At 44.5% G+C, this 288,358-nt stretch overlaps 1 protein-coding gene across 2 annotated transcripts; it reads right to left on the bottom strand.

Annotated features, from left to right (window-relative positions):
* Window positions 1-60,158: 60,158 nt before the first annotated feature.
* On the bottom strand, window positions 60,159-261,949 carry HARS1 (histidyl-tRNA synthetase 1). 2 transcript variants are annotated; one of them, XM_085617800.1, is made up of 13 exons: window positions 261,255-261,949; window positions 245,743-245,832; window positions 233,247-233,366; window positions 220,624-220,719; window positions 210,967-211,092; window positions 196,276-196,383; window positions 195,778-195,876; window positions 192,951-193,044; window positions 151,820-151,947; window positions 151,478-151,741; window positions 125,055-125,171; window positions 93,569-93,715; window positions 60,159-60,982 (listed from the first exon to the last, which is right to left on the bottom strand). In XM_085617800.1, the coding sequence occupies exons 1-13, from the start codon at window positions 261,270-261,272 to the stop codon at window positions 60,920-60,922; spliced, it is 1,470 nt and encodes a 489-aa protein (XP_085473926.1). In that variant the 5' UTR covers window positions 261,273-261,949; the 3' UTR covers window positions 60,159-60,919. The 2 variants fall into 2 exon arrangements, with proteins under 2 accessions (XP_085473926.1, XP_085473927.1); XM_085617801.1 differs by lacking the exons at window positions 210,967-211,092; window positions 220,624-220,719.
* Between the last annotated feature and the right edge of the window lie 26,409 nt (window positions 261,950-288,358).

Here is a 288,358-nt window from a genome sequence, read left to right as displayed (position 1 = left end):
TTTTTTTGAAAAACCTTTATTGACATTGCAAATAAAGACAAGTATGGGCCTACAACCCTCGGGGCCGGCCGCTAAGCAGTGAAAGTAACAGCAAACAGATTTTAATCACATGCAGCACCTCGGGAAGCAGATTCTCCATGCTAGTATTCTCTTGTCCACCGAACAGCCCAAGAGGGAAACCAGGATATAAAAGGTTTTCATTTTACAATAAGGGATAGAAGGATCAGGTGCCAATCAAGTTCTCAGCAGCGAAAAATGGCAGGCAGAATAATGAACGTCAACAATAAATAGCAATCTATCAAGTCAATGGCGCTGAAACAGGAGGTTCAGGATGTGGAGGAATATCACGAGCCGTTTGCGCCTGCAGTCCCCTGCCCTAGGACCCAGAAAACCCCACGGAAATGAGGCACAAATGAAAAACAATGATTGGCCACGAAGGACACCTACCGCACTGACCCCAGAAAAGAAGACAAGGAAGAATAAGAGAAGAAAAAGGAGGCCATAGAAACAAAGTAAAGGACTAAAGAAGCCCCTCCCCCAACCCCCCACCCTGCACCTCTGCAGATGACTACGGCCCCCCCCCCGCAGTGTGCCTGTCGCCCCGAACCAAACCCGAAATATAGAAGAAACAGAGAAAAAGGGGAAAGAGAGGAAACCCCCCCTAACAGAAAAGGGGAGAGAGTAATAATAAACTGCAGGAGGGCCTTCAACCATGCCCCCGGCTTCTCCCTCCCGCACAATATATTCCTCCCCAGCGCAAACAGTAAACAGCAAAAATTCGGCCAGATCTAAGAGAAATGGGGAGCATTATGCACCGGCTACACTATTAGTTACGTCGTGAAAGCACACAACCCCCAAGCCCGCCCGCCTATTAATTGACCACCTCTGAAGGATCAGCCTTATCCTTGGCCACTCTTTGCGAATCCACCAATGCATACCCATCGACCCACCATCATGTCCAAAGTTACAAGGAAGAGGAGCGTCCAGAGAAGACTAGGAAGGGACACACACATGTGGGGAGGACGTTTCGGAACACCAACACAGTCATCGTCATGGAAGATCACCTTTCCCAGTACTGCCCCAGGGCCTGCGCCGCACACAAGGTCCAGGAAGGAGGAATCAGCCAGAGCAGGCGACCGTTGCGCGAAGATTGCCTGGGTCGCCGGAGGCCGCGCATGGGACAAAGTCACCACCGTCTGCTCAAGTCCAAAACCTCCGGAACAGACCGACCCCACAGCCAGCCGACCACACGCTGCCACAGTGTCCAAAGTTTCCATCTGTCCCTTATTCACAGAGGCGGTCACGGCACTTTCCTCCTGTGGAAGGTGAGACAGAGCCTTATGTACCTGGGGACAGGCAGACCGCAACTGTTCCGACGCTGACGCAATACCATCAAGCTTCCTCCCCAATACCCGGGCGCCGTGAACCAGGGTGGAATGAAGGGCTCCGAGAGCATCGAGAAGGTCACCGTACTCCAGCACGGTCCCCCGCGCTCGCTCCGCTACGCTCCTTTGCGCCACACACTCCCAATCTTGCTGTGACCCAGTGTACAGGATGATAGAGTCCATCCCATCAAGATGGCCGCAGGGCAGGGCCACCCCAGATGGGGACCGGGTCTCAGGCACAGGCGCAGCAAGTTCCATGTCCCTGCAAACAAGGGTCCGGAGGCAGGCAAAATGTGTATCCAGTGTGTGGCCACAGGTAACAGTCGTTCTCCCCCTGGGCCAGTGTCCGCGAAAACCGGGAGCAGCCCGCGCAAATCGGGACGAGCCACAGGCCGCGTCCGATCAGTTCACTGGCGAGAGTCCAGGCGATCGCCGATAAACCCCTGGAATCGTCACCCCGGGTATGCACCCGTCACGCTACTCTCGGTGATAGGAGCGACCTCTGCGAGATTCAGGCCAATATTCGTGCCGCTTCGGTATTCCGACTCCACCCGGTCACCAATGGCCGCTGTTGTTGAACTGCCGCCCGGCCATGTTGTCCACCCGAGGTCCCGGTTCCAGGGCTGCACAGGCCGCAAACTTCAAATGAACATTTCTCGGGCGGTACCGCCGCTAGAAGCTTCAGGATCACACGATCGGTTGCCGCTCTCAATCACCAACACGGGCATGTAGCGCAGGCTGAGGATCACATGCAGGATATCTGTGCGGGATGTGGAGGTTCACGGAGCCGGGAGCCTACGCTGCCGTCCCGGTCGCCATCTTGGCTCCTACATTTCTCTAGGAAAAGCTTTTTAAAGGTAATTTTTTGTATGGGAGGGAAGAAAAGAGAGAAAGAAAGAAAAGAAAAGAGGGGAGGTAGGAGGTAGAAGAAAAAGGGCAATGTAAAATGCAAATTCATTAAAAGTGTTCCATAGACAAGTAAAAATGAAGAAAATCAGGGGACATGTCTAGAAAGAAAATTGGTTAAAGGAGACCATAACAAATCCTTTTTGATTAACAGAGGTACTGTGGTGGCGAAAGCACGGTCAAGTCTATGGTGATGACATAATAAGTTCCACCAAGCAGTATACGAAACTTTTGAGGTATCTTTCCAGTTTGTAGTGATAATCTGAAAGGAAATGGCAATATAAAGATCTATAAATTTGCGTACATTACATTGAACGTTCCATATAGGCGAAAAACCGCCCAGAAAAATATGAACAATTTCAAAAGGAAAGTTTGTGTTTAAAATATCATCGAGCTTCGACCATATGCAAGACCAAAGGGATTTGATCCGTGGGCAGTGAAAAAACATATGAAGGAAATCACTCTCAGTATGTGAACAGGACCAGCATTTAGGGGATGCAAGTAGTCTAAATCTATGTAGCTCAGCGGGGGTAAAAAAAAGCCTATTGTAAAAAAAATAGAGAGTTTGTGTAGTGCTAGCGGAGCGGGAGACAGTGTGTATTTTAGACCAGATAGAGTTCCAGATCTGTTGGGAAAAATTCTGGGCAAGATCCTTTTCCCATAAAAGTTCTAAGTTAGATTTGGGTCTATCAACAGAAGGAAGGGAGAGTAATTTGTAAATGGCGGCAGCCTTAAGGGGGATAGAAAAGTCAGGTATGGGAAAGAGAGTAGGCGCAGTAGTAGATAGCGAGTTGTTTTGGGAAATAATAGAAGCTAGGTTGGTTTTTAACAAGGGAAAAAGTGAAGAATATGCGTTAGATATATTGAAAGAATCACGAACTTCAGAGAAATCTTTCGGGGAATTATCTATAAGTAGGTGGTTATAGGTAATGATGCCCTTGTCAATCCATTCCTTCCAAAATAATGCTTCTATTATTAATCTTTAAGAATTTATCATACCAAATCGGAGTTTGGGAATGGAATTCAACTTGCGAAAGAAAAGAACGAGACAGTAAAATGTAAAATGTAAATGTATGGTTTTTTATATAGCGCTGGGCAAGAGCTTTGGAATGTTTAAATATAGGGGTGAGAAAACGCTTTGGAGGCTGAGTGAGACGAGTAGATGCGTGAAATGAAAAGGGAGAATATTGCGCTAGCTCAAGGGGGCTCCAAGCTGTTAAGGAGGGGCATAAAGAGTCTGCTAAAAAAGGCCAAATTTGTTTTAATGTGAAAGCAGAGTGATAACGAGTAAGATTGGGAAAATTAACTCCGCCAGACTCTTTGGGTTGTTGGAGTCGGGAAAGAGAAAGCATGGCGTTGCGATTGTTCCATAGAAATTTTGTTAAGAGACTGTATATGGTTTTAAAAAAGGGAGCAGGAGGAGAGATGGGAAGCATAGAGAGATAAAAATTAACAATGGGAAGGAGCATCATCTTGATAGTTGCTAATCTCCCCCACCAGGATAAGAAAAGGGGGGACCAGCCCTCAATGAGTGCAGAAAGCTTTTTAAGAATTTCGGCATGATTGATTTTAATGGTTTCTCTAATAGTGTTCGCATAGAGAATTCCTAAGCACTTAATATACCTATGATTCCACTCAAAGCCGGAACCAACAAACATATGGGAAAAACAAAATTTGTTCAAAGGTAAAACTTCAGACTTATCAATGTTTAACTTGTATCCAGAGACTGAAGCGTATTCTGTTAATAAAGAAAAAAGAGAAGGTAAAGAAGTTGTTGGGTTAGAGATATATAGAAGGATATCATCTGCATAGGCAGTGAATTTGATTTCAATATCGTGGAATTTCAGGCCAGTAAAAGATGGTGAACGTCAAATTTTTTCCAGGAAAGGTTCTAAAGTAAGAATGAAAAGAAGGGGAGAGAGATGGCAACCTTGTCTGGTACCTGTGAAGAGAAAAGTACTTAGATTGAGAACCATTAACCCAAAAAGAAGTAGAGGGGGCAGAATAGAGTAACTGAATAAAACGGACGATAGGAGGACTAAAGCCATGCCACCTCAAAGCACCAAACATAAAATCCCAACTTACTCTGTCAAATGCTTTTTCAGCGTCCAAAGTGATAGCAGCAACTGGGGAATCCATCTTGGAGGCAAGATGAAAAATGTTTAGAAGAGTTCTCGAATTATCTGTAATAGATCTACCTTTAACAAATCCGGATTGATAGGTATTGATGAGGGCAGGAACAATTTTGTTAAATCGGATAGCTAAAACTTTTGCATAAATTTTGCAATCAGTATTTATTAGAGAAATAGGTCTGTAATTTTTGCAGAGAGAAGGATCCTTATCTTTTTGGGGAATTAAGCATAACATAGCCTGAGTAAAGGAGCCTTTGGATTCGCCATTAATAAAAAAAAAATTGATCAAAGAGAATAAATGAGGTGTTAAAATATGTTTGAAAAAAAAGTTAAAAACGAACCGTGAAGCCATCAGGACCGGGTGTTTTGTCTTTGGGGAGAAGAGTAATGGCATTGATTATTTCTTTTTCGGAAAGAGGAGCGTCAAGAGAAGAAAGATCCGTACGATTATCTGGGGGCTTAGGAACAGTTTGAAAGAAGGAATCAATTTGTCCCGGAGAAGCGATAGATTCTGGAGTGTATAAGGAGGTATAATATTGGACAAAACAGTCTAGAATTTTGTCATCTGAGGAATGAGCTATTACTCGATCATCGGTGATAGTTACAATCTTGGATTTCTGTCTTTTAATTTTAAGGTAGTTAGCAAGAGATTTACCTGCTTTGTTCCGCCCACCATACATCTTAGAGCTGAATTTGAGGAGATTATTAGATGCGGAATCCCAAGAGTGTTTGTTATACTGCATTTTCGCCTTGATAAGAGAGGATAGGGTATCCTCGAGATCTATAATTTGTTTGAGGATAAGAGAAGATTGCGAGAGAGCCTTCCTCTTTTTCCGAGATACAAAGTCAATAATAAAGCCTCTGGCGGCTGCTTTGAAAGAGTCCCAAATAAAATGAAATTGAGAAGTGGAGTGGAGATTATTTTGAAAGAATTCCTCCATGAGAAGAGTAAAGAGTTCAACAAATTGAGGATCTAAAAGGAGAGAATTATTAAAACACCAACGACGAGAAGGGGGTGGTAGGAGAAGGATAATCTATATCTAAAATAATGGGAGCATGATCTGAAATTAAGATAGAGCCTATTTCCGAATTGGTCATGAATTGTAAGACATGTGGAGTGAGGAAAATATAGTCAATACGGGAATGAGATGAATGAACGGGGGAAAAGAAGGAGAACTCCAGTGCATCCGGGTGAGAGATTCTCCAAGTGTCTAAGAGTCCTCTAGAGGATATAGCTTTAAAAAAAAGTTATCTGCATTTTACTTGGGACGTACCTAGTCTGTGATTTCCAGTCCAAAAAGGGGTCCATAAGCTGATTACAATCACCACCCACAATCAAATCCTGAGGAAAGAAGGGAGGAAAATTCATTCCAAAAAGTTAGATCAATAGCATTTGGTCCATAAACATTGCAAAAGGACAATTGTGTATTATTAACAATAGTATGTAAAAACAGCCATCTACCATTATCATCATGAGATTCATTTTGTAACTGAACACTTAACGACTTATGAAATAAAATGACAACACCATTTTTGTTATTTGCTCCAGGGGAGCAAAAACCTTCTCCTACCCATTGTTTACGCAATGAGGACAAGTCTTGCGACTTAAGATGCGTTTCTTGCAGTAAGGCAACTTGACACTTCAATCTAGCCAGGTGAGATAATACACGTTGTTTTTTGACAGGATTATGAATACCTTTAACATTCCATGAGATAACTCAAGACCACTCATCTACAAAATTTGAGTAAGAATAAGCTTAAAAGTAGAGACAAGTTAGAAAAGGGGCAGCAAAGAAAAAGCGAGAGTAGAGATATGATGATGGGGCTAAAATGATAAGCTCTTCACTCTTAATATGAGTATATATGAATCCAAAAGAGTTGCCCCCAGATGAAGTGTACTCTCAACAGATGAATGGCAGACAACCTCCAACGACTCCCCCAAATAGAAACTGATGTGAGCTTTAAGCTCACATGAGGATATATTTGGGGAAGTCATTCGAGGTTATGTTTGCCATTCTCACAGGGGCTGTCTTTGAAGAAGGACGTAAACTTTGAAACGCATCGGCACTGAACTGCATTTGAATGTTACTTACTGAAGCTGTTTGCTGCCAATACATTTAATCTGTTGTGAGTGCACTTCATCTGGGGCAACACTTTTGCATTTATGTGTGTGTGTGTATATATATATTATATATATATATATATATATATTACCTACTGGCGGTCGCCAGTAGGTAGTTATAGTTAGGACCCCTTTTCCATAGGAAATCCGCAACATTCTATTTTGAATAACTTTGGCGCCGGTCGATGAATCCTCGCGAATTTCTCAAAATAGGTGGGGCGCTACGCTCCGCTCCTACCCTGAAAGTCTCGGGGGGATCCGTCAAGCGGGGGCTGAGATAAAAGGGGGGTCCCAAAACGCGTTTTTCCCATGCATTTTTCCATAGGACCTTTAGAACGAGCTACAGCCCGAACGGCTGAACAGAATTACTCGAAATTTGGCAGAGAGGTAGTCCCTAGGTCAAGGAAGTGCCTTTTGTAGGTTTGGTGTAAATCTGTTCAGTAGATTCTGAGAAAATAGCCTTTAAATCAATATATATATCTGAGCCCGCTTACGGTACGCTTACCGTACGCTTACCGTAAGCGTACGGTGGCGTGCGCGAGCGCGATTCTGATTGGCTCTTAGATCTTAGTAAACATTCGAATCGGCCGAAACCAGGAAGCGGCGGCCGCCATTTTGTGTATTTCACTCTGAAAGAAAAGAGTGAAAACAAGAAAAGGGGGCAATGAGGAGAGTTACAGACCCCCTAACATTTGTAAGGGGGTCAAAGAAGGACAGAAAAGTACAAAAAAAACATTTATTGATTTTTAAAAAAATCACGGGGTACGCGTACGGTAAGCTTACGGTAAGCGTACGGTAAAAAAAATAAAAATAAATAAATGAAAAGCAGATTTAAGAGTTTAGATATTAGGGAGCTCTAAAAAGAGCTGTTGTGTTTATGAAGTCATTTTTTTAGTGGTACCTACAAGTAAGTACCGATGCAGAGTCTAAGGTTCAAAAGGAAGACTCTGTTCCCTTCATCATTGAAGTGCACACCATCTCCTCTATAAATGTCTTGCATGTCATAACGCAAGTTGTTGTGGTAAATGGCACCCATACCATAGTCACGGAGGAAAGCAGAAACAGATTTGTTGACGTGCTTTCTTGCTTTGTCAATCTGTGGACAGAAATGATTGGACCAGTTCCATTTTTGCCTTTGGCATATGTTGGAAAACACAAAGGCAGTTTTAGGGAAAAGTGAAAACAGTTGTGCAAAGGTGTCCTTCATAAGCATTTCCAGACCTACCCCAGTCAAAGTGCCTAGGTCATTGCCACCACAGTGCACTATTATGAGGTCAGGGTGTTGGATTTGCATGAAGGATTTCACCAATGGCATCAATTGGTGCCACTTTAACCCTCTCTGACCAATCCATTTAATGTCTACATTTGGCAAAGCAAGGTCTCTCACCATATCTGTTTTCTCTGCAAACTTTTCACTCCAGAAGACATCGCTGTGCCCTACAATCCACACTGTGAACATCTTCAAAGGAGATCTGGATGCACTCAGGAGGTGTCTTTCAGTAGAATGGCAATATGAAAAGAAAGACAGTTTGGAAATGGAGGCATACATATTTTTTTCAAAACAAAAAGAACTGATTGGCTGTTTCATACCATTCCAGAAGAAAAACTAGGCTGTATGTGTAAATTAATAGAAGCATGTTTTGTATTGGTACAAAAAAATGTGTAACCAAAGAACAGTACTATGGATTTGCTGTTAGGTTTGAAAAGTCAAGCACTCTTGCTCTGTGGAATTGAAACATTGTTTGGCGAACTTCTGACCTAACTCAACACAGCAGTGTTCCATGAGCTGTTGCTATGGTAGCAGGCAGAAGTCAAGTTGGGGGAAGGGTACTAGGCAGAAGTCAAGTTGGGGGAAGGGTACTTTTGGAAAAGGGTTGGTTTTCAACCAATAGAAATGTGTGATTACATTTGAAAAAAAGGGGGAAGCACTGAGATTTGAAACTTACATGTATATGTGTGGAAAAATAGAGGGAAAGTTTGCCATTATCTGGTTCTGCTGAGAGGAGAGAGGTGAACACAACAGAGATCCTGGCTCTGATAATCTGCTGTTTGAGTGTCACATTTCTTTCACAACTAACTAATTTTAAAGGTGAGTTTACAGTTTGAGAGGGGATGTATGTGGTAACTTAAGAAATGAATAATAGAAATGGAAATTGTTTTTGTTGTAGTTGCGTTTATCATTTTCTGTTTTGGGAGAAATTTAAATGTGAGGAACATGTAAAATAATATGGAGTATGTTTTCACAATAAATTAAGGTGTACTGGAAAAAAAAAGAATAGTTTAAGGGTTTGAGGTTGGACTCAGTAATGCAAATACATTCAGCATCACTAAGGCTGGTTGCCCTTGCTGGAGTGTAGGCAGTCACCGAGAATACACATGGTGGTGGTCTGAAAAAACAGTTTGGACATGTGCATTTAAATAAATCAAAAAAAGTGGTTTCATAATGTGTCAGTCTGTAAAAGTGATTTTCACTTGCCCCGAAAAAAAAAGAGCAGTAAGTGTGCTTTCAAATTGGCAAAGAAATTTCGTTTTGGGACTAATGTGAAAACATGACTCTGTGTGCAGAGAGGAATTATAGGCAGAGATTTATTGCGTATTGCTCTGGTGATTTCACAGTTGCATTAGATGGAAAGGGGGAGCGAATTTTTGGGGGAAGAAGCAGACTCTTAGCACACACCCATGTGCTTGCCATGTATAATCATGCACAGTATTTACAAGCGAGTGGGGTTTTCAGGTTTCAGTCTGTAATGCAAATACATTCAGCATCACTAAGGCTGGTTGCCCTTGCTGGAGTGTAGGCAGTCACCGAGAATACACATGGTGGTGGTCTGAAAAAACAGTTTGGACATGTGCATTTAAATAAATCAAAAAAAGTGGTTTCATAATGTGTCAGTCTGTAAAAGTGATTTTCACTTGCCCCGAAAAAAAAAAGAGCAGTAAGTGTGCTTTCAAATTGGCAAAGAAATTTCGTTTTGGGACTAATGTGAAAACATGACTCTGTGTGCAGAGAGGATTTATAGGCAGAGATTTATTGCGTATTGCTCTGGTGATTTCACAGTTGCATTAGATGGAAAGGGGGAGCGAATTTTTGGGGGAAGAAGCAGACTCTTAGCACACACCCATGTGCTTGCCATGTATAATCATGCACAGTATTTACAAGCGAGTGGGGTTTTCAGGTTTCAGTCTGTAATGCAAATACATTCAGCATCACTAAGGCTGGTTGCCCTTGCTGGAGTGTAGGCAGTCACCGAGAATACACATGGTGGTGGTCTGAAAAAACAGTTTGGACATGTGCATTTAAATAAATCAAAAAAAGTGGTTTCATAATGTGTCAGTCTGTAAAAGTGATTTTCACTTGCCCCGAAAAAAAAAAGAGCAGTAAGTGTGCTTTCAAATTGGCAAAGAAATTTCGTTTTGGGACTAATGTGAAAACATGACTCTGTGTGCAGAGAGGAATTATAGGCAGAGATTTATTGCGTATTGCTCTGGTGATTTCACAGTTGCATTAGATGGAAAGGGGGAGCGAATTTTTGGGGGAAGAAGCAGACTCTTAGCACACACCCATGTGCTTGCCATGTATAATCATGCACAGTATTTACAAGCGAGTGGGGTTTTCAGGTTTCAGTCTGTAATGCAAATACATTCAGCATCACTAAGGCTGGTTGCCCTTGCTGGAGTGTAGGCAGTCACCGAGAATACACATGGTGGTGGTCTGAAAAAACAGTTTGGACATGTGCATTTAAATAAATCAAAAAAAGTGGTTTCATAATGTGTCAGTCTGTAAAAGTGATTTTCACTTGCCCCGAAAAAAAAAGAGCAGTAAGTGTGCTTTCAAATTGGCAAAGAAATTTCGTTTTGGGACTAATGTGAAAACATGACTCTGTGTGCAGAGAGGAATTATAGGCAGAGATTTATTGCGTATTGCTCTGGTGATTTCACAGTTGCATTAGATGGAAAGGGGGAGCGAATTTTTGGGGGAAGAAGCAGACTCTTAGCACACACCCATGTGCTTGCCATGTATAATCATGCACAGTATTTACAAGCGAGTGGGGTTTTCAGGTTTCAGTCTGTAATGCAAATACATTCAGCATCACTAAGGCTGGTTGCCCTTGCTGGAGTGTAGGCAGTCACCGAGAATACACATGGTGGTGGTCTGAAAAAACAGAGATTTATTGCGTATTGCTCTGGTGATTTCACAGTTGCATTAGATGGAAAGGGGGAGCGAATTTTTGGGGGAAGAAGCAGACTCTTAGCACACACCCATGTGCGCAGAGATTTATTGCGTATTGCTCTGGTGATTTCACAGTTGCATTAGATGGAAAGGGGGAGCGAATTTTTGGGGGAAGAAGCAGACTCTTAGCACACACCCATGTGCTTGCCATGTATAATCATGCACAGTATTTACAAGCGAGTGGGGTTTTCAGGTTACAGTCTGTAATGCAAATACATTCAGCATCACTAAGGCTGGTTGCCCTTGCTGGAGTGTAGGCAGTCACCGAGAATACACATGGTGGTGGTCTGAAAAAACAGTTTGGACATGTGCATTTAAATAAATCAAAAAAAGTGGTTTCATAATGTGTCAGTCTGTAAAAGTGATTTTCACTTGCCCCGAAAAAAAAAAGAGCAGTAAGTGTGCTTTCAAATTGGCAAAGAAATTTCGTTTTGGGACTAATGTGAAAACATGACTCTGTGTGCAGAGAGGAATTATAGGCAGAGATTTATTGCGTATTGCTCTGGTGATTTCACAGTTGCATTAGATGGAAAGGGGGAGCGAATTTTTGGGGGAAGAAGCAGACTCTTAGCACACACCCATGTGCTTGCCATGTATAATCATGCACAGTATTTACAAGCGAGTGGGGTTTTCAGGTTTCAGTCTGTAATGCAAATACATTCAGCATCACTAAGGCTGGTTGCCCTTGCTGTAGTGTAGCAGTCTGGACATGGGCTTTTTAAAAAATCTGAAAAGTGGTTTCATAATGTGACAGTTTGTAAAAGTGATTTTCACTTGCCCAAAAAAAAGAGCAGTTAGTGTGCATTCAAATTGGCATAGAAATTTCGTTTTGTGACTATTGTGAAAAGAAATGTAGTAATATATTTAAATACAATAAAGGAATTTTTTTTTAGTTTTTTTCAGGTATTGCTGAAGAGCAGTGAACAAAATTTAAGATGCCTACAAAATCCAGAGTTCAAAAAACGCTAAAAAAAAAACTATATTTGAAGACAACTGGAGGACCAAAGTTATAAGAAGATGCTCATGTTGGGAAAAAGAAAAAATCTTCTGGTAAGCAGAAAAAACAATTTCTTAAAAATATATTCAAAACAAGGAAAAATGTACAAAATGTCTGTACTGGAAAGAATGTTACGAAACGAACAGAACAGGAAAAAATTGAGAATTTAGTTAATGCAAATATACCTTCTGCAACTGAAAAGATTTACATAAACAGAAAAACAGCGTTTAAAGAGATACGTAGAAAAATGTTTCAGAGAAGAGTTATGTCCAATTTGATAAAGGATGTGAAGAAATATAAGCAAAAGGCAAAATATTACAAGAGAAAAAAAGAAATTGAAGCCATTGCAGCAAAGGCATTAGAATTAAAAAGGAAACTATTCATATTAATTTTGAATAGGATGCGTACATTAGACAAAATGGTTAATGTACTGAAATCACATAGCAAAAGGAAAAGAGTAGTGAACAGAACAAACTTTTGTAAAGTGTTTTTAGGAAAGTGGATGCATAGTTCAAGTAGTGAACCTTTTTTTAATGAAGAGAGCTATTTTCAAAGTAATAGTTTGCTGCATGCAGTTGACACCAGAGGTCGTTCATACGAAGTAACAAATGGTTGCATAATGGAGAAGGAGATAATGGTTCCAAGAGATGAGGTACAAGTGATGGCAGATGAGGCAATGGGGAGACGTCCTAAAGCCCCAGTGTACACTTGGAATTGTAGTAGTATTTGCACTGTGCGTCAGGAATCTATTGACAAATTTCGAGAGTTTCTAAGAGAATATAGTAAAAAAAGTGTAAAACAGAAGATTAAGGTGCTTCAAAGTCTGGATCCATGCAGAGTGAGAGAGAATACTGGTTTGCAGGGTCATTCTCTGGCTTGTCTATCTAGAAAAGTGTGCAATAGTGTTTTCCATCATTTTAGGATGCTGGCTGTTCATCATACTGAAATGAGAAAGTTTGTGAGACGGTTGTATTTTGCCAAAAGTCCAGCAATAAAGTTAAATGAATTGAATAGGGCTCTGTTCCGAGGAACAGTATCAGATGTAGAGAAGGTTGTTGATGAAATTCAGTTTTGTTACTTTGGTCCTGAACAAAACAGTGCAGAGAAGGACACAGTAAATGAGGAAGAAGTGGAAGAGAATGTAGAACCCTCTGTAAGTAACACATTTAATGATCACATAACAAAATTTGCAATAGTCTCTAATGAAAGACCAAATTTTACTTGTATTTGTTGCCGCAGAACTCATTATAGAAAACAAACTAGGAATGTTGATCTCTACAGAAAGAGTGAAAATGAAGATAATTATAAGTGGAAGGATTTTGCCACATATATATTTCTAGAAAATTGTTTTGAATTGGGTGAAGATCAGCGTATTTGTAAATACTGTTACAACAAGTTAGAGGAAAATAGAATGCCGACCAGAGCTGTACATAATAATTTAGAATTGGATGCTATTCCTGCTGAACTTTCTGAATTAAATACATATGAGTCTATACTCATTCAATGTGTTCATCCGTTCCAGACCATAGTACGTATGGAGCCCAAAACTGGTAAATTACCTCCTTCAGATTTACTGAGAGGTTTAAAAGGTAGAGTGGTGTATTTGCCCTTGGATTTGAAAAAAAATATGGAAACTATTGATGCGGATACTTTGGAAACTGAACCATTAATTATTCTGGTTAATGGTGTACCTACAAAGAATAAGAAGATTTGGCAGGAGCTGGTAGATGTGCGGAAAGTACAAAGAGCAAATTTGTATTTGAAAAAAAATAACAAATGGTATGAATCAATTTATATAGAAGAAGAAGAAGAAGAAGATTTACAAGAAGACACAGAAATACCAACTGGACAAATTGAAAAAGTGGACAAGTCAAAGGAAGAAGAAATTTATGAACATTTTAGCATACATCCTCTTCATTCGAAAGAAGTTATGGGAGACAATATTGATCTCTTTCAGATGAAGAAAGCAAAAGGAACTCCCGTGAGTGTATGGGAGGAGAGCTTGGAAGCTCGATGTTTTCCCCAGCTGTTTCCTAAAGGAAAAGGAGGACGATACGATGAACGTCCAGAACAGATTCCAGCTTCTGAGTATCGGACTACAAGACTATATGCAGAAGATCCCAGATTTCGACAAAGTATTCCTTATTTGTTCCATCTTTTATTTGAAAGCGACTTGTCTGCACTGTCTTATGCAGTAAATCACATTTTAAAAAGTGGAGTACATTTACAAAATGTGTCTGCTAAGGATTTTATGGAGAAAGTGCAGCACCGAGATGATCATTTGGAAACACAACTGATCAATCTGATGGCTTGTCAGCGTGGGACAAATGAATATTGGTACCGACGCCATGGTGAACTAAAATGCATGTTACGGAATTTAGGAACACCAACATGGTTCCTTACCCTAAGCTGTGCCGAGTACACTTGGGATGATTTACTGGATTTTCTACGAGAGGCCAATTCAAACATTAAAAACATCGAATACAAGACAGCAGGAGAACTGTGCTCATTGGATCCGGTTAATGTTTGCAGATATTTCAATCATAGATTTGAGGCTATGATGTCCTTCATCTGCAATAAAAAAAATCCACCCCTTGGAGAAGTAGTGGATTTCTTTTGGAGAAAAGAGTACCAGGCAAGAGGTGCTCCTCATATTCATATGCTGTTGTGGATCAAGGATGCCCCAAAGTTTGGAACAGATGCTGATGAAGCAGTGTTATCTTACATTGAAGAATATGCAACATGTGCTATACCAAAAAGCACAGAAGAGAACAAGTTAAAGGAGCAAGTTTTACGTTTCCAAAGTCATCGGTGTGGAAAATACTGTCGACGGAAATACAAGAGCAAAGAAAAATACTACACTAAATGTCGATTTGGATTTCCTAGACCTGTTCTTTCAAATGGAAGAGTCAACAGTTTTATGTCAGCTGTGAGACATACTATCACAAGAAAATCACCTAAGAATACCTACAACCTAAAAAGAAAAGAAGAATCAAAAAATATAAATGACTACAACCCAGTCATTTTATCCATGTGGAACGCTAACATGGATATACAGTATGTAGCTGACAATTCCATTGCTGTTGCTCGATATGTAACGTCTTACATTACGAAATCAGAAAAAACAGAATTGAAGGAAATGTGGGAAGAGATTTCTCACGAGAAGACTGTCAGTAAGAAGCTGTACAGTTTCAGTTTGAAGATGTTATCGCATCGAGAAATTGGATCCTACGAATGTTCAGATAGGTTATCTTCTGCAAGTCTCTACTCGAAGTCAAGAAGAATAATTTGGGCAAGTTTAGGCCTTGCAGCAATGAGAAATCGGGTACTGAAATCTGTAGGAGAAATTGAATATTTGGCCGAGAATGACCCAGAAAGTACAGATATTTTGAAAACAAACATGTTGGACACATATTATCCCAAGAGAAGTCAACATCTGGAGAACATGTGTCTCTATGAAGTGCTGCAGAACTACATTTATTCACGGAAAGCCACAGAAGACATCAATAATGGAAAATATAAAGTCGTTGGTGAAGAAGGATGTTTGGTGAAGCAAACAAAAGGAAGTTTGATAAATCACCGGAAGCTGAGTTGCGACACTACTGACAAGAAGGAATTTTACTACTTGGCTCTTTTACAGTTGTTTAAACCATGGCGTACAGAGGATGAACTACTGGGAGAATTCCAGAGCTATGAAGATAGCATACAATGCAGTACATTCTCAACTTATCTGCAAATGTTAAATGAAGAAATTGATCAGGAAACTACAATTGCAGCAGAAATCGCTAGAGATAGTTCTCAGGACAGCCAAAGTTCAGGAACACTCAGTCAAGATCCCCTAGGACAACCAATCATTGAAAATGAAGCATCAATAGCCATGAATGAAGTGGAAACGGCTATGAATCAAGCTCAAGAAGAATTTATAGACTTAGAAAATTTGGAAAGACAACTGAATCAAGAGCAGCAACAAATTTATGAAGAGATCAAAAACAAAATTGATCACGGATTTCTACATGAAAAAAAAGAGTGCTCATGCACATCATTTCATCCAATCAGGATGTATGTAAGCGGACAAGCTGGAACTGGAAAAAGTTTCTTAATAAAAGTCATCAGAAGCTACCTACAGCAAAAAACGGATTCTACTTTGTCTTGTGTGGTTACTGCTCCAACTGGGTTAGCAGCATATAACATAAAAGGAATCACTTTACATCGTTTGCTAATGTTACCAGTGGAGCATGAGAACAAAATACAATTCAACAAGCTAACTGGAGAAGCATCCTTGGAAGTTTCAAGAGTATTGAAGAAGATGCAAGTTCTCATTATTGATGAGGTGAGCATGGTATCAAACTTAATGCTTGCCTTTGTGCATTTAAGAATGCAGCAAATTTTGAAGACAGACTATGACATGTTATTTGGTGGAAAACACGTCATAGTTTTTGGAGATCTTTTGCAACTTACTCCAGTTAAAGGACAACCAGTGTTTAATACTGTCACACATGAAGACACGAAGAAGTCATTGGGAAGCATCGGAAATACAAATATTTGGTCCTTCTTTGAGTACAAGGAACTTACTACTAATATGAGGCAAGCAAACGATGAAGAATATGGAAGTATTCTGAAAGATATCAGGATTGGACTACTCACAGAAGTTGGCAAAAAAACATTACAGAGTCGGCTGCTACATAATTTATTTCCAAAGGAAGAAATAGTTGCAGAGAAGATATACAAGAACATTGCAGAAAACAAAAGTGTCATCTGCTTAATGCCAACTCTACGTGAATGATCAATATTCAATGAGGAGCTTTTGAAATTGGAAAAGGAAGAGATCAGGAAATTGGAAGCAGTGGACAAAATTGAGGATGGAAGAATTAGTGTCACAGTAACAGGCAAACTGAAAAATAAATTGGACTCACTAGAGAAGAACATCTCCAAAACAGCTGGATTAGAAAAAAATCTATATGTTTGCATGAACTGTAGAGTATTTTTAAGGAGAAATTTGGATGTTGAAAAAGGTTTAGTTAATGGAGCGATGGGAAGAGTTGTGGGTTTTATTAATTACCAGAAAAAAGAAGGAGTTGAATGTTTAAAAATAAAATTTGATCAGATAGAAGAAGTTAAAGATATTTGTCGTTGTACAGTACGTTTTATGCTTGTGAAAGACTTATATGTACGTAGGAAGCAGTTTCCGTTTTCTCTAGCATATGCTGTAACTATTCACAAGTCTCAAGGATTGACTGTAGATTGTGCATTTGTGAACATTGGTTCAACTGTGTTCAAAGAAGGTATGGCATATGTAGCTTTGTCACGAGTGAAAACATTATCAGGTTTATTCATGATAGACTTTGATGACTCAAAAGTTAGTGCTGATACAAACTGTGTAAAGGAGTATAATAGATTAAGAAGAAGCTATGCTCCTCATTTAGGTCAGTATCCTGTGTTGGAGAAACGTGTAGTTTCTCGTAAAAGAAAAAATGAGAATATCTGTAATGAAGATGTAGAGAAGAGGAAAAAAAGAGGAGTGATGTAATTGCAAGCAAAAAGAAAAAGGAAAATGAAGAACAGGTTGTAGGATGTCATTTTGAAAATAGCTCTGGTGTCAACTGCTACGCAAATGTAGTGCTGAATGTTGCATTTTATCTGAAAAGTTTGCAAGAGCAGATAATAGTAAATCAGGGAAAAAGATTCTGTTCAGAGCTGAGTCTCCTTTTTCAAAAGCTGAGTAAAGATAAAACTCAAATAGAAAGTGCTACTGAAATTAGAAAACTTTTAGATGTATGTTCAGGACGAACACAGTTTTCTCAAAATGAACAGCAAGATGCACATGAATTTTTGATGTATTTTCTTCAGGTAGTGGAAGAAGAAGGAGTTCCCATTGACATTTTTTTTGGTCTCTCTTATAAATGGGAACATAGTTGTGATAATTGTTATAATATATGTGGCTCTATTGTTGATAATGAAAGATTTATTTATTTGACATTGCCAGAGAGTAAAACAGTCACTTTTGCAAAATTAGTTAAAGATGCTAATCATAGCATGAAATGTAGTGAGTGTAATTCTGACATGTTTTCAACATTAATTTTAAAGGAATACGGACAGTATGTAATTTTAATGATGCAACGATGTAGAGCTGATGGTTCAAAATTGGATACTTTAATAAAGAAGTTTACAGGACAGCAATTATCAATTTCAGGAAAAACTTTTGTAACTGTTGCAATAATTTTCCATGATGGACCTACTGTTACTTCTGGACATTACACAGTTTATCTTAAATGTGAAAAAGGCTGGACACTGTGTAATGATTCCCAATTGATTTTCAAACAACGTTTGCCTTTTGATTTAGCAAATTCCTATCTAATCTTCCTGAAACCTAAATTTTAGACAGATTTGGCAAGATCTCGACAAAATAATTTTACCATTTTACTGGATTACCATTACAATTTTGTAGAAAAAAGATTTTTTAAATTATCATTTGGCCTAATGGAAAGATAACCAATTGTAATGTGGACTTTTTAAATGTTTAATGAAACTTTGAAAAACCAATAATTTAGAGATTATCGGTAACTTCTGCACATTTTAAATTTTGGAATGTTATTGGACTGCCATTGGAAATTTTTTCAAAAATGATTTAAAAAATTACTATTTGGCCATGCGGAAAAGTAACCAATTCTATTGTGGACTTAATAAATTATTCAAAAAATTTTCGTGAACCAAAATGTTACAGAGAATCGGTGAGATCTGGACAAATTAAACTTTAGAATTTTATTGGATTACCGTTGGAAATTTATTCCCAAAAAAAATTTAAAATTACTATTTGGTCTAAAGGAAATGAAATCAGATGTATTTTGGAGTTATTTGAGATATAATATTGTGATTATATTTCTGAAACAAACATATCAGACGGTATTTTAAAGAAATACGTATTGGTATTAGATGATATTTTTTTAGAATATTATGCATTTCTATAATGTTAAGTTTAAGTAAAAAGAGATTCTGGGCTTTTTTATTACAATCTTTGTGATTGTTATTTTTTTTTGCCCGCTGTAAAATGATGAATGCAATTGCTTTCACAATTTATAGTGAAATGCAATATATTCTGAAAACAGCAAAAATAAGGCAAAAATATTTTTGGGAAAAAAATGTAAATATGTGTACTGTATTATAAAATGTTTTAAAAATATTAATACTTTTTTCTTTTTTTTCAGATTTATATAGAAAAGTTTCGAAAACTAGAACCATTTTTAAAGCTATTTTTAAAAAAAACAAATGAATAAATATTTTTTTGAGTGAGTATGGTAAGTCAATAATAATAATTGTAGTCTCTCAAGGACCTTGTAATGTGATAATTGATTTTTAGTGGTTTTTAAAAAAAAAAAAAAAAAAAATTACGCGTACCGTACGCGTACGGTAAAAAAAAAAAAAAAAGTTTTTAAAAACATATATAAAAAATAGATGAAAGGTAAGGTTGGCTCTTAAAAGAGCCGTTGTGTTCATGCAGGGACAGAGGAAAGAAAGATTGGGAATATTAGACGGTACGACAAGTGTGCTGATCTATTTTACTGTTCACTAGGGAAACACTGGTCTCCCTATAAGTAATTAGATCGTGACAAGTGGCGCACCGTACTTCAACCCTCGCAAACCGAGGGTTAATTTCCAGAGGGCCAGCAAAAGGAGATTCTCCCCCCACAGATGAAGGGCTCACCTGACCTGCAGAAGAAGGAGTCAGCCCTGCAGATGATGGTCCAGGCTGAGCTGCTGTGGATGTACTGGCTTGTCTTTCTGAAGAGTTACCTCCAAAAAGATGACCATGTGTCCTTCTGTGTACATCCTGGAGGTTTCTCTTCATGGTGTGAATCCCAAAGGAATACTTCCTGTTAGGATTACCTCTAGAAAGTACACGCTTACACAGCTTACAAGTCACTAAGGGTGCATTTACCTTTTGCTGGCCTTCAGGAAAAGTAAAATAATCCCATACATAAGAGGGCTTTTGTTTCCTCGATCTCTGCCTCAAGACAGTGCTGCTAGTGCTAGCCTCACTCTCAGAAGAGCTCTGCTGTTCTGCCATCGTATCCCAAAGACAAACCAGCTCCTTCTCCCAAGGGATCACAAGCAGAAATGAGGGGAATGGGTGTGGTGTAGGAGAGTTCTAGAACTGAAAGTAGTTTCAACCAATCAAAAGTTGTGTTTCATGATCACATGACCTACCGTACGCTTACGGTACGCTTACGGTACGCTTACGGCAAAAGTGCGCATGCGCGTAAAAAAGACACGCGCTTGCGCGCATGCGCATAACAGTCACTCCCGGCACTTCCGCGTAACGTGCGCGTGTAGCGTACACGCGTACGCGTCCCACGCGGAGTACGCGCGGCTACGCAAATTGCTTAACTATACGCAAGCAGCGTAGGAAAATTACGGACGTTGCGTAAACCGTACGCTTACCGTGAGCTTACGGTACGCGTACTAAAAAAATAAAAAAAAAAATAGAAAAAAAGTACTGCAAATAAATTTTACATGTTTATTTTAAAAAATATATAAAAAAAACATATTAAAGAATTTTAAAAATTTAATCATAGTCTTTATAAAATGTAAGAAAATTAAAATAAAAATATGTTAGAAAAAATAGAAGAAAAAAAAAAATTTAGCATTTAAAAAACCTTGAAAATTCACTGAAAAAACCATGGGTTTCACACATGTTATAGTTAGGAATTAGCATTTAAAAAACCTTGCAAATTCACTGAAAAAACCATGGGTTTCACACACGTTATAGTTAGGAATTAGCATTTAAAAAACCTTAGAAATTCAGTGAAAAAACCATAGGTTTCACACACGTTATAGTTAGGAATTAGCATTTAAAAAACCTTAGAAATTCAGTGAAAAAACCATAGGTTTCACACATGTTATAGTTAGCTGGACATTTTACTCGTAAAAAACCAATGAAATTCCCCCGTTATAGTTAGTTCAGCTAACTATAACTCGCGCGCCCGCAATGCACTGCTGATGACGTCACATATTACATCACTCATGACATGGTCAGTGACATCACTCATGACATCACTGATGACATCTCAAATGACATCACTGATGACCTCACTGATGACATCATCCTTGTGATAGAGTGGCAGACCTCCTCTTCCCCTAATAAAACCTTTGATACACACATTCAAAAATAGAGACTAAAATTTACAAAACAATGGACATACCAATAACAGTTACAACAACCTCTTCAGTAATTCTAAGATCCACATACACATCCACTCATTCACCAACAGTCCAATACAGTCACTCATACATGTACTCACTTATCATATGTACTCATACACCTATACATCCTGTTACACAATGCCACTCATCCATAGAGCTACTCACACACATAGTCACTCATGCTAATAAAGAATCAAACATACATTTACTTGCATATACAGTTATACACACACCACCACACTTACTTCTACGGAAACTTACACATACTTAGTCTTTTAAACAATTACTTATAGAAATACATACTTATTCATACAGGAACTCTTTCAATCTCTCACTCTCACATATACTCACATATATAAACCAATAGTCACATATACTAGTTTTAAACATATGTAGTTACTCATAAAGACACTATTGAGACAGTCATTCACTCACTAACACACCCATACACACACTCATCCACCCATGCAGTCCTGCACACATGCTCTGTTCAACACATACAAACAGTGAGTCACTCATTCATGCACCTATGCACTACGTCATACCCCCCACCGAACCATGCAGACACTCATACTGATACTCAAAAAACCAACTAATAACCTATATAGACACCCATGTAGCTACTCTCCAACCCATGCAGCCACTTATACACAAAGTGAGAGACTGATACAGATATTTATATATTTAAACATTACTCACTAAGCCATGTATTCACTATGATACACTTAATCAGTCAGTTACACAATCAATTTTTCAAAAAGAAATCATCCATTTAGACAGTAATATACCCATTTATTCTTCCATCGACCTTGAGATATACATATATAAAACATATTTAATTTTCAGAAAAACACACATTCACTGAATGATGTCATCAGTGATGTCATTTGAGATGTCATCAGTGATGTCATGAGTGATGTCATGAGTGATGTCACTGACCATGTCATGAGTGATGTAATTTGTGACGTCATCAGCAGTGCATTGCGGGCGCGCGAGTTATAGTTAGCTGAACTAACTATAACGGGGGAATTTCATTGGTTTTTTACGAGTAAAATGTCCAGCTAACTATAACATGTGTGAAACCTATGGTTTTTTCACTGAATTTCTAAGGTTTTTTAAATGCTAATTCCTAACTATAACGTGTGTGAAACCTATGTTTTTTTCACTGAATATATATATATATATATATATATATATATATATATATATATATATAATATATATATGTAGAAACACCAGAGCTCCCACTGCCGTATTTCCCAAGCTGTAAACAAAGATAGGGACACGGACTCCAAGATAGGTGTGTGGTTTTCTTTCTTTATTTATTCAAGTAGACAGACACTGACGCGTTTCGCCCAACAGGTGGGCTCGATCACATAACGAGACTCTCGTTTCCTTCAATATATATAGCACTTTTACAAATACCACTCATTGCGTCATGAAAACAGAAGAAATACTGATTGCTGGGTGACTCCTCTAAAATCATTATGGTAAAATACACTGTTTCAACCAAATGGCTGTATGAATATATCATATTAGATAAATCCCACAGTAATTATATAAATAATATAAATTACAAATTACAAAGTGCAATGTGCAAATATATGTATATGTATATATATTTGCAATTTTATGTAGCACAAACTCCACCTGAAGGTATTGGAGCGCTTTACATGAGCACTACTCACATTACACAAGGACATGGTAATTTTTGATAGGCAGGGGGAGATTACGTGATTTGCCCGCGATCGCAGGATATTGAGCTGATGTCGAGACTCGATCCTGGTTCCCCAGCTCCAAAGTCGGCAGCTCTAACCTTGGCAGGAATGCTTCCGTCATAAGTTTCTCACACAACAACGGTCGTTCAAGGTCAACATGAAATCTGCACCTTTTATTGAGAATCCGAGAGGAGATGCAGAGACCCCACCCCCTCCAATGATGGAGAATGTGGGGTCGAAGGGCCTATTCTGCCCCTAACATTCGACTGAACGTTGACACATTTACTTCTGTCCCATTCACTTCACACAGCGAAAAAGCTTTAAGTTACTTAACATTTTGAAAAACTAAAAATGCTGAAATTATTAATTTCCAGTTTCTTTATACATGGTTACATTTAAAAAAAAAAACGACTTCTGAACTCAATAACACTGTTCTATTTCTAAACAGCCAGACATTGGTGAAAGTGTGCATTTGCAGATTGATTGCATTGCATTTCTCCAGTGCGTAATTGTACACGTAAGTAGCGGTGGGTGAAGAATTCCGCTCCACCGGCTGAGATGGCAGAGTTTTGCCCACTCTAAAAACCTCAGTGAAGTGATGTGGAGCGGAGTTTTTTCTCACAAGCGACTTGCCAATGGTAAGTTGGCAAGCGCTCACGAGAAAAAAATCACACGCTAGACCTCCTCCTGGCATGATTTCTCATCGCGGTAGACTGCGACCGCACACATTAAGAAATCTGCCATTCGCGTTGAGGAAGCTGCAGGTCGAGTAGAATGTCTACTCAAGCAGCAGAAAACAGTAGCGCCCTCTGGTGCGACGCATTGTGCAGCTCGTGCAGCTTTTACAGTGCGGGACAAACTCCCGGTGCTAAAAATCAGTGCGAGCAACGCAATTTAATAGACTCTGCCACTGGCAGAACACCGAGGAGTGCGGCGGAGTTTTTCTGGCACTTCGCAGAGTATAACTCCACGAACTCCGCCCAGGTCTACACATAAGCAGAATTACGCACTGGGGAAATTGGAAGCCCAGAAATCTACCACATTACATTCCCGATAGTGTGCCTGGAAATCTGCTCCTGGTGCAGCTTTTCAGAAATACAGTTGCTAATGGAGTTGGCTGTAAGTCTAATTGTATTTATATAGCACTTACTATCCCTGATGAGGCAATAAAGCACTTCTTGCAGGGCACGCTGCTCCAAAACCCAAGTTTAGTGGTTAGTCCAGTGTTATTAAAATTAATATTGTTCTCTCAAGAAAACCATGTCATGCATTTACTTGAGTTTCTTTTTGGTAGATTAAATTAATAAGACTTGGCTGTAATTATTAACAGAGGGCATGAAGATGGTTGGTGGGATTAACAAGTCAGCTAGGGGAGATTAAGAAGGAGTTTGGTTTGATCTCTGATGGAGGTGTGGGTAATTTGCAGAAATGCAATAGCAATTAAGGCAAATGCATAATAGAGTAAGTTGTGTTCAGCGAAAGATGGGGTGCAAGTATGGAAAGTAGGAAAATATTGTTTTTGTGCCTCCTACCCGAGTGTCCTGAGAACTTCGAATGGGACCAGGAGGACATCGGGCTCCGCAAACGATCTGGGGACTATCCCCTCGACCAAGTTCTCAACTTCTGTAGAGTCGCATGCTAGGCCGCTGCAGCTTCAGGGATGGCTCCTGCAACGCCTTCAGTGCCACAGCCCGGCAATCAGGGCACAACGTGGTGTTGTGGTCGCACTCCAGACACCAAAAATAAACGAGTGCTGGTCTCTCACTGACATCAGTCGGTCACAGGTGCCTCAGGGCTTAAATCCCGAATTCCACAAGGACATCCTCAACACACTAGGAGGTAAACCTCAAAAATTGTCGACAAAATGTTGAAAAAAACCTGTCAAAATGACAGAGGGGTAGCTGTTCTCTGGATCTGTGCTGGCTGACACGGAAAGAAAAGAACTGATGTATGCACGCCTGGATGACGCCTATATAGGTACTGCAATGTCACTTCCGGCACAGACGACGTCGGCGATGGAAACAGAGCTGAACGACACCACCTACCGACGTGCAGGTGTACTGCTCATGAAAAATCTCCTGGATCCAATGTGATGCCTGGGGAAATTCTAAGTAAGGAATTTGCGGCTTTTACTAACACTATTCCTATACTGTAGAAACTGAACCCTGCAGCTCTCCTGGTGATTGACATAATTTATGACACTCCAGTTGTCTGTGCTAATCTGAACTTATTGTTGAACAATCATATGAGCAAGTTTTGAGCTCTGCTTTAACAGTGCTCCCCCCAACCTAATATGCTGTCATCTGTAGTTACCACTTTGGTTTGGTGAGATCTGAACAGGGACTCTCTCAGCAAATTGTCCTCTACTAACCACCACTGCATTTTCTGACAAATTCTGGCACTCTTGGAATTTTGCTTGTAGTCCTTTGGCCCTCTATTCCTGCACGCTGGCCCATGGCAGGTTCATTACTTGTCAAGTCCATTATCAGTCTTTGAATTCTTGCTTGAGGAAGGAACAACTTTCCCACAACGGTCTTGAAGATAACCCACAATGAATTGTAGTTCCTGTGATGGTACCAACTGCGACTTCTCTTAATTTAGGAGCAGCCTATGTTTCTGTATTATCTTCCATACTTCTTTGACATGTGCCGAGGCCTTGGAAAAAGAAGAAGAGCAATGAAGTCAATCATTGACGTATGGAAATAATGTGAATCCCCCAAAGTGAATATACCACCCCCCCTCCAGTGGAGCCAACACCTTAGAGAAGATCCACGATGAGGAAGAAATACAAGTGAGAAGTACCAGAAATTGATAATGGTTTTGAAGTACAGAAGATTCCAAGTACTTTTGTTGGATGCACAGGTACAGGAAGATCTGGATCCTGAAGGTCTAATTGTACCAAATCTTTGTTCACCTACAGCTTTATCTGATAGAAACTTCTAGTTGCAAATGTTAGTAAAGCAAGGAAAAATTACAGCGGGGTACAAGGAACAAGAAAAAAAGAAGGAATATTGGAAGGGAGGATGAAAAGGTGGATGGGCAGGTGGAAGGATGGCAAATTAAAAGGGATAGATGAGTGCGTGAGTGAATGGATAGGTGGGTGGACAGGTGAAAGGATGGCAGAGTAAAGGAATGGATGGATGAATGGATAGGTGAAAGGATGGGTGAATAAAAACATTGATTTATAGGTGGATGGACAGGTTAAAGCAGAGTAAAGGGATTGATGGCTAAATTCGTGAAAAGATTGGTGAATGGATGGTAAAGTGGATGGATATATGGCAGTTAACGGATGGATGGCAGTGTGAACGGATGAAGGATGGATGGATGGGCGAGTGGATGGCAGTGTGGATGGGTGGATGGCAGACTGGATGGATGGATGGCAGACTGGATGGATGGATGGCAGATTGTATGGATGAAGGATGGATGGATAGATGGATGGGTGGAGCGGGGAAAGATTGAATGATGGATGAAATAATGAATGGATGACAGAATGTAATGGCGAAATAGTGGATATCAGCAGGTGGATGGAATGGTGAATGAATAGATGATTGGATATAAGAGACAGTAAACTGTTCTAGACAGGGTTCAGGTCCCTTGCTTTGGTTGGTTGGTGGCATCGGTAATTTACTTCAAAGTGGGGGCTATTTTAATTTTCTGGCTACTCCCATCCCGCGAGTTTCTCTGCTTCAGCTGGCTTGGTATTACAGTATATGAAGTTGGTGATGTTTCCTTTTATATCATATATTATATATGACTGGAAGAAGGAGAGAAGCCATCTTGGCTGGATGGAAAACAGGCAAAGCTTGGTGATTGTGCTGGTGGGAAAAGCTAAAGCTCACTGGGTAAGGACTGCGACAGGGAACAGTAGAACTTGGAGTAATGGAGATAACCAGTAAGTAACCGGGCATTTCTCTTGCAGCGCCACAGGTTAGCGTTGTCTCCAAATGTTGAGTTCCTGACTGTGAGCTAATGAAAGGTCAGACTGCTTAGAAGGTTTGGGCGTTTATTGGTAGCGACAAAGGACACCACCATGTAGCAGATAAGTGGCAGTCTCTCTCCAGCGACTCCCAGCATTCTAGCCCTCATGGGTCTACACACATTCTAGATGACATCATTTTATTCCACACATGGCGAGGCCTGGTTATGAACACAACATGTGCCCATTATTCCCCCCCTCCACCCCCCCCCCCCAAAAAAAAATGACTCTTGTGTTTTAAGGCAGTCGCTTGCTGCTTACTGGGACTTTCAGGCAAATTCTTTACCTCATTGGTAGGTAAAGGACGAAAGGCACGATGATAAGTTGGGAAGTAATGGGCACGGTACTTACCACCAGTAACACCTTATCTGGTAGTACCTAATATTGTCCTCTATTAGAATAGACATATATTAGAATATTAATCTTTTTAACAAATTATTTGACTGTATGTCTGCTTTAATTCTACAGAAAAAAGCAGTCAGCGAATTCAATACGCATAACACGTGACGTGGTCATCTATTCTAATAGAGGACAATATTAGGTACTTTGTGAGACAAACTTTTTGTCTATTTGCCACTTCTTACCAATGATTTCTCAATTACAATGCCTATAGAAATATTCTTCCTCTTTTTTTCTTCTTTTTCTTTTATGAGAACATAAAAGGGAAATACTATTTTTACGTCAAACACTTGGACAACTCTACCTTTAATTAGTTTGTTGCCAATGAAAAATAACGATTAAGGTATCTATCTGGATTGAAATTTTTATACTTTGAGATGGGCCTCATTCTTTAATTCACTACGTGGATAGAATAACATCTTCTTGGGCAAATGAGCACTATATATATACTTTTTTAGATTTTTCACTATGGGTTATTTTTGGCTTATCTATTCTGTTTTTCCTGTCTCTAGTAGACACACACTTGAATACAAATAGGATATAAAAAATTCTAAAAATGTTTTTCCCCATATTGGGGTTTCTCTCTATAGACACTTCAAACTGCGCTTTTTCCTGTTTCCGTTTGGATTTAGATGATCATTAGATATGAACAATGAAAACTGTGACTTTTTCTTTCTTATGGCATCATTTGCAACCTTGAAAAAGTTTCCAAGAAACGAAACACGTGTCGGCTGCCTTTTCAACATTCAAAAGAGAAGAACTGTCAAATGAAGCTGTCTATTCCTAACCACATTGATATTGTGTTTTATATTTGAAATATGTGATTTGCAATCTGGTGACATATCCATATTAAATTGGTACAGAAAGAACTGAATCCTTGTCCTGCTGATATTTGGAATTTGCTTATGCTTTGAGAATCATATGAATTGATAATATAATTGTATTAGAGTGCCGAGGTTGACATATTGATTTCTTGTCTGGGAAGATGTTGAGGTACGGAGGCTTAGAAGACAAAGCCTGGAGCTCACTGATACTCTGGGCAGATATTATGGCCAGTAGGAAAGTCGTCGTAATGGTAAGGAGCCTGGGAGGACAGTTGTGTAGCGGCTCAAAAGGAACGTGCATGAGTGAGCACTAAATTGAGGACCCCCAGAGGCACGAAGAAGGGGGAAGGTTGAAACATATGTTTAAGACCTTTCAAAAACCTATTTATAATAAGGGATTTGAACAAAGATGGCTGATCTGGCAACTGCTGAAAGGCTAAGAGGGCAGAAAGAAAGCCTTTTAAAGTGCCCAAAGCAGAGTCCTGCCGGGCAAGAAAAATAATAAATTCAACGACCTGAGAAAGGGTAGAAGAAAGGGGGTCAACTTGCTTTTCTGTACACCATGCCAGAAAATTGCCCCAGTGGCAGGCAAATACCGTCTTGGTGGAGACACACCTGGATGCCAAAATAATATTGCAGACTTCAGACAGAAGGACGAAAGCTGTCAACTTTTGCCACTCAATCTCCACGCATGAAGACGGAGCGTTGACAGGTTCGGTTGGAAAACTATCCCCTGCTGCTGCAATAGGAGAGCCTCCTGAAGAGGCAGCCTAATCAGGTGACTGAGAGCCATGCTCAACAGCTGGGGTTACCAAACTCTCTGAGCCCAATCCGGAGCCACAAGGATGACCTGGGCCCTGTCGTTCTAGATCGTGATAGCTCTGGGCAAGAGTTGTATAGGAGGAAAGGTGTACAGGAGACCTGAGCTCCACTAGAGATAAAATAGCGTCTCCGTGCGAGAGCCGCTTCAGAAACTCCAGTGCGCAGAAGTGCAGACATTGCGTGTTCTTGGCAGTGGCAAACATATCTAACCAAGGCTCTCCCTACTGCTGCAAGAGACCTTACACCACCTCCAAATGGATACGCCATTTGTGATCCGCTAGTCATCGTCAACTGAGTTTGTCTGCCCTGAGGTTCAGAGAGCCCGCCAGGTGTTGAACCACCAGGGATATGCCCTGATATTACACCCATGTCCAGAGGCGCAGGGCCTCTTGACAAAGTGTCCACGACCGAACCCCACCCTCTTTATTACAGTACCACATGGTGGTGTTGTTTTGCTTGAACACCTTCACTAGCCTTCCTTTGATAAGAGGGTAGAAAAGCTTTCAATGCCAGCCAGATCACCTGGAGCTCCAGCAGGTTAATATGGAGTTTGGATTCCGCTGGAGATCAGAGGCCTCTGATATCCAACTCTCCCAGATTTGCCCCCAGCCCAGGAGTGACGCATCTGTCACCACTATCATGTCTAGTTGGGGAATGGAGAGCGGTCTGCTGCTGACCCAATCGGGGTTTGTTAACTACCACTGCAGGTCTTTTGCAGTTCCCTCCAAGATCTGGAACATGTTGAAGAGATTCCCCTGATGCAGTGTCCACTGAAACTTCAGGTCCCACTGCAGAGCCCACATAGGCCATACCCCCCTCCTCCCGAGGACCTGGAGGGAATGTCTCCAGTCGGCGTCAGATGATGCCCACCGGCTCCATGTTGGATCAGGAATAAGAATGGGGATAGTGCTAGCAGCTCCCGGAGCATCAACATCGGGACCGGTGCCAGAGAGGGCTGAGGTAGTACAACCAGCGTTGGTCCGAATCAATCAGTGGGTCCAAGGGGCCCAACTGCTGCAGAGACAGGATAGGTAGATGGAGAAACAGTGGGTGCTCCTACAAACCAATAGGGCCGGAAGGTGCACCAGCATGGCCTCATAACATTTGCAGAGTTGGGCAGGCCTGCTCTGGCTCCCGGAAACTCAGGGAGGCGCGGAGCCGACCAAGGCCCAGGCTCATCCACACAGCCAGACCTTAAATGATGATGTTCCCCCATCTCGCCGGATGATTTTAACAGCGGGTAAGTGAAAGACCTCTGACTTCTTACTCTTTTTCTTCTCGTGGAACTTAACTGAATGAGCGGACAACTTCAACTGTGATGAAGATCGACAACACCACGACTGATCCTGAGACCTTCCTTGCACCAAGATTGAGACCGTTGCACGTGGAGTGTCAAGGAGCTTGAGGGTTCACTCCCTCAAGGCCTTGGAGCGCATGAAGCAGCACTCGACACAGGTCTTCAAGTCGTGGTTACGCTTGACACACCAAAGGCAGAGAAGATGAGGGTCCGTGGCAGACATCTGTAAGTGACAGACACCGCAGGGCTTGAAACCAACCTTTCTAGTGGAAATCCCTGCCACATCAGAAGAAAGACCTAAAAAGAACTTGAACAAAAAGTAAAAAAACATTCAGTCAAAAAATGACGGAGTAACTCTCTCTGGATCTGTGCTGACTGGCATGGAAAGAAAAGAACTGACGTCAGCATGTTGGGATGGCACCTGTATAGGCACCGCGCATGTCACTTCCGCTGCGGACGACGCCACACAGAGCTGAATGGCACCACATGAAGCCGTATTATAACACTTACAGGTGCAGAGGGGTACTGCTCATGAAAACTTTCCGGATCCATCTGACGCCTGTGGATAATTCTACGGTAAGGAATCAGTGGCTAGAAGTCTCTACCAGATGCATCCTGCAGGATGAGGCGCCCAAGGAATGACAGGTAAAAATCAAATGCTCAAGTATCACTTGGATCCTGGACTGACAACTCTGGATCAAGGATTAGGGAAAATGCAATTAAAGAAAACCCTATGCCGGTGAATGACAACAGTGTCTCAAGACATCATTTTATACAGCGTTGCGATACATAGGGTGTGTTGCGGTAGTAGAGTCCACTCCAGATGAGTGCGTGGGTGACCATCTTTCTGGATTAGGTGAGCATTCATCTAAAGGTCTTGTGAAGCAGGTGGAGCACATGGCAGCATGATGAAGAAACGGTGCAGATCTGTCGGTTCATTGTGAGTGAAGAATCCAGTATGATGCTGGGGTGTTGTGCGTGGTCCGTGGGTTTGAGGGGTGTGTTTCCAGCATGGCATGCTACTAGGAGTTGTCCCAAGCTGAGGGGGTGGGTCCCAAGATAAGGACTTCGGTCATGTCCGAGTTGAGTTTGAGGCAGTTATCGCTCATCCAGAAGAAGACTGCCTTCATCCCATTATCGAAGTTGTCTCCGACAGCTGTGGGTTCGTTGGTGAGGGAGAGGATCAGCTGGGTGCAGTCAGCGTAGGAGACTATGTTGAGTCCATGGTGCCTGACGATGGCTGCGAGTGGGACCATGTAGACGTTGAAGAAGGTGGAGCTCAGGCAGGAGCCCTGGGGCACTCCGCAGCAGATCTCTGTGGGTTCTGAGAGGAACAGTGGTAGTCTAACTCGCTGTGTTTGACCAGTGAGGAAGGAGTGGATCCAGTCTAGGGCTTTGTCGCAGAGGCCGGTGTCATGGAGTCTTGTGATGAGGGTGCGGTGAGAGACAGTGTCAAAGGCGGCTGAGAGGTCCAGGAGGATGAGGGCTGCTGTTTCACCCCGGTTGAGGAAGAAGCAAATGTTGTCAGTGGCGGCAAGGAGGGCGGTCTCGGTGCTGTAGTTGCTTTGAAAGCTGGATTGTGAGGTGTCCAGGACGTGGTTGGCTTCGATGAACACAGAGTTTTATTTATTTATTTTTTATTTAATGCGTTTTTATATACCGCGGACTTTACCCGAAGGTGTCAGAGCGCTTCACAATAGGAACAGTAATGATACATGAGGAGAAAAATTACAAGTGAGCATGTTACAAAAGCAAACGTTACGTTACATGAGGCAATAGTGACATTTGTGCAAGTATCAAGAGCAAACAAAATACAAGAGGTAGCAAACGATACGTTGCAAAAGGAAAAAGTGACATGTGTGCAGGTTACAAAAGCATACAAAGTACACGTAGAGGTAAAAACTGCAATAAATGGCAGACACTCAAAACACAAACAAACGTTGCGTTACATGAGGCAATGGTGGCAATTGTGCATGTATCAAAAGCAAACAAAATACAAGAGGAAGCAAACGATACATTACAAAAGGAAAGGTGACGTGTGCATGTTACAAAAGAGTATAAAGTACAAGTAGAGGTATAATACTGCACTAAATGGCAGACACTCAAAACACAAGAACACACTTGGAAGGTACTTCTATAGGCATGGAGAACACAATTTCCTATAATGGAAAGACTTCCTTCAGAAAATAGAGGGTGTGAATTAAATTTGGAAGTGTCTTTGAAGGAGGAGAGCTTTGAGGTCAGGTTTGAAGGCCTGGGAAGAGGTGGTGGTCCGGAGCTGAGGCGGAAGTGAGTTCCAGATTCTCACCGCGTTGCCTGAAAAGGATTGGGCCATCGATCTTTCCTTCTTGAACGTGGGAGGTTCAAGCAATGCATTTTCTGCATTACGTGAGTTGGGCGATGATTGATTTATCTATTTATTTGAAAAGTTTTATATAGCGCTGGCTACACCCAGAGGTATCAGAGCGCTTTACATGAGTAGGTAGAATTGCTTAAAAACATAGTTACATAATAACAGTTTCAGGTACGTAGATTACTGGGGATACATGAGTAACAAAGATATGGATCAGGTGTGGGGAAGAAAAAGCAGGCAGGGGGAGAGAGATTTGGGGGAGGGAGGGAGGGAGAAGAAGAGGAAGAATAAAGAGTGAGGGAGGGGGAAGGGAAGGGAACACAACAGGGCGACGAGAAAATAAATAGTGTCTGATGATCAGGAGGGTAGGTGCCAGCCAAGGGGGGGGGGGAACCAGAGCCAGACTCCTCAATAGTTGCGTAGGGCAACTCCACCGGTCATCGGCCAAAGGTTGCTCGGTCGCCAAAGTACACCCGAGGGTTAAAGTATCAGCCTCGGGGAGGTCATCAAAAAGGATTCAAAGAGAGCGCCTATCACGGTGTGCGGTGCTGAGTTACCAGCGATAATGGGAACATTCCCAAACCTCTGCTATGTGTGAATCCTTTAACACTGTGGACTCTCTCAGAGGGGTATCTGAGACTCAAGGGCATAAATGCAGGATCCTTCCCCAACAAGGGGAGAGGGAGTGCTTTGGCAAGGGGCACATTCATGGAGGCCGTTCAGGGACAGTTGAGCGGTATGGGAGGACCTATCCTATACAGTAGAATGGGGAAAAGAGAGTAGGTACGCTGGTACAGACACCTACTGCCCTAGGGCAGCTAATGTAGGGGGTGGTAGGAAAAAGCCAAGAAAATAATATGAATTGTCTGCCAAAATGAACGTAACTTAATCAAAATCAGATACCCTCATGGTCTAAAATGAGAGGGCTAGCAGTAAAAAGCGAGTTAAAGGGTGAAGAGAGCGTAGGCTGAATGTGGGGAAAGCAAAGGTGAAGCTAAACATAGAAACAGTCCTATGGATCATAGAGGGAAGTGGGGGAATAAAAGAGGTTAGCATGCTGATCGGGTCAGGCAGACCGGCCAGGGGGAAAGAGCATCAGGGGAACATCGCAAAGTCACAGTGAGCATGCAGTAGTGCAGAACTGCATCGGTTACTAGAATACAAAAAACACAGCTTTGTATAGACTACTAGGGAAAAAAGAAACACATGAACAAAAATGACTAAACATCATAAAGTCACAAAGTCAAAAAAGACTGGGAATCCACAGCACTCTGGGCCGGCCTCACGACACCGCGCTGGCATAACCTGGCTATGGAGAAGGGTCAGAAGAGGGGGGACGAAGTGAATGTCTCGGACGGATCCTCGTTGTCAAAGGGGATAAGGCGTCCTGTTAGAGGGGACAGTCCAGCTGGGGAAACAAAGTCAGAGATCGGCAGCAAGCGGATAGTTGTGAAACAAATCCGCGTCATCAAGATGGAGGGCTCAGATCGTCTTCATATCGACCCTCAGCATAAAATGGCGGAAACCCAGACCATCAAACTCCGAGACACCAATCAAAGGGGAAGGACTTCTCGGTCACGGGAAAACGAGAGTGGAAAAATCAGGAACTCACCGCTCTCTCCACCAGTCGCTGGGAATCAATTAGGGAGCAGCAAAGGGCGGCAGCGTCACGTCGGGCACTCGCCAAACCATCCGATGAAGCGGCTCGCGAGCAGAGAGCAGCAGCCACAGGAGGCGAAGCGAGGCGAAAGTCTCCGTGGGAAGCGGAGCCGCCATGGCCAAGCCTTGAGGTACTTCAAGTGAAGAGGGTGGCGGGACCCAAATTCCAGGGGGGGGCTCGTACCTGAAATAAATGTGAAGGGTCAACTCGCTCCGCACTCTCAAAAAGCTCCAGTGAAAGTGTTCTGTGCCGTGGATGATGTGGGAGACAAACGTCCTCCAAAAATGGCTGCTGCCCAAAGGTCCTGTGCCCCAAAACAAATAGAAGCACAGACAGGTCAGAGCACGCCCAATCCAAGCCACCACATGGAGCCAGCAAGGCTCAAGTGCCGGAATCCATGTAGCCACCAAGCCGCCACCACAAAAGTTCAAGATGGAAGTTCAAGATGGTGGCCTTCTCGATGACCTTGGCTGGGAAAGGGAGCACCTAAAAAGAAGCAGCACATTTTTGCATGTGTAGCTGCAGTTGCGGCTTTACTCACATAAACAGACCAGTTACAACCATGCAAGCTCTGACCTATAGCATGTGCAGGTGCTAAATAATTTTCAACCACATACACAGGACAGTTACAGGAAGGGGAACAGCTGTGTCAAACTCACAAACACATACTGCTTTATTTGCCCTTTATCCTCTTTTAATGCCCAAATTGGATGACTTTAAAGTGGGTAAACAATGTGACAACGCAGCAGAAAAAGTTCAAGGAATGTTGAGATGCAGATAGCTGAATGATAAAACAACAAAAGAGAAGTTGTTACAAACGACACCAAATGACTGAGTTGGACAGCTTCATAAAAGTTAATCAAACTAACAAGCGTACAGTGTACACATCACTCATGAGGAGTCATCTATTGTACAGTGTCCCAGTTTATAGAGAATAATGTGCTGCTATGGTGTGTGACAATTCCAGAAATGCTGTGTTTTTTTGGTGTGGTGAGCGGCTTTGGTTGTGTGATGGCCCAACTTTATTCCTCTATATGCATGTCGTTTTGTGGCCTCATTAGAGAGGGCAACAACACTGTGACTGTAGGTGGCGGCAGGTTACCCATCACTCGTAAGCACAGATTAGCACTAACTAGGCACATGGAGCTGCATCATTTTGGTGGGGGGGGTGCATGAGTGCAATTTAACTGGAGAAAAAATAACATTAGTGCCGTTACCCACACCACAGCCACCACACCTTCCCCACTCTCCAGCGATAGCATGCCCCTGAGTTCAGCAGCGAGTTCAAAGGTACCTATCAACAACCATTTCCCAGTCTTTCACATAGTGCCATCAGCAGTAGGGTAGCCGTGAATTATGGGCCCTAGTGCAAGTAAGAAAATGGGCCCCTGGCTGCTCTTTGAATGATCAAATATAGCAAAAATCCAGTGGCGGCTCCTCTGCTAAGGCGGCAGTGTTGCCCCACTGCTTTACGCAGTGAAAAAAAGGAAAAATAAAATGATAATAAGTCGATGTTATTATAATTTTATTTGTTCCTGCTGCAGCGTCTTGGCGGGCGGATCTGCTCTGCTCTCAGAGCACGGGGAGGAGTGGTGGGCCCTATCTAAGTGCACATGAAGTTTCTCGGGCTCTAATACAGCCTGTGTGGAGAACGTGCCCAGGGTCCTATTTCTTGGCATAGCGCCGAACCACTCTGCTTAGACCAATCACACCGCCAATATGGAGAGCCCGGGAGCTCGGTTGCTTCCTGCTTGCAGAGAAGAAGCCAGGAAGAGGACAGAGGAGAGATGCAGGCTGGCCGGCCGGGAAGTAAGTAATTTTTTTTTTTTTTTTATACTCCCCTCTCCCCCGCTTCCCCTTACCCCACTGCTACTTCTCAGGAGCAGCCGCCACTGCATAAATCAGGATTCAGTAGGCCCCTCGGACTTCTGGGCACAATGCCACTGCACGTGCTGCCCTAATGGAAGCTACTCCCATGGTTAACAGCTAACAGCAGATGAGCAGGCCTAGTGCAGAAAAAGGCACCTGTCACTTGACCAATGCAGCACGCAGAAGCGTGAATGAAGGGGCGAAGCAGAGTGGTGATGTTACAGTATTGGCTGCTGGTTGACGTAGATTATGAGACTGGCACAGCACCAGGGGAAAGTTGCTGGACAAGGGATCTTCCCCCTACACAGTGAGTAGCCCGACGAGTCATGCGTTTCTCACAGTCACAGTCACTACAAGGGAAGTGAGCATGCAATGCAGATGGAATTAAACGACTCACATTTTACTGTAACTAGTGGCTCAGTCCTGAGTCTTGGGCAGCTGGGATCAATGCAAAGATTTCACAAAAGCACAGCAGATATGAACTGTGCTATCTTCTCAACTCAACCCCCCTATGAGGAGTTGTATTTGTTTTAATTAGCTTATAATAGCCACTGGTTAGAGGAGGGATAGAAGGAAACAGGCATTGCCTGGCCTAGGGTTTAAACAACATGCTCTGACTTCTCATCTTAAAATGATGGCTAGCACTCACAAACATGCAACTGACCACCACCACCACCTGAAATCATAAGGATCTGTCTTTTGGGATTTATGGAGTGGCCAGATGAGACTAGCTGTAGACCAGGCTTCTCTAACGAACAGCTAGTTAGCTGCTGGTAGCTCTCCAGCTACCTTGATTAACTCTCCTCTGTGCAGCCCAGCCTTCTAAATTAGAAACTTGTGCTTGGTTGAATATAGAAGCTAAATGGTATTTAAGATGAAAAGGTGTGTTTGTTCAGAACTCGTAAGCTGATGTTTGGAGAAAACCAACTGAATTTCCAAATACATTTAAAGCCAATATTTGAGTGAAAAAGTATATGGAGTTGTGGAGATTTATTAAGAACCTTAATAACTTGCTGCAGGGGCAAAGTAGCCATGTTGGTTGCTATGTATTATCCATGTAGAGATAATCCAAATTGGCAAACGCCTTTTTTACATTACTGCTAGCAACCTTGACTTATGCAGTGAGGCGACCACTGCTAATAAGCTTGCATATGCTGGCCACTGGTAAACATGTCTGCTGTGGTTACTACTACTACACTAATTCTCTCAGTGCAGGATGATTTCCTTTGAACATTAGTAGCTCCTATTACAGAAAATGTTGAAAACCCCTGCTTTGAATCAAGAGTTTATTTGAATTTTGTACTTTGTTTCCTTCTCATTTTCCCTGTCGGTCCCTACTTTATGTATTATAACAATTCTACCAACAGATTGCTTAGTAGTTCGACTTGCAGATAAAACAAGAATTATTTGATACTGATAAAAGTCTTACATCTTTTCACAAAAGAATAACACAATTTGTATATATCTAATGCAGGCAATAAATGTACTGTCTGATCAGCAGTACCTGATTCCTGCCTCCAAGGACAGTTACCATACTTCCTATACTGTTGCAAGGATTGCTTAGCTGCAAGCAGTGAGTCAGTGACCCTCGTCAGTGGTTCTTACCATGGGGTCTGCGATACCTACTCAGGTGATCAGGGAGTACTCCCAGAATTAAATATTACTAGATTAAAGTTAAAAAGACAAATTTGAAAAAGAATCTTAAACTGCTCTGTAAATTCGTAGGACTTTGAATTTAGAAGGTAAGATATTAAGAGGGTACACTTAGATTGAATCATGGGAGCAGCGCCAAGTACGGCTAACAGAATCGAGTAAGAACATTTGGTTTCCTCAATTGAAGCACTGGTTATTATTATTATTATTATTTATTTTTGTAGAGCGCATAGTCACCAAGAGGTATCCCAGCGCTAGGAACCCTAATTCTACAGTTCAGCGGACCCGGGGCAGAGCAAAGGAGGGGGGGAGGGGGAAGCAAAGGCTCCGAATAATGGGAGGGCTTAAGACCTTAGGGAAAGAGATGAGTCTTTAGCTGCTTCCTGAAGAGCAGGTATTGTGATTCGAGTCGCAGGTCGCGGGGGAGCGAGTTCCAGAGGCGTGCAGCTTGGACCGAGAAACGTCTTCCTCCTGATCGGGCTTTCTTGAATCTGGGGGTGTTGTTGAAGTTTTCTGTGTCTGAACGGAGGGGTCTTGTAGTTTTATAGCGGGTGATGAATTTGCTAAAAATAGGGGGGCCTTGATTTTGTAGTGATTTGTGGACTAGGCATAAGGCCTTGAATTTGACTCGCTCCCTTATGGGGAGCCAATGGAGGAGTTTGAGAGCAGGTTTAGCAGAGGTTCTGGCAGGGGTATTTGTGATAATCCGGGCGGCGGTGTTCTGGATTCTCTGAAGCTTGTTGAGGGTCGCTTCCGGAGCGCCCAGATAGATCACGTTGCTGTAATCAAGCCTCGATACTATTAGGCCTTGGATTAGCAATTTTTGGGAATTGAAGGGTAGGAGGGGCAGGACTTTCCTCAGAGATTTCAGGAGACCAAAGCAGGTCCCGGCTACCTTCTTTGCCTGTATAGTGAATGAGAGGTCAGTGTCAATCCACACACCCAGACTTTTTACCTCTGTTTTTGGGTCAGGGGGAGGGCCCAGACAGGCTGGCCAGATGTTCGGGGAGAGTGAGATTCCTTTCGGGCCAAGAAGAAGAACCTCAGTTTTCGTCCCATTTAGCTTTAGGGCTGACCTATTCATCCAGCGGTGGACCTGCGTGAGGCAGTTGTATAGGTCAGCTGAGTGTTGTCTGGGGTGGGACAGAGACACCACTAGTTGCGTGTCGTCAGCATAGCTGATAACGCGCACTCCGAATGGGGTGATGACCTCCTCCAATGTGGACATATAGATATTAAATAATGTGGGGCTCAGGGAGGAGCCCTGAGGCACACCACATTGGAGGGGCATTTCGGAGGAGCGGGCGTTCTTCTCCCAGATCTGGTAGGTCCGTTGGGCCAAGAAGGATGAAAGCCAGGACAGGGCTGTGCCTTCCACACCAACTCTTTTGAGTCTTTTGATGAGGAGTTGGTGGTTCACGGTATCGAACGCCGCACTTAGGTCGAGGAGGATCACTGCCACAACATCAGGTTGCGCCGACAACATCAGGAGCAAAAACTGACAAAGTGATCTGCAAGAGTCCAGCATATCGATTCGTCTTTTAGAAATAAAACTTAATTTTTTAAAAGCTTCAACCTTTCCATTAAAATTTCGATGTTTGACATTTGTTTGTGAAATAAATAAAATATTTCATAACTTGTGTATTTGTTTGATGTGTACTTGTTTCTGTATTTTTTTAGTATTGCTTGAAGAAATGACTGAGGCTGGGGTCCATAGCATTTAGAAGTTATTAGCTGCACTAGACTTCTGGGACCTCTGAACACCAAGTAATAAGTTCCAGTCTATAAATACCACATGCTTAGTAAAGATAGCAGAGAGACAATGTTTTAGTGAGGTAGAGTTGGGGCTACCCAGGAGGCTGTGTTTCAGTTAACATTGCAGATATGTAAACATCCACTTTAGTTTAGAGAATAGCCAATTCTGGATGCAAGTACTCCCTACCCAAAACTCCCCACACATCGACTTCATGAGCACACTGTAGACTGTTGTTGCCCCGCACCTCTGACACCCCTCCAATACATCGTACTTGGGCTTTAAAAGACATGCAATTGTATAATGTGTCCAACAACACCAAACCCTCCTTCCAATCTCGCCTAAAAATAGCAGTATTTTTAAAGCACATGGTTAAAAAGAAATCTGAAAACTGAGATATAGGAAGAGCTCTCTTGCCATCATACACAAGTCCAAAATCCTATAGCTGGCAAAGAGCAACCAAATCAAAGGAGCCCGCCACACAAAACATAGCCTACATTTATCACCATAACACATTATATAATGACCTTGTGATGCATCTACAGAAGAAACACGCTCAAACTCAGCAATGGACAATCAACATCCAAATAAGGAGGAAAAAACACAAATATAACTTTTGGTGGCCCCACTATATCCTACAAGACTCTGCAAAAGATGTTCCAGCAAACTCACTTTACTTCAGCATTAATTCATGCAAACCATTTCAACACTTACAATTAAATAAACTCTCCACTAACCACAAACAACCAAACGCCAATAAAAAAATAATTTACTCTCAAAGATGGTTTCTCATGTTTGAGGGCCTTTTCCTGAGCGACACAAAATAATCCCCAGCTAGAGAATGCGCAGCTGTAACAAAGATAGCTGGCACCACCACATACATGTAAAATAACTTTGAGTTAAAAATAATTAAGCTAGCACAATTTCAGAGGTGATTGGCAAATTTCAGTCAATCTGTTCAGAGGCACCTTTAGGGATGAGAGATACAACTAGACTCCCCACGCCGTTTGAGGTCTATCACATGTGTGAGAGGTAATCTCCTGCAGTGCTATGTTGGGGAGGAAGTGAGGACGGAAGAACACTTTTCCTTTACTAGCAGTTTCATATAGCGCAAATAAAGCCCAAAAGGTCACAGTACATTGAGGCCAATTTTATTTTGTTACATATGCCTACTCAATTGGACATATAGCCTGCCCCTGATAAGGCTCCAATGCAGTTCAGACTGTAGCTGGGTTGTAGGGGCCAGTGGTCGATGCCTGTGTTGAAGAATTCCACTGTTCATCAAGAATTGCGAATGCTGAACTGTTCTCCAGAAAAGTTCTGTGGTTCAGGATAGTCATGGGCGAGTCACCTCTGCTCACCCTGGTGATCCTGCGTCACTCTCAGTTCTGTAGTAGGGTGTTCCTCCCGCTCTGAGGTTCTAGTTCATGTGTCGGCCCTTTACCTAGGTGACAATTACAAATGTTAGGGCAATTGTGACTCTAAAAGGTTTACAGTATAAAGAATCGAGATTTTATTAAAGACTAGGAGGCTAGCATTATGCACAATAACTTTATTTGCCTCTTCTGAGCAGCAAACATTTTAAAGCTAATAGAACCAAAAATAACATCACTATAACCAATAGAATGTTCTGTCCCATAAAAAGACTCTGTCCTCCATTTTCTTCCTCTTTTCGTTTGCTGTTCTTCTTATCCTCGTGCTCCCATTCCTTATCCTTTTTCAGTTCTCTATGAATCAAAAAAAAAATCTGTATAAAATATAAACACTTTATATTCTCCACTCTGTAACTTCCACAACAAATATCCAACAGAATAACTTATTCAACTAAATATCCCCCCTCCCAAAACAAGGGTAGGGAGGGAGGGATAATGCTGTCTTCCTAGTTTTTAATAAAACCTAAATTCTTTATACAGTAAACCTTTTAGAATCACAATTTTATGTCAAGACAGGAGGCTAGCATTATGCATGTTCAAAGCTTTTGTAACACACATCTTGAAACATGATCTATTGACTTAAAATAAAACCTTCTGAAAGTTGCATTTGAAGACCAATCTGCCGCTTTCATAATATCCTCTAATCTTACACCAAGCATACAAGCTTTACTTGCCATAGCCCCTCTCACACAATCAGCTGTACATTTTGAAACATTCACACCTGCCTCTTTCATTACACTTTTAAACCATCTTGCAATCATTGCATTACACACCGCTCTATAAGTTTTAACGTACGAAATCAACACTTGATCAACACAGTCCGCCCTTTTCTCCTGTAACCTAATCTCATACCTTTTTAGAGACAACGTACTACACACAATTTAGGATGCTCATCAAACAAAGGATAGAATACTGAACTAGACATGGTCTTAGTCCTTCTACATATTTCAATAACAACCCCATTCGGTTGATAAAATCTATGTGAAAGCTCCATTGCTCTCACATCAGAAACTCTTCTAAAAGAAATAAGACATAACAATGAAGCTAATTTCCAAGGCAATTCTCTCACCCCTAAACATTTATTAGAGGGCCACTCTTCAAACAATTTTAAAATCAGATCAACATTCAATAAATAATTATATCTCAAATTTGGCAGTCTCCTAAGACAAATACCCTTAATAACTCTACACACCAAAGGGCTTCTTCTCCCTATTGCTATACCATGTTGAAGTGAATGACCCACCGAAATCGCAGATCTATAACAATTCACTGTAGTGTTATGCAAACCTTTTCAAACAATTCTTCTAACAAAATTAGCTACCTGTACATCCTCTGTTTCCAAGGGATCCAAACACCTTTCCACGCACCAACCAAACCACACCTTCCATGCAGCTCTGTACCTTTTTAGGTGTTGCCTAGCAATGCAGCACATGCGCTGCCCGCCTTGGCGAGATCTAATGTTGTCGCTTTCTGTGCCGAAGGGGGACAGGACATGTGCACGCGTATGCAAGACAGGAGATGTGAACGCGTGGGCTGACGGCGTCAGCATAAGAGACAGCAGATGTGTGCGTACAGAGGACAGGAGATGTGCACGCGTACGGCTCGGCTCCCTCAACGCGCGCATGGCATGCTTTCGCTTTCTCTCCCTCCGGCGTTTCAGCACAAAGCACGCACGCATTTCTCCTTACATCTTTTCTCCCAAAGGCTGCACTGCCATCTTCGTCTCTCTGCTCATTGGATGCCGTATCCATGTCCAATGTGTTCTTGGTGGGGCTCTCTGAGGCAGCATCACTGCCCGCTGGAGATCTCTGCACAAGATATGTGCACGCGTACGGCTCGGCTCCCTCATTGCACGCATGGAGTGCTTTCGCTTTCCTTCCGGCATTTCAGCACAACGTGCACACGCCTTTCTCCTTACATCTTTTCTCCCAAAGGCTGCACTGCCATCTTCATCTCTCTGCTCGTTGGATGCCGTATCCATGTCGGATGTGCTCTTGGTGGGGCCCTCTGAGGCAGCATCACTGCCCGCTGGAGAGCTGTGCCAGTGCCGGCTGCCTCTTTTCAATCCTCACATGGACCCGCTGATGCTCGCACAGACATGGCCTCCGAGACTGAGCGGCAGCTAAGGGCTCATTCCTTCTTCGCTTACACCTTGCCCTCTCTCTTTTCCTCTTATTCTCTTCTACCACTTTATTTCCTCTCTTACCCTCATCACTCTTTCCGTGTCTTGCTCCTTCTCTCATTATTTTCCATTCGTTTTTTCTTTCTCACTTTTCTCCTGCTTTTTTCCCTCTCTTTTTTGAACTGTTGCTTACTCTTCATTTTTGTTCCCTCTGTTGTTAGATTTTCCCATTATCTTTCCCTGTAGACCTTTCCGCTCCCTGCTCGTAAGACCCCTCTCGCCCTTTCCCCTCTTCTTCCTCAGTCCTGTCCTTCCCCGGTCCTCTCTTGCTCCCGGTTTCCGGTTCCCACTCGTGTTCCCTCTCTGTTCCTGTGTCCATGACTCGAACACTCTTGTGACCTACGTTATTATAATCTACTTGTGTGTCCGCCGGGCTCCCTGCCCTTCATCTTGTATCTACTCACGCCTTCCTGAGGTCACTCCCAGACAGATATCCTGCTCACAGCACAATGCGGGGACAGATCACTGGTTACAAGTTATAGCTGCGTCCTTGGTTTACTGTGTGGTTTAGAGTCAGGTCTGGGCCTTGGAAATAGAACAATTGGAAATTATCTTCCGAGCGCTAATGTAGTCTCTCTCTCTCACTCACACAATCTTTCTTTCTCTCTCTATCCCTCTGTACCCTTCTCTTATACTTTCTCTTGTTCACACCCTTTGTCACCCATTTCTCTTGCTCTTTCCCTCTTTATCTCTCTCATATTCACACTACCATTCTGGCTTTTCTCTGTCCCCCCTCTCTCTCCACCTCCTCTCTTTTTTCCCACTGCTTCTATTTTCCCATCTTCTCTATCTCGCCTCTCTCTTTCTCTCTCTCTCTTCCTCTTCCAGTTCACTCCCTCTTTTTAACAGTCTATGCTAATGCCTCTCTCTCTTTCTCAACACCTCCTCTCATCTCATCCTTCCGTCCAGTTGCTGATCACCCAGGCCCGCTAGGGAGCATCAATAAACAAGGCGCTGCATCAGGCAAGGTGAGACTAGCCCAAGTTATAATGACTCTCTTTTTAGGTCAAAGCCTTGCTTATGACTTCTTGGGGAACTTCTGAAAGCTTCCCTGAGTATGCATTCGCCCATGGCTTACCATTGGCTTAGTAGTTTGTAACTCACATTTGCTTGTTTTCTATTTGCTGGCTTTACTTGTTTTAGGTTGTTCAGCATGTCTTTCACTCTCCCGTGGAGCAGCACCTGTTTACTGTATTCTTCCACAAGAAGTGCCTGCTTTCTGTAAACAGGCCTGTCAATTTTGTTACTCAATGCCACTTTACTCCACTCTACAACACTCTACCATACTCCACTTTACACCTTTTTACTTCTACGCCACTGTATTTCACTCTAGGTTGCTATAAGCCACTCTAATCCACTCCACTTCATGACACACTACTTTATTCCACTCTAAGACACTCCACTCTATGATACTCTACACCACTCCACTCTACTCTATGCCACTCCACTCTACAACACTCTATGATGCTCCACTTTTCGCCTCTTTACTCCACTCTGCACCACTGTATTTCACTCTAGCTCGCTACAAGCCACTCTATGCCACGCCACATTATGGCACACTACTTTATTTCACTTCACTCTACGGCACGCTACTCTATGCCACTCCACTCCACTCTACGACACTATGCCGCTCCAACGTACTATACTCCACACCACTTTACTCCTCTCAATGTTACTGTGCCACGACATTCTACGTAACTCCACTCTATCACACTCCAGTCTACAACACCCTATGCCACTCTGACACTCCACTGTATGACACTCAATGCCACTCTACTCTATGCCACTCTACTCTATGCCACTCTACTCTATGACACTCTACGACACTCTACTCTATGACACTCTACGCTATGACACTCTACGCTATGACACTCTACGCTATGCCACTCTACTGCAATCCACACCACTTTACTCAACTTTACGCCGCTACACTACTTCACTCCATAATACTTTACTCCATACTATACTACACCACTTCACTCTACCCCACTCCACTCTATAGGTCTCGCATTACTGAAAATTAGAGCTATTGGTGTTGCATTATTATTTGCAACGCCAAAAGCTCAAACTTTTACTAATGCGAGACCTATTGCATTGCAAATGCTTGTTCTAGTACCCGGTGCCCAAGATTCATTGAGCAACTCTGTAGCTGAGGTCGAAAGTTCTCTGAATGTTTCTGAACACCTGATATCTTCCATACTAGAAGGTTGAGGGAACCCACTTCCACCAATGGATGTTCTCTCCCCCTCTACATTTTTCATAAGTCCCTCGAAACTTTCTACCAAAAAAAGTAACTTCACTGCCAACTCCATCACCGATGGAAACCATGGCTGTGTCTTCCAAAACAGAATTGCCAAGACAATCTGACATTGCTGTATTTTCACCTGAACAACAACCCTCTGAATCATTGAAAAAGGTGGGAAAGCAGAACCTTTCATACCTTTCCAATTCTGCAGAAATGCATCCACTGCCATCGCTCCCGGATCCGCTTTCCAACTGAAATATCTTTCCAATTGGAAGGTTAGCCTGGAGGCAAAAAGATCCAACTCCAACGGACTCATCTCCTCTAATATTCAGTGAAACACTTCCGCTTTCAATTTCCAGTCGCTGTGATCTGTCAAATAACGTGAGCTCCAAACCGCTGGAACTTTCTACTTCCCTGATAAAAAGTCTGCTCTCAATCCTATCTTCTGTTCCAGACAAAACTCCCAAATTTCCTTCGCTAAATCTGCTAGATCTCTTGATCTCGTTCCTCCTAACCTGTTTATATAAGTTACTGCACTTCTATTGTCAATCCTCAAAAGCACAGACTTCCCTTTCAGACCTTCCCTGAAACTTTTTAAAGCGAACAAGCCTGCCTTCATTTCCAGGCAATTTATATGCGTCTCCTTCTCCTGATTAAAAAAAACCAGAGTCTCTTCTCCAAAGCGAAATGCTCCCCAACCTGAGTTGCTTGCATCTGAATCCAACACAAAATCTAGAGCGACTCCAAAAATCGCTTTTCCATTCCAAGCTTCTAAATTAATTTTTCACCAACGCAACTCCTCTCTTGTTTCTTCTGAGATATCTATCTGATCGCCATACCATAAACCCATTGCTAAGCCTAAAATCTTTAAACGTTGTAATGCCCTGTAATGCAACGGGCCCGGAAAAATAGCCTGAATAGATGATGTCAGTAAGCCAATTACTCTTGCCAAACCTCTCAACGTTACCTTCTCTTTCCTCAGAATCAACTGTACTTCCTGTCTGATCTTCTTTTTTTTTTTTTGGGCAGAATCAACTGCCCAGATACAGTATCCACTACGAATCCTAAAAATTCTAAACTCTGCACAGGTTTCAAGATTGATTTTTCTAAATTTACTAGGAAACTCAAACTCTCTAACAACTCTCTCACCATCAACAACTGTTCCTCCAATTCGCAAAACTGTTGATTCATTATCAAAATATCATCTAGGTTAACAATCATTCTTATACCCCTTTCCCTTAGATAACCAACTACTGGTTTCATCACTTTCGTAAAGCACCAAGGGGCAGAAGATAATCCAAAAGGTAAACTTTGAAACTGAAATAAACAGCCTTTCCATCGAAATTGCAAGTACCTCTGACTCATCTCCACCATCGGAATGCTAAAATAAGCATCTTTTAAATCTAATTTTACCATCCAATCCTTTTCCACAAGAATCTCTCTTAATAGATGAATTCCCTCCATTTTGAAATGTTGATACATCACATACTGATTTAATTTTCTCAAATGTATAACCGGTCTCCACCCTTTCTCTTTTTTCTCTACAACAAAGTACTCACAAACCCTTTCCTTTCCTCCTCTACCTGAACAATTGCATTTTTTTCAAACATCTGCAAAACGTCCTCCTCTATTACTTTTTGTAATTCCTCCTGAAAACTCAATTCCTGTGGTTCCAACCGGTTCCATGTCGAATTCTATTGCATAGCCATCTATAGCCTTTAGAACCCATGTATCTCCTGTTATCGTTTTCCACTTCTCTCTGAAAAATTTTAAACTTCCTCCTACACCTTTCGGGATAGAAATGTAAATAATATTCGTACTAACCCTATGCACAACTCCTTGACCTTCCTCTTTGAGGGAAAAACTGAGCACTCCCTTGTCCTCTAAAATATCCTTGTCCTTGATTATGGTACTGGGCTCTGAAACTTGCACGGCTGATAGTTTGCCCTCTCCTACCAGCCCGCCCATAAAAACTAGAGTATCCAAATACTCTTGTCATTGAACTCTTTGCCTTATCTAGGCTAGTGAAGGTTCGTACAAAATTTGTTAACAACCTCACCATGCCCTCTCCAAATAAGAGACCTTGTGCGTCAACACTAGATTCCGTGTTTGCCAGATCACTCAACTTGGGATTAATACGCATAAGAACTGTCTTTCTACTTTCGGCTAATAACCCTGCAATAGCGTTTCCCAAGAAACATATTGCCCTCTGGCACCATTCATGTAACAAACCTAAATCCAAACCAGATTTTTTATATATGGTTTATCCACTGCGTCAAAGATTTTTGCACGTGGACCCAAAATGTCAAGATTGAAGAAAAGACTGAGGCCGCACCAGGGATGAAATCACACTGAAGCCAATATGGTCTTTTTCGATATCCTTTATTCTTCTTTACGATAAAATGGTGACAAGACAACAGCCAACGCGTTTCGTTCCTTTTAAAGGAACTTCATCAGGGAAATAAAACCTTCCCGTACAGACAAAATCCCACTGTGCGTCAAGGGAATAGTCAGTCCCACGATGCGGGCAACGTTATATTTAATTCCGACCAGAGTGATCCAGGTACTATTAAAGCGATATTCCAACTGCGTGGGAAAAGATATAGAGAGTCCCTCAATGGTATTCGGAAGTTTTTACATGGTTAAAAGGTCTAAAGCGCCTGGCCCAAGAGAATCTAGAGAAATATATCACATGGGAATTTAAACCACTGTATCGAGGAGTCTGCATCAATTTATGTTTCTGGATTTCCAGTGAGACCCAACTGTGGCAGGTCTCAGAGGCTGATTGCACAGGACTTTGTTACTATGTGGATATTATGAGTGAGGTGCTAAACGTTTAGTCAGCTGCAGTATCTATATCTATTTCCAAAATGTCAAGATGTTTATCCTGACCTAGTTTAAGTGACCGTTCTAATCCCTTTCTAGGATCCTTGCCCAACCTAAACAAATAAATGATTAACTCAGGATCCACATTTGGAGTCACTGTCACTTCCTCTTCAATAATTGGTCTCATTATATTTCTTTCATCTTTCTCCAGGGTCTTTCTTAATCTAGTTTTAATGTAATCCGCAACATGCTATAACGGCCACCAATCCTTCCCCCTTGGATGCCTTATATCTTTAGGGTTAAAAAGTACTTTTCCAAAAGGATCAATCCCTTTCTCACTGCTCTTAACTCTGTCTGTTTTACTTTCTTTTTCCTCATCCAAATCATCTTTATATTCAAGATCTAGAATATATTCATCTAAATCTCCATTATAGTTATTTATTACATCCTCAGATGTGTCATCTTCATTTCCAGTACTAGACTGGCCTCTCTTTATACCTCTTCGAGTACCTTCTCCTTGCGAGCCGCTTTGGACTCCACTCCGTGAAGCATTTTTAATGTCCATATGCTTCTTCTCTGAAAACACTTCCTTCCTGGGCCCCTCTCATCATTCTCTTCAGATATTGAAAAATACTCCTCCTCTTCTGCTAATTTCCTTTTACCCAGAGTCTGTTTTTCAGAATCCTTAACAACTTCCTTAAACTATTTAGATATAATTTCCCTAATCATGCTCTCCTGGTCCTCTCCATTAATATTACTATTTTCCATCTTTTTCCCTTTTATTTCTATCAACACAATCCCAACTGTAGCGATCGTCTCCTCACTTCAACACTTCACCTAACGAGTCCCGTTGCTATGGCAACCTTACTCGGCTCCTGACGCTCCTCCTCAAACATGCCTAATTCCTTTCAAAATAATCCTAAAACCTGTCCAATTAGACCACGAGTTGTTCGGTAACCCCGCAATTTCATCACGTTAATCTTACGTGATTAAGGAAAAACATTCCCAACTGCACGAGTGTGAGTAATCTAATCTAGTTCCCTGGTTCCACTCCAATTATTTCTCAATTAGAGCACACTATTTGTATGCCAAAATGTAAAAACATACATTTATCACCTAGGTAGGCTTCAATCACTGCTTGTATAAAAAAAGGTTTTAACGTTGTTCGTGGTTTCCCCGGTGGGGTTTAGCCTGTTGTCACACTCACATCAAGGCGCCTCTTCGGTCTGCACCTAATTAGGCTAGCCCTCCAGGAAGCGCATTATAGGAGTGGAACCGGGCAACTGGATTTTCTAGGTCCTGAAGAAAAGCCAATCGGGACGGACCCAATGATGAAGTATGCCACCAAGGGGTACCTCTGGTGGGTGAGGGTTTTACAAGGAAAGGAATGGTTTCTTACCTGCAACTTCTTTTCTCTCTCAGGGGGTATGTCCATGATAGTCATAAGCGCTGAATAGTCCCGCCCACGTGCGGGGACCCCGGAGCAGTTGGTATATATATATATATCTTCTTAAGTGTAGATTATTGCCTTTCTTCAAGCAGGCCTGCAAAGACACTTAAGAAATAGAGGCAAATTATGCAGCCTATTTACCTGGGCTAGAACTGGTCAGGTTCTTCATCTTGAAGAGAAAAAAGGGGGCCAGAATAAATAAATTTCAGATAATTTTAGTGTCTATCAGTATAAATATGTCTCGCAACCCTTTTTTTATGATAGAGATGAAAGGAGCAGGACAGAGTAGCCTCATAGGCTGTCATTATATGTCTAAAAAAGAACACTGTGCCTTTATGGAACCAGGCACCACCAGTATCCCATCATGCATAGCATGTGGCAGTTACTTCAGTTCTTTTCGGAGGCTTCTGATAATAGATATGTAATAAAGGAATTTCTCTGTCTAAACCACCAGGGAGGGTCGCTTATGACTATCATGGAAATACTCCTGCGAGAGAAATAGAGTTATAGGTAAGAAACCATTCCTTCTCTTGCAGGGGATTTCCGAGTATAGTCATAAGCACTGAATAGAATAGCAAGCCCATCCCCAAATAAGGCAGCGAATCAGACAGAGGATAATGTAAAGAACCTAAGAAAAGAGATTTCTGAGTGAAGCCTGCCCTACTTGAGCGTCTGCTCTAGCATCAGAATCTAGGCAGTAATGCTTTGTGAATGTGTGTACTGATTTCCAGGTAGCTGCCTTTCAGATCTCTGGAATGGGAATATTGCACAATAAGGCCGCAGTGGCTGCCTTCCCTCTGGTAGAATGAGCCTTAGGTTTGGCTGATAGACTTCTGTCAGCTTTCTGATAGCATAATAGAATGCAAGAGGCTTTCCATCTCGAAATGGTTTGTTTAGAAAGAGCAAGCCCTGTACGTATTGGACATAGTTGACAAACAATCGTTGTGACTGGCGAATGCTTTTAGTTTTATCTAGATAAAACTTAAGAACTCTCTTCACATCCAGGGAATGAAGGGAACTTTCTGCTTGCGTAGAGGGGTTCTGAAATAATGTTGGAAGAGATAATATTTGATTGTCATGAAAGTCGGCTATCACTTTGGGGAGGAACTTAGGGCGAGTTCTCATAACTACCTTGTTTGAATGGAAGACAGTGTAAGGTTCATGAGAACAGAGAGCCTGGATTTCACTAACTCTGCGGGCTGAAGTGATTGCCACAAGGAAAGCCGCTTTCCAAGACAAATGTTGGAGAGATGCCTTGTGTATGGGTTAGAAAGGTTCCTGCATATGGCGTGAAAGTACTATATTAAGCTCCCATGGAGGAGAAAGGCGTCTGATGGGAGAAAATACCTTTTTTAAACCTTCTAAGAAATCCTTAATTACAGGGATTCTAAAAAAGGAGGTTTGTGAGGGACATTTTCTATAAGCAGTCAAGGCTGCCAGGTGAACTTTTATTGAGGAAATTTGTAAGCCAGATTTTGCTAAATGGGGTAAGTATGAAAGAGTAACATCTTACCGGCAAGTGGTAGGGTCTATGTACTTGGATGAGCACCACATGTAGAATCTCTTCCACTTGAAAGCATATGCGGAACATGTTGAAGGCCCCTTAGCTTCTTTGAGAATTTCCATACAGTCCTGAGGTAGATTTAGGTGTCCATATTGTATCAGTTCAGGAGCCATGCTGCCAAGTTCAAAGAGGATAGATTGGGGTGCAGTATCTGGCCTCCGAATTTCGTCAGATCTGGTCTGCAAGACAGCCTCAGATGTGGACGGATACAACGGTGAAAAAGGTCCGTGAACCACCACTGGCGTGGCCACTCCAGAGCTATGAGGATCATCTTTGCTAAGGACTGAGCCAATTTGATGAGGATTTCCGGAATCAGGGGGATTGGTGGAAAAGCATGGAGATATTTGCCGGACCAATCGATCCATAGGGCATTCCCCAGAGTCGCTGTTTGGTAGAACCACGATGCGAAGCCTTGGCATTTGCTGTTTTCTGTGGTGGTGAACAAATTGTCGCTGGGAGTACCCCATCGCTGAAATATGTCTTGTACCCAGTCTTCGTGCAAGACACAGTCATGGTTTTGTTGCAGGAGTCTGCTGAGCAAGTCCGCCTGAGCATTTTGGACACCTGGTAGGTGTACTGCTGTGATTGTCAGGTTCCTGCCAAGAAACCAGTTCCAGATGGTCCGGGACTCATGAGACAAGAGTCTGGACCTTGTCCCCCCTTGTTTGTTGAGGTAGTACATCGTTGTGGTGTTGTCCGTCTGAACAAGCAGGGAGGGAGAGTGGAACGACGGGCAGAAAGCTTTAAAAGCCAAATGGACTGCATGTAGCTCCAGAGAGATTCATGTGGTACGAGGCTTCCTTCTCTGAACATTTTTCCCGGATCTGGAGATGGTCCATATGGGCTCCCCAGCCCAGCAATGACGTGTCCGTGAATGCAGTTTGAGGTAGAATTTCCTGTTGGAACAGAGTGCCCTGGAGGAGATTGGATGGGGAGCACCACCATTTGAGGGACAGCTTTGCATGGAGGGATAATTGAATCCTGTCCTCACAGTTTACTGTTCCTTGGTCCCACTGATCTTCAAGACATTCCTGTAGAGATCTCATGTATAGACGGGCATTTGGCGTGAGAATAATGCATGAAGCCATTGAGCCGAGTAGAGAGGAAACTGTCCTTACTGTTGGATGGGAAGCTTTCATTAGACCCTGACATTTCTGAAGGATCGATAAGCATCTCTCCTCCGAATGAAACACTTTTGCCTTAAACGTGTCGATGGGGGCTCCTAGATAGTGTAAGGTCTGAACTGGGGTAGAGATGGACTTCTCGTGAGAGATCTCGAGTCCAGTTGTAATGAAGCTGTGCTTCTTGGGCTGAGGACGCTTTGATGAGCCAATCGTCCAGATATGGATAGACGAATACTCTGTGTCTCCGTAGATGAGCAACGACGACTGCCATGCATTTGGAGAATGTTCTGGGTGCTGATTTCAGACCAAATGGGAGAACTCTGTACTGGTAATGGTCCTGCCCACTACGAACATCAAGAATTTGCATTGCTTTCTTGCAATTAGAATGTGAAAGTACGCATCTTGTTGGTCATTTGAGCAGAGCCAATCCCCTTGACGTATTTGAGGATAAATTTGGTGTAGTGCCAGCATCCTGAACTTTTCTCACCGAATCCACTTGTTGGCGGTCTTGAGATCTAGAATGGGTCTGAATTTGTTTCTGTCTTTCTTTTTGACAAGAAAGTACCAGTAATAAATCAACCGCCAACTTTTGTAAAAGGATGTTGACCTCTGCTCGTAACAGAGGAAGATGGTAGTTGGTTGGCTTCGGAGAAATGAAAGTGGAGGAGTGATGAACCGTAGGCAATATCCATTGCGAACAATATTCAGCACCCAGGAGTCTTTTGTTATGTTTTGCCATTCTACCAGGTAGTGACTTATGCTTTACCCCACCAGAGTGGGGAACAGAAGAGTGGGAAGTCATGATGCAGGGCTTCGACCCAGAAGGCTGCTTTCCCCCCGTGAGGATGTTGTTAGGAGGATCACCCTCTAGGTTGTCTTCGGTGATACGATTGGTAAGGCCGTTGTTGTTGTGCACCTCCCTGCTGACGGCTTTCATACCAGGAGGAAGATTGGCCTCTAAGAGATGCGAAACAGCGTTGGTAAGGCTGAAAAGATTTTCTTTGTTCCTTAGGTCTTTCTAAGCCTTCTGCCTTAAGAGTTTTCATCTTTGCCTTCATTCGTGACATTTCCTCATCGGCGTGGGCTCTGAAAAGAGTAGTACTATAAAAAGGCTGATTTAGACTCCTTTCCTGCGCCTCTGGTTTGAGAGGTTAGACGTAGCAAAGATTGTTGCCTAAGGACTATCCCATGGCAGTATTCGTGAGCGGCCAATAACGAAGAGTCTGCAGCAGGACTAATCACCCGATTTGAGACCATCAGACCTTCATTGAGGATTTCCATGAAATCTTCCCTTTTTTCTCTGGTGGTAGGGTCAAGACACTGAGTCAAGGACTCCCACAGAGCTATGTTGTATCTACCTAGTAAGGCAGTAGCGCTAGTTGCCTTCATGAATGTTGCTGCCGTTCCACACATCTTCCGACCCACAGTGTCTAACTTACGACTTTCTTTGTCCAGAGGGACCGTTGATGAAGGAGCAGTGGCATGTTGTTTCCTTGCTGCTACTACAATTACTGAATCAGGAGCTGGATCAGTGAGGAGGAAAGCTGGATCCTGCTCTGGAGGACGATATTTTTGTGAAATCTAGAAGGCACTGTCTTGATGGAGGCTGGAGTGAGAAAGAGCTCCATGGCCTGTTCAAGGAGACCTGGCACTAGCGGTAGCATGGGTCTGTTGTAGGGTCTCAAAGATGACAGATGTCGTCGGAGTTTGGGCCAACAAAGGAATATTTAATTTCGTGGTTCCCCTCATTGTGGAGACATCGTCCACCCGAGAAATCCGTGGAGGCGGAGAGTTGGTTAGTGTGGGAGAGTAATGACCAGTACATGTAGAAGACCTTGATCGTGAATGATGATGGTGACGAGACCTTTGAGAGGAAGTTCAAGTATGTCAAGAAATGTGACTATGGCGATGGCGCTCAGAATGATGGTGCTATCTTGACCTTGATATCCTAGGTGTTCCTGGTGCTGGAGGAGACTTGGGTGGAGGTAGTGGAGGAGGAGGAGATGGAGGGGGCACTGGAGGAGGCAGCGGAGATAAAGGAGGCGCTGGTTGATGCTCCGAAGATGGGGAGTTTGTTCTGGAATACTCCGAATCAGGAGAGGAGTAGATACGCCTTCTCTTCTTCCTGGTCTCCTCAAACCTGGGCGACGTTGATAGAGTTCTCGGCATCGACGAATGCCTCGACGTCGACCTGTTTGACGACGGTGAATGTCCACGTCGTCTCAACGACGAACTTCGAGTCTGTCTCGACGCCGATCTTGTATGCCTCGACGTCGCTCTCTGGGCACCACGCCTCCACATCGATCTCAGTCGACGTTGTCTCGACGGCGACCTGGATGGAGTCTTCGACGTTGTTCTTGGGCGTTTGCTTGACGTCGAACCTGGAATCGACAGTGAATAGGGCGGCGCCGTACCTCTTCTCGACATCGATGCCGACCGGGATCAATATCGTTTTTGAGCCCCTTTCTTCCTGAAACGCTGCGTTGAGGCTGTTAACATGAGACCTGGTAGAGGTTCTACCCTCTTCATGCCCCGAGGTCCCACCTTCAGATTGAGATTGCAGCCTTCTGTGCTCCTCAGTCCCATGAAGACGAATCTTCTACCGGCCTCTCAAGGTACGTCTAGGAAAGTTCCTGAAGTGTTGACAAGACTCAGGATCATAATTTTCCGGAAGACAGAGTATACAGACTTCATGTGGGTCTGTCTTGGCCTTCTTTCTCCCACAAGCTGGGCATTTGTCAAAAAACGGATGGCATTTTCTTGACAAAATGCTTTTAATTTCTATCAGAGAAAGACTGAAAAAGGTAGGGAGGGACAAAAGATGTTGAATGAAACAGTAATTAATCAAATTCAATAAAGAATTTTGAAGAAAAAAACACTTTTGGTCAAGTTTAATGTTCCAGGATACTGTCGGCAAGAGCCGGAAAAAAGAACTGAAGTAACTGCCACCTGCTATGCATGATGGAATACTGGTGGTGTCTGGTTCCTTAAAGGCACAGTGTTCTTTTTTAGACATATAATGGCTGCCTATGAGGCTACTCTGTCCTGCTCCTTCATCTCTATCATAACAAGCATTGAAAATGCAATAGGTCTCGCCTTTGATTAAGTTAAAGCCATTTGCTTTGCTAATAACATTGTAAAGCAAATGGCTTTAACTTAATCAAAGGCGAGACCTATTGCATTTTTAATGCTTGTTTATTTAGGGGTATCGGAAGTGATATCACAAGGTATTTGACCCATTTGACCCCTTGGCTCCTCATCAAAACACCTACCTTCTGCTAAGGGATATGATGAGGACAAAGAGTTTTATGTATGATCTAGTCTTGCCTTAGTGGCTCCTGGGATGGGAGAAAATCAGTGCCTGGGATGCCAAAGGGCTGGTCAGGATAACATTGTCTACCCCGGACTGTCACTAATGAAGGTCACGATATTCGGGTGCCGAATGGGAGGAAAGCAGCTCGTGCCCCGCGAGTCCTTTTGAAGGCGCGCGTGAAGTCCTGTCAGCGGCACTGTCGCCGATCCCACACCGACAGGGCCCAGCTCTGCCTGAGGAGAGACTGGCCTATTGACACTGTCAGCCCAGTGCTCGCGTGCGGACATGAGGAACTCGTCACCTCGTTAACCCTTTAGGGATGTGCCCTATCATGGACGGGTGCCCACCTGGGGCAAAAAGTACGTAAGTCACATAAATGCATAAAATACAACATATAAAATCGCCCCTTCTCATTTCTGCAGCTGTTCTTGCGTTTACAATTTCTGTAGGATGGATGCGGCTTAAGAAAAAGCCCCTGGTGTCCCCGCTGAGCTTGCCTCGTAGTCAATACGAGTGTGGTGTCTTTGTGGTAATCAACATTGTAAAGGCCTCCCACCCACAAGCTCCACCAGTAAAGCGTCGCCCATAGCTGAAAGTATTTGTATTGTGTAAAACTGTGCTGCGTGGAGGAAGGTGGGGGCGGGTTGCTTATGGAGAGATAATTAGTGTTTGAAGTTCCTCTACATGTTGGGGAGTGGAGATGGGATGCACCCGATAATGCTGATGCCCCCCCCCCTTTAAAATGGAAAAGTGTTCAATATTTGGGAAATGGTCTGTTCCACGGTATAGAAGTGCTTTATACGGTAAAACAGCGTGAAGTGAAAATCCCTCCATTCCACAGCAGAGCTGCTTCACATCCACCGTATGAGGAGCCGTATCACAGGATTGCTGCGTCATGTAAGACAGACGTTCTCCTTCACAGTAAACAGAGACACGTCATTGTGAATAGTCGCTCTGGGCCTCTTTCTGTGTATTTTATATTTATATCAATAGTGCACTTCCACACTGGCATTTACACTGAGTGGCCAGTGCAAAATCAGCACTTGCACTGACAAGCCTTTGAAAAAAGTCAATTGTGTTAACTTACCAGTTAAAAAACAGGTGCTGTTGTGAAAATGAAAAAGCCGATTGTACATTGCTCAAGGCAAATGCCAGCTGTGTACTAATATTTAATCCATCTTTTAAATTACATTTAGTGCACACTGCTCTGCACGTGCTGCTGTTGGGCAAATCTGCAGTGCACCTATGCAAAGGGCATGTACCGCGGCCCAGTCACTCTTCCCATTATAGGGTCGACGGTAGCGACACTTGTTGAGAGTACCAATACATACGGAGCTGTGCTATATGTTCATGCGAGGGGATTTTTCCATTCCTGCACGATGCAGTATGCCTCACGGGAGAGGAAGTGTAGGCAAGATGATGGCCATGCGTTACTGCTCACCTGTGGGATCCGTCTCACAGAAACTCGGCGGCACAGCTGCGTCAAACCACATCTGAGAGCCCGTGAGTATGTCTCCCACTCTGGTCAGTGCCCCGTCATAGACTTCATAATAGTTACAAGCCGTACTATCATTAGCGCCTAGAGTTCATTCACTTGTCACAATGAGCTGTATAAACGGTCATATTGAGCTACACAACCAATATCAATCCCTAGCAAATAAAGTTGCTCTCAGTCTGGCCTCTGCTCTAAGTTTGCTCTTCTCATGTAACATGTCCCATACGCTTTGTAAATAAAGTATAGCGCTTGCAGCATTCTGAAGCAGCCCTGTGCATTCAGAGCTTTATAAGACAAAATATGTGCTGCTATCAATAACAATAATACAGCTTGTTCCAAATAGTGCTTTATATCGCACCGTTACCGCTTATACGCGCTGCGAACACGTTTACACGGCAGGCATCCATACAGTTAAACGCATGTTTTAGTAGATTTGTCTGTGTGGCAGACCATAATGCTGTACTCTTAAGTCTCAGTTGTATGTATATGATCTTAATCTCGTACGTTTCGCCTAGATATTGCCCTTGCTTTGAGTTGGCGCTACAAAAAATCATACCCTCAACTTAGTCGCTAACTTTATACCTTTATATAATGCACACACCATCCCGCCATGCAGTTTACTTTTATGTAGGACTCTGCCTCCCAGTGGCTAGATCCGGTGCATATAATTTTTTAATTACACTTTAAAGAGGACATATTTATTTTAACCGTTCTTTTGCATACATGTACCCCGCAAGCCGTGCTTGTGCCCATTTCTGGTTCAGTCACTGAATCCCTGCCCTCCCTCACAAGAAGTGTCACAGCGCAGGACAGAAGCTCGGGGACTTTGTCCGCCACCTAGAAAGCTTTCGGCGGGTTATTCCACGAGCTCGGTATGTTGGAGTGGGGAAACGAAGCCACCGTACCCCATAACCGCTCCTCACCCAGTAAGCACGCCATACATCAAGTCACACAGGTTATGTACATCAATCGTAAGACTAGGCATATATAAACACGCACAATGGAGGGGCCATCTGTTTTATGTCATAGTATACAAGCATTGAAATGAAACCAACATCCTGAGATTTTGCAGCACTCATTACACCTGGCCGCATACCGGCTTTGCAAATATTATCCTATTAATAATAATAATTTATAGCTGTTTTACATTGCCATCACCACCCTGCAGGTTTGTAATTCCGGCCTCCAGAGGATGGCGCGTTGCAATTTCTACATCCTGGGACGTGCAGGTTGCTAATAAAACACTGTGCAGGTGCATTAATCCAGAGAGCTATCTGTTAGGCATGTTTGCTCACAGATAAAAGACCGAGTGACTTGGGCTCGAGAGATGCTGGGTAAAAGTCTCTGGTCCTTGGCACGCGCGTGTGTGTGCGTATTCGCCTTATAGGTGACTCCGAGCGGCCCACGGGTGAGGGAAAGAGTAACCCTCACAAGTGAACTTTGTCAGTAGGGGAGCGGGCACCGGGTGCCCACCATGCCAGTGGCTCCTGCCTCTGAGTGTGCCAGGGCAACTTCTTACCTCCGCTGACAGCGGCGGAGACGCAGGGAGCCATGCTGATGCCGATTTACAGGATGTAGGCGGCCATCCCCCGTTCCCGGGTCATGGTACGGCGCTACTGGGTGGTGCACGGCCGGGGAGCTCTTCAGCCAGCTCCCCCTCTCCTCCTGCGCACCTCAGTCTGCGCTACAGCCGAGCTCAGTGCATCCCGCTGCACTTTAAACACACTGCCTCCCATCCACATAGGCAGCCCGAAAGGAGGGTGGGAGCGGACTGTCCATCAGAACCTGTCAGCCAATAACATTCCAGAGCTTTGTGGTGACACAAACCCCAGCACAAACGCACGTTATTCTTCAACTCCTCTTCCTAAAGAACAACAAGCGCTCGCCATTGCGGGAAGGCAGCCGCTGTTTATTTTTGCATAGCGCGATGTAAAAATAAACACGCGGCGCCCTGTCTCCATTTAGGACGGCCCATCCGGACTGGATCTCACGCCTCCTTGAGATAAGAAATTGCTTCACGACAGCCGTGAAGCAGGCGATCCAGTCCGGATGGGCGGGACCAAATGGCGAAAGGGAGGCAACACAAACAGCTCATTTCCAATGGCAGACACCGTTTAGCATAAACGGTGACGCCAGCCAATGGAAATGAGGGGCGGGCCTGCAAGCCCTCTTCTGAAAGTCCTTGTTGACAATAAATCTCGCCGAGCGAGCAGCGCATGCGTGCGCTGCAACAGTAGGCGAGACCTAAAAAGGGTTTGTGTGAGATATGTATACTGATGGACACTAAAATTATCTGAAAATTACTTATTTTGGCCCCTTTTTTCTCTTCAAGATGAAGAACCTGGCCAGTTGTAGCCTAAGTAAATAAGCGGCATAATTGGTCTCTTTTTCTTTAGTGTCTTTGCAGGCCTTCCTGAAGAAAGGTGAAAATCTACACTTAAGAAGATATATATAGAACAACTGCTCCGGGGTCCCCGCACGTGGTCGGGACTATTCAGCGCTTAGAACTATACATGGAAATCCCCTGCGAGAGAAACATTGCTTTTTTTTCTAGTGGAAAGTTATTATCTTTGTTCATGACAGAACTGGGTTTTTGGAATGAGTTACTTGTAAAGGAGGCCGAACCAAGTTTATCCTCTCCCTTCCCCTTTTTTGTGAATATATTTTAGAGCCACATGTAGGGTAGGGTACACATGACAAGTGACTTACCTTTTAGTTCACAAAGGGATTGTCGGTTTCAAGTTTCATATTTCACTTGTACTAAGGTGAAACATTTCCAGGTGGCAAAGAAATACACTTTTTTGAAGGTTGAAAAGACTTTATCATATTTTACGCTATGTTTGTTGCACGGTACACATGCCAAATATTTCCAAGACTCAAGTTATGCATGGCCACTTAACGAGCCCCCTGGCCCAACTCCCCCTATAAATTTGTTGGATCGTCCACCTTTACTCTAGATGGCTCAACTTGCGCCAGGTCAGATGTAAATGGCACTTCAAAACCTTCTTCCCAGAACACCTTCTTTGCTGTAGCAGCGGGACCAAATGAACTTGAAGTGGTATATTGGGGAAAAATGCAGATAGTAAACGAGCACTCTGTCGACGCAGCCCTTCTCTTGACATCATCAGCACGCCTTAGCGCTGGTGATAGACGATGGCAGGAAAAAACATCGAAATCCAGTCTGTCCACTGAGGAGGTCCACGTAAAGATACTATACCACCGGAGCACTCATTTAATAGAAGCAATAATTTTATTTGTTGTTTTTTCCCCCCCATCGACATGTATACGTTTGATTGTGGAGACTAGAAAATACTCTCCTTGCTTAAACATTCCAGGAAGTTTTTTACATCAATAAATTAAGTAAAAGGTGGGAGGGAGAGCCATGCTCTTGGAAAATACAAACAATGGGCAGATAAGCCAATCAGAATCAAAGTAATAATTGGGTGAAATATATCATGAGGCAAGTTGGCCCTACGTACCAGAATACCCTAATTCTCAGAGGAGGACTGGCATATAAGGAAATAGGGAGGCGACAATTCTCCATGGGCTTGTGGCTCTAAAAGGACGGAAAGGATGTGGCAGGGTCAGTCACACGCCAGGGCAAATTATAGTCTGGTGCCTTGCCAGGAATTCTAGGGCTTGGTGCACGGCAAACATGCCCCCCCAATTTCCTCATAAGCCAGTCCGCACCAATCTCCACTGGAAAGGTGCTGCTTCACCGCGGCCCTGCAGATGGCCTCGGTAATAGAAGTGGTCTTTGCAGTGTCCGTCCTCCTCCCATATAGCCACGGGGAACAGCAGCCTTTTTCTAGGCAGAAGCAATGATAATGAAAATCCCTGTAAACATATGCTTCGCAATACAATGGTGAGTTGGTAGTCACTGAAGTGAACTCTGAAAATATATTATTTGCAATCATAGGATTTCTTCGAAGTCCTCTCATCCAGCCCACACGGGTTCTTCTTCCACTGTGAGATAAAGGGCTTGCCGGGGTCTAGCATGCTGAGTGGGTCCTTCTCTTGATCTCTTCTACAAGATCTTGCCTGGAGATATTCACCTACAATAAAGGAAAGTACACAAAGTGTCAGAACAATAAAAACAGGTTCAGATGTTGCTTCCAAAACACACAAATCACAACAGTCCCGAGTCCCTCTCTCCAACCCCTCAGTCTGCCGTTTAGGGTCTCTTCCTGGCACCTTTATGAAGAGAGCAGTCATCGATAACGAGCCAAGCAGGGTATTTATTCAAGGACCCACAACCCGCTCTATCAATCATCCCACTTTTACTCTAAAAACAGACAGCCGCTTCACTTCACAGTGTCAGGGGGCTACAAAGGATCACACACGTTCTTGCGCACCTTCATTCTGGTAAAGTGTCTTCACAACTAAAGGAAATATAACTATGGAAAATCACAACTATCTTTCCATTTCCTAAAATCCAATAAAAAGGCAACCTTACACGGGATAATAGAATAAACTTGGTTAATTTCAAGAATTATACTTCCCACTCCCTCATAGCGTTGTTAGATGGGGTATTGCCAAATATGGGCAGTCTGGTCACAAAAAAAGGGGATAAGGAAGCTAGAGAGGTGATTAAGGGGGCTCATGTGGAATAAGGTGGAACCAATCACCACTGACAGCTGTACAGAGGGTTCTAGGATATCACAATAGGTCCACCTGGTTTGCAAAATGACCATTGGGCCTTGCAGTTGCTGTAAAAAACCTGTATATTTTTACTAAAAGAACTACTTCCTCTACACCTTAACCAAGAGGCCTGGGAGGCACGACAGGGGTCCACTTTATGAACAGGAGAAATCAGGAGCTCACTAAAGAGATCAGAATCTGTAACAAAGCCAATTGAACGACCCACTGAAAAAGCAAGGTTAAACCCAATTATGTGTGCGGATAGTGGAGATGGACCTGACAGGATTAAAGGGATTCAAAGGATGAGATCTCCTTAGCAGCTCTTCACTTGGAGACTTCATTTAGTCACCCTAATGATATTCAAGGGATTTGGGGTGAAAGATGGATCACAAAAAAACAAGCTTTTAAAAGCATTTGCAAACATGGTGTGATCTAACCAATCATGTAAGTATAAAATATATGATTTCCGAGCCCTCATCTCCCCGAGACCAAGGACTGACACTAAGCTGAGATCTGAACTTCACAAGACATTTTATATGGACAGAAAATGGAATGAGGACTGATTGAATACTGAAGAAAGGCAATGGGAGGACGTTTTAGCATTGGAAACAGGTCCAATATCAAATTTCCACTTTATCAAATTAAAATTCCACTACAGTTAAAATTACACAATGGTAAAAACGTATGACTTTGTGTGGTGTTAGTCTTCGCTGCATTCAAAATGTGATATGGCGAGGCAGCCATGATTGCATACATTTTGGCCTTGACTAGGAATACAACAATAGAGTAGGTGACACACTTACCTAGGTAACAGGAAATAACTAGTACCATGTCCCATATTAGTATTATTGGGACTATATGGGAACGGAGATGGAGAAATTCCTCAAGCCTATGCAAGTATTAGGCAACATATTTATAAAAACTAGCATCAGAAAAGTCAACAGACCATAGATCTATAGGAAGAGGTATTAGCTTTACCAATGCTTGTTCACTGCTATTTGCCAGCGAATTAATTTGTGCGGATTCTATGTGCATGGATGCAGACACCTTTAAAACCCATTGCAAAATTGTGAGCCATTAAAGCATTAAAGAAACCCACTCCAAGGTGGCCGAGGATGTGTACATGTGTCGTGAAAACAGAGAGAATGAGGGGACCAGAACAAGCAGGAGACCAAGAAAACACCAGCACTCCAAAAGAGTGCTAAATGCAAAAAATGTATCTCACTTTTTTAATAAAAGTATCTTGTTGATTACAACATTTTTCACATTTGGGAGGTCTGAATTATACAATAGCAGTACTATGGGGGCACCACAAAGCACAGTTTAGACTAACAACCATTTTTCACAAGGGATTAATGTACAGTGTCAATGTAAGTAATTTTTATTTTTTTTACCATTTCTTTATTGGTTTTACAACCGTGGCCTATCCTGGACTCAGCCCGGGGCCAAGAACATACACAGTGGAGTCACAATAACGCATTTGTCATATCATGCATCTGCAACTTAGTACGCATCAGTATGGTTTCAGCGCACCATTGCACAAATATAAGATATTATGGGCTATATTACAGTAAAGGACTATCTCCATTGTTTGCGCCGGGCACACCTTTTATTTTCATTGCTTGTTTTTAAAAGGTGTGCCGGCGCAAACAATGAAAATTCTCCGTATTACCATGAATGCGCTGCCCTGAGGGCAGCGCATTCCTGTGCAAAACGTAGCGGCCGCTTTAAAGCCGCTCTATGTTTTCGCAGTGCAGTGCTTGCGCCTGCACTTTAAAGGGGAATTAGAGATCCGCACCCATGCAAGGGGATATCTGGGGGGTCCGTAGGACCCCCTTTCCTCCCTCCAGAGGGCTGCTCTCAGGGTGTGCACTGACAGTGCGCCTCCTAAGAGCTTCCTCTGTGCCCGCATCTGTAACACGGCGCGGGCGCAGAGGCAAAGGGATGCCCTCATTTGCATAGGCCACGCACCCATGCAAATAAGGGAACGATCTCTGAAGACAGCACTGGTGTTTTAAGTGTGCCAGCGCTATCGGTATTACAGAAGTGGCTGCACAAGCGTCTGCATCCCCTTCTGCAATACCTAAGTGCCCGGGGGCACGCAAAGATCCGCTGAGCCCAATAGCGCACTTTCATTATACGGGCCCCATGTGTGTTTTCGGAATGATCTGTAGGGGGTTTCCGTTGGAGGCGGACATCCATTTAACAACCACTAGCCTACTGTGTCCAACCTATCGGTTGGAAGGGCTGGGATGGTGTATGGCTGGTTGAATAATGGGATACACTATGGGTAGGAACTGGGTATGTATGGTGTAATGGGTAACAGGGTCTTAGATTGAGCCCTCATGAATGAGCATTATGGGTGCCTCTGGACTGTTGATAACCCGCAAGGGGGCACAGTCCAGCTCTTACTTTCCCATTGGCAGTGTTTACTTAACTGAGCAATATTAGATTGCATAGTGGGAGGTGCTCAGGAGGCTTCTGTTTTATTTTTTGATTCCAGGTTCCTAATGTATAGGTCCCCAAATCATTACGCCGACTTCGGCTACACTACGTCTATGGGTCTACGCGAGGACACACAACAACTTTTGGCCACTTCAGCAACGTGTGGAGCCAACATTGCGTGTACGGGCTGCATGAGATTTCCAGGACATTGCTGTCATTTGGACCATATAAATGCTAAGTCAATGAATCTTTGTAGGTACTTATCTTCCCTAGACTTGTTTAATACCCGACAAACATTATTCCGGCTTTGCCAAAACCACAAGTTCAACCAAAGGGAAGGTGGTTCCCGTCATCTCCCCCCAAGCCCGCCCAATCACCGGGCACTCCAACACCATGTATAAGAAACCTGCATCAGGAACGCTGCAGCTGGGGCACTTGGAGGAGGCATTTGGGTACATGCATTTTATGCGCCTTGTTGTGAGGTACATCTGGTGTAGGCAGTTAAATTGTGTGTAGGGAAATTGTGGATTACGTAAGACCCCTCTTACCTGCTGCAAGGCTTGGGCACATTGTTTATCTGGGCATTGCGTCTGAAGGTCCAGAGTTTGCGAACCCTTGGGTCTGGCGTGTGGTGATGGTCCAACAAAACAGTACGGAGCGCTAATTTTTTATGCCTCCACGTGACCGTGTCGTGTATGGCAGTAGTGACGTGGGTGGTTCAGTTTGGCCCTGTCCCCATGATGTGGTAATCACAGTTGCATGGCTTTGTATGTCAGAAAGTGACCAACTGGCATACCATATGAATCCATTAACTCCTGAAAGGACTGTAGTGCGCCCTCTGCAAAGAGACCCTCTGTATGTTCTATTCCCACATCCCTCCAGCATGCTATATAATTATGCCAGGCAACGTCTTGGATTGCTGCCAATTTCCAAGTGTGGATCAATGGCGAGTACGGAGGTGTGGTTTGTTACCATGTATATATTTATTTAAACAAGCATTGGCATGCTATTTTCATCTGGTGTGTCTAGTTTGGTGGGTGTACCATGACCGTTGTAACTTATCGAGTGCTACTTGCCGCCTGTTCCCCATATCAACTCCAATAGGAGCCTGTGCAGGTCAGCGAAAAAGCGTGTGGGAAGTGAGTGGTAAGACTGAAAATAAGTACAGTAATCATGGCAGAATGGCCATCTTGGATATCAACACACAACCCACAGGCGAGAGCAGGAGCGGCATCCACAACAGGATGGATCTGCGGATCTAACCCAATGCTTTATATACATTTCCTTCTATGAGGTCTCTGTCTGGGTGATATATCGGTATACCAATTTTTTTTAATGCATCATATTGCCACATGAGCCTTGATTGCTGCTGCACGTCTCTATTGTGTTCTGGGACCGGGTAGATGAGGAACAGGCAGGACTAGGACCAATTCACCTTGCGGCCCGACGTAGTCCAAAATCCATCCAGTGTCTCCATCAGAGCTGGGAGTGTGGCACTAGTGTCGTGTAAGTAGTTAGGGGCATCGCCTGCATATAAGGAGAGTAATATTGTAACCTTTAAGTGCCATTATTCCCAATTGTCGTGCATGTATGCATAGTCTGCAGGCCAGTCGCTGCATAGCGAGGGAGAAGATCAACAGGGACAGTGGGTAGCCCTGCCTGGTGCCCCTTTGTATATCAAAACTGTCAGAGATCAACTGCCCTGTTTTAACTCTTGCTAACGGGCACCCATATCAGACACAAATCCAGCTGAGGTATCCCGGACCTATGTGCAACTCCTCCAATGTTAACATTAAGTAGTTGCACCCCAGGGTGTCAAACACTTTTTCTCTATCAAGCAACACTGCCATCTACTCACCAGTACCAGCTGGGTTGGCCTTCATCGGGCGAAGACGACGATGGATATTGAGGAATGTGCTACATTTAGGTATAAACCCATTTTGATTGGTATTTATTTAAGTACCGATAATGGGGAGCAGTCTATTTGCCAATACATTCACCAATATCTTATTGTCTAAGTTTAAAAGTGATTGCGGTCTGTAGGAGCGAACATCTAGTGGACTGCGGGCCGGTTTGGGGAGTACTACCAGCAGTGCCTCATGAAGCGTGTCTGGGCGCTGTCCCCGCACTCTTGCCTCACTGTAGATTTCTAATAGCTTAGTGGAAAGTGATGTGCCAAAGGTGGAATAGTATTCTAAAGGAAGGCCGTTTCTACCCAGAGTCTTATTATGAGCTATTTGAGTGATGGCCATGCAGATCTCCTCGATTTGAGGAGGTTTGTCTAGTTCAGCTCTATAAAGAGGATTCCAGCGGGGGAGGGTAAGCCAATGTAGGTAGTCCTCTAGCCTGTATGTGGGGGGTACACTAGCTCTGTATAGAGGGAACAATAGAAGTCCACAAAGGCGTCGTTTATGTCTGCTTGTATGTTGAGCACATTGCCACCGTCTAACCAAATAGCCCCTATCAGTGGGTGTGTCTGGTCAGAACGGACCAGCCACGCCAAAATCCCACCTGCCCAGTCTCCCTGGCCATGGAGCTGGACAAGGTGTTGCCTATAATTAAGTATCCTCAGGCGTGCCTCGAGGTCCCTATGGTCATTCCTCAGCTGTCTTTGTTGGTTTGTCTTTCGGCTGTAACGGCCTCTCAGTCTTGAGCTGCCTCATTTCCCATTCGATATCCAGGATTTCCCCAAGTAGGGTCTGATGAACACCCCATGTGGGGGCTATACAGTGCCCATGAACAACCACTTTGTGAGAATCCCACTCCACTACTCTGAAGGGGGTGGAGCCTGCACTGTGTTCGAAATGTTGGGTCATTTGTGGCTCCAGGACTTCACAGAAGGGTGCACCCCGGAGTGACTAAGTTTGGAGCTTTCAAGTTGGTATGCAGGGACGGGTTCATCCCAACGTAATATCATCTGCAGCGGGCAGTGGTTCAAAAGGGGGCGTGCCAAATATTCAGCATGCAGGATTAGTGTGTTTAGTGCTGCGCTACAGAGGAAAACGTCCAGCTAAGTGTGGATCTTAGAGTAAAATGACAACTTACTATCCTCAGGATGTTGAAGCCACCATATGTCGTACCTTGTGCTATCCATCCATCGTCTAAAATGTTGTGTTGCTCTACAACAGACCACACCATTCAGCGGAGGGGTAGAGCTGCCTCTAGTAATGTCTGAGACACAGTTAAAATCCCATTCCCATATTAGAGAATGAGGTTTCATGGAAAAGAGCAAGGGTCAGGTGGTCCAGGAATGTGGGGTGATTAGTGTTTGGGGCATAAACAGCTAGCAAATCGAGGGGCCGGGCACCCATACGCCCCTCCACCACCACGTATCTTGCCTCTGTGTCTACCTTGTGTACATCCCTCGCGAATGGACCCCTCTGCCCTGTATCTACCTTGTGTGATTCCCTCACGTATGGAACCCCAGGGGCTTTCCATATTAGAACTCCTTTCCGTTATGCTGAAGTAGTAGTTTAGGCGTTTAAGGTAAGTGTAGACACAGTACCTTTTAGTGGGGGTAGCCATACCCTCACATTCCAGGTCAGTAGGTTGTATTGCGGGGTCATGAAATGCTTGGATGTGCCCATTGGGAATACCTACTTGTAATAGTGGGTCGTGACTCATTCATCACGTTCTAGATGGTCCCAGGTTGTGGGCCCTCCCCGATGTCGGTGTGTACAAAATAGTGTTGATTAAGACCAGGCAATTGTGTGTGGTGCTCTCCAACTGTTTAGCAAAATAAACAACATTCTCAACGCCGCCCCCTCCGTCCGAGTATCCTCTTGGTGCCCATCCATAACAATTCAAATTATGCATGTTAACTATATGAAATCTGAATGCAGAGTTTGAGTCCAATGCAGTAACCATGTGTGCGTGGTGGGCTCTTCTCCGTCTTTCAGGGACCCATGAGCCCTTCACAGTGGTCTTGGGACCCGCCCTACCCTGCCCGAGATCCCAAGGTGTCTCCTCTGGTCACAGGCCAGACTCAGGACTCACTGGGAAGGAGATACTTAGTTCCATATAACTGGTCATCTGCCAGGCATGGTGTAAGCTCTGGGCCACAGTATTCCTCCCCGACAAAAGCAGCAGTGTCATTGGTATCCGAACGACTGCCCAAAGTATGGTCCGCAACCCAGAAGTTATCACCAGTTTCCAGGTTGCGGTAAGAAGCTACAACAAGGACATGCAAGTAGCATTCTAGAGAGCTCCCGCAGCACCCGATGGAGTTTAATTAAACTCCAATAAAGCTATAGGTAGAACCATAATCTATAAACTGGTTACATGAAATAACGACAAAGATGGGTAAGTACCAATATAGCACCCCCTTTGCTTGGGTTATGTCCCCCTAGGCACCAATCCTGCCCTGGATAGGGTGTTAGATGAAGTTCTTAAGTTCAAAAGTGACCACAGTAATCAGAAAATTATTTGATCAATTGAATGTATTGTTATCGTCACAATATTGCATTCATTGTTTCAAACTTCAAATTCTGAGTCTTTATCCAAACGACTCCAATCTCCATAATGCATGTACCAGTGGTTTGAAGTTCAAATTTAAACTTCCAAAGGCATTTCGGGCTTGTCGCCCTTCTTCAGACGATATATCTGTAGTACAGAGTAAAGTGAAATACGATGTAATATACTAAGGGGAAACCAACGTCTAATACATTAATTTCAATTCTTCTCAAATCTGTGAATTCGTAATCGTCAGAGTTTACACTGTGAATGGAAATAGGTCCCTCGTGAAACGAAAAAACGTGCACTTAAGACACAAACTCAAATGTGAAACACAGGCTGTATTAACCAGAAAGGTTACAAGAATTTCCATCTGTAAAAAGATCCACCCACAATCATCATGTGCGTTAAATTCGAAGAGTTATACCGTGTCTTCTGTGATTATTAACAGAGCTAAAATGTGATGGTGCGCGTCTAAAGGAATAATAGGATCGCGGTGAAAGTCAACATGCTGATTAATCCTCGAGGTCAGTATTGTTATTCAAGTACGCTTAAAACGACTGTGTAAAAAAAGGGTCAACCATTAGTGAAGTGCACAAAGAGAAATAAAACTGCCCCCGTGTTTAGGTTGTCAGTGAGGTATACTTACCTGGAGCGAACTTGCGTTTCTCTGTACGAGTACAAAGATACTCATCGGGTGATTGTAGTGGTTGGGTGAGCGTTCCCGGAAATTAAATGTGTTAAAAGACAAACCATAGAGATAAAGGGCGGACAACATTATACACCAGAGGTGTGGTGAGCGATAGGGTGGCGGCCATCTTAAGAAGAATGTTAAAACAGATTGCTGAACAGTCACAGTGTATGACAAGTCATGTCAAACAATATCATAATTGGTTTGGACTCACTATTTACCCAAGAACCCATCTTTGCATATAAAAGAGGGAAAAATCTAGGAAAGCTTCTGAAACATCCATCGAGGAACCATGATCAAACTGAATGCACAAGGTACTTACCTGTGTAACGATAGATCTGTAAGAGACATTAGTTAGTAATAGATTCCTTACCTTAGAATATCCCCAGGCGTCAGGCTGGATCCGGAAAGTGTTCGTCAGCAGTACTCCCGTGCGTCGGCAGGCGTCGTCGTCGTCGTGCGGCTCCGCATACGTCGCTGGCGTCGTATTCGCCGAGAGGTCGTCATCGGAGCTACTTAGACGTGCCCACGCGCGCTGACGTCAGTTCTGTACACTACTTTCTGCACAAGGAACGCAGAGCCATGCCAGAGACCGACTACTGGTGCAATAGAACTAGGGCCCTGAAAGGGATGACCTGAACCCTAGAGAACAGTTCGCAGAACGGGGGGATGGGAGGGCGGTAAGGGAATCTATCACTAACTAATGTCTCTTACAGATGTAACTTGTGCATCTGAAAGAGACATGTTAGTGATAGATTCCTTACCTTAGAATACATAAACAAGCAATACCAACCCCGGTGGTGGGTCTGCGAAGTGAAATCACACCAGAAAGTCACGGAGAACTGACCGGCCAAAGAAGCCGTCTCTCCGGACTTGACTGTCTAGGCAATAGTGCTTAGTGAAAGTACGCAGCGAGGCCCACGTAGCTGCCGGACAGATATCTTGCAGGGAGAGACAGCGTCCCAATGCTGTAGTATCTGCTGTGGCCCTGGTACAATGGGTGCGCAGCCCTACTGGAGGCTCCTTTTTAGCCAGAGAGTAACAGGCTTTAATGCACAAGACAACCCATCGGGAGATAGTGCGCTTGTGCACTGCTCGGCCTTTCTTGGCGCCCACGTAGCCAACAAAGAGCTGGTCATCCACCCGGAACTGTTGTGTGCGGTTGAGATAGAATGAAAGCGCACGTTTTGGGTCCAGACGGTGGAGCCTCTCTTCCTCCCTTGAAGGATGTGGAGGCTGAAAGAAAGTGGGCAAAGTGACAGTTTGCCCGATATGAAAGGCAGTGACTAATTTTGGCAGAAAGGAGGGACGTGGTCGAAGCACAACCTTGTCCGGATGAATCGCCAGGAAAGGAGGTTTACAGGAAAGAGCCTGGAGCTCACTCACACGCCTAGCGGAGGTGATGGCTACCAGGAAGACAGTTTTTAAAGTTAATAACCGCAAAGGACAGTTATGAAGAGGTTCAAAGGGAGCACACATCAAGTATGTGAGAACCAGGTTCAAGTCCCACTGAGGCATCACAAAAGGAATAGGAGGGAAAAGGTGAGTAATGCCTTTGAGGAATCTTTTGACAACAGGGGACCTGAAAAGAGAGGGCTGATCAGGCAGCCTGAGAAAGGCTGAAAGAGCAGAAAGGTAGCCCTTGATAGTGCCCAGAGCAGAGCCCTGCTGGGCCAAAGAAAGAAGGGACAATAGGACCTCAGAAAGGGGATCTACAGCTTTCGCTGTGCACTATTCCACAAACTTGTTCCACCGACAGGCATATACAGATTTAGTTGAGGGATGCCTGGCTGCCAGAGTTACATTACAGACTTCAGGAGGCAAGTCAAATGGAATCAACTGTCGCCGCTCAATCTCCACGTAAGGAGGTGGAGGCTGGGCAGGTTCGGGGGGAGGACGGTCCCCTGCTGCTGCGAGAGAAGATCCTCCTGAAGACGCAGTCAGATGGGGGGATCCACGCTCATACTGAGTAGCTTGGGATACCAAACTCTCCGAGCCCAGTCCGGTGCCACAAGAATGACTTGGGCCCAGTCGCGTGTGATCTTCTTCAGCACTCTGTGTAGAAGTGGTATAGGCGGAGAGGCATACAACAGACCGCAACTCCACTCGCGACGAAAAGCGTCTCCGAGCGAGTGCCGCCTTGGAAACTCCAACGCGCAGAACTGCTGACATTGCGCATTCTCTTCGGTGGCGAATAGATCTAACCAAGGTTCTCCCCACTGCTGAAAGAGACCTTGTGCCACCTCCGAGTGAAGACGCCATTCATGATCCATCATGCACCGGCGGCTGAGTTTGTCCGCCCTGGCGTTCAAAGAATCTGCCAAGTGTTGAACCACCCGGACAACGCCCTGGCGTTCCAGCCACGTCCAGAGGCGTAGAGCCTCCTGACATAGGGTCCATGACCCCACCCTGCCTTGCTTGTTGCAGTACCACATGGCGGTGGTGTTGTCCGTGAACACCTGCACTACCCTCCCCTTGATAGAGGGAAGGAATGCTTTCAGTGAATGAATGAAAATATTCTTACATAGCGCATGGCTACCCGGAGGCATCCCAGCGCTGCGGATGGGCGTCGAGGAGAAGGCAGAGTTATGGAAATAGCCAGGTCTTCAGTTGTTTGCGAAATGACAGATGATTGGCTTCCTTGCGGATGGAGAGAGGGAGGGCGTTCCATAGTCTAGAGGCATTGTAGGAAAGAAGGCGACCCCCTGACCTGGCCCTCCGGACTCTGGGAACTTCCGCTAGATGGTCTGAGCGGAGACTTCCGGTGGCTTTGTAGGGTTTGATTAGGTTTTTGATGATAGGGGGCCTTTGTTATGAAGGTGGGTGCGCCCAGATAGAGAGCATTGCCATAGTCCAACCTAGAGAGGATGAGCGCTTGAACCAAAAGCTTTCTGGAGTGGGCAGGCAGAAGAGGGAGTACTTTCCGTACGGTACGGAGCATACCATAGCAGGTGGCGGCTGTTTTTCTTGCTTGAGTTCTAAAGGTGAGGTCATGGTCGAGCCACATGCCCAGGCTCTTTATTGCCTGTTTGGGTAGTGGTGCGGGCCCCATGCACAGTGGCCACAAGTTGTTGGGGTTAAATCTTGCTTGATTGCCCAGCAGCATGAGCTCGGTCTTGTCACCATTAAGCTTAAGGTGCAAGTAGGATCGCCCTGAGCTCCAAAAGATTGATATGGAGCTTGGACTCCGCCAGAGACCAGAGGCCTGTGATCTCCGCTTCTCCCATGTGGCCGCCTCATCCCAGGAGGGACGCATTCGTCACCACTGTGTGCTCCGGTTAGGGAAAGGAGAGGGACCTGCCGCTGACCCAACGCTGGTCCGTGAGCCACCACTGCAGGTCCTGTGCAGTGTCCTCCGAGATCTGGACGTAGTCGGACAGGTTTCCCTGATGCTACGTCCACTGGAACTTCAGGTCCCACTGCAGATCCCGCATATGCCATCTGGCATGACTGTTCAGCAGGATGCAGGAGGCCATGAGGCCCAGCAGCCTCAGGGTCTTCCTGACCGAAACCCAGGATAAGGGCTGAAAGATCGAAATCATAGTCCGAATGTCCAGGACTCGCTGCTCGGGAGGATAAACCTGAAACAGCGCTGTGTCTAGAACCGCACCGATGAAGCGGAGCTTCTGAGAGGGAATCAGATGCGACTTCGGCACGTTGATGGAGAACCCCAGCAAATGCAGGAGGTCGGCCATAGTCTGGAGGTGGGAGACGACTGCCTGGGGCGATCCCGCCTTCATCAGCCAGTCGTCCAGATAGGGGAAGACTGAAACCCCTGATTTGCGCAGATGAGCTGCGACCACCGCCATCACTTTCGTGAACACTCGAGGGGCGCTCGTGAGGTCGAGAAGAAGCACGGTGAACTGAAAGGAACCGCAGGTAACGTCGGTGGGCTAGCAGAATGGGAATATCAAAATAAGCATCCTGCAAGTCCAAAGCTACCATTCAGTCTTGTGGGTCTAGGGCAGACAAGACTGTAGTGGAAATTGCTCTGCCGAGGTTGTCTGCCGTATCAAGGCCACAACGGATAGTGAATTTTGCGGTCTCTCTCCCCTCTGTAATAGCTTGGTAGAGTACCACTCGAGCCTCCACTGGACACTGAGGCAGCACCTGTGCTACAGTGTCCCATACAGAGTGGGAATAGCGGCCCAAAAGGCACGCAGTATTCACCGCTCGTAACCGAGAACTGCCAGAGGGGAAAATCTTTTTCCCAAACTGCTCAAGTTTTTTTAGATTCTTTTTCCGGAGGTGCAGAAGGGAATGCACTCGGAGACGCAGAGGCCTGGGCAACCAGACTCTCTGGCGTTGGGTGAGAAAACAGAGATCGCCTGGGGCCGGGCGATGGCGTTGTGCCACACTTTTATCCACAGGAACCCCTGTGTTAGGCTTGGTCCAGGTGCTTGACAGAATGTCTGAAAGCGCGTCATTAAAGGGCAGCAGCGGCTCCGCCGAGGAGGTCGCCGGCTGCAGCACCTCAGTCAGGAGATTAGTACCAACAGCTACGGAAGGGAGCTCGAGGTTAAGACCCTCAGTAGCTTTTCGCAACACCACAGAAAAAGTCCCCACCTCTTCCGTGGCTACAGAAGTGGGAAACAGTGTACCAGGGTGCGGAGAGAAATCCAGATCGCCTGGACCCTCGAGGTCACCCTCCCACTCCGGTTCGTTCTCACATTGGGCTGCGAGAGGTTCCTCAGACCCCTCCCAGTACTCTCCTTCATCCACCGGTTGTTTAAAAGGGCCGGTAAGGGCGAGGGGCCCGGGGAAAGGGGATAAACTCCCCATCTGGAATAGGGATTGGAGGATAATAGACCAATCCAGGCATGACATAGACCATACCCGGAGGCAACGGTGTCGTGTCCGGCGTCAGCCCCGACGCCGGAGGCAGCGCCGAGGCCGGAGCCAACGGCGCCACAGAGTATCTTGCCGGCGTAACCGGGGCCAAAGGTGGCGGTACGGGGGCAGAACCACCCAACGGGTCGACGGGGCCCAAAGGCGCGTCGGACGGGCCGACTGGGCAAATAAATGGCCCATGGCCGACACGGAGACAGACTAGTATTTCTTCCGGAGTCGCGTACATCCCCGGGAAAGGCGGGTAGGCCGCGGGCAACAACGGAGGCTCCACAGGAGCCGCGGGGGAGTGACCATCCGCCCCCTCCACTGTGTCTCGCGACCGGTGAGGGGTAGACTAAGAGCGACGTCGCTTCTTCGACTTCTTATGGAGCTGTGACTTACCTGCCCCTAATTCCGACGAATGGTGGTGTCGGCCCCACGACCTGTCTCTCGACCTTCTGCAGGAGCGGGATCTCGAGCATCGCGGAACAGAATGCCGGGCCTCCAACAACTTTTGGGAACACTCACGCAAAGCCTTTGGCACCATGGCCCGACAATCGGGGCACGCCTTGGGGTCATGGGCGTGCCCCAAGCAGGAGAGACACACGTTATGTGGGTCCGCCACCGACATGTTCCGACGGCAGTCCCAACAGGACTTAAACCCGGGCATCTCCACTGCACCAGAAGTGGAGTACTCGACAAAACAAGAGAAACAAGTCTCAGAAACAAAGTTAAAATATTAACTAGGAGTACCGCTCTCTCTCGGATCAGCGATTGCTGGCGCGGAAAAAGAAACAACTGACGTCAGCGCACGTGGGCGCGTCTATGTAGCTCCGATGACATCATCTCGGCGAATACGACGCCGGTGACGTACAAGGAGCCGCACGCCGACGCGCAGGGGTACTACTGATGAAAACTTTCCGGATCCAACCTGACGCCTGGGGATATTCTAAGGCAGTGTTTCCCAAACTGTGGTCCGCGGACCCCCAGGGGTCCGTGACACATTCCCAGGGGGTCCGCAGGAGGCAGTTTTAAAAGCACTGCAAAGTTCCTTGTCTAATTAGCAGTTTTCGAGCAACAATAAAAGTGTCAAAATAAAGCCAGTGATTAATGCACCTGCTGGAGAGATGAGAGTTTGTCCAGTGGCAGCTTTGACTTATCTAGTGTAGCACATATGCCTGCTGCAAAGAACGTGTACCATGCATTTTGAAAAACAGTATTTTATGTGCATAGTTGAGTGTGTTACTGCTTTTGTCACAGAGATTATTTTGTTACTGTGCAGTGCATAAGTGACAACCAAAATCTAGCACAGTGACCTATAAACTGTCATCAAAGAGCTGCTTGCAAACTGCATGGTACAAGTTAGTAACTTTTGTTTTTTCCCAGTCTTTCATTATCCTGATGCTGCTAAAAAGGTTTATTTTGGCGGAAATATATTTTTATTGTTAAAGTCAATGCTGACCACTGGGTGAAGAGAGGCACTGTTGAAGGGTGATAATAAGGGAATCATTGAAGAACCCAAACAAAGAATGTCGTATCCTAGTGTATAGTAAGGTCTTGATTTACTATTCGTTAAAAGCTAATACAATTCAATATATAATGATAAATGTGTTTTAGAATGCACCATTGTTTCCTACATTTCTTGGGGGGAGAGCCTCCCAAAGCCCCCTTTGTAGTGGTCAGGCTCACTCACTACACTTGGTGTGCACCGTATGGCGACTGGGTCGAAAACATTTGCCAGGGCTGCTTTGGGTTTACCAGTCTGCACCATATTTACAAGAATATGGTGCAGCCCTGCGTTTCCCCCAATGCTGGCGCTACACTTAGCAGTTTAGCATCAACGCAGGCTCCCTTGCACTATGGCAAGGGTGTGTGCATGCAGGGGAAGATTCTTTATGTACAGGAAGGTCCCCCTTCCTGCACATAAACAATCTTGAAATGCTGTTTTGTCAGTTCTATGTGTGCTGCCTAATGGCATTTTTTAAAAAGATTGTTTATGTGCAGGAAGGGTCACCTTCCTAAACTTAAACAATTCAAGGCGTTTTGCTTTTTCCATGTGTGCTGTACAAGGCAAGCCACATGGAAAAAGCAAAAACGAGGAGAAATAAGGGATTTCTCCTTGTTTTGCCAAGTTAAGACCTGATTTTCCCTGGTCTTAATTTTGGCGCTGCCTCCTATTTATGCTGCCCTTGTAAATAGGGGGCAGTGTCAAAATCAATGGGTGTTGCGGTGGCATTGTGTGACAGGGGGGCCTTATTTAAAAGGCAGCATTAAGCCACGTTATGTGGCTTAACGCTGCCTTATAAATAAGACAAAGCCTCTATCGACACGGTAATGTCGCAAAAAGTGTGCACGTGTGTTTATTTTTTGGGAATTACTGTTTTAATTTTGACAAATTGCTTGGGGGTCCCTGACTTCCAGTGGTGACTCAATGGGGGTCCTCAGGAGTCAAAAGTTTGGGAACCAAGGAATCTATAACTAACGTGTCTCTTTCAGATATAAAGGAACACAACCCTGTTTGTTGGGGTATAACATCAAACTTAAAGTGACTGCAACTTGCGACACCGCTAATGTCATTTACTTACTAAAGTGTCCTTGTGGCAAAATATACGTCGGCAAAACCGAAAGAAAGATTAAGGTTAGGATCAATGAACACAAGAGCAACATAAGAACCAAACAGCTCAAATCCACGATAACCTGCCATTTCTTAGAAGCCAAACATAACATCAGTCAATTGAAATTTTTAATCCTTGAGGTTGTCGCCAAACAGGAAGGAAGGGACAATCATACTCATCTATTGCAACATGAGAACTTTTGGATCAAATACCTTGATGCACTCAAACCCAATGGAATGAAGGACAGGATGGAATTTCAATGCTATTTATAAATATTTGTACCACTATTGTTTTTGTCACTCTTGATCTCCACCCATCAGGACCGCCATAATAGCCTACAGATTTATTTTCTTCTTCTTCTTTGGAGATTATATACATAACTGTTATTACTGTTAACCCATACGGTTTATCACTCATAACATGTTAGTCTTGAATACCATCTATCAGGATCGTTATACTGGCCTGTTGATTTAAATTCATCTTCTCCCCGGAGAGTACTCTATTGTTAACCTATATTGTTCATTACTTATGATATTGTTTGACATGACTGGTCATACACTGTGACTGTTCAGCAATCTGCTTTAACATTCTTCACTTTATATTTACATCATGGGTCGATTTCCACATTTTGCTCGTTTTTAATCATATAGCCTTGGTTAAGATGGTCGCCACCCTATCGCTTGCCACACCTCTGGTGTATAATGTTGTCCGCTCTTTATCTCTGTGGTTCGTCTTTTAACACATTTAATTTCCAGGAATGCTCACCCGACCACTACAATCACCCGATGAGGATCTTTGTACTCATACGAAGAACCGCGTGTTCGCTCCGAGTAAGTATACCTCACTGACAACCTTAACGCACGGGGCAGTTTTATTTCTCTTCGTGCACTTCACCAACGGTTGACCTTTTTTTACACAGTAGTTTTGAGCCTACTCGAATAACGATACTGACCTCGAGGATTAATCAGCATGTTGACTTTCACCTCGATCCTATTATTCCTTTAGACGCGCACCATCACATTTTAGCTCTGTTAATAATCACGGAAGACACGCTATAACTCTTTGAATTTAACGCACACGATGATTGTTGGTGAATCTTTTTACCGATGGAAATTCTTGTAACCTTTTTGGTTAACACAGCCTGTGTTTCACATTTGAGTTCGGCGGTCTAAGTGCACGTTTTTTTGTTTCACGAGGGACCTATTTCCATTCACAGTGTAAACTCTTACAATTACGCATTCACAGATTTTAGAAGAATTTAAATTAATTTATTAGACGTTGGTTTTCCCTTAGTATATTACATCGTATTTCACTTTACTTTGTACTACAGATATCGCCCCTGAAGAAGGGCGACAAGCCTGAAATGCATTGGGATGTTTAAATTTGAACTTCAAACCACTGGTACAATGCATTATGGAGATTGGAGTCGTTTGGATAAAGACTCAGAATTTGAAGTTTGGAACAATGAACGCAATATTGTGAAGATAACAATACATTCAATTGATCAAAGAATTTTCTGATTACTGTGGTCACTTTTGAACTTATGAACTTCATCTAAAACCCTAACCAGGGCAGGATTGGTGCCTAGGGGGACACAACCGAAGCAAAGGGGGTGCTATATTGGTTCTTATTTCCTTCACGCTCTGATTAGGAGAGCGCCTTACATATTTAATTTAAACGCTGGTTAAGATTATTGTGAATTTTTCTGATTATCAGCTGTGCGCGGACTTGAACTCTTTTTGTCATTACTATTTCCCGAAGATGGGTAAGTGACATTAACTTACCAAATGTGTCAAAGCGACCTATCACATTATTGCTAGGACTAAGGTCTTGATGAAAGTCCACCGATCTTTAGAGACACCCATGTACTGAAACATGTCGACCACTGAAATCATCATTATATCGGTGCGGTGGACCATTCACACATCCACCAGAGCACCACACACGGTTTTTAATCTTACCCCATCCTGACGAATAAAACAAGAGTACAGGACAGGAGGTATTTTTAATTTATCATTTTTTTCTGCTAACACTATCGAAGTCACTACCGTCAAAGAAGCAGATGGTCTCCCCCCCCAGGTGGAGGAAGGTTGATTCATCTTCTATCACCATGAGTTTACCAGATAAAGAAGTGCATACTTCTGGCCAGGTGTTGTTTGACAGATGCATATGAACTACGACAGCGCTGCACCTCTGCTGTAAAATCTGGGTAGGTAGTGATGTTGCTGCCCTAGAGATTGCCAATGGCCTTTAACCTGAAACAGTTGGGAGAATCAAACTTCTGTCCCTGTGATAAACTAGCTTCGCAATCAACAGTCTCAGCTGGGCCCCTGATAAAGGGGGTCTTCTCGATAGGTGGCGTGCCCTCTCAACTGAAAAGAATTTAGGTACGTTGTCAATCAGCACCGTGAACATCAGCCAGTGCTCAAGGAAGAGTTCTATGTTCGGACCCTCAGAGTGCTCTGGGAAGCCCAGAAAGCAGACATTGCACCTCAGGCGCTCTCCTGGATCTTCTGCCTTCTGTTGTACCAAGGTTATGTCGGCGTTCATGTCTTGTAGTCGTCGAGTTTGGAGTTCATGCAACATGGGGCGCATCTTGGTTATAACAGACACAGTATTGTCCACCAGCTCCGCCAACTTTCTGTGGTCTGTGTGGAGTAGGCTCACATCCAAGGAGAAAGCATCTATTGATAATACTAGAGTGAGTTCAGTGTCCAGGAATGCCTGTAGTATCCTTTCAAATTGATCAGTGTCTGCGAGGGTGGCTCAAGGTTGCCCAATGCACTACCCTCCATGCCTGATCAGCATCTTGGGACGTTAAATCCCCGTTAGGTTGGGGGGGGATTTTTAGCAGGTTTTTGCTTCCCCATCTTCCCAGGACCATGTGGACCGAGTGGCTGCCTCACCAATCAGCGGAGGGCATTCACATGCCCTATTCACCAGCTCCCACCGCTATGTGACGGGTAATTGGCTCGGTGGGCCCATTTGTGCTGTCTGGGTGGACTGCAGGTTGCAGTTCAGGAGCAGCTCAGTATCATCCACTATCCTCCGTAGTGGAGTACGCGGCGGTGCAGCTTCATTGTTTTACCTAGCTTGGGGATGGAAATGATTATGGAACAACCCCACTCATTACATACTAGGGCGTCGACAGGGCCCCCAACAGCCGGCCTGGCAGTGCACTGCACAGGTCTTCATACTGCACCCGGATGGGCACCAGCACTCGCCATCAGTCTCCTCACACCTTTGTGCCCATCATGGTCTCCAGGCTTCGCTGTCATACACACCGGTCGAGCTGCCATGTCCATGCAGGAACTGACAGTCCCCAGCCCTTGCAGAAGCCATGTCACATTTTCATAGTAGGATGATTGTCCACTGGGTGACCACACCTTCTCAAATTGAGGAGGTGTGTGGGGGGGGGGGGGGCAGTTGCAGCCGACCGTCAGCTTGCATTGCCCACAGTATGGGTTTCTACGGGCTCGCCACAGGGGGCTTGCGCTGTAGGTGGGGTGCAGCCAATCAAAAGACCCAGCACTCCCAGTCTGCACAGCCCGCACACCTCGGTACCACCGGAATCAGGTTTTGGAGTTTCCTTCGAGGGCCAAGCCACTCACGTCACCTCACACCGTTCGGTGGTCCCCCACAGGGCAGTCCACGATCGGGAGCCACGTTGGGGCCCCGGCCCGTTCAGCACCTCTACTCGTTCCCAACAACTAAGTCTCACCCAACTGCATGCTCCACTTCACTGGGAGCCTGGGGGTTCATCCGAACTTCAGTGGATGTCTCCTAGTTGGGCCATACAGAATGGAGAAGGATTACAGCCGGGCTCGGGTCAGAGCTGAGGCATGCACGTCTGCTCTAGTAGCCATTTTGGCCACTCAGTTACATATAGTCGTTCCCCACTATGAAATAATGTCCTTCTTTAATTCCAGACAAAGTTGGATCTACAAAATATTCCAAATAAAAACTCTCTCATTACCCATTAGGTGACTCAAAGTAGAACACTTTTATCTGTCGGGACAACCTTATGCCAATACAACCCGACAGGCTAAATCTCATCCTGGTTAATTTCTTTTTAGTCAGTAGAATCTTCTGACATGTAATACCCTAAGCTCTTACGGTCCTAACACAGAATTAGTAAAATGTTAAAGCAGTGTTACATTGGCATCTTTTTCCCGTTCCTTGATGTATACCTCATGGAGGTATTCTTTTTTTGATGCATAATTTCTTTGTCTGCCTACTCCTCTGTGACAAAGCGGGTCTTTTTGCTATTACACAGTGGTGAAGTGTTCTGAATTATCCAATCTGAAGGGCAACGACATTAGCAGAATCAAAAAAGGCTTAGCTCTTGGACTGGGCAGTATTTGAATAGCTAATGACTAGCGGAACTATTGATATTTGTTTCTATAGTTCATCAAAGGATTCCTGAAACCTTGTTTGGAGTATGGCACTACATTCAATATGAAGTCAAGATTTCTTTTTAGTTAATAATTTTTCATCATATATGTGTTTATATACACACAAAAAAAAAATTCACTGGAAAAAACACAGTTTAAAGTGACATTATATCTCGGTGAAAATATCAGTTCAGATGTAAAATGTTAAACTAAACAAACATTGAAATTCACAAGTTATAGTTTACTGAGTATGTAGCTACTCCCTCTAGAAGGGAGAAATGCAGGCTGCCGCACCATGAGAGGAGCCGGCAAAGGCATCGGGGGCCCTGGGGCACCCCCGCGGCCACCAAGCATATGGTGGGTGCCCTGGGTCGGCACCAAAGGCTATGGGGGGCTGTGAAACCCCTTCACCCTTTAATTTAGGACTGGCTCTGGGGGATAGGGACCCCAGGGCCTAACAAGGCTCACGGAGTAGGGCCATATGCCCCCCCCCCCCTTCCTCTCATTAAAAAAAATCCCTGGGAATGGGGGTCAACAGAGCCTAATAAGGCTTAGGGAGTGAGAAGGCCACGCAGCCCCCAACCCTTTCATCAAAAAAGGCCATGGTGAATGGGCCCCCGTCCCCTTTAATTTAAAAAATAATGGCCCTGGCGGATGGGGTCCCACGGGCATAATACGGCTTAGGGAGCGGGGCCACGTGGCCACCTCCCCTGCAATTAAAAAAGAGGTGCTGGGGGATGGGGTCTCCAGGGCCTAATAAGGCTCGGGAGGAGGTCACGCAGCCCCCCTCCCCGTGAAAAAAAAAAGCCTTAGGGGATGGGGCCCCCAAGGCCTAATTAGGTTTAGGGAGGGAGCCATGTGTCCCGGGTGGGACCAATATTTTGATCTGTTTTCTTGCCCGCATTATTGCAGGTAGTGAAACAGATCAAAGTCTGCTCTCAGCTGGCAGGAGATTCAGAAATGCTCTTGCCAGATGGGAGGAAACAAAGACTTCCTTGCTTGTGCCGGTGTGGGCATGGAAACCACTATGTCCCAGAGTGGGTCCCAGAGACATAGATAGTGAGCAGGGCCAAAAAAGGCTCAGGGAGGGGGGGCCACATGACCCCCACCACATTTGGAAACACCTCGACCCCAGGGCCTGTCATGGCTTGGGGATGGGGGCACGCGTCCCTTCTCCACACATATATTCATTTCGGCCCCGGTGGGTGGCTCCACGGGGCCTGTGATGGCACATGGAGGAGGGCCGCGCATCACCCCTACCCATATACATTAATTTTGTCCCTGTGGGTTGGCTCCCTGGGGCCTGTAAAGGCTAGAGGAGGGTTAATAAAATTAAGCACCCCTAGCTGCCATTTTTTTTTAATGATCCTGCGGGAGTCCCATGGGATCACAGCGATTTTTGGCTCCTTTCTGGCCCAAGGTGTCCCCCATGGGACCAAGAAGTTCAGGGCATCCCTACCCTGCCCCCTCATATTATTTTGCATATACAAGTTTGGGAGAGGAATGAGTCTCGAGTCCTGCAATGGCTGCCAGCAACATTTTTTTCATGTTGCTGGCAGTCAATCAGGTTGCTAGCAGTCAATCAGAGCGGTGGCTCCCACGGGAGTGACGCCTGCGGGAGCGAGATGGCCATAGGGAAATAAAGCAACCTGGGCCAATCAGAATGCTCAATTTTGACTTGGTGCTCCAGCAAGAGTATGTCCCTGGATTCTCAGACAGACCTAACCTCCCAGATGTACACTTAGTTTTTAACCTTCATTTCTCAAACACTATAGAATGGACTTGCAGCAATTCACAAAAAACACAATCTGTGGACCAAGGTCTAGCTTCCTATCAAATTTGGTGTAATTCCATCAGCACTTTTGCTGCAGCCATGCTTAAAGAAGTATATATAAAATGCATGAGGTTTTTGTGTTTTGGGCCCCTACTTTTTTCTTGGCCTCTGCTTGATGGATCACCCCAAATCTTTACATGCACAAAGTAGTCAAAAGGTAATTCATTTTTGGAAAGCTTTCTGGAGATTCATCAGATGGGGCCAAAGTTATTAGCAACAAAAAACACAAAAGCTTTTTCTATGGAACAGCCGACCTAACTATAACTACCCAGTGGTGACCGCCAGTGGGAGATATATATATGTATACACAAACACACACACATATATATCCATTGGGTATTATCCATAGAACATTTTTTTTTGGTTTGATAATAACTTTGGCACCATTTGAAGAATGTTCATGAAACTTTCCAATAAAAAAAGTCTACTCCACCTCAGCTTCTTCCTGCTGGAAAATATCAGGGTGATTTGTCAAGCGTGGGCTGAGAAAAAGTGGGGTCCCAAAACGAATTCTCCATGCAATTTTTCAATAGGAAATTTGAACAGTGAAATAGAAAAAACGAATGAACAGCATTACACTAAATTTAGCAGAAAGATGGATCTTTAATGAGAAAGAGTGCTTTTTGCGATTTGGTGTAAATCTGCTCAGTAGTTATTGAGAAAATAATGTAATGCCCAAACAATTATGCATTTCACAACCATAACCTTTTGGACTCGACATTTATGCAGTCAAAATTTTTGCACACAACATATTAACATAGAACCTTTTGACAGCCGACAATTACACTTTAATATAATGGGACTAAAAATACCAGAACTTATCTGGATCAATGTTATGGCATAGCCTGGGAAAAGTGGAGTAGACAAGGGAAGCATTTTTTTTTACTAGCGCTTTCACATTCATGAAGGGCGTGTCCTAAATTAAAGTGAAACCGCGGCATCGGGGCTTTAAAAAAAAAAAAAAGAAGAAAAAAAGCATCTGTCAAGGTGACAAACAGATATATGTTTGGGGTAAAAGTGCACATGGCGCACTTTCACTTTAATGTCGGCACCGTACCTTTCTTTAGACGTGGTTTGAGTAAAGAAAGGGACGCAGCCTCTATGAATGTAAAAGCGCTGCATGGGCGCTAGTAAACAAATTATATAAATAAGTAAGCAAGGCCGCTAAATGCGGACCGCTGCTCAAATAAATAAATAAGTAAGCGCGGTTGCTAAATAAATAAACAAATGCGGCCGCTATAGTTAAAGCGGACTGCCATTAGTAAGCATTAAAATAAAAGCGGGCGGCGTGCTGTGAGGTTGTGGGTGGAACAGGGGAAAAGCATTAAATTAGGGAGAGGATGTAGCCTTACGGCTAGAGCGGTCGACCTCGAAGCTGGGGAACCAGGTTAGAGTCTCAACAACGAAGCTCAACATTCTGTGATTCTAGGCAAATCACGTAATCTCCCCGTGCCTAACAAAAATGAACGTGTCCATCTGTAACGAAACTGGTGCTCACGTAAAGCAAGTCAAGTTTACGCTATATAAAACTCTAAAAATAAATATAGTGCTCACCGACTTATAAAGCAGACCATGTAACAACACCAGTAAAAGGTCCAGTCATTATGGGAGGAAACAAATGCAGACAAGGCAGTAGACTAACAAGCCTAATAATGAATCGGAAGCCAGCGTTTACAAAGGATAATGACCCAAGCCAATTACAAATATGGGCGGAGAGTGGGCGGGGCTTCTATTTCGTACTCCACTACTGCATGCCTCACAGCAGCGCATGCGCTGCCCAGGCTCGACCTAAAAAACATGATTATGGACAAAGGAACTTATCAAATTGTACAACACAGTCCTGATGACTGGGGATGCCCCAGACTCATGAAGGGGATCCATAATACACCCAAATTTCAAAGTGGGCAAAAAAACGTAAACCTGAAAAGTACCAACTTATAGCCCTCGTGGATAATGAGGAATTGTACTTTGCGGGCCTGCTTTTGCAGGACCTCAACAAATGGGCAGACGTGCTGAACATAATCCTCCGGAACCCTCACAACCTTGTTGCTCTCTCTTGTTGCATGGAAAGTGGCTTGCCACCAAAACAGCTTTATTCTCATGTTTTACTGACTTTAAAGTAGCTTTAGACTGTATCGCAAGACATCTTATGACAGAAACTAACAATGTTTGGAATACCACCAAATCTACTCAGAGCTTTAACAACTACTGTACACTAATGCAAGGCTTCATTTATAAAACGGGGACCGCAGCAAACTTTCACATAGATACGATTGAAATTGAAGGGGACTGAGATGGGACTTTACAGCATTGATGGTGAAGCCCGATTTGTGCAGTAGGTCTATTGTAGCTTGAGTGTGTGCACGATCCTGTAGTCGCGTTAAGCTTTTTATCAGCCAATCGTCCAGGTGTGGAAATACATGAATGTATGTCACAAGTTCCCAGGACCACATATGTCCAGGATGGGTAGAGACGTCCTAAGTCACGAGGGTATAAAGGTCACGGCCTTCCTCTTTTATATACTTTAACAAAATAGAGTATCCTTCCCGTAATTCCTTTGTTATACCCCCCATCAGGGATGGGGGGGGGACAAACAAAACAAAAATGGGTGTAGGCTTCCTATATGTAGAATGGAGACTCTAGTATAGTGTGACTTAGAGGATCAAGAGAATATATATGGAGTCAACACGCCACTGCAGGTGGAAAGGGAGAAAGAACCCTTTTTCTTTTAATTGCTCTCACTCACTCTAATAGTGACATGCTTCATCATAGGACCATCCGGACTCCTACAGGTCGGGGTGGGTTCAACCATGTTTCAGGGAGCACTTAGAGATATTTTGTAAGGGGGTGTAACATTAAAGATAAAATTCCACACCCACTCCTAATTAAATCTTTAATAATGGAGTGGGAGGGAAGATTAAAATACAAAAAATGGGTATAAAGGATGTGATTGTCCTATGACCCTAAAAACAACACCAACATGTTTCAGCCCTTCTTGACGGGCCTGAATAAGTCCTGAGCTTTCGCCAGGGTGGGATGTAATGAGGTTACTACCCCCAAAGAGTGTGAAGGTACCATTTGTCATGTGCACTATAAATTAATAATAACAAGCCTAATAATTGCCACCGGTCTGGATGAGGAATTGCCTAAACAGAAAACAAGAGAAAACAACATTTTTACTCATTATTATATTTGGCTTGATTAACATTGTGTCACCATTTGAACACAGTACCTTCTGTATCCAAACAATTGTGATGGTGTCAGGGTGTCACCGATATTTCTATAGTCCATCTCAACATCACATTAATGTGGTAACATTAAACACCATTTGCGATCTCCCACCACACCATATACACTTCAGTGACTATCACAAGTGCTATGGGTAGTGCATTCATGCATTATTTCATCCACAATACTCTTACATACTTCCCAAAGTGTGTCTCACCACATTCATTATCATTTCCTACAACTCACCCCAACAACTCGGGGTTAATGATTCTCAAGGGAGTGCAGGAGGGAGGCCTTGTAGTCACACACTGTTGGTTCTAAAAAAATGGCAGTAATATTAGTCAAAAGAATATGATAGATGTCGGCAGTCTGCTAGTTCTGCCAACATTCATTGCAGTGTCTCCATTCTTATCTCGCTGCTCGAGCAGCCGCTCGTTTAGATATATTATCGGCACTTACTTCACCAAAGGTCCTTCCCTGCTGGAACCTACGTTTACTCGTGCTCCCCGGCTTGTGCGGTTTGTTCTCTGCTAAGCCGTGAGGATCCTTTCTGGGAATCACGGTACTGTTGCTACGACGTAAGCTGAGTCCATACCAACAGCCTATGGACAGTAACCTTTGGTGCTAAACAGGCGTGTCTTGTCATTTAGCAAGTGGTTACGAAGGCACGAAAACAAGAGTATTTAACTTCCGGCTTAGCAGAGAACAAACCACACAAGCCGGGGAGCACGAGTAAACGTAGGTTGCAGCAGTGAAGGACCTTTGATGAAGTAAGTGCCGATAATATATCTAAACAAGCGGCTGCTCGAGAGGGGAGATAATGATGGAGAAGCTGCAATGAATTTTGGCAGAACTAATAGTCTGCCGACATCTATCATATCCTTTTGACTAATATTACCACCATTTTTTGTCACCAACAGTGTGTGACTACAAGGCCTCACTCCTGCATGCCCTTGAGAATCATTAACCCCGAGTTGTTGGGGTGAGTTGTAGGAAATGATAATGAATGTGGTGAGACACACTTTGGGAAGTATGTAAGAGTATTGTGGATGAAATAATGCATGCATGCACTACCCATAGCACTTGTGATAGTCACTGAAGTGTATATGGTGTGGTGGGAGTTTGCAAATGGTGTATGATGTTACCACTTAATATGATGTTGACATGGACTATAGAACTATGGGTGACACCCTGACACCATCACAATTTTTGGGATACAGAAGGTACTGTGTGCAAATGGTGACAATGTTAATCACGCCAAATATAATAATGAGTAAAAATGTAGTTTTCTCTTATTTTCTGCATAGGCAATTCCTCATCCAGACCGGTGGCAAGTATTAGGCTTGTTATTTTTAATTTGTAGTGCACGTGACAAATGGTACATTCGCACTCACGTCTTTGGGGGAAGTAACCTCATTACGTCCTACCCTGACGAATGTGCAGGACTTATTCAGGCCGGTTAAGAAGGGCTGAAACATGTTGGAGTTGTTTTTAGGGTCATAGGACCATCACATCCTTTATACCCGTTTTTTGTATTTTAATCTTCCCTCCCACTCCATTATTGAAGATTTCTTTAGGAGTGGGTGAGGAATTTTATTTCAATGGTACGCCCCCTAACAAAATATCCCTAAGTGCTCCCTGAAACATGGTTGAGCCCACCCCGACCTGTAGGAGTCGGGATGGCCCTATGATGAAGCAAGTCACTATTAGAATGAGTGAGGGCAATTAAAAGAAAAAGGTTTCTTTCTCCCTTTCCACCCGCAGTGGCGGGTTGACTCCATATATATTCTCTTGATCCTCTCAGTAACACTATACTAGAGAGAGTCACCATTATACATATAGGCAGCCTACACCCTTTTTTGTTTTCTTTGTCCCCTCATCCCTGGAGGGGTATAACAAAGGAATAACGGGAAGGATACTCTATTTTGTTAAACAAATACATGGATGCCCTGCATTCGCAGATGCGCAGCTACTACTGCAAGGCATTGTGTAAAGGCTCTGGGCGTGGTGGTGACCCCAAAAAGTAACACTTTGAACTGGTAATGCAGACCACTTACCATAAACCGGAGGTAGCGCTGATGCGCCAGATAAATGGGAATGTGGAAGTAGGCATCTTTGAGGTCTAGTGCCATCATGGAGTCGTCTTGCTGCAACAGAATTATGACATCCTGAAGGGTGACGATATGGAAGTATTCTGGTGTGCTCGTTTAGGGGTCTGAGGTCCAGAATCTGTCCGAGGGATTTGTCCTTCTTGGGAATGAGGATAGGATTATGAGCCCTTTAGGTGTTGTGGGACAGGCTTTATGGCCCCCTTGAGGAGGAGCGCATGGTCCTCTCCTTGAAGCAGATGCTGGTGCTCTGTGGATAGGGAATGTCTGCGGGGTGGTATGTTGGGCGGTATGGAGGTGAATTCTAGGCAGTAACTGTGTTGGATGATGTCCAACACCCACTGGCCTGAGGTGACATGTTGCCAAGTGGGGAAGAACATCTGCAGCCGTCCCAAACAGGTGTGGTGTGATGGGGGGGAGTGAGTGGCAAGTCATTGATAGGCTGGGGTGGCTGCCTTGGGGGAGATACCTTTACCTCTACCTTTGGCGCTATTTCCACAATAGGCACCTCTGAAGTAGGCCCTAGTGTAAGTTGGTTGGGCAGGCTGGCACTGAAAGGACATGGAGGCTTCAGGGGAGGTGGTCTTCGAGCCTCCGCGATAAGCAGAGCGGTAAAAGGACCCCTATAAGGACAGCGTCTGTAAGGCACCCCTGGCTTTTGCTTTTTCTGTATCCTTTTTTATTTTCTCTAGTACCTTGTCAAACTGAGGGTCAGAGAGATGCTCCCCATCGAAGAGCAGGAGATGCTATTGAACGTCCACTTGAAGCCGGAGACAGGCATGCTTGCGGAGAAGGAGGTTTGAGGTAATCCCCTGAGCAGCAGTTTCAGCAGCATCTAGGGTGCATCTGATGGTTGTGTTAAAAATCAGTTTGCCGTCTGTGACCAAATCCCTGCCCCAGTTTCGGTGCTCTGCCAGGAGGTGTTAGAGGAGCTCCTTCATTTCGTCCCAGTGGTCCTGGTCATATCTGGAGAGTAAACCAATGGAATTGGCGATGAGCCAATGGTTGGGAGACTATGCCGCGACTCGTTTACCAGCCGCATCTATTCTTTTACTCTCTTTGCCGGTGGAAGAGCATCACAGGTGACCTGAGCATTCGCTCTCTTACGTATGATATGAACCACTAGGGAATCTGGTGAGAGCAGGCTTCTAATATATAGAGGGTCTAAAGGTGAGGCCTTGTATTTTTTTTCTCTCTCTAATCAAACCATAGGGTAATGACTCGGGCTTTAACCAGCACCTTGAAAATATCAGGGGCTGGTGTGAGCATCCACTTTAGCATAGGCAGATACTGCATGGAGTGATGTGCAGAGGAGAGGGTCTCAAAGAGGAAAGTCCTTCTCGACGGGCTCCTTATGCATCGCTACACTGTGATAAGCAGCAGCCCTACATAGAAGGTCACAGTAAGAGGAGGTATCATCCAGTAGGGAATGTCGAGCAGAGTAGAGGTCTAGATCAGTGTCTGCAGGGGGACCTGCATCATATGAGTCCCAAGGGTCGCCCTGTGTCGGAGTGTGGTGGCCACTGTGGAGTGTAGGATAGTGGGTTAGATAAAGAAGGTGGAGAAGAAGGCGATGGTGAGGGTCTGGGTGGAGTTTAGGAGGGCGAAGGTAGTCCAGTGTCCTGAAGAGTATTGGTGGCTTTATCTTGCTTTTTTCACTGCTTTTAAAGAGGAGGGGACTCCAGAGCTCCTTCAAAACGGAGCTGTTTCTTGGAAGGCCAGGATATGGTATTGGAGGCTCTGTGAGAATGCGGCCCGTTTGGGGGCGGATGATAATCTGTTTTTGTCGGTCATTGAGCTGCTTTTGTAATTACTGAAGGACCAGTTTGACTGGTTAGTGGGCTGGTCTTCCAATCGCCAAGCACCACTGTGCCCGAGATGCTCAGCCTGAACTGGGCAAACTGTGTCAACTTGTCCCCAGTTCCTGCAGACTGAAAGTCCACCTTGGGTTTCCCCGCTGTGGACTTCGAGCATGCCTCAGCCTCTGTTTGCAGGCCCCCTCTACTATGACCGCCCACGGTGACAAAGACCCGACGCCTAAGGTCACCTCTGCACCCGTCGCCAATTGTCTGTGTAGAAGAGGACTGACGGTGTCCCCACATCCCTGAGCATCATGAGTTCTGAGCCCCCCTGTTGGTTCAGCTTGACTGGCCTTCCAGTCAAAACCTGCAGCCTCTTTTCCCACAGGCTGATCCCCTTTAACTAACATTGGGCACCCAACGCTAAATTGCACTCCTGCACCCAGACGCCCTAGATAGCTTGCTGGTGCTGCCTTGGTTCATGCCCCATACTCACCTTAGGTTCAGGAGATTGGTCTCGTAAGTCGCTGTACTGTACCTGAATACCAGGTTTGTTTTTTCTCCCATAGGATAACGATTCTGAAAGACGCGCCGTCAACTTTTTAATCATATTAGTATTTCTCTTGCAAAATGTACTTGTCTGATCGTATTGATTCTGGTGCCTAAACATATATATAAAGATATGTGTTCTTTTTATAAATTGGTGTGGATCTCCTTATTGAGTGGTGTGCATCATTTATTGACTATTATGTGTGTTTGCAGATGTCAAACACTCCTCTCTGATAAGCCAAATGCTGCTCCATCACACTACCCCCTAGAAGAGCACCTTGGGATTGCTAGAGCAAGCCCCTGTCCACTCATAAGGAAACCCTTGGACTCTTTGCACAATATACCTCATTTTATGTATATCATATACCTCATTTGGTACATCAAATAAAGAGTCTCCTACAATTGGCACTGGGGTATTTCGCATGACACTGTGGCCAGTTTCAAAAAAGCATCCGTTCTATCACAGGGAAGACGTATTGAGAGTGGACTGCACCAAAGGAAAAAGAAGCCCCGACAGTCAAGGACCCACCGGGGGCCATAGTCAATCAGGGTACTGCTCAGAGGGGTAACTGGAAACACTGACCCAATACGCAAGAAAGGGGGCAACCGCAATTGTAAACAATGCCGATGGAGATAAAGGGGAACAAGAAAACTCAATAATGATCACCACAACGGAGTCGGCCTGGAACATGGAAGCACACATCCGAACCTGATGCCAGAAATGAAACAATCTGGTTTGGCGCTAAGATAGGAACTGGTAGCCTGGGCATATTTTTCACCCAGGCTGTGCAACACAGCCCAGTGGAGAACATGCCAAGTGTGCATGACAGTTTGGCCGGCCCAAGACGACTGGCCAAACCGTCATGTGCACTTAGAGTGTGCTCACCACTCCTACCCTGCTCTGTGGGCAGTCCAGCCCGCACCGCCCCAACAGAGGAGTACTGAAAAATAAAATTATAATAGATGCTGTTATCAGGAGCCGCCCCTGCCTGTTTCTAATTTATTTTAGATTTTCTATAACAGAGGTAGTTTTAGGGTATAAAAGTGAGGAATACACAAACAGAATATTATGTTTACGCATACAGTGTTATATTTAGAAAGGGAAATTTGTATTTGTTTAAAAAGTGTTCCGGGTTCCCACATTTACACTGAGATATTCAGAATTCATGAATAGCAATGAAGATCCCACGATGGAAAAAAGCAGACAATTTTGCTTTGAAGTGCAGGCTCAGGTGAGGCCATTTTCCACTTATGTGGCTAACAAAAACCTGTAATATATTGTACTGTAGTATTTATATAGCATTTCGTACTCCAAAATCGGATGCATAACCACAGTTTAGAAAGATTTGCGTGTTGCACCGTTAAGAGTACGTAAAAAGTTAATATGCAGTATAATGCTGTTAAAAAAACCCCAGGCAGGATTATTTGTGGTTGCTTTGGAGTTCTGTCCACAAGCGACAGTCAACCTGACCGCCGACTGCTGTATAATGGCCATCCCTTATACCCGTCTGTCCTCCATCCAAATGACCGATCACAAGATTAGATAATCCGAGATGTCTGTTAATTTATGTCACTGACTTTGACAAGACAAATTCATGGATGCTTTTTTCCCCCAACTACCTAACTTTGTTAGTAACTATACAACACCAATAGCAGGGATATATCTAGTTTTGTAACCACCTTGTTCAATAAGGTGAGGAAGGGAACTTCCTGGCTACATTTTACAACAGACTATCATGGATATTTCAATGTGAATCTTTTCTGCGGGCACAAACTTCTGTGAAGCACAACCTGTATTCCAAGATCTTGAAATGCAGCACTGCTCATTCATGTGGGTATCCAAACTAAAAGAACTGGAGTTTCATTGCCAGAGTATCCAAACTAAAAGAACTGGAGTTTCATTACCAGATCACCCTAAATGTTTGTGAAACCATTAACAAAATACAGTTTTTCAAAATCTTAGAGCAGGGGCCAGACCAACTCAAAAGTAACTTCATAACGGTACTACAGAACTGGGTCTATCAGAACTATTGGGAAATCGGTGTCTCAAGCTATTTAACTCTTCGAGAGCAATGCGGTATCCTGATGCAGTGATAAAAATGTCAATATTACCCAACTTGGTGAAGCTCATCTGATCACTCAGAAGAAAGAAGGATAGGCAAAGACTTTAAACCCGAGTTTCTGGATGAGCCACTCAGGCAGGCGTGATGTTAATCCGCTCGCACAGGCACACCACTCACCCCCGCTCTCATGGGCACACCACTCACCCCCCGCTCTCATGGGCACATCACTCACCCAAACTGACTCAGGCACACAACTCATCCTGTACTCAGAAAGGGGGGTTCAAGAAAGAAGGGTAGGTGAGCGTCAGGGGGTACTAGGATGCCAGCATGGTGGATTGTTGGTCCATTATGCGCCACCATGTCTTTACATTTACAGGGGAGCCCATGGTAAGAGAAGGGAAGCCCTGAAGGACCCAATAGGACGGCAAGGCACTCTCTTTTTCAATAGAGCCTCACAACATCTGCCCAATTAAATGGTGTACTCAAACAAATCAACATGTTGGCAGAGTCAAGGCCCCTCACTCTGCAGTAACTCTAACAGCTCTTTTTCTGTTGAGCACATGAGCTCTGGCAATAGCTGCACTGTCAAGCCATGATTGAAAATGGGTGTGCGCCCCCTTCACGCCTCTAGACCACAGGTATTGCTCTGAAGGTAGATACATACAAATCTTAGCACATACACAAAAATTGTTTTCAAGTCACATGTGACACATACACATTTTACAGTTGTCAAACTATTTTTTTTTGTTTTGCATCTTATATATAGCGCAAACTCGACCCAAAGGTATTGGTGCGCTGTACATGAACACCATATTTACATTAGATATTCAGGCACGGGGAGATTAAGTGATTTTCCCAGAATCACAGAATGTGGACGCGACCCCAAGGCTCGAACCCTGGTTTCCAGCACACAAGTCGGCAGTCTAGCCGATGGACCACATCCTCTCCCCAGATTAACTGCTTTCAAACAGGGTTCAGCATGTGGCCCTTACCTCCTCCCGTGTTGCCACAACACGTAGCTTGACTACTCCATCTTTCAACTCCTGCTCCCCAATGATGGCCACCAGAGGGATCCCAGTCTCCTCACAGTACTGCAATTGGTTCAGCAGTTTGGGATTCTTCTTGTACAGCATCTCTGCCTGTGGAAAAACAAGGACATGCCAGCATCTGTATAGTGGATCCCTGCATTCACAAGGCAGTAGGTGAGGAAGGAGAATGCCAACAAAATGAGCACAGCAGTCTTACAAATATAGGCCATTCCCATGATCATTAAATGTGAAAAGGGTACTCACCAGCACAAATTCCAATATTCACATCGTACAGGCTCTTCAGAATCATCAAACCTCCTGAACCTCAATTTTATTGGTACAAAATGAGAAACTGCGCGAGAACTTGAGCCTAAAATGTATGGCAACTATATGTACCTAATCTAACCTTCTCTCAAGTGGGTTTTGGCAAACAAACAACATATGAAGTTAATTTGACAAAATGATCAACACCCACTACGTCACAGTGTTCACCTAAAACTCCAACTGAACTGTTGCCTTGTGGGTTATATATTGCTCTACTTATGCTCCAAGTAACTTGTTGACCAACTGTTTGATTGACCGGGTCGGGATATCACAGCTTACATTCCTTGTATGAAACTCAATAAAGTCTGTTTAAAAAAAAAAAAAAAAACACTACCTATTCGTTTACAAAGATGATTGTACATTCCGACGAGCTTAAATCAAATAATGCACAGACTCCATTCAAGTTTTAGAAAAATAATCTTTCTTCATAGTTCTTTATTCATATTGTTCTTTTGTCATATGTTTTCCATCACATGTAGCCAACGCATTTCGTCTCTTCCTAGAGACTTCTTCAGGGCTTTTTTTTGTTTTAAATATTGTCACCTATACTGAGAATTTTTGATCCATTTTTTCATGACGGGGATAAGCTTGGTTGATACAGTTGTGATCTTTGTTTGTGCACTTGGAGTTCCAATTATATGTACAGTAACATCTATCTTCCATATATCTGTTTCATGCCCAAGTTGGCAATGGAATCTCGGTTACTCTTCTTTATCTTTTGCAAGGTATGTTCAGAATCAGTTTCACAGAGCACCACTTGTTGACACTGTATCCCCTTTTAGTACTCGGTGCTGCGAGAAAGGCCTCGGCCTCAATTTGTAAATCATCAACATATGAAGTTAACTCGAAAAGATGACAACATGTCAGAGAGCTGTGTTGCCGACTCATGTGTGTTGTATCCGAAGCACTAAAGGTGAACATCACTCACCACAACCTAGGCATGTATATAATGGCCTTGATGAAGGTGTAACGATGCACGTCTGTTTCAAAATGTGCCGTGCACCTGAAATCCTTTGGAGACAATGGCAGCTCTCACCTTGGAAGTGCTCCACAACCTTTGCGCAGAAGTCGCAGTCATAGGCAAAGCACACCACACAGGATCAGACAGACAATGCAGTAACAGCATGCCCCTCAAGGAGAAAGGATCCAATGAGCAGCATGTAACTAAGGGAAAGAGAACCTTCACACAGGTACAGGGATGTCTGCTGCTCCTGGCCCATTTGTTGCTAGATTCACAGTCACAAGGCTGACCAGAGACACAGCAGGCAAAAGATGAAAGATTTGTTACATAAAAGACACCTATTACACACAATAGAAGCAATGGAAGTATGTGGCAACTAAGGCTAGCAACCAGCCGCAACAGCCACTACCAATGATAGGAACCAATGCATTCTACGTTCCAGAACTCGTTGGGTCTAGCATGAAAGGGATTTATTGTCCCTCATTCAGTCCATTATCCACAGTATACAATCCTAAGAAAAAATATGTCAATGTTAATTTCAGAGAAAGATTTCTTGCTGCTCCTGGGAACGGGGAACATTACAATGTATTTTTGAAACAATATGAAGTCCCTCATTTCACAGAAAGAAAAATTATTCGCAAATGGAGAAACTTAAAGGCAGTTTCCAATCTACAGAGGAGTGGCCATCCCAGCAAATTCACCCCAAAATCACATCAAACGATGCTCCTAGGAATAACAAAGAACCCCAAAACCACACATGGGGGATCTTAAGGCCTCTGGCAATGAGGTAAACATTTGAGTTGATGGTTCTACTACTACGAAAAGAATGAACAAGTATGCATTTTGTGGAAGAGCAGACATGAGAAACAATTCCTGTCCAAAAACACCATCGCTTTTTTGAAAGGAGGAATGGACCTGATTTTCTCAGTCAGAGGCGATGCGAGTTATGGGGGAACTCATACAGGAATTGTTTACTTCCGGTGCTAAGGGGCGGGGGGGGGGTATTGCACATTTTACTTAATCATCATACGGTTCACGTTTGGCACATAAGGCTACAGAGTGTTGGCTGATTGTTTCAATAAATAATGACAAGGTGAAACTTGTGAGGACTAGATGAAGAGCAGATATGTAAAACCACAAAATACTAAGAGGATGTCTCCCCCCCCCCCCCCCCGTTTCCTCAGAATAGAGCAGAACCTATCCTTGAGTCAGGTGATGTATTCTGACTACTGCACATAGACTCCTTGAAGCACGAGGACCCTTCCAGCATGAACGTCACAGTAGATTGCAAGGGCAGGTGAGGGGCGCTCTGGGGTTGTGTGATCATCTCATAACTGCTCTCTGAACTTGAATTCCATGTGGGCGGAGTTACTACTGGCTCTTGGACCAGCCCCACAAGCGGATCTGCAGGGACAATGCAATTTGCATCACAGGGGCACCACTGAGAATGTTTTATTATTGAGAGCCATTAGCCCCGAGGAAGAGGTCAGCACTGAGGGTACGGTAAATGTAGAGAACGTGATCGCCAGGGTGTTAATAATGAGGATAGTTAACACCGAGAAGACTTCCATGCCAAAGAACAGCACTGAAAAGGCACACACGCTGGAGCCCATGTGGGATCCGTGTATTAAGAGCAGACTTGAAAAGTGCAGAAAAGTTGGAACTCTCAGCAGTCTAACAAAGTGAAAAAGTGCCCCTTGCAAGGCGCAGGAGAACAACAGCACGAGAGAGCAAAGGTAAAGCTTGCGACACAAACAGGTAGGAAATGGGCAAAATAGACGGGACTAGCAACTTCAATATGTTGGCACGTTATACATATTAGGTACAAGCACTACGTGGCACAGTAATAAACACACTCGCCAACAGACCCGGTTCAGGAGAGAGACTCGATTTAAAAAAAAAATTAAAACCTAAAATGTCTTTATGTCAGGTTTTTCCCGTCTAAAATTGACTCTGCTTTAATATAAGTTAACAGAAAAATTTAATTTCCCCGATTTTTTTTTTCCATTAACGTGGCATTTTCTTCTAACTCCGTGATACAGTAACGGGCGAGCTTTATCTGCCATTGGACATGATTTTTTTTTTTTTTAATTCTCCGCGGCAGCACCTGATGAACAGGCACGCTGTGCACACTGACTGCTGCACAGGTTCTTTGGGCGCTAGACAGATGATTCATTTATCATTAGGCACACGATGCATGATGGGCGCGATTCTTTCTGGCGCACGTCACCGATATTCTGCTGAACACCCACAGTTTATACTCTGCACAGAATCGTGTATAGATTCATAACTATGTTTTCTGATACGACTGAATAATGCTTGTGAAGTAAATCTTCGAGCACTAATTGCAAAATAACCTTTTGTCTGTTAGCTTTGATGCTTTACTGTGCCCCAGTTGGTTTAATTTATTGCCCAAGCCTGCTGAGTAAATAAACCCGCCACAGTCCCTTTACACAGGGTTCGCGAGGTGCCTCCTCTGTTCACAGGCCCTCCCCATAAAAGTGACAGGACCCTCGAGGGCAGTAAATCACCCCCCTTCTATGGAGGCTCTCTGCCCCGACCTCTCTAACCGCTAATGACTGGGTTCTTTTTTTCGTGATGCTGTCAAGAGACACTGAGCAGAACCCGGGTTAGAGAAGGTGTTTACTTGTGTACTTAGGGAAGACCCGGTGTTATTGATGGGTCTGTGTGTGTTCAGTCCATATTACCGCAGTGGTGGCTGGAAGTGCACCGGGAGAATTACCTGTTTACTTATTTTCATATAGCGCGGACTTGGCCCGTGGGCACCCGTTTTTTTTTTGCAACTTTTATATAGCGCGAACTCTACCCGAAGGTATTGGAGCGCTGTACATGAGCACCGTATTTACATTACATATTCAGGCACGGGGAGATTAAGTGATTTGCCCAGAATCACAGGATGTGGACGCGACCTCGAGGCTCGAACCCTGGTTTCCTGCACCAAAGTAGACCATACCAAAATAGTCATAGCACCAATAACAGTAACAATAGGATCAGGGAACATAGGTCACATTGTTGGCAACATTTATTCAAGGATAAAAACAAAGCGATCAGTCGTGAAGCCCAAGCGCCTATGCAAGACAAGAGCTGTTAGGTCTTTCTTTATTTGAAGATGGCAAGGCATATGGTCAGAGTAGGAAGTTCCAAATTCTCGTGTCCCTTCCAGAGTATGATTGGCTCATGAATCGTTCCCGAATAAAGGCGAGAGGCTTCAGGAGAAGGGATTGGGCGTTTCTCGATCTCGGTAAGCAGCAAGGGACGAGCGCAGCTCTTGGGTGATGCATGTGCTTTTGAATTGGGCTCTCGCCTCTACACGGTTAACAGGGTAGGAGTTGTGTGGTCGAATTTCCAGCGACAGGTCACAAAGCTTGCTGCCGCACGCCGGACTGCTCTGAAGCGGGCCTAAATGAGCTGCTAGGTGTGCGATCTCGTAGTCCAGTCTTGAGGAAACCAGGGCCTGAACAACTCATTTTGGGTCCTGTTCCGGGATCATTTGCCTGATCCCCGTAGCGGCCTAAGATGGAACCGTGCACTCTTGGGCCTGGCTGCAACGTGGCTCTGCAGCTTGAGATGGTTGTCGTGAACAAATCAGTGACTTGGCATTCTGAATGACAGAGGTATGAATGGCCCACTCCATGCTTGAACTGAAGGACTAGCACTCTTCAGAGATATCAGAAGAAATTGTTTTTGTTGGCTTAAGTTTGAAGTGGTGATTTGTCACCCAGGATTGAATTTTTGCCAGTGTGCTGGAAAGGAGGGTGATGTTCTCCAGAGACGTTATTTTCAGGTAGATTTGTTTGTCGTTGGTGTACAGCGGAAGATGGTTCCAGAGCTCCTAAGGATCACATGGAGGGGTTCAAGGTGGAGGTTGAAAAGTGTTGGAGAGGATGAAGCCTTGAGGAACCCCCTTGTTGCAAACCAATTTGCTTTGAGACAGAGTTCCTGATTTTCACTATTTCGAAGCCATTCGTTAGGTGCTAGGAGAAAGTTGAGGACTACGCCACTGCATCCCATTCGCTACTTCGGGGCGTAAATCAGAGCCTGTGGTTGACAGTCTCAAATGCAGCGGAGCGGTCGAAGAGATCAAGAAGGCATGAGTTTCCAGAATCTAGGATATGGAGGACATCGTCCACAATATGCAGAATTGCAGATTCACTGCTGTGGTCTTGACAGAAGGCTGATAGGAGAGAGTCCAAAAGGATGTTTGCTTGTGTGTGGGATGATAGTTGAGAAGCAAAATAAGGCAGGTATTTTCTTTTCCTTTTTATTTACCAGTGAGATGGCAAACAGGTGAAAGAGAGCAACGTGGAGTTTGGGTGGGCGGGGATGGAGAAGTACATTGGTGAGAAAGCAACACTGGGAGAAGAAGCACACAAAAGCGAGCCGGGTGTCCTCCATGGAGGTGGGCAGGAGAGAAGCACATGGACAAGACAGAGCAACATGGAGCGTGGGTGTGGAGAAAAGAATCACACTAGGGAGACAGCTGGAACACACATGCACTCTTGTGGAGTGCGTAAGACAAAAGAAAAGGAAAATGTTACTTCCCTTTTCAGCATCTCTTTGTGACATGAAGTGCTGTAGATTCATTCACATGCTGTGCATCTTCATGCCTTCCAGTGTTGGGCTTGGATGTGTGCAGCTTGTTTTTCTTCAAAGTAGTCTTCGAGTCACGAGGTATAGTGACTCCACCTATAGTTGCTAAGGTGCATGGGCATCGGCTCCATTGTTAGATTGTTTTTACACACAGGCATGTGAGGATGGAAACAGAACATAGAGATATAAAAGAAAATGACAATGCGAAGAAACGAAGCAAGAAAAGCATTTGCAACAACCATAGGCTTCCGGGGAGGGGGGTGGGTGCATCTTAATATACAGCATTACATACCACTAAGAGATGCTTACACGTTAAGTAAAATTTTTCATGCATGGCATGTGTTGCTGTAGATGCATAGGCTGTAAAGTAGTCCTACTCTAAGCGGTGGCTGGCCAGAGGATGTTGTAGAGGACAGGAAAAGTGTATGGAGTACAGCCTGTCCAACACTGGCTTGTTGGCGTGCATGTTCACACAGTAATGGTTAGTGAAAATGTGTGAAGTAGACCATGCAGCAGCTTTGCAGATGTTAGCTATAGGGATGATACCTATAAAAGCCATAGAAGCCCCTTTCTTACTGGTAGAGGGGTCTAGCAGGGATAGGCAAGGAATATGCTACTTACCAGTATGCATCTGTTCTTGGCATGTAGAGCTGCAGAGTTGTACACTTAGCATAGATCGCCATCTGGTGTTGGGCCCGGATGTTTGCAGTTTGTTTTTCTTCTTGGACAGTCTTTGGAAGTCATGAGTTTGGTGACTCCTCCTTCGGTCCGTACTGCGCATGGGCTTCGGCTCCATCCTCAGATTGTTTTTCGCCAACAGGGAAACCCATGTGTGTAGTATCTAAATAAGATGTACTGGAACGGATACAGGTAGCCGGGGAGGCGGGTGGGCGTGTACAACTCTGCAGCTCTACATGCCAAGAACAGATGCATACTGGTAAGTAGCATATTCCGTTCGAGGCATATGAGCTGCAGATTGTACACTTAGCATAGATTATATAGCAGTACCCAACCCTAGCGGCGACCACCGGTATCCGTTGCAGTGGTTTGAAATAGTGTCTTTAGTACAGCCTGGCCCACTCTAGCTTGCTGCTTGGAATGCACATCTACACAGTAATGTTTTGTGAAGGTGTGCGGTGTAGACCATGTGGCTGCTTTGCAGATGTCATCTAAGGGTATATTCCCTAGAAAGGCCATAGAAGCCCCTAACTTTCTTGTAGAATGGGCTTTAGGCGGAACAGATAATGTTCTTTTAGCCTTTTGGTAGCAAATCTGTATGCATTTTACAATCCACCTAGCTATCCCTGATTTAGAAATGGGGTTGCCTTTATGTGGTGGAGAGGAGACGAACAATTGTTTAGTCTTCCTGAAGGGTTGCGTTCTTTGTATGTAGTATAGCAAAGCCCTTTTTACATCGAGTGTGTGTAAGGCTCTTTCTGCAACAGATTGAGGTTGCGAGAAGAAGACAGGTAATTCCACCGATTGATTGAGATGGAAGGGGGAAATGACCTTGGGCAGGAACTTCGGATTTGTGCGAAGTATGACCTTGCTGTGATGTATTTGTATGAAGGGTTCCTGTATAGTGAACGCTTGTATTTCACCAACCCTTCTAAGGGAAGTGATAGCTACGAGAAAAGCTGTTTTCCAGGTGAGAAACTGTAGCTCGCATTTATGCATTGGTTCGAAGGGCGGACCCATTAGTCGTGTAAGAACTAAATTTAGATTCCATACAGGGGAAGGTGGTGCCCTGGGAGGAATTACTCGTTTAAGGCCTTCCATGAAGGCTTTAATAGCGGGCACTCTGAAGAGAGATAAATGCTGTCTGTTTTGTAGATAAGCAGCGATCACTGCTAGGTGTAGGCGTATGGATGAATATGCCAGGTTACACCTGTGAAGATGGAGCAGATAGCATATGATGTGCTGTATGGATGCATCTAAAGGGTTGATTGTATTGTTACGGCAGTAAATAACAAATCTTTTCCACTTTGCGGCATAACATGCTCTAGTGGTAGGACGTCTGGCTTCCATGATGATGTTCATGCAATCAGGGGGAAGGTTAAGGTATCCGAATTCTAGGATTTCAGGAGCCAGATCGCCAGGTTGAGCTGAGCTGGGTCCGGGTGCCTGATTTCTCCATGGTTCTGGGTTAGGAGGCATGGGGATAGGTGCAGTTTTTGATGTGGTACCACTGATAGTTGTAGTAGCGTGGTGTACCACGGCTGCCTGGCCCACGTCGGAGCTACCAGAATGAGTGTGAGGGAGTGCTGTTGTAGCTTCCTGACCACTAATGGAATTAGTGGGAGAGGTGGAAAGGCGTATGCAAATCTGCCTGACCAGTTCATCCATATCGCATTGCCCTTGGACAATGGGTGTGGGTATCTGGCGGCGAAGCTTGGGCATTTTTTGTTTTCGTGGGTGGCGAAGAGGTCTATCTGAGGATGCCCCCACTGTTGGAAGAATGGCTGAAGAACTTGCGGATGCAGTTCCCATTCGTGTAGTTGTTGCGTTTGTCTGCTGAGCAGATCTGCCATGGTGTTTTGTACGCCTGGAACGTGTTGTGCCAGGAGAAAGATGTTTTGGGGAATTGCCCATCTCCATATGCTCTGGGCTAAGCGGGAGAGCTGGGGAGAGTGTGTCCCCCCCCTGTTTTTGGATATAATACATTGCAGTCATGTTGTCTGTGCGAATGAGGACTGCTTTGCCCGAAATCTGTTTTTGGAAAGATTTTAGGGCTAGAAAGATCGCCAAGAGCTCCAGATGGTTGATGTGGAGCAATTTTTGCTGTGGCGTCCATAGTCCTTGCATTGTGAGGTGTAGGAGGTGCGCTCCCCAGCCGGAGAGCGATGCGTCCGCTGTTAGAATCACCTGAGGAACCGGGTCCAGGAACGGCCGCCCTTTGGAAAGGTTTGTGGTGTTCCACCACTGCAGAGAGTGATGTGTGCGGTCGTCCACCAACACCAGATCCGTCAGCTGACCCTGGGCCTGGTTCCACTGTTGTGCTAGGCACTCTTGAAGTGGACGCATGATTAGTCTTGCATGGGGCACTATAAAGATGTAAGACGCCATCATTCCTATGAGCTTCATGAACACTCTTGCTGGAAGAGAGTGCTGGGGAAGGAATGTTTTGCGTAAGGCTTGAATGCTTGTGATTCTGGCTGTGTTTGGATAGGCAATACCTTTGGAGGTGTTTATAGTGGCCCCGAGATATTGCTTTGTGTGAGATGGTATGAGGTGGGACTTTTGGTAGTTCACCGTGAAGCCTAGCTGGTGGAGCAGTTGGATGGTGCTGTTTGTATGCTGCACGCATTGGTGGTAAGACGCGGCTTTTATCAGCCAGTCGTCTAAGTAAGGGAAGACGTGAATGTGTTGACGTCTGAGGTGTGCTGCTACTACCGCTAGGCATTTGGTAAACACCCGTGGTGCGGTGGTGACCCCGAAGGGGAGAACCGTGAATTGGTAATGTTGCCCGTCCACCACGAACCTGAGGTATTTCCTGTGAGAGGGGTGTATTGGAATGTGAAAGTATGCGTCTTTCAGATCCAAGGTTGTGAGAAAGTCTCCCTGACAGAGGAGCGGGAGGACTTGTTGTAGGGTGACCATATGGAAATGGTCTGAATGTATGTAGGCATTTAGAGGCCGGAGGTCCAGAATGGGCCTGAGGGTACCGTCTTTCTTTGGTATTAGGAAATATAGGGAGTAAACCCCTAGATTTTGCTGATTGATGGGGACCTGCTCTATAGCGTGTTTTTGGAGGAGGGAGAGTACCTCCTGTTTGAGCAGTGTGGAATGTTCTTGAGACATTGGACGGTGCCTTGGTGGGATATTGGGCGGGGTAGATGTTAGCTCGAGACAGTACCCTGACCGAATGATTTGGGTCACCCATTTGTCCGATGTTATGGACTCCCATGCGTGGATAAAGTTTTGTAGTCTGCCCCCAACCGGAGTGGAATGGTCTGGGGGGAGCGGAGGGAAGTCATTGTGTGGGCGGGGTGGCAGAACGGGCGTTGTTAGTTTTGCCCCTGCCCTTATTGTTGTTGCCTCTGTAACCACCTCTTTGGTTGCCCTTTGAAAAGGTATTTTGAGGAGGGGATTTGTAGGAGGTAGAGGTGCTATCGGTGGAGAAGCCTCTGCCTGTGCCACGAAAGGAGGAGCGTCGAAAGGAACGTTTAGAGGCTTGTGTTTGGAGTGCCCCCATAGACTTTGCTGTGTCCGTGTCCTTTTTCATCTTTTCCAACGCTTCGTCTACCTTGGGCCCAAAGAGAGTTTGTTGGTCAAAGGGGTGATTGAGTATGGACACCTGGACTTCAGGCTTAAACCCTGAGATCCTGAGCCAGGCATGGCGACGAAGCAGGACACTGGTATTTATGGCTCTAGAAGCAGTGTCGGCTGCATCGAGGGCACATTTAATGGAGGTGTTTGTAATGAGTTTACCCTCCTGTATTAGCTCATGAGCCCTACGCTTGTGTTTCTCGGGGAGGTGCTGCATAAGAGCCTCAAGTTCGTCGTAGTGTGCTCTGTCATAGCGCGCAAGTAGCGCTTGTGTGTTTGCAATGCGCCACATGTTTGCAGCTTGAGAGGCGGTGCGCTTGCCAGACGCGTCTAGGAGTTTGGATTCCTTGTCTGGCGGTGGGGCTTCTCCTGAGGACTGGGAGTTAGCCCGCTTTCTAGCTGTAGAGACAACTAGGGAATCTAAGGGAGCAGGGCCCTTAATGTATGCGGGGTCTGTGGGTGCCGCCTTATACTTTTTCTCTATTCTAGGGTTTAGTACCCTGGCCCTGACAGGGTCTTTGAACACCTCTGCGGCATGCTTGGTGACACCCTTAAGCATGGGTAAGATAGAGGTGGATTTGTCCTGTATGTCGAATGTATCCAGTAAGAAGTCGTCTTCCACTGGTTCAGTGTGCATGTCCACCCCATGGTAGTGTGCTGCTCTCTGCACTAAATGATGGAACCCTAAGGAGTCCTCTGGAGGAGACGGCCTGGATGGGTATAGGTCGTCCTGAGGAATATCGGGTACATCAGGGTTATTGTAATCCTCCCACGGGTCTGGGGTCCCTGGTGGAGTGGGATCCATTGGGGCGTCCGCCGGATAATTGTCCGGGTCCCCGTCATCCGGATCTGGGGACGGGGCCGGAGAGTAGTGAGGTAAAGGTGGCGGAGACCTGGGAGGGGGAGGGGGTGGAGGAGGTGGAGGAGGTAGGGGAGGTGGTAGTGGGGAGGGCACTCTGAGGGGAGAAGTAGCAGAGTCCTTCCGTTTGGGTGGTGGAGGAGGAGCCGGAGTATCAAGGCGTCTTTTCTTGATAATTAAAGTCAATAGCCCAGTCTTTGGACAGAGTCTTTTGTAAAGGGTCTGGTGTAAACAGAGCCAATGGCGCCGAATCGTCCGTCGGCACCGGTGATTTCGGAACCGAGGACTTCGATGGTTTGTGTGTGCCATGCTTTTTTGGGGCCTCCGGTTTTTTCGGCGTCGAAGGAGTTTTCGGCGCCGGAGCGTCGGTGCCGACAGATTTGTGTTTGTGTTTGGTCGGCACCGAGAGTCCAGGCTTCGGCACCGGTGGCTTCGGAGTCGAGCTGGATATTGCTTTCTTCGGTGCCGGATGCTGTTTTTCGGCACCGGGCGTCGGCTGGCTCGATCCCGAGCTGCCGTGAGACTTTGGAGGCTTCGACACCGGGCCCGAAGGTGGGGTGATCGAAACTTTGGTCTTGGTTTTGCCCAGGCCGGCAGGCGAGGGAGTAACCTGAGTCTCTTTGGTTTTGGGCGCGGGGGTGGGAGGGGGCACAGTACTCACGGCCCGCTGCGCCGGTGTGATGTCCTCCACGTCGGGAGTCGTCGGCCTCGGAAGCGCTGACGACGTCTTCTTCCTGCTCGGTGTGTGTTTGCCCCGAAGCTTCGGCGCCGTCTCCGAAGATGTCCGGTGGAGCTGCAGACGATGAGTGCGCCATGGTGCGTCGAGCTTTTCGATCCCGGATGGTTTTCTTCGATCGAAAAGACTTACAGGCGGGGCAGTCTCTGGCTTCGTGTTCTGGAGAGAGGCAAAGATTACACACCTGATGGAGGTCGGTGTGGGGAAATTTAGACCCACATTTTGGGCACTTTTTGAACGGAGTCCTTTCCATCGGCCGGGACCGGAGTCGAGGAGGGCCCGAAGGCCGGTGCCGATGTACGGGATGGAGAAAAGTGCCGCTTCGAGAGATGAAGATGATGATGAAGAAACTCGAAGAAACAAGGATTTTCCGTCGAGGCTGGAACCGTAGAAGTTCGAAGCCGGAGCACGAAGTATCACATCCGAGCCCGATGGCGGAAAAAAAACAATCTGAGGATGGAGCCGAAGCCCATGCGCAGTACGGACCGAAGGAGGAGTCACCAAACTCGTGACTTCCAAAGACTGTCCAAGAAGAAAAACAAACTGCAAACATCCGGGCCCAACACCAGATGGCGATCTATGCTAAGTGTACAATCTGCAGCTCATATGCCTCGAACACAATGTTTGGCTTTGGAGTAACAGGTATGAACACATTTGACTAACCAGCTTGCTATACCACCTTAGGAGAGAGCACTCTCTTTTTGTGGCTTTGAAAAGGAGACAAAAGGCTGTTGTGTCTTGTGGAAGAGTTTTGTCCTGTCTACATAGTACATGAGGCCCCTTTTCACATTAAGTGTTAAAGAGCCCTCTCTGCTGCACAGTCTGGGGAAGGGAAGAACACAGTAAGTTCTGTTTTTCTGGTTAAGGTGAGAGAATACATGGACTCTTGTGGAGTGCTGAAGACAAAAAAGAAGAGAATGTTACTTACCATGTTTGTGACATGTGGTACTATAGATATTCAGGCTGTGCAGACCAGGCGCGCAACACCCATTGGACTCAAAGGGCTTCAGCCCCCCCCCCGTCGTGTGTGGCAGCCCGGGATGAGACACCTTCCCCGGCAAAAAAGCAGCCGCACCCGAGCACTTTACAGGTCTTTAAAAGACCATTTGCATGTTAATGAGGCCTCGCTGTTGTTTCACCCCTTCTAAGAGCCCCTGCAGCTCCACTCTGCCTATTGCTTAAAGTTCAGCCCCCCCCGAAATTTTTGCTCACCCCCCCCGAAATTTGGCTCTAGTTGCGCCTCTGGTGCAGACTACTGACTTCTAGGGTTGGGCTTAGTGAGAAATTGAGGGTTACAACCATTCGTGTGGACTTGGAAGAAAGGATGAAGCCCACTGACATGTCACAGGAAAGTGATGGCCATGAGGAAGGATACCTTCCAGGAAAAATTGTAAGGACCAAGAGTGTAGCAGCTGAAATGGAGGTCCCATCGGACTTGGAAGGACTAAATTAAGGTTCCACACCAGGGGTCGGTAGAATCCTAGATGTGATGATTCGCTAGAGTCCCTTCATAAAAACCTTACAGACGGGGACCCCGACGAGTGAGATGTGTTCCCTGTTCTGAAAGGAGGCAGCTACTGCAGTCAAGTGAAGCCTAATGGAAGTGTAGACGGGGCCTGCATTCTGCAGGTGAAGCAGATAGCAGAGGAGGTCCTGAATGGCTGTAGGTAAGGGTTTATGCGCCTTAAGAGACAGTAGTGCACAAACCTTTTCCATTTTACAGCATAGCAGGCGTGGGTGGTGCGCCTGTGTGGGTTCTTGAAGATGGCCATGCATTCCTGAGGAAGGTTAAGGTAACTAAACTCTTAAGCCCACAGGAGTCAAACCGCAAGATTGAGCTGCCTGGGGGTTGGGTGCCTGACAGTCCTGTGGTTCTGGTTGAGGGGGTCTGACCGGTTGGGCAGCCTTTCGTGGCAGCCACATAAAGGTCAAGGATGGTGGTGAACCAGGGCTGCCTGGCCTAAGTTGAAGCCATCAGGATGAGGGTCAGAGACATCTACTGGAGCCTCAGCACCAAGAACTGTAGAAGTGGGAGGGAGGGAGAAGCATAGGCAAGTATTCCTGACTAGTTGATCCATAATGCAGTTGCCCAGGGACTGCGGGTGTGGGTGCATAAATGGAAAGCTTGGGCATTTTGTGTTTTCGGCAATGGTGAAGAGATCAACATTGGGAAACCCCCAATGGCAGAAGTATGGGAGTAAGACTTGTGGGTGGCGTTCCCACTTGTGGACTTTTTGCTGGTTCCTGCTGAACAAGTCTGCAGAGTCGTTGTCCACTCCCAGTAGGTACTCAAATAGCAGATGAACTCTGTGGTAGAGTGCCCCCAGCCAAATGTCCTGAGCCAGCTCTGACAACTGAGGTGAGTCTGTCCCGCCTCATTTCTTTGCATATAGTATGTGGTGGTCATATTGTCGGTACGAATGAGGACAACTTTGTAGTAAATGTGACAGAGGAAGGCCTTGAGGACTAGCTGGATAGCCAACAGCTTGAGGAAGCTGATGTGGATACCATGTTGGTGAGGTGCCCACAGACCCTGGACAGTGAGCTTGTGCAAATTGTCCCTTGCCCCGGAGAGGGAAGCATCTGTTGTGACAGTCACCTGCAGAACTGGGTCGAGAAAGGTGCATCCCTGCAACAGGTTGCTGATGTTCCACCACTACAGAGAGAGATGACTGCTGCCCAAGATCAACACAACATCCTCCCAGAGACACCTCCGCTTGTTACCACTACGCTGTAAGGCACTACAGCAACAGGCACAAGGTTTCCAGTGCCCATTTACTGATGTACAAGGGGCCTGTCTCGCAGACAGTTTTCAGCACACCCAGGGGGACGTACTAACGACTCCCAGGAAAGGACCCAATACGGGCCTGAATGGGAGAGAGTTGTTACCTCCCTACAGCAGGAAGGCACACAGGTGTGAGCCCAAAAGGCGAGCTTCAAGGAGAAGAAACCTTAAGGAGCACATGGATATTACTTGGGAGAGGAGCTGATATATTGTTTAGGCAGATGGGCTAGTACTTGAGACAGGAGAGGAGAAGCCAGGTGTAGAACCAGTTTTTCCAAGGGCATGTAGCCCCTTGGTAGACACACCTCAAGGGGTGGGCTAGGGAGCTCCTAGTGTTCAGAGAGGGGTCTCTTCATCTTGGGAGTCAGCAGAATGGTGCTTCCTAGGATAGCCAGATGTCATACTTCCCAGGAAGTGGTCATCAGAAGAGAGAGAGAGAAGCTGGTAGACCATTGGCTACCAATGACATCCTGCCAAGGGCATTTCCTGAAGATAAATAGGGCACCCCTAGCACCCAGAACTTAGCTCTCAACCGACTTGGAAGAAGGGCTGCCCAGCTGTACAGAGGGATCAGCAAAGAGAGGCTGCACCGAAGAAGACTGCACCTGCTGCACCTTTTTCGGGGAGGTACTGAACTAAGTGACAGGTAAAGCCTACCCCAGCTCGTAGAACGTCCTGGCATTTCAGCAGCTCTTACCTATTTGTCAGCTAACGTGTCATCATGCAGTCAGAACCTTTATGCCCCTCTAAGGTCTGATGGCCTAATGCATTGCCATAGTGCTCCAAGCACGGCTAAACATGCACCCACTGCACCAGTGCCTTTCAGCCCAGTGGTCATAGGGAGAAGGTCAGATGTAAGATCTATTGTTGGTAAACATCCCTTTCTGCAATCTGTTGCAAGGCAGGCATTTCCTACACCTCATTCCACAAGTTGCCATTATGAGGGACACCTCTCAAGCTGGTCGGCAAGGGCATCTCAACCATACCACTGTACAGTGAGTGTGGCACTCTCATCAACAGGGGCACCACATCAACTATCTTGTGCTCCTCACCCTCAAAGCCTTTCTTCCACTTATTAAGGGCAAAGTAGTCCTCATCCGAATGGACAACATGACTGCCATGCACTATCTACAGAAACAGGACAGAACTCACTCTCTACCCATCTTCCTATTGGCACAGAACACTTGGCATTGGGTACACTGTCACCACATTCACCTGATGGCAGAGTACCTTCCAGGTGTGGACAATGACCTCGAGGACCTGGTCCGCAGGATGTACCAACAAGTCTACGAGTGGTAACTTCACCCACAAGTCATACACCAAGACTTTCAACGCTGGGGCACTACACAAGCAGACCTATTTGACTCCCGCGAAAACGCAATATGCCCAAGCTTCGCTTTCAGGTCCACACAAAGTCTTGCGGTGGGATGAGAGTACAATAACTGGATCTATCAGGTCCACCTCCAAACCATGTTCATATGACGGAGGACCTCCATAAGAAATCTCCAGAACAGGGTGTTAAACGCCTTTTGAAAGTCTGTTGGTAGCACCATGGCTTTCGCCCTGTCAATGGTCGGTGTCTATTCCAGCACTCTAAATAAGCATCGAATATTCAACGATATGTTCCTGCCAGGGATGAATCCTGATTGATCTGGGTGGATCAGGCCAGTCATCAAGGGTAGCAGAGAGGTGGCCATTACTTTACTCAGTATTTTGTAATCCAAGTTCAAGTACAACAAGGGCTTTAGGAAGATCTATACGTGGGGTCTCTGTGTGGCTTTGGAAGCGACATCAGCATTGCCTCACGCACAAACAGTGGTAAGGTTCCTTTCTCCAGGGCTGCGGTATAAAGCTTAGCTAGGTGAGGAGCCAGGATGCCCAAATACGCATGACAGAACTCTATAAACAGATCGTCTGACCCTGGAGCTTTACAACTAGCCAAGTCTTTAATTGCTGCTTGGTGTCAGGTCCTGTTATTGCCACACACAGGTGTTCCCTTCAGCAGCGGAGACCTTTTGCAGGAATCCTCGCTGTAGGTAATCCACTATCGTTCACTTGGGGGCCTCCTGGTGTCACCCATAAAGTGCTGTATAATAGTCAAGGAACACTTCATTTATTTCAGCTTGAGATGAACGTATGATTTCCTGGGAGTCTCTGATCTGGGTAACAGCAGATTCCCCCTGATGAGGTTTGGTGAGCCAGGCCAGTAACTTGCCCGCTTTGCCATCCTCTGGGTGCTGGTGCAATAGATATTCTATAGTGTATGCACCGCAGCCACTCAACTAGCACTGCATATCATTCCCTAGCTGCGGTCACTGTCTCTTTTGAGGCATTGCCCTGGAGTGCAGCTTTTCTTAGTTTTCTGAGATCCTTGTTCATGGCCATCAACTCCCTTTCTAAGGTTTTGCAGCTGCCTACTGTCGAACTAATATAATGGTCCCCCACCACTGTCTGGAATGCTTCCCATTCCCCTAAAAGAGGTGGCTGTATTGGTGTATTCTTGAAAGTATTTCACTGTTACCTTCTGTGGTCCCCTCTCTGAATGTCTCATTCTCAAGCGCTGCCCCCTGTAGGCGCCACTTCGGGATAGAAGGTGAAGGTGAGCCCAAGCACAACCATGCTAACAGTGGATTGTGGTCCAAGATCGTCTTCCACAGATTTTCTGCTTTAGTGACTGTTTGGTCTGTCCCCCTGGAGGCAAGGATTCAAAGCAGACGCACATGTAGGTCATGCAGCAGTGGGCAGAATTAATATACACGTTCATGGGTATGTTCATTATGCCAAACATCCATTAGCCTCCAGTTTTCTACCCATCTGGAGAATATGCATTCAGCAATTGGTTTGTGTGATCTCTAAGCAAATGAATGAATGAATAAGGATCTGTATTGGCATTTCTTGTGTTGTTTATTATTGACTTATTTAGGTCATTCACTCTTGGAGTCACGTTGACCGATGTTTTTTGTCTGTGCGCACACTCTTGGCCTGTTTTCGTTGATCTTTACGCAGTAGCCCCAGGTAGACTGCTATTGAGTCAATTTTAGTTTCAAAGGCTTTTTGGGTAGCAGAGATGGTTTCTAATATCTTAGCCAGACCTGCCACCACAAAGTTGGTCGGTATAGTCTCTGCCTCCATGTGCACCCCAGGTAGCATAGCTATTGGTGCTGGGCGTTGGGTAGTCTTAGTCGCCTGGAACTCATCAGGACACCTGTGTATGGGGGGGGGGGAGGGGGCACGATTTTAAACTGGTCCCCCTTCGAAGACAGACTCTAGATGTGGTGCCCCCCCCTGCAAAGTGGTGCCGCTGTGTCTACCTCCTAGGGACAGCAGGGCGAGGGAACCAGGACTGCAGCCATTCGCCACGACTTCATGGGTCACAGATACGTTGCAAGGTGGGGCTAGGTATGCAGGGGATCACCTTCTAGTGGGCTCTTGTCAGCTCTCATCTTCAGGCACGGGGTGAGTCTGATCTGGCCACAATCACCTAGAGGCTCGCAGCTATGTGACTGTGGATGTCCCAGGGGGACAGGTCTGGCGAGGGTATCACTCGCCCCTGGAGGGCACCGCCAGGCCCTCTTGCAGATATCCTCAGGGCTGGCACCGCTTTTCTGTCTTCATCCATGTGGTCTGCTGCCGCTAGCCCAGTCTGCGTTTCCGGGGTCCAGTCAAGTCTACCTGCTGCCGTCTCTGATCCACGGCCTTCACCTCCTCTCCCTCAGGGCCACGTCAGCACCTCACAGCTGCCCTCCTTAGTCCGTGCCAGTGTGTGAGCTCTTGCGGCTGGGCGTGCACACTGCAGTGGACCCCCGCTTTTGCAGAGGGTCCGCACCAAAACTCCTTGGCGGGGCCAGCTGGCTCCCCTCTACAGCAGCCATTCATCTCCTCACCCCCAGACTATGATGGGGTCAACTGCAGCAATTTTGAGCTTACACGACACACTTTCAGTACTCGCGGCCAGCCTTTGTACTATTTGGAGGCTCTTCAGCAGTTCCGGACAATCTGCCCCTGTTCCTGGGCCACTGCCACCCACGTCAGTGAGCGTGCCGCCAGACTCCAACTCCATGGGCAGCCAGAATCAATGGATATATTGGCTAGACGGGCGGGAGCATTGAGCAGTGCGACTTCACTCCATGGTTGCCAGGCCACCGCCCGCTCATTGCCAATTATGAGAGGAGTCACACTACACCTCGTAACTTGAAACACGTCTTCGAAGAATATCAACCTGCAAATGTTAAAGATTTCTCAGAATCACAAGAGGTTGGGCCAATGCTGCGACGAGAACCTGGTTCCCCAGTTCCTAAGTCGAGTGCTCTGGGCATAACATCACCCCCTCTCCTCAAAGTTGTTTTCATGTTCATCCCCACACCCTGCTTCGTATTGCTTCCGCATACCCTCCCCCTCGCCCCCAATTTTCTTTCACACATTATCTTTCTTTAGAATTTCCAGGCCAGATACTTATGGGCAGCAGCTACTGTTATACTACAATGTCACAATTTTAAATTGAAGCTACACACAGGTCAACAAAGGTTTAATCTATAGTGAAAATTAAAAGGCATGGTCTTATACGCTTAGGTATATCCATTAGTGCTCCCTTTTTAGCATAATCAGTTTGTGCACCACCATAATAGGAAATATATTTTGAACCCTTCAAGTTATCTTTATAACAGGATTAAGTAATTAGTCAATGACCCCCCAAGATCCCCCAACAAATTTCCTAAAGGGTACGTTTAAGTGTTAAAATCACTTGTGATGGTCAAATTCACATTTGGGAGGATCATCTGCTTGAGTAAGTACATTTTTTAATCCCATAAAAAATGTGTCTCCTCTCCCTTACCAATAATGTTTGCAAGTATATAATAACTATTATCATGCTATCTTTAGATGAAGCCCATACCCAATCAAATACTGGAAGGTAATCGCAACTTGTTCCGTCTCCCATACTACATTATGTAGACGGCCTTCCACTCAAGCCTGTTCCTGCCCTTGAAACATACATTTTGCAGGGGAAAAGTTGAGTTAGTTCAGTTTCTCTGCATGGGTATATCAAAGAACCTGATACCATCAACACGTTCTACATCCACTGATTTTGGACTCCAATCTCCCACATTCTTCCAAATCCGCCTTACATTTATGCCCTACTGTCAATTAGTTGAAAAGCAGCTCATTCCTATGGATACAATGGCAGTTTATGTTTCTGAAAGGATGCTCTTTTCAAGCAAATCCTAAGAACCTGGAATATAACTGTTCCATTAGGCTAAAGGGACTGAGAAACCAGTGCATAGAGTGAGTAAACTCCCACCCTAAAAGATCAGGTCACCTCAGGATTATTCAGTAGCACGATGTCAGCAAATGGGCTCAACAGTATGAGGAACAGAAGGTGAGTTTTAGGTTTGCCTTTATACTGAAGCATCTTACTTGCAAATTTTATGGATTAAGAAAAAATGAAAAGCAAAGTGCATTTTTCAAGGGATTGGAATGTTACATCCCTAACTGCTGGCAGACGCGGATTAATGTACCCCTTTATATAAGAAGCTCAAGCCTAAATAAACAAAGGGGCTCTAGATCACAGTTCATCTAGTGTGCTAAAAACACCCTGAACAACGTTTTACTTGTTCAGTCCTGGGTTTGTAAAAGAGCCCACAGGGTCCTTTATGTGTAGCTTACTTCTTCGTGTAATGTTGGGCTTTTCTATTGTTATTATTATTTTTATTTTTCTTAAATGATAAAATACCGTAAAAATAAATAGGGATTTAGCTATGCTAATAAGAGATCACAATACATGTTCACAATACAGCAACCACCTGAAGAACATGATTTCTTCAAAAGTCTCCCAACTCATAATTTCTAAGAAATTCATGCGGGGAAGACAGATAGATTGGAAACAATAGCTGGACAACCTCTAATTTTTGTTCCTGTGTGGCCACATAGATTCAGCTTGCCTCTGCTTAATAAAATACAAATAAAAAACAACAACATTTTACTAAACCATTTCCTGCACAGGAAGGAATCAAAATACTGATACAGCACCACTTTACTATTCGCGTTCGGTTCTGGTTGAATGTGCTTTGTAGTAGTTCTGCTCTTGTAGGCAACTACTTGCATTCACTTAGGACAGCATTCATCATGTTATCCCTATCACTGAGATGTGCGGGTGCCAGTCTCTGTTGTACATCGAACCAACTTTCCCCTTTGTGCTCTACAGTGAGTTGAGTAAACAAAATTCTTCCAAAAAGCCGTATTAGTGTTTTGTATTCAATGGTTTTCTGTGTGCAGCCAATGTTGGTTCGACGTATATACAAACATAGAAAACATTTATTCACAGCACCGATGCAGATTGGTGTGCCTCAGCGCGCTACATAGCAGTCCTCGTAGGTTACTTGTCACATGTAGTCAATTATAGAGGTTTTCTGAAGAAATATTGAAAACTATCTCCAATACATTTTAGTGTTGGAGTTCTTCTTAAAGGGGTTTGCAGTTGTCGCATTAGTCAATCTGTGACCACTGGTTCTCGATCAGGTTCCAACGAACGCCGAGCAATAAATAACTGTCACAGAATATGGTATAATGTATAGAAAATTAAATTAAGTCTCTATCCTCTTCTTCACACGCTCTTACTTTTTCCCTTCTCCCTCACTCTATTCTTAATTGTCAGCATCTGTGGTCTCATCACCCTCTTCAGCCTTGGGCGCGCTGCCAGAATTGGAGGCTGTGGTTGTAGATGAGGAGTAGCAGGGTTGGGGGTGACAAAGCCAATGGGAACGCTGGACTCTATATGGAGCCCGTGCTAAGCATTCGGCACCAGTGGATGTACTGAGAAGCTTCGATTTTAATAATAAAGCTGATTGGGCTGATGGCACTCATCCTCATACTGGCGATGCTAACAGCACTCGGCCTTGGTGTCAGCAGGCAAAAAGTGAATGTGTCACTCTAGAGGTTTAGTTGACACATGGTCCTGTTCATCATCAACCTTAGTTGCTGAGGACTACTTGAGGGTCTTTTTCCACGTCATCCTCATTGTACTCTGCTGTTCTTGGTGGAAGAGGCCTTCTCCTGAATCGGTAATGGAAATTTGAGAAAACCATTGATGGGAAAGTCTCTAGACTGTAATGAAAGGTGGCTGGGATAGGCACCTTTCCTCTGACAAAGTTACTTTAGTTGACAATTGATTTGTATACTTTTGTACTGCCAATGATGGGGACGTCCTCAGGTCTGACATTGGTTGGGCCACTGGCAAGATAGCTGATGATATTGTCTTCAATGGCAAGGGGGCGGTCAAAAGATACATCAACGGAGAGTGGATGGTGTCGTGGTCTTTGATAAACTGGTCCTCTTAGACCAAGGGGTTGTCAAGCAGTAATGTCATTCTGCTTCATCACAGATAAAGAGGCAGTGGGAAGAGTTCACCTTGTTGGCTATAGTTCAGGCCACGAAACGAGGCGGAAAGAATGAATACAGTGCATGCAAAAAACATTGTTAAATGAGTGTATATAAACACTGCTGTTTAAACACTGACTAACAAAGATTCCCAGCCTGACAAATGAAATAAATCAAGCATGTAATCGAATAAACATCAAATGCAGGAGAACTTAATTTCAAAATACTGAGCAAAGAAATCCCCCAAAACAATCAACTCGGGCAGGCTGGGTTCTTCCTGATCAGTTTGAGAGATCAAAATCATTTTTTCATTTAATTTCATAAAGCTTTATTCGGTGCATGAAAAATGACCATAAAAGCACAACCATAATAATAAAACCAAATGTACCACAATATCAGATACAGCAGAATGACAATTCGAAAGCTACAAATAACAAATGTTACAAGCTTAAAAACACATACTTTTCCTGGCCTTGATTGAATGAATTAAAAACATGGCAGTAAAAAAACCAGATATCGGCGTATTGTAGGTTAAAAACTAAACTCATTGCTTGATTATGATTAACTGTGCGTATACCATATTTACAAAACATAGGTTTTAAATAGGCAATACGAAAATTCATATACAGTTTGCAGATAAGAAGAAAGTGCACAGTGCTCTGTTTAGAGACGCCATCACACATACAGGGCCCTTGCGGATATTTCTTTAGTGTTGGCAGTGCCACCAAATGATGGGCAATACCAAACCTCAGTCTGGTCAACACAAACTTATGGGATGGCCTCGTTACACATACTAAATAAATGGGTAAACCTTCATCGAGCTTATACTTATTATAAAACAAAACAGTAGATAGAGAACCGTTAGCAATGGCCCGTTTTCTTGCGGTAAATGCCAAACAAATAGTTTTCAACTCTTGTTTCGTTATTAAAGATGTTGCGTTATGGTCCACCAAGATGTTTAAATTAAAAATCTCAGAAAAACATCTAACTACATATTTTAACCAGGGTATATTTAAGAATTTATCCAACGAGAGACAGTCCTCGATGACCAATCTATTAAAGGTTTTTTCTTCTTGGAGCCAAATAGAACGCCAAATCATGAGTGGCCTCAAAGATAGTTGGTCAGTAAGAAAATTAATATCAAGCTCTCGATGGATGAGGTCAGTACAAGCAGTGGGTGGTAAAGATAAAAGTTTTTTAAAAAAGCATTTTCCTCTAACTGCAAAAAATGGGCAGGAAAACGTCCCCAAATATTCGCCCCATACAGAGCAATACTGACACACCTAGCTTGATAAATCTTAAGCATATCCCTAGTACGTCAGTCTCCAACCTTCGCAGCAAATCTAAAAACGCCATGGGCTTTTTTAGCCATTTTAATACGAATATTTTTAAATTCATTTAACCATTTCCTATCATTAGAGAAGGTAATACCAAGATAACAAAATGTATCCACCTGGAGCACCTTATCCTTATCTATAAAAAAGGAAAAATTAGCAGATTTACTTTTCTTTACGCTTTTGGCCCCAAAGGTCATAATATACGTTTTCTTCTTGTTGATAGTCAACCTCCTATCCTTAATAAAGGAAGAGAATCTATCAATCAGAAGCTGCAATCCTAATGGAGTTCTAGAAAGTAGGACAGCGTCATCAGCGTATAACACAGGCACGGGGGAACCTTTGATCAGGGGGGCATCTGCTGGGATTGTTTTTAAAATTGCGTCGATTCCGTTAATAAATAAAATGAAAAGAAGGGGGGCCAATATGCAGCCCTGTCTAATGCCTCTTTTTACATTGAATTTGGGAGTACATTCACCTTTGGTCCCGAAGCGCACACAAGTTTTTAAATTCCCATACAGTCTGGCCAGAAAATAAATTATTCCCTCTGGCGCCCCTAACTGTAACAGGGTTGACCATAGAATTGAATGGTCAACCATATCAAATGCGCTGCTAAGGTCCGCAAAACAAAGGTAGAGTGAGCCTAGCTTAGCATCTATATATTTCCCAATCAGAAGGTCAAGATTTAAACACTGATCAAGTGTGCCCCTACCCTTTCTAAATCCGTACTGACTGTCAGCTAGGATACCCTCTTGCTCAGCCCATTCCTCTAACCTCACGAGCATAATTCTGCTCATGATCTTAACAGACGAGTCTAAAAGAGAGATGGGTCGATAATTTTTGACATCGGACCTACTACCTTTTTTTATGTATAGGAATAATAATAGATTCCCCCCATGTTTCGGGGGACACAGTACATATAGAAGCATTAAAAACTGTAGCCAATAGAGGGCTCCATATATCGGGGGCCGTTTTATACACATCAATAGGGACCCCGTCTGGGCCCTGGGCTTTACCCCCCTTGCTAGCACAAATGCCGGATTCAACCTCACTAACAGTAATATTTAGGGGTAAGACAGGCAAACTATTATGGCAGGTGCCAGTACAACTGTTAGAATCAAAGATGTTTGAAAAATGGGTAACCCAGCCGTCACTCGAAACATTGGAAGTTAGCATTGGGGTATTCTCATCCCTAATAAAGGGAGAATTGACAGTAGCCCAAAACAAAGTACTGTTAGATGATTCCGCTGCTTGGATGAGTGAGTCCCATGCCAGCTGCTGTAACTCTCTCTCCCTTCGCCTTAGAGCAAGCTTATAGTCCAGCCTTAATTTTACAACAGACTGAGTATCCCTAGGTTTTTTAGCAAGCGCAATTTTTAATTCAATTAATGAACGAGTGCACACGCGGTCAAACCATCTTGGAGCATTGCTACGTTGGCCCCCCTTGGATTTTGTAAATCTGGCCTCAATAGTTAAATTAATATCCATAAAAGCATTTAAAACCTGCAATTCGTCAGTAGAATTTTCAAAAATAATACTAATACTGGGTAAGCAGTCCCTCACAATAAGGCCAATTAAATCACTAGCTTTATCCCCGACCCATCTCAAACGAACACCATTTGGTCTGTATGATTCAATATTAGAGACCACAATGCCCGTTTTAACACAGCTATCGCCCCAAAAAGTTGTTTCCAAAATAATACAGTTGTGATCGCTTAAGGTAGTTACTTCAATCCTAGGTGAAGCACAACAGGAAGCAATATTAGAGGAAACAATCACGTGGTCAATAACTGAGCAAGAATGATGACCCTTGAAAGTAGGGATAATTTGTCCCGAATCCTCTCTCGGGAAACCAAGAATTTCTAAATCATAGTAACCCAAAAAATAATTTAATGAATCTCCATAGTTGTTATGACGAAAATGTAGGTGTTCCACTCCCACATCGTTGGTAAATCCACAAACATTTTCAGTTGACAGTTCACATAAAGGGATATTGAAGTCACCAACCCAGATAAAATCAAAAGAAACATTGGCTTCTGGGTTTAGATTTTCGATGGCACTAGCCAAATCACGAACGACTATATCCCTGGAACTATCAAAAATATTATTATAGTAATTAATCAGTAGGATGTTATGGGCGTGTTCCTCTAACAACCAGAGAATCTGGGCATGTTCACCCACTGTTATATACCTTTTTACTATGATTGGGCGATGGATTGACACTAATATTAACAGGCCCCCCTTTGCTCTGCCTGGCCCAGTACCCTTCGCCACCAGATTATATGACGCAAACCCCTCATAATTAATTTCATCCTTACACCATGTCTCCTGGAAGCATGCGATATCAAAGAAATTAATGAAATTCTGCCAGCCCGGAGCCTTCCCCCATAGATTTTAACCCTGCAACATTCCAACTGGCTATAATTATTCCATTACCCCTTGCATTAACCCTAGCTGGTGTAGTAAATACAGTTGGATAATTTCCTTCCATTAGGTTTTCATTGACTGACCCCCTACAATCATTATCAGTAAAAACTTCCGCCTTTAATAGTTTCAGAGCCCTGCTTATACATAACCTTATATGGGGAAATCGGACTCTCCGGGTTAAGTCAGTCATTAGAATCCAAACTGTTGAGGGCATAAAAACGATTATGCAAGGGAATGGCTAAACCCCGCTGCTGTATCGGCAGGGGTAGCCAGGAAGAGTTATGATCATTAGGGGGCATATTAATAAGGTGGCTATAAAAAAAGCCGAGGGGGCGTACACAAATACCATGATCGGGCAGTGATAGGGAGGCTGATCTAAGCAGAACTGTAGTGACGTGTTGAGGATATTTAAAATTAACAATAACACAGTCGCCTTTACAGGTCTTTCTAGAATTACCAACCCAATTGACCCTTCTTGTGGTTAAGATATCATTAGAGAGGGCCATAGGAAATCCACATTGCTTATGCAACCAAGCAACAGTTTTATTTTTCAAGGAATCATGAGATTCATACTGAGACTGGGGCATAAGTGAATCAACCCGTGGTACATTAGTTAAAACCACCACATAAGGTGCACAATCTGGGGGAAGGTTAACAAAACCCTTTCCCCTTACTTCAGTCCAACCCACATTGCTTTCAGTTACCAAGGTAGCCTGGTTTTCTTGACTCGCAGTGTGCAGTTGGGCTGGAACAACTATTTGGTTAGCCCTGGTACCCCCGACAGATGGTACTTCTAATTGATTAACCTTAGACCCCTCCGAGATGGAATTACTACCTCTTTCCTTACGTTGTGACTTACATCGGTAGTCGTTGGAATACCTACCCGAATGGTGTAGGTATCCAAGAGATTGGCCAATCTAGTTACTTCTACCGAGATCTGATCTAATTTAGCCACCAACGGTAAAATAATCTTGTCGAGCTTGGAGTCAATATAGCTAAACAGCAAATTAAATTGCTCAGGATTCAACTGGGCGTGACACTCTTTTTCTTGAGTCTGGTCCCCCCCAACTATGCTTGTAGAAGGTAATTGGACTCTCTTAACCTTTTTGTTCCCCCCTCGTTTTACAGGTATTTTCTGGCATGCCCTCTACACACCGGGAAAGAATCTCCAGGATAGTCAGAAGAGTCATTTACCACCGGCTGACTAGGAGTCATTAACACTAGATCATCACTATTAATCAACTGGGGATCGTGATCAGGAATGACATCTAGCACTTGTACACCTGGGGAGATTGACAAGGTAGACGGGGAAGCTGGAGGGCTACCCTGGCTGAGGGAGAGTCGACGTTCGTAGTTGATTTTATTAACAACTTTCACTAGATAGTTATCTAGTGTAGTAGGCACTGCAGAGGTTTTGATAGATTTTTGTTTGGACATGCTTACGGCTACGAACACACCCTATTGCACAAATGTTAAAAAAACACGCACCCAAGCTATCATAAATTGTACAGCAAACAAAATACAAAAAAGTAAATAGCCAATGGGACTAGAATAATGTCCCAAACACAATGATAAATGGCATTGGTTTGATAAAGGGAGACTCACAATGATGCATCAACCCTGACAACATACGCCAAAGTCCGTGGCCCTGCCCTGCCACGTCCTGCCCCAGACGTCCACAGACGGCCCGCCCTTTGCCCGGGCTTCGCCCGGCTCGTCCCGCGAAGCGGGGCTCAGCGCTGCTTAAATGCGCCTCCAGGCGCTGGCGCAGCGTGGATAGAGCGCGCCGCCGCTGAGGCTGCCGGGAATTGAAGTCCCGTGATGGCGGCGACGCTGCTTGCGGCTGCAAATGACTCCTGGCAGTGGCGGCGCTGCTTGCGGCTTCAAATGACTCCTGGCGGTGGTGGCGTTATCGGTGTGGTAAGTCCCCCCACTCCACCGGGCTCAGCGCTGCTTAAATGCGCCTCCTGGCGCTGGCGCAGCGTGGATAGAGCGCGCCGCCGCTGAGGCTGCCGGGAATTGAAGTCCTGTGATGGCGGCGATGCTGCTTGCGGCTGCAAATGACTCCTGGCAGTGGCGGCGCTGCTTGCGGCTTCAAATGACTCCTGGCGGTGGTGGCGTTATCGGTGTGGTAAGTCCCCCCACTCCGCCGGGCTCAGCGCTGCTTAAATGCGCCTCCTGGCGCTGGCGCAGCGTGGATAGAGCGCGCCGCCGCTGAGGCTGCCGGGAATTGAAGTCCTGTGATGGCGGCGACGCTGCTTGCGGCTTCAAATGACTCCTGGCGGTGGCGGCGTTATCGGTGTGGTAAGTCCCCCCACTCCGCCGGGCACAGCGCTGCTTAAATGCGCCTCCTGGCGCTGGCGCAGCGTGGATAGAGCGCGCCGCCGCTGAGGCTGCCGGGAATCGAAGTCCCGTGATGGCGGCGATGCTGCTTGCGGCTGCAAATGACTCCTGGCAGTGGCGGCGCTGCTTGCGGCTTCAAATGACTCCTGGCGGTGGTGGCGTTATCGGTGTGGTAAGTCCCCCCACTCCGCCGGGCTCAACGCTGCTTAAATGCGCCTTCTGGCGCTGGCGCAGCGTGGCTAGAGCGCGCCGCCGCTGAGGCTGCCGGGAATTGAAGTCCTGTGATGGCGGCGACGCTGCTTGCGGCTGCAAATGACTCCTGGCAGTGGCGGCGCTGCTTGCGGCTTCAAATGACTCCTGGCGGTGGCGGCGTTATCGGTGTGGTAAGTCCCCCCACTCCGCCGGGCACAGCGCTGCTTAAATGCGCCTCCTGGCGCTGGCGCAGCGTGGATAGAGCGCGCCACCGCTGAGGCTGCCGGGAATTGAAGTTCCGTGATGGCGGCGATGCTGCTTGCGGCTGCAAATGACTCCTGGCAGTGGCGGCGCTGCTTGCGGCTTCAAATGACTCCTGGCGGTGGCGGCGTTATCGGTGTGGTAAATCATTTAGAGCTTTGACTATAAGTGGTCCTAGGGAGAAAGGCATCTGCATATGGGCTATAAATATAGTACACATATGTGCAGCAATGTAATGACCGGTTCATCTGTGTCTTATTTAGAGGGAAGATCTTAGCCATGCATTTCATGCTTGTACTTTAACGATTAAGTCATATCTGGACAATTTCACACGAGTATTTGCTTGCTGGATGCCCAGTCCACCGCTCTAGGATATTAACAAAACAGAAGACGTCCACACCATCGCTTACCAGCTCAAAATCATGGCTTCACAATCCTTATGGTGCTAACATCTATTACCAACTAGGAAATTAAGATCTTGTTCACAGGTATACACAGGAAGCATGATTTTTCCAACCTTCAGGAACTGACTTCATGCTAACAGCCTTCAATTCCAGAGCAGGTTTTGTTAGGCAACGTTGAGTTGGGCAATGGGAACCATTATTTATTTTAATGGTTCAGGCTGTACATTAATATTATTATTATTATAAGGGACTTGTAAAGCGCATGGCTGCCCAAAAGCTTCCCAGCGCTGAGCGGTCAGGTACTAAGTGCGGACAGTCCATGCCTTAAAGATATTGCATAAACAACCAGGTCTTGATCTCTTTACAGAACTGTAGTTCTCTGTCTATCCGTCTGTATTCCAATGGTAAAGAGTTCCACAGTTTTGGAGCTAGGTGGGAAAAAGATCTTCCTCCCCATTTCCCCCTCCTAACCTTTGTCTGTTTTAGGCGTTCTTCCGTGCTAGATTGCAACTGCCTCTTTGGGATATAGGGGGAGACTAGGCTCCTGATTGTTTTTGGGCCTCTATTATGCCGTTCTCTGTGTGTGATGACCAGTGTCTTGAATTTTATTCTGGCTTCTACCGGGAGCCAGTGACGTTTAAGTGGATGATTTTTTACTGATTCCCGTACCGGGATGTTCCACAGCAGTCTGGCGGCTGCATTCTGGGCCACCTGCAGTTTCTGAGTAACATATTTAGGTGCCCCAGGAACAATGAGGTCCAATAATCCAGTCGCAAATGACCAGAGAGTGAACCATTGTTTTCCTTAGTTGTATGGGAATTCTGTCTAAGATTTTGCGCAGACTTCTGAGAAGTCCGAAGCACGTTGCTGTGACCTTCTTGGCCTTTGTCACCATAGAGAGAAACCTAGGTTCTTTACTATTTCTGTGGGGATAGGTGGTTTACCTAGGCATGCAGGCCAGTCTTTGATTGGTCTGGGTATTGCTTTATTCCCAAGGAGCAGTAGCTCAGTTTTATCACCGTTTAACTTTAAGCAGCTTGCTGTCATCCACTCTAACTATTACCAAGCAGGAGGATAGTCTCTCACCATCCTTACAGTTTTTCGGTCCAGTGAGATGATCAGCTGCGTGTCATCGGGATATGAAGTCATGGATATTTCAAATTCCAAACCAATTTTTGCAAGCGGCTCAATATAGACATTAAAAAGTGTTGGACTCAATGACGAGCCCTGTGGGACGCCACACTTCAGGGACAAGGTTTTGGAAAGAGTGGTATTTTCCTGTACTTGAAATGTTCGATCACTCAGAAATGATGTTGACCACTTGAGTGCCATGTCCCTAATCCCAATGTCTGCGAGCCTTCTGCATAATATAGGATTATCCACCGTATCAAAAGCCGCGCTCAGATCTAATAAGAGCCGTGCGGCTGGTTTTCCCTGGTCTAATGATTGTCTTAACTCCTCTACCACAACCAGCAGGGCGGTTTCTGTGATATGTTTTGCCCTGAATCCCATCTGTGTGTGGTGCAAGCATTGATTAGTCTCTAGAAATTCTGACAGATGTCTACTGACATGTTTTTCTAATAGCTTGCCAACAAATGGTAGCAAGGAGATGGGGCGAAAGTTCCCTGGTTGCGATTGACCCGCATTGGCTTTTTTCAGTAAAGGTTTTATCACAGCATGCCTCCAGGCTATTGGCACTGTGCCTGTTTCTAGTGACTGATTCATGACCTTCATTAAGATAGGTGCAATAATGGGTGCTACTGCTTTAAGAAAATGCGGAGGTGCTGGGTCCAGAGGCAAGACAGACTTCACTGTCTCTAATAAGGTATCTAGATCCTTCTGTTCCATACTCGGGAAGTTAGAGACTACCTGTTGTAAGGGGGCTAGCTCATGGTCATCACCAACAGCCTCCAGTGGCCGGTTTAACTCACTGGACTGCACTGTGGGATACAGCCGAACAGACCACCTTCTTACAATGCCTTGAATGAGGGAATGGTCCAGCAAGAAGTCTGAGTGGGAGAACACAAACTTAAGAACCTAATTCCTATGTCTGTTGAGAAACAGAAAGGGGTTATCCATGAGAAACCTCGTTCTCACAGTGAGGTTATGTAAAAAGAATTGAAATGGGTGATGGGGTTGAGTAGCCACATTCCACCCTGGCAGAGGAGGAAAAACAGATGGATAAGAAAGCGACCTTGAGTGATGCAAAAGCAAGAAAGCGCTAGAGACTTTAAGGCACCCACACATGGCACCATGCAGTTAACAACAGCTTTATGAGTGGAAATTAAAAAGATTATAATCTCACTGCTTGGCTCTAGCAGGAGCGGAGCAACGTAGTGCAAATCCAGAAAGTAAATTATGCCCTATATGAGGAACACCAACTATCAAAGCAAGTAGATGGGACAATTTTATGATGTCCTCAACCGCCATAGCAACACACAGGTTCTCTAACTCATTATCTAAGGGTCTTTGCATAAAGTAAAGCCTAAAAGACAAATAAACCAGTAGCTTTTGTAGACAACCTAGACACACACACACACCCCCCACACACACACGTGCAATATGTGAATTACCTTAATGCCAGCGTTCCAAAGCTCAGATATTAGTTTCAGCCTTTCCTCCAAAAGTTTCTTCTGAGCTGCTGCAACAAGGACCTGAGTTTCAGTTGTTCGAATCTTCTCATCAGAAGCCTGAGGAATAAGAAGGGAAATATTGATTTTTACGCCTCATTCAAAGTGAAGGTAAATAACTGAGGTAAATAATTTACACAACAATTCATATAAAAGAGCTAAAGTTATGGTTCAACCTCAACCTTTACAAGAATATTACACAACAATTCATATAAAAGAGCTAAAGTTATGGTTCAACCTCAACCTTTACAAGAATCTTACACCTTGGTCAGTCAGGCCTTTAGGATAATCTAGGATAAAGGTGCCTTTCTGGTGCCTGTTACACATAGTAGGTTCTCTCTCATTCTCAACCTGCACCACCGGTTCTAAAAACAGCCTCTATGCCTGTAAAAATGTGAGTTGTGCACCTGGTACCACACACGTGCATGCATGCAGGGTGCAGACAGACGCATCGTCATTCTGCCACAGAAGGGTCCGTACTTTTTAGTTCCCTTCTTAAACACAGGGTGAACTAGTGTTGTTCTTTTGTTTAATGAATGAGAGGTGCTGATAACAGGAAAGAGCTTGCAGACTTTAACAGAGTCACAATAAAAACAGCATTACCCTGCTCCTATGTCCTGTACCGCTCTCATCAGTCGCTTCGATTCCACGGAACAGAAAAGGTGACCTTGGCACAGAAAGGGAGGAGCTGATCAAGCAACAGCGGGGATCTTACGCCTCAGCAAACCAGTCCTGGAGAACCTCCTGGGCAAAATGTGCACGGCTCTGGGACTAAGATTGTGATTGAAAAGGAACAATTTGCTTACATATAACGATGGTTTAGCAGCCTGAAGTACTTCTAGATTCACACGCTGTGCATATTCTACCATCTAGTGGCCGGAGCCGGAAAGTGCTGGTTGTTTTAATTTGTTCTCCTCTTGGGGATGGGTGTCTTGTGAAGCCAGATCCCTCGAGATTAGCCTATTAAATCCCCCTTTGTGTAGCCAAGACTCTAGATTATTTTCTCCGCCCTGGAGCTCGGAAATGGCAAGATTTAAGTTAATGTCTGAAATTGCATGTACGGTAGACCGCAGCCCGTCGTATTTCTCTGAAAGGAAGGGCAGGGCTGGAGAATACCGCTGGAGCCGTCGTGCCTCTGAGTGTTCTCAGGCAGAGGATGGAGGCTTTTTTCACAGGTGAGAAAAATTGATGTGATCCATCAATAACTAATTACCTTTGCTGTAAATCTTAATGCCTCCAAAGTTCACAAACCGTTGAGATAGTGCTGTGTTCCCCCAGATAAGGAGAGAAACAGTTGTGAAAAAGTAAGAAGAACATTTTTCTTGCTTAGTGAAATTTGATTCAAATCTTAGGGCCAAAAGTGTGAGGAGTCCCAAGAACCACTTCATCCGAATGGACTATTATGTACAGTTCAGTGACAAAAAAGACTCATACCCACTAAGACACATGGCTGAAGGTAAAGCAGCTAGAAAGGATATTTTCTGGAGTTTCATGTCACGAGAGATGAGGGGCTCAAAGGGTTTGTCCTTCAAGCTGACCAGAAGCTGCTTCAGGTTGCAATACATCACAGGCTGTTGGGAACAGGCGCCATCGGCTAATCAGATGCGATTTGACAACCTCAATGACTTTGGGGGAAGAATTCCCATAGATGTTCCTATAAGTTCCAAAGGCTAAAAGACGGATCATGTAGTTCTCCACATTCACACCAAATTTGACAAGATGTTTAGAGTATAACATGACAAAGTCCACCATGTCCACAAGCAGATTGATAGACTTTTGACAGACAACTAAGATAACCTTTGCCACTTGTACCAAAGGACTCTGGTTGAAGACTTCTGAGCTCGAAAATGGAAGAGAGTAAGTTGGTCAAATTCAATGTCCACCTGAACCAGCCACTCAAGTATGATGGGTGCAGAACTCTTCCTTCCATCCCAACATCGAATTTCTCACCTTTGGGAGAGGAGGCATAACTTTAGGTACTCGACTGAAATTCCAAGGTACAATGTAGTCTTGAAGATCAGACAAAGGCTGAGTTCTGTAAACCCCCTTCATAAAGCTGTGATTACTCAAATTCTCAAGTAGGAGTCAAATAGGTGCCAACCTGTTTATTTACCTAATCAGAGCTTTGTGAAGGGTGTTTGCATACTCCATCCTGTGTCTGACCCTCAGGATAACACTGTATCTTGGAATCTCAGTCAATGACTTAAAATCATGTGTAATACCCTCTAAAAGCATCTAGTTTATGTGACCCACTCTGGAGTGTGAATTGCGAAGGCCATCCAGATAGAGCACCACTGGCCCAGGATCGTACTGTAAACCCAGAGCTGCGATTACCCCAAGGGGAGCATCTTGTTAGAAATGTAATGGTACTACTGGCTTCCTACAATGAAGGGGGACAGGTCAAGACCATTAACATCCAGAATGCCTTGCAGAGTCCTTCAAGCTTTTTCCTTACAAGATTTGATGGGAGTAGCACACCAGCTTTCTTTACGAGGGAGGGACCAGCTCCTTCACTCATAAAAGAAAAAGCCTCCTGACCTCTAGTAAGAAGTTGTCTGGGTTTAGTCTCCCACTGAAACTGTAAAGCAGAGCTGTTCTGCACCACTGAAGATGCATATTTATGTGCCCCATCTTAATAGAGCATGCCAACAACCCCCCAACTTGCATGTTGCTGAGGAGAATAATGGTACTAAAGCTGTTGAATTAGGGAAGGAGGTGTGTGATCAGGAACATGTTTGAGCAAAATAAGTCTTGGAGCAAAAGAAGTCTCTTACTCGAAGGCCTGAAAGTATTCACCAGCTGGAAAGAAAACTATGACCTGGCTGGCACTGCATAAATATCCCTTATTGAATTAACCACGATTTTCAGTCTTGTATCACTGTCTGATCTTGCTGGCGGAGTGGTCGAACAGGCTTCTTCCACACAACAGGAGTCTGGGTAATATTTTCTGGATCTATGGTTTCAAGTCTAAAAACATCACCCATACACAGGAAAGTGTTAGTGGTTCTGGAGGTAGTGTCAATGAGGACCCATGCCATCAGTTTACGTTTGTATGCTTGTCCCCCAAGTTAATTACAACCTAGCAGCAAAGAGGTATAATGGTCAAATTCATATTACAGATATAGCTTGCCATGCAGACAGTAGCATTAGCCTGGATTAGTAAGAACCCCTAAAATCTATATAAATACACTACATTCCAATCTTAACTACTCGTCAGTAGCAACCTGTAATATAACATTTCAACAAATACTACAACTCCCATGAATTATGTAATAGTTTGCAAATCAGTCTTGGCCCTGCTCAAATAGAACAGTCCGACCCTAACTGCCAAAACAGGTCCTCCCTGAATCGGTACACAAGCAACCCAGGACCGGTTTTGCCCTAGTTATACGTTCATCAGCCGGGTACAACTTGGCTCCAGTGGCTAGGACTGGGTCCAAACTGAGGTGGCATGGTGTGCAAAATAATGATGGGTAGGGATGGGACCTGAGTAATTCCCAGTGGCTGAAATTAATTCAAGCATTCCATCACTTTTTGTGTACTTTAATACTCTCATTCAGCAAAAATGGTGTGTCATGACAGACTGAATCAGCAAGTTTCTGCCACAATTGGCAAAAAAGCCTACCAATTGCAGAGCCTGAGGGGGATCGTCTGGAGTTCCTCAGCACTCTCTTTCAAAGTTACACGCTGAGACCCATTTCCTTCTCACAGGATCTCCACCAACTGATGGACAAGGAGATACGAAAATTCGCAAAGAAGGGAGTGATCATGCCAGCAAGTCTATTTTTGACCAGCTTCGTGAGTAGTATTTTCTTAATAGCCAAAAGAAATTATTTGGAAATGTCGCCAGTCACAAACCTAAAAGATCTGAACCAATGGCTTTTGTAGCATCACTTTAAAATGAAAGGAGATGTCCGCCATGTAGTGGTGGTTCCACTATAGATCCAACACCACAGATCTATACACTTCGAGTAGCCAGGTCACATATGGAATTTTGTCTGCTCTTTTGTTTATCGTCAGCCCTATTGTGCTTTATAAAATTACTGAAACCATTGGCAGCGTTTCTGATGTCTAGTGGTATCGGAAGAACCCGCTACCTGTACTACCTGATCTTTATGGCACAACGCCTGACCAAGATGGCTATAATGCCCCTTCAAGACAAACGCTTTGTAATAAATTGGAAAAAGTCAATCTGAACCTGACACAGAAGGTAAGTGTTTCTGGGTTCTCAGTAGATTCTGTGCTAGCAGTATTAGTTACCCAAGAACAAGATGAGGACAATAGAGAAGGAGATGAAACAGATTCTGAAGAAACCAGAGATTTCCCTGAGAAATCTGGAGAGAATAGTAGGCCTCCTGTTTTCATTGATACAGACCATATTTTCAAGGCCTTTACAATCCAGCGACCTTCAGAGAATGAAAATCTTACACCTGCAGTACTGTTTGGCCAATCCAGATCTGGTGTCTTGGTCAAAGGAAGCAAGGAGGGAGTTGCAATGGTGGCTAACCCTCAACAGGGCAACAAGGCATACAATTGGTGAGCAATCTTTGGATCCAAACCACACATGATGGTGGATTCCGATGCTAGTCGTATTGGCTAGGGGGCTTGCTGTCAAACTCTGGCAATGGGAGGATGTTGGTAAGACCAAGAATTGCAACTTCATATCAATTATTTGGAGTGGCTTGCAGCGCCATTTCCAATAAAGACATTAGCCAATGACAGGACAACATTTTAGCAGTATGTTACGCAACCACTTGGGCGGTACAATGTCAAAGAGTCCGGCACAGTACCGAAAGGATTCTGGCATTTCTGCCTGAATCATTGGATCAGGTGATAGCAGAAGATCTGCCAAGACTGCCAAACAAGGTGGCAAAGTGGCAGCCTCGCCATTTTGTTCATAGAACTAGTTGGAAATTGGCTTCAAGGGTAAGGCAGACAGTACAGATTCGACTAAAACAGTGTCCGAAAGAATTGTTTGCATCCAGACTAACCTTTCAGATGCAGCAGTGTTTCAGCTGGAGGCTGGATCCAGAAGTGGCTGCAACAGATGTGTTTTGACAGGATCGGGTTCCACAGCCAGATTGCACTGAGATGCAAGTCAGGAGAAAGCCAGTACAATGAATTTTGCTCACTCTGTGCTGGACAATTCAGGTTTGGTGTCTGGATCTCTTGGAGTTGTCCACTGCAGTGCAAGTTCTATTACCGCATCACAAGACAATCCTGAAGAATCCATTAATAGAGCTTCATCCTCTAATACAGGAGGGTCTTCTAACTCCTATGGCATGAAGTTTTTCAGGAAGAGATGAGGCATAGAGGTCTTTTAAAGTATGACTCTCAAGAGCTACAGCGAAGCCTGAAACAGGTGATCAGGCTGGTGTTTGGAAAAGGGTCTGCAGCCCTCTTCAGCTGCTATAGTATTATCTTAAATTTCTGTCAGGCAAAAGAGCACAAGGCTTACAGAACAATATATTAATAAACTTTGGCCATTCCGACAGAACACACACATGTTGAGTGAGCACTGGTGGATGAACACCAATTAGTGTTCAGGCTCTTAAAAGGAGTGTGACTGCAGCCTCTCGCTGGACTGCAGAATAAGTCTTTATGGGATATCAACAAGGTTTTTCACTTATTCTTAAAGTTGCCTGATGAGGAGGGTTTGTCCCTGAAAGAGCTTTCAAGTAAGTTAGACATGCAACTATGTTTTATATCGTGCAAGCGGGCATCAGATATTAGAGCTCCAGACGTAGTAAGATGATGTTTTACTCCTGTGTCACATTTGTTCTATCTAGGAGAACTAAAATAAATTATTGGGCATTATCATAACCAGCCGTCTGAACCACACCCAAGCTGTGCATTGAGCTCATTTGAAAGAGCACGAGTCCAGGACCGATGGGTGTGAGATAATTACTCTTAGCTAGAAAAGAACCAAATCACCAGTAGCTTGTCCCTCTTTAGCGTGCTGGGTGAAGTGGGTAATGCAACAAGGATGAGGGGGTATTTTGATGCAGTTACAGGCAGTTAGAGGCGCTCCAGCCTCAAAGGCGTGCCTGGTGGGTACACATGTGAAAGATATAATGAAGGTGGCAGACTGGCCAGGTGATTTATTCTAAACCAGTTGAAAGTTTTGCTCTTAACGCTTTAAACAAGCTTTGAACTAGCCTATAAGCCTTCATGTCTTGCTACACGATTACGATTTTCTGGACAGTGTTTAAGAAATTCTAGATTCTATTAAAGACACTGGGCGACAATTGACCTATCATGGCTCCCAAGCAGAACAATAAATCAATTTGGGAATCAAGGTTGTTGCTGTATTACATGACAATGAATACTGTTACTTGCATAACAATTATAAGAGTAATTTGCGCATTATAGCTGCCATTTATGTTATACTGCGTGGCAGATCAGGTAGTGGATTTTTCTGCTTTTCCTAGATGGATGATCTTTGACTGTTTTTCTTTAGGAGAAAATCAGACAGCAAAATGAACACATGAGATGAGAGAAGAAGAGTTAAGAGCAGTTTTCTTTTATGCCAATGATGGTTACATTTAAGTTACATATGGAAGTTCAGAGATTGTTTGTTATCGCACATCAAAGAAAAAGGGAAGAGGTGGAGCTCTTCTATACATTATGGACCATGAGGAGTGCGGACTGGTAGAGGGTTTTGTCGAAGTTAACTACAAACTACTACAACATTCATGGAAGTTGCAGTATTTGTGCAAGTGTGATTGTTATGTTACATGTTGCTGCTGACTAGTAGTAAAGACTGGAATGTAGACTCGTTTTTACCTCTGTGTGTTTTATGGAATCTAGATGGTGTCCGAAAAATGTTAACCAGTACATCATCTTCCAAGAGAACTCTGGATTTTCTCCCTCCGAGAACACATTGGATGATGAAATCTTGGCCTTCAATGAAGTTGCCATAACCAAAAGAGAGGGAGTTTGGAGTTCTGAGAAAGAAGAGGCTGGTATTGAATACCTAATATTTGTTGTGTAATGACGTATGACACTAGAGGTTCAAAGTGCCTCTTTCACCTGGGCCTGTATGAGGAGCTGGGGTTCATTTAAGAGGAATGGTTTTGTTGTGGATGATTGAGTCTGCCATAAGTGGGTAGATGCCATAAATAAAGTATTTTGATGTATTTTGTTGCACATCTTAGCGTGCCACGAAACATGCTGTATGGTGCACGTAAACCCTTGTTCATAATGAAGAATATACATCTGTAAAGGCAGCATTTTTATAATTTTCAGTTCAGTCAATTTAACCTACTGAATCATATTAAAGTTCAGTTTAATGAAAACATCCCTGTAAAAAAGCATTTAAACACTGAAAAATAAAGAAGGAAGGAAAAGTTACTCACCTGTAATCCTAGTTCTCTTCCATGGAAATCCTCATCAAAGTCATGGGCACTGAATAGTCCCTCCCGTGTGCGGGGATCCTGGAGCACTTTAATACGTATACATGTATGTATGTGTCCCACAGTACTTTATATGTATTTTTGCAGCCTAAAGGCGGCTGAAAATGACCATATTTCATTGAGTTTTCATTTTAAAAGAAGCCAATTGCATTGAAATGCATCACTATAAAAAGGTGACTGTGGAAACGCTCAGAAATCTTTTTTTTTTTTTTTTAATTCTTTTTTATTTTGTCAAATATAACATCGTTAAGGCAGAGGTTTTCCATCTGTTGGATATACACAATATTCAGCAGTAGATCACAATTCCAACATTTTGCTGCGTTAAAGCGCAATACATCAAATTCATACCCATTAGCACATCCTGAACATCTCAGAAATCTTTTTAAAAGGAAAAAGAATTGGAATTTGAGACATTGTTGGTTAATAGACTGCAATGCAAAGACTAGAATAGAAAACTGGTACTGTACCTTTAAGAACCTAATAGTACCCCCTGTATCCCATCATGCCTCACAGGTGGCAATTAAGTCAGGTCATTTTTACAGAAATTAGGAATCCTGGGTGAAGTGATTGTTGAGATCTGTAATAGTTCCTGTTCAGCGAGGTGGGAGGGTTGCTTATGCCTTTAATGAAGATTATGCTGGAAGAGAATTAGGATTACAGCGGGGTAACGTTTCCTTTTGTTCCAGGGGATACTCACCAATAGTCAAACACTGAATAGAATAGCAAGCCTATCCCACAAACAGGTTGACATGAAGTAAAAACAGCCCCAACATGCACCCAAAAAGGTACCTTAAAGAAGCCTGCCCTACTTAAGTATTCGCTCTGGAGTCTGAATCTAGGCAGTGTCTAGTCCATGTATGAGCAAACCTGCAAGTAGCTGGCTTACATAGCTCTGAAATGGGAACATTCCGAAGACGAGCTGTGGTAGCAACATTACCTAGTGTACCTGCTTTATGCTTACCAGGTAAGGGTTTCTTTGCTATCTCATATGAAAGAATTATGCATGATATAATCTATCTAGAAATAGATTGTTAAGAAGGTGGCAGGCCTTTACGTGTTGGATTACAGTTTATGAAAATATAATCTGGCTGTTTTATATCTTTGGTTTTGTGTAGATGAAATTCCAGGACTCAAAGTCCAGAAAATAAGAGAATTGTCTACTGGCATTGATGGATTAGTGAAAAAGTGGGTAAAGAAATAGTTTGGTTAATGTGAAAATCCAAAACCACCTCAGGGAGGAAACTGGGGTGTGTTATCATAACCACTCTATCACTAAGGAATACTGTGTAGGGTTCAGTGGCGCATAGAGCCTGAACCTTACTAACTCTATGTGCAGAGGTAATAGCAACTAGGAAAGCTGCTTTCCGTGTAAGATGTTGTAAAGTGGCAATGTGTACAGGTTCAAAGGTGGGGTTCCATCAATTTAAAGAGAACAATGTTAAGCTCCCAAGGAAAATAAATTGACTTAACTGGTGGAAAAACCTTTAGTACCTTCTAGAAAATCTTTAATTGGAGGTATTTAAAAAATAAAAGAGGTTAGTGAGGGAGACTTCTTATGGGTAGTTATAGCCGCAAGGTGAACTTTAATAGAAGATAACTGTAAGCCAGACCTTGCTAGATGAAGAAGACATGGTATCAGTGCATCTTCTTGACAGGAGAAACGATTGTGGCTGTTGTGGAAGCATCAAATGCAAAAATTCTTCCACTTGAAAGCCTATGATTTTTTTGTGGAAGAACCTTTAGCTTCTCTTAGAATGTTCATGCACTCCTGTGGAAGACCTAGATGGCCATAATGCAGGATTTAAGGAGCCATGCCGCGAAGTTCAGAGATAGAAGGTTGGGGTATAGAAACTGGCCCCCAAACTTGTACAGGAGATCCTGTTTGCATGGCAGTCTCCTGTGTGGTCGTTCTGATAGGTGAAGAAGGTCTGTGAACCACCACCGACAAGGCATTCTGATGCAATCATCCTGGTTCTGGACAGATAAAATTTGGCCAGAACTATTGGAACGAGAGGAATTGGTGAAAACGCATAGAGAAACATCTTCGACCAGTCTATCAAAAGAGCATTCCCCAACGCCCCTGAATGCTAATATCTGGAGGAGTAGTCTTGGCAATTATTGTTTTTTAGGTTGGTAATTCAGTCTATTTGAGGATATTCCCATTCTTGGAAAATTACTGCAACAACTTTGTCGTTTAGAATCCAGTTGTGTGTTTTTTTGGAAGGTTTGATCGAGGGTGTCCGCTGCCATGTTTGAGCACCTGGGAAATAGACAGCTGTAATGGTTTTGTTCCTTTCAATAAGCCATTTCCTTATGGCTTGTGATTCTAGGTATAAAGCTCTCAAATGCATCCTTGCTTGTTCAGGTAGGGCATTGTTGTTGGATTATCTGTCTGAAGAAGCAGAAAAGTAATGTTAATTACCGAAAGAAAACATTTAAAAGCCAGATGAACTGCTTTCAAGTAGGTTGATATGGTAAGTCTTCACTTTGTGTGACCATATTTTCCTGGGTCTTTAAATGGCCCAAGTGAAATGAAATGAAAAATTAATTTATAAAGCGCAAAACATTCACCCGAAGGTGTCAAGGTGTTGGCCCATCAGACAAAAGATACTGGACAGATTTTTCCACATCAGAGATTTAAAAGCCACGTTTTTAACGCCTTCAAATCCATATTATTGTAGAGATGCATCTGGGACTAGAGTCTGAGCTGGGAGATCCTGACGGAATGAGGTCCCTTTCGATTTGGTCCACTATGGCGGGATTAGACAGCTGACTGTGATAGAGTCAATTTCTTCTCTCAACTATTCAAGAAATGGTTCCACTGATCCTCCAGACATTGTGGTAAAAGTATCATGTGGATACTGCCATGAAGAACTAGAAAGATGCAAGAGGCCATCGATCTCAACAGAGGTGAAATCTGTCGAGCTGTTGGATGCAAAGTTTGCAATGGAGTGCAACACTTCAGTGGGATTGATAACAGTCTCTCCTCTGAAAGATACAGTTTTTCGGACAGTGTATCTATTATAGTTCCTAGATAAAAAAATGTCTTGAACTTGGGAGGTTGTACATTTTCTGAGGTTTACTTGAAGACCTAACTTGGTGAGAGTGTGGAGACATGTTTGACAATGGCTCTGGGTTTCTATTGAGGATGTTCCTTTTGTGAGCCAGTCGTCTAGGTATGGGTAGAAAATATTTTATGCTTTCTCAGATGTGCTGTGAGGATGACCATAGAATTCACAAATGTTTGGGGAGCCGACTTTAGACTGAAGGGGAGGACTTTGTTCTGAAATTGCCTTGAGCCTACTGTGTACCTTAAAAACGTTTGATGCTTTTTATGATAGGAATATGGAAGTAGGCATCTTGAAGATCTATTGCACACACCCAGTCCCCTTGATGTAGTCGAAGGTAGATCTGATGTAATATGAGCATTCTGAATTACTCTTTTCTTATGTACCTTTTCAGTGCCCTGAGGTTGAAAAACAGCCTGAAATCCTGTTGTAGTTCTTTTTTTCTGAATTAAAAACCATGATCACACTCCAAATCCTTTTTGATATGAATGAACTTCCTTCACTGTAACACTGCACTTTTCTGTAGTAAAATGTTCACCTCCTTCTGTAATAGCTCTTGTTGATAAGACAATGTTTTGGTTGGAGGAAGAGATCAAGGAGGGGACTTGAAACAGAGAAAATAGCCATTCTGAACAAAATTCAGAACCCAACTGTGTGCAGTTATCAGCCACTCTGAAAAGTGTGTTACAATACGTCCTCCCACCGGAGTGACTGATTGATCTAGGGGAAGGCAGGACTCATTGTTTGGTAGGCGTTTTTCCCTTTGCAGATTGATGATGTTGTCCCCCTCTACCTCTGGAGGATCTGCGTTGAGGGTATGACTGTTTCTGCTGCTGGTGGGATGACCAAATGGGGGATTTTATAATAGAGCCTGTTATAAGACCTGTACCTCTTTCAAAATTCTTTTCCCTTTTCCAGGCCAATGGCTTTAAAGATTTATCTGTGACATTTTGTCATCTGTGCGAGATCTGAACAGCTTATTTCTTGAGAATGGCAGGTTCAGGATTCTAGTTTGTGTTTCTGGTTTTAGACCTCTTAGTCTAAGCTAGAAGTGTCTCCTAGCACAAATACCATGCCAATAAGCATTGGTGGATACATTTGAAATGTCAGCAGCTGAACCAATGATCTGATTTGATACCAGCATTCCCTCAATAATGAACTCCTGAAAATCTTGTCCGTCTTCATTAAGAAGGTTATCCATAAACCTTTGTAGGGAGTCCCAAAGTGATCTATCATATCTCTATAAAAGGCCATCAGCACTTGCTGCTTTCATTGTAGAATTGGTTAGTTCTACACATTTTCCTTCTCAGAAGAGTCTGTTATTTTGCTCTCCTTATCCGGTGGTACGGAAGACGATGGTGCTGCTATGTGTGACTTATAGTTGCAGCCACAATTACTGGATCTAGTGGTGGATCTGCCATGAGATAGAAAGAATCAGTAGGCTTATATTTCTTCAAGAGCCTAAATGAAGCCGACCTTATAGATGCAGGTGTCAGGAATAAATGCATTGATGGCTCAAAAAGACCCAGGACCACAGGGAGGAGAGTCTTGCTGACATTCTTGGATGTAAGGTCTCAAAGATGACAGTTGTAGAGATGCAATGGGAGCTGGCATGAGAATGTTCAGCTTCGTTTCACCTTTTACAAGCACCTCAATAAAAGTTGTCAAGTCATCAGTTGGAGAAACCCTTGGTGGAGGTGTGTTAAAGAGAGTCAGAGAAAAATCCCTGACAGAAGATGTTGACGTCGTCAAGGTTGTGACCTTCTGTGACAGCTTGTACCATATCTTCTTGATCTAGAGTGAAATGACTGGCGTCTTTCTCTGGATCTTCTCCGCGTCTATGTCTGAATCTAGATCTAGAGCGATATCCACAAGTCAAATGTGGACGGTTCTGTGGTATCGTGAGGACAGAAGGAGAAGCCAGGGATATTCCAGGTGATAGCCTACGCGATGTTACTGAACCTAAAGAAAAGTTAGGTGGTGTTGCTCCCTTTGGTGAAGCTGTACCAAAAAGCATTATATCTGGCGTGTGATGTGATGGAGAATATGTTTGGGAGTATTTAAAACCTGGAGTGGGAGATCTCTCTGGTCAAAGATCCTGTGACCATCTAGAAGATTGATGCATTGATGGTGACAAATATTTTGCCCTAGATGTCACTTTTGGAGACAGTGGTGGCTTGGACGTCTAAGTTGGAAGTCTTAACGTTGAGGAAGGAGGCTTGAGCGTTGACTGAGATGATCTTGATTTCAACTGAATTGGCTTGACGTGGAATGATGTGGTGTCAGCGTCGGCACAGACAGTCTCAATGTCAAGGGGGGTAGATTCACTGTCGATGGCGGTGTTTTTGACATCGACCACTTTGGTCTTACAGTCGATGAAGGTGTTTTCGACAACAACCGTCTGGGATCTAAAGCCGTCGAGTGTCATAACGTATGACGGCGAGCAAACAGGTTATGGGTCTAGTCTTCGACGCTATGCTCCTTGATGACAAACAGGAGCGATGTCTCTCCCACTCATGTCTTTCCTCCTTGGGTCGACCTCTAGGGGAGTCCTTGGAGTGGGAAGAAGAAGCTCTAGTAGAAGACTGACCTTGTCCACGGATTTTAGAAAATCTGGCAGTATGTTCTTTCTTCCTTTGCTGCAACCCATGTAGTCTAATTTTCGGTCTGTCCTTCAAAGTTCTTCTGGAGAAGGATTGATAATGAGTACAGGAATCTGGGACATTATCTTCCTGAAGACACATGATACAGAGTCTTTGAGGGTCTGACTGTGCCTTCTTTTTCGCACACAAAGCGCACTTCACAAACGATAAAGGCATTTTTACAACAAAAAAAGATAACTGTTCTGTCAGAAAAAGGCCCCAAATGACAAATGTTGTCAAGTGAAAACTCTACATATAAGGTTTGAAAAGATTTCTGAAAGATTTTTGCCAAAAAGACAGAGCTCAGTTCCTCAGGATCCTGATTCCAGGAGCTGGTAAAATGAACTGACCCGTCACCTGTGAGGCATGATGGGATACAGAGGGTACTGTGAAGTTCTTAAAGGCCCTGTACCAGTTTAATATTCTATGCTTTGAATTACAGCCTATTAGCTAACAATGTCTCATATTCCCTTTCTTTTTCCTTTTAAAAAGGTTCATGAAAAATTGTCTATGGTTACCTTTTTATAGTAATGCATTTCTATACAAGTGGCTTCTTTTTAAAATAAAAATGTAATGAAATCTGGTCATTTTTAGCCTTCTCTAGGCTAAAACATATCGGGTCCTAGCTATAGCTACCTACTGGCGAATCAGCTACCACCCGAACGTGGGAGTCGATAACAGATCCATGGTGTGCAACTGAAATTACAGTCGCCAACATTGATACACACTTGACCAACTCACAAATCGGGAAGAAGGCCCTTACACACCCCTTTGAAATTATGATTTGATATGAGTTTTCTAAACCATTTTGTGATTCAGAATTTTTTTTCCGAATGTATTGGCCCCAAAGGTGGTTCAAGACTATGTTAAATTACCACACTGGTGGCGTGGACTGCACTGGCTGGAAATGCTCTGAAAGGTCAGGTAACAAACCCCTTGATTCTTATGGCAAAAAGAGAAACTGAATCGGAAGAACAGAAATATTGAAATTGCCGATTGGTGGACCCTCATGGAAGCATGCTTAACACCTTACCTTGCAAGCTTTAACAGGTACAGTAGAACCTGATGTGGTTCTGAGGATACAGAACTTTGATTGGCACCAGACGTAGAATCTCCATTTCTTTTTCTGCTTTAGTTTTCATAGCACAAACTTGGCCTGAGGGCATTAGAATGCTTTACATGAGAACCAGACATTACACATTTGTATGCACAGGAAGTTTGAGTGATTCACCCACAATCACAGTATTTTGAACTGAGGCCGGGATTTGAATCAGCTTTCCCCAGTTTCAAGGTCGGCAACTCTAGCTGTAAGGTCACATCTCCTCCTTCCATCCGGCCTGATAAGTTTTAATTGTGGAATGTGCACAAGCTTGATGTGAACTGGCAACATAATGTGAAAGAATGCCTAGCCATAAGATGTGTTCAGGAGAAATTGAGAGACCAAGGAACGTGGTGAAATATCTGACCTACATTCTCCACATAGATGGCGGTGTGTCAACTGCCCAAACAGAATGCAAGGGGCTGGAGAATGATGAACCAGTACTGGCGCGCTCATGCTGGAGCCATGACAATTAGCATGCAGAGTTCTCTTTCTTGATCTCACTGATCAGTCGTGGAATGAGGGTGTATGCAAAGGTATTCAACCGGGACATCGATAGGGCCTCTATCCCTCTTCCCTGCTTGAATGCAAAGGATCAGCAATTCTTATTCTCCACTGTTGCACTGTCCAACACTAGATGGCCTTATCGAAGGAAAATCATCTCGACCATCTCATCGAGTTCCCTCTCATGACTAATGCTAGAGTTCCTCTGCCAAGGTATTACCGACTCTTGACAAGTGCTCTGCTGTTAGCATTAATGTTATGACTGATCCAAAGTTGTAAAGATGTTAGGATTCCTATGAAAGAACAGAGGGGTTGGTGCGTCCTTGCTTGTTGACATAAAACATCATTGTGATGTCTGCCTTTATAACAACTGAGGAGTTGGTCAGTCTTGGGAGAAATACTGCTTGAGCTCTAGAATGTTGATATGGAGTTGATTTCCACTCCCCGACCAACAGCCTTTGACCGTGCAGGTGAGTGCTCCATCTGTCTATAGGAATGTTAATAGTCGTGAGGTTTTAGATGCCTGGAGTTGAAATCGTAGGCCCACTGTCATGGTGGATGTCATAGTCCACCAATTCAATGCAGTCTTAAGTCTGGGAGGAATCTCAATTCGAGCAGCAAAACACCCTGATCCCAGAAGCCACAGTACATCGGACTCTTCCTGTAAAGGATGCATATGTAGCCTGTGGTGAAGAAGCAGTAGAATGCAAGATGACATCATACTCAATGATGATTAGAAACCGCAAACTGTAACACTCTTTAATCCTTTAATCCAAGAAGCTAAGGCTTTCAATTACTGAACTCTTTCTTGTGACGGAAAAGTCTCCCCTACAGCTGTGCCCAGAATACCTTCCAAAAAAAGGGTCGATTATGGAAGGATATTTATGAAATTTGGCCATAATAAGAGAAAGACAAAGGGCTAGCCAGGTGTCTAAGAAGGGAAAGAGTTGATATCCTTTTTCCAAATCAATGTTGCCGCAGGGGCCATACACTTTGTAAAGATTATTGGTGCTTGCATGAAGGCCAAAGGGCAGTACCCTGAACCAACAGTGTTCACCCGACCTATTCGAAGCACAGATTTGTTTGTGTTTCGTATGAACTGAAATATGAAAGTAGGAACCCTGCACATTCAGCAACACAATGTGCTCTGTTCTGAAGAAGATGTAGTAGCTCTTGAAGCATGATCATTCACAAAGATAATTACAGGCGGTACTTGCTGAACTACAGAAAATCTAAAAAGGACCACCACTCATCCAGCTTCTTCTGAATAGGAAAGAAATCTGTAATAAAAGCCTTTATTTATCTGGGGGTTGGGAACAGACTTCACAGCCCCTTTGGCGATCACAGAAAGAATTTTCACTTGTAGCAATTGCAAATGTTGATGGACAGTCTTCAGCAGCATTAGCTGGTCTTTAGAAAAAGTCACGTGTTATGTCCATAGAGGACCAGATCTAATACCCACTTGTCTAAGATAATTGCTGCACATTGAAGCGGACACTCACAATCATCAGGTTTGGAGAGGTAGGAAAAATGGGAAGTAGCCAGGGTCTGCAGCATGTCAATGTCGGCCCCATGTATTTAGTTGCTTGGACTGGTCACTACCTCTCTTGCAGGGCTGCTACTTTGTACAGGAGGCAGACATGCTTAAAGCTGCAGGTGTGCATAGCAGGACTGATGAAAATAAGGTGCCTGAGCAGTTACTCCTGCTGACTCTGGCAGGTAACCGCTTCAATAAAATGGTACTTCCTCTGCCCATTCTGTCCTCAAAAAGGAATATGCAGTGTATATTGCACTATTCCAGGGGATTGAGCACTACCTGCATCGTATTATATTGATTGTGATGCCCCATCTACACGTCATCTGACAAGGTTTCCCAACTGAAGGTTATATCTTGGATGCAGTGCTGTACCTCAGGGCTGAAAAGATGAGGAACACAGCTAATCTTGGCACCTTTCTCCCCATCTAGCGAACACCTGTGGAAGCCATGCCACCTGACCCATAAGTCATAGCTGCTAATGTCTTCTTCCCTTCCTGTAGGATTGCCTTTGCCTCTTGTCCTAGGGTAGCAGGTCTAGTTAAGGGGCAATATCTGCCCACATCTATCTGTCCTAATAGCGTATACCACAAGAGCATTCTTTGCTTTAATGGGGGTAGTCAGATACAGTGGACACTCTTTTACTAAAACGGACCATTTTCCACTCCTCCATGTCAGAAGAGGTTGGATTGAGGAAGGGACTCAGAGCTCATATTACGACATAAGCAGCACATGGGTGTCCAGTTAGACAGGCCAGTTTGTTTTGGGTAGATGAGGTACTATAGCTGAAACAGAAGACGGATCATGCATGTTCCCTACTGCCAGATAAAATCTACTATAGGGAATGCCTTGATTGACTTTCTGGGAACCTTCCAGCAGTCATACAAGAAACAATACTTTACCATGGTCGGTAGCTGAAATCTTTTCAAGACCCTTTTTCTACTAGAGAATTCAACTGGCGAAAGTCATCAGGCAAGGAGGCTACATGGGTGGAGTTGGTTCTGCAGTTGTGCGTGCGATGTAGCCTGATGATGCTCCAACAGTTCTCCTTCCTCTTATGGTCCTCATCAGATGAGCACTGATCTGTGTGAATGGTGCCTGTGGTACCAAATAGTCATGTCCAGTGTTGATAAGCATGGGTTAGAAGATCAGGCACAGAAGGGGTCCATTTGAGGCTGCCAAAGACATGCTAGGAGTTGCAATGTTAGAGGAGTGGCAAGATCTTTGGGGGGAGGGGGGAAGACAGAAATCGTGTACAATAGTTTAAGAACATATGATGGGGTTCATGTATCACACTAATCCATTTGTTGACTCTCATACGGTGACACTGAATATTCATCATCTGATCAGTCATACTAGGAACTCCCATATTTCCAAGATGACTCTCCTCCTTCCTCTCCTTCATAGTACTGGTCAGGCTGCCCCTTGTAATTTCTATTCTGATCATAATGATACTCATCATCTTCTTGATACTTTATGTGAAGCTGAAACTGACCAGGCCAGGTAGTAGCCTGAATCAACTCTCCTCTCAGATTCCCCTTCAGTGTCAAAGAGGGAAATACCTTACTTATAAATATAGCATTCAAGGATGTAAAAAGCTTGGCAGCAAACTTTAAAAGCAGCTTTCCAGTCTGTCCAGATAGAGTCTTGACGGCATTGCAGCCGACAACATGGTTGCCATTTAGGTTCTTTTTAAAGGAGGAGTCATTGATGCCGGAGGCGGTGAAGAAGACAAGTGTCCTACCATTGATGGCATATTGTCAACTGAGTGTACACTAGAGGTGCTGACTTTGACCTTTCTGTAGACAGAGGAGCTGTGTCGACAGGTTGAGTTATCAGCGGTAGGTTTAATAGAGGCCATCGTTAACGATAACCTGGATTTCTGTTTTGATGCAAGAGGCAACTCAGGTGACGCTTTTGTAAAGCTAATGTGACTATCAGAATTTTTTGCAGCCTTTTTATGCGGCTCCCTGATGTGGAGGGCATTTGTTCGTCAGACATTGCCTCGTCAGACTGTTCGCCTCTCTCCAGATATTCCTTGAGGAATTACTTTAACTCAGCGAGATTTCACACTCGATATGGTTGCTCTGACAATATTTTCTGCTGCAGTCACCTGAGCAGGTGGCTCTCTTGATCATTTGTGGATTTTATGGACAGAGCATAGCAAATCTTACCACCGTTAGCCATGTTTTGAATAAAGACACTAAATACACTTCCACTGAGTACCATTAGTATATAAGTTATTTTTGCCACAGAGGAAAAAGACCTGAATAAACAAATTATGTATTTCTGTTATGAATAAGGTATTCTACAAGTCAAATTCTAGAAACATGAACTATCCAAAGAGAAAGTGTCCTACATGGGATACATTGTAAACCAGTGAAAATTGTATAAAACTTGTCTGAAGTGAAGGAAAAAGGTTTTTAAGCAGAGTTCAGAAAGGGACTCCTTTCCTTCAGATGTGCAGTAGAAAATGTGAGGTATGGTGGCATCTGTGTGTGTGTGTGTGTGTGTGTGTGTGTGCTAACACCTCACTGGTTGACCATCAGATCTTTTCTAAGGAGGTTAGAGGGTTGATAAGCTTTAAAGGCTTATTGTTTGTGTCTATGGAAATTTTACTGCTAATGTATAATTATTGTGGGATTTACTGTTCAACAATGAATAGTCATTCAAGAATGTGAATCTATGAGCGATCCAATGCTGGAGAACTTGCAATATTTTCTTTTGAACTCTACATGTCTTTCTGCTTCAATGGTATACAATATAAATGCATCTAAGTCTATAGCTATAAAATACAATCAGTTTGTATTTACTTACTCTTATTTAAATTGCAAGATCAACTCTGTTTTTTCAATCAGAATTTCTCAAAACTCTATTAATATCATTGGGGCACCAAAGATGTACAGAGGCCTTGCATCGCTTACAATTACCAAATACCCCAATTATTTGTTGCAGGGTGAGCTCCTATCTCAAGGCAATAGTTAGAGAGAGGAAGACCATGGATGGATAAGCACGCACGATTTATCATATAATGATATTGTTTTTATTCTTTTTAGATATTGTACTGTCATAGTTTTATTATGCACTTTTCACTTTATATTGATTACGGTCTGATTCATTCACCTTTGGTGGCACCTGACAATATGCTTTTAATTTCTGTTTCATTACTTCTTTTTTTCTCAATTGTACTGTATAGGTATTTTCTGGACGAATAGATTTCTTGAATTGAATCAGAATGTGTGTATATTTAGTCTTGTTAGAAGTGGAAACCCTATAAGCAATTCTAACGTAACATGTAAGCTGAATATATAAATGTAGCCTAACATTACTGTCACCCCATGTGGTTGGTTCACACAATACAGAACTGCTAATAAATAAATACCAAATAAACAGTGATAAATCTGAAAGTAAATTGGATACTTAAAAAATACAACCGGCTGATCTCAACCCTGCATCTCCATCAGTGCCATTTTCCTCAGCTGAAACATCGATCCCTGCCTTCAATTAAAAAAGCATGCAATAAAAAAATGTTCAGTTGACTTGGTATCAGCAAAGCTTGACTGCGCCTTCAATCTGCTAAAAAGGAATCTTCCATACAGCTGGCCTGCCTCATCACAGGCCAACACAAATGTGACCAGATTAACTTCACTCACAAGGATCTTCATTGGCTCACCATTTCACAAATTACTAAGACATCCATACTAGCAAACCGAACTGCCTAACGTAAAAAAATGTTCCTTCATGGCCACAGCCAAAAGGAGAAAATAATACTTTGACACACTCACAGTTGGGAATGAAATGAGCATTCTGAGACGGGTTCCTAGACTCGCGTCCTTTAAGGAGCAACTAAAATATTCCCTAGTTCCCTATCAACACTCTCCATGGCTAAGTCCAGCCCTCCCTTCCCTTCCTCCCCTGATACACTTCTATATCTGTAAAGAATGAGTTACTTATCTTCACTAATGATATTTCTATTAGATACATAATCTTTCTGCGGATTCACCACCTTAAAAATCTCCTCATATATGTCAGACTGGTCCGGAAAACTCTTTCCCTAGTATTGGCTTTCAAACTTTTGTCAGGTGGCGCAATGCAGCTTGAAGCTCAATTCCACCATCCGGACAGGACGAAGCTGGTATACAATAAATGCCAACATGCACACCGACATTAGCGCTTCTGGTGTAAACTTGGCTTGTCAACGTGACTTTTTTCTGTGAACAATGAGCAATGCAAGTGGAGAGGAATAGAGAGGGAAGCAACCAATAACAACCCAGAACACCTTTGTACACCTTAGAATTTTATGATATATACCAATAATTTACCAGGGGAGGAAGGAGTGCAGTGAAGAATCTGCAAAAACATTTTGTATCCACCAGAAATATTATTAATGAAGATAAGGAACTTTTACTTATGATGCACAAACGCTCCTGCAGACTTCTCACACTTAGAATGAGTACGAAAGCAGGGCCCTCTGGGAGATGGGAATGAGGAATCCCAACTGACCAAGTAAAGTAATGCAGAAAAGCCCTGGTTAAGTTATCCGTCACTCCACTGTTGAACTGTGAGGCAGTAATGTTTAGCAAGCATAAGAAGAGATGACCACCCAGCTGCCTGGCATATGTCAGCCACCGGAATACCTTTGGAGAGAGCTATGGAAACAGTCATGGCCCTAATGCAGTGGGCGGTAATGTACTCTGGAGACCCAATGTGAAATGGTGATTTTGGTCATCAACTTGCCTTTTTTGTCTCTGTTAAAAGCCAAAAAGAGCTGGTCAGATCTCTTGTCCTGTCCAGTGCCTTCGGTGTAGTAGATGAGCACAACTGCTCCTCCTCCCTGGTGGGACAAGGGGGAGAGAAGAAGAATGGAAGGGTGAAAGACTAAGCTTTTTGAAAGGCCCAGACTACCTTCGGCAAGAAGGCAAGGTAAGTACAGAGGACAAAATTGTCTGGGTATAAAACCTGTGAAAGGGACCAGAACTGAGAGGGCTGAAATTGTCCAACCCTATGAGATGAAGGTATTTCTACCAACAGCACGATCTACAAATTAAGAAGAAAAACAAGACAACTGTGCGTTGATTCGAAAATGGATGTCATCAGGAAAACCAACACGAGATTCAGATCCCAATAACGAACAATAAACTAAGTGGAAATAAACAAATAAAGCAAAACAGAAACCATGTCAGTAAAGGTGACAAACAACAATAGCAAATCAGGGACACACATAAAAGAGGATAAGGAAGAAAAGTAACCTTTTACTGTAGCCATTGCCAGCCTTTGATACGCAAGAGGCAGTACGAAACACAAGATGTCTGAAAGGAGTAATCTATAGCGATCAAAGCCTTCTCATTCACGACACTGCTTACATTTGTACCAGTGACCTACATAAATGGATTTCGTAGCAGGAATTTTTGGAAGCCAAACTGACATCCGCAAATTTGTCAAGAAGGCAACAGGACTCTAGCTGGCACCACTCAATCTCCACCTGTGCACCCACAGGGCCTGATGGATTGAGACGGGCGATCTGGAATCCTGCTATGTGAGCAGGTCCACCCTGTAGGGAAGAGGAAGAGATGGCAGAATGCAGAGTACCAACAGATCAGTCTACCAGATCCTCCTTGCCAAATTTAACATGATCAGGATTTGCAGTGCTTCATTCATCTACAAATTCTGCAAGATGTTCAACAGAAGTAGAATCAGTTAAAACAGGTTTATCTGTCTCTGGGACCAGTTGTCCCTGTAGACATCCCCAAAGGAATCATTACGATGAACATGTAGGGCCCACAACTGAGAACACTTACTGTTCCAGGCCATGGCGAAAGGATCTAAAGACGAACCTTTCAGTCTGGAGAAGATCACGTCTGTCAGTGGGGTGTGTTCCTTCTCGTCGTCCTCCAGGGAGGGGTGAACATAAGCCATCTTCCACCTGATCCAAAGGACAATTGCCTTCCAACATAGGCTTCACAAATCCACACCACCCTTCCTGTTGATGTAATAAACAGAGGTGGTGTTGACCGACAGGACCTGAATGCCACTCCTTGAGCTGGAAGAAAGAGATGGCTTCATGCAATGTGAGCAACCTCTGCACCTGCACATTTATGTACAGACATCGCTCCAATGCGGACCAAAGCCACCAAGCCATCATTCTTCCCAGATGGACACCCAAGCCCAGCAAGAAGGCATTTGTGATCACAGAAGCCTGCACTTGCAGAGGGCTGAACGGAGCCATCACGACCGGCACCCCACTTATCTTGCAGAATAGCTCCCCATCTCCATTGGATCTCAGCAGACCCGCAGTCTAAAAAGTTTAAGAAAAAAAGCAAGGCAGTATGCCTTTTCCCTCTATACACACAATATCTAAAACAACATCCCCTTATGCATCAGGATCGCACCTATGCTTTGCCAATTTAAAGAGTTGAGGGCTCAGAGTTGAAGATTCGCCTCTTTAAAGAACACTACACCACAATGCATTAGGTGTCCACAGCTCAGTTTCCTGTATTTATGCTTGTAATATGACCATGTACAGTGCTCAGCTGCCTATTGGCTAGGCTCAAGCTACAGAAATACCATACAGAGAAACCAATCAGTGCAAGTCCAAGTGAATTTACTACAATGTCTGCATGTGACCAGAAAGGCTCCCTTAGAGTGGAGCCACTGTCATCTCATTCACTGTCTGGCAAGTGGTACATACAGGATAAACAATGCAATGAGGTAAGGTGAAAGACTTGTAGAACCTGGAGATACCTGGGATTTAAAAACCTCAGAAACATCTACAGAATATTCATGATCCCCTGAGGAAGAGAAAAGTTCTTCATGTGAGCACAGCATTTAAGATCATCCTTTGGCTTCGAGTGAGGTGAGAGTCCTGGGCATTATTGGTATGGAGAAACATTATCACATGTTGTGGAGAAAAGTCACTTTGAGCCAAATACGTTCTTCAACCAGCACCGGGGACTCTGTGTCATCTGCAAGTCACTGAAGTATGGAAATACATGGACTCCTGACCGCCTTCTCAGTTAAAACCCAGCACATTAATGGAAAACATTAGGAGCGGTCATCAACCCAAACTGCAAGACTGTGGAGTACTAGCACCCATGGTGAACCTCAGGTAACGTCTGAGTGCGAGGAGAATTGAAGATGGAACAAGGTGTCCTGGGAGTCCAAGCCAGGAATCCCCCCTATTCAAGGCAATCAAGAGTTGGTTCAGACACAGCATCTCCAGCCTGCCATGCCGAAGCAACAAGTTCAGAAAACAGAGATCCAGAATGGGATTTCACAGACCTTGCTACTTGGGGACCAAGAAGAAAAGGGAGTAGAAGGGAGAGCACCTTTCTTCTAGAGGCACCACCTTTTTGGTCCCTTTGTTTAGTAAGGCAAGGACATCTGCCTCCAGAATCAAGGACTGTGTTAGTGTACCTCCTGGTGAAAGCTGGGCGATCTAGAGGGAGGGACAAGAATGGGAGGGCCTAGCACTTGCAGATTAGCTGAATGATACAGCAGCCTTGTCATGCTAGCCTCCCAGTTGATCAGAAAAGTGAGAGACCCACCCTCACTTTGGAAGATGGTGGTGTAAGGCAGGAGATTAGAGAGATTTTGAGGAAGAAGAGACAGCAGAGGAAGGAGAGGGTTAGGTCTGCTGATGGCAACCCTTAGATCCACCCGCCACAAAAGAAGCAGCAGGTTTGCTAAAGTGTATAGACTGGGTTGAGTGGGTTGCCTCAGCCAGGAATGCTGAACTTTGGAACAGCCCAGAAATTCTATTGCTAATGGAACTGCCTTGCTGGTGAGGCCAGGCCCAGCAAGCATAGCTCCACTATTCTTAAAGCACCACAGGGAGCAGTCTGCCTTCTCTCAAAAGTAATGCCACTAGTCATCAAAGGGCATGTCCATCACAGTGGCCTGAACATCTGCCAAAAAATCTGCAACACATACAGGCATGCAGAGAAGTGAGATGGTGGTGGCCCATAGATCTGGCCACAATATCCACAGAATCCGAGCAGCAGTTTGACTAATTTCCACAAGACATGGCAAAAAGGCCTAGCAGGCATGTGGCATTCGTACTACGAAGAGTGATAGACTGCCTGAAGCAAAAACAGTCTGGTCCATGACATTCAGCTGCTTTGAATCCCTTGCCAGAAAGGCTGAAGCAAAGGCATTGAGGTTCAGTTAGGAGGATGAAGCATGAACCATGTGGCAATGGGTGTGAGTGCAAAATGTTTGCGTCACCCTGAGCATCTGGCAATTTGTATGTGGACAGCTGTGTTTGAGAAGGGCTCATCTCAGGCACCCAAAATAGGTATCAGAAGTGCCATGTTAAATGGAAGCAAATGCACCGCAACTAAAGAGGTGGGTTGCAACATTTCCATCAAAATGTTAAATTTTAGTTCAGTGGATAGCAAAGTCAGTTCTGAAGTATCCACTGCTTTAGGCACCACTGGGGTAAAGAAGGTTACTTTTTCTGTCAGGGGTTCATAAGGGTAAGCGTAGTCCCATTCTGAAGAAGTATCTAGACCACAGCCATTATTTAAGTAAAGATAAACACCATTTGCAGAATAAGAAGGAAGAACCATCCTGTTTTGTGGGACCATAATCCTTTTCAGACATGATTCTGGACTTGGTGACAAAGCACAATAACCATCCATCTGATCATATATCTCGCCAATATGAGGAGGGTCCTCATCAAGGGAAGCTTTCTCAGCATCTCTTTATCCACCTGAATTATTTCAGGCGACTTCAAAGGGAGCATCAATAACTCCTCCAAACACAGCGTTGTGAGCACTTCCAGGGCATTGAAGGTGCTGGATAGACTGGCATGGCACTGTGGGACAGGTTTTCTTTCTGTGTGCCCAGGCTGGAGTCTATGGAGGTGTGGAGTTAGAAGGCATTCAGGTCAGAGCTGCCAAACCCAAAGGAGCGGGTTTGTCCTTAGGAAGAAGCCCGAGAGCACCAGAGCCTCCTAAAGATACCCAACATGTCCAGACAGAAGGACTCGAAAAAGAATTTGAGCTGGATTTTTTCCAGACTCTGCTTCAATGATGAGGAAGTTTGTTTGTAGGAGGGCCTCTTGGGTGATTGGTCCCTATGAGGAAATTTTTCTTTCGGGGAAGGGGTAACATTTTTGCATGTCCTTGGTGGACTTTATTAAAACATAACTTGCCTCCAGCTCCCTGATGGCCTCTATGTGTAACTGGGAACACAAGTTGCATACTGCTGTAGTCGGAGCAAAGACATCACATGTAGATCTAATAAGAGACATCCGCTTGCAGATAACAGGGCTTAAACCTTGAAACCTTTGAGGGCGACATATCACAATGTCATTGTCAAAGTTGAGGAATTGTCGTTCCTGAAACACCCAAAAGATGTCTGGACCCTATCGAAGAGATGCCGAAAAACAGAAACTGCCATCAATGCACAGATTAGCATCTACTATATACCAATGTCACTTTGTGCAGTGGGCAGAATTGTGTTTATAGATGCTTGGAATTACCTAGTGGCATGGGGTACTCCTGGGGAAAAAACATTCTAGACCAGACTGATGCTTGGGAGGATAACCTTAAATTGAGGAATCTACAGGAAATGTAGCCACCAGAATAAGTGTACCTCTTCTACCTGCGCTTTCACCTTATCCCTTGAACTTTTATAATGCGTCTTCAATGAATTTGTGATGAGCACATACCAACTTGTAGTTCTTGTGCTACACAAAGCACTGTGCGCTATAAATTAAATAAAATAAATGTACTTTTTTATGCTGCAAACAAGGATGAGCTTTGTAAACAAAGTCAGTAGATTCCATTTGGAAGGAGGATCCAAACTTGACATGGCTAATTTGTTTACCAAGTGATAATTTCTGCATTGCCTATAGAGCTTCCAAGTGAAAAAGAAAAGCATACAAAAGACTCTGCCTAGCATGCCGATGCTTTCAAAACCACAAAACACACAAAAAGGTGTGATTTCTTACCTGATCCTCTAAAACCTTTAAATAGGGGCTAAAGAAACATGGAATGTTGCAGTCAGGGCTACAGAGATCACAGTTTTTACACAAGTCCAAAGCATGGAGTTTTCTTTTCCAGAGGTAAGAACATGAAGAAAACAAAAAAGGCAGCCTACCTCTGCTTTCTGTTCCATGATGGAGAAAATGCGCTCTATTCCGATACTGACACCGACACATGGCACTTTCCTGCCCTTTGGATCGAACATTCCCACCAGTCCGTCATAGCGGCCACCTCCAGCCACACTGCCCACACTTAGAGTTTCCTCACAGTGGTCATTCTGCTGAGTCTGGACCTCCTTCTGGTCCTGTAACAGGACAGCCTCATAGATGACTCCAGTGTAATAATCCAAACCACGGGCCAGGCTCAGGTCAAAGGAAATCTGCAGAATACAAGCATCATTAGAAGACTTGAACTCAGTTGTCTCCTACAGTAGAACAGCCTTAATCTGCCACCATACCTGACTTGTCACACCATAGAGCGTAAGGTACTCAAACAGCGTCTTCATGTCATTGAGCCCATCCAAAGACAACTTGTTCTGGGAGAGAAGTGGATCCTGCAGCAGCTGCTCGATCATCTCTAACCCACCTGCAAGTACAAAGACAAGAGGAAAATGAACACAATATAGCATAGAAGTAGCATGGCTCAATGTTTTTTTCACTATGAGAGAGATTTTCATATAGAGGTCATCAGTGAAAACATGATACAGGCTGTAGGGCCTATGACTGTATACCATCTGGTCATTTATTCAGAAATCTTCATTATATTACAGTGGTTTTGAAATGCTCTGCATCAGTGCTTATTTTTTTTTTTTAATTAAGTGCCAGGGCCCAAGGTATTTCACATGGATCCACTGCAGCTGGCACAACCTACATGTCACCTTAAACTTCAGGTTTTAAGTGTGAGTGTTACCATTTTTTAAGCTACATTAAACAGTTAAATACTCCACTAATAAACGTTGCTTAACGATTATACACACGGCGCCACCATGTGAAGGATTCTCATAGATAGGTGCCGGTGTTTACAAATAATTGCTGGTCTGAGCACAAGGCAAATTAAGCACTGCCCTGAGTGTGTTTAGAGGACAGCCTCAGAAAGCACAATTCATTTTTCAATAGGGTGAAAGAAAAGAGGGAAAAAACCTTAAGCGGAGTCATCTCACACTTCAAATCACAGTCTCCTGTAACATACTTAAAAACTGGCAAGTAGCAAAAATTAGGTCCTCAAGTTGATGACACCTCCACACCCCTCAACCCCAACCTACCCATAAATTCCCCTCCAAGGCCACGCTGCTTAGACCAAATCCTTCATGATCACTCTAAGGGCAACAACATGGCCGATCACTCATGGTGTACTGTTTCACTAGCCACCCATTTAACAGGGTCTTGTTTTTTGTAGCACACACTGGAGATAGTGCCATGTATCACGTTTGATATAATTTCTGTTAAAGAGAATAACTGAAGCCCTAGGAGAAAAAGGTCATCAGAAATCACGAAACGACTTTTCGGTCTTCGTTCAGTATTCAACTAACAAATGGTCACTTAGAAAACAAACCCCTGCACAATTGGCATGATTTTGCAGCCTACTTGGAAGAAAATTCAATCAGTGACTGATTTTGGACAAGTTCTGAAGAAAAAGTTACTTCTGTTCAGTAGGAATCTTTCTTGTGGATACTCTATCTACGTGCAGATTGCTCACCTTTGATTATCCCAGGTGCCTGACTGTATTATGTACATTAGGGGCACACCTGAAGTCTACAGGTGTAGATCCACTAGCCCTATCACACAAGGACTCAGTTCAATGTGTTCCTGTAAGAAAAAGACAGATCTGGTTTACTGCAGACCTGCACTCTGCCCAGTTTTACATGGAAGAAGTACTTTCTGGTAAACAAAACTGTCCCTCTCTCCGGGACGCAGTGGTACTCAGGAAACCAATCTTTTGTAGATTGTTAGTATTAGGGTTACTATGAGAGTGAACACAACAAACATTTTTACCAGTTTTCCTAAGTTTCTTCCTACGTCCTACACTGAGAGCATAAAGTAAACTAACTTTACCTGCCAGCGAGAACCTGGACCTGTATACCTTCAACACAGCGGGCCTCTGCTTTACCAGACTTTCAGGTGGACGAGCAGGATGGGAGGAGGGATCTCTTTGTCAGCATGGCTCCACTGAATTTGGCTTCTGCATGGGTATCCAATCTCGGTCCAGAAAAGAACACCAACCAGCAGTCTGGAATCGGACTTCTTTCTGGACAGCTGGGGTGTGAAGGCCTCTCTATTCTGAATTGCCCAATGTCAGTGTTTATATAATAAAATGACCACTGCATATTCTAACTCATTGTGAATGACAAGTGATGCAGAAAAGCGGTGGAAATATCAACCGAGAGCAGTATTATTTACATGCGTCGCCTGTGTGCAAAAAACATCATTATAACTCTTATGTGTAGCAGACGGCCCTGAGATATAGATTTTTAGGACATCTTAACCAGACTCATGACTGTTATTCTGCTGATAAACTAATGAGAAAACTTTGTTGTTCAAGCTAAATGCGCTTTCGTGTCACTAAAACATGTAAATATCTCATTTAAAGTAGACAAAGGAGAATAACTAAAGTCAGGCTAACACTAAGTACATTTAAAAACTGGAGTCTGGTTCAGAACTCTATTTCATCCTGGATCTGAAATTTCTGGCATATCTCTCTGGCGCCAGTAGGAGCTTTGCCTCGATACCTGAAGTGGAGTCATGATGGAGTCACTGGAGCCTTATAGCACCCACTCTTGTGCACCAAAGTCCGTTCTCATCTGTTCCTACCTATGTCGGGCAGGGACAAGAAAAAAGTCTACACAAACCAGGTGCAGTGCAACAAACTAAACTCGAATCTTTTTTATTTGGCCTATAACTTTCCTTAAGGAAATGGAAGTAGGTGGTATGGAAAGGAATTTAGATACAATATCCACCAGAAAGATAGATAATGAAGGTAAGTAAACTTTTATGCTGATGGATATTTCTACTTACAGATTACTCACATTTGAAAATAATCCTATGAAATACCACACTAAGAGGTGGGTCTAAATGACATTCAAATGATAAAATCCTGTAGGACAGACCAAACGAAGCAACCATCTCTTCTCACCTCAGAATCCAAGTAACGGTGTTTAGGAAAGATGGAGGGAAGCTCATGTCACCCCCTTAGATAGGTCTACCACCTGTACTCCTTCACACAACACAGACATGGAAGGCTGTGGCCTAGTGCAACGGGCTCAGATCATCTCACCCAGTTTTTTCTTGCCAAACTACAGAAGAAATTGATGCACACCAAGATCTAAAAAAACAATTCTCTTTTTAGCTGCCTTACTATTTTTGTTGCTCATGTACGCGATAAAGAGCTGGTCACCAGACCTGATCCCCTTCATGTGGCTAATGTGATAAATAACCATCCGCCTGGGGTCTAGCCTATGCAGCCGCTCCCTTCCAAGGAGGAGGAGGTACACCGGTTAGAAGGTGGTTAAGGTGAGAGATTGCCCCAGATGGAATCGGGACTCCACTGTAGGAAAGAAACCAGTATGAGCTTATGTATGAAAAAGCATGTGAAGTGTGGCCTAACACTCAAGGCCAGAAGTTCACTAGTGTGAGAAGCTGAGATCACAGCAACAGAACACAGAGTTAGTAGTTGTAACTGACAACTGTGCAGGGGCTCAAATGGAGCTCCCATCAAGATCATCAAACTAAATTAAAGTCTCCTTGTGATATCAGAAATGGAACTAGCAGAAACAAGTTTGTTAAACCCTTTCAATATCTGATTACAACTGGACTTGAACAAGGAAGGTTAGTCTGGGAGCACAGAATGTCCTACAAAGTCACAATATACCCTTTGACTACACCAACTTCACAGCCTTTCTAGGCGAAGCACAATGCATACTGAAGAATGTTAGCCAAAGATGCTTTCAAAGGATCAATTTGAATGCCATGTCACAAACTTATTTTGGCTCCCTGAACAGCCCAACTTAAATGAAAGGCAAAGAGCTCACAGAATATTGTCAACCACTTCAAATAGAAGCCAAAAAGAGCTCAGATTACCCCAATGAATCTGCACGCAGGAAGGTGTGATCCTTGGCGGCTGCGGTGCTAGACCTTGCTCCCTGATTGGGAGAAAAGGTAGTTCACTCTGAGCAGGACACAAAGATGAGCACACAGGTAAAGGTGTTGAAGGTCTGTGTACCACACGCTTCTCAGCCATTACAGGGTGATAAGAATGGCATGGGCCTGGTACTGGAGGATCTTCCTAAGAACCTGAGGAATCAAAGATATGGAAGGAAACTCAATCAGAAGCAGAAACTTCCACTTCAACTGAAAGGTTTCCCTCAAGGCACCCTGCGATGGAGGGTACAGGATATCCAGCAATAAGTGTTTGGGCGAGTCGCAAAAAGATCAACCTGAGGCCTTTCCCACAGAGCAAAGATGACCTGAACTACCTTTGGGTGGTGGTGCTGTAGTGAAGACAGGGTTTTGCCTACACACATTGCTATGTTAGCATAAGCGTTTTATATGTTAAAGCCAGCTTGCCAACACAGTGTGCAGAAACCGTCAAGGTCAAATAACAATGTATGCTGTTTAATTCAGGTTGATCGGCCCACGCTCTAGACACAACAAGCACACAGCTGCAAATATCTGAAACTCGGGTGCCTTTAATATTGCATTGCATGCATGATGCTGGCACTCTTGGAGAAAACCTTTCCAGACACAGAGAGCAGTTCTGATCCTGTGATGTGATTCACCTAAGCTGATCTTGGAAGTATGGGGTTCCCCATTCAAACCCAGAGACCTTCTATTATTATAAAACTAGCTTATTAGCCAGGGGAGGGTGGTACAAAAGGTATTATAGGACCTGTTTCCACTATCATTATAATGATTTCTCCCTTTGTGTTTTATGGAATTGTAACAATGCTGATGGTTTTATTTCTAATCATTTGTTTGCTTATGTTAGCCAAAATACTGCATCTTGGAGCACGTATTTAAAAATATTTTTTTTTAAAACTTTTCCGTGTCTCCGATTACTCACATTGTGGACTGATATGAGAATAACAACGAAAAGGTATTCTCGATTCTCACCATTCCTGAGAGTAACCTAAGTCGCTTGTTCTAGGTTGTCTAATCATTGGTAGCTTCGCTGTAGTATGGAGAACGAATGAGACACTGATGCTAGTCGGATGGGGTTCTAGGAACTGACGTGAGTTTTTTGGTACACCACAATTCACTGAGGTCCTGGTTTCCTGCGCATAGTTCTGTGCATGAGCAGAATCCCCGCAACATGGCGCACCTAACGTTTTGGTCTTATATTTGAGACGCCTTAGTAGTGCTTATATTTGTCCACAACACGCTCACTCTTGTTTCTGGTTGACGGGAGTGATGGTTTAAACCTACCTATATAGTTGACTTATAGGTTCATTCAAGCTTGACAATTAAAAAGGTTTCATTTTGAATTACTTACCCTTTTTGTGCTACGGTTTCATATAGCTTCTTTTTCTTCTCTGCGTCCTTATGGCTGAAGTTGCTATTGCAGCGCATAGTCACGCACCTCTCCGGCGTCATTTGGCGCACTTCGGGGTGCCAGACGATGGAATGTCAATTATCTTTGTAGTGAGTGCTGATGCATCGTTCCCCTATGAGCTGTTTTACTCTTGGGTTACTTTTACGGAGGTGAATGCGGATGATAAGACGTTCCACTCTTACACTCCTACGGCAGTTCCAGCTAATTATACGCCGTATAGGATGCAGGAAATTCCCATTTCCGCTTGGCAGCATCGTATTTGGTTCAATGGCGCCCTCCCCCACACCGTAACTCCGGTTCGGTTAGGTCCCTTGTCCATTCCTGGGGCCACTTGGCCAGTCTTGGACAGGTTCACACCTCATCCACGATATTTACAAGCCCCGGTGTATGATTTGCATCTATTACATACCGCCTTGATTGCGGTGCATAGGGATTTGGTGCAATACGTCTCGCGCAATCTCCAGGTGGGGGCACCTGGGGTTGCGACGCAACCAGTTAGAGCGGCCGGGATCACTATTAGTCCCGTCATGGTTAATTCGGTAATGGGCAAACGCCCCCAGAATAAGGACGATATGCCTTATTGGCTTGCTGAGAAATTTGACCAGCTGGAAGCAGTATTTCCTAATTCAACTCTTGTGGAGAAACACAAGATTCTTACAATTAGTTTGCAGAAAGACTTAGTCCCAGAAGTAACAGATTGTGAGAACTGGGGTAAACTATTTGCAGCAGTCTACGCGAAGTGCTTCAGCACACAGTCTATGACTGTATTGCCCTCCGTAATTAAGCATGTTCAGGATGAGCACGGTCTGGAAGTGGCGGTCGAGTTGGGAATGAGGTTTGTCGGCGTGTTCGATGTAGTTGCTGATCTCAGCCTTGCTAACGTCAAAGGAGATGCAAGGTTATTTTTTTTTGCAGAGTTTTATATAGCGCGAACTAGACCCAAATCCAATCAGGTATCAGAGCAATTTACATAGCACCAGTTACGTTACATGAGGACACATATTCATTTTTTGTTAGGCACAAGAGTGATTTGCCCAGAATCACAGGATGTTCGGCGTCATTACCGAGACTCGAACCCAGTTCCCCAGGTCCAAGGTCGATCGCCCTAGCCGTTAGGCCAACTCCTCTCTCCAGTTAACTTTCAAGTGCCGAATGAACTGCGCCTCGTCGCCGACACGATAAACCCCCGCAGTTACCAAGGATTATTGCGGAGGCATATAAAAGACCATTGGCCGCAATAGTTTGGGGGTTAAGCCTTTTGCTAAAACAACAGCGCAACCGCAAACTCAGACGGTTAAGTCTACGAAAGACGACCGTCCTGTTTTTCAGGGGAAGCAGCAGAAACAGGGGTCACGTCCCGCATCACCAATACCAGTGACTACTGAACGCACATATGGATTGTGCGATCGCACAAGAATTAGGTCTCCTGATAGATTTCAGGTTCCGGATCAACGTTCCTCACAGGAATCATCGGTCTCGCAAGCCGGTGGAGGTGAACGCGGCAGAGGTTGGGGTGCCCCTCAAGGACGTGAGCAGCCCAGCCCGGCTGATGGTAGAGGCAAGCAGGACGACATTTCACGTCAAGGACCTCAGTTTAAGAAAAAGAAAGTTGCTGCACTAACAGCGTGGTTTGCCACAGATAGTGAGAACACAGCTTCGGAACCTGACATGGGCACTAACGCTGCTAGACAGCGCAGCGGAGGTTACAATAGTGCAGCAAGCACTGCGTCCATATCTGAAGGCGACAGCAACTGACACATTTATTACTGTAGAAACTGCGGACACTAGAGTGGCTCCCCCTGACAGACTATATGACAGAGTCCTTTTAATTGAAGGTGACATACAATGTACCATAAAAGGGATTTTTTGGGAAAATCTGACCTCTACATATGACATTTTGTTAGCAGAGGCGGACAGGCCTCCAGCTTTCTTTTTGGCCTCTCCAAGAGGGGAGGAGGTGATCTTTCAAGCACACAGTGCTGAAGGAGTACGCTAAGAACTTTGCAGAGGAGTGGGCACAGGTGCTTGCTCCGGCGTTGTACCGTACTCAGGTTGGGTGGGATGAATTATCACAAAGCCATGAGATTCTGTTACGGTCTATGCCACAGCTACAACCACAATATCCCATGCGCCGAGAAGATAGATCTCATGTCGCAGAAATCATTGAACAATAGGAATATCAAGGTGTAATTGAAACATGTGTCACCCATGAATAATCCTCTTTTCACTGTAACCAAACCGGATGGGTCGTACCGCCTAGTTTTGGATTATCGGCATTTGAACTCTCATTGTCGGACGTGAGCGGTACAGAATACCCATAGTTCTGCCCTCGTTGATAGTCTCGTGAGAAAAACGTTTAAAACCACACTTGACATCTCAATTGGGCTTTATAGCCATAACCTGTCCTCCATTAGTTGTCAATGGACAGCCTTTACTTTTGGCAGCAAACAAAAACAGTTTAAAAGATTAGCCATGGGTTACAAAAACAGCCCAGGCGTCTTTGCCGCGTGTGTAGTCTCTCTGTTAGAGAGCACTAACCCTGATGCGTACTCGTATGTTGATGATATTTATCTCACAGACGACGAATTATGGCCGCATCTGTGTGCCGTTGACTGCATCATTGTAATGTGTGCGGACTTCGGTTACAAATTTAACTTTGCAAAATCACACATTGCAGAGTATACAGTGTTGTTTTTGGGCTATGAACTCAACAATGAATGAAGAGGTTTAGCGCCTCACTTCCTGGAGAAATGCGCATGTTTGCGCGCTCCGACAACTCTGAAAAAACTACAATCTTTGCTGGTTTTCTTGGATTTCGGGCATACTTGCATTCCGATTATGCCCAGCGTATCAAGCCGCTATATGCCTTGGTACAACCTACTTTTACCAAATCTTGCTGGCTGCCAGAACATTCAGCTATACTGCACTCTTTGCAGGCTGATCTTCATGCTTCTAAATACTTATTGACACGTGATAACCACACGAACCTCGTTATCAGAATTGTGCCTGGCGCAGTGGGTTTCACGTACTTCACATTTAATGAGGGGGACACGGTCCCTATTGCTTACAAATCACACTTGTACACTTTGGCTGAAATGCGCTTTTCCACCGTCGAGAAAGTATTAACTGCAGTACAGATGGCGATTCTGAAAGAGAGAGCGCTATTGCAAGGGAAACGCATGTTCGTTGTCACTTGAGGCAGTGACGAAGGCCGGTGTACCGAATTCTAAAGCTTTGCATCCGCGTCGGATACAATGGGCCACATCTTTGACGTCTTCGGATGTCACATTCATCTTTGATGCCTCATTGCAGACTCAGGAGTTTTTGCAGTATGAATTTGTTCATCCAGCTGCTCTGTCTTTGCGCCCGCTTGAGGATTACCATTGTGTCATTTACACTGACGGTTCGGCGCAACCGGCGACGGAATCGAAGCATGCTTATTCAGCAGCCTGCGCAATAGTGGTTTGAATGGAGAATTCAAGTCTGATGTCGTGCATACGCAGACATTGGGAGACTGTACCGCCCAGTTGGCAGAGCTACGTGCTCTGGTGCTTGCACTAGAGTTTGCTGATCCTCGAGTAACTACTCTTATTGTAAGTGACTCCTAATACTGTGTTCAATCTTTCTACGACAATTTATTCTTTTGGTCTCAAAATTGAATATCGTGATTCCAAAAGGTAGCACAATCAAACATAAAATGCTTTGGGTTTGAGACGCAGAACTTAAACAACGTCTGCCGCTCATGAATGCAATTCATACTCTTGGCCACCAGCGCGTAGGGGTACACGCTGTTGGAAACAGTTTAGCTGAAGAAGCAGCGAAAACAGCAGTGGCAACATATCTGGTAGCAGCAGTTACAAGATCCAAAAGTAAGATTGATGATGACATCTTGGAAGCCATTGCTGCAACAGAGAAGGGTGATAATTACCCTAGAGGTTTCCCTTCTAAATAGTCTTATCATTTAAGTCCTGATAAAGCTCCCTATGTGAGAATTAACGACGTTGCGGACCGCAGACTTGCTTTGATAACAGCCGCTCATGAAGGTATGGCCTAAGCCCATGCAGGCATCACAGTGACTGTCACTATCTTACAACAATGTTACTGGTGGAGCGGATTGTATAAACAGACTCGTGATTATGTCCTTACTTATGACATTTGCCAGCAGATTAAACCTTCGACTGCTGCGCGCCCACCTCAAACACAGTTGTACATATCTAATAAACCACTTGGTTGTGTTTATTTGGATCACTGCGGTCCTTTCTCTTCTGATACTGCGCATAAGTACATCTTAGTTGCAGTGGATTTGTGCACACATTTTCTATGGGTCTGGTCACAAAGGAGTGCTGATGCTCAAACTGTCATCAGGGTTTTGCGTGTCTTTGTGGGAATTTTTGCATGTGGTACCCTCCATTCAGACCAGGGTCCGGCGTTCACCTCTACGGCGTCCAAGTCAAATTTTCGTCTCCATATTGGTCTGAGGACAATTCTGTTGTGGAGCCAATGAACCGTGACTTAAAGCAATCCTTGACAGCTAGGGCTTTAGGTACTGGCAGGAACTGGTTGGCCCATTTGTACAGCATTCAACGTGCACTTAATATTCTCCCTAGAAGGTCTCTGGGTGGGGCGGACCCCGTACGAAATGCTCTTTGGCATAAAAATGTTTGTCCGGACTTTGATGGTCTAGACATGGCAGCGTCGGCCGCACCCTTTGACGTAGATGATCATTCTGCTGTGTTTCAGACTCTACATGAGACTCGAAACAGTCTTGCAAAGGAACACTTGCCCTTCACAACTGATGCTGCCCTTCAGATTCTGGTAGTTGGCTGGCTACCTCGAGTTGGAGACCTGGTCCGTGAGAAGGTGGAGAACAAGGAGGAGTTCGGCCCCTCTTATCGTCCACCTGTTCCAGTGCTTGGCGTGCAGGGTACAAGAACAGTCATTTTACCTCCACTTCCTGGTCGCAAGGATAACAGGTACATCTCCATTGACAATGTCAAACTACAACAAGTGGCCGATTCTTCTTAGTATGACTCCAGCGGTCTCTTGTCCAGCAATGCTGAAAAATTCTGATTTGGCTCCGGCAAAAAAGAACAGGCCTGACATTGCCATCGAGATGCTTACAGTTACTAATCCTTTATTGACTCCTCCGTCTGGTGGCCCCCATGAAGATACTGAGTATACCTATCCCACAGATGTGTCGTTGCCTGGTGTGCAAACAAGTGCAGTTGACCAGTCACGTTATTCTTTTGGTTTAAAAGACTTTTTTTTATTTCCCCTTGGACTTACATTTGGCTGGTGCTTATATCTATTTTTTTGTTCATGTCGATTGGATTTGTAGTTGTCTTTTTTCGTGAAGTGAATGGACATTATCTTCCAGAAAGATCTGCAATTAGATTAATTGATGGAACTTTGGCACCGCACTCCTCATCACACATCATGAAGAGGGACCAGCCTTTTGTTAATATTACTGCCTGGCCTGTTTTAGATGGGATTGTATGGGATGCTGTAAAATTTCAAATTCATGGCCCTACAGAGGTGATTAATGTCCCCAGTGTACTTCGTGTTTCTATGAGGGATGTTGTGAAACAAAACATATGCTCAGATGATTGAGATATCCAAGCCGTTGGGGCTCTCTTTTCTGATTTGAAATATTATGTGGCTTTTGATGCTGAAGATTTGTACTTAGACTCAGCGAATTATGGAAAGTTATTTTGCTACCAACAAGTTGGCAATCATTTCCTGCATAAAGCAAACACATTTAGAAATGTCGTTAATTATACACAATGGGAACATTGTCCAGCTCCCATTGAAGGCAGCTCCAAAACTCTAGTGAAACAATTTACATATTTTACAGATTTCAGTGTATCTAAACCTGAAGCATTTTATTTTAAAATGTCTGCTAAGTCAGCTTCCAAAGTTAGACTTACACACACTAAATTATTGTATTCAAAGTCCTTTATGGATGAATTAGCTATAGGGAGCTATGAGCTGTGGAAATATACCATTGATCTTAAATCTGTTTGGGGGTTCTAAAGCCTGGCAAGTCCAAGGCACAGAAGCGCTGCATCGTGTATGCCTTATCCCCAACCACATGTTGTTTTTAAATTCTACTATTTTTCAGACCACCTGCTTTGGATTGGCTACTTCTAAAAAGATGAATGCCCCTACTATTCCTGATCTGGGTGCTTATCCTTCCCGGGACAATCACACAGATCGGTCCCTTGATGAATTGCAGTCACTAATTACTAATACATCCTTCAATATTTCCAACTTAGATCCCCACGGATGGTTATTATGGCAAAAAACTTCAGACTCATGTCAACATTGTTTTCTAGGGCTGAGATCAGGCTACACACAGGTTGGGTTAATCCCCGCTTTGAAACCTCCCATTCTGTTACTACCTATTCAGTACGAAAATTATGTCAAACCTGGCTTAAACATTCCACCTTGGCGTCAGTTAAACTTCATTTGTCGAAATTAACAGACGATGTAGATTTGAATTATTTTGTTAAGGGCCCTGTGGGTGGCAGGTCCAAAAGATGGGTATATGCTATTTACAACGAAGTTTGGACATTATCTCAAATTGAAGCTGCTTCTAGATTGAGAGCTATTGATCAAGCAAATTTGGAAAAAGTGCCTGCTGTCATTGATAATAGCATTAACACTCTTTCTTCCAGAATTTACACATGAGATCATATTGTTTCATCTGTTGTGGATATTGTACAGGATGACATGTCTGTCCTATACCATGGTCAAAATCAATTGCGTTTTATAATGCAGTTTGCATGGATTTTACAAACATTGAAGGCTGGGAAAGTTCCCTGGGACTACATGAATACATCATCTTTATTCCTGCCGTTTAATCTGACTGACAACAGTTCATGTCCATGAAGGAAGCGACATATTCACTATTGCATATTGAAAAGTTGGAACCTTTACCATTCTCTGTGGCCGAATCGAACTCAGCTGTGTGGCTTATCCATGGGTTAATCACGTTACCTTTTCCATTGTTTAAGTTCAGTTCATGTATGAAACACTATGCCTTAGGCAGATATGAACCACTAGTTACCGCTTTTCTCCATGAAGTTTGGTCACTCCCATTTACATACAGGTGCCTGATCACTCAGTAGCTTGCAGGAACATCCAATTGCATGGCGCTTGCAACGTGCATGCACCAAATTTGGCTTGCATTTTGAAGGGAAATCGCGTACCAGCGATTACACCAACTTTCACGTTATTAGCTAACGGTAGCCATTTACTTTTAAATAATGAGGCGTGTTACGGGATGCTAGCAGGGATTCTGTACATTGTAACGGTCTCCCAACGAGTAGTCTGTTGTAAGAATGTGCTTTCCCCACCCCCGCATGGGAGATTCGATGCATCCATCTGGCCTTCCATACCAACCTTGAAAGCAGAGTTCAACAAGATGAGCAGAATAAGGGATCTATTGTCTCATAAAGAAGTCGCCCTAACTTCCTCTCGTGAAACATTTGTCCTTCACCTAGCCAACACCCGCACCGAGGTCCATGCTCTGTTAAATACTGATCTCCCACTTCATTTCGGTGCTCTGATTCACACTTTATTCAATATCTCGTCAACAACTGGCTTGGCGCATTTTTTCAAAAGTTGTGGGCTCTGGCCCTGTGACTTCGTTCCAAACAATATTTGGTGTGATACCGGCTTTTTTTCATACTATTTTTTCCAGCGTGTTCGGCGGGCTTCCGTTAATCCTCACCTTGACTGCTGGTGTGCTGCTGTTGGTTTGTTTGCTCCGCAATGGCTGCATGATCTGTGTCACACAACAGTCTGCCCTGGCTTTTCCAATTTCGCACCCGGATGCTTGAATACTATGGAACACTACCTCTGGCCACTGAGTGTAGCCTATGGATTGTTCATCCGGTTCTCATACTTTACTTGCGTGCAACCTGTTTTCCATTACCTAGATTGTTCATTTGAATGGGCTCTGGATTTGTGCCCGTCAAACACGGCGTCTCCTGCCCCGGATTATGATCGACTGATGAGTCCCTTAGTGGCTCATGAGTTGGACTGTTCTGGTGTCGGGATTATGGCCTGTGCAGCTGCGCACGGAAGCCTAGGAAATTGGGATATATATGCAGCAGCCCATGACTTCCTGGTGCGAAGTTATCTTGAAGAACACGCAAGTTGTCCTCTGATGGTGCTAGAGGCTGCGGTTATCGAAAAACATGTATGTTCTTTTACTTTATTAGATTGGATGGCTGAATCATTTACTGAAGATTACAATGACTTCCTCTTGGAGGCTGTTGCGACATACTGTGCCTATACGTTGATGGATTAAATTGGCAGTCGTCCATCTTCCGCACTTACCAACTTAACATTTTTTACTTTTTATTTTTTTTGCTCCAGGAGGATCTTTTTTGTTTTTTAATATTTTCACAACACACAATTTCAAACTTTTCACTACCAATTATATGGATTGGCAACATATGAACTTGGATCTGGCTCATTCGAACTTGAACTCTGCTTTCCTACATCGCTTCCCTATTTTGTTCGTGGTCCGATCAAGGGAGGGTGTAGTGAAGACAGGGTTTTGCCTGCACACATTGCTATGTTGCATAAGCGTTTTAGATGTTAACGCCATCTTGCCACTTTGCCGCTTTTGCACACGACACTACAGGTAGCTGTTATTATAAGTAAAACTGCTTGCTTGCTTTTTCTTCACATGAGAACGGTCTGTTTTTCACATCCCTAGACGTGCACCGCGATCTTAGTCTGAACACTGTGTGCAGAAACCGTCAAGGTCAAATAACAATGTATGCTGTTTAATTCAGGTTGATCGGCCCACGCTCTAGACACAAGCACACAGCTGCAAATATCTGAAACTCGGGTGCCTTTAATATTGCATTGCATGCATGATTCTGGCACTCTTGGAGAAAACCTTTCCAGACACAGAGAGCAGTGCTGATCCTGTGATGTGATTTACCTAACCTGATCTTGGAGGTATGGGGTTCCCCATTCAAACCTAGAGACCTTCTATTATTATTATAAAACTAGCTTATTAGCCAGGAGACGGTGGTACACAAGGTATTATAGGACCTGTTTTCACTATCATTATAATACGATTTATCCCTTTCTGTTTTATGGAATTGTAATAATGCTGATGGTTTTATGTCTAATCATTTGTTTGCTTATGTTAGCCAAAATACTGCATCTTAGAGCACGTACTTAAAAATAAACATTTTTAAACTTTTCCGTGTCTGATTACTCACGTTGTGGACTGATATGAGAATAACAACGAAAAGGTGTTCTTGATTCCCACCATTCTTGAGAGTAACCTAAGTCGCTTGTTCTGGGTTGTCTAATCATTGGTAGTTTCGCTGTAGTACGGAGAACGAATGAGCCACTGATGCTAGTCGGATAGGGGTTTTAGGTACTGAGGTGAGTTTTTTGGTACACCACAATTCACTGAGGTCCTGGTTTCCTGCGCATAGTTCTGTGCATGAGCAGAATCCCCGCAACAGTGCCACTTGGGGTGGGTACGATAATACCAACTGAGACGGCTGGCTGTTAGCTTGAGTGAACCTGCCAGATGGTTGGCTAGAAGCCACAGCATCTGTTGGTGCACCAACCTCCAGAGCCTCTGTACTTCCTGACCAAGAAGGTGAGACCCCACCCCCACTCCTCCTGGTTGTTGACATACTACACAGCAGTTATACTGTCCATCAAGGTCTGGACAGATTGACCGCTAAGGCGTAAGAAGGAAGGGCTTGAGCGCCAAGCAGATGGCCGGAGTTCCAGCAGATTGATGTGGAATCTCTGTTCTTCTGGTGACCATAGGCTTTTGATTTCCAGTTCTCCCAGATTTGCGTCCATCACCACCTTGGTCACTGCCAGCGGGGCAGAAGGACCTCCTTCAAGACAGATTCCCCTCCATTCCCAACAGCTCAAGTACGCTGCAGAGCCTCTGGATATCACGATGGGCTCTGCCAGATCTCCCTGATGCTGGAACCACAGCCTGTGGAGCACCACTTGGGGGAATGTACGATTTTAAATATATGAAATTACCACAGATGCCTTTTCCACATAGCCTTTACCACACAGAAGACTTTAATACACAGTAAGTATTTGTATAGGAAGCATATACAAGTAAATTTTTTTAAATAACTTAATTTTTATTTTGGGGGGGGGCTCCCCTTATCTAACTATCTATTTTCCCATGTTTTTACTTTACTCTTAACCTCTTTACCACTACCAACCCCTCCAGTCTAAATTACTGTTACCTCGCTTTACCACTTCCCGCCCTTAACCCTAAAATCACCCTTACTTCCCTTTACCTCTATCCACCCCATTATTCCAAAAATTATCCTTACTTCTCTTTATCCCTGCCTAGCCCTAAACCCTACAATTAACCCTACCTCCCTTTACTACCTTCCAAACCTAAACTCTAAAATCATCCTCATGTTCATTTACCACTACCCTCATCTAAACCCTTTTTAAGTAACATAATAATTATGTTATTTAAAAAATACATACCTGGTGGTGAAGGTATTTGGGGTAAAGGTACAAATCCTTACCTGCGTGGTACTTAACTGCGTAGAAAAGGCACTGCGTGGTAAAGACTGCGTTGTAAAGGCTATTAACCCTGGAGAGTCCTAATGTGCCAGCAAAAGTGCATGACCAGTAGGACACAAGAAGCCAACAGACCGAGTAGGGAGAGAGCAGTTGGGATCGGAATCTGAGCTCCTGCATAAAACATGTGAATCATATGCCAAAATACTGAATCCTCTGTGGAGTAGGTAAAGCCTGGAGTAAGGCTGTATCCATACCACCCCTATCAACAAGAGGTGCTGGGACAGCTACATTGATCAAGAACACCAAGTATAACAGCAGCAATGCAGTCATCTGCAGGAGGAACAACATTAACTGCAGTGAACCAGCTTTCAGCAACCAGTCATCCCAGGTACCGAAACACCACAATACCTGACCTCCAGACAAGGGCCAAGACCACTGCTATCATCTTGGTAAAGACCCTCAAATTGGTAGTGAGGTGACACCACCACAAACTGAAGGTAGTTTCTGTGTGAACGCAGTATCAGTATATGAAAGTACCCATGGAACTTAGCCAGAATCATCTTGAACTTTTCCTTGCACATGTCATCTTAACACCACAGAAGAACACATAGCTCTGGAGAGACACAGCTGGCTGTATCTAGACCGGCCCTGATCATATGGCAGGAAGTGTTGTGCCTATAACATCCCGCCTCTGCAATTCTACATTACGGTAAGTTAAGGGCCATCTATGCTGCTATATCCCAAATGGTGTGGGAGTAACACCCCAATAAACAAGTAGCATTCATGGAGTGCAGCACTAGACTGTCTGCTGAGGTTTTCTTCCCCACTTCTTCCAGCTTTTTTTACTCTCTTTCGGAAGGGCGAATAGGAGAGACTGGGGTAGGAGAGGCTCTGGGATCTGCTTTGTTGTAGATGAGGCCTGCATAACTAGAATTTCTGGGGAGGGATAAAGAGACAAAAGAAAGTGGGTCTCCAGAACCTGGCCTGTAGGGTCATGCTATGGTTCGATTCACTGCAGGACACAAGGCAGGTTTGGCCATGGCTCTTCTACAACTTCCTCAAGAGACTCATTAGAGGAGAGGAAACATTGTACAGTAAAAGCAGCCAAATGTAGCACGTTTGTCAGGATTGTAGACCACTATTCAGCTAAAGGGAGAGGAAGTTCAAATTCTTGGAGGATGTCAGTTCTGGCAACTGCTTAGTTAAAAACAAAATTAAAGGGGGACAGGGTGCAGAAGATTTCAGATATCAGTTCCATCTGGTGGAGGGGAACCCCCCAAAAATAACAAGCATTGGTAATGCATCGGTTTCGCCTATGTGATTAATAAAGTACTGTTTATATCAATCATGGTCCGGGAGAATTAAATAGCTCCCTGACAAATAACATGGGATGAAGAGGATCTGGCCAGAGCTGTTGACTCGAGCGCTGGGGATTCCAGTTCTAGTCTCGGCAGCTGCAACCTCCTGTGATTTTATGAATCACTTAATGTCCCCGGTGATAAATTGTTATATAAATATGCTGCAAGAGTAAAAAGCAAAATGAGGCAAAACTTTATTTAAAACATTGTTCCACCAAAGCGGATGTTAACAGTATTTGAGCGACGGGAAACTAATAAGGGAAGCAGATGAGGCAGACACATTGGTAAATGCAGAAAAATGCTACAGCCAATAGAATTGGAGGAAAGTAAGTAGTACGCACGGGAACCAATGAGAAGCCATAAAGAGAGGAGACGGGATCAAACTACCTTTTAAGTTTATATAAAAAACAATTGATTTCTCAAGCACAGTGCAAGCGATATGCAGGCAAACCTAATAAAATTATAAACGAATTAAGATTGTTAAAAAGCCTACTGACTACGTAATTACTGCATATGGAAAATATTAACAACAGATCAACATTTTGGATTGGAGAGAGATATGTGAGAAAATAGCAGGGACACAGGTTCAAACTAAGCAGTCTGCATACAACATCTGCTACGATGGAACATACCCAAGGTTTCAGAATGCCTTTGGAAAGATTTTAAGAACAGGGGGCTTATAAGTTCTCTATAATATTAGTTATAGAGCTATCAAAATATGTAAACACTTATATAAGGTCATTTTTCACACACACAATAAAAAGCTTTAGCAAAGGCATTAGGATACGTGAAAGCCCACGATTCAACCCACCCTTGAATTCTGCAAGAATTCCAACCACAAAATGTGGAAAGAAATTCAAACGATAAGCAACATTTTTCCCATGAAAAATACTGACAGGTCAATGTACAAATTTGCAATGAATGGTGTCTCACAAGAGGAAACCTGCTGTATACCTGTAGAGATTTGCTATGTAGTAATTTGTTTGAGAGTAAAATACCACTTCAAAGATTGACTATTACACATACAAATGCCTTACGCATGAGAGACATTTATAAATGAAAAAGGGAGAGACAGTGGACACACAAGACGTATCTTGGCCTCCTGTTCTTTGACTTTCAAGTGTGCCTCAAAGGGTTATACATAAACCCAGGAGCCCAGACAAGCAGGCTTTGACACTCAAGCAAGATTTGACACTGTAATATTAATAAAGATGCTTACAGCCGCTACGCTGCATATAATTTGCATGGTTAAGAGCAGTCATCTCTGCCCATTCAGGTCAGCCTATTGTTTGCTCCTGGGAGGCATTTTACAACCTTTTCACATCTCTCTAACTCCTAATCAGTGGCTCGGAGAAGTTTTCAGAGTAAATGCAAATTAGCCTCCAGAAACTTCAAGCAGGGAAAAGGTAACTTTCTAGAAGTTACTTTTCCTTCATATTTTTTTAAAATCTGACTTCACTATCGAATATGATCTTTAATAACTAATAAAAAAGTTGCTTAATTATGTTTCTAGCTAGTTCCACTCCCAAGGTATAGGCTTAGATTTCTAAACTGTACTCTGGCTTTATAAATAGGAAAGCTAGTACGGCTAGAGTCAAAAAGAGTTTTTTGGGTGCTATGTAAGCATTACATTCCTACATGTCCTACTTTAAATACCATGCACCCTGCCTTGTGGATGACAAGCCTATGTAAGAGTGACTTATTAATAATTAAAAGGGAGGTTTTGACCTGTCAAAAGGGATTATATGGACAGGCTGAATTTAGTTTTTTAAATAGTTACAGTTTGGCTACACTGGTAGGTCTGAAACCATGTTTGTACTGCCACTGAAGTGGATGACACATTAGGTGCTGCAGTCCTCTGGTAGTATTTACCTTCCAGGCACTTGTACCATATCCCATGGTCTTATAGGTAAGTTAAATATGCCAATTAGGTGCATATATATTTCATCATGTTAAAAGGGGGAGCACATGAACAGGCAACTTGTGAGCAGGGTTTAAGTATACAAAAAATATATGGTCCAGCAAAAGGCGGACAATACACAGAATAGGTGGGATTTTCCTACATACAGCAAATGATTTAGATATGAAGAACTGTTATTCAGAAAAAAGGAACACCACTTCAGCAGGAATTGCAGTCAAATGTGCACATCATGGTCCAAACAAGTGACTGATACAGTAAGCTGTAGCTAGATTAATTAACTACTTCAAAGCTAATAAACCCGCAAAAATCAGATATTTGTATTAAAAGAATAAGCTACTGCAAGTTCAGTTAAACTGCCGTCCACTCTACTCACCATCCTTCCCTTGTGCCATACAGCATGGGACATATTCCCATCAACCTTATTAAGAAACTAAAATTCAGGGAGATTATAGTCCAATCAAGGAGGCTTGCATTCTCTATATTTGTTAAGGAGGTTTTATTTCGGAAATAATTAGATTCAGAATCAGGGAGACGATTTCAATTTCAGAGGCACTGTTTATTTGTGATGCATTTCAGGGTATTTGTTGGGTAATGGTTACATAAAAGCACATGAAGTGCTGGTTTTACAGAATCAGGCTAATGCTATCAGTGCAAGTCCAATTCTGATTTGGAAGCCTGGACGAATAAGAGACCATGTCCGCACCCACTTTATAGTAACAGACATACTGAAAGAAAGAAGGCAGCAATGGGAGACATACTATCTTTACTGAATAGAGGAGCCCCATTCCAACACACACAGGAGGATTTCAAAGCCTTAATTAGCCAAGATGGGCCAGGAAGTTAATTTAGAGGCTTTAGAAGCCTAGTCAGAAGTATTTTTTGGCCTAATTGAGCACAACCGAGTACTAGATCCACAGCTGACATGGGCCTTACACAAGAAAAAACACACGAGGCATGAATATACAGCTGCTTTACCAATCACAATCACATGAGGAACAACCACAACACTTTCATTCAAAAGGCAATGTAAAGCAATTTTGCAGAGAAGTCCTGGTACAATGTTAATGTCACTCTATAGAAAGTAGATTGTGACTTGAGGGCTATACCTCTAGAGGACTATGTAGGTGTATTTTTAAGGATGGAGTGGGGGAAGATGTGAAGGAGACTATGATGTGCTGATCTTAGTGCAACATCTGTTAGGAGAGGGTGGCATAGCTTGTTTTTGCAAGATACCAGAAGAGACATAACAAAAAACAGCCTTTCAGAGGATACCACTTAGAGGCAACAAACAAAACACACCTGTATATCACCATAGTAGCCCTTGTATTTACATTGGCTAGACTTCCCTGGCATGCTAGGTATTTGTTTGAAACAGTGATGTGCAAAGTTAGTTTGGAATAGCTTGTCTCTTGATCTGCGTCAGGAGGAGGATCTCCTTAGGTTCCTTCGCAGCCTTAAAACTTGTCTGTTTGTATAATAGTTAAGCGGCCTCGGGCTTCACAGTTTTGGTTTTGTCACTGGTTCTTTTCCTTTAGCGCCGGGACACTCCTGGGAGTAGCCGTGCGCTCTATAAGTACCCAGTAACATTAACATTAACATTAACAATCCCACTGTTAAGGCAGAAACTGATTAGTCATGAGGCCAAAATCTTGTGATCTCCTTTCTTACAGTTATCCCCACAATTCTGGAGCACAAATAGAAGCATTCTCCAGCTGCCAATTGCCTCAAACATGTTCCAATGCAGGCTTCAGCCCTCACCAGGATACAACCACTGGCAAGTACTATGGTCATGCCTTCAGAACTCTCTAGAGAGTCCCTCCCTGATGCTAACTTTCTGTTGTACCCAGCACTTACCAGAATGACTATTCTGTTTTGGCTCTCATTCCCCTCCTGCGCCTTCAAATGTGGGCCTACAAGTTAATGTGCCTAATAGAGAGGGTTTTGTATAGCTGGTCTCATTGTGACCCTGAGACAGTGTCCTGCCTCCCACAAGCGAAATTTAAAGACCCTTTTCGTTCTCACTCCCAAAGCACTCCTCTGATATTGTGGTAAGTGAAGGAGGAAATAGTACCTGACCCACCATCAGCTCCTTTTGGCATTAACAAGTATCTCTGGATCAGGTACTATGGTTTCTAACTGTGGGAGGCCCTGCTTTCTCTAACAGGCAAACATGCCCAGCCGAGACATCACCGATTCTCTCACCTCATCTCTCTTGCCCTCTCACGTCAAACCATCATGTATCCATTCCTGACGGTCTGAAGTAAAAGACTGCTAATAATAAAGCACCATCTCCATTTCCAGTGAACGGCTGTTATTTTAGGAAAGACTATTCCACCTGCAATGCTCCGCACTCCTTCTGTGTAGCTTGTCCCATTCTTTCCTTTTCTTAATCCCTACCTTCCAATTATCCCATCCTGCCATTATTCTGGCATTATGGTTTTAGGAATTTTAACATATCCTTGAGAGATGCCAGCTGAAATTGTTGGACATATTTCAGAGTTGTCTGTCTGCAACTGTTGCAGATGTTTGAGTCGTGCCAGTCTGTCTGTTAAGTAGAAACCATTGCCACATATTGGGCACATCAGCGTTCTCAATCAGCAGAAACTCACTGCTCACACCCCTAGAGAGCAGAGAAAACATGACATATTTGATCATGCTGCATGCCCATGCAAACACAATACAAGACAAAAGCCATATGATTTGTAACAGGACATCCCCCAACAGCACACGCCAACAAAACCTGTCAGGCACTAGACATCTCTTTTCCCAGTGGAATGAGAGAAACAGCAAAGATATGTCGCTCACTTACACAGACTGTGGTATACTGTAAGTGTATTTATTCACTGTAGCTTTAAGTGGTTAGAACCTTTACTGTAGATTCCTTATATGTCATTGTATTCGATGTAGTTCAGTTGCTGTTGGGTGGATGACTGATCAGCTGCTTTCTCTGTGGGCTTTTGTGCTTTATCCTACATTACTACTATGGATTAAACTCAGCGGATTTAAACAGCTTGTTTCCTGGTATGATTGACGTTGCCCCAAATACTACAATTGGTACCAGAAGTGGGGTTTCGTTCAATTTTCTGCAAGCTTATTGCTGATTTCGCATAGCCCACCGGAGTGGTCTGATACCGTCGCACCTCTAAGGATTTTACGACTTTTGCTTGTCTGCCAGTCAGGTTGGTGATTTATCCTTTACTTTGAACATCTAATTGGAACCACTCGTTATGCTGTAACGATAGCGCGAGACGTGCGCTGGCTATATTTGAAAATCGCTTACCGGCCACATCCTGCGCTCCAAGCTCGCTCTACTCCGCCATCATCCTTCGTTCCAGAACTGCCTTCACATTGATTTCCCTGCAAGCTCTGCGCGTAGCGCGCTTACGTCACACGCAGCGGCGGCCATATTGGATTATCACTTTCAGCTGTACAAACAAAGCGGCGTCTTTGAAGTGTCTAACTACTCAAGCTTATTTGCGCGCAGAGCGTCATCTATACAGACAAAACGGCGTTTCTTCAGGATTTTTACTCCTCATGCCATTTCTGTGTGGTGCGAAGCAGTTTCGGTGATTCGCACACCTTCGTGTTACTTTAACTATTACAGTGAGTCCAAACAGATCGCTGACAACTTCATTTTATTTCATATGCACAACGTACTATTTTATTCATTCAAATTTGGGAATATTTCAAGTGTTAATTCTTTAAGTCAGCAACTCACCTTATATTTCATTTATATTTTGTTTATTCTTATTAATTAATTTGCTGTTACTTGACATTCAATTTGCTTTGTCATGGCGTCTGTTCAGGGAATTATTTAGCCAGCACATTTTCTGATTAAGCCTGGTAAGCCTGAATTGAAATGGTCCGAATGGCTGAAAGATTTTGAGAATTATCTCACCGCCATTGATGCTGATGGTTATTCTCCTACCAGGAAATTGGCTCTCCTAGTCAATCATCTTGGTACAGCTGGTCGCAGAGTGTTCGATAATCTTCCACGCTACCCTTCTCCCGCGACAGAAGATACAGTATGGAATGTATTCATAGAAGCAAAATTGCGCATGAGCAAACAGTACTCTGATGCTACTAGTGTTCTATCGACCACGATTGTATGCCACAGGGGCTCCTCACATTATCCATGGGTAGCTACCCTGTATGATTCACAAGACGGCGCAATGTGATTAAGTCAGCCGTGGGACTGGACTGCGCATGAGTCCAATTGCGGGAGTGTGTACAGGCTACTATCGCTACTGGTGCCGGACATGCGGGGAGGGGAGGGCGGGGGGGGGTACAGTTTTTTCTTTATATTTTACTTGGGTTATTGCCATTGTATTGTGTGTTGATAGCTTCGAGTACTCAGGGTAGGCTGTAGTTGGACACGGGATGAGGGACCGAAAGCTGGAAGCACTCGCATTGGTTTGCAACAGGAGATTTAATTACAAAGGTTAAATTGCTCACATGATGCTTCGACACCGTAACTGTGTATTCTACTATGCTGTCTGAGACTGTATGTCATTATGCCACGTATGATTAGGATATCGTATCATGTTTTGTTGTTTATTTGATTGGTTGTGTAAAATCAATAAAAAACAGATCTAAAAAAAAAAACTAGTGTTCTATCGGAACTATTTAACTTTGCAAAGTGCAAGCAGTCCTCTGAAGAATCTGTGGAAGACTATATTGCGACTCAGAGTTTTAGCAGAAAAGTGCGATTTTGGACCTAATGCAGATATTTATATCAGAGACCAGTTTGTTTTTTGGTGCTACTCCAAAAAAGTTCAAGAACGCTTACTCGGAGGAGGAGCCTAGCGCGCAACCAAGATGGCCGCGTAGGTGCGAGGCTCCCGAGGACCTCCGCGACCTCCTGCATAAATCCTGACCATATCCTGTCCTAGACGAGGGGACTGTGTTCGTGAGACCGAGCTGAGGTGCCACCCGTTTTCCGTTTCCAAATCGGACCTCGGACACCGGCGGGAGCATCGATTGAGGTTTGCGGCCTTCTCCACGCCGGCCCCCCGGATTGGAGTTGTGGGGCGATCCGGAGACAAAGTGAACAGCAGCGGCGGGCGAGGCTGGGCGATTCGCGTGCCCCGCACTTTCACTTTCGCGCCCTCCTTGCTGCCAAGCAAGGTAGGGTCGCGAGGCGGCGTGCGGTGGTGTGGCTTCACCGGGGTGCCCTGCCGGCCCGCCAGCTGTGATCCGCCCTTCGGAGCTGTGGTCGCCCTCCCCCGGAGCCCGTGAACTGGTCTGTCAGCCCCTTTCAAGGAGATTGGCACGATTTGGGGACTGGAGCCATGTCCACGAAACAAGATGGCGACCGGGCAAAGGTGAAATCGACCCGCCGTGGCGCAGCCCCTCAGTCTAACAGCATGGACCGCTACACCCTCCAGAAGGGATCTCCAGAGGCGCCGCGTAGGTCCCCTGTTGGCCCGACTGATGCTCCTGCTCTGCCCGCGGATCTGACCCTCCGGGACGTAAATGGGCGCCATCGCCGAGATGAAGGCCTCAGTGGACCAGCGCTTTGACACTCTGGCGCAAAAGATTGACTCGGTCCTCGTGGATGTGGGCCTGGTGAGGGCCGATCTGTCCAAGACGAATGACCGGGTCGACTCTTTGGCCCACACCACCTCGGGCCTCACAACGGACGTGGCGGCCCTCCAAAAGGAGGTGCGCCGACTGGGCCAGGCGAGCGCCCTGATGGATCGTCGACTGGAAGATTCCGAGGGTCGGGCCCGGAGGAACAATGTTCGCATTGTCGGGGTGCCGGAGGGACGTGAGGAGGAGGCGGCGGATCTGTTTGTGGAGGACCTGATCCTCACCCGTCTCCAGCCCCGGGGGCTGAGTAAACTCTTCGCAGTGGAACGTGCCCACAGGGTCCCCGGAGGGAGACCTAAGATCGGAGCCCCTCCGAGGCCTCTCATTGCCCGGATCTTCAACTTTCGGGATAGAGACGCTATCCTGCAGACTTCTAGGCAACAAGGACCGGTCAGACTCGACAATATGGACGTAAACTTCTATCCTGATTTTACTCCGGCGGTCCAGAAGCAGAGACTGAGTTTTCTCGGAGTCAAACGTCGCCTACGGGACCTGAACCTCAAGTATGCGATGCTTTTTCCAGCGAAGTTGAGGGTAGAGGTGGATGGCCGCACGCACGTTTTTGATCGTCCCGAGGCGGCCGGGGACTGGTTGGACACTTTGCCCGGGGATCGGGGCCGGGGGGGTGGGGGGGGCGCGGTTGGTGGGGAGGGCTTGCCGGATCAGGACTGAGGGACTAATAGTAGGCCTTGCTCTGGACAACATTATTGTCATCATTGACTGATTGTGTAAGTTCCCCTCCCGTGGAGGTCGTACGGGGTCTCTTGGGGGCTTTCCCTCCTCCTCTGGGGGACTAGTTAGTGTTTTCATCTATGGGGCGACAGGCACACTGCACTTTGGGGGGGCTGTTTGGGCTCATGCAGGGGTGCAGGGAGGGGGGAGTTCTGTTGGGACGGGTGGGTTGGGGTGGGGTGTTGTTTGTTTTTACCGCAAGGCAAACCCTTTACTGTATTGGTGTTTTTGAGGTGCTCTCGGGGGGACGAATGATGGCTTCTGTATGTGATGGGGGGTAGGGACTTGACTTTGTTGTCTTGGAACGTTAATGGACTGGGGGATAGGATTAAGCGAGGTGTGGTCCTGCAGTATCTGAAACGAATTTCGCCAGATGTGGTCTTTCTGCAGGAGACACACCTTATTGGTAATTCCTTTTGTGCCATGAATCGGCGTGGCTATCGTTTGGTGGCCCACTCGGGCTTCACGTCTGGCTCGCGGGGGGTGGGCATCATGGTTAAGAACTCGCTCCCGCTGGAAATAGATGAGGTGCGCCATGATGAGAGGGGACGCTACACTGCCTTGGTGGGGAGAATGGAGGGCAAAGTGGTTGTCTTTGTTTCAGTGTATGTCCCACCGGGGCTACAGTCTACCACTTTTGCGGACCTGGGGCGCCTCCTCCTTGACCTTCCGGGGGGGCTTCTGGTGGTTGGGGGGGATTTCAATGCGGTGGTTTCTGGGACTATGGATCGTCACCCCCCTAGGGACCTCCCCCGGGCGCAGGCGTGGCTGTCCGGCCTCTTAGATACATTGGAATTGGTGGACTGCTTGCGCTTAAAACATCCCACGCAGCTGCAATACACCTTCCATTCGGGTGCCCATGGTAGCCTCTCGCGGCTTGATCATATCCTTGTCCCTGCGGCCTATGCTGGGAGAGTGGGAGAGGTGCGCCATCTGGCGCGGGGTATTTCAGATCACTCCCCGCTCCTGTTGCACTTTGGTGTCCTCCCGAGGGGGGAGGGCAGGGTAGCTCCAATCAATGCCTGGTACCTGCGCGACCCCACTATTCGTGCTGACCTGATTAAATCCTTGCAGCGGTATTTCGAGGAGAATGTGGGGTCTGTCCCTTCGGCTATCTCCCTTTGGGAGGCCTTCAAGACAGTTATTAGGGGGGAGGCCCTCTCCTTCATATCCCATGCCCGGAGGCGCGAGCAGGAGGAGGTGACCCGAGTGGAGGCCGAAATTACTGAACTAGAGGGTGATTTGGGGAGTGGGGTGACGGATGCTGCACTGCATGTTCTACACCTTAAGCAAGCGGCCTATAGGGCCCTCGTCACGGAGGCAGCCAGGGGCCTCAGTAGAGAGCAACAGGGGCGACTGTATGATGTGGGTGATAAGGCTGGTAAATTGATTGCGTGGTTGGATAAAAAGGAGAGAGCGAGTCGTGTGGTTCCGCTGATTGAGAGGATGGATGGTGTACGTGTCACCGAGCCAGAAGACATTGTCTCTTGCTTCGCGGATTATTTCCGCGAGGTGTATTCCCCGGTCTCTCCCTGCTCGGAGGCGGATTCTCATGCCCTGCTTCGAGATATCGCGCTGCCCTCCCTTTCGGTGGAGGACAGGGAGTCGTTGGATGTTGCTCCTACCTCGGACGAAATTGCCCTCGCTATACGCTCGGTCGCATCTGGCAAGGCCATGGGCCCGAACGGCATCCCTATCGAGTTGTATAAGCTGCGACCGGACGTACTGGCACCCCACCTCCGCGCGATGTTCCTGGCGGCCCACTCGCGGGGCTCCCTCCCGCCGGACCAACGTCTGGCTACAATCGTGGTGATCCACAAGGAGGGGAAACCCCGAGACCGGGTTACCTCCTATCGGCCTATCTCGCTCTTGAATGCGGAGCCCAAAATCCTTGCCAAGGTGCTTGCCAACCGGCTGGTCGGCGTGGTGGGCGATTTGGTCCACCAAGACCAGTCTGGCTTTATCCCCCATCGCAACACGGCCCTCAATCTGCGGCGCTTGCACGGGGTGCTCGCGCGTGTTCCGTTTGTGCGGGAGCCGGCCATCTTGGCGTCCTTAGACGCCACCATGGCGTTTGACACGCTCGAATGGCCATACATTTGGGCGATGCTGGCGAAATTTGGATTTGGACCGGGATTCATCAGCTGGGTCAAATTGTTGTACTCGGGCCCGTTAGCGCAGGTGGTAGTGAATGGGCGAGTCTCGGCCCCGTTCGCGCTGGGACGGGGCACGCGATAGGTTTGCCCCTTGTCGCCGCTCCTGTTTGCATTGGCCTTGGAACCCCTGGCGGAGTGGCTGCGGTGGCACCCTTCCATCCGTGGTCTCCGTTGGACCCCCGAGTATGAGGACCGCGTGTCCCTCTACGCTGACGATATCCTTTTGTACCTAGCCTCCCCGCGCAAATCACTGATTGTCCTGGTTGATGTCCTGCGCTCCTTTGGCCGTAACTCAGGCCTTGTCATCAACTGGGCTAAATCATGTGTCTATGTGCTTTCCGGGGAGGCTCCCGTCCTCCCGCGGGGAGGTCCGATCCAGATTGCCTCGCAGGGGTTTCGGTACCTGGGTGTCTATATCACGCTGGACCCGGAGGCCCGCTACGAGCGAAACTTGCTTCCCCCCCTCCAGCGCTTGAAGGAGGACGTCGCGCGCTGGCGGCGCCTGCCGCTTTCGCCGCTCGGCCGGGCGGCACTGTTTAAGATGATGTCGTTGCCGCGCTTCCTGTACGCTCTCCAGAACACTATGGACCTAGTTCCGGCGCGCTACTTCCGTGAGGTGGAGAGTCTACAGCGCCGCCTGTTCTGGGACGGGAGGCCGCGTATAGCCCTGGCGAAGTTGACGCTCCCGTGGTATGACGGGGGGATTGCCCTCCCGGACATTAAGCGGTATTACTGGGCCTCCCAGCTAGCTGCAATTAATCACGGCCTCTATGGGCCCGCATTGAACCCGGCATTTGAAATGGACAGGATGCTCCTGCCCGGTGGCGACTACAATCGAGCACTCTACTCTGGCGCGCCGGATCCCCGCTTGACGGGGCCCACGCGTGTCATGGTGCGGGTGTGGCACGCGGCCAATGCAGCTATGGGGTGGAAGGACCGTTTGACCCGGGCGTCGCCGTTGTATGCGCCTCAGCGGTTGGCCTCCCTGTGGACCTCGAAGGGCTTCGAGAAGTGGGACACGATTGGCATCAGTAAAGTGGGGGACCTCTGGACGAGAGGGGGATTTAAAACATTCGAGACGCTGCAGACGGAGTTTCAGCTGCAGGGCAGTGAATACTTTCGGTACTTGCAGGTCCGTCATGCGCTGGGCTCCGTCTTCCCAGACGTCGCCTCCATCCCGGAGTCTTCCCCCCTGGAGGATAGAGTGCTGGATGGCCACGTTCCGGATATCACGATCTCCCTCATTTACAAAAAATTCATTAATGACCGCTCGGGCCTGCTGACCGGCCTCCGTGAGGCTTGGGTTGCCGACGGGCTGGAGTTGGACGACGAAGACTGGATTTCCGCGGTGGCCTCTCCGAAGGAGGTGGCCATACCGGCTCGCCTTCGCTTCGTCCAGCTTAAGATACTCCACCGGGTTTACATGACGGGGCCAAGGCTTCTGCGTATGGGTTATGCTGAGGATGGGTTGTGTAAGCGTGGGTGTGGTGCTTTGGCGACTTTTTTGCATATTTTGTGGGAATGCCCGAAGGTGGAGCGATTCTGGCGTGGTGTGCATGAGGTCCTGCGTCTGGTTACGCATGTCGCACTGTTGCCTGAAGCGAGGAGATGCTTGCTGAATGTGTGGGAACCAACTGATTACTCGGTTCCGCAGACGCGATGGGTGACTCTGGGATATATGATAGCTAAGCGTGACATCGCTCAACTGTGGGGATCCCAGCGGCCCCCGGCGGTGTCGGCCTGGAAAGAACATATGGATTGGTGCATGTTCCGAGAAAAGGTGGTGTATGTGGCGAGGGGCAAGCCTGGGGCGTGGGTGAAAATATGGGGCCCCTGGAACGCCTACCGCGGGGGTATCTGCGAGCCACCACTGCTGCCTGCTGCCTCACCGGCTCTGTCCCCCTAGTTGACCCCCTCCCCCAGCCCCGGGCACAGAGTTCCCCCAGCCCTGGACCGGTTTCCCTTCCCCCTCCTCAGATTCCTGTGGATGGTCGGGGTCCCTCATTTGAGGAGCACGTGTGGTTACCTTCGATTGCGGGTTGCCTTGCGGGTGTGGTTTTTCTATGTTGTTGTGTGTGTATAAAATGAAGCCGTATTGTGGGCTTAAAGTCATGTGGCCCACGTCGTTGATGCCTCCTGATTTACTTCTCTGCAACGCCAAGTGCCCTTTTGTAAGTTTGTCAGGTGCTCCTGTCACTCTAGCGGCCGGCCGGAAGGTTGTAGGCCCATACTTGTATATACTTGAGATTGCAATAAACGGTTTAAAAAAAAAAAAAAAAAAAAAAGAACGCTTACTCACCTTTCCTAATCCAACTTTAGCTGAAACTATTGATGTTGCCAAAAGTATTGAGAGATCAATAGTTACATCTAGAGTACTATCCGGTCAAATTAATCGAGATGTAAATGGGTCCCCTCCTACAGAATCTACTAACGTAAGTATGGTATCTGAGGATAACGCACTTTGTGCCATTAACACGAACACTAAACAGACATACCGGAAAAAACAATACACTAATCAACCTTTCAGAACTCAGTTAGTTTGTTACCGTTGTGGTTCTAGGAACCATATTGGAAATAATCCTAGTTGTCCAGGTAGAAGCAAAAAATGCACCAAGTGCAAAAAAATTGGTCATTTTCAAAGTGTCTGTAGAGGTAATTCATTCAATCCATCTTCCAACAGAGTCAATATTTCCACAGTTTCTTTAGATTCCTCAGACATACACGATCTAAACTCTGATTTCTTGAATATTGTGGTTACCATTGAACTTCCAGAAGCACTGGGGAAACCCTTAAAAAGGCCTCTGGTTGACATTTGCATTGATGGTAGACTATACTAGCCATGGCTGACTCAGGAGCGCCAGTCACAATTTTAGCAGATACAACGTTTTACAAACACTGGTCCACTAACAAACCACTCATTAACCCTGACATTAACCCCAAAGCATTCGGTGAACAAGACATAGATCTCATTGGGTTTTTCTTGGATTGTCTACAATGTCTTGGCCGTTTGATTAGAACAAAAATGTACATAGCCATCAAAGGTAGAGACATAATTCGATGGAAAGACCTTGCTTTATTGGGGATTATCTTACGGCCTGGCCAAGACCTACCAATTGTTTTAGGTGACTTGCCACCAGACATTTTAACCGTGGACTTCCCTGATTCTATAGTTGAAAATTTGAGTACGACATTTCCTGAAGTTTTCAAGAATTCTGTAGGCACTTTTAAAGGTTATGAACATACTATAGTACTTAAAAAGAATGCCATTCCCATTACACATAGAGTTAGACCAGTACCCCTCCGCATCAGAGATGAACTAAAATCTCTTCTCAATAATTTGCAATCTGAAGGTATCATTTCACCCATTGACTTTTCGGAATGGGTTTCTCCAGTTGTTTTACGGAAGAAAAAAAATGGCGACTTGAGATTATGTGTGGACCTGAGATCTTTAAACCAAAACATCCTAGTTGATTGTCATCCTCTACCATTAATACATGAAATGTTAGCCAACATTGGACAGTCTAAATTTTTCTCAACCATTGATTTACATTCCGCATACCACCAAATTCAACTCACCCCTAATTGCCAAGCTCTCACTGCGTTTGTGACTCCATTTGGGGCTTTCAAATACCTAAGATTACCATTTGGTCTAGCTTCGGCGGCCAGCGTATTCCAGAAACTTAAGGACAATTTATTTGGAAACATTCCCCATGTACAAGCTTTTCAGGATGACATATTAGTGCACACTGAAACCAAGGAAGAACATATAAAGGTACTTAATGAGGTATTTCATATTCTGCGTGACAGAGGGATGACTGTGAAGTCCAATAAGTGTAAACTATTGGTCAATGAAGTTGAATATTTAGGCCACACAATATCATCAAAGGGCATAAAACCAAAATTTTGTAATACAGAGGCAATACGCAATGCTCCTCCTCCTTATGATAAGGATTCTCTAAGGTAATTTTTAGGGCTGTGCGAATATTACGCAAGATTTGTACCTGGTTACGCTCAAATTGTCCAACCGTTGAGGTGTCTTCTCAAGAAGGGTGCTAAATTTGAGTGGTCGGACAATTTGAATGAGACATTTCAGAAAACCAAAATGTTAGTTATTGATGACCCTGCTTTACACCCTTTCGTCGCTAATGCTGAATCTTTTATTTCTGTGGATGCAAGCCAAAGAGGACTTGGTGCAGTGTTTGGACAATGGGTCAATGGTAGAGAGACCACTATTGCCTTTGCCTCACGGGCCTTAACTGTCACTGAGTGTAACTATAGCACAATAGAACGTGAAGCTCTTGCTATTGTCTGGGCGGTCCAAAAGTTTAAAACATATATTTGGGGTAACCAATGCAAAATTTTTACTGATCACAAACCGCTGGTTTCATTGCTTTCTGGCAATGGGCTAGGTAAATCGTCTGCAAGATTAGTCAGATTACTTTCAAAACTACAGGAGTACAACCTCATAATAAAATATATTCAAGGAGGTAACAACATTAGAGCTGATTGCCTTTCCCATATTCCTTTATCTGATTGCAGTGATGGTGAAGATGATACAAACAAAGACTGTGTAGTTGGGTTGATGGATGTTGTTCATTCTTGTAATGGGAGCATATCTAAAGATGAGTGGGTTTCTGCAATGTCATCTGACGAAACTCTGAAGAAAGTAGAAATGTTTAATAACAGCAAATGGCCTTGCAGTAAAAAATTGGATGATGAGTTGAGTCACTTTGCACAAGTCAGTGATGAGTTACATTTTGAAAATGGGGTTTGCATTAGGAATGGGTTGTTTGTTCCTCCAGTTTCACTCAGGGATAGGATCATAACAATCGGGCACGAAGGTCATCTAGGAATCTCTGCTACTTGCAAGAAATTGAAAGAAGTATATTGGTGGCCAGGCATAGATAAACAAGTAGCTACCTTTATAGATAACTGCTCAAACTGTGTTGTTTCCGATAAACACTGGAAGACAAGTAAGAAACCGTTAATAACGGTTCCATTTCCCGAGTTCCCATGGGAAAAACTTGCATTGGATTTTTCAGGACCATTTTTAACCCCTTCAGTGCCCGCCCCTTTCCCCGCCCTGTGCCGGCCGTTTCATTAGCGGGCGGGGTTTATGACGAGCTGGTCTCGTCATGGGCACAGCGCAACCGCGGCCCATGACAAGACCAGCTCGTCACGGGCATTGAAGAGGTTAATGTTACCTGATGACAAAAAATATTGCTTGGTTGCAATTGATTATCATTCTAAGTGGATATATTATTCTTTCACTAGTGCAGCTAATTCTTCCATGGTTGTTTCTTTTCTTCAAAGGTTGTTTAGAGTTGAAGGGTTTCCTAAATGTGTCATCACAGATAATGGACAACCTTTTCTTTCACATCGGGTTTCTAAGTTTTTGGAAGACCATGAGATCAAACATTGTCAAGTTGCTTTGTATAGCCCTTCTTCTAATGGTCTAGTGGAGAGGGCAAACAGGTTTCTAAAGGAAGGAGTGCAAACTGCTTTAGCATCTAATCTTGATGTGGGTGTTTTTTTGCAAGAGAAAGTTTGGAGCTATCTAACAACTCCTCATTCAACCACTGGGGTCACACCATTCAAGGCTTTGAGAGGCAGAGAAGCTAGATCCAAATTGATACCACATTGGTTTTCCAGTTTAGCTGCAGGTTCAGCTTTACAGAATAAGAGAAATGCTGTATTAGATATGCAAGTGGTAAGAAACAGAGTAGATGGCAAACAGCTTATTCAGAGGAAAGCTTATGACGGTCATCATGCATTCACTGCTCCCATCCTCGAATTTAATGATTGGGTTTTGATCAAGAAACCTCACAAAGTACAGAAAGGTCAATCTAAATTCACCCTTCCAGTTCGGGTCATCAGGGCAACTAAGTCTTCTGTACTTCTGGAAGGCAGAGGTTGGTGGAATAAAAACAATGTAGTGAAGATCACGGACAAACAGCATGACATATTTAACAAAGTATATGCTAATAAATATGATGTCACTGATTCACATTTCAATTTTGGGCCTGATTATCACATGTCTAATACTGTTAATACTCAAAATGTCGGTGCTGAATCAAATTTTATGCCTTCTTCATCTGATTTTCACAGAGATTCGCTCATTTCTAATTCACCAATTTTACCATCACGTGACCAACGTGTTTGCAAATTACCAGTCAAATTTCATGATTATGTATTATATTAAACTAATTTATGATGGTTTTTTTTTTGTTTATGTATAAGGGGGGGGGGTGGTATACTGTAAGTGTATTTATTCACTGTAGCTTTAAGTGGTTAGAACCTTTACTGTAGATTCCTTATATGTCATTGTATTCGATGTAGTTCAGTTGCTGTTGGGTGGATGACTGATCAGCTGCTTTCTCTGTGGGCTTTTCATTTGTGCTTTATTCTACATTACTACTATGGATTAAACTCAGCGGATTTAAACAGCTTGTTTCCTGGTATGATTGACGTTGCCCCAAATACTACACAGACATAAATACACACCACAATCAGTACAAACGGAAGCATAATAAGGTCACTACGAATGTTTGGATGTAAAACTTCCCCTGCATGGCTAGGAAGGGTTTGCGCCCCCGCCTTGAGTTGGCCACAGTTGGTTCCTGCTATTTTTTACATTTGTGGCCCCAGTGCATACAGAAGTCAAGTAACAGTCAGAATGTAACTCAGAGGTGTGCTCTGTGTTTTCGAAGGGCACTGCATGTGCACAACCCCTTTAATGAGCATGACTAGCGTTACCTCGCTGAAGTGGAGGCTTGGAAGTGATGCAGCAATAGAGTACAGTGACAGGACAGGCCTTCTGACCTGTCGACGTCTGGGAAGAGTTGCCTACTGGCCTCCCCTGTTTAAATTAGTCCTCGATCCCCTGCAAGCGATTCATTTGCTTGACACAGATGGCACACGTCTGTTTACCCCATAGAAGTAGTACGATAAGGACAAGTATATGTGATGGTCCTAACTGTGGAAGCCCCAGAATTCGTCTTGATTTCTGTATATGAATAGACCCTAAGATGGAGGCTGGAGAGAGCAATGTGAACTGCAGGGCTTCTCCAAATTCTATGGTGTAGAGGGTAGAAAACAGAGAGTCCCTTTGAAGGGTAGACATTCCTTTGCCCCTTCCTCGTATGAGCCCCACCCAACAGATTGAAAGGAAGCTTTTCTGTCTTTATGTCTTTATTTTGTGTCTCCCCTGACAGAGCGCTCCAAGCTCTCCCATTTTTCATCAAGCACTAGAAGACAAAGAGTGTGGGTTGACTAATCTGGCAGGAATAAGCTAAATTAAGCACCTGTTTGAAATCGGTTGCAGAGGTGGATCTGTGGGTTACAGAAACTCTGGCTTGGAATAAGTGCTGGGCAAATAGCAACAGTCTTTGTGACAGGATCTCTCATGAATGAGTAACCCACACCAAAGAGGATGGGGAAAGACCTCTGAAGCTCCAGGGTTGAGGTCAGCGACTGGCAAGAAACCTTGAAGTTCATCATTCAGGAAGAGCTGCCTTACAATCATCTTAAAGAAAGGGGTTCACTAACTGCTGGAGAGGGAACTGGAGGTTTCCCTGCAAAAAGAAAACGCTTTTTAGAAGACAAGGGCATGGAAGAGCTAGGCAGGTGGAGCAGCACATAGGCACACTGTAGCTCAAGGAAGGATCTGAACTGTCAGGTAGTGAGGTCAAGTGCCTGGCACTCTAGTACTTTGAACTGTGGCCCTGAATCAGTGAGAAGTAGCTGTGAAGGTTTGGCGTTTAGGAAAATCTTAACCACAATTGGCGCTTTCATCAAAAGAATGAGAAGGGTCGGTGCGGTTTGGTGCTATAAAACTCCAAACTCAGTCAATGGTTCTTAATTCCAGATGCTGCCACAACCTGGGGTGGGCTCTTCTCTTCTCTTCTTTGGGAGGCAGGCTCAAATTTTAAACCGAAAGATGATCCGCAATGAATACATACTTCCCTGCATCAAGCACGCTCTCTGCAGAGCTGTGACAGAGCAGCCATGCATCTTCATAGCCGAAGACGAGCTCATGCACAAAGCGACTACCTAAGAGTTAATTTGCAGGAGCCAGCAGGTCCAGGGCGAAGTCAGAACTGCAGTGAGAATGCACACATCAGACGGAGCATAGCTCTCTCTCCTCTGGCAGGCCATGTTCAGCAGAGTAACCCTGAGTAGCTTTGTTTCAAGGTACCATGAGCAATATATGAATTACGTACATATAACTATAGTTCTCCAGCACTGATATCTTTGTCAGACCCACCGGCTTGATTCATTCCCTGCTGTCAGCCCTGGGACTCCCAAAAATGCTTCAAAAAGGGGTGTTTCATTATCTCAGCAATATACAGCCCTCACAAAAAGATACCCAATTACTGTGAGACTGATCAGTGAGAACGCCTAGAACTGTACGGAGAGTGCTAGGAAGGCACACAAATGCTAGTGACAAGGACTTTCAATGAAGGAAATTTCCTTTTGCGTGCACTACTTCATATAACAGGCAATATACCAGTGATAATCTAGCACTCAACTGAAAGCTTTATGAACTGTTTGCCTGTGTCGAGTCACAGAAAATAAAAACGTTTATACAAGGACTGTAGTGTGACAATCTGAGAGCTCTTGTTATGTCCAGGGTAGTATCAGAGGTAGGATTTAGGAAAATCTTGCAAGAAAGTGTGCCAGATTTATGTTGAAATTTGAATGAACCTTTAACAAAAACGAGGAGAAAGTCCCATAAGTGGCAATGGCTGCACAAAATATTGCAACGGCTCTGGTAGTTAAACATGAGTGATTGCAGCTGACATTCTCATATCTGAAGTAAGTACCACCTTAACGTCAGTAGATGCAATTGGGGCAAAGGCTCTAGAGTATGAATCTCACACAAGATCAGGGTCTACAAGTTCAGAGACTATCTAAATTAAGCTGATCTAACAGAGGAGTACCAGAGTTCCTATAGGTGGCTTTTGCTGCCAAATGGATCCCTCAAATCATTACTTGGATACTCAATTTGACCAGAGAAAGGATAGAGTATAGGGTACCTGAAAGTGGATTTATATTCTATCACATGGCATGGAAGCAGATCCTGGCCACATTAAGACATTTAATGTAGCACAAGCATAAACAAAACGTTGCGGCTATCTCCAGGAGATCCAATACCCAAAACATGTTGCGTTGCTCTCCGCTATTTTGTGAAGTCATTAGGTTATGAGGGACATAGTAGATGTGAAAACTTGTTAAGAGCGAAGGCCTGCCCTTGCCCTTTAAGGTTTTGAGCACATCACAATTAATGCTTGGAGATTAACAAGTCCACCGGGCCCAGACAGTTGTCAAAGAAGATATTTCACTTTGTTGCATTCAAGCAGGGCACAGTTATTCCCAGGGACCACCTACTTGAAGGCTTTGAATGACTATTGAGGGACTGTTGAATGACCTTCAAAAACATATCAAGCTCACAAAGCCACAGAAAACAAGGCTAATTTGCCCTTAAAACCATTAATATGGGGTTATACAGCACCGCAAATGAAACTACAGTGTTGTTTCATGTCAGTATCGGTGGTTCTGGAGGAACAGGAATATTCCAGCGGTGAAGAAGGTCATAATGAAACCACTTCTGCTGGTAAGCGTACTTCAACTTTGGCTGAAGGAGAGCACAATATGGTTTTATTAATCTAGCATCGGATACATGACCATGTTTTGACAAGCTTAGCACAAGATATCTTGATTAACTTTTTAAGAAAATTAATCAAACATAAAACAGTTAAATGGAACATACCAGACTTTAAATTTGTTTTCAATTAGGAGCAGGGAGAGACCTCTGAATTCATGAAGAAGTATGATATCATTACACTGCTGGAAATATGGACAGAACCAACATACAATTTCCCAATCATTTGCTCAAGCTGCAAAGATGGGGGTATTATGAACTGAATTTATGATTCAGGAAGAAAGAATCCTACTGGCAGTAAAATAAAAAGTAAAATGGGGGCGTGGCCACACCAGTGACCAAGATGGATGCCTGGCTGTAAAGCTCCAGCACCGGCTGCTCACAAATGCCGGGTTTTGCATTCATCCCCATCCAGGCCAATTGGGACGGCAGGAATCATGCCTTGATCGGTGGCGATCCGGATTATGACTTCTGATTGAGGCGGGATGTGGTGCTGAGAAGGATTCGCCGAGGCAGCTGGCTGGAGCACCCCAGTACGTTCCTCGGAGGACCTGCGGCGACAAGGGCCATGGATGAGCCTGAGGCTGCTGAGCCTCGCTGGGTTGCCCGGCCAGCTGCCCCCTTGATGATCGGGCAGGAGCTGAAATGCTGAGACTGTCCACGATGTAGCTGAGGACAGTGCTGGCGAGCCCCTGAAGCCAGGACCTGGGTGCATGCAGTGAGCAGAGGAGGGCCAATGCCGCTCATTGGTGGCAGTGAGTCCACGGCACTTGCTGTTGGGCCTAGTGGGGGCCGACTGAGTGGCCCTCGTGCCGCACATTACTGCTGCCGAGGTGGCCTGGCCCACTGGATCCTGCGGGGTTGCTCCCCTGCGGCCAAGGGGCGGCCCAGGGGCCCACCCTCGAAGAACTCATCTGCTTGCTCACCGGGGTTGTGTCCAACCATGCAAATTGAGCGTTGGATCAAATTACCTTTGTCTATGGCAGGCCGTATTGACATTAATTAAAATAACAATCCTCCCCCGTTTTTATATATCTGTTCATGAACATACTTATTTTCCTCCAACTTTTTTTGACACTATGAAGAGACTTATGCTTCGTCTGATTTGGATGGGACATAGACCTCGCATTAAATGGGACACATTAACACTCCCTTTTGAGTGGGGAGGCTTTGGCATGCTGGACTTGCAGGTTTATTTCCTGGCAGTGCAGTGCCAATTTCCATGCCATTGGTATCCTACAGATGTCAGTTTACCATACAAAACCTGAGAGGGACCAGGTGGGGCGCAACCTGCTATCCGCTATTCTCCCACTGGGCATACCAAGAGACCCCTCTGATATCCAGAAATTATCCACTATTAGCTGGGCATGGGGCAAACACTGCCTAGGTAGGGGCTTGCTTTATTCTCCCGTCCTCCCACTGGTGCATAACCCTTAGGTATCCCTCATGGAAGAGAAACTGGTACAGCGTACATTACTATCCCATAACTTACACACAGCGGAGGGCCTCCTCTCAGACGGCCATGTTATCATGCACTCAGACACTGCCGATTTTGGGGACGCCACACATCTTGACCACTTTATACTCAAACGACTTCATAACACACTGTGTGCTAGGTTACCCTCGTATCAACTGGACCCAGAAGTCTTCCCCCCATTGACTTTAGTGATCACCGCTTGAGAGGGGGCACACCTGGTCTCCAGGCTATGCCAGCCCTGCATTGCCTTAAAGCCAGAATGCGATAGAAAGGTCAGGGCGGCATGGGAGCACGATCTATTTTAGGACATCTGCTGCCCGAGAGGACCTGGCGCTATAGCTGAACCCAAACTAAGCTTATCTCCCCTAACCATAGACACAAGCGTCTGCATTATACATGTCTCCACCACACTTACACCACACCTCTTGGCCTGGCTAGAATTGACCCTGCACGACTGTCCAAAGTGCCAGGTGGATAATGTTGATTTCATACATCTGGCATGGGCCTGCTCTTGTATACAGAACTACTGGAAGAAAATGTATCACCCTGATATTATCCACCATGACAGGCATCGTCCTCATGCCCGACCCCTCAATGGCCTTACTGGGCTATGTCAAGACCATCCCGCCACACATGCGTAGATTCATCGCCATCGCGCTATTGCTTGCGAAACAAGGTCTGGAGCTACACTAGGGCAGTAGGCATTGCCCCACTAATGCCGACTGGCTAAAGGATACAATATATTGTGACACAACTAGCGAAGTATACACTGCACTACAATCCTCCACATCACGGCCTAAAGATACATGCCAGCCACTGCACGATTATTTGTTGACATTAGACTCTGATGTAATGGATTGAGCTGATAGAGGGCCTTTCCCTTAGTGGTTGTATCCCCTTAGTCTAGAATGTTCTCTGTTTTTGGACCCATTATATGAACGACGATGGACCAACATCCCGAGCAACTGTCTGGTAACCTGCATCCCTTATGTAGTATTGAGATCAGCTGACTACCCTTACGTGCACTTTTATTGTAATCACTCATTATCTATGCCTGACTAGTGACATGCTATCATTATTAGACATATGTCTGTTTGTTCTATGGAGGTATTTTGTATATTATTATTTTGAAAATGAAAAATTCAGTAAAAATAAATAAAATGTAGAATTATTTTGCAATACAGTACCAACTGAATAATTAACTAATACTTTTCTTAACAATGAAAACCAGGTTGAAAAATTGCTGCAGTCCATATCTTTCAAATAGGACTACTGTACACTTCTTTGACCTGGGTGGGGGTTTAAATGCAAACAGGACGGCGATCTATGAGCTCGGATGAAAGATCTCCAATTATTCCTTTCTTGTCATAGTGACAGAACAGGTATGTGAGGTGATCAACTACTTTAAAATAAAAATAAAAAGCTGAATGGCAGATTTAGAGGCGACTGCCACTGCGTGAGTGGGAAGTATTCTTTTTGATTGCTGCTATTCTTCCCCCGTTTCCAAATCTTAAGTGATACGTTTGGGTGTACCCATGTGTTGAGAAGTACATAGTGGCGACTGCCACTGTGTGATATATGACACAGTGGCAGTCGCCACTGTGAAATTATAGTTAAGACTAGGTTTCCACAGGAAATTATTATTTTGGTTTGCGAATAACGTTGGTGCCGTTTGACGAATCTTAATAAAACTCCCCCGCCCCCTCAATAAAATGGTTCATCCACCTCAGCTTCCTCCGGGAAAGTTTTGGGGTGATCTGTCAAACGAGGCAAAGAAATAGAGGTGGGGTGGTCCCAAAATACATCCACATGCAACTTCCCATAGGACCTTTGAACACCGCTACAGCCAGAACGGCTGAATGGGATAACACCAATCTGGCAAAAAGATAGCTCTTGATCCAGAATGTGTTTTTTGTGATTTGGTATTAATTTGTTCAGCTTTTGCCACAGTACATTTGCGGAGTACTGCGAGCTCAAAGCATGCAATTTCATTAGCTAGCTGCTACATAAACAAAATGTTGCAGTTGCTCGTTTATGACTCTGGGACTCAGTGACCATGTCCCCCTAGCTGGTGTCAGGGAATGGAGAGGTAAAATGAAGAGGATTTTTATTTTTTTACTTTGTTGCAGTATCATGACGTCTAGCGCGGTCCCTGTGTATTTTCACGGAGGGACTGTGGTGCTGCCAAAAAGCTAAACAAAAAATGATATATATATATATATATATAGATATATATATATATATATTCATATTCATCTGCTTTGTTCATCTAGCGTTCTTGAGGATACAATTCACTTCTGTCTCAATAAGAATGGAGGGAGAGAGTTCAGCGATGAGAGCACACACTGAGAAACCCACTGCCAGAATCTCCTACGCTCTAGTGACTCCTCACAAATTTGAGGGTAAAAAGTACCATTCGGCTATTCTCTGAGATGAGCTAGCAAGGAGGCTTGATCTTATTTTTGCCCCAATGTTTCTGTATTAGTTGAGGTAGTACTATGAGATTTGCAGAATAAGAAAATGGAAGAGCAGAAAATTGGAGTGTAAGAAAAAAATAGGACTGCCAAAACACATTTACAAACAGTTGCCTCACCATTCATTTGAACGTATTCTCCAATCCGGTCAGCAACCTCAGAAGGGAGCCCCTTTTCCCCTACCATTTCATTCTTTACATCCTGCCAAGGAGTCTAAAAAACAAGTGAACAGCCTTATTAATGAGGGGCACAATCAGATAAAACCCAGAACTATATATTCAAATATTACATACTCCATACTTTACCTACTCGGGAATGGTTTCAAGCAAATCTACTATTTAGGCACTACCACATGCCCTCCCACCCGAACACCTGATTGCACAACAGTGAAAAATACCTCGGTTTCAAATAAACTTGTGTAAAAAGTCACTTTCCTTGAAACCTCAATTTTATGGCATGGCTCTCTATTGAAGATCCCCATACTTTCACAGACAGGAGAAAGATCATGGAACACTACCAGTTTGTCCTTTAGAAATTAGTGGGGCTGGTAATTTTCCCTTAATCATGGAGCAGTAAAGGGTCTACAAAAAACGATGCATATACATGCCATTTAATTCAAGGAAACAGATTTCCTTGTTAAATACTCCCCTATTTTCACTCAGGAACACTGAAGACATTAGGGTAAATAGTTCCCAGAGAAAAATATCCTAATACTTTACAGGGTCCTCCACTAAAGCCTCATCAAATTATGTGGAGTGGCAGGGTTCTGCAGCTGTACTAGACTCAAGTCACTGAATCAGTGACACTGATAACGGGGTTGCGATTGACCCAGACAATCCGACCGTGCCTTATCAGCCTTCTTCCACTCCCTAAGGAAGGCAGAAAAACTAATCATAGATTTGCTCTCTTATGTCTGGTGCTAGCCAGATACGGTAGAGCCATTCACTGGGCGTGGGCAAAGCCCGACCCATGACAGATGATAAATGGATGTACTAGAGTGGGTGGTCATGGGAGGGGTGTGCCTCCACGGAGTCCGCAAGGACAACCATGCGGAGAGAGACCTTGCGAGATGGGACAAAACATTGGACCGAGTAGGAAGTGACTCTGCTGAGGACCCTCCCCAAGTTACCATAGATTCTTTCCCCCCACATGACTGAATCGAAGACCAACTGATGCATTTGGAGGTCTGAGCCCTCACACCCCCTCACCCACACCCAAGCCAAGTGTACAGTTAACAGTGATTATGGGTCATGTGGATGTGAGTTGGTGGGGTTGAGATGTTGGATCTCCGCCCTGCTTTGCCGTGGTTGGAACTGGAGGTGTCTCTGTGTACTTTCCCCCTCCTCTTGCCCTTGTTCTTGGAGCCTCCCACTAGGCTGTACAAAGTACCTCTGTTTGGATATCCCTGAAGTGCGGTCACTCCTCTCCCTGTATCCCCACTGTTCCATGATTGAATGCTCCAAATAATGTGCTATCTGTAAACATAATTGTACACGGAACATAGAGCTATTGTGCTACTCCAATAGGTTTGCTTCTTTTTGTTTATTGTCAAAAATGTTAATAAAGACATATTTTTTTTTTAAAGCCTCATCAAAGAACCACAGCTCCTTTACAGGCACTAGAAATTTACATCACTTTGACCATAATTAGAATCAGCCCACTTTTAGTTGTTCATAAAAGAGAACACACTGCCAGAGTAAATAATCAAATGGTATACAGCATAAAATGGACATTATTTGAAAATAGAAAGGAGATTTACACAATCAAAAGAGTAAAAGTATACAGCAAGATCTCTGTGGCCAAAAAAGACAAAAGAAGCAATTTAAATTTGCTTATGAGTTAGTACATCCAAACGTCCCAAAAAAATGTACAGTTATAGCCTACCCGCTATGAAAAATGACTTCTGTTTTCCATCGTCTTAGTTAGAGAGTCAGAAAATTCTAATGCCATGACCATCAAAGAAGGGACATCCCTGAAGACATTTGCCCATGCCAGAAAGTCAAGAAAACAGACACTTCCAATAAAATACACAGGTTAATTTAGACCATTATCAGTACAAACGAGTAAAACAATCTGTTTTAGAAGGCATCCTTTCCAGGCCACAATCCCTCGCTATTTTGCGACCGATTACATGTATTCTGAATTTATAATCTAAAAAGCGAGTGAGTGAGAGAGAGAAAGTATAACAGGGCAGCATGCAATATGGTCTAATAACGCCATAGAGGCATTCTGGTAATATCATAGACGAAAAGGCCAGTGAAATATATTTTTTTTATACTACTGCATTTTGGGTATATGCACAACACATATTTTTGCATATATCTTATGAAGTACATCTTTAATCTCTTCTATAATATGCAATTTCTCACATCGCCTCAAGGCGAGGAACAACCTGGGTGTCACGAGAAAAAAAAATCATTCAGTCAGTGGAATCATGCAAGCGTCCTGGTCAGTTAGTTAAATTGGACTCACATAGTTTTATGTGTCTCGTTCAATGACTGATCATCATGGATCAAATGTTTTTTCCAAATTCTATGGCCAACCCAGTTCACAATCCTGCTAAAGTGTTGAAAAACATAGGGGAAAAAGCTATCTCTTACTGAACTTGGCCCCTCAAATTGAAGCGATATCTCAATCCTACTCCTTGAAAATGGGGACAATAGAAATGGAGTAAATCCAAAGACAGCTCAAAATACTTGGCATTGCTAGCCAAATTCACAATTCCTAGATCACAGCAAATCACACATCAGAGTTTCAGGACACAAAGAACGATAAAAAAGCACCTAACTCTAGAGTAAAACTAGGTTCCCAGTTATATGGAACACCAGGAGGTTTAAAGCAGAATTATCAAAGCAGCTAATACGATATGTGCCCTAAAGGACACATGCTGGTTAAGTCACTCATCAAGCACTATGCAAAAAAAAAAAGCAAATATAGAAATGCTACCTTGTCCAGTTTGTCAACAGATGAGCATATTGTTCGGAATTTGTTGTCTGGGACGCCACAAACTGCAAACATTCCATCCAATATACGCCTGTCATTCACCTACAAAAGAAAGATATGTCTTAAGGCATGTTACAGTCTTTTAACAGTTTCAAATTCACTACACACAGGCCACAGAGAGCCACCCCTACCAGGGGGATTCGATGAGGATCACAAATTCACAAAGTTGTGAAGTTTGTGGCCTTGTCACAACTTGATGAGCTGGCAAAGTTAAAAACAAAAATTACCAAGTGGCGTAGGTAAAGCTGGGCAACTTTGTTCAGTTCTAGCAAAAAGAGCCAATGGATAGGTTTGTCATACTATCAATTCCAGATATTCAATAGTGGCAACAGTGGAGTACAACTGTTACTCTCTTGAATTTCCAAAAGAAAATACCTCTGTAATCTTACCAGTAAACTCTGAATTAAAAACTTTGTAGGAGGTGTTGATTGAGGGTCCTACCTTAATCAGGAAGTCTCCCAGCTGCAACTCACTCAAGATCTCGTGTACAATCTTCAGACACTCCGCATCAGGGATCATAGCATCGTATTGGCCCGCAATGTCAAAATCCTGAAACACAATTAGAATATCAGAATCATTTCTCAGCAGATAAGAAGCATAAAAGTCAGAAAATGCAGAACATACAGGGCCAACCTACAAGCCTCCATTGTGGGTGGCAAAGAATGTTGAGATGTAGGGTAATGTAAATATACATGTACAGAGCACTGCTACCTAGAAGGTTCCCTGGCACTGAAGGATTACGCAGATTTCGGAGTACCAAGTAAGTCAAGGAGATTAAGTTACAAATAAAATATTTTGCTGAAGGGGATTGGGGGTAAATGGTCGTAATGAGCTAGACGAGAGTCACAGATTTTGGTTGCTATCGCTGAGAAAGCACACCCTCCTGCCTGAGAGAAGCAAAACCTTGGTATCTTTACAAGGTGTGCATTAGAGCAGAAAGCAGCAGTCAAGCAGAATGATAATAATAAAACTGTCTGCTGGTATATAGAGCCATTCTTGGGGAATTGCTAGAAACTATACACATAGCCTTAAAAGTAACTTGAATGATGATGGGTAACCAATGCAGTTTTCTCAAAGCAAAGGAGGTGGAAGCACACTTAGGAAGCTGCAGGGCTGAATTTTGGATAAACTTGAGGTGAAGCAGAATAAAAGCAAAAGAACCAAGGAAAAGCAAATTAGAACAATCTAACCACCATAGAATTGTGGCCTGGATCACTAGTTGACGAGGGGGAAAAAAGTCAAGATTTTGCAGAGGAGTTAATAACGTGGCTTGAGGGCGAAAGATTTCGATCAAAGAGGTCGCCCAAATTGCACACTTAGCAACCTAACTCGGGTGGCCAAACGTAAGGCAAAAGAGTGGAGAGTTACTGGCTGAAATCAAGAGAATATCCGTTTTGTCTATGTGTAGTTTAAAAGAGTTATGTCTCATCCATTACTTAACCTCCATCATGCAGTTACACAAGTCCTGATATTGAGCATGAAAGTCAATGTCATGTGAGACCAAAACTTAAGTATCTTTAGCTTTGATCAGGAGTTTTAAGCCAAAAGATCTGATAAACTGCACAAGAGGACAGAAGAGACATTAGAAAGCGCGGGGTGATGACTTTCTACCATGTAATGGAGTACTACTGTGTGCACAACTGAAAAACAAGCTTAATAAGCTTTGGGGGTCGAAGAGGGAGGGGGGAGACAGAAGGTGAGGAATGCCAACAGGAGGTGAAGTTATACAAGTTATGCAATTAAAAAAACAAATGGTATTAATGTTTTATAAACTTAGCTAGATATGCAAAAACGTTATCAGGCATCTGACATTATCTAATAATCCCTAACATTTTAAAATATAGATGCAATTTATTAATTTAACAAACTTTTAAAAAAATCAAATATGCTAACCTATAACATTTTTACACCATACTTTTTATATTTTCTTACCAGCAGCAGCTACGTTGTGCACATTATACGCTACTTATTTCTACTGAAGAGTCATAGTTACTCCATTTAAGCAAGACAAGCAGAATGGAAACACGAAATGGTCTGTACCAAATATGATTTGGGAATTGACGTAAAAAGTCAACGCATAAAAGACTATAGACCACAGTTAAGAGAAAGAATACATGTTAACTTACTGCTACTTATCAGAACTATTTTCTGTACCCAAAAAAAATGCTGTGCTCAGAGGGATGCTTAGACACATGTAAACAATGGTCAAAGAAAGGTTTTGAACAGCTGATTTAAAACATCCATTTTTAATTTATACTTAACTCCTTCAGTAAAAGATTATGGCAGCAGTAACCTTATGATATGGCTTGAAACAATGAATTTCAAATCATATGCTAATGCTTGCTCTGTAGTCAGTCTAGTAAGAACAAGTGAGAAGAAAACCTTGAAAAACATGGAACTGCTGATTTAACAAGAAAAACACAATGGCAATCTTTGATAAGAAGCATTGGCAATGCCAACAGGTCTAATTTTTGGGACTAATTGACTTTGCCAATGCTTTCTTGAGATGCTCTACACAGCACAAGTGGAAACTAAGCATCATGCAGAGGCACATGTATGCTTCATAATACTACTAACGCTCGGGTCATTTAATAGATGCACAAATGGATGATGATCTATGCACATCAGCGTCACCATCCATGATCTCACCTACTGAATGACGCAGACACCATTTAAAATGTTTTTTTATTTAACCATCCAAGATGTGAAAAATAAAAAAAAGGTGTTAAAGCGTGGAGGAGGAATGGAGGAGTGTGTGGGGGAAAGCAAAGGGGATTGGGTGGAGGAAAAGGAGATCAAATCAACATAAACCAGGTGGGAAATGGAATAATGGGTAGGAAAACAGCATATGAGTGAGAGAGCGACAAGGAGCCGCGGGGGTGAGGGGGGGGGGTGACACTGGAAAACTCATGCACTCTCATGGAGTACTAAACGAAAAAGAAACAAACAGGACTGGATGTGTTGCAGGGATTCTGCACATATACAGAACTATGCGCAGGAAACCAGGACCTCAGTGTGTAGTGGTGTACCAAAATACCCACCTCAGTGCCAGAACCCCGATAAGACTAGCTATAGTGTCTCATTCGTTCTCCGTGCTACCGCAAAGCTACCAATGATTAGACATCCTAGAACAGGCTACTCCTTCCCTCTCAGGATACGTGGGAATAAGAACACTCGTTCGTTCAAACTCTCGTACTTGTCCACAACATGAGTAAATAGAGTCAAGGAATAGTTTAAAGTGTTTATTTTAACTAACGTACTCTATAATGCAGTACACTAGCCAATACTAGCAGCAATATGCATAAGGTCAAACAAATCAGCATTGTTACAATTCCATAAAGAACAAAAGGGGAACTCATATTATAATGATGGTGGAAACAGGACTATAGCCTCCCCGTGCTAGAAGCTAGTTTATTATAGAAGACCGTTAGTTAAAATAAACATTTTAAACTATTCCTTGACTCTATTAACTCATGTTGTGTATATGTGCAGAATCCCTGCAACATGGCGCCCAACGTTGGACTACTAGCTCAACAATGAAGGAAGAGGGTTGGCGCCTCACTTCTTGGAAAAATGTGCACGTTTCCGCCCTCCGACTACACTGAAAAAATTAGTCTTTGCTATATTCCCGATTATGTCCAGCATATCAAGCCTTTGTATGCTTTGATAAAACCTACTTTTTCAAAAGCCTGCTGGCTTCCGGAACATTCTACTATACTGCAATCTTTGCAGTCCGGTCTTATTGAATCAAAATTCTTGTTGACTCGTGATAACCATATGAACCTGGTGATACGAAACGTCCCAGGTCATGTGGGTTTCACTTACTTGACGTTTTATGAAGTTGAAACAGTACCTATTGCTTTCAAGTCACATTTGTACACTTCAGCTGAATTGCGGTTTTCCTCCATTGAAAAAGTTGACAGCTGTCCAGACGGCGATCCTAAAGGAACGGGCACTGGCACAAGGGAAAAGGATTTTGGTTGTAACACCATGTCCAGTTTTGGAAGCGGTGGCAAAGGCAAGTGTACCAAACGCTAAGGCTTTGCATCCCCGTTGAATACAATGGGCCACATCTTTGACCTCTTCAGATGTCCCGTTTATTTTTGAGTCGTCATTGCGAACACAGGAGTTCTTGCAGTATGAATTTGTTCATCTTCCTCCTCTGTCAATGCGCCCCCTTGAGCAGTACCAATGTATCATTTACACGGACGGTTCGGCGCAGCCGGCAACCGGGTCGAAGCATTCTTACTCGGCGGCCTGTGCTATAGCGGTAGGTACCACAGTGAACAGGGAATTCGAGTCCAATGTTGTCCATACACAGGCACTAGGAGACTGTACAGCCCAATTAGCGGAAATGTGCCCTTTGGTACTGGCTCTGGAGTTTGCAGATCCAAATGTGACTACTTTAATTGTAAGCGATTCATATTACTGTGTTCAGTCTTTCAATGACAACTTATTCTTTTGGTCTCAAAATTACTATCGGGATTCTAAAGGCAGCGCAATTAAACATAAAATGCTTTGGGTTCGAGTCGCAGATCTTAAAGACCGACGGCCTCTCACACAGGTAATTCATACTCTTGGTACGTAGGAGAACACGCAGTTGGCAACAGTTTGGCAGATGAAGCTGCCAAATCAGTAGTAGTCACGTGTTCAGTTGCAGCAGTTACAAGATCCATGAATAAGATAATGACATTTTGGCAGCAATAGCTGCTACAGAAAGGGGCGATAATTACCCGCAGGGTTTCCCTTCGAAATACTCTGATCATTTAAGTCCCGATAATGTTCCATACGTGAGAATAACAACGTTGGTGACAGGTTGATTCCCAACGCGGACCGCAGACCTTCACTGATAACAGCCGCACACGAACGCATAGCCTCGGCGCATGCTGGGGTGTCTTCGACTGTTTCTATCTTGCAGCAGCGTTACTGGTGGCACGGCTTATATAAACAAACCCGTAATTACGTACTTTCATGTGACATTTGTTAGCAGATTAAGCCGTCTACGGCAGCGCGCCCACCACAAGCACAGCTATGCATTTCTAATAAATCTTTCGGTTGTGTTTATTTAGATCACTGCGGTTCTTTTTCTTCAGATACTGCTTATAAGTTTATCTTAGTTGCAGTTGATTCGTGCACACGCTTTCTATGGGTTTGGCCACAACACAGTACTGACGCCTGAACGGTCATCAGGGATTTGCGTGTCTTTGTGGGAATTTTTGCATGTAGCACCTTCCACTCAGACCAGGGTCCAGCGTTCGTCTCTAAGGCGTACAAGGATACCATGCGGTCTTTGGGGGTGCAGGTAAAATTTTCATCTCCATACAGGCCTGAGGGCAATTTGGTTGTGGAGCGAATGAACCGTGACTTAAAGCACTCCTTGACAGCTAGGGTCATAGGGACTGGCAAGAACTGGTTCGCCCATTTGTATAGCGTACAGCGTGCACTAAATAATCTCCCTAGAAGATCTCTGGGTGGGCGGACCCGATACGAAATACTCTTCGGCGTGAAAATGTTTGTGCCAGACCTTGATGGTGTAGACATTGCGGCATCAGCCGCATCCTTTGACGTAGATAATCATTCTACTGTGTTACAGAAACTACAAGAGACCCGTGACAGTCTTGCAAAGGAACATTTACACTCACCCACTGATGCTGCGCTGCAGATTCCGGTAGTCGGCTGGCTACCCAAAATCGAAGACCTGGTCCGAGACAAGGTGGAGAACAAAAAAGAGTTTGGCCCCTCTTATAGTGCACCTGTCCCAGTGCTTGGAGTGAGGGGTACTCATACAATTATTTTACCACCGCTTCCTGGTCGAAAAGACAACAGATACATCTCAGTGGACAATGTAAAGCTGCAACATCTGGCCAATCCTGAATAGCATCACACCAGCGGTCTCTACAACAACTGTATCGAGAGATCCAGGCTTACCCACTACTAACAACACGCAGGATGACACCACCATTGAGCCAGACTCTGTTAACAAACCTTTGCTGCTCCCGCCTGCTTCCACTCATAATGAAGAAACTGAATAACCTTATCCCACTACCGTGTCATTACCTGGTTTGCAACCTTTGCCCATTAATGAATCACGTTTTTCCTTTGACTCACTTTCCACATCATCAAAGGCTCCTTCCAAATTTTCTATTTTTGTCACCTGGTTTAAACAAACTTATTTGGTTCCGCCTTGGACATATATCTGGTTGGGGCTCGTCACAGCTTTTTTGTTCATGTCCATTGGCTTTGTGACATTCTTTTTCCTTTTAATCAATGGTCACTACCTTCCTGAATGCTTTGCTGTTAAACTGGTAGATGGAACTTTGGCTCTGCACTCTTCTTCTCACATAAAGAAAAAGAGACCAGACTTTTGTCAACATCACTGCCTGACCAGTTATAGACGGCATAGTTTGGGATCCTGTAGATTTTCAAATCCATGGCCCTACAGAGATAACTAATGTGCCAAATGTGCTTCAATGGGTGATGTAGTGAAAAATAACATACGGTCTGATGATTGGGACGTACAAGCCGTACAATCCTCGTTTTCAGACTTGAAATACTATGCTGCCTTTGATGCTGAAGATTTGTATTTGAATACTGCAAATTATGCGGATTTGTTTTGCTTTCAGCACTATGGTCATCATTATCTAAATAATCTAACACATTTAGAAAGGTTTTTAATTACACAATGGGAACATTGCACAGCTCCTTTGGAAGGCAGCTCTAAAACGTTTTTGAAAAAGTTCACATTTTACAGATTTTGATAAATCAAACCCTGGGTCATTCTATTTTAAATTGAATGCTTCATCTAATTCTAAAGTAATGCTCACCCACACTAAATTATTATATTCTAACTCCTTTATTGATAAATAGTCAGTGGGTGGCTATGATCTGTGGAAATCCACAATTGATCTTAAATCAGTTTGAGGTTCCAAATCCTGGCAAGTGCAAGGCACAGAAGCGTTACACCGCACGTGCCTCATCCCATCACAGATTCTATTTTTAAATGAATCGATTTATCAAACAACTTATTTTGGATTGGCAACTTATAAGCAAATGAATGCCCCTGCTATTCCTGCTCTAGCTGCGTATCAGAACTGGGGCAATTGTACTAATTATTCCATGGCTGAATTACAATCACTTTTTAACAATGACACCTTTAACTTTTCTAGTTTGTACCCCTTAGGTTGGTTAGTTTGGCAAATTAGTGTGGATGCTTGCTACCTTCGTTGCCATGACAAGGCTCCTGGTTACACAGAGGATAGGCCTGCTGATCCTCGTTTTGCTAACTCCCATTCAGTTACTACATATTCCATTGGCAAGTTATGTCAAAATGGTTGCAAAACTCGACTCTAGCTTCAGTGAAACAACATTTGCCGTTATTATACGGTGACATTGATTTGCCAGATTTTAGAAAAGGACCTGTGGGTCCAAGATCAAAAAGATTTATTTATGCAACTTACAATGAAATCTGGAAGCTATCCCAAATTGAAGCAGCCTAACGTTTAAGGGCAATTGATCAGGCTAATCTTGAAAAAGTGCTTGCTGTTGTTGATAATAGTATTAACACACTTTCTTCCCGCATTTACACATTGGACAATATTGTTTCATCTGTTGTTGACATTGTACAAGAGGATGTTTCTGTTTTGTATCATGGTCAGAATCAATTGCGTTCAGTTTTGCAATTTGTGTGGACTTTAGAGACTCTAAAAATGGTGAAGTTCCATAGGATTACTTGAACGCCTCATCGTTATTTTTGCCCTTTAACTTGACAACAAAACAGCAGTTTATGTCCATGAAAGATGCTACGTATTATCTTTTGCATATTGAAAAGTTAGATCCGTTACCATTGTCTGTGGCAGAAACAGACTCGGCTGTCTGGCTCATCCATGGGGTGATAACTTTTTCCTTGTTTAAATTTACCTCATGCATGAAACACTATCCACTAGGCCGCTTCGAACCCTTAGGTAGTGCATTTCTACACGAAGTTTGGTCATTACTATTCTCATACAGATGCCTACCGGATGAAAAAGAAGTATACCTAACTGGGGAATCATGTGATACCACAATAGGTCATTCTCTTGTTTGTAAGAACATCCAGTTGCATGGCGCCTGTTACCTTACGGCCCCGAATCTTGCAAGTGTTCTAAAAGGCATACCTGTGCCAACTATTACACCCACTTTCACTCTGCTTGCAAACGGTAGTTATTTGCTTTTGAATAATGAAGAATGTTGCGGCATGTTAGCCGACATCGCTTACATTGTAACGGTTTCACAGCGTGTGGTTTGCTGTAAAAATGTGCTTTTCCCACCCCCACACGGGAGGCTCGATAACTCGATTTGGCCTTCCATTCCGACCTTGAAGGCAGACTTCAACAAGTTGAGCAGAATAAGAGCATTGTTATCCCAAAAAGAAGTTTCACTCACATCTGCCCATGAAACATTCGTCCTTCACATGGCTAACACCCGTACAGAGGTGCAACCGTTTCTTAATATTAACTTCCAACTACATTTTGGTGCATTGATTCACACTATCTTCAATGCTTCTAACACTACAGGCATTGCCCATTTTTTAAAAAGCTGTGGGCTTTGGCCTTGTGACCTCTTTCCAAACTATATTTGGTGTGATACCAGCAGGTATCCATTATATTTTTTCGAGCGTCTTCAGTGGCTTGCCACTGTTACTTGCCTTAGCCACTGGGATTTTGCTGTTACTTTGCCTGCTACGAAATGAATGCTCTTCCTGTGGTCCTGCACGGCCAACACCGGCTGCAGATACTCTGTAGATGTATGCTTGAATGCTACGGTACTCTGCCACTGGCCACACTGAGCGTGGCTTATGGATTATCTTTTCGCTTTGCCTATTACACTTGCGTGCAACCTGTCTTCAACTGCTTAGATTGCTCCTTTCAATGGGCATTGGATCTTTGCCTCTCCAATACGGCATTTCCTCCACCTGACTTTGAACTGCTAACGAGTCCCTTAGTGGCCCATGAGCAAGAATGTTCCGGTGTTGGAACTATGGCCAGCGCAGCAGCGCTGGGAGTTCTGGCTGAAAGGGATATCTGTGCAGCGGCACAAGATTTCCTACAACGGAGTTATATCGAGTATCACGCAAGTTGTCCTTTGATGGTGCTGGAAGTGCCCATTGTTAAGGAACATATATGTTCAATCACTCTGCTTGATTGTATGGCATCACTTTTTTCTGATGATAACAATGACTTCCTCTTGGAGGCTATTGCAACATACTGTTCGTACACCTTACTGGATTGAATAAGCCACCTTGTTCTTCCTGGATTTATTTTTTATTTTTTTGTGTGCCCCTTTTTTTGACACAAACAATTTTTTTATTATTTTTTTCCCCGCAAATCTGATGTACCATTGATACACATGCTCTTAATTCTTGCTCAGACTTTGTTTGAAAGCTGTGTTCTCTTTAAGACCACTGTCCGATGGACTGACCAAGGGGAGGGTGTAGTGAGGATATGGAGACACCTGCAGACATTGCTAAGTTAGCATAGGTTAGTATATGCTTGGCCACCTTTTTGCCGCTTTTGCTCACGTTACTACATGCCACATTTCTCGTAAACACTTTGCTTGCTCGCTTTCACATGAGAACTGTCTGCATTTCACATATTTAGTTGAACACTCTGCTCTTCGTCTGTACAGTGTGTTCAAGGTCGAAAAACAATGAGCTCTGTTGATTTGCTTTGGTCAGTCTCACGTCCCTAGCCATAACATATAACACAGCTGCAAACCTGGAAATCTGGTGCTTTTAATATTGCCTTGCATGTATGTTAGGACACTTGGAGAAACGTTTTCCAGGATAGAAGAGCTGGGCTCGTCCGGTGATGTAAATTCCTGCATCTGAACTCGGAGGTATGGGGTCCCCCTGACAAAGCCTGGAGGTCTTCTATAATTATAATAAACTAGCTTCTAGCACGGGGAGGGTGACAAGGCGCTATAGTCCTGTTTCCACCATCATTATAATATGATTTCCCCTTGTGTTCTATATGGAATTGTAACAATGCTGATTTGTCTGACCTTATGCATATTGCTGCTAGTATTGGCTAGTGTACTGCATTATAGAGCATGTTAGTTAAAATAAACATTTTAAACTATTCCTTGACTCTATTTACTCATGTTGTGGACAAGTAGGAGAGTTTGAACGAAAGAGTGTTCTTGTTCCCACATATCCTGAGAGGGAGGGAGTATCCTGTTCTAGGACGTCTAATCATTGGTAGCTTCGCTGTAGCACGGAGAACGAATGAGACACTATAGCTAGTCGGATCGGGGTTCTGGGCACCGAGGTGGGTATTTTGGTACACCACTACACACTGAGGTCCTGGTTTCCTGCGCATAGTTCTGTATATGTGCAGAATCCCTGCAACAGATGAGCCAAAAGAGTACAATAATGAGTGCCACCAGGCGTCGACCCAGAGCTCAAACGATACGCTAACAAACCTGACGGTGAAAGGAAAACAATAACAATGTAGCCAATGCCGATGCACATTACCAGTCATAGAAGGAGTCACTGTACCCCGTGATTCGAAAGACTTCTTCAAAGCAAAACAAGTTGCACATGTCCACGCCCAACATTAGATGGCAGGACTATGCAGAACATGTGTATCTACAACTAGGCGTGCTACAAACAAAGTAGTTCCCTAAAGCAGTACAGTGGAATGACAATGGCCACCCCATCAAAAACACGATAAAGAGGCTACGATCAGGTGATTTTAAAGCTAACCAATTGAAACAATGGGTAATCTCTAAACCCACTGTAGCTTTTTGGGACAGCCCACAAGAAGTCTTTTGCGAGAAGAGACCTAAAATGCTGGAGAATGTTAAACGGGAAGTAAAGCAGCAGATACCCACTTGCATTTATGATGAGTATTATAGCATTTCAACAAGAAGCTCTGCATCAGAGGCTGTAGGAACTTTATAAATGAACAAAATACAAAAGTGGAGTATTAAACACAAAGTTATTGATGAGCAATGGAGGTAGATAAAAAACAGTCAGTTAGAACAGGTTACATTAAAGTGCTTTGTCTCTTTGGCGAAATGTCCTTAAGATTCATGGTAGGTGACCTATACAGTGAACTATGGCACTTACCCTATGAAAAGATTGAAACTTGTGGGCTTATTTGAAGGTGAGGATATTAGCACAACCTGACCTCCAGGGTTGAGATATTTCAGGACACTGGAAGAAGCTAAATATAGATAAGGTACAAGATGGTTTGGGTACATAAAGTTTGAAGAGAACTTCAGAATTGAAAGCGTAATGAAGAGGAGAGCCCATGCCAGGTGTGACAAGGGCATTCAGAAGTAGGGGTGGGAGGAATTCCAGAGGAGTTACATAAAAAGCGGAGTTCCGCAAGCGGGCAGAAATCAGTACGTCATGCTGATCATGCAGAATTTTAGAGCTGGGAGCTTGTTCAGAGCTGCAAAATCAGTGTGAACGGCACCACGCGGCATATCAGAGGGCGCTTCTTCTTTACTGCAGCACAAATAGGTTTTCTACTCTTGAGGCAGCTTTCTCACCACGAACAGTCGCGACCACCTGAGTTGAGAACATCTCATCGGGTGTTGTTCTAGTAGCCGACAATCACATTTGGGGTCGTCAATTCTCTCTCGCTTCTGCTTGCCAACTTAACATTGGTGAGCCACTCACAAGAAAAAACTCTGCCACGCAGCAGTTGGTGGAGTTTTCCCGGAACTCAGTGTTTCAATGTCTCTTGTAAGCTCACAGGGCTAGGAGCTTAATAAATAAATCAAGCATTGTAAAGCCAATAGTTCCTACTTTTATAAAGCGAGTACTAAGCTATTGGCTATGCTGTGATCATTTGCATAGCATTTTATTTAAAAAATATATATATATTTAAAATACTCATGGAAAAGTGAACGCGTGCTAAAATATTACAAAACTGTACATTAAATTCAATATTTTCAAACTTTATAAAGGGTCTGCTTTGTTTTCCAAATAGTTTCACGTAGGAAACTGTGAACATAATTTAAGAAGAAAAAGAAAGCGTCAGAATCCAAACAAAAATGCTTACCAAGGAGTAACTTACTTTCCACAGGACATGGAGCTAAAACATTCTCCAGCCTTTCAGTCTTTGCAGTAGCCCAGGGAGAATATTTATGGGCCTTCAAGGAAAAGAGACCATCTTTTACAGCCATGCTAAATACACCTTCTGCTTCAAACAGCATTTGAGTGAGTGCAGCAGTTTTTCCCTTTTCCTGTGCTATAAAAGTCTGTGTGCCCCAAGGCTTTCACATTCATGCTATATATGGAATTCAGTAGATAAAACAAAAACAAACATTAAAATCTGCTGTTTAGTCATTCAGAGGCACATATCCTTGTTACTGTGTTCTTACAGGTAAGCTGGCAGGTTTTGGGGAAAACAAAGAGCTTGTGGGTAGTGACTTGAAGGTGTGCAACCAGCACAATGTTAAGTGCCAGAAAACACAGGCACTCACTGAGTGCTCAAAGAAAAAGAAAAAAGTAGTTCCCTGAATGTGAGCGCGAGTCATCTAATCACAGGAATGGTAAGGAAGCTATTCTCCAGGCAAGAGACAAAAAGAAGAGGAGGAAAGAAAGCCATCAAATAAGAAGGACGCAAAGGTGAGAGGCAAGAAAGCCAACCAATGGTAAGCAATAGGCTTACTCTAAGCCCACTGTAAGTTTTGGTATTGTCCACATGAGGTCTTTCTACATCAAACACCTAAAAGGTGTCTGTAGACCAGACCTTATGAGCGCATCTCTGACTCTCATCATTTACTACTAAAGATTACCTGCTCAACTAAAGAAAATGATTTGAATTTGTTACTATATGAACTATTCAATGCTGGAGAAAAGGTCCCATGGATAGCTATTTAGCCAATAGGCAACATCTCATCCCATAAATTCCTATGATTAATATAACCTTACAGCACAATAGAAAACAAAAGATTAAATTAATCCTGCCAATATGTTTAAGTATGACAACTGTAAGACCAGGGTTTTTGTAGAATGTTTACACTGCATTACATATCAAAAACCAAAGGAAATGATGGACGGAGTGTTGAACATTGCAAGCACTCACCCCCAGTCAACTGATCTGGGTTTAATCCATCACCGTTCTTTAGCCCACTCTGCCACCCCAGTTCAGACATGGCCATATGCAAATCAGTCTGACCCTGTGCCTCATGGGAACAGTCCAGCCCGAACTGCCAAGCCATGTCTTCCCTGGACCGGAAACACGCTTCCAAGGACCGGTTTCTGGCATTTCAGCCGTCTTCAGCCAGGCTTGCTTGAATCCAGTGGCAAAGTGAGCAAGGGACTCACGTCTGAGCATACCGTGCCAACTTATGGCGAACAAAGCAAAAACCAAAGGAAATGATGGACGGAGTGTTGAACATTGCAAGCACTCACCCCCAGTCAACTGATCTGGGTTTAATCCATCACCGTTCTTTAGCCCACTCAGCCACCCCAGTTCAGACATGGCCATATGCAAATCAGTCTGACCCTGTGCCTCATGGGAACAGTCCAGCCCGAACTGCCAAGCCATGTCTTCCCTGGACCGGAAACAAGCTTCCTAGGACCGGTTTCTGGCATTTCAGCCGTCTTCAGCCAGGCTTGCTTGAATCCAGTGGCAAAGTGAGCAAGGGACTCACGTCTGAGCATACCCTGCCAACTTATGGCGAACAAAGCAAAAACCAAAGGAAATGATGGACGGAGTGTTGAACATTGCAAGCACTCACCCCCAGTCAACTGATCTGGGTTTAATCCATCACCGTTCTTTAGCCCACTCTGCCACCCCAGTTCAGACATGGCCATATGCAAATCAGTCTGACCCTGTGCCTCATGGGAACAGTCCAGCCCGAACTGCCAAGCCATGTCTTCCCTGGACCGGAAACAAGCTTCCTAGGACCGGTTTCTGGCATTTCAGCCGTCTTCAGCCAGGCTTGCTTGAATCCAGTGGCAAAGTGAGCAAGGGACTCACGTCTGAGCATACCCTGCCAACTTATGGCGAACAAAGCAAAAACCAAAGGAAATGATGGCGAACAAAGCAAAAACCAAAGGAAATGATGGACGGAGTGTTGAACATTGCAAGCACTCACCCCCAGTCAACTGATCTGGGTTTAATCCATCACCGTTCTTTAGCCCACTCTGCCACCCCAGTTCAGACATGGCCATATGCAAATCAGTCTGACCCTGTGCCTCATGGGAACAGTCCAGCCCGAACTGCCAAGCCATGTCTTCCCTGGACCGGAAACAAGCTTCCTAGGACCGGTTTCTGGCATTTCAGCCGTCTTCAGCCAGGCTTGCTCGAATCCAGTGGCAAAGTGAGCAAGGGACTCACGTCTGAGCATACCCTGCCAACTTATGGCGAACAAACATGGTGATGGATTAAACCCAGATCAGTTGACTGGGGGTGAGTGCTTGCAATGTTCAACATTCCGTCCATCATTTCCTTTGGTTTTGCACTGCATTACATATACCATAAAAGAACAGAATGTCCAAGAAGCAGATATGAGTCACAATATAGGTAACATATTATACACAAGGCAGAAACAGTGCCTTGATCCCAGATATGAAGGAAGTGTAAATCTGTGAGATGCATCTCCTAAACCACATAGCGTCAGCACTGTGTCCAAGAAAACATTCACAATATCTTTGCTATCTATTACTAAAACTAATTTCTGGAGAAGCAAAAAAAGTGTCAGAAATTATGCCTAGACTATTCTGTCGGATAAAGTGACTAACCCAGAGACATGAAAATGCTGATACTCACACACTGTGCTACACAAACAAATGATGGACGGAATGCTGAATAAATCATACATTCACCCCCAGTCAAGGGACGTGGGTTAAATCCAGAAAACACAAGCTATCCTGACTGATGAGGGCTGAAAGCCCGAAACAGATCCTAGGATGCTTGTTTCTAGTCCAGGGAGGGCCTGGCCTGGCAGTTCAGGCTGGACTGTTCCCATTGGACACAGGGTCAAGACTGTTGCATATGGCTGGGTCCAAACTAGAATGGCAGGGTGAGCAAAAAAACTATGGATTTAGGCCCAGATCTCTGTACTGGGGAGAATGTATGACATTGTTCTGCATTCTGTCCAACAATTGTTCTTTTTGCATTCAATACTCACACACTGGTAGAATTCCCTGTAGCGGCCCCTTGTCATGGCAGGGTTATCTCTTCGGTACACTTTGGCAATGTGGTAACGTTTGATGTTGGTGATTTTATTCATAGCAAGGTATCGTGCAAAGGGTACCTGGGAACGGAAAAGTTAAGGAAGAAATAACACCTGAAGGTTGGGGTAGGAAAATATTTACCTTTTTAAGTAGAGAGAGACAGAACAGTACAAACACTAAGCCAGCCATGGACAAAACTAAATGTATAGCTATGCACACTGCTTCCACATTTCATAAGGAAAACATGTAGTACAGTCTGGCATTGAAGGGTGGATCTAGCCCGCTGGCACTAGTCGGTCCTTGCTACATCATATATCCTGCAGCTCCAATTCCCAGTTAACTTGTAAAACAGATAAATGAACAGGGTAATTAATGTGAGGCAGTGAGAGAACTGTCTGAATACAAGTGAACATGTAGCGCATGATAACTTGTCAAATTCTACATCTTTTTCACATGAGGAAAAGCTTACTGATTAAGTTAATTACTCTGATTTCATTACAAGACCTGAGGCTAACATTATGCAAATACTTTTATTTGCTGCCCAACATGCAGCCCTTTAAAGAATGTTAATACATCACAATAAGTAGAACTTTAACAGTACTAACAGGACTGTATACACTCTAATCTTCCTCTTTTATTCGCTGCTCCTGACACAGCTAAGTACTCCCTTTTGTTGTGACAGTTACTTATTTATTGTCAATACTACTATATTTATTTGGTAACTATTTATATAGATCTCATGCTTATAGTAATACCTTACTTGACTTTCTTTTGCTTTGTTAATTAACCATTAACCCCTTTTTTTTCAGATAGCCTTTTCCCTGCCCAATTTACTGGCCGGAATGGCTTATTCTTATCTCCCATCTCGATCGCTACCCGATCGAGTCTTTCCCCCACGCGCAGATTTTACGCGCTGCCATTATTTTAATACATGAAGCCAATTTTTACCGCCTTCCATCGAGGCTGTCTCCAAGAAGTAATGCACGTTTAAGTAGAAGCACACCGTATGCGGAAGACGCTTCCCAAACATACAGGAAGCTTCTCCCCTTAAAATACGCCCCCTGCCACTCTCGCGTCTCCTAGCAACCATCTAGTAACCGGACGTGAGAATGTGGCTTTGTTTACCTACGCGTGTCCCTGACAACGCGTCCTTCCCACTCCGACTCGGCAGGTTTCCATCATTACGAATTCAATCGCGTAACTGTGCCTGTCGAGTCGGAGCCTTGTCCTGGTTATTTCTTCTATTTTAAGCCTAATTGAGACTGCTACACCACCCGGTGGCCTTTTTGAACATCGCAGGCAATAATTCCTTAAAGGGAACTTCACAAAGATCTTATATTATTTGAAATTAACCGGATAACGTGAGTAAAAAAACTTTATTCACTTACTGGCCCTTATAATATTTTAAACCTTCGTGAAAAAGGTGACAGAGGTCTTTATACCTTTTTTAATACATTTTAAGAAATATATATATTCAAGATCCTCATTATTAAATGGATTCCGATCCTTTACTTCCCCAACAGCCAACTAAGGAGCTAATGTGTGAAAGCTTTGAAAAAAAGAATTGTGCCAAGAACTTAAGTCTTCTGTCAAAGAAGCTGTCAATGCTGCACTATCCAAAAGAAAGAGGACTTCCCCTGTAGAAGAGATTTATTTCTCTCTTTCAGATGGCGATTCACCCTCTAACTCTAGACATAAGAAAGTTTCGCAAAAAAGGAAACATATGAATGAAGCATTAGCTCATGCCAATGAATATGGTAGCCCTCACGCTACAATAGATCTGGGTGTTCTTAGCAACACAAAAGAGAGATCCCATCCTCTTGGGACTGAGAGAAGAGTTGCCCATAGCGGCATGACAGATTTGGGTAACCTTTACGGTACAAATGATTCTGACAATCCTCAAGTTTCTCACTATAATTTTCATGATTTTGAAAGTTCAGACTTTGACGAATTTGTTTTTGACCCTCATGATAACTTGGAGGATCTTGATGAGGATCTGGAACAACCCTCTACTTCATTTTGCATTGTTAAAGACCCTCTTGGAGGAGAGATGTTTAACCCATCTTCTATTCGCCATCCCCGGAGTACTGAATGGTGGCCTAAGGACCACGTGGGGAAATACTTGTCTCAAAGAGTTAAAAAACCTTTAGACAGGGAAACTCGCAATTTACTACGCAATCAATGCCCTCGCCCCTCTTCGGAGGATAAAGTCTGCAAGACCCCCAATCTGGATCCAGAGTTAATTACCTTCCTGTTTAAATCAGGAAGAGACCCAAGAAAAGGGATCGAAAAATGCCTGAAACAATGCCAGGACAAATTGCTGGACGTACTTGGACCTCTTTCCAAGATCCTGGACATGACAGAAGAGGCCAGGACCAACAATACTGCAGTGAACTTAGAACTACTTAGAGGCTGGTCTCAAAGAGCAATCTGCTTCGTAGGCAATGCTAATGCCAACCTTATCGCTGAACGCAAAAAAGCGGTTCTTCTAAAAATGAACCCTAAACTTGCAGACTTATCTACTAAGGAAGACTTGAGTGATACCAAAGGCCTCCTCTTTGGAGACAATTTCGTTAAATCATTGGGAAATTACGTTTCAACCTTTAACGCCTTTAGCAGAGCTCAATCTAGCATGCGCACAGTCTTCGGAGGACGTCCACTTTTTGGAAGGGCTGACAGAAGGGGACAATCGGTCAGCCGTGGATATTATCGGTCCCAATTCTATCCCCAAGATGACAGGGGCTCCTTTCGTTCAAGAGGCTTCCGCTATAATTCAAACTTCTACCCCCAGAGAACAAGGGGTGCAAGATCTCGTGGCAGATCCAGAGCCGCTAACCAAACCTTGCAAGGTAAGTTGAATGCCTTCTTTCCCCTTGAATGTGGCTGGAAGACTAAAACAGTTTGCTCACAATTGGGTGAAGGTTACTCAAGATCCCTGGGTCTTAGAAACTATCGTTGGGTTCAAGATAGATTTCTGGCAACAACCATCCCAAAAAAGAATTCCAAGAGAATTATCTCTAGCCTCGGAAAATACCAAGATGATAGAGTTAGAGATTTGCCAAATCACAGACAAAGGTGCCATCCTGAAGATTCCCTCTTCAAATATCACAGAAGGGTTCTTAAGCAATATCTTTCTGGTCAAAAAGAAAGAGAAAGGTTGGAGACCCGCGATAAACCTGAAATATTTACACAACTTCCTAACCTACAGACATTTCAAAATGGAAGGCATACATCTCTTAAGGGACATCTTACAAGCCAAGGATTGGCTTGTAAAATTGGATCTAAAAGACGCCTACTTTACTATCCCTATGCACGTAGATTCTCAAAAATACCTCCGCTTTACTTGGAAAGGGACTCTCTATCAGTTCCAATGTCTCCCCTTCGGACTGTCCTCAGCTCCTTGGTGTTTCACCAAGATCCTCAGACCAGTGGTCAGTAATCTGAGGGAAAGAGGGGTTTGTCTGATTATATACCTAGACGATATCCTCATTATGTCTCAAGACAAAACGGAGATTTTAAATGATCTCCAAATGACCGTAGACCTCTTACAGGTTCTGGGCTTTATCATAAATTCAGAGAAATCTCTCATGGTCCCCACTCAAGAACTGGAATTCCTGGGCTTTCAGGTAAATACAATCCTTACCAACCTAATCCTGCCTCACAAAAAAGTTATCAAGATAAAGAAACTTGTCTCTCTTATCTTATCAAAGGACCTTATTCGCTTGAAAGACCTAGCCAGAGTTTTAGGTCTACTATCTTCTTCTATCCAGGCTATTTCTCCCGGTCCTCTCCACTACAGAGGGCTTCAGAGATTGAAAGCTCATTGGTTGAGAAAAGGTCTCTGGTACGGGGACTCAATTCCCCTATCGAAAGACGCTCGAGAGGATCTTTTCTGGTGGTTGAAGAACCTCCAGGCATGGAACGGGAAAGCTATTTTCGGGAACATCTTAGACTTTACTCTAGAATCGGATGCGAGTAAATCGAGGTTGGGGCGCTCGCCTAAACAGCTTAGAGACCGGGGGCAGATGGTCCTTAGAAGAACAATCCCTCCACATAAATTCTCTGGAAATGTTGGCAGCTTTGAACGCTCTATGAGCTTCAGAGATCTTATAAAGAACTTCAATATCCTAATCCGCCGAGACAATTTTTCAGCGGTTTCATATATAAATCGGCTAGGTGCCGCGTGATCAAAGAATCTCTCGGATATTGCCAAACAGATTTGGTACTTTTGTTTGGACCAAAAGATTACCCTCAGGTCAGAATTCATTCCCGGGATTCAGAATTTAAGAGCAGATTGGAATTCCCGCTTCCTTCACGATTCCAGCGACTGGAAATTGAATCCAACCCTTTTTGCTCTAATACAAGGCTTGTGGGGTCCGATTCAAATAGATCTTTTCGCAAGCAGATTGACTCATCAGGTTCAGAGATATTTCAGTTGGAGACCGGACCCACTTGCATCAGGGGTAGATGCCTTTCTCCAATCTTGGGAGGGGTTCAGAGTTTATGCCTTTCCCCCTTTCTCGATAATTCAGAGACTCCTCTGGAAAGTGAGACTGGAGCACTACTCCATCATTTTAGTAACTCCCCTTTGGAAATCTCAGGTTTGGTTCCCAGGAATTTTGGAACTAACAATAGATTTTCCGCGCCTCATCCCTTCCTCTCTAGGGCTTCTCCTAGGTCCGGACGGAGAAGAACATCCCCTGGTTCTAGAGGGCAAGATGAACCTTCTTGTCTGGAGGATTTCAGGGGTTCAGGAAGATATTCTGACCTTTCAGGAGAAGCTAAAAGCCTTCTGGAAGACTCATGGGTACCTGTAACCAGAAAAAGATACAAGGGCGCCTGGAGAAAATGGTCTTGTTGGTGCATGGAAAGGAGTCTGGATCCTGTACATAGCTCTTAAGAACAAATAGCTAACTACCTTGCTCAACTTTGCGAATTAGGCCTTTGTTATAGAACCATAAACTGTTACAGGTCAGCAATCTCTTCAGGCCATGCCTTGTTTAATAATCCTGCTATTGGTAGCAACCCCTTAATTAAAAGGGTTATGAAAGGTATCAGATTGAAGAGACCTCCCAAGGCTCGCAACGAATCTCTTTGAGACGTTAACTTAATATTCAATCTCTTCACTTCCTGGCCAGTTAATGATTTACTTTCTCTTAAAAAAATCTCTATGAAATTAACAACACTTTTGTGCCTTATCTCCTTTCGTAGGGTTTCTGATATCAAAGCTCTAGAAATTTCTAATAGGTTCTACTCCTCCAATGGTGTTCACTTCTTTTCCAAATATTGAACTAAGACTATGGTGCCGATCACGATCCGGTAAAAAAATTCCCCATGCGACTCGTATCCGGTCTTTTTACCGTACGAATCGTACAAGTGCCGTACGAACTGGCAATCACGATTCGCATGGGAAAAAGACCATACGAATCGCATTGGGAATAATTCCCCACACGTCCTCGGGTCGGAAAAAGTGTCCGACACGTCCTCGTACGATTTACCGTACAAACGTGAAAAGCGAAGTCCGACCGGGGAATCACGATCCGTCCCGGGCGTCCGAATGTACAACCGTATGGTTAAAAGACCGTCCGCACCGAACTCCTATAACAACCATGGAGACGTCCAAACAGGTGCCCGGTACGTGCCGTACCCCCCCAGCCTCCGCATGTACGTGCCGTACCCCCCCCAGCCCCCGCATGTACGCGCCGTACCCCCCCCAGCCCCCGCATGTACGCGCCGTACCCCCCCCCAGCCCCCGCATGTACGCGCCGTACCCCCCCCAGCCTCCGCATGTACGTGTCGAACCCCCCGTGTATGTACACCCGAGTACGTGTCGAACCCCCGTGTATGTACACCAGAGTACGTGTCGAACCCCCCCGCTGGGGGTACGCACCGTACATACACGGGTGGGGGTACGACTCGAACGTACTCGGGTGTACATACACGGGGGGGTTCGACACGTACTCGGGTGTACATACACGGGGGGGTTCGACACGTACTCGGGTGTACATACACGGGGGGGGTTCGACACGTACTCGGGTGTACATACACGGGTGGGGGTACGACTCGAACGTACTCGGGTGTACATACACGGGGGGGTTCGACACGTACTCGGGTGTACATACACGGGGGGGTTCGACACGTACTCTAGTGTACATACACGGGGGGGGGTTCGACACGTACTCGGGTGTACATACACGGGGGGTTCGACACGTACATGCGGAGGCTGGGGGGGTATGGCGCGTACATGCGGGGGCTGGGGGGGGTACGGCGCGTACATGCGGGGGCTGGGGGGGCGGGTACGGCGCTTACCGGGCCACCTACTCTGGTCGTTTCGCGCCGTACTTCGCATTTGCGGCACTTTTTGGGTGCCGTGAAAATATTGCCGTCCGGACTGCTGTCGGTTCGAATCGTAATTCCTGGGTCGTGAAACGCTGCCTAGAAGCGTCCCGACGTCACGTCGCAGCATTCCCGGATCACATTCGTATGCATATTTTCGTCGGTCGGTGTTTTTTACGATTCGTACGGAAATGGTGTTTCCGTGCGAATCGTAATTCCATGTTTGTAATGTTTTACAACCGGGTACGAGTCGGACGGAGAATACGCTCCGACCGACGGTTCGTACCCGGTTTTTACCGGATCGTAATCGGCACCTATGTCTGAATCTATCTTCTATCCCTCTTTTCATGACAGCGAGAAGTTATGTGTTGTGAACTGTATGAAATGTTATGACAGAAAAATTGAAGAGTTTAGACCTCCTGGTTCCGATCAACTTATCCTTTCTTATGTCAGTCCTTATAGACCTGTTTCTTCTGCCACCCTTGCCAGATGGGTGAGACTGATTATGTTTGAGGCTGGTGTTGACCTTTCCAGATTCGGTGCTCACTCCTCGAGAGGAGCAATGGCTAGCAAAGTATTTCTGGCTGGGGGATCCCTACCTGAAATACTTAAAGCTGCAGATTGGTCTAATGCAGACACCTTCTCAAAATTCTATTTGAGACCAATTGAGCATGTTAGCAGTGTAGCTCTACATGGCTTTAAACATGCATAATGGTAGCCTCTGGTCTTGTAATGAAAGGACGATTCTCCAATTTTCATGCAGAGAGAATCTTGTTTTCATTAAAGACATACGGAGGCTAACATTATCCCACCCGCCTCTCCCTGAGGTTTGGGGTTTGGGAATATTTGTTTATTTAAGTATACTTATCTTTGTTGTTATTTGTAACATTGTTCTTGCAAATCTTTAGCTTTATCAAGAAGTTATTTCCTTTCACTATACAGTTTTTGTTTTTGATTTTTTTCTCAGATAACAACCTCTAAGAAAAACTGGAATTTACTGTTTCATCCCTGTGTCATCGCAGCCTAAGAGGAAGATTAGAGTGTACACAGTCCTCTTATTACTGTTAAAGTTCTACTTATTGTGATGTATTAACATTCTTTAAAGGGCTGCATGTTGGGCAGCAAATAAAGGTATTTGCATAATGTTAGCCTCCGTATGTCTTTAATGAAATCAAGATTCTCTCTGCATGAAAATTGGATAATCGTCATTCTCCTTCCAAGCCTAAGCCCTTCACTTCCTATGAGCTGTGTGCATCTCTACCATAGGCACCCTGTTGCCCCCCACTCCAAATGTATTTTTTCTTTTCTAGACCGTTCCCTTTGCCAAAAAGTCGCTCCCTTGACTTGGGAAGTATCCATAAAGGAAAAGTTTGTCGACCCTCCCAAATGCTGTGTACTAATTCAAGCATGAAGGGGAGGATCATGATTAAAGTATTCCTGGGAGGGAGATATGGTGACATCTACTAAGATAAGAGAGAATCAGAGTATTGAAGGTTACCAATAGGCATCTGAGCATTGTCTCTTTCAGAGCAACACAACTTCGGCACAATCTTAACTGATATTATTCAAAACCTACATATACCCATCAACAGTTGAATGTCAACACATCTATTTCAATGCACGTAAAATGCAAGCAACAGAAAAGTAAAAGAGGGGTCCTGAAGCCAGTAAAACAGAACACATATGTAACAAGTAGAAAGATAATTTCTTTCCACATGTACCAGATAATAGGGCATAAAAACTGATAGAAGCACCATCAGCTCAATGTGAAGGTTGATCATTTCCAAACAGCATGGAGATCCAAAAAGTTATCAAAGAAAACTGTAGAGATTGTAAATTGCTGCACATTTCAGATAAATTCCACCTGCCAATGTAACCTTCTACAAACAAATGGATGCAACCCTAAAACGCACAAAAAGGTGATGAAAGGAATGCTTGAATTAACTTTTTTTGCCCACTCTAGACAGACTCCTGCTGTATAAAGTTAGTCTGTCTGCTCCAATAGGACAACGGACTGCAATGCGAACCAGAGTAATTACCAGTGGGAATGAGGCGGGCAAAACGACCAAGCAGTATGTCCTCCTAATCATAATAATGCTACTTCTAGTAGACTGTCAGAATTTAGAACTTATGGCTCAGGAGTGTTGGTCAATTATATTAAAGGAAAAATGTCCTCAAAGACCCAACAGTGGCATGCTTCATCATAGGGCCCTTCCTCACACCAATTCCACCCAGGGTGCCAGTGTGGCCTACAAAACTCCTGAGAAAGATGGGGGCCTCTACCGGGGTGATGTGAGTGTGGGAACAAACGAAAATGGAAAAAATGTGGCTAAAACAACTTCGGGTGGCCTCTAAACGTCGTTCCAAGTGGGTGGAAGATACAAAAATAAAGTACGGGGTTAATTTAATCCGATATGGAAGGTCACCATGTTTGTGTCCTGAAAAGACACCCTCAGAGGAGAAGTGTGGAGGCACTGTTCAGGAACATACCCTCTTTGCTAGGCTTACTCTTAAAACTAGAGCGGACAGAAATAAAGAAAGATACACAACCTGTAATAGGGTGGGCTTTGTTGTAACCAACGGATGTTGGACCCATCTCTGAGGGACGACAAAGGACACTGACTACATGGAATAACAAAGGCAGTCACAGTAGTGATGAGCCTTGACAACCAGTAGTGAGATGAAGATTCAGAGGTGTTCCACACACTAAGTGGAGAGTGGACCAGCAAATAAAAACCCAAAGTTGGGGAAAGGATTTTTACCAACACTAGTTAGTGATCTCGCCTCCACTCATTCTTCAGACAGAGCGTGAGCAACCTAAATAGATCCCCCAAAGAAAAAAATGAAGAACAAAAACTGGTAAATTGTCACATGTCTTAGTGGTATGAATTATATTCATACCTGGTCTGAAAAATACTTGTTTATCTGTTGAGAAAGAACGAAACCCTAAAAGGAAACAGTAATCATGATAACAAAGCCCCCTTTGATTACTAGGAAAAGTAACAACCTTTTGAATTTTTAGAGAAACGTTCTCTTGTCACTCAGTAGGGTAACAGTAACACCTGTCATCACTATGCTTAGAAGCAGAAGATATTATACATGAGGTGTGTAATATCAAGGGGTATTACTCAAAAATAAAATTGACCTTACCTTGAATGGAAGCACTTTTAACATCCAAATTTGTATTTCTGATTTACAGGTATTATATGGATTACAGGCATGAAGTGATAAAGTGGAAGCAGAACGCATGTACATATCAACCAGTTAAAGGATACAGTCAAGTCATAGCGTAAAGAAAGTAGCTCTCCACCCTGGTCCTTGAGATCGTAGATAAGTTTTGAGTCTTCTCCATACTTGCCAGTTAGTGTCTCCTTTGGTAAACAAACATGGGAAGATATAATCAATTCAAGACAAGCATCTATGAACCTTGCAAACTCAAAAAGGGTGGATTGGGGGGAGGAGCTTAGCGCGTGATCAAGATGGCCGCGTGAGCCTAGAGCTCCCGAGACCCTCGCTCCCTCCGGCATCTATCCTGTCTATTATCCTGTACTTGATGCCCGGACTATTGGAGAGGATCTGCTGCTGAGGCGGGAACTGTTGTCCGGGTCGAAATCGCCCACCGGAGACCGAAGTTATACTGCCTGGAAGTTTGGGGCCTAATCCCCGCACGGTGCCCGGGACTTGCGTTGGCACTGTGCCCGTGCCCTAATTGAACAACAGCGGCCTGGTCGGGGAAGAGTCGTCGGAGGGGAGGGGATTTCACTTTCACTTTCGATTTCGCCTTCCAGTCTCCAGGGCGCCCGGGACGGGGCGTGCGCGGCGCCAGCCACTGGTTGCATGCCCATTTACCCTGTACGGGCCAGGAGATTGTCTACACGGCAGATTGCGATGTCGACCAGATCGGACGCCGAAAAACAGAAGCCCAAGAACACCAGGCGGGGCACCTCCACCCAGACTAATACCATGGACCGCTATGCCCATCAGAGGGGGTCCCCGGGCGAATCAGGCCCGACGTCGGAAGCCTCGAAGGACGCGGCATCCCCCTCCACAGAATTAACCCTGCAGGACATCATGGGGGCCATCGAAGGGATGAAGTCCTCGATTGGGCAGAAATTTGAGACCCTGGCACAAAAAGTAGATGCCATATCGATAGATGTCAACCTGGTTCGGGCCGACCTCGGCAAAACTAATGAGCGGGTTCAGTCCTTGGACCTCAAGACTGCCGGCCTCCTGGGCGATGTCTCCGGCCTCCAGCAGGAAGTCCGTAGTCTCCGGGCAGCAAATGATCACTTCGCCCGCCGGTTGGAAGACTTCGAAGGCCGTGCTAGGCGCAACAACGTGCGCATCATTGGGGTCCCGGAAAATTCGGAGGAGCAGTCGGTGGACCTGTTCGTTGAGGACCTGGTGGTGAACCATCTGGCACCCAAAGGCCTTAGCAAGTTCTTTACCGTCGAACGGGCCCATAGAGTTCCTGGCGGGAGGCCCAAGGTGGGGGCCCCACCAAGGCCGATTGTCGCCCGGATCTTTAATTTCAGGGATCGAGATGCCATACTACAAGCATCGCGGATGGCCGGCCCGCTGCCATTCCAGAACACTACTGTAAGCTTTTATCCGGACTTCACTCAGATGGTGCAAAAGCAGCGGCAAGGCTTCATGGCGGTCAAGAGAAGACTGCGTGAGATGGGACTAAAATATGCCATGCTCTTTCCTGCAAGGTTGCGGGTGGTGTTCGAAGAGCGAACTTTCTTTTTTGAGGCACCCGACATGGTCGGAGACTGGCTGGACACTCTGCCCCAAGGGCGGCCTGGCGTGGAACGCTCTGGTGGCGCAGATGGTGCTGGTGACGAACATTGAACCAGGACTTAAGTACCACGACTCCGATCCCTCCGGGAGGTTGATAGTCCGGGGGGGTGGCGGGGGCAGTAGGGGAGCTTTTTCCTCCTCTGGGGTTCTTTCCGTAGACTAGTTCTATAAGGGGCGACAGGCACACTGCAAGTTGGGGGGCACTTTAGAGCTTACGCAGGGGTGCAGGGTGGGGGGTGGGTGGGGTTTGTTGTTGGGGTTGTTGTTGTTTTTGGTTTTGCAAGGCGTCAGGATGCAAGCTCCTGTGGTTCGGGTCGGGTTCCACGCGGGTGGTGGTGGTCTCCTTACATGCTGGGATGGGGGGTAGGGGCCTCAAAATACTCAGTTGGAATGTGAATGGCCTGGGGGATCGTATTAAGCGTGGGATTGTACTGCAATTTCTGAAGAGATGTGCCCCTGATATTGTCCTCTTGCAAGAGACGCACTTGATTGGCAACACGTGCCATGCACTCAATCGTAAAGGCTATAAGTTTGTTGCGCATTCCGGGTTCACCTCGGGTTCCAGAGGGGCGGGAATACTAGTCAGGTCCTCTCTCCCATTTGAGGTTGACTCTACTACTGTAGACGATAGGGGGCGCTTCGCGGCAGTAGCGGGACGGTGGGAGGGCAGGACGCTGGTCCTGGTGTCGGTTTATGTCCCCCCTGCATTGCAGCCCACTACCCTAGCGGACTTAGAGAGGACATTACTGGATCTCCCAGAGGGCGTGTTGGTGGTGGGTGGTGACTTTAATGCGGTCGGCTCAGGCCTGCTTGACAGGCACCCGCAGAGGATTTCGGGGGGGGCTCAGAAGTGGCTTCCTGATTTCATAGATACCCTAGGGCTGGTTGATTGTTGGAGAATGTTGCATCCCACACAACGGCAGTACACTTTCCACTCAGGTGCGCATGGCAGTCTCTCCAGAATTGATTATGTCCTTACTCTGGCTGCACACGCTTCCAGTGTCTCTGAGGCCAGGCACATGGCACGAGGTATTTCTGACCATTCTCCGGTGTGGATCTGTATGGATGTTGCCAGAGGAGTGGGTGGTAGGGTGGCCCCAATTAACCCGTGGCATCTTAGAGACCCTGTGACTCGTAGTGAGGTACTTAAGGCGATCGACCGTGATTTTCAAGAAAACCTCGGTTCGGTCACGTCGGCGGTGTCCTTGTGGGAAGCATTCAAAACCGTGATTAGGGGTGAGGCCCTCTCCTTGATTACAGCGGCCAAGCGCCGGAAAGACGCGGAGGTCGCCCAGCTTGAGGCGGAGATCGCAGACCTAGGGCTGGCCCTGGAGGGTGAGGTCACGGAGGAGGCGCTGCACGAATTGAGCCTTAAGCAATCGGAGTACAGGGCCCTCGTGACTGACGCAGCCAAGGCTCTGAGTAGGGAACAGCGGGGCCGTCTGTACGACGTCGGGGACAAGGCCGGGAAATTGATCGCGTGGCTGGACAAGAAGGAGAGGGTCAATCGAGTGGTGCCGGACCTAGTGACGGAGGATGGCGTCATGGTCACGGAGCCGGAGGGCATAGTCCAGTGCTTTGCGGATTACTTCCACACGGTCTATACATCCGTGTCGGACAGGCCTGTGGAGGACTCATGTGCGCTCCTGCGCGATCTCGCCCTGCCTTGCCTCTCCGACGTGGACAGGGACGACCTTGATGGCGACATCACGGTCGATGAGATTGCGGGGGCGATCCGTTCTTTGCATCCGGGCAAGGCCTCGGGTCCGAATGGTCTGCCCATTGAGCTCTACAAACTCCAGCCGGACAAGATCGCTCCGCATCTACGAGCCATGTTTGTGGAGGCGCGGGCGACGGGTTCCCTCCCGCTCGACCAGCGCCTGGCAACGATCGTGGTCATCCATAAAGATGGCAAGCCTAGAAACAGGTGCAGTTCATACAGGCCGATCTCGCTCCTTAATGCTGAGCCGAAGATCCTTGCTAAAATCCTCGCAAACCGGCTTGTCAGGGTGGTCGGTGACCTGATCCACCCCGACCAATCTGGATTCATCCCACATCGAAATACTGCGTTGAATCTTAGGCGCATTCATGGTGCGATCGCAAGGGTCGGGACGATGCGGGAACCGGCCGTGGTGGCTGCGCTCGACGCAACGATGGCATTCGACACGGTTGAGTGGGCATATTTGTGGGCCGCGCTCGCGAAGTTCGGCTTCGGGCCCGGATTTGTGGGCTGGGTGAGGCTCTTATACGAAGGACCTCTCGCCAAAGTTGCGGTTAACGGGAGGGCCTCGAATCCCTTCGACTTGGGAAGGGGTACCAGGCAGGGTTGTCCCCTCTCGCCGCTGTTGTTCGCTCTCGCCCTTGAGCCGCTAGCGGCATGGATACGGTGGCACCCAGACGTGAGGGGGATTCGCTGGTCCCCCGACCACGAGGACCGCATTTCCCTCTATGCCGATGACATTCTGCTCTATCTTACCTCACCCCGGAAGTCCCTTATAGTTGTCTGCGACATCTTGACTTCCTTCGGGAGGAACTCGGGGCTCACCATCAACTGGGGTAAGTCATATCTGTACGCCCTGTGTGGAGACGCCCCGGTTCCCCCGCGGAATTGCCCGATCCAGATCGCCCGGGAGGGTTTTCAGTATCTTGGGATCTATATTTCGGCCGACCCCACGGTACGGTATGAGCGAAACCTGCTCCCTCCGTTGGCGCGCCTACGGCGGGACGTGGCAGGCTGGAGGCGGCTGCCGCTTTCCCTCCTCGGTCGTGCGGCGCTATTTAAAATGATGTCGCTTCCCCGTTTTCTCTATGCCCTGCAGAACACTCAGGAGCTGGTCCCGGCCAGTTACTTTCGGGAGGTTGAGAGTCTACAGCGTTCGCTGCTGTGGGACGGCCGCCCGCGTATAGCGATAGCAAAATTAACTCTCCCTTGGTATGACGGGGGTATCGCGCTTCCCGACATCCGGAGATACTATTGGGCCTCCCAACTGAGCGCAATCAACCACGGAGTCTACGGTCCTGCGCTTAGCCCCGGCTTCGCTATGGACCGGTGGTTGCTGCGGGGTGGTGGCTACTATAGAGCACTTTATTCAAGGGCCCCGGCTTGGTCCCTCACGGGGCCGACCGGGGTGGCGGTGCACGTGTGGAAGGCAGTCACGAACTCCCTGGGGTGGAAGGATAGACTCACACTGGCCACTCCGCTGTTTGACTCGGACATGCTGCGGAAACTCTGGAACTCTAAGGGTTTCGACAAATGGGACCTGATTGGTATCTCCAGGGTGGGGGACATGCTGGCCAAGGGACGGATTAAGTCGTTTAAAGAGCTGCAGACGGAATATGCGCTAGAGGGCACGGAATACTTCCGGTACGCGCAGGTACGCCATGCGCTGCGGTCGGTCCTCGTTGAGGGGGAGAAGGTGCCTGAATCCTCTCCGCTGGAGGACCGGATCTTGGACGGCCATGTGCCGGAGAGCACAATCTCTCTCATTTACAAGAAGCTGGTGAACGTCCGTACCGATCTCCTCCTGGGGGTGCGGGACCAGTGGACTAGAGACGGTCTTGAGCTGGACGATGAGGACTGGCAGTACGCTGTCTCCTCCCCGAAAGAGGTTGCCATCCCCGCCAGGCTGCGGCTGGTCCAGCTTAAGATACTCCACAGAGTCTATGTCACTGGCCCCCGGTTGGTCCACATGGGTTTCTCCGAGGACGGGCTGTGTAAGAGGGGCTGCGGGATGGTGGGCACCTTTCTGCACATTATATGGGAGTGTGGTGTGATTGCGGAATTGTGGAAGCAGATTCACGTTGTGATGCAGGAGGTCACGGGTATTGTGTTGCACTCAGAGGCGCGGCGCTGTCTCTTGAACGTGTGGGGCCCTACAGACTACGATGCTGCGCAGACTCAATGGGTGACCCTTGGTAATATGGTGGCCAAGCGGGATATTGCACGATTGTGGGGATCCCCTACCCCGCCCACCCTGGATGCATGGAAGGATAACATGGACTGGTGCATGTTTCGGGAGAAAACAGTGTATTGTGCGCGGGGGAGGCCCAAGAAATGGCATAAGGTGTGGGGGGGTGGAACCAGTATAGGGGGTACATCTGCCTGCCTCCTGCCGCTGACCCACCAGAGGAGCACCTTTCCCCCTAGCCCCACTTCCGACTTGAGTTTTGCTGATGAAATCTGATAGAAAGTTAGTGCCTCTGCCTCTCCCTCCCCTCCACACTTGAGGGCTGATCTGATGGTGGATATGGGGCCGCCTCATCGGTGGGATCTGACGCGAACACATGATGTGTATTGCCTTGCTTGTTATGTTTTACTTTAAAAATTGAAACCTTTTCTCTCTCCTGCTTGACAGCTATAGAAGACTACATATGTTGATTGACGAGCTGCCGAACCTCCGGGTTGTCGGCTGAATAGCTGTGTATCTGAAATATCCGAATAAAGGTTTTTAAAAAAAAAAAAAAAAAAAAAAAAAAAAAAAAAAGGGTGGATTGGCCTAGAAGTTATTTCCTCAAAGCTGGTAGCACAGAGGCAGAATTCTACAACCAGTATTAGAGTAAGCGGTCTTTTACAGCACACATTGAATTGTTTATATATACACATCAGAGGAAGGAGGGAATGTATGTGCAGCTAGTGAAAGATTAAAGCACATCAGCCAAACAGTCATATGAGTAAGGCATATAACACTGCAATAAAGAACAGAAATTAAACAATTCAAAAGCACTTTAATACCTTAAGGTCATGACTTCAGTATAAGCAACCATAAACACAACTGTTATGATGATACAATTATATATTTTGTTGTCTTTTTCTTTACTAGAACACAACAAAATTCCGGGTCCACTGTAGCACGTTATTTATTTTCTTGCTTGAGATGCAGTTCATACGGTGGGTATGTTTTATGCTTCAGCCAACATGTGTTTCAAGCTATGTGGCATTACCTGTAGTGCTTCCTCTAGGGTAGAAGGCATCATATAAACGTAAGAGTTTGTATTACAGTACATACTGATTACCTCAGAGTACCGCGGTACATGGTACTCTAACAATCATGCAATGAACACTGAACAGTGGTGAATTTACACAGCGATTTCAATTGTAAGAAAAAACAGTGTACTATCATCTTTCACTGAGTGATATGTGTTGCTCCCACTCTATTTCTCTGCTCTATGGGTGTAGACAGAGAATGGGCAAGAGAAAACAGGGAGCAGAGAGGAATCTGGTATATTGAGCAAGATTTTAACAGTATTTTTGTTTTACTTAAAAGTGATCTTCAGGAGGGACGTTTAAGGAATTGGCTCAATGAGGAGATTATTTGGCACACAAGATGACCTATGATATCTATTCCTAAGTAAGCGTACAATCATGGCTTATTCATAGCCATCTGCACTTGCATTACATGCGAGTGATAAGGCTATATAGTGCAATCACTACACCTTGTGATTGCACTAAAAAAGCCCTGAGTTCTTCTTCTATACCATACGCTACACACATAATTCATTGAATATTGTGAGCATATTCTGTGTGTGTCATATGTGTTATATAGACATGATACATGAGTAGTCTCACCTTATAATTAGTGAGCTAATACTCACCAAGAGTCATACCACGTACTAGAATAATATAGAATTTTATTTTAATGCTTATAGGTAATTATATTATTTGTATCATTATTACCACCTTGTTTTTTTACTGTAATGTTTAATACACACTTTACCCTTTTTTCTCCTCTTTCAGATGCCCTATAGTACTTATTGGGTGTACTTCATAACAGAATAACACTAACATCAGCTAATCTTATAGCAGTAACATAGACATCTGTTAGCCTTATAGTAGCAGCGCAGTTTCAGCAGAGATATCAAGCATCGGTTATGTCACTCATTATTTTCTATTTTTTTGCAGACTTGGTGTCCATCGCAGCATATATACACATATATATATATTCCCTAGATAGGATTGCATCCAGTAATATAGATACCCACTATGTGCTATCTTAGTGTACTATAGAGAACGTGATAGGAACTCTATGCTGCTTATACATAACAATATGGGTTCTCACACTGTAGATGTGTCCTTATTTACACCTCATTTACAAATTTCCTTGCTATTGTTGCAATAACATCTCTTATTAGCCGTTCCGAAATAGTACCCTCGAGTCCGTTATTCCAGCATTTATACACTTTTATATGGCGCAGGAGTGTATATGTATTTAGAAACTTATTTGATAAACATCCAACATGACAGTTTGATATAATAACACGGTCTTATTCAAGCTTGCGTGCCTCTTTATCTTTCCAACTCTTATGCGTTATGCTAGCAAATATCATGCTCCCATCATCTTTAAAATTGGACCGAATTAACGTTTCCCGTAACTATATACACCATTCCAAGATGGCGCTGAATTTCATACATTCAACATTATTTACGCGCCGTCGTAGGATGCATGACATTAAGACCAGCCATAGTTACTTACGATCACAGATGAACCAATAGTCTCAGCGGTGCGGGATATATAAACGGCCCAGAATACGCGGGCAAGTCACATACATCTTAAGCGGTGGAGCTATGCCGAGGACGCCGAATTGCTAAGAACGGTAGCTGGGGCAGATCTCTTCATTGCCTCATAGGGGTACACTGTAGTCGATAAAATTGGTCTTGAGGTAGTATACTTGTGTATATATTACCTGGGGCATACAGTTCAGACCAGCGTTTCTTCATCTAACAGAGGTCTATTTGGCTTTAAGATGCACCGACCTTATGCGCACCGCATTATGGTAATATGCTCTTAACATTTGTGCCCATGGTAAGATGCTCTTAACATTTGTGCCCAGCGGTTGGGCATATTCAGCATTAGGAAGAAAGGGACCATGTCTAAGTATGTAGCAATATCCCCGTGTAGGATTTACGATAACATTTTCCATTTACGTATAGAAACCTTCTAAGTCAAATAAGATACATCTAAACATATAATGTAATACGATAGGTTTCGCAATATCCTTTTAGGACTTCTTCGCTGTATCGTTTCTGCATGGGACGCAGGTATATATGGCAAATTTCTCTTGTTTTATTCTCATTATTAGTTTTCTTTTGTAATTATTACCAATGCGCACCATCTCTGTATAGTTACTTTGAGAGTAACATGTTATACACTCTCACGTTAAGTAGAAATCGGCAAATTTAACATCTTCATTGTAGGTTACCATTGCTGTATTTTACCTCCTCACATAGGACACTGGGATACACGTTGTATTTCTCTTCCTGCAAGCTTATCAGCAATTAAACCAACTAAGGATAAATATACTGGACATCTTCATGGCGATTTTCGCGCTATATGTACAGTAAAGAAATTTAAGTACATCCCAGCATCACTCCTCTGACAGGGTACGTATATACTAGCAATTCTTAATATCAAAAGTATTACAGTGTCGACACACTTTTAACACTAAGAAGACCAATAGTCATCTTGACATCTCGCTTGTTTTTTCTCTTAATAGAGATTGAGTAATAATGCCATACAGAAGAGTAATCACCAATATGAATATCCGAGCTTACTAAGAGGATGATAGCTAAATTATGGATACCCAAATACTCAAAAGATAGAGAACTACTCCAGGTAATTTGGCAGTAATAAGACACACTATTTTTATCTCATGTTGCAATCTTGTAGTTTTCTTTCTTTTTTCTTCTTAAAAAAATAACTCTTTCTTGATTAAATATAGGATTGTATTCGAAACACATGTCTTTTTTCTTCTCAATGTAGTAACATTTAGAGTGGAAAAAGCGCTCCTGACATTATATGGTGGCAATATACCTACGACTGTAGGAGAAGTAGTCCCCGATATACGAGAAGCATAAGGTAACTAGCTGTACTACAGGCAACAATTCTCTATAAGTAGGCTCTCTTCTCTGACTTGTATGTCAGACTTAATCATCTTCTGAGTTAATTTATATCTACTCTTTTTTATTACTATACTTAGATACCTATCCTTTTAGGATAATAATGATAAATATCCCTGGTAAAGCAATCCTAGGAGGATAAATGTTATGATATGCTCTCTTTTCGGCTACATCTAGGAATAGTATATGCCTTACCACAGCCTTTGGTGCTCTACTCTTCTGCTCATCCTTATCACGGGTGAAGGCCTACCTATTTTCCTGAGAACGCTCTGGTGAGACACATTTGTGAAATATATGCATGGATTAAGGAGTAAAAGTAACATCTGCTGTGGGGTCTTTTGTTAGTTATAATAATAATCACTTTGTATTGTCATTTCAGAATCATATCAGTACTTCTTTCCTCCCCTCCATTTGGCCCATTTCAAATCTTCAAAGCAACAGGTCCCGAAGAAGATGGCTAAAAAAGGAAAATAGGCTATCGAAACGTGCATTGACCAGTTTTGTGTGTGGTGCCCCAGTACACAGCACAGCATTTGAGGGTTGAGTATTTCTCCCCAATGGTTTCATCTGTGCGTGCAGTCTGGGTTTGGGGTGTCTAGTATGTGTGTATTGAGTGCAAATGAGCTGTATGATGTATGAGTAGAGGTGTGCATGAATAACAAGGGGGATGGTGAGTGTGCAATTTCTTTTTTTACTGTGTATGTTACGTTGTTGAACTTTATTGACATTATTCTTGAATAATATTGTTGTATATATTTTGTCTTTGATATATTAAGCTTTGTATATTTTTGTATTTTTGCTTCACTTTTTGTGATATTTTATGTAGCTATCTTCAAATGCTAATTATGAAATAATGTGTAAAAAAGAATATTAAATGAATGACTTAAAAATGATACAAATAAAACCAAATATGATAAAAATAAATACAATTAGTTTTGTGTGTAGTTGAATGCCTTTTCATGCCCCATGTTTGAGCTTATTATAAACCATATGTAAAGAAATATAGGTCTAGAGGGACATTATTTATTCATTGTTACGGTTTTCCCCCTTTTCCCTGACCTTTTGATTAGTTGTTCCTTAGGGGGTTGCCTTTATTCTCTCATCGTTAGATGTCTAGAAAGCCTTTAACAGAGTACATTAATCTTTTAATGTCCAGGTTACAGGAAAAGCCATCTTTGGCCCAGTCTTTAGAAAATGGCTGCTGGCACTACGGATCCTGCTCTTACAAGTGAATGTTTTAAAAAGGTATGTGGATTTAAGATAAACATATGTAAAAATCTGAGAATCTTTTCTTGCTCCTTAGTCTATAGAGATGGTTCATATTTTCCCACTGTAATGGACAGCTAACAAGGTCATTTATGTAGGGATGAAAATAACTAAATATTTACACTGGGTAATGCAATTTTCCATACTCTTCTTGCTGACATCAGGAACGATCTCCATTTTTGGGGTCAGTTACCTCCGACCTGAGATGGCAGGAAAGATGCCATTAAGATGGATGTCTTACCTTGACTATTCAACTTGTTTCACGCCGACCCTGTTACAGTAAGTTCAGATGTCTTAAATCAATTACACTCAAAAGTGACCATCATTTTTGGAAGTGAAGATGACACATCTGCTGTCCATAGCATTAGAACAAAATCTAGATAATATAGCCCCTGCCATAGCAGTGTGGACACTTTGTAGTACACCTTGTATCACAAGAAGCAGATATCTAACAAAGCTCATATTAGTCCTCACAAGAAAGAATACCTCACATGTGGGGTAAAGTGTTTTTCAAAAAGGTCTGACCTCTTTTCCATCTTGGCCCACATATTTCTCAAATGACTTTCGAACATTACCTGCAAAAGGGCCCTTTTCATCGAAGGGCCCTGCTGACGTACACTTGCAAATTAATGACACAGTCATTCAAACAATTCAAACATCATTTGAGGTTACAGAAACATGAAGATGACACTACGTACAATTGAGACATTGGTGATAATCCCTAAGGGAAGCAGTGAATAGAGATTTCAGTAAAACGACTTTGCTGTATCTGTCCCAGACACTATGGTCTGAAGTCAACAAGTTCTAAAGTGTGTAGTTCATCATCACATGCCTTAAATGGGTTTACATAAAGAACATCGGACGTTAGCCTATTGAAACAAAATGATGAAGCACAGCGGAACGGTTAGGAAAAGGAGTTAACACGGTGCCACTCTATGCCTGTTGCACACAAATTAGTGAAGTAGACAATGAATGTATGTATGACTGGTACGAGACCCAAGACAAACTCAGACCCAAAACGGTGGAGGAAAGCAGAGCACTAGGATAACCACTGCATACATGGTGGAGATGTCTTAAACTGAAAATATCAAAAGTCAGGGTCATAAAAAAGACATGCTGGTCCTTCTGATCTCCATAACTTTGTGTTGTTTGGTTGAGGGACCCAACACTAGGCTGTACATTGAGACAGTTTGATATGACAGCATCTACAACAACTAAAGAACCAGAAACACAAATTGGACCCATGATCTTTTGCACATTAGCACCTGGACTATCTTAGCCAGGGAGCAAATTACTGATAACTTAACACTGAGAAAGTCATATGTTGACTGGGGTTAGAAACCAATGGTAGATTGTATGTGAAAGGGAAACCAGATCTTCCAGATTAAGAGTTTTGGAGTTATTTTTCTGACTGGGGAAGGGCCACAGCTAAATGGAACGGGTGAGCAGAAAATGTTCATTATCTAAAGAGGGAGGAATCCAAGACAACAATGTGATTCAAAATGGCAAACAGATATGAAATTCAATGATATCCTATACATTTGATTGCTTTAGGTATATGAAGGAAGAGGGTTGTTAATGGGGGAATAAAGGAGGGCTTACTAAGAATATTTAAGATTCATGACCACCGATTTCCTGGTTAATGAAATAAAATGATTTGGACAAATAAATGTGCGAGATTAAATGGATTTAAGGATCCTATTCAAGCAGAAGATATTCTTCAACAACTTATGAATGTTAAAGAAATTCCCAAGACAGAGAACAAACAAAATAGCTGATTAAAAGAAACAGATTGACAAATGAAGCGGTATACTTTGTGCCACACATGATGTATTAAAAAAGGCTATTTCATGTTTAATATTGAAGAAGTAATATTGGCATCTAAGTCAGGAGTCTCTCAATCACGTCTGAATTTAAACAATCCCAATAACGTACCTTCAGTTCGAAAACAGGTGTGTCAATGGTCTCTGCTCCATGACGTTTGAAACAGTTGATTATGGTGTTAAAGACTCGCTCCCGGATCGCCATCTGTTTTGGGTTGTAATCCCTTGTGCCCTATAAGATAAAAGGAAAAGATTTACTTATTCTTCAATTCACTTTGTTACGAGGGGTATAAATTGTTAAAAGCCCAAAATTCACCAGCACAAAAATCCTACCACATGAGGCAGTTGCCATCAGCATATATTCCCTTGTTCTTCGGGCACAGAGGGGCAAGTTGCCCCGGAAGGAAGATGAAATTTCTTGTTATTAGGTTATGGGTATCTGTAAGGTGCACAGAATGTAATCAGAATGGCCGCCTAGCATATACAAGTTTCTGGAAAGAGTTCATAGCATTTTAACAATTCCATCCACAGAGTGTGAGCCTTGCGATAACAATTGTAGGTGTTCTCTTTCATGTACAGGACTGTTTGGTGTGGTCAATCTAACGTGTGCAAGGCTGATCAATGGATTGATATGTGCAAAAAAGTAGAATAGGTTAAAATTCCAGGCCACATAACCTGTTCACCCCTACATCCTTCCCAGAATGGACCCACTTCACCAGTGACTATTTCATTTCTCACCCTCAAAATGTATCATCTTATGTAGCAGCTGTTTTCTTACAATGAACTCCCTTTCAGGGAGAAAATATACTTGTCACATATGCCTGGTGTTTAAGTATAGTCTGAACCACTGGAAACCTGACAATACACCAACCATGCAGAATGTTTTTTTCCAACTGAAATCAGACTAGCAAAAACCTTCTCAACAAACACAAGCTAAAAAGTATGTCCTGCCCAAACACCTAGCAAATTGAATCCTACCCACCTTCTCTACCCGTAGGTTTAGGGCTGCCTGTAATTGCAACCTAATCCCCCACCTAGATGCTTTAACGTGTTCTCTTGCCTGGATTTTTACCTTCAAATATTGTGACATTCTTATATGCTAACTTGTCTTTAATAACTTTTTATTGCTAGTCTTAACCTCCCCAATAACGTAAAATAGATCATGCAAATAAGCACCTTGTTTTCTTCCACTGTATGAAACTATTATACTTAAGTAAACCACTGCGGACGTTTTTCAATGTAACCAAACCACTGATGACATTTCCTATGTAACATAATTTCAACTATTAAACGCTCTGCTATGCCACAGGATATGGTTCACACTGTACAATAAAACAAGCATTGGCGTAGCCAATAGGTCTCGCCTTTGGGACCTTATAAGTGTTTAGCCATGCAACAGTTGATATTGTTGTACCAAGGATACTGTGCTGCCTAACTAAATACTTAAAAGGTCCCAAAAGCGAGACCTATTGGTTATGCCAATGCTTGTTTTCTTTGTTGGCTTGATGAGAGCATGGCAGCTTACCTAACAATAAAGGTTTACAAAAACTATGCCAAAACAAAAACAAAGCCAAATGACTGATAGGCAATGTCAGTCCTACTGCCTTTGTCATTGCAATTGAACGTTTGGTTAATGCTATTTGAAACAATTCGGACTTAACTAGAATTAAACAGGCAAAACGAGAGCACGGGGTGGTCTGATAAGCAAACAAATTCTTATTCTTCTTCAAACATCAATACATGTTTTTTACCCTTGATGGCAAACCTTGGCCTTTTTTTCCAAAGGTCTAATAGGGTTTATGCATTAGATTTCTTACAACCTAGCACGCAACCAAAGGTTTTAGGTTTGCCCGCACAAAAACTGATAGGAAGAATTTGTCTCCAATAATGAAATGTAATAAAGCATATGGGACTTACAGTCATACTGGGAATCAACAGAGCAAAATGTTTGTTGAAGAAATGGAGAAGCATCAGCTTAGGCGACACGTGTAACGATTTATCATTACTTATGTAAGTGCATGCTATGCATTCACCTCAAATGCAGAAAAAATAAATTAAATAGCATTGTGAGACTCCTAGTGCCAAACAATAGCTGTGAAGCTACAAGTCCCAGCATTATAGCTGCTGTTGGCATAACAATTATGACTTGATGGTGGACAACCTTTTAACATGATCAGTTGACGTGTTAATTAGTGACTATGGTTAGTGCTCCTAACCTTATAACTACAGGCCCGCTGCCCATCTATGGCCAACAGATCTGGCTTAAGTAGTCAATGAGCAGAGTCTCCAGAAAACAATGTACTTTTATTAAACTACATCAAGTTCTCCCGTAATGGGCCATGTAGCTCAAGCCCTGCGTGAGCAGCTGTCTCCTCAATGAAACAGTACAAGATCTTGCAACTCGAGGAACCAAGAAGCTTCACCCATGTATGGAGAATTCTGCCCCTTAAGAAACAAGTTATTCCAAGCCACATGCAACAGACTGTGAGGCAAATTCAATGTGTAACAAGCATCGGTTCACAGAGAACATCACAGCGGCCGCGCGGCCGCGAAAGTGATCGCGATCAAACATCAAAGCGGCCGAGAAAGTGAAAGTGATCGCGGTCAAGCGCGGCGCGCGCCTGCGCACATGCACTGTAGCTCTAGGCCGGCCATGGTAGCCTTTTTTTTAAGCCCTCACAAAAAGTCTCGCCAGACCAGCGCATGCGCTGGGTCAGGCGAGACCCAAAAAGAAATACGCCACAAACCTGGGCGCTTTTTTAAAGGGACCCAGCACCTTCTTTTATTTTACTTATTTTGGAAGTGAACAATAGAGTGGGCTTTACATTTAATCTCTTCTGGAATGGAATTCAACATTAATGGATGCAAGACAGCAATCTGCAGGCCCATTTCCAATAAAACATGGTTCTCAGAAGTCTCTGTCTTCCCAAATGCAGCAACTGTATCAGCCAAAGCTATGATTTTCTCCCGTAGAGAGACTGGACATTTCCCTTCAGTTACTTAAATAGCAATGGAGCAAATCTGAATATCGTCGGCTTGGATGATGAAAACCAACATTATTCAAAATAGAGTAATGTTTGCTTTAGAACGAGTAGGGCTGAGTGGATCAGGGTCCACATATGTGCTTCAAAATTGAAGCTGGCATCTGACACCAACCCTAGATTATTTGTTGTTTTCAAGAAAGCAGTGATAAGATATTGGGGGATCTTAGCCATTCTTATCCTATGGCAATCCCAGGAACATGCAGAACTGCTAATAAACAAAGCAAGCTCAATTCGGAGAAGAACAGTAGGAAGCAATCTATTTGGACTGTCCAATAGGTACATAACAGAGAAACAACAATTTTCACTCATGCATTATTGTGCGAATGACAACTCAGGGAGTGCTCTATCCCCGGTCAGCATCAACCGCCCTATGCAGACTTTAATAGAGTATTGCTTGGTCCATAACCTAGACATAACACAATCGGGCACTTAAATATGGAAGTCAGCTACAATAAGGAAATCTACATCAGGGGGCTTTTAAGACTCATCTCGGGGACATGCATCTTTCTTAGTCAGTTCCTTAATAAATAAATGGCTATGGTCGTGGTTTAAGTTCCACACTAAATCCTCTACAAGCCTACTGTATGTTAAAACACTGTATGAAGTAAAATGATAAATTTAGGAACCAACTCACTGGGCAAGTCATAATTGTTTGCTCACACTTATAAAACTGCCTATAGCTACAGTGTAAACATTTAAAACATTAAGATGATGGAAGGGGTTTTCATTTGCCTATGTCATTTAAAATATGCTTCTATAATTATGTTACCAAGTTCGTGCTTTTGAGGAAAATAAAAGTAAAAGCTTCATTATTCAACATTAAAATAATTATGCTAAATAGAGATGCATTTGTGACTAAAACCAAGTAATTGAGCACATCGCCCGGCTGAAAACTGGGACAGTGCGCTCCCATGTGTGGGTCACCTTAACAGGGGTATGCAGGGCAAAGAGTTATAAAACAGATTTTCATTTCGTCCCAGGTAACAAAGATATGCAGAACATGGAGCATGTATTTGTTCGAGACTGACAGCTTCTATGCCTGTCCCTTTGTTATGTCCTTATCTTACAAATATTGGCTAAGAGAGTGAACATGAAAGTGGTTGTAGTTGGGTAGAAACTTAGGAACAGCAAGAAACTATTGCAGTTGCAGTGTGTGCTTAGTAAAAACCAATATACCCCCTAATTATTAGTTTCCTAGAGTTACTGAGAGCCATGTAGGCGCAGAACTGCCTCTTATCATGGAGCTGGTTTACTTAATTAAAAATTAACAGAGAGCAACATTTATATCATAAATGTTGCACATTAAGACAGGTTTTCATTTCTGTACACAGGAGGATAGATGGAGTGAGTGGAGTCCTAACTAAAACCTTACATAATGTCAAGAATAGAAGGACCATTCTGTGCAAATAGTTAGCTACCACGCCATTCAAGCGTCTAGAGGGAAGCTTTGATTGCTGCTTTAAACTGCTGCTGTGTTGGGATATCTCCGATAGTCAGAAGCTTCCCATTCCAAGTCCGAGAAGGTCAAATTGATGGAATCCAGACAGTATCACTGTGGTTTTGGTTTAGCTGGGAGGTGCTGATTGTCTGATCTTGTGTTGGGTGAGGGGATGTATCGTTATCAAGTATCAGAGAGGTACCTTGGGGACGTCCCATTAATGTCTTTGAAAACTAGTGTTAGAAGTTTGAAACGGTTGTATTCCAAGTGGAAAACCAGTGGCTTGATAGCAATGTTGTGATGAAGGAGCAATACTATAAAGCTCTAGTGGGGACGTTTATGACTGTAACAAGTGGAGTGAAGGAGTGATAAGGTAAGCCAACTACAAGAATATTTGAACAGTCCGGTTTATTAACCAATGAGTTAATCAGTATGTAGGCAGTACGGAAGAGTATAAAAGGATGTATTTTGTGTATATTTGGGACTTGCTATCAGGCTGCAGTGGCCATGGTGGTTAGTCATAGAGGAGTACAGGGCCTTGATGAATTCAGCTTGAGGATGCTTATGGCCAACAAATGGCAATAAGACTGTCATACATATGTGGTAAAATAATGAAAAAGAAGTGATGATGTCACTGAGGGAAGTGGTGTAGTGAGAAAGTAGGAAAGAGACCAGACCAACGTCTTTGGGTTATCAACAGGTAATGGAGGGTGGGGTGATCTGCCTGCCTCAAACACTGCTTTCACATCATCCAGACCTCTTTTCTGAAGATAGAGTAAAAACCTGGCTCAATGACATGAACAATGACGGGTATGAACCCCAACTTTCACTGAATGCAAAGTCATCTGAATTGACCCTTGGCACCAACCTCATCCTCAGGAAACATTTCCCCCAAAAAAAGCAAAGACAGCCTGGTACCAGCTCTATAATCCAAATAAAGTCAAACTGCTTCTTCAAGTAAGTGACTTCAGAACTGCTGTTGAAGCCCTCATTTTCTTTAATTTGGACAATGGTAATTTTCTACTCCGTGGACTTCCTGACTCCACATTGGCACCCCTTAAGGGCATCCTAAATGTTGCAGCCCTATCATTTAGGGACTGAAGAAATATGATCACCTCCATCCTGAGGGAACTTCATTGGCTCCCCATGAAGGCCCACACCATTGTCAAAACCAGTTGCATCATTTACAAAGCCAACACGACCAGCACACCGCTCATCTTGCAGACAAGACAAGCGCACTCTCTCAGCACAGTGGTTCTCAGCACACCCACATCCAGTACAACATCCGACTGCAGACAAATGTATAAAAATAAAAAATAAAAAGCCAGCAGGCCTTTTCTATCTATGCACAGGAACAACAACTCTGCATTCATCAGGACTGCCCCACCGCTACTCTAATTTAGGAAAGAGTTGAAGACTTACCTCTTTGAACAACACTACATCACAATATATTCAGTGCTTTAAATGGGAAAAAAATAAGTGTAGGTACTCATTAAATTGAGCTAGGGGCGTGGCTAGTGGGCGGGGTTAGAGGCGGGGCGAGACATGATGATACTAGGACATTTCTATAGAGTATTCATTTTGCCCAGGTGCACAACACCCATTGGGCTCACAGGGCTTCAGCCCCCCCGTCGTGTGTGGCAGCCCGGGATGAGACACCTTCCCGGGCAAAAAAGCAGCCGCACCCGAGCACTTCACAGGTCTTTAAAAGACCATTTGCATGTTAATGAGGCCTCGCTGTTTCACCCCTTCTAAGAGCCCCTGCAGCTCCACTCTGCCTATTGCTTAAAGTTCAGCCCCCCCCCCGAAATTTTTGCTCAGCCCCCCCCCCCCCCCCGAAATTTGGCTCTAGTTGCACCTCTGATTTTGCCCGTGCATTTCCTTTGATAGTAGCTTCAAACTTCCCATATATGCAGATTAACAGCTGCATATGATAATCAAGAGTGGTGTGAATACCTGCTGGGAGCAGGCCCTAAATCATAATAGAAGGAGCTTTTAAATCAATACATTCAAGCCATCAACAGCACTATTCAGCTCGCTTTTTCTCTCACACTGAAACATACAGGGAAGCAGGCGCGCACACCAGGTGCGCAACGCCCATTGGGATCAAAGGGCTTCAATCCCCCTCCCGACCCCCCCCCTTAATGGGCCCTTCTCTATCAAACACAGCAGGGCGTGAAAATTCCAAAACAGGGACATCCTTTGCATAAAGCACGAGTCGCTGCTGAATGGTTCAGCAGTTACTCACCTACGAGCTGGGGAGGCGCTTTGGCTGTCAGAGGGCCGTACAGATCTGCTCCCCTCTTGACTGCCTTGAGCTTCGCAGCACTAAAACCAATTAATTTACCTCCAATGAGTACCGGTACTCTCCTTAGCAGTGAAGAAGTGCCGGTATTCTGATCGGTAAAAATAAGAAGTGCCGGTACTCAGTACCGGTGAGTACCGGCCCATTTAAAGCACTGAATATATTAACCACCCACAAACCATCTTCTTCTCCCATTACTCATTGAGTTTATGCTTGCCTTTCACCATGTACATTGCTCCGCTGCCCTGTGTTTAGGTTCACACTATATAGAAATACCACATACATATATATAACAGAGAGTCTGCCAGACAGGTAGCAGGAAAAGCAGTCTGGAATGGAGCAAGCAGTTCCAAGGGTTTTTAATGCTACACAGTCAAGTAGGGTGGTTGGCAGTGCCAAACGCTGAGGACAGAAAAAGGAGTATGAGGAGGGATGAGCCAAAGTGATGACTTTTACTCAGAAGGGGGACTAGAACCGAGATAGAGATTCAGGTGGATGAAGATCAGGTTTTCACGTATTTTGCGAAAGAAATAAGGTTGAGACACTGGGCAATCATTTGAGGGCCAGGTGGGATCAGCCCTTTTTTTCATTTTAAAGGAAGGATAGAGCCACTGTGGTTTTAAAGCATAAGGGATAAGTATCAATTAAGTGTCAGGATTTGAATAAAGAGGGCATACAAAGTAATACCTTGTAGGTTGAATACAGAGGTTTTATAAATTCGGGATTACAAGTGTTGGATGGGCACGTTGAGTACTGGAATGAGTTCTCTGAGTGATGTAGAGGCAAAGTCGTCTGGCACAACAGAGTGCAGCTGCGGAGTCATAGGGATGTAAGAGGAGAGGCTGAAGCGGTCAGCAGCACAGTTATGGTTAGTCTGATTATGTGAAGAGAAGTACAATGCAAAGCATATTGCAGAGAAACTAGACAGATAGATTATTGTCCACCAAAATGAAGGAACAAAATTGTTGTCTGTGCCAGTCATAAACGTTGAAGATAGGTGAGGGTGTTTTGGAAGTAGACAGATTTAGAGTTATGCATGGGCAAAACGTATACTCAATTTGATTTCTGAGATTCACATAAAAGTCTCAAACTATGATGGTGAGAGTATGGAGTACAAATGTCAAAGACACTTAAGTACTCGGGGTGGCCAAGGGTCAGCAAACTAGCCTTGAATGTGGAGCATATTGCTGTTAAATGGTATTCGGAGGAGAATGGTGGGGTCATAGGTGTGAAGATGGGGCAGTCTTAATGGGTTTGTTGAAGAGAATGTCAACTACTCCACCTCTGAAGAGCTGCCATGTCATGCTGAGGGCTGCCAACTTACAGAGTTTTTGAGACCAATCCCAGTTTAAATGATGGTTCAGAAATGTCAAGGTGATAAGAGTTTCAATTTAAGGTGTAGAACAAGCCAACATTCTAACAAGAAAACTGACAGAATTTGGTGGGAAATTACTGTACGCTTTTATATTTGTTTGCAATTTAATCTAGGAGACTATTTGAGACTTTACAGAATAAGAACAATAGTTTGAAAATAGAAGTAGAATGCATATTGTATGTAATTCAAAGAGGGTGTTTGATCCTGACCCACAGACTGGGCCCAGCAATCAATAGGAAGAGGACAAACATGCTACCACTTTGAAAAGTAATGGAAAAACACGTGATCTAACGTTTTGCACAAAGAGGGTCATGTTCAGCAATATCTTGCCAAGGAATGCAAAACAGTACCCTACCAACCTTACCTGAAGTGGTAAATATAGAGAACATAACTTTCCAGCAGAAATGGAGTAGACAAAAACAGTTATACGGGATAAAAAAAGCCCTTTGAAAATTATACTTGCAGACCAGTGGTAAAACTGGAGTCCTGTTAGAGTCTGTGGAATCAGGCTCTCATCGCGGATTGGCTGACACTAGTAATAGCCATCTACAATCAAATCTTATGTTTTGTGCAGTGCACTACCTCAAACTTTAAAAAACTACATTACCACAATTTAGTATCCTGCATTTGTAAGGTTAAGTATTATTCTCCTCCTGCTCAGCCCAGTGCCTGTGCTCTGTGCCCAATAGAATGTTGGATTCTTTACTAGCCTCGGAATTTGGGACACAGAGAGGTGAAGTGTCAGTTGGACATGGGCTGAGCAGCAGACAGGCTACATGTTATCTTCATGAAATAAAACATCTTGAATTGCAACCTACCTGCGTGGACCTCCTCACTACATTTGATGGCGATGAGTTGGTGACGTACCTACGTGGAAAAAGCGGATCTTAGGTACCTGGCGAACACAGGTGGACCTGGAGATGGCGCAATCTACAGAAACAGTGGCTACTACCACAATGGAAAAAAGCGGAGGAATCCACAGGAAAGGAAAATGTATGTACATGGAATAAGGCTATTATACTTAGAACAACTACGACGTCAAAAAGGAAGAACTTTGTTCCTCACAGAAAACAAAAGAAGACAACATGAAACAAGCGTGTTCTGCAATCAACATGTATTACAACAAGCGAGAAAGGAGCATAAAAAAGAACAGAAAAGAAGACAACAACACAAGTAAGATGAGGCACTGCGCTGTTCAGCCCCACCAGTGTCCTCACCACCGGACAGCCCTAGCCCAGGCGTGCTGGGCTCATCTACTCTACACAACTTGGACACAGGATTTGCCATTACAGTCTGTAGAACGCTTTCTCCAACTTTCTCTCAGCTGTTTATTTCACCATTTTCTCAACATGGGTAAGAGGAGGTTGTGGTAAAAATACCGTCTCCAGTTTGACTTTCAACTATATGGTAGTTTCCAGTGCCTGACTGAGAACTGTGTGGCTAACGCGGAGATTGTGCTCCCTGCATTGTGTGCTCTTTTGCACATTTTGCTGACCTGTCTTGAGTTTGTCAACCATTAATAAACTGTACCAGAGTCGCATGGGAGCTGTGGTGTTTTCCACTCTACCATCATTCAAGAAAAGAACATGCTCGAGACTTCACTTACCGAGACTCTGAGGGTCGTGTTCTCATGATGAAGTATCTCCTGTGTAGTTCCAGTCAGGATATTCGCATGTCATTTAATTTTTTTCAGGAAGCATTTTCCTTTCACTTTTTTTTTTGGGCCTTGTTGCTGTGAACTTCTGTGACAAGCGATAGAACATTGCCGGAGAGTATCATTTGTTCTCTCAGCAGTGTTCCCGTTTATTGCCGTTAAAATGCGTGTGCATTTTTACCTCAACGCATTGCCACACGCGTTTCTCCTCAACGAACCACACTGACATCACGATCATCAAAAAAAAAAACTTTCAGTGAAACTTCTTGGCGCAGTAGCGTGCCGAGATCCTCCCGGCATTGCGTCATTCTATGTGCCGCCATAAGAAATGGTATGTTGCTCTTCCCTCTTTACTGCACACAACAGATGAGTTGAGCATAATGCGATGGTGCTGTATATGGCACGTTCTTGCCTTGCCCGTTTGCTGTGCAGTGAACTGTTGACTCTAGTGGCAGGTCTCTTTCACTGCGTTCCTAGCAAGGCGAAATTGGGTACAAGGTAGGATTTTCTCTAGACATAATCGCTGAAACCTTTCATTCCCGTGGAACTTGTACAATTTAACTTTGCCCAATGTGTGGTACATTTGAAAGTACATTTTGGTCTGTGAACACTATTGTACATCTACCGTGTGTTCATTTTACCTTACGTTTCCCTACTCTGGGATGGCATTGGCACTAGCCACATCGCGGGATTCTTTGTACCACTGCTTTCCAACTTTTCACGCCGGACCATACTGTTTAAGGCTCAGGTATTCCTTCGGTTTCCTGGTCCTTTCTGTCAAAGGAAAAGTATTCCCTCGGATTTCCTTTATGATTCAGCAATCCATGTCAGCTTGGGAACACTGACATATTGCTCTAACATTAGGGGGTGATTTTCTAAATAGTCCTTTATTAACTCGTTGTTGTCATCCTACTGGTGCACAATAATCTCAGGTGACATTGTCTGCCTTGGGAACTATTACAGTGACACGCACACCTTTATAATGGACAGTCAGCAAGTGTTGATGTGATGCTGTAATCTAGCAAATTGTATTATTTGCCGTGTTTTCACCATTTGAACACACATAGGAGTTGCATTGGGTACAATCCCCATGCGCTTACTACACTTTTGCCTACATGTGTTTCTTATGGTTTTCTTCCTTTTTTAGGGCACCATGTATGGGTCACAGACCCATTTACATTTTACACAGGTACCCCTACACAGGGCACCGTTTCATGGGTTACATTCCCATTTACATTTTACACAGGTACCCCTACACAGGGCACCGTTTCATGGGTTACATTCCCATTTACATTTACACAGGGCACCATTTCATGGGTCACATTCCCATTTACATTTACACAGGTACCCCTACACAGGGTACCGTTTCATGGGTCTCATTCCTATTTACACAGTTTCCCTTACACAGGGTACAGTTTCATGGGTCACAGTCCCATTTACATTTACTCATTCATCCTCATTTAGGGTGTCTTATGGGTTATAGTCCCATCTTTACAGGGCAGTACTGTTTTCTCCTACATGGGGGTTTACTTTACACGGCCTACTTTGTTATGGGCTTTTGTCCCATTCCCAGTGCTCCTCACTCTTTAACATTTGGGTTGAGGACGGTCATGGGTATTAGTCCCATTGACCTGTATTTACTTTCATTGCAATTTTCTATGATGTTACACTGCTGTTTTATATACACAAAGTTACACTTTTATCTTATTTGAATTGTCCATTTGGAAATGGGGAGTATATTGATACTGTTTGTGTCTCTTCGCTTTCTCTCTATTTGCCCGGTTCAGATTTCCTTTTGATGTTCTTTTCCTTTTCATCTTTGGAATCTGCACCATACACATTTCGCTGTTATCTCTTCTGTGGTCTTCAGTCATTCCCTTTCTGTAATGTTCTTCTTGTTCTTCCTTGTTCAGGAGGAATCTCTTCCTTCTCTTCCCGTTGCTTGGGTGTTCTTCTGTTCTGTTCCCATCGTGCCTTGTCCTTCTTTCCTTGTTTGCCTGCCTGGGTGTGCATGGGGATTATCTTTGGTACGGCTGTCTCTCTTTCTCGTATTTTCTCTCTTGCATCTCACTGTCCCCTTCTTTCTATTTCAATGTTGCAGAGGTTGGGTTTTCCATTTGTTTACTTACACTCCTTACCTTCTCTTCCTTGTCTTCTACCATCTATCTCCTTGTTATGCTTTGTTTGCTTTTTTCCTTGATGTTCTCTGTCACTCCGTTGTTCCTTCCTTGCTTTCTGTCCCTTGTTCTCACCCGTTATATTTGATCATATATTGCTTTTGTTCTTCTGTTGGAAGGAAAGGGGATATGTAGTATCCTGCATTTGTAAGGTTAAGTATTATTCTCCTCCTGCTCAGCCCAGTGCCTGTGCTTTGTGTCCAATAGAATGTTGAATTCTTTACTAGCCTCGGAATGTTGGGACACAGAGAGGTGAAGTGTCAGTTGGACATGGGCTGAGCAGCAGACAGGCTGCTCCTGGTGGGGCTCTGATTTACAACTTAACTACTTGATGTTCCGAACTTTACTATATGTTATCTTCATGAATAAAACATCTTGAATTGCAACCTACCTGCGTGGACCTCCTCACTACACACAAACTAAAGCATCTTCCAGAGTCATAATCTGGAACCCAAATTCGGAGCAGTGACAATAAAGATGATTTAATTCTAGAACCATCAGTGCCTTTGCACTCCAGTACAAATCGGCTGCTCTGTGGGAATTATTTTTCAAACCTTAACGAAAACTCCTTGGCACATTCATATTGTATTTTAAAAAAAGAACTGAGAAACTCACCTTTGGTGTTTTGAGAACAAATTTGTGTTTCCCTTCATCACTCTTGATGTTTGCCTTCCTTTCCACCAACTTTGCTACATCATCTATGCTCTGAAAACAAAGTCACAAAATTACAATTGTAATTATGCAAATAATGGCAAAAGTACGCAATCTACCACCTTTGCCAACAAGTTTATATTATATTCAAGCATTTCAGAGCATTTAGAAGATTCCTAAAATGAGGAACACAAGACATGTCCATAAATAAATGTACAAACAAAATAAGTAGACCATAATACATCCACTCAAACCAATCCTACAATTGTTTGCTTCAGTCCACTTGCTATAGCAAGCCAGATTTAATCAGGAAGGGTTATTTTTAGGGGCTACTCACCCTTTCTGGCAGCTGACAACAGATGTTCTGCTTGCTGACAAAGTGAATGAGCAATAAAGATGCCTTTAAATCTTGTTATCTTGTCACATTTGCTCGCTTTCAGAGACAGAGGTCAAAAGTCAGTTTGTCTTCCTACATTTACTTTTCTTTCTGTGACTGAAGTTAGAGGGTTTTGTAAAGTGAACTATGTGACAATTGCGTTGAGACCAGTTCAAAAGTCAAGTACATTACAGTTAGGTTGAGTAGATTATTCAACTTACCAGACATGCAGGTCTAGTGAAATTTCTATGAGTTATCGAGCCCTATGCTACCTGCTGTCGAGCAATATGTAGGCCTCCTGCAAAACTGAACAGTTGTACCTGAGAATAGAACTCAACTTCCACCACAATTCCGTGCCCCAAAGCTTCCCCTAGCCCTGCAGTAGGATTTGTAAAAAGCCTCAGAAACATGTACCCAAATGAATATCTTAGAATTGAGAAAGAAAATCAAGAATTTTTTTGATTATTAATACAACTGTAGAACAAATAACCAACATTCAAAACCATAAATCGGATCTAAATGGTCAGCAAGGTCAGAAAGACTGCATTTAAAGTAGACAGAAAATACCCATGCTTTTTAGGTCGAGCCTAGAGTCAGCGTGCATGCGCGAGGCATGTTGTACTGGAGTATGCATTTGAAGCCCTGCCCACTCTCCGCCCATATTTTTCATTGGCAGAACGCCTACACAGGAAATTGGCAGCCACTTTCGTATTGAGCACTATGCCGCTCTAACTTTAAAAGTGCCTGCCCCCTACTTCCACAGTACAATGGCAACACTTTTATTTAAAATTACTTTTATGAAGAACGTTGCGTCCGCTTCAAAGACGCAGCGCTTTCTTTTACCTTTATTTTTTTTAATAAACTTGCATGCTGAGTGCAGCGCATTATTTAGGGACACTGCGCTCAGTTTCATTTTTTTTTTTTTAACTTTACTAGTGAGCGCGGTGCCCGCTTCAAGGACACCACGCTCTGTTCCTTTTTTTTTTTTAAACCTCACTGTTGAGCACGGCGTCTGCTTCAGGGACACCGCAATGTTTGTTTTTTTCCACTTTAATGGTGAGCGGGGCGCCCGCTTAATGGACACCGCGCTCTGCAATACAATAGGTCTCACTTTTGGCAAAGTTTGACCTATTGGTATAGTAAACAACAATGCCTTTTAATATTATAAAAGGCATTACCATTTACAATAGCTCAAAATCCCGCAATTGCGAGACCTTTTGCATTGAAAATGCTTGTTAGATGATGTACGTCGGAATATGTTGGACTAGCATAATGGATGGAAATGTACCATTGCCAACTAGATCTCACTTCCTTTATAGAGTCACACGTTATGGTATAGGAGTCGCCTATATCATCCCATTACTAGCTGACATGAGTTCACTATTATCAGGTTTATCTATAAATAATATGGCAACCTCTAAGCTTCTAGTCGAGAGGTTTTCAACCTGTTGGTGGTTAAGGAGAAACACTTTGATTTAAAACAAAATAACGAGCAGCATACGAACCACAACAAAACTTACTGTTGTACATGTGTTAATAAAATGATAAGAAATGAATTAAAACTGGGGAAAAAAATGTAAATTGAATTTATATAGCACTTACTTCCCCCGATGAGGCGCTGAAGCACTTTTAGGCGAGTAGCACACTACTCTGGAACCCATGATTAGATGTAAATAGGTAGTAGATTAGTAAAATGTGATTCCTTTTCCATTGTAGGATTAGTTGTGGTAAGTTTGGCTCTTGCGAGCTCATGCATTTATACTAGTGTTTTGAATAGGGATAGATTAATTAGGGTGGATTAGTAAAGGGAAGATGTGAACGATTATTGAGAGTGGTAGACAAGTGTACCTGTTAGTTGGATGAATTGGATAGGAGTAAGGAAGTGTTTGGAAGGAGCCTTCAGAGTCCATGTAGTCAGAAATGTTTAGGATGAGTCAGAGAGTGTAGGGGCAGGCAGAAGTGGATTTATTTTTAAATAACAAAAAATGTATGTATACAGACTTACATATCTAAATATATACACTATACTGATTACTCAATAATATTTCTGTACAGAGCCTAACCTATATATACATATGATTCTTGGAAGTTGCAATATTATTTATAGAAAAAACCTGACAAAAAAGTGTGTGTGTGCGTGTCGAGTAACTAAACACATGCCCTAAAGTAATTATAAAACGTGCCCTAAAGTAACTAAAACTTGCGCTCTTGCCATGCACAGTGCTGTGATCAATTATGTTGTTTTAGATGTCATTAGGGACATTATCAATGCAGTCATTAAACATGAAATGAGTGATGTAATATGCAAGGTTAGAAGTAATGTATGGCGAGGGTAGTTTTATTAGTTTAAAACTTTATGTTTTAACTGATATTTTCACCTAACTATAACATTCCTAGGGGGCACTGGAGCAAGATGGCTGCACTAACAATGCTCTACCGGCCAGGACGAAAATCTGGCAGCCATTCAGAACACTGGGGGGCCACAAAAGGCAGCATCTATTTAGACCAGTGTGGGATCACCCCAGGACTTGCAAGAAATCAAGAGATAGCCACCAGCTTGGCAGACAGAGAAGAACTGTGTTACATCCACAGCTTAGTACGGTCATGCCCTATGTCACATATTGTGTGATGTAATATAGTTCAGTCGTGGAATCTGGGAATGCTAGGATTCATTTTCTACCCAGGCAGTTGGTGTTGTACCAGGGTACTGTGCAAAAGGAAAATAAACTACTTTTCAAGATAATCCTGTCGGTCTCTTTTCAGGGTTTTACAAGTGGCGACGAATTAGAGCATCACCTATTACCCTTATTTGCGCAGCACAGGTGTGGTGGTGTTTCCTTACGAACCCGGATTAAACAAAACCTGGAGGACGGATTCCTCTATCCTGTTTTTGCATCATTACTTCAAAGACTGGTATTGAACTGTTTTTTTTTATTTCTCCGGAAGTATGCGATGTCCGGCTCTTGTGTTACTTATTTCAACGTGAAGATTGACCGTTTTTCTAAATGTGAAGATTGACTGTTGTTAGAAATGGGATTTTTGGCAGGCTACGGCAGGTGCCAAAGCCAGGCAGAAACCACCCCTCTAGTCAGGATGAGGGAGTTACACTCCTAAAACAACCCCTGCTCACCCCCTTGGTAGCTTGGCACGAGCAGTCAGGCTTATCTTAGAGGCAGTGTGTAAAGCATTTGCACATAACAAACAGTAATACAGTGTAAGCACTACAAAAGGACACCACACCAGTTTTGAAAAATATCCAATATTTTTATATACTTAAGACAAGACCAAAAACGATAAAAATCCACACTACAGTCCTTAAAAATCTACAGTTACCAGAATACGCTTTAAAAACAGTTCCTTGATGTCGATAGCTCCGTCCGAGGCTATCACGGCGTCGTGATCAAACAAATCCAAACAGTTCTGGTGTCGCGGGCCAGCTACAGTGTCGGTAAGACCCGCAAACAGTACCTTTTTGAAATGCAGGGCGTCGATGACTTCTCTTTGAGCTTCCAAAAACACGACGTCCGCAGGCTTCGGTTCCGGAGTAAGAGTCGTCGGGGCCCTCGAAGTCACACTCGTTGCAGGTTGATCTCCTCTATGTTGGAGTCTGGAGCGCTGACGTCAGCAGGCGACATGTGCTGCGAAGTGCAGCGGTGTGACGTGCGGTGCCATCAGCTCGCGGTGCGATCAGCAGCTCGGCGGCGGCGTCAGATGGCGGCGGCGGAGAGACCAGAGTCGCGTGGCGAGATTAAGGCGGTGCTCGTCACGGTGCTGGCAGGTCACGGTGCAAGCAGCAGCACTGTTGTTGCTGAAGCGCTGTCATCAGCTGACAAACTGGAGTCGATGGCACCGGCGTCACTATGCCAAGGCTGCGGTGTGGGATGAGGGTGGTGCGTCGTGTAACTTTACGAGCGGTGCCCTCGTACCACGGTGCAAGCAGTGGCATTGATTTGGGCGTGCAGCTTCGTCATCTGGCAGGCCAAGGCATCGTAGTGAAGCGAGGCGGTGCGGAGTGCGGTGCCCACAGGTCGCGGTGCGATCAGTGGCTCGGTGACGACATAAGCTGGAGTCATCGGTGAGACCAGGGTCGCGGTGCGGCGGTGCCAAGGCGTCGTCGTGGAGTGAGGTGGTGCGGAGTGCGGTGCCCACAGGTCGTGGTGCAAGCAGGGGCTCGGTGGCGGCGTCAGCAGGCGTTGTCGGTGAGTCCAGGGTTGCGGTGCGGCGGTGCCCTCTGCGGTGTCTTCAGGACACGGAGTTGGCAGCGGAGTCGTAGACGTCGTCGAGTTGCTTTTCTTCTGTTGCAGCACAAAACACACAGTCCCCAGTGCTGAGGGCAGAAGAGCTTGAAGCATTTGCTGTTCCTGAGACTTCATGAACAGGGTGCAGACTATACCTCCAGCCCTTGGAGAGACTCACAAAGTAGATTGCAGAAAGTTCAGTCCAGTCCAGTCCTTTCACTGCCCAAGACAGAAGCAGCCACTGCAGGCCAACACAGCAAAGCGGTAGTTCCTCCTCACAGCTTCTCCAGCTCTTCTTCTCTGTAGTCTTCTTGATCCAAAAGAGTTCTAAAGTGCAGGGGTCTGGGCCCCAATATTTATTTCCCAAAATCCTTTGATCTCTTGGGCAGAGAGTGTCTGTGCCCAGCCAGTACCAGTTCTGCCTTCTCTGGTGTGATTTCCTGGCAGGAGGTGGAGACGGCATTGTCAGAGGCAGGCCAGGCCCTTTGAGGTGCAAGGAAATCTCCTACCCCTTCCCCCATCTCAGCTCCGCTCGTAAAGTTATATGACGCACTGCCCTCATCCCACTTCGCAGCCGTGGCCTACCGACGCCAGTGACAACGACTCCAGTTCGTCAGCCGACAACAGCGCTTCAGCAACGACGACGACGCTGCTTGCACCGTGACCTGCTAGCACCATGACGAGCACCGCCTTCATCTCGCACCGCGACCCTGCTCTCACCGACGATGCCATCTGACGCCGCCACCGAGCCGCTGCTTGCACTGCGACCTGAGAGCGCCGCACCGCTACACTTCGCACCGCAGCACCCGACGCCGCCCGACGCCAGTGCTCCTGACTTCAACAGAGAGGAGATCGACCTGCAACGCGTGTGACTTCGAGGTCCACGACGACTCCTGCACCGACCTGTGGAACCAACGCCTGCGGACGCCGTGTTTTCGGAAGCTCAACGAGAGGTCGCCGATGCCCTACATTTCTAAAAGTTACTGTTTGCGGATCTTCCCAACACCGTAGCTGGCCCGCGACGCCGCGGTCAGCCAGAACTGTTTGGATTGGTTTGCTCACGACGCCGTGATAGCCCCGGACAGAGCTATCGACATCAATGAACTGTTTTTAAAGCGTATTTTGATAACTGTGGATTTTTAAGTACTGTATTGTGGATTTTTATCGTTTTTGGTCTTGTCTTAAGTATATAAAAATAGTGGATATTTTTCTAAACTGGTGTGGTGTCCTTTTGTAGTGCTTACGCTGTATTGCAGCGCGGAAACACTATCTAGTGTAACCATGCGCTTTACAAGCTCTTTATTATTTATTTATTACTGTTGGTTATGTGCAAATGCTTTACTCACTGTCTCTAAGAGAAGCCTGACTGCTCGTGCCAAGCTACCAAGGGGGTGAGCAAGGGTTATTTTAGGAGTGGATCTCCCTTATCCTAACTAGAGTGGTGGTTTCTCCCTGGCTTGGACACATGCCCTAGCCTGCCAAAAATCCCATTTCTAACAATCATCTTCACTAAAAGATGCATCTTTAGATTCTGAGTTCAGGCATACTAAATTTTATTTTCCTACCTAGTTCCCAGGGCCAGGTATGTTTTTAAGATGTGATAAACAAACTTCCCATTCTGTCCTATGGGGAACAGGTAGCCTTGCAATAGTGAAAAACAAAATGGGCTGTAATTCACTATCAGGACATGCCACACACAACAGGGCATGTCCTACCTTTCACATACACTGCAACCTGCCCACAAGGCCTACCTTAGGGGTGACTAACATGTAGAAAAGGGAAGGTTTAGGGCCTGGCAAGTGGGTGCACTTGCCAAGTCGACATGGCAGTCCCAGACTGCACACAGGCTCTGCAATGGCAGGCCTGAGCCACACTTTACAGGCTGCCTGTGCGGGTGGCACAATCCAGTACTGCAGCCCACCAACAGCATTTGATTTACAGGCCCTGGCACACACAGTGCACTTTACTAGGGACTGACACAAATCAAATAGGCGAATCATGGAAACACCAATCCATAACACATTTTACACAGAGAGCATATGCACTTTAGCACTGATCAGCAGTGGTAAAGTGCCCAGAGTCATAAAACCAACAAAAACAGGTCAGAAAGAGGAGGCTAAAAAGCAAGAATTCTAGGGATAAACCCGCTGAAAAAGCCAGGTCTAACAACTGTTTTTCTTTTTTTTCCTCGAGGCACCTTTGTTCTTTGCCTTGAGATCTTATTGCTCTGACTGCCTTCATGAAGTGACGTAGCACGCGTAAGCTACACAGGCTGTGTTAAAAATTTGCATGTGAACACATCACGCTCACGCCACGTTCTGCGCTAAATCTAGCGCACGTCCTAAAGTGTTGAATTTCATTTGCTGTTTCCTATGTTGTTTGTGACCACTGGAGGGTGACATTGTACCACGTTTCCTTATTCGCCGTGAATTATCACCGTGGGAGAATATGAGTTGAATTGGTTCCAGTGCACGTTTTCCTGTTTTCTTAATTCAGAGCCTGTCTCCAAATGTCTTCATACAGCTGATTTGTTCTGCTAGGGCACAGTTTTCTTTCTTCATAAATCACTGCTCAATCAAAGCTTCAAGCTTTCTCATGGTGATTTGCACACCTTTGCTGTGCAGATGGTTGTTATTCCCACAGTGATTTGCACACTTCACACAGTTTATTACCACGGTGATTTGCACACCTGTCTAATGGTGCAGATCCAATTTATTTTCTTTATTTTATTTTTTGGGTTGATTTACTGTGTTTTGCACAATTGCCATATGTGGTCACAGTGATTTGCACACTTGTTCAACACCATCCTCCACCCACCTATTTATTACAGCGATTCGCACACTTTGTTTGTGCAAGTCCTTACAGTGATTTGCACACTTTCTGGGTGCAGTCTCTTACTGTCTCTTACAGTGATCTGCACACTCATATTTTTCGTATTCATGGTTTGCTTTATTTCCAATTTAACTATGCAATTTGAGCCTCCCACCAAATTTGTACAAGCTAAAGGTGATCCACCTATCCCATGGATGCGTTGGAAAGAGGAGTTCTTAACGTATTTAAGAGCTATTGATGACGATGACATGTCAAGTGAACGTAAGAAGAATATTCTTCAACACTGCTTAGGTTCTGAGGGACAATTGACTTTTCGTACTTTGCCTCCTATTCCTGTTGAGGGTGATGGAACTGATGTGTTTCAAGAAGCGCGTTTAAGATTAGAGAAAAAATTCAAACCAACTGTTAGTGTAGCTTTAAACCGATTTAAATTTTACACCTAAGTGCAAGGAACTGAAGAAAGTTTTGATGATTTTTCCACTGCTTTAAGGGGGTCTGTCTTTACATTGTAATTTTGGAGGGATTACCAATTAGATGATAGGGGATCAAATCATTGTGCATGTAAAAGGTAGAAACGTTCAAGAACAATTGTGGGTCATGGGGGATCCTAATTTGCAAGATGTGATTTCGACAGCTAAAGCTTTAGAGCAATCTGAAAGATGGATGAAATCTGTACATGCGTCCGAAAAATTAAACAAAGAGGATTCTGATGTGGTTGATGCTGTTGGTGGAGATGGTAATTCTAAGGGTCGGGGTGTCTTTAAAAGATTTGATGATTATAATATGAATTTTTCTGGAAGATTCAACAAGTTTGAACAGAACAGATTTGTTAGGGAGGACAAGTTTGTATGTTATCGCTGTGGGAGTGCGTATCACATTGCTTCCTCACCTCGTTGTCCTGCCATTGGGAAGACGTAAGCGAAATGTGGTAGAAATTGGCATTTTGGAAAGGTTTGTCGTGATCTGAGGAGAAACAGTAATTTGAATAACAAGAATAAAGTGTCATATCTGGTTACTGGAGCTGGTAGTGATAAGGGAAACGCGGTGCATATTTGTGATTCAGAAGATAGTGAGAAAATTAAAGGTTTTGTTGTTTCCATCTCGGAGGCTTTAGAGGATAAGACCGGAGAAGAGGGTGTCAAAAGTTCTCCTAAATGTGTAGAACTCAGGGCTGATTCTGGATCGCCATGGACGATTGTTACCACGGACTACTATCTTTAAAATGTTGTATATCTATGGAATATGGAATGTTTGATTCCATCTGACATTGTTGCTGAGAGCTTTAATGGTAGTGTCACTGACATAGTGGGATATGTTAACACTGACATTCATTTTAAAGGTAGAGAAGCAGTAATTAAATTGGTATGTGGCACCCAAGGGTGTGAATGTTCTTGGTTGGAAAGATCAATTGAAGCTTGGCATCATTCTTAACCCCAGGAGTCAGGAGGCTGTGTTGGTCATTGAAGAGAAGGAGATGGATAGAGGTGTTTTGAGTGATTTTTCTGAGGTTCACAGAAAGATTGGGAAAATTGGAAGGATATTCCAACAAAATCAAACTGAAATCTAATGCTAAGCTAATCATACAAAAGTAACGCAATGCTCCTATTAATGCGAGGGATGAACTACGAAACATATTGTTGGGTATGGTGAATGAGGGAGTAATCTAAGAGATAGAGTCTTCAGAATGGGTGCCTCCGATAGTTTTGGCACGCAAACCAGACAATTCCCTGAGACTCTGTCTGGACTTGAGAGCTGTCAATTCCAACATTATTGTGAACTGTCATCCTCTGCTCAACATTAATGAACTGATCTGCATGCTTGATGGAGCTAAAGTATTTTCTACTCTAGACTTGGTCAGCATACCATCAGATTGAGCTGACTGAGGATTCTCGTCATTTGAATGCGTTCATTATGCCGCAGGGGCTATTTCAATTTAAACGTACGACTTTTGGATTAGCCTCTGCGGCATCTGTTTTCCAAATGTCTATGTATGTTTCATCTTTTCAAGAATATGGAAAAATGTGTCAAATGTTTCCAAGATGTTATCTTGATTTTCTCAAAAGATTAAGGGGACATGAGAAGAATCTTAGGGAAGTGTGTGGCATTTTGAGGAAAAATGGTTTGACACTAAAAGGTAACAAATGTCATTTTTTTTGTAAATCTTTTAAGTACCTGGGTCACACAGTATCCAAGGATGGTGCTGTCCCCAAGAAATGCCTAGTTGATGCCATTCTTAAAGCTCCGGCTCCTGACAATAGGGAGAAGTTATTGTCTTTTGCAGGACTTTGTGAGTATTATAGCAAGTTCATTGTTAATTTTGCTTCCAAAATAGAACCTCTCCGTGAACTCACGAGGAAAAATATGGAATATTTATGGACTGACAGACAAAAATCTGCTTTTGAGGAGATTAAGAAAGAGATCGCCCATACTTCCACACTTAAACCTTTTAGGATGGGTGTACAATGCATTGTAACTGTGGACGCAAGTATGTATGGATTTGGTGGCGTATTATCACAACGATGTGGTAGGGACAATGGAATATTACCTTTGCTTCATGCACCTTGTCGGATGCGGAGAGAAGATATGCGGTTATAGAGAAGGAGTTGTTGGCATGTGTTTGGGCAATTGAACATTTCCGTAATTTCATCTGGGGGTCACGATTTATTCTCAAAACTGATCACAGGCCCCTTGTAGGGATTCTTTCACCGGGTAGGGGTTGGAATGCCACTGCTCGGATTGCCACACTTGTCTCGAAACTTCAAGAGAATTGTTTTGATGTGGAGTATGTACCAGGACGTAGCAATGTAATGGCTGACTGTTTGTCCCGTCTACCCTTATCTGACATAGCAAATCATTTAACTGGTGTTGAGGAGGACCTTGTACTTGCTGCGTCTGAATATGTTTCTGATGAATTTAAGGGGTTACAGAAAAACAAGTGGATGAGAGCTGATATGGATGATCAGCTTCTGTGTCAGGTGAAAAGGTTTGTTGATGAAGGATGGCCTGAAAGGAGGAAAGTGCATGAAGAACTTGTTCCGTTCCTTAAAATAGCGGAACAATTGGTTGTAGAAAATTGACTCGTTTTTAAAAGTGGAAAATGTATTCCAATAAAAGGCATGCTGAATGATATTTTGATATTGGCTCATGAAGGACATCCAGGTATGTCCTCAATGAAGAGGCTAATACGCACCATGTTTTGGTGGCCTGGTTTGGACAGAATGGCAGAAAAAGTGGTGAGGGAATGTCCTGTGTGTGTCAATAGTGAAAAAATATTGAAACCTGTTCCAGCTCCCCTTCAACCTGCACCTTGGCAGAAGGTGGGATTTGATATTTCTGGACCTTTTCAGGCACTTCCGTTTGATTGTCGTTTTGCTTTGGTACTAGTTGATTACCATTCGAAATGGCCGGAGGTGAAATTGGTGCCTCATGCTGCTACTTCTTTGAAAAACTCAATAATGGCAGAAGTTTTTGCCAAAGAGGGTTAACCTGAAATGGTTATATCTGATAATGGTACTCAACTTGTCTCCAAAGAAATGCAAAGTTTTTTCTCTTTTAGTAATATTAAACATGCAACCACTGCTCTGTACGAACCACAAGGTAATGGACAAGTTGAAAGGTTTAATAGAGTCCTTAAAGAGTGTACTGTTTGGCCACATGGTTTTGGTTTGTGGAAGGACGAATTAAGAGAAAAACTGTGGTGGTATCGTATTACACCCCAAGCCACTACCGAGGCCTGTCCTTTTAGATTGTTGACAGGTAGACCACCCATATCCAAGTTGTGTCCATGGTGGTTCAGGAAGGAGCAGACCAAATTTCAAGGTGGGGTGAATGTTCAAGAGATCAAGGAGAGAGTCCAGATGAAGCAAGATAAGGTTAAGAAATTGCATGACGAAAAATGGAAAACCAGGTGTCATTCGTTTGTTGTGGGTGATTGGGTGAAAGTGAAGAAACCTGGTGTGTTCACAAAGAGTATGCAAAGATTTGGCAGAGCTATGAAGATCATTAAGGTTTTTGGCAAGAGTATTGTGACTCAGGATAGGAAGGACTGGAATGTAAGACGTGTGGCTAAGTGTAATCCATATGTCAATGAAAACTTTAATGATGGATCTTTCCTGAGAATGAATTTGGGAGAGCAAGTTCACTCTGGTTTGCGTGTTACTGATCTGACACAAAACAACTCTTTTTTGGGTTCAAATGTACCTGATGTTGAGAACTCTAGAGAATGCCTTGCTGAAGAGTCTGTAGCATCTAGAGTTAAGTTGGGGACGCGTGTTAAGGGTTGTCCTACCAGATATGCTGATTTTGTATAATTCTTTATGCTCTTTTATCTTTACTCTTCATTTCTTTTTTGGGTATTGTATGCTCTTTGTACATAGTTTTGCTTTTTATCTTTTGTTTGTTTATTTTATATAGGGAAAAGGTGTGTTACATCCACAGCTTAGTACTGTCATGTCCTATGTCACATATTGTGTGATGTAATATAGTTCTCTCATGGAATCTGGGAATGCTATGATTCATTCTCTACCAAGGCAGTTGGTGTTGTACCAGGGTACTGTGCTGCAAGGACAATAAACTACCTTTCAAGATATTCCTGTCTGTCTCTTTTCTGGGTTTACAAACTGCTAGTGAAAGGGGCGCGCGTCCAAGTAAGCCGTTAGGACAGCATGCTGCCAAGGGTGGGATCACCGCAGTGGGAACTTACTGGGGTGCCCCAAGTGCAACCATGTGTAAGATAACCTCAGGGGAGGCGCCGAGGTGACACCTGGCCTCCATTGAGACGCCACGCTGAAGATGGCACCGGCGACTGAAGGCAAAATGCTTTATTGGGAGGAGGAGTGGTATTGGCGAGAGGGCCCACCTGGTGTGCCGGCTATGGAGACGCCCGGGGGAGGGAGGGAGGGGGGGGGTAGCGGTGCGGCACCTGGTTATGCAAGAATTGCTATCCAGGTACCCCCTGGCAGGGGTGACTATGCAACCAAGAGTGGAGTATGGCTGCCGGATTGAAGGTCTGCCTTTGTCTCCTGGAGGTAGAAAATTAGATGCCAAGGACTAGGTGGGTCCACACACTGATTGCAACACGCCACTGAGGAGGACACAATGCACAGCCGAATAGAGGTTTGATCCATGCAGCTTGGCCTACCTGGAATTCTGGCAAGAGTATCTACTTCAGCAGGAGAAGGACGACACTGTTAATCTAGGGGTCTGCTCATGCCCCCAGCAGAGAAACGGACGACAGCTGGGGCAAGGGGGGACCATCTGTGGGCGATTGCAAACAGATCAGCTAGCCACAATTTACAGCCAGTGTGAACAGAGCTGCATTTCCCATTTACTACACCAACAACATGGGCAAGCATGCGGGCACATAATTCAAGATTGCGTTTCTAAGTAGGTGAGCACCTGCCCAGACGCAAACTGCTGAGACCATGTCAGACAAGCCTTCAGCTGAGAAGGATGTCAAACCAGACCTATGGCATTTGCCTTGGAAATGAAGCAAAGCTTAGCAAAAATTAACTCAAAACAAAAGACCCTCACAGACCACATAGACAAAGTTAAAGAATGCGCTGATGCACACGGAGACCATATTGGCCAACTTGCGCAGTCCATGTCTGACGCTGAGGATACAGCGAAAGGACATAGTGGAAAACTCCTTCATATGGAATAAATTCTAGATGCAATCAAAGCCAATAATGAAGAACCACCTCCGCATAACTGGAGTTGTGGAAACCACAACTATGGGTCGAATGGAAGAATATGTGGAGAACATGTTGAAGCAACTGTTTGGGGTGACATCTTTTACACTTCTTTTCTCGATAGAGAGAGCACATCATGTGTTGGATCTGCTACCCCTGTCAGGTGTGCTGGCCCAACCCATCATAGCGATGCTCTTCAATTACAAAGAATGCTACACAGTGCTCCAGCTTCAAATAAATAAATATGTCATAAATATCTACTTTCTGCTTGTCACTGCACAACTGGAAAAACAGAGCCAAAGAAAGAAAGGAACAATTCATTTTAGTTTTTTTAAACAGCTGCTTTAATTATGCTGCATGACCTGACCTACCTTTTCCCTCATCTGCTGGCTCTGGCAGCAGGCCCTGTGATGTCAGAACTCAACAGCAATAAGCTATTACAGCTGAGTTTTTACATTATTTCTTTATGATAGGATGCTTTACAAGCGGCCTATTACATATAGAGGTGTAGATGAGTAACGGTGAATTACGGAAATGTTTTTCATAGAGGGGTTCTTAGTGACATGAAATAGACAAGAGCGAAGCTCAAGTTGTCTACGTAATCACGCAGAACCCCCCTGTGAACATTCCCGTAATTCACTGTTTACCCATCTATAATTTCATGTTATATATTCCCACCTCCCCCAAATCATCTGCCCTTGCTTTGAACTGCTACGTTGAGGCAGGGGAGACATACATAACATGGCATCTCCTCCCTGTTCCAATTTATTTTTAAATTGCTGACCTCCTGCCACCCACCCTCACAACCCCCTTTCCCTCCCTCTTCTCTAGAAGCGGAGCGCCACTGCTCCCTGCATTCCAGTGCTGCTGTGACTGGATCTCAGAGCCCAGCCAGAGCAGCCTGGAATTCCTTTATGAGATAGCAACAGTGAAGTACGAGATCTGTGACCTACCATTGCTACGTCACAGCAGTGAATGATTAGATTTACTATCTACATTCACGCTATTCTCACTCAGTGAAAGCGATACATAACTATAGGTGGGTGAGCCACTGAAAGCTCAAACCAGAAACCTGTTGGAACCTCGAGTCCATAACGAGGCAAACTTTCCTGTGGCTTTTGCCTGCCACCTTCGCTCTACCCAGGATGTGCTGTTATGACCAAAGCTGCTGACTTTGGAACTGAGGAACCAGGTTTGAGTGTTGACATGGCTCAACATCCCAGGATTCTGGGCAAATCACTACATCTCCCCAAGCCTACAAAAAAAGAATGTGACCTTGTGCATTATATGTCAAGTGCTCCAATAGCTTCTGTGTGGGTTTGGGCTATATAAAAGCTGCAGAAAAATGCTGAAAGAGTTTAAAACAAAGAATTAACATAAAAAGAAGAGAGAAATAGATACCCATTTAGTTGCTGAGTTTGTACAAAGTGAAACTAGAAACCCTGGATAAATCGAAGGTAGCCTACTTAAATTGTGTGACCTTAGGCAAATATATATCAACAACATTCCTTTTTTTCATATTTGGTATGAAAGCACTTTCATATATGTGATTTGAGAATACCAATGGTACAAAAACCTATTGTGTTCATAGACTATAATGTTGCTCCATACTAATCTGAGCCACAAACAGGGTTCCCATGACAACTGTCTTACCTCCTGGTTCACTTATCATGGTACTCTCACATGGCAGGAATGGTTCTAAGTTTATGTTCAAGAACTATCACTTTTAATAAGTACTTCTCAGTGCAGTGTTGTAGTGTGACATAATAATGTCTAAGCTTCTGCAAGTTGTTTCCATTTTGAAGAGATTTCATCAAATTGTATGTGATATTTGTTTTATGATTTACATGGAAAACATTCTCAGGATATGGCTCGTGCTCAAACTCAAAAGGCCAAGCCAGAGCATTGGCTCGGCTCTGTCTGCTAATGTGTTGGCTCATCCACCTTTATACATAACAAAGAAATTTAGAGGCGGGTTTTTATACAGGGAGTGCAGATTCCCATTTATTATATTGCAATTACCACGTTTTTCCCTTAACAAAATTGCCCAATACTAGCTATGATTTATACTGCTAGGCAGCTTAACGTCATGGTTGCCAACGTACGTGACATCTGGTGGAGAACACTACTACTTATTTAGCCATGAAAATGCATGATATTACGTTGCTCACTACCACATGTATCACAACAGTCCAGGTAAGTAGCTCACATGATCTTTCTAAGTTTGAATGGGATTTTTAGTCTCATATCCCGGGGAGATCTAAACCAATGGTGTCAGTTTAAGCAGCTACACATGCAGATCATGCTTCAAGAGACTACACGGCAACCCCCTGGTCTTACCTCGCTCACAGATGCCATCTTGATGCTGAAGATGTCAATTATATTTCCCCCCTTTCAAGAAAGAAGCTCCTTGGCCGCTCGTGGGGATAGAACCAACCAGGATAGTTCCGGCACTTCAGTGAGGAAGCACAGAGAGAGACCGCATCAGCTTCTCGCTGATCAGGAGGCACTTTGGAGACAGCGTTGGAGAGCAATCGACATAAAGAAGGGACTTGTAACGAGAGCTTCTAGTCGCCATCTTGGAAAGGAGCGCGTACAAAAAGCAACCTGGCACAAAATAATCTAGGCAGAGACACTGAATAGTCAGACCTACAAGAAAGATTCAATGACTTCCAGGATACACAGTTAAAGTTGAAATAACATATTCCTGGAGTTTCTGAGAAACAATCACGGTTTCTAATCTTGATAATAATGTTTAAGATGACATGGCGGTATGTTGACTACGTGTTACCCATCGTAAAAGAAATTCTGAGACCAGTTTCGTTTCTTCGACTTCGAAAGTTTCATTCGGGTAAAAGTGACATCAATATTTGTTTCCTGGCAACGTTTGCGTCTTCGGGTGGCGCCGGCGCGGCTGCACTGCGATTTAGGAACAGCAATGCGCTGCAAATTTCGTGCCGCTGACGGATGTCGTTGATAGTGTGGGTGCGGCATGCAGTATTGCTGCCGGGTGCTGCGCTGAGGTCCTGAGGAGCGTAGAGAAAGGAAAAGCACAGTTGTTTGTGCGTCATTTTATGGTTCACATGTTGTCCCAAGCGTTTTCTTTAGCGTAATGTAGGTGCTGATGAAATACTGCCAGCCCTCGAAAAAACATATTTTTTTTTATCAGACTTGCAGGTCTAGTGACTTTAATAATGTACTCGACTGAAAGGTAATGTACTTGACTTGTTAACTGGTATGAAATTGTGTGAGCCTAAGCAAATATTTATTTTACAGTCACTTTTTAGGTCTCGCCTGGCGTAAGACTGCGCAGTCTCGCTGGCGAGATTTAATGTTTTGGTTAGATTTCTCTAGTGGGCTTTAAGCCCCGCCCCTCCTTTACATTGGCTGGCGTCACCGTTTATGCTAAACGGTGGCCAGCCATTGGAAAGGAGCGTCTTGTGACGTACACTTTTCGCATTTAGAGCCGTCCCAGTTGGACTGGCTGCCCCGACTTACTGCTGGCGTAAAAGGTTTTCTTCTCTTTATGGGGCCAAACACATGGCCCCATAAAGATAAGAAACCAGTCATGCGAGTTCGTCCAACTGGGACGGCTCGCGAGCCAGTCCAACTGGGACGGCTCTAAAAGATCTCTTGTGCTCGCGCTCTCTCTCTCTCTCCCGCGTTCCCTCCCTGTGGTGCTCACACTTTACCCTCTCTTGCAGGCGCTTCCCTGCGCAGGCAGTTCTCGGCTCAGGAGTGTCTTGGCTGCCCCGTGCCGTACCCCACACCTGCCCAGAGCTTCTACCCGCCTGCCGCCTCGGCTTCTCTGCGCCCCCTCCTTGCTTCAACGTAATGGCGAGCGCTTGTTGTGTGTATTTGACAAGTTGCATTCACGTTCAACTTAACAGTTCAGTCCTCCACCACTAGAGGTCGGTGTTTGCAAACACCACACGTATTTCTCGTCTGTCCTTTCCGGCTTGCTGTAGGCCGTGGAGCATTATCAGCAGCGGACCGGAAGAAGGGGGCCCTTTTTCCCTGTAGACGCAGCCATGGTGAGAAGGATTAGCTGTGTTTGTGCTTTGAAACGTTGTTTTAATCTGAGTCCATCCTGTCTTTGGAGGGACGCTGCTTGCCCCTTGACCGACCAGGGCTGACGAGCGCGAGAAGAAGAGTCCCCACCCGCCGATCTTAGTGCAATATTTGGTCGGAGAGGGACGTTAGAGTCCGAACTTTGGAGGGCAGTTGTCGGGTGCTTTTGGGACCAGTACGGATGGAGACCGGTTATGGGTTCCTCCGCCGCCTTCTCCTCAGTCAGGCGTGGTTCTCGCCTTCTTGCACGCAATGTGCATGCCTCAGGGTAGTGAATCGGCCAAAAATTGCGAGGGACGTACTTGTCACTGATGTGCCGAAGAGCATGGGTTCAAGCAGCTCATAGCCAGCATGTTTGAGGCTACAGCAGTTTGACTCTGTGCATGTGAGTGAGTGGCAAATGCAGAAAGCCCAGTATGTCATTGCAGTTTCTGATTATTTTTTTCTCTCGTTTGAGAACTGCAGTTTCGCTTTGCTAAATGCCCCAGAGTGCAAGGGTGTAAAACGAATTGCGTGATCACACCATGCACGAGTCAACTTGAAAGCGACATAACCAAGCGTGCTGGTCTCTATTCACACATTCTTCGTTGTTCGTCTTGGGTTTTACCCAGGTTGGACACCCCCGTAAGTGAGTGCTTATAATTGCAGTACCCTGGTTTCTCATGGCATCATCCCATTAACAAGCATTGAAAATGCAATAGGCCTCGCCTTTTATTAAGTTAAAGCCATTTGCTTTGCTATATAATACCATTGGCAAAGCAAATGGCTTTAACTTAATAAAAGGCGAGGCCTATTGCATTTTCAATGCTTGCTTTTTAGGTCGAGCCTGGGCAGCGCTTGCTCTGTGGCATGCTATATTGGAGTATGGAATAGAAGCCCCGCCCACTCTCCGCCCATATTTGTCATTGGCTTGTGTCATCGCCCTTCGTAAATACTGGCTTTTGATTCGTTAATAGGCTCCTTAGTACCGCCTTGTCTTCATTTGTAACCTCCCATGAGGACGGGCTCTTTTACTTTGGTTGTTACACAGTATGTCTTTTCAGGTCGAGCCTGGGCAGTGCATGCGCTGCTCTGCGACATGCTTTATTGGAGTATGGAATAAAAGCCCTGCCCACTCTCCACCCATATTTGTCATTGGCTTGCGTCATTGCCCTTCGTAAATGTTGGCTTCTGATTCGTTAATAGGCTTGTTAGTCCCCCCTTAGTACCGCCTTGTCTTCGTTTGCAACCTCCCATGAGGACTGGCCCTTTTACTTCGGTTGTTACACAGTGCGTCTTTTATAGTCTATAAGCACTATTTTCTTTAATGAGTTTCTCCTGTTGCAGGCACGAAATGCTTTCCTGCTACATTCAGCGCGCCATGCGAGCCTTCACTTTCCGAGCAGCCCAGGAAAATTGTGTCCGCTTTTTTTAATAGGTCTTGCATTTACAAGTTTGAGCTATTGTTAATGACAATGCCTTTTATTTATGTGTTAATTAGCAAAACAGATAAATAAAAGGCATTTTCATTTACAATGCCAATAGCTTAAAATCTCGCAAATGCGAGACCTATTGCATTGCAAATGCTTGTTTATTCATGATCACATATGAGAGTACCTTCAAATACGTGAGTTCAGAACTTCTACTGTCCCAAAAACGATTTTGTTTAATTTAATAGACTTAATGTTTGCTACGTGTATAATAAGAATCTAAGCCCTCATTTAGGGTACACATGACCCTTGACTTGCCTCTTAGTTCATTAATAGCTTTGTCATCAGGACAGGAGCAAAATGCTTCCCAGTTCATGTTTAAAAGCTCCCTTTTAATAAATATATTACTAAAGCATGATGTGGTAGTGCATTGTCATTTACAGACAGCACATTTTCCATTAAAATGGTCACAAACGAGTGCACTGTCATTTACATAGAGCACATTTCCCATTAAAATGACCTCAAACTTTCCCACAAACTAACAGTTGTACTCCAGGCTACTGGAATTATGCGACAGGAGAGGGTGAAATTATGCAGCAGGGTTGAGTAAATTATGCATCAAGAAAGGAAAATGATGTGGCATAACGCGGCACAGATTGTAATAGTATTACTTCATTATTTCGTCATTTTTAGGTCTTGCCTAGCAGCGCGCATGCGCTGAATAGGAAAAACACCTTTAGCCATTGCTTCACTTTTTTAGGCAAAAACGTGCACGCGTTCCGTTGCCTTCAATGGCAACGCGTGCACGTCTGGTGATTCCCTTGCGGGAGCGAACAGCAGCGCCATATGGTAGCAATTATCGCGCCTAGCTGCTGGCTCCCGCAAGGGAATCCTGCGCAGGCCCCCTCCTTTTTCCACCTCCCCCTGGTGCCGCTTGTTCATGTTTCCTGTCACTTTCCTGTATGTGTGCGTTTAATTTTCCTTGTTTTCCCGGTGATCAGATGAAGCCAAAAATATTTGCTACATTGTCTGACACTGGGCAATTTACATAAACTGTTGCGTGTTATTTTAACGGCGAAGGACACCGTTTCTGTGGTGCTCCGTCATTGCGAAGGAGGGGTGTCATCTTGAGCGCTGGGAGAGGCCGTGGTGCACAAACGGGGTTTGTGAGTGCACCTTGCCCACACCCGCCCGTCCCAGTGCGGGTTGCGACATGTTGGGTGAGTGCTCCGAACGGCGAGGTCAGCCGGGAGCGTCTGCAGGGTGGCGATGGAGGCTTCGGGCCGCATCGTATCTCCCTGCCGCTCATCTGGATACAAATCTCCCCAAACTCACCAGAGACGCAGGGTCTGACAGAAATCTCACCAGCTCAAGAAACGTTTATACGCCTTTGTTTTACCTAATTAGGAAGATGTTTTGTAGTAATCCAACAACCTAAAGCGCTATGAAGCATCAGAGCGTGCGTGTGCTTCGCCTACTTCGCCTGCATGGCCAGCTACCTCTGTGGGCCACTTTTTTAAGCGTGCCCGGGCCGATTTTGATTCCCAATGTGAGAGATCACAGAGGTGTGGGAGCATGCATTTCAGGGCAGAAGCGGGCGGATTCTGCACACACCCCATGGCCCTTAATTTGTCTCTGCGGGAGAGCTGCTGGACTTCTTGTAAATAAATAAGAAGCTGACACCAACCACTGAGCCCAGAAGCTGCTCTGCTGCAGACAAGAGCGGCCCAACAATGGCACATCCCGGGACTGAAACAAGCACTGTTCTCCCATCCCGTACTTTGTTTTAATTTAGGGTCTCGGCGTGAAGGTCTCTCTTTAGGTTTTTGCTTTGAAGTTTGAGAACATACAAATGAGAAACAATAAAAGTTCCACTCCTGATGGATATTGCACTAGACAAATTGTAAATTCTTTCCGTTGGCTCGCTTTGCAAGAAATGGCCTTTTGCGGGTTACCAAGGAGTGCTGACGTGAATGCCCCGTAGTCCTCACTGTAGCATCGCTATCAATCATCCAGCAGGTGCAGTGGCTTCAGGGCTCAAGGCAGAATAAAAGCCTTAAAATCAAATCAAGACTGGCATTTCACATGCTTTGCTCGAGATATAAAAGTGTGCGTGTGATTCATTTGTGAATTTACTCTAGAATGATTCAGTTTTTTGTTCTGTGTATTCCCAATGCGCTTCGTCTGCACATTTACTTCACACTGTAGCAAGGGTTGATTACAGACCATTAAATAATGTTTACACCCCGATAGACCGTGCATGTTTATGTTTAATGACATGCTGCTGCTAAGGAGTTAAATGCTTTGTATATCAGAATCTTTTTAATCAGTTTATTTGCAAGAGTGATGCTGTATTTTAAAACTTGCGCTGTTTAATGTGAAAATTCCCTCTGCTGCACCTTGAAAGATATATCGTTATAAAGACAGTGTGGTTTAGACCGAGGAGTTGTAGCTCACCGAGTGGGTCCCTACAACCACTTATTGACGGCACCTAGAAGTGGCAAAAAGCACTTCGAAACAGAAAGAAGAACCCGAAAGGTGTGCTTGGCTTATACTTATAGTGCCGTTTCATGCAGTGCGTTAAATATAAACAAACAGAAATTGTCACTATTGTTAACGGTGCATTTAGTAGAGCTGGTAAAATGTGAAATGTGTTTCCGGTTGTAGAGTCAATCTTAGACGCCCGTCTGCGTGCGAGTAGAAAACGGTGCTTTTAGAATTTGAGACAGGATCATTGTTGGTGTAGTAGGGATGCAAATACATTTACCCCTTCTCCGCCCTGGTGTTCTCTCCAATATGCAGTGGTCGAAGTGGGGTAAAAAAAGTAGGGGAACTGTGGGTGGAGAATCAGTGGGCGGGAATAACCCAAGAACTGGATCAGTGGGCGGAGTCAGAGGTGTGGCCAGAAAGCGCAAAATATCCCAATTTTTTGTATTTGTTTGACATTTCACTGACCAGTTACAGCTTATTATGTTATTTAATTCAATGAATGGATACACATAATTATTTAAGGTTTAATATGTGTTACTGACATTAAAATACAATCACAAAGTGGGATATGTTTCCAATCACAGAATGTCCCAAATAAGCTTAAAAGTGGAAGCACAAACCACTTGTCTCTGGTCAATGCAGTTTCTGTCATCAGCACTTCTCCCTTTTTCACAAGGGCAGTTCAAACATGAATGGCAAAATATCCTAGTTTGCAAATGTTTTCTATATAATTATGGCTCTGCCATATTTGCCACATAATACATCATCTGCTGCATAATCTGACAATTTTAATTAATAAATAGTTTGTAGCTCAAACGGATCAAAAGTTACTAAACCAAACATTGGCATAGCCAATAGGTCTCGCTTTTGGAACCTTAGGCATGCAACAGTTGATGTTGTTGCACCAAGGATATTGTGCTGCATAACTAGTTATAAGGTCCCAAAGGCGAGACCTATTGGCTATGCCAATGCTTGTGATTGGAGGAGTTGTAGCCTTGTTGTAGTTGGGTGAGGTGAGCGCGTTCACCTGAGCTCCGAAAGGAAAGTCAGGTTGTCGTCAAATATATTGCCCAGGTTTTTAAGCTTTTTTACCGAGGTTGGCAGTGTCCCCACATTTTGTGGCCTCCAGGTGTGGGACCAAAAGGCAGGGTTGTTTCCAAAAAGGAGACCCTTGGTCTTGCCTGAGTTTATTTTCAGGCAGTTTCCCTTCATCCGCTTTCGCACTTCTTCCGTGCAGTTACAGAACCTATCTGCTGTTTCATTTACATCACGAGATTGAGATGATGATTTGTGTGTCATCGGCGTAAAACTCCAGTGACTTAAAATATGATGTGCACATCTGCTGCTCTCTGGAACGTGCATTAACTGTACTAAAAAAGGTTTTTTCTTTCTCTTTCTTTTATGTACACGTGCACGTAGACATAAAAACACACATTCATGAGCACAGACAAAGTCCACACGCAGACACAAAAGTACGGCACAAACTTAAGCACTACACACCATATGCGCATAACGCAAAAGTGTGCAGCTATCGTCCGACTCCTTTCTCCTGTTTGTTGTGCTAGTCTGGCTGTGGACCATGTAAACCAAGGTCATTTTGCAGATCAGTCACGCACTTAACATACACATATCAGTGAATAATCAAGATAGCAGGACCGAATAGAAACCATTGTTAATTTTGTGCAGGCTTTTGCTTCTGCCTGGAGACATTACAGGTTTGACAAAATAATTTTAATGATTAGGGTGCTCGTTTTTACATCACTTAGCCATTGTGCTCTCTCTCAGACATTCGCTGGGCGCTCTGCTTCCACAGGAGCGAACTGACATCAGCATGGAGAGAGTTAGGAAGTTTCAAAGTGCTCGCCGGGTTCTGTATGTACAGGAGCAGTACAATGGCATTATGGGTTTGAGCGGGGTTGCTGGAAAGTGCTTGCCAGGTGCCGTTTGTACAGGTGTTGCGTGGCAGCTGTTTAAATTTGGGGCTTTTTAGGGCTCACATGGTGCTGTTTGTATGGGACCAGCGCAGCGACAGTATGTGGGCTGGAGTGTGTGCCGGATGCATTCTTTGTAAGGGAGCTGCACTGCGACATTGGGAGTGATAAATTGTTGCCAAGGCACTGTTAGTATGGGAGCGACAAGGCATTTGCCATGATAAATAAATGGGGCAGTCATGGGCCTGCTTCTACAGGAGTGGTCTGGCGGTATCTTGGAGGCGAGGGGAACATCAACAAACTTGCTGGGTGCTTGCTTGTACAGGAGTGGTCTGGGGCAGTATTGGGAGAGCAGGGCTATGGACAAACCTCTAAAAAGAATGGTTTGGCTATGCCTCTCTTTGCTATAATCACGGCACCCGCGCTTGTGCCGCGATTATAGCAAAAGTAAAGAAATAGATGTTTTTTTCTATTTCGTTACTTTTGCTATAATCGCGGCACCCGCGCTTTACTTTTACTGTTAAAAGTAAAGCACCGGTGCTGCGATTATAGCAAAAGTAAAGAAATTTAAATAAACATCTATTTCTTTCATTTTGCTATAATCGCAGTGCCTGCGCTTTGCGCAAAAATGAAAGTAAACAAGGGATGCTCGCGCAGCTGTTATTAGAGAGGCGGAGTGTGGCGCGCACGCTTGTGCGCGTGACCGCAAGCTGGTGGCCGCTTTGGAAGCACTTCCAAAAGCGGCTTACTAAATGTCTCGCCTGATCAGCGCATGCGGTGGCTCAGGCGAGACCTAAAAATGTGACTTGTGTTGCGGCGAAGAGGACGGCCCTTTGTAAAGGTGAAAAAACGTAACAACATCCTGAAAAAAGCAAACACTCATAGGGAATGCAAGATTAAGTTTAGCATGTGATATGTAAGCAGGAACAACATGCATTTACACTCACTATTCAGAAATCAGTGAGTGATTGTGTCTGAAAAGTTAAATACATGACTACAGGGCCCGGGAGGGACCCGCTTCAATGTCCATTGCTTATGTCCTTACAAAACGCAAGCAGTATGGTAAAAAGACTACATCCATGAACACCGAGCCGCGGTACGCATTTTGTTTTTCAATCCACCCATCAATCCGGCATTGCAGTACCTCCAGGAATGGTGCACTTCCTCATTCAGGAAAAACAATGCTGTTCAAAGAAAATATAAAACAAAAGTAGCGCTTCATTGGGAAACTTAATCTGGCTGCTTTGTGAACACTGTCATGCTTTATTTAGTTTTTTCTTTATTTTTCATATTTTGAACATTTTATTTCTCTCTGTCACAAAGCTGTACTTTGGAATAGAATAATGTCAGAAAAAGACAACACTTGCAGCAAAAGTATTTTTCTTTTTTGGATCCATTTCACAGGGGAACAAATACACGAAAAGGAGGAAAGAGAGGATGAGAACCCTCTCTTGAAGTCACAGTTTTCAAGAGGAAGAAAGGGAGGGGGAGCAGCTCTCAGCGACAGAGCAGAAGTGGACACTGTCCTTGTCTTCTCTGACAAGAAAGAAAAGACAGAGTCCTTTTCCTTCTCTGCCCACCGCCCGAACGGTGGGAACGACGAGCCTTCTCTGCAGGCCTTGGCGATTTCTGCCGTCCTGGGACGCATTATTAAAGCGAGAAAAGTAGGGGCACGGGATCTAATGAATTATAGAAGTAGGGGCACGCCGTGCCCTGCCGATCCCGCCCACTTCGACCACTGCCAATATGTAAAGATGGAATAGTGTAACGAGCTTATTCCTAGTGTAGAAGCGCAAAGCATGTGTGCTGGGCATTGAAACCTGACCCATATGGATATCCCTCTTTGAGTCTAGTTAGTGAATATAGCTGAGATATGGACTGGTGGAGCCCAGACAAGAGTGACATATGACGCGCTAAATAACATGCAATGTGTATATTGCTTACTGGGTTTGTCTGGTAAGGTTGTTGTCTTTTTGGTATCTAATTATTTTGTAGGAAACGGCTCTTTAATTGTTGACTAGGAGCTTGGCATTGCAAGTGTCTTTGGTTGTGCCACAAGAATTTAAAAACAAGTCTACATCTGGACTTGCCGGCAACATGCTTGAATTTACTATTGCATATTCTAATTGAACAGTACCCCTCCCACTTATTTACTTCTTCAAGTCTTGCGCGCACTCCCCCCCCCACCCCTCCCATTTGTTTCCTTCTTCGCGCCTCACGCGCACTCCCCCCCACCCCTCCCACTTGTTTACTTCTTCAAGCCTCAAGGCCCAAGCTCGCCCAGCTGCAAGAGTTGTGCTTGTCAGGTCTGGCACTCGACCCGAGCTGAACAAAAAATGCAGCCTTTATGTTCACGAGGTTTTCATGGTAAGTTCAGCTCGTGTGCTGGTACTTGAGGGTGCCCGGACTCAGGCCACCCTGTGTGTCTGCCCGGCTCTGTTGGCTTTTGTGTGTAAATGAACATGTAGCTTGTGTATGTCTCCTAATCCAGGGGTTTGGCCCGTTTAGTGCTGTGTTGACTTTTGCCACGTAAGGCAAGCGAGCCACTGGAAGACAGAGGTCATTTGCCCAGGATCACGCGGTTTGGACAAGTAGATATTCCGGCATTATAAGAAATATGTTTCCTTGTCCGCCACTAGACTCTAGCAGTAAAACCACATAAGATATACATTATCAGGTTGTTTAGATATCTGTAAAGTTTGTTTTCCAGTTTTATGTTTCTAGCATGTAGGAGTGTGTTTTTGCCTACCCTGTCATTAAAATCTTGTATATGCAGGTGAAATCCTGGCTTTGTGGTGAGCCCACGAGGCTTACCGTAGCTCAGACGAGTGCTCCCCTTTTAGACGTCAGTGCCTCGTGGTTTCCCTTCCCGTGACACACAGAGGGTCATAGGAATTTTGCGGCTCTGCAGCTCAGGTCTTTCCTGTTTATTGATGTCTTTACCGTACTCGCCACATAATTTACAATCGTCTGCACAATGTGCAGATTTCAACAAAAATAGTTCAAATGGATCAAACGTTTATACAGAAAAGTGCCGCCTGATGTTCAAGCTCAGTGGCAGACCTTTTTCAAAGGTAACTGGCCGTCCTTCGGTTGCTGGTTGCTGTATATAAGTATTAAAGGGCAAATTGTGAAGTGAAATTTTTGCCCAGGCGATATGAATGCATGTTAACATAAATTAGTCACATAATTCTGCCACAGAATGTCACATTAAGCCTCATTGTTTACCATGTCTTGCCACATAATCTAGAATGACCCTGCTGCATAATTGGGTCCTCCATTACCGCATAATTCCATTGGCCCTGCTTATGAGGCACAGTGCGCGGCTTTGGTGAGCTGGTATTTCTTAGTTTTGACAAAATGCTTTTCTTTCGTAGGCTGGTGGGTCATGCTTTGCCATCAGTAGTAAGACACAAGGCTCTCCTTTGGCGGGCTGGCGTTTTGTTGGTTTCAGCGTGAGGTCTCGTGGGGACTACTGTGGCATATGTGGCTCTTCATTGGTGAATTGGATTGTTGCGATTTGTATGGATGTTCTCCGATCCTCTGGTCCAACTCCACCCTGCTTTAGCTCTTCTCCGGCTGCATTTCTTTCTCCACCCTTCCCTTTCTTCTCCCCCTCATCTCTGCTCTCCGCTCCCCTTTACCGGGCTTCCTTTTCGTCCACCCCTTTCTTTCCCTCTTATCTTCGTTTCCCTTTTCAATACCTGTACCACTCCTCTTGCCTGCAGGGCCTTAATTAGGGCAGTTTAGGTGTTAGTGGTGTCTTCCGGGAGGTTGTGCCGTGGTCGTGACCGAGGAACAAACCAGCCCGGGGAGAGGAAGCAGACGGGCGGACTTTTGGCAACTGCGAAACATTAAACTATTACATGGCTAATATAATTTTGTTGCGCTACTTACAGTGAGCCTATTCTCTACATAATGGCACATTCTTGATGCTCATTTGGCTTTTCATTCTTCACGGTGGCCCATATTTATGTGCATTGAGCTTGATATGGTGAATTTTAATTCTTCCTTCTTTATGGCCCATAATTAACGCGTATTGATTTCACTTCCTCAATCATTAGTGAACCTACTTATTGTGAAGTGTTTTCTACATGCAGTGATTCTCTTACTTGTAGAATCCACTATACCTTAGTGGATCCTCCGAGCAACTACCTGGATGGCTCAACCCTGGCACCCTTAATTTTTGCATACTTCCTACCTCTGGGTGAGACCCTACGCCATTTCCTGGACCCGTACACACACGTGCTTCCTCCACCCTCTCTCTCTCTTCCTCCACCCTCTCTCTCTCTACCTCTCTCTCTCTCTTCCTCCACCCTCTCTCTCTCTACCTCTCTCTCTCTACCTCTCTCTCTCTACCTCTCTTCCTCCACCCTCTTTCTCTCTACCTCTCTACCTCTCTCTCCCTCTCTCTCTACCTCCCTCTCTCTCTCTCTCTCTCTCCCTCTCTCCCCCTCTCTCTCTCTACCTCCCTCTCTCTCTACCTCTCTCTCTCTACCTCCCTCTCCACCTCCCTCTCTCACTACCCCTCTCTCTCCCTCTCTCTCCCTCTCTCTACCTCCCTCTCTCTCTACCTCTCTCCCTCTCTCTCTCTCTCTCTCTCCCTACCTCTCTCACTACCTCCCTCTCGCTCTACCTCTCTACCTCTCTACACCTCTACCTCTCTCTCTGCCGCTCTCTCTACCTCTACCTCTACCTCTCTCTCTATCTCTCTCTCTACCTCTACCTCTCTACCTCTCTCTACCTCGCTACCTCTCTTTCTACCTCTTTACATCTCTCTCTACCTCTCTACCTCTCTCTCTCTACCCACCTCTCTCTCTCTCTACACACCTCTCTCTCTCTACCTCTAAATGGCAGCTGGAGCCTGATAGCACTGCTTGTCCTTTAAAAAAAAACATTGGCATAGCCAATAGGTCTCACCTTTGGGGCCTTATAAGTGTTTAACCATACAACAGTTGATGTTGTTGCACCAAGGATATTGTGCTGCATAACTAAATACTTATAAGGTCCCATAAGCGAGACCTATTGGCTATGCCAATGCTTGTTAAACTTGCTAACACTGTATAGGCATTGGTTGCACCTCATTAGCATCAGTTAAACACCAAAATATAGCAATAAGCAACAGAAAGATGACCAGTCCTGCTTTGCAAAGGGCCTTCCACTGCTCGGCAACGCATCTTGCTGTATTTTTAGGAACATTCGAACCGTTTGAGCTAGAAACAATTTTTCTTTTTTAAAATCTGCAGATTATGCGAGAGGCCAATACACCGTCTGGGCGGATGGGTGACATCCATTAGGGGGGTGCAGAAGTACCTGTGCCCGGAGGCGGCCGAGCTAGTCCTGGTGCGGCTTGTGTGCAGATTGCCTCGGGCCTGTCTTCCTGCCAAATTGACACGGGACGAAGAGGTGGAAGCCCTGTCGCATGTTGACCGGAGCCGTTGGTCCAGAACAAGCTACATCTGGCAGTGCCACACCTCTCCCCGCTGGGTCGTCTCCCACTTGCCACCATCACAATGTCCAGGGATAAAGTATCGAATCAGAGCACCCTGAATCGATACACGGGACCAGGGGCCCACACGCCTGAATCATTGAGGCAAGCCCTTACCGGGCCAGATAATGCGGCTCTGATGGAGGCGATAACCCAGTCCCGCGAGGCACTTGAGGCCAAAATTGGAGAGGTGGGATCTGATGTCGCCCTTATTCGTCAGGACTTGCGTAGAGCGGTGGATAGGATCACCGAGGCCGAAACTTGCATCTCCACGGTGGAAGATACAACTGCGTCCCTCCAGGCCCGGGTGACCTCCCTAGAATTCATCATGAAGGGGCTGGCGATCAGGGCGGAGGATGCGGAGGGAAGAGCTCGGAGAAACAGCCTTCGCATCATAGGCTTCCCGGAGGGCTACGAGGGTAACAATATGGAACAGTTCCTTGCAAAGTGGATCGCGAGCTGGATCCCCCAGGCGTCCCTGTCGCAGTGTTTCATAATTGAACGTACGCACCGAGCCCTTATGCAAAAACCACCACCGGGGACCTGACCGCGGCCCGTTATTGCGAGACTTTTGAATTTTCATGATCGCGACACCATTCTTGAACTGGCGACGCTGACCGGAAAACTACACTTCGACTTTCACCACATCCTAATATTTCCGGACTATACGCGCATGGTACAACAACGAAGCCAATCCTTCACGGGTGCTAAAGCCCGGATGCGGGAACTCAAAATCCAATATGCACTCCTTTTCCCAGCCAGATTGAGTTTTATATACAAGTCACATACCCATTTTTTCGACACCCCTGAGGAGGTCGTCGCCTGGGCGGATGAGAGACAAAGACACAGGCTACATACTCCGCCACGATTCAAATCTGACCCACCGTCCGAAGAGTCTACGTGACAGGCGACCAGGCCTAAGCTAAAATCAACTCGCAGGTCACGCTCGAGACGCCGCTCCATATCACGAAGTACATCTGCATCAAGAATAGAGGAGACTCGGCGAACCCCGTCACCGACTTGACTCAAGGTTGGATAACTCTCACTATAATGGCTGCTGCGCCAACGACGGTTGCTGTCTCAAGGGCCCACGTGAGACCCACCTCCATAACTCTTTTCTCAGTATCTGAGAACCCTATTAATGTTTGGGGACAGTTCTTTTGTGGACTATTGGTATGAGACTGGGCCCTGCCCCGTTGGGACAGCAGCGTGACACATACCGTGACAGATGCTTCAGCTATTTTGAGGTATTGGGCGGGGTGGGTGGGCAAGGGGTTGGTTTTGTTGAATGTTGTTGATCACACTGTGTCCTTGTCGTTTTCATCGCTGATCTATATGCCGTGCAACAGCCCGGAATTTTACGCCTTTATTAGATGCCTTGCCCTGTAGTTGACCTCGTCGGTAGACTCCGGGTGGTCAGCTGGAACATACGGGGGCACTCAATAAGATCAAACGAGGTGCAGTCTTAAAACAGGCCAAGCGGGCCATTGCCGATGTTCTTCTCTTACAAGAGACCCACCTGCTGGGTACCAAAGTGTTGTGTCTTGCTCGCTTTGGATATATACAAGTCTTCCAAGCAGGGTTCACCAGGGGCTCCCGGGGGGTGGCCATACTCATTCACCGCCGAATCCCTTATATTCACTCTAAAACATGGACTGACCCTCACGGTAGATATATCATCGTATCGGGGACATTATATGGGGAAACCATTAACTTGGGCAGCATTTACGCACCTCCCCAGCTATCGGGCACATTTGTGGAGTGCCTATAGGCAAAATGGCTGGAAATACCTGAGGGCCTCTCTATTGTTGGGGGAGATTGGAATGATGTGGCAAATGTGGTGCAGGACAGATGGCGCTTGCGTATGGCGCCGGAGCTTTCGAGACCTACACGGCTACACATGTTCATGAGGGACATGGGGTGGCTGGACACATGGAGGCATCTGCACCCTGCCACATGTGATTACACATACTACTCGGCGGTCTAAGGCTCGTTCTCCAGGCTGGACTACGTGTTCATACCTAACTCCTATTTTGGTCGAATCGCAGGGACAGATATCTTACCTAAAGGTCTGTCAGATCATTCTCCGGTGGCCCTAACGCTCCGCCTGGAAGGGGCGTGCCCCCCCTTTCGATTACGCTTATCGCTGTGGCATCTCCAAGACCCACAATACTCGCCCCACTTACATCAGGCCCTTACAACATATTTTTCTGAGAATTTAGGCATGGTAGATTCTCTGGCCATGCTCTGGGAGGCGATGAAGCCCACCATCAGGGGAGTGGACATCGCATACTGTGCCGCCCAACGGAAAAAGTGCCGGGAAGCTCTGCATCGGACCGATGCCCAGATTTTTTAACTAGAACAGATATGTAGGGATGAACACGGTGGAGCACACCGCCGTCAATTGCTCCTTCTCCTGCAAACATATGTCGATACCCTTTGCGAGGAGGCAAGACAGGCTTGGTTGGCATCCTGCAGCAGAATTTACCAATGTGGTGACAAATCAAGCTCACTGCTACATCGTTTGTGCCAGCGTGCACTTTGCCCAGTGAGCATGCCGGGTATCCCTGACGGGGATGGCCGGATACTCACAGACCCTACTCAAATTGCTGCTAGTTTTGCGGCGTACTATGCGGAACTATATGCTCCCAGGGACGCCCTTCTGGAACCTCTCGTTCAACAATATCTTGACGATTTGCCTCCCAAGGCCATATCAGACAGTGTTAGAGGGGAGTTAGACGTTCCGCTGACAGTCGACGAGCTGGACACGGCGTTGGTAGATTTAATATCCAGGAAGGCATCGGGACCAAACGGCTTCCCCTGCAATTTTTTTTAATAGTTTCAGACTCAACTCCTTCCCCATTACTTGGAAGCGATACATGCAGCCCTCGACGAGGGGAAGCTTCCTCCGGACTGGCGGCATGCTGAAATCACGGTTTTCCCCAAGCCGGGCAGACCCCCAGATCAACATTCCTCGTATCACCCTATTTCACTGCTGAACCTTGAGGCAAAATTACTGGCCAAAGCGTTGGCCAATTACATTCTCCCTATATGTCCGAGCTGGTCCACCCAGACCAGGCTGGTTTTATGCCCCAGCGGGCTACCCTTCATAACATTAGATGCATGCTTAATGCAGTTGTGGCCATTGATCGCCTTCAGGGTCTGTCGGCCCTGCTCTTAGCAGATATTGACAGCGTTCGACTTGTTGGGATGGACTTATTTGTTTGCTTTATTACAACGTTTACATTTTGGCCCTGCCTTATCTTGTATATTAAACTTCTTTACACTGACCTTTTGGCCTCGGTCAGAATCGTTGGCGCGGTGTCCGATTTATTCCCTATAGTGCGTGGTACCTGACAAGTTGGTCCCCTCTCCCCATATGTATTTGCCTTAGCTATGGAACCATTAGCCGACTGGGTTCGTATTGACGCACAGGTTACGGGATTTGAGTGGCCAGGTGGGTTCTCGGATCGGATCGCTCTTTATGCAGACGATGTCCTGTATTTTATTATGGATCCCCACCGGATGGGTTCACGTATTCTCCGCATCATGCAGATGTTCGGCCAACACAGCGGCGTATATATGAATGCCAAAGAATCTGTACTTTGGCCCGTGCGCGGGGGTTCGGCTATGGGCACCTGGACAGCGGAGGTGCCAGTGGCTACGACCAGGATGAAATATCTTGGTGTATTTGTTTCAGACACAAAATCGGTATCATGGGACAGAAATATCGACCCAATTTGGACACGTACGCTGGCGGAGACGGAGGCCTGGTTGCGTATGCCCCTCTCTATACTGGGCAGGTCCGCGGTATTTAAAATGGTTTCCCTCCCTTGTGTCCTATACCAACTACAGAATCACCCCTTTCGGATTGCACCTTCCTGGTTCCGACAGATAAATTCCAGGCTGAGCCACTTTTTGTGACACGACCAGCCTGCCAGGGTGTCCCTCAGGACGTGCTTCCACTACACCTTCTGCTGGGGTATAGCGACCCACGATCTCCAATTGTATCACACGGCATCCTACCTATTGGTTCTAAATGATTGGTGGTACGGCATCAGCACTGATCCGGCATATTGAGTGGAGAAATGGCTGATGGGACATATGTTGCCGCACAGACTGCTCTATGCGCCTAGGGAGCAGCGCAGGCTGCCGCCCGCTACCTGGGTCATTTTCGGTGTGTGGACAGATTCACTACGTCGGGTGGGGTGGCTGCGGCGGTTGACGAGTGAGACCCCACTCTGGCAGAGCGGCCTTATGCCGCAAGTGACTGCGCTAGCAGGATTTAAACAGTGGGATGCCATAGGTATATCCATGCTGGGTTACGTTATGAGGGGCACTACGATGAAATCTCTTCAGGACCTCAGGCTCGAATATGCAATGCCACATACTCAGTTCTACAAATACCTGCAATTGCGACATGCCTTATCTCCGTAAATGTCACACCTGGACTCCTTTCCCGAATTCAACCTTATCGAGGCGAAAGTCTTTATGGGGAACTTGGGTGACCATAAAACTGCCAAGCTATATCAGACGTTAGTGACAAATCTTTCCAAGACATTAGATCCCCACCAGGATAAACGGTAGATGGACCTGGGCCCCTTGGATGGTGATGATTGGCGAAAAGCCCTGGAATCCCCGAGATACTCAGCAATTGCCTCTCGTCTCAGGCTTATTCAATTTAAATACCTGCACCGCATATATTTTACTAGGTATCGGCTTTGGAGGGCAGGAATGATAGACTCCCCCATGTGCCTTAGATGTCATGAAGAGGAGGGTACACTGCTTCACACAACCTGGAGCTGTACAGCCTTGGGCCGGTTCTAGAGGGGGGTCATTTGCTGTCTATATGAAGTACTGGGGTGGGCTGTACCATCTTCTCCTAGGCTTGTTCTTTTGTATATCACAGATGAGATAGGGGTAATATATACAAAAGGCATCTTCTGTTCTTGGGTCTCACACTAGCTAAAAGGGACATTGCCAGGGCATGGAAGGATCCATCCCCACCCAAATTGAGTGCTTGGCGGGCTGGTCTCGACTGGTGTATGGGTCAGGAACAACTTATTTTTGAAGAAAGAGGGTGCCCTCAGATGTCCACATGAGTGATGTAATATGTGACGTCATCAGCAGTGCATTGCGGGCATGCGAGTTATAGTTAGCTGAACTAACTATAATGGGGGAATTTATAGGGTTTTGTACGAGTGAAATGTCCAGCTAACTATAACGCCCCCTGAAACCTACGTTTTTTTCAGTGAATATATATATATATATGTGAAGTGTTCGTCACGTTTGGTCAAATTGCCTGCAAAGTTGTTGGTATGATTTAAGATATATATATATATATATATAACACCTACTGGCAGTAGGTAGTTATAGTTAGGACCTATTTTCCATAGGAAATCCGCAACATTCTATTTGGAATAACGTTGGCGCCGATTGACGAATCTTCGCGAAATTTTCCAAACTTTTGGCCAGCTCCGGTCCGCTCCTATCCTGAAAATTTCACGGTGATTCGTCAAGCGGGGGCCGAGATAAAAGGGGGGTCCCAAAACACATTTTCCCCATGCATTTTCCCATAGGACCTGTTGACGCAGCTACAGCCCGAACTGCTGAACGGAATTACACCAAATTTCGCAAAGAGGTAGTCCTCAGTTCAGACTCATGCCTTTTGCTTAAATGGTGTAAATCCGTTCAGTAGTTCCTGAGAAAATTAGAGTTAAAAAGATAGATATATCTAGGCGGAGCCTAACCACACATCTCATCGTGAGATCTGATTGGCTGTCAGTACTTCATCCAAGAAGTGTTGGCAGCCATCTTGGGACCAATATACATGATAGCACCTCATTAAAAAGCATTGCAGTTAATAGAAGGTTTTAAGACTTTCGTTACATTATAAATCATTTGTTGATGGTACCATACTCATTGTAGGAATTGTGGTGTGTTCTAAGGTGATTTTACCATCTGAAAAAGCCTTCTGCTGTGATATCATGAATCATGTTTGAGAGAAAACTATTTTCTCATGCTTTTCCCACAGAGGTTTGGAAGGTGATCTATAAGCTAAACTGAGAGCATATTTTCTGTAAATTCACATTATCTTTCTCAGTCATGTGAGAATGAAGTCTGACATTCTCAGTAAAACATGTACATCCAACAAGGGCAGAGACTGTCAGTTGATTCCTTTGTGTTCTACTGCAGCTTCCCAGAGTGTTCAAAAGAACAACTAGAGCGCTAACAGTCCTTCTTATGACAAACGTATTGCACACCTGACGCCATCTTGATTGGAATAAAGTGGTAACTCTTAAAACATTTAATTTAAAAAGGAACAAAATGAGGGGGTTCATTTTGCCATAGAAAGTATGATTAGTGCTGCAGAAAGAAAAATGAGGGCACATTTTGAGTGACTTCTCAAATCCTCTTCTATTTCATTACAAAATTCTGACATGCAGACTGAAACATGCACTTTCAATACCAGCAGCAGACTTCCCTGGTGAGCAGTAGCTTTACTACAGTGATCTAATAAGCAACTAGAGTGCTAACATTCAGAACTTATGGCAAATGTGTGACACATCTGAATGCCTTCTTGATGGAACCAAAGTAAAAAACTGAAAGGATTTCCTACTGAGGAGACTGCAGTAAATGAGGAAATTGGGAAACTTCATAACAAATAAATCTCCCAAGATGGCCACCAGAGACAAAAGAGCCCAAATGTAGCCCAAATATCACCCAGATGTAGCCCAAGTATAGCCCAATGACAGAATGTCCCAGAGTGTTCTTAAGAACAACTAGAGCGCTTACTGTCTTACTTATGACAAAAGTATGGCACCCCTGAAGCCACCTTGATTGGAATAAACTGGTAACACTTAAAACATTTAATTTGAAAAGGAACACAATGAGGGAGTTCATTTTGCCATAGAAATTATGATTAGTGCTGCAGATAGAAAAATTAGGGCACATTTTGACTTCTCAAATCCTCTTCTATTTCATAAAAAAAGTCTGACATGCAGACTGAAACATGCACTTTGAATACCAGCAGCAGACTTCCCTGGTGAGCAGTAGCTTTACTAGAGTGATCTAATGAGCAACTAGAGTGTTAACATTCAGAATTTATGGCAAATGTGTGACACATCTGAATGCCTTCTTGATGGAACCAAAGTAAAAAACTGAAAGTATTTCCTACTGAGGAGACTACAGTAAATGAGGAAATTGGGAAACTTCATATCAAATAAATCTCCCAAGATGGCCACCAGAGACAAAAGAGCCCAAATGTAGCCCAAATATCACCCAGATGTAGCCCAAGTATAGCCCAATGACAGAATGTCCCAGAGTGTTCTTAAGAACAACTAGAGCGCTTACTGTCTTACTTATGGCAAAAGTATGGCACCCCTGAAGCCATCTTGATTGGAATAAACTGGTAACACTTAAAACATTTAATTTAAAAAGGAACACAATGAGGGGGTTCATTTTGCCATAGAAATTATGATTAGTGCTGAAGAAAGAAAAAGTAGGGCACATTGTGAGTGACTTCTCAAATCCTCTTCTATTTCATTAAAAAATTCTGATATGCAGACTGAAACATGCACTTTTAATACCAGCAGCAGACTTACATGGTGAGCAGTAGCTTTACTACAGTGATCTAATGAGCAACTAGAGTGCTAACATTCAGAATTCATGGCAAATGTGTGACATATCTGAATACGTTCTTGATGGAATCAAAGTAAAAAACTGAAAGCATTTCCTACTGAGGCGACTGCAGTAAATGAGGAAAATAGGAAACTTCATAACAAATAAATCTACCAAGATGGCCACCAGAGACAAAAGAGCCCAAATGCAGCACAAATATCACCCAGATGTAGCCCACGTGTAGCCCAATGACAGAAGTGTGCAAAACACTTATTTTTTGTATATTTGCAGTTTTATATAGTGGAGACTTGTCAGGTATTGGAGTGCTTTACATGAGCATTGGTTACATCACACAAGATCAAATTCATTTTGGTTGTAGACATGGGGAGGTTAAGTGATTTGACCAGAATCACAGAATGTTGAGCTGAAGCAGAAACTCCAACCTGGTTCCCCAGTTGCAAAGTCTGCAGCTCTGGAAGTAACACCACATCCTCTCCCCTAAGTGCAACATTTAATCAAGTGGTCAACTGGATAAAAAAACATAAAGATTACAAATAATTTAAAAGTTCTTTGTCGCTATTTGAAAACTCAGAAAATATGTCCTCAATTTAGTTTTTTAGAGCACTAACCATAATTTTGATGCAAATAAGACCCTCTCATATATGTAATTTCTAAAGGAAATGCTCTAGGTATTACAGTTTTGATTACATCAAGATGATGCCAGGAGTTCCACACTTTTGTAATAAATATAAAATGTTAGCAATCTAGTTGTTCATTGGGATACTGTTAAGAGGCAGAGGCCAGGGCCACGGACTCTGAAAATTGAAGGCAGGTAGGAGAGTGCAGAGGCAACAATTTGACTACACTGGGCAGGCAGGAAGAGCAGTGGCAGCACAACAGACTATGGAGGGCAGTGGAAAGGGGGGCAGGGGCAACAAACCAACAATACAGAACTGGCAAGAGAGGCTGTGGCAATATAATAGACCATTGTGGGCAGAAGGAAGAGACAGTGGTAGTACAACCATACATGCCAACAGACCCGTTTCAGCCAGGAAACGTCCAATGTGTTTAAGCTCAAATGGGCTTTATTTGATCTGTCTCCTGTCTACAATCTCCTCTTTTTCAATGTAACTCAAAGGGGAAAATCAATACCCCAGTTTTTTTTCAAAATCTCCCTCTTACCAAGTTCAAAATGTTCGCAAGTATGGTACATTGGATCATGGTAGGCAGGAGGAATTGGGGTAGGGACATGGACTCGGATAACAGAGGACAGGAGGGACATGGAGAGGTGCACCAAACTGACCCTACAGGGCAGGCATCAGGGTTTGCAGCAGCACAATACACCACACAGGGCATGGGGACGAGAGTGCAGCATAACAATCCATAGAAAGCAATAAGGGAGGGGACAGGACCATGCACATGGACAACAGAGAACAGAGGGGAAAGAGGCAATGGTAGCTAGCTGACCATAATGGACAGACAGGGGAGAAAGCTGCGGCATAACAGACCATAAAGGGCAAGAGGGACGGATCAGGGGCATTACAATGGAACAGACAAGCCAGGAGGGAGGGAATAGGGGTCTGCACATGGAAACAGAGGGCTGGGGGCAAGGGGGCAGGGCAGGAGCAGCAAGATGACCATGGAGGTTAGGCAGGATGGGCACTAAAAACAAGTCACACCATGGAGAGCAACAGTGAGACTATGATGGCATACACACAGACCATGGAGGGAAGGTGGGAGGGGGTCAGGGGCAGCTAGCTGACCACACAGGGAAGGTTGGAGGGGCCATGGCAGCACAGAAGACCATGCATGGTAAGCGGGAGGGTTAGTGGCAGCACAATGGCTATGATGGGCAAGAAGGAGGGTGCAGGGGCATGCACAAAGGACCATGGAGGATAGAAGGGAGGGTCAGGACCTGGGCACAGACAAGAGAGTTCAGAGGAAGGGGCCTCACAAGAGACCGCACGGGGCAAGCAGGAGGAGCAGTTGCAGCACAACAGACCAGGGAGGGCAGAACGGCGTGGCAGTAAAATGGACCATGGAGGACAGGAGGAAGGGGATAGGGGCATGGCATGTGGACAGGCAGGGTGGAGGTGGCAGGGACAGGGTACAGTCATCTTACAATGCTAGGCAGCTGGGAGGGGAGTGGCAGCTCAACAGAACACTCAGAGTAGATAGGAGTGGCAGGTCCATGGAACATGGTGGGCAAAAAGGATGGAGCAGGGGCATGCACAAAGACATCGGAGGGTAGGGGGAAGGAGAATAGGGGCAGCAAGCTAAGCACAGAGGCTAAGCAGCAGGCCAATGATGGGCCATAGAATTGGGCAATGGAGGGCAGGAGGAGTGGACTGGTACATCATGCTAAATGGAGGGCAGTGGCAGCACATCAGACCATGCATGGCAGAAGGGAGGAGGCTAGTCCATGGATTCAGACAACAGAAGATAGGGAGGAGGTGGATGGGGCAGCAAGCTAACTGATCAGAGATTGTGGGTATTAGGAACTTTATTGTTTTTAAAATGTGTGTCTGTGCGAACTACTTAAAATATGAACAAGTATGCAGCATAATCTCACTTTTATTCAGGAAGAAGAGGACGTTTGTGACTGTGACTTCGGGCTCACTTGGCAGAAACACCCCCTGACCCTCCACCCCCATCGCAAAATGTAATGCCCGTGAAAAGGGTAGGTGGACGCAGTGTTATATAGAACATAGTCCTGAGAGCACGATTGAAAATGAAAACTAGATATAGTATATGGTATAAACTATGCACCAAAAAGTGTGATATAAGATGAACCGGGCGTGAAATATAATATGCAATACATTGTGCGCAATGACAGATTCATTGGAGAGCGCGAGATAGCACAGGCACTAGCGCGTGCTATTCGATATGCACCTTGGAGTGTAATATGCACAGGGCAGTGTTGTGTAACCTTACTAGTCTCTAAAATTGTAATATAAAATGTGTGATGGGGACTGTAACGTTGCATATGCACTGTGACAAAGATATGGATCCCAGATTGTAATATGTATGGCATAGCGCTGTGCGTAATAACATAGGCATCGAGGAAGGCACGTTAGATGGGGCAATATAACCCATGCGAAGGCAAGTGTGGCATGACATATTCACGGGGTGGTGTTACAGTGCACATGGGCTAGAGAGTTTCATAGCATACGCACTAGCTGGTGGAATACAACACAGAGGTGTGTGGCACTCGGCGGGCACCGGTAGGTGTAACACAGCATTGGGCTCAGCCAGGAGCACGCTGTGACTCTCAAGTGAGGTTTGTCTCCTTTCCAGAGAGTAAAATAAAAAGTATTACACATCTGGTGGTGGATGTGTGTTTTATTAACCGTGAGGGGGGTTTCTTGCATAGTTTGGTCGAATTTTTGTCAAATCCCCTTTGAATGGTTTGGTGTGCATGTGTATTAAATGTGCCCGTCAATAGCTACCCATGTTTGTATAAATAAACGACAAGGGTGTCTACTTGGAGAGTACCCACCGGCGGGGGCGCCGGGATTAGGCACGGTAGGCCGTCAGACACTTCAGAGCTTAACTAGCGGTGTAAATACATTCCACGTGGATTCATTGTATGCATAGTCGCCTTTTAATGAATATCACGCAAATCGTCATGGTGATAGGTACATACGGTTTGTCCAGCATGTCCTAGATGTTTCTATAAATATATATTTTTTAAAAATAATAAAAAACAAAGGCCGGCCCCGGGTGATGGGGTCCCCGGGGCCATAAGTGGCCTGAGGAGGGGGGCAGCGCAGCCCCCCTCCTAAAGAATTTTTTTTTTTAAAAAAGGCCATGACGCGGGGGTTGGGGTCCCCGGGGCCGATTAAGGCCTTGGGAGGGGGGCCACGCGGCCCCCTTCCAAATGTATTTTTTTCAACAACAAAAAATTAGGGTGCAGGCCCTGAGGGATGGGGTCCCCAGGGCCAATAAATTAGAAAAAGAAGGGGGGCCACACATCCCTCCTTCTTAATAAAATAAACAAAAGACCGGCATCGCGCCGGAGGCCACGCTCCCTCCTTGCAGCACTCTGCAAACGCGCCCCCTGGCCAGTTGTAAGTTGGGGAATTAATTCCCCTTCAATACTGAGGGTCCCTGAGGGCCAACTAGCCCAACAGGTTTCTCCAGTATGCGCCAGGGAGCTGCGTTGCAGACAGGTGTTCTGAGGCCACGCCCCTTTTTACATCTCTATGCAACGCAGCTCTGTGGTGCTTACTGGAGGTACCTAGTGGGCTAGTTTGACCCTAGGGACCCTTAGGATTCAAGGGGACTTAATCTCTCAACTTAGAACGGCCACAGGGCGCGTTTACACAGTAGTGAAGGGAGGGGACGGGGCCTGAGGTGAAGTGTGCAAACACGCCCTGTGGTGCATTTTATGTTGGGGAGATAATTCCCTTTCAATCCTGAGGGACCCTGGGGGCCAACTAGCCCACCAGGGGCTTCCAGTAAGCGCCACTGCTCTGCGTTGCAGAGAGGTGGTGCAGGCCGTGCCCCTTTTTACACCTCTCTGCAATGGTGCTTACTGGACATACCTAGTGGGCTATTTTACCCCTACGGACCCTCAGGATTCAAGGGGACTTAATCTCCCAACTTAAAACGGCCACAGGGCATGTTTACACAGTGGGGAAGGGAGGGGACGGGGCCTGAGGTGACGTGTGCAAACACGCCCTATGGCGCGTTTTACGTTGGAGAAATAATTCCCCTTCAATCCTGAGGGCCCCTGGGGGCTAACTAGCCCACCAGGTGCTTCCAGTAAATGCCACTGAGCTGCGTTGCAGAGAGGTGGTCCAGGCCGTGCCACTTTTTACACCTCTCTGCAACGCAGCTCTGTGGCGCTTTCTGGAGGTACCTAGTGGGCTAGTTGGACCCTAGGTACCCTCAGGATTCAAATGAACTTAATCTCCCAACTAAAAATGGCCACAGGGCGTGTTTACACAGTGGTGAAGGGAGGGGATGGGGCCTGAGTTAACGTGTGCAAACACGCCCTGTGGCACGTTATAAATTGGGGAAATAATTCCCCTTCAATCCTGAGGGACCCTGGGGGCCAACTAGCCCACCAGGTTCTTCCAGTCAGCGCCACTGCGCTGCGTACCAGAGAGGTGGTCTATGCCGTGCCCCTTTTTACATCTCTCTGCAACGCAGCTCTGTGGTGCTTACTGAAGGTACCTAGTGGTCTAGTTGGACCCTAGGGACCCTCAGGATTCAAGGGGACTTAATCTCCCAACTTAAAACGGCCACAGGGCGTGTTTACACAGTGGGGAAGGGAGGGGACGGGGCCTGAGGTGACGTGTGCAAACACGCCCTGTGGCGCGTTTTAAGAGGTAGTTTTAATCCCCTGCCCTATTATATACTAGGGGCTTACAGAGGAGGTCATGCTAATCACAAGGGGACCCCAACGCATAGTGTTCCCTAGTGTATGTAGGTGTTTTCACTGTATTCTGAGTGTCTTTTAACATAGCACTGGCTCTAGGACTGGTTAGTCAGACTCAGTTACCACCAGTATCCGTCTGAAAAAGTTGAGGGTACAGGATGATTTTGCATCAAGGCTTCTTTTTGCTCTTCTGTTTGTTCTTTCTGCACGTTATCCTTCTTCCTGCACTTTTTTTCGTCTTTGAGGAATTCTGTTGCTTCTTTCTGCATTTCTTTTTTTTCTTTCTGTGTGTTTTTTCTTCTTTCTTCACATGTCCTATATCTGTAGGCTTAGTTAGAAATTAGCATTTAAAAACTTTGAAATTCACTGAAAAAAAACATAGGTTTCAGGCACGTTATAGTTAGGAATTAGCATTTAAAAAACCTTAAAAATTCACTGAATAAACTATAGGTTTCAGGGGCGTTATAGTTAGCTGGACTTTTCACTCGTACAAAACCATTGAAATTCCCCCGTTATAGTTAGTTCAGCTAACTATAACTTGCGCACCCGTAATGCACTGCTGATGACGTCACATATTACATCACTCATGACATGGTCAGTGACATCACTCATGACATCACTGATGACATCTCAAATGACACCACTGATGACATCACTGATGACATCATCCTTGTGATAGAGTGGCAGACCTCCTCTCCCCCTAATATAACCTTTGATACACACATTCAAAAATAGAAACTAAAATTTTCAAAACAATGGACATACCGACACCAGTTACAACAACCTATTCAGTAATTCTAAGATCCACATACACATCCACTCATTCAACAACAGTCCTATACAGTCACTCATACATGTACTCACTCATCATATGTACTCATACACCTATACATCCTGTTACGCAATGCCACTCATCCATATTCACTCATGATAATAAAGAATCAAACATACATTTACTTGCATATACAGTTATACCGACACCACCACACTTACTTCTACAGAAACTTACACATACTTAGTCTTTTAAACAATCACTTATAGAAACACAT

This window comes from Triturus cristatus, chromosome 7 (genome assembly GCF_964204655.1).
Source record: "Triturus cristatus chromosome 7, aTriCri1.1, whole genome shotgun sequence".
NCBI classification, from domain to species: domain Eukaryota; kingdom Metazoa; phylum Chordata; class Amphibia; order Caudata; family Salamandridae; genus Triturus; species Triturus cristatus.
The sequence above is the reverse complement of the archived record's forward strand: the minus strand, read 5'-3'. Positions and strand labels throughout refer to the sequence as shown.

Bases quoted from the DNA above. Each gene is read 5' to 3' on its own strand.
- HARS1 (XM_085617800.1), bottom strand. The intron at 211,093-220,623 runs GTATCCTTTAAC...TTCCGTTCCCAG, and splicing joins CTTTACGCTATGACTTGACT to GTACCCTTTGCACGATACCT. The intron at 93,716-125,054 runs GTAATTCACATA...GTTTTTCCACAG, and splicing joins TTTGGAACGCTGGCATTAAG to GCAGAGATGCTGTACAAGAA.